Source organism: Drosophila busckii, chromosome 3R, assembly GCF_011750605.1.
Source record: "Drosophila busckii strain San Diego stock center, stock number 13000-0081.31 chromosome 3R, ASM1175060v1, whole genome shotgun sequence".
Classification (NCBI taxonomy): Eukaryota; Metazoa; Arthropoda; class Insecta; order Diptera; family Drosophilidae; genus Drosophila; species Drosophila busckii.
In genome coordinates, this window is record NC_046607.1 from 19,799,391 (window position 1) to 20,020,027 (window position 220,637).

Sequence of the window (220,637 nt, forward strand, 5' to 3'; positions counted from 1 at the left end):
CCTGGCAACTGTGCAACTTTGCAACTTTGCAACTCAGCAACTGGCAACATACATAAGTCGTGCCTAATTGATGAATATCGCGCTAAGAATTTCACAGACATTTTGTTTTGTGCAAATTAACACAATCAAACATGCATAATTAATAGTTATTAAACATTTTTTATAGGTAATTGTAGAAATATATATAATTTTGCTATTGACACATATATGCAGTAGTCAAGCAGCAACGCCCCAATGTGCCACATTATGCGCTGCGGCTTGCCCACAGGGCAGAGCTGATTACACGGTGGCAACAAAATCATTTTCAAGTGTTTTGTTCAGCTTAACCCAAAAATTAATGCTATTTAAATTGCAAGTTCCTTTTGCTTGTGCGCAAATCAAGTTAAAAAAAAAATCATTGTAGCCCAAAGCGCTAAGCTTTAAAAAATACAAAATTTCACTTTTCATTTCCTATTGACCCCATTAGATTTTGTTGTTGGAGCGCACTTCTTTCTAATTTGGCAAAGCACATGCTTCTACAGTTTCAGGCTTTTTCAAGTGTGCCCCCTATGGTTCTTCAATACACAGACAGCCAGCCAGACAGACAGACTGACAGACAGACCCATATTCAATAATTTCTGCTTCTTTTGCTAATCGAACTTTGAGGCTTTGGACGTACTTTTTGTACAACATTAACTGCTTTCTGCAGCAATTGAATACACATTAGATACTTTCACACACACTTGGACAGCAATCCGCCTCGCACAACGAATCTAGTTCCATGGCCTGATGATGATTTTTTGATTTTGAATTTTATGCGCTGCCAATTTGGCTTTCAAGTTTACGCTTTGTATTTTAGCCACACTGCTTATTATGTTGCCAAAGCGTCTCAGAGTCCTTGTCTTAAAGCACTTGAGATCGAATAGTGGGGCACAGCCGACAATTTGAGATGCTGTATGCCACGCTTGCTGCTGCTAGCCAACTAATAGACCCTTTTTCTATCTAGCTGCAGAGTCTTAAAGCCGCAGCGTAATGTGTTGACGCGTTAATAGCATTTGTTTTATAAATATGCCGATGACGCTATAAATGATTAACTATTAAACAATACAAATTGTTTGCTAATCATACAGACATACGTACGTAGAGTGTAGACTTGTGTCTGAGAGATTCGCATCGCGTAATAAAAAAAATTGAAATAAATAATAAATAAACGTGAGTCGTAGCAATTGTTAGTTGAAATAATAAGCAAATAAAATGTATAATTATTGAACCGTTCGACAGCTACAAATGCACAGTCAAGGACGTTGAAGGCCAGTCAACGGCACTTTGTGTTGTTGTTGTTGTTCGCTCGAGTGGGGAGGGGAGGGGAGGGGAGGCCACAGCTTAAGCGCATGTCAGTTGAATAATGCAGCAAACAACTAAATTTGTTTTTGGCTTCGAAAAGGGGGCGGCAACTGTGGCTGCCACAAGGCCGCAGCAGCCAAACTGTAAATAGCCCGAAGCTCATTAACATTAGCCGTTGCAGCACCCAACAGCATCATCAATTTATTGTCTAAAAATAAACGTGCAGAGAGTCTGGACTAAGCCTGGTCTGCATCTTCTGTAGTCTGTCTTTTTTTTATTATTATTAATTAGTGCGACTCATTGTAGGAGCCAAAGAAATCTGACAGGAATGCTGTGAGTACGTGCGGCAATGGCCATAGCCAAAGCTATATAATATGCACTGAGCGAAATTTTAGAGACTTGCAGCATAGCCAAGGCAAGCATTACTGCAACTATTATTACATAAATTATGTATTTTTTAAATTATTGTATATCCTTAATTTTTTAGCACATATTTCTTGCTGTGCATGTCTGTTGTCTATATATTTGTACATATGCTATTGGCGCTTTGGCGCCTCTCATCAAGGCTAGCAGACAGACTAAAGCCTTGCAGCTTCCACTTGGTGGTGCAACAGAGTCAGCGCTAGAGTTTGGACAAAGCCTGTTGCAAATTAATTGGCATTGCTGCTGGCCCTGCAGCCAAGCACTTCTTTTTAATGGCAACACTTAGGTGCTGCTATAAATAAAACCACATGCATACCTTTTACAAAGACCTACCTCTCTCACTCTCTCTATATATGTCCATAGTTTGTAGTTTGTGGCGCATTTTCATTGTCAATCTCTGATGATGTTGCTTTTGTGCTAAAATGAAGAATTTTCCAGCGCGTTCATTAAAAGCAAATGTGCGTTGTTTTTGCATTTTATTGATGCAATCAAATATCTGGCATGAAACGAAAACCTTTTATTAAGCCAAATGCAAGTCGAATCTAGGACTGCAGCAGGACTCATAAAACTGTAGGCACTTTAAAGCCTTTAATGAGCCTCTTGTTGCCAACCTGCAGTGTTGGCTTAAGTGCTATGCAGCAAGTTAGCAGCTCTTAAGCTGATGGCTGTTGATGGCCGCCGCATTGGGGAAAAACCACACCAAAAAAAAAATATATATATATAAAAGAATTTTATGTTATTAATTATAGCTAAATTGTATAAATTTTAAGCAGCTGCTTGTGCTTTCTAAAAATAGTGTTGTATCATCTGCAAGCCCAGCTAAAAATTTCGAACTCTGGGTAAGCAAAAGTTCTGAGCTATTAAGCCAACTTTAACTGCTGTGAACTCCAGCAGCGAGCTATATATTTAATCAAAGCTGCTTTGATTTAGTGTCACGCGGCAGAAACTTAAGACGAGTGCAGATCTGCCCGTAAAAGAACAAAAAAAATGAAAGAGTTTAGAACACTTTGCTAAATTTACTGCCTGCTCTGGCGGTTTGTTGCTACTGCTTTATGGTTCGGTTGAATAAAACTATAAACGAACTTGGCTTTGGCTCTTGAACTCCCAGTGTACCCCAGCTGCTTATTCATAACATTTATAGCTGACCGCTGGCCAGATTAGATAAACCCAAAGCGACGACGACGACGACGCACGTTGACCGCAACGAGCATGAACTCCCCCCAAAAGACAAGACGACGTAACTGGGTTCACTTCTCAGCACTAAAACTATTGTAATTAAAAGTAAAAGACACTCCCGTCTGGGAATCAGCATAAGAATTATGTTTCCTTAATGAGTGACCAGCAGCAGCAGCTGCTAACGCCAAAAGCATCGTTCGATACTAAACTGAGAGTTCACTGAACTAGCGCGCTGTCTCGCTCTAACTGCTCGCCTTTGGGCACTTTCCCAACGCAGTGCAAAAATCTCTACCAAAAAGTTAAATAAGCAAAGCGAGTAAAAAAAAAACAACAACGACAACAAAACCAAACACTCAATGCTGACGCCTCTAACTGTAAATATATTAAAAGTTATGTTTTGCTTGCAGTAGTTTGTGCTTTTTCCCTTTTGTATTTTGTTTTCTTATATATTTGTTTTGTTCTGTTTGGGGCTGGGCTGAGCTGAGCTGGGCTGCTGTTTAAAATTTGCATAAATTTTGGCATGTTGAATATGCTTTGGCTCGATGTGAATTTCTGTATAACTGTATGGCTCACGCAACAAGTGTTTATATAACACTACATCTTGAAATATTGAACCGTAGTAAAGCAAACAGCTGCAGGTATCAACCGATATAAATTTCTAAGCTTAGAGCACTTTACAATCTAAGTACCAAAAATTTGCATTACAAATTAATCGATTGCCTTGAGCGTTGTTTGCTTAGAAGAAAGAAAGAGAGAGAGAGAGCGAGTAAAAGAGTAAAACAGTAGCTGGCGCCGCAGCTTTACGCTCAATTACTTAAATGCCCTAAAAGAGAAAGAAAGAGAGTGACATCAATGCAAATACACGCGGCTTTGCCGCTAATCAAAAAACTTTAACCCATTTTTGGTTTTGTTTTTCGGATTCTAAATTTGTAAATAGTGTGTGTGTGCCAAATGCCTAAATAGCTACGTGAAATAGCTTTGCAGGCGCCATAAATCAGCCAAGTGGCTAGGAATCTGGCAATTGCCCCGCTCCGACGACTGTAATTGTCGCATTAGAAACGGCAACAGAATAGACGAATAAATCAACTAACGCCCACATATACAAATAGACGTCTAAGTAACGCTTACACTGCAACAAAAAGTATAAAATGTACAGCAGGTAAGTGATTACATTTTCTGTTGACTTAGCTTATTTCTTGCAGTGCATTTCAAACTGTTGCTTGCCCTACTGTTTTAACAATTTAACGCTGCTTAGCGCACATTTCCAAGGCAAATGAAACACACACACATACGCACACATTGAGACATAAATTGTTAGCATAAATGCTTAGAGTGCGGTCACGCCTCTTTTCATTCATTGACATAATTTGTCGCCCATTTGTTACAGTCTCGTAAATTTTGTGTTTTTATTTTTTGCCACTGCGCGTGCGCAAATGTCACAAACAAAAGTAAGCGACAATTGTTATTAGCATTGTTGCTGTTCATTGTTGTCACGTAGGCTCAAGGATTGTCTGCAATGTTGCAGCCACAGCAGCAGCAGCAGCAGCAACACTTCCGACTTCCGTTAGGTACAGTTGCCGGCAGTCAAGGCAGCAATTAGCCGCTTAAACCGCAAGTTGCTGCTGATGATCATAATCAGTTTTGTTGGCCTGGCTCAATGCAAAGCAAATATGCGTAAGTGTATATTGCTTCGATATGCATTTAAGTTTAATTGAATTTGATGTTATTTTTATTTTGTTTTCTTTTATTTTTTGAGCTTCAAGGCTGCTTAGAACTTAATACTTTTAGCATGATAATCATCAATGGGACAGCAGCGCGCTTGTGGCTTGACTCACGATTCTACAAACGTTATGGCAATTAGTCAAAATAATATTTTATGCTTAGATCTGGCTTATTTTGAGTGTATGTGAGATTATGGCCAAATCTATAAAATCTGCTTTGGCATCAACAGTCTTAGCAGCTACACTAACAATTGGCTGCGGGCAATAGACAAACAGACAGACAGACAGACAGACTGTGTGTGCATGCAAGCGGCCCCAGCTCTCTGACTCTCTTTAATTGGCCAACGAGACGTTGCTGAAGTTTTTTTAAGACGCTTTTCGATATTTCCGCTCGCCCAGACGCCATTAGAATCCGCTTTAGTGATTCCCATAATGATTACACACGATCTACGAGTGGCATTAACTTGTCAATGGGTTTATGTGTTTGTTGTTCCCATACCCTGTGTGCAAATTGTAGCGGGAATAAGGGTTATAACTAACAATTTGAGTATTATATATTTTTGCTATATATTTGCATGTTTGCTTTAATTTCTAGTAAAAGTTTTATGAAGATATGGCAACTAGTTTGGGCGCAGGAATTTTTAGAAAATATTAATACATAAATTAGAAGCCTTTGGTTGCATGGCTACAAAAATTATTGTGCAAAAACTAGAGCGCGGATTTTGTTAAATGTTAAACATAAAGTTATAAAAATAAAGTCAATATGTAGAAAAATTATTTAATGCACAATGCTTCTTGTCTTCAAAGCATAAAGTATACGCCTAGTTTACCTGAAGCTATAAGCAATGGCTTAGGGATATTTTTTAGGCTGCCTAACTCACTTGTACTAAGTTCTGCTTCCTGAACTTTAATCCTCAACTTACGCTACTTAATGCTTTTATTTTCTTGGAATTATCTCTGGCGTTCTCTTACTCATAGCACTGGCTTTGAATTAGCGCAATTTTAAGGTAGTTGCTTTGTTTCTATTTTTAATATGCTTTGTTATTAATATGAGTAAGAGTTGTTTGCTTGTTGATTTAGAGGGTTCTAAGGTTTGTGTTTTTTGCCTTTGCTAAAACGCAAACCAGTTTTTCATTTGTAACTTACTTATTTATTTTTTTCTTCTACATTTGTTTCTGCTGCTGGGATGGCGTGTGGTTCAGCGTTTTTCTCTTTCGTTAAGGTCTATTTCAAGGTTCAACGGCCGCATCAAATGCCAAAAACGCTTAATGCTTGCTGTGCTGCTCTCGTGTCTCCAATCGCAGTTGCTCCTTTGCCCAAGAACAGCATTAAGAACAAGCTGCGGCTGGGGCTGGGGCTGGGGCTGTCTGCTGTTGTCTCATTAAAAGCTTAAATGCAGTCGTTGCACTTAACTCATCAACGCCAAATTAATGCAAGCGCTTTACAAAACTTGACATACCAAATACAAATACAAATTCAAGTGCAGGCTTGATGGGCCGTCTTGGCTTGGCGCTCTTGGCTCAGTGTCAGGGCCAAAACGCCAGAAAGTCAACAACATTTGACAGCCGCTAATTGGCCAACAACGTTGAACACGTCGCGCTGCTTAGCCAGACACCCACACAATGCCACAAAGCGTTAGATACAGAGAAGGGAAGCGGCGCAGGCCGAGTTTGTGGTCACGCCTCTGGCCAGGGCGCGCTCTGCTCTGTTCATTCATCTGGCGGCGGCTTATTAATGATTTTTGCTTACTATTGACATAAATTTTACGCACGCAGACAAAGTTAATGTTAATGTTATATTTCTATTTGGATAAAGTTGTTTTGTGCTAGCCCCTGGCACATTTAGCGCCTGTCAAGGCCAATTGCATTAATTTCATAATAATTGTGCTACTTTACATTAAATTAGTTTGCTGTACAAACTATTTTGGCATTTGGCGCACGCCTTTACCCAAAAGGTTTTTATTATTTTTTTGCTTCTTATTTTTAGCTGCCATTCACTTTTCACCTAGTCGAGCGAAAAACTTTCGAAGGCAACTCATAAAAATCGGGAATACCATACAATTCGCACTATTTCGAAATGTTCTAACGGTAATTTGTTGCCATGCACAAAGCAATTTGCTAGTTTTATATATAAAAATTGTAGACGCGTGTATTGCTTTTGCTCTTGCTCTTGCTCTAATTTGTATGTTTGAAAGAACGAGCAGCTGACATTTTTGCCAGCGCTTCAAACTGTGCCTAGCATTGTTAATTAGAACGCTCAAACAGTTTGAGATACAATTGTATCTTTTGGCTTTGCGCTTGCTTTTTGACCCACAGCACAGTTTTTTGGCATTAAACTGTTGCGAATCTATGCGCAAATTTCTTTACAGCTTGACAACATTTGTACACAAAGTACATAATTGTTGTTATTGCTATTGTTGTTACTTTGACAGACATGGAAATTGTCGTTAATAATGCTGCAGCGTTGGCGTTGCCCCAGTTAACAGCAAACACAACTGGCGACTTAATTAACCCAAAGTTGCTGCGTGTCTTGCTGCGCATCCTGCAACTTGATGGAATTTCCAGTAGACAACAACGCAAGTTTCAAGGCTCTGTCTGACGTAGACGAATTGTGCATCTTCAGCTCTCAACATAGCACAGGGGGGCGTTGCAGTCATTTACAAGCAATTAAATTTAAAATAAACGCGCGCTTTTATTGGTAGGCATTGGGTTCTGCATTTAACTATATATAGAAAATTGAAAAATACACGTTTATATGTATGTGCTGCATGCCATTAAAAAAGTTTATGGCACAATTTTAAATGCTAAAAATGTATAAACTGCTTGCTTAAAATAATTAACTGCTGCTCTTTATTTTCTCACGCTTACAAATCTTAAACTCAAGCTGCAATTTTAGCATGAGCTTCACTAAAAATTAACATAAGCTTTAATAGCTGCTAAGTATTTCTTAAACAAGTCGATGAATAATTTGCAAGCAGCTCAAATTTCTAGCATGCATATTTCCTCAACTCATAAAGCTATCGCTATAATTTTATATATATTAAGCATAAATTTAATTTTTGGGTTTGGCACCTCTTTTTTTTGGTATCTAGCAATAGCTTTTAACCTAATAATCTTATTTTGTGTTCCATTTCTTTGCATTAAGCTAACAAGCCAAATTAAATTTTATTCCCAACATTTAATCATTCAAAGTATTTATTCTTAATATCTAATAAAAACAATTAAAATTCTTTGCGTCTGTGTGTGTGTTTTGGTGGAGAAAGGAACATTAGAAATTTGTGTTTAATCTATGCAAATTGCGCCATCTGCATAATACCGAAAGTCCGTTTTGCAGATTAAGAAATCAGCCACTTATACATAATTCTCATTGATAATACTTAATTTCGTGTTATTTTGACAGTTCTTGTGTGTTATGCGCAGTTTGCTTTCTACGCAGTTCTGCCGGATTAGACTAAAAATAGATTTTATAGAATGTTCGCTTAATATTTTAGCAATTGTTTAAGTCTTGGGCGTTATAAATTCAGTTGTTAACTTTCTAGCTAAGAACTTGCTGTACTCTGCAGCAAGTTAAGTTATTAAAGTGTAATTAATAGCATTTTAAATTAATTAATGCTGCATATTTATAAAACAATTAATGAAATACGTTGCTCGTCATTAGTTAGAAAATAGCCAGAGAGAGAGAGAGAGAGAGACAAAAGCGCAAACCAAACATAAATCGCTGCCATATCGAGTCAGCTTTGAGTTTGGCATGCGTTGAAAGTTATTTCTGATTGATGACAAAATGCTTCAAATTGCAAGAAATTAATGAATTGCTTGTAAACAATAAACGTTAGAAATAACCATGAAGCAATATGCAAAAACCCCAAAAAGATTAAAATACATAAGCTACAGCGTTTAGCATTGTATTTGTTTAATAAATTTAGTTGGCAGCATTATTATGTAAAGCTCTGCGAGTCTTTGAAGTTTTTGGCGCTTGGCAACCTTGAGGTCGAATTTAGAACTTGTCTAGAACCTTGCTGCGATGAGTCAGCAGCATTTGCGTTTTAAGCATTTTGTTTTCCCAAAAGATTACAAAATGAATTTGCATTACAAAACAGCAGCAGCAGCCAAGCCGAGCGGACCAACAAATCTATTAGCAGCATTTAAGCGACATTTTTGGTTCAGCGACAAGAAACGCAACGAAAGTCCATTGACTTGAGCGATGGGCGCAGAGCGAAAGTTATGCCAGAATCAGCTAAAGCTAACGACCCTATAGCAGCAGCAGCAGCAGCAGCGTACCCGCTTGAGTCACCAAGCAGCAAGTTTGTGTTCTAAGTCTTTTGTTTTATGCAAGGCTTACAGTTTACAGCCTCACAAATTGCACATAAAATTAAATTTAAACCAATGTAATCATGTTAACGTGTCAACGAACTGTTAGCGCGCACTTCTTGTTATTTTTTATTGTTATTAATTAATGCATAAGCTTGCAGCACTGATAAGCAAGTGCCTTTGAATTGATTCACATGCTAATCGCGTGAAATTTCTCAAAGAAAAAATAAACTACAATTTGCATATTGCTGAGTCTATTGGGGATTTTTCATTTAAATAAAATACGATTGAGATAAATTAGCCAAGCTGCGCGTTCTTTTGTCTTTTATTTGACTGTGGCTGTGGCTGCGTGAAAGCTTTTTTCTTCTTCTTTTTTTATGTGGCTTACATATTTTAGCAGAGAATTTCAAAAGCCTTTCTTTTTCTATAGCTCACGTTGTTTGTTGCTTAGAATTGGGCGCAAACGCGCGTTCGCACAATTGCAAAGCTAAAAGGCTTATGGGCTTATAAAATGCGCCATAATGTGCAAAGATAAAGATTCGCTAGTTTCGTTTGGAAAGCGCGTGAGCTTTCCCTTGAAGGTCGCATTAAGCAAACATTGCAAAAGATCAATTTGTGACGCTTGGCGTAAAAATTTGGCAAAAGTAGAATAAAATAAAATTCTATAGCAGACGCACACAGTTGGAGTTTGACTTTTTTATGAGCTGTAAATGAGCCTATAAATTTGTATTGGCCATGTGTCAAAACAGTCAGCGCTTAACGGTAATTTAACAGACATGTTCAACAGCTTAACAGATTGGCCGCTGTCGGCTTTGGCCTGTCGCTAGTTGTTAATTGTGAAATAATTTGAATGACGCTGAAGAGCAGCATGAGTTGAGTTGAGATGATGATGACAATGACGTCGCTGCAATGCGCTGTAATGAGCGTTAAGCAGGCATGAGTGTATGTGTGTGTGTGTGTGTTAACAATAAGTGCAAATTTGTGCTACAGCTTAGCTGCAATTTGCGTGTGCAAAATATTTAATGCCAGCAGCAGATTAAATTGATTGTGCAACTGTTTCAAACTGAGTGGCGTATTGGCCGAACGCACGCAACGTGCCCATGTTTGATTATAAAAGATTTTCATCATAAAATCTGGCAACGGCAGCAGCAGCAATTGAAACATTAGCGTTATTGTCTTGGCTAGCACAAGCGCGTTTGACCCATTTTTCAAAGTGCACGCGACTTTTGGTGGCAGCGACCCCGCGAACACTTCACGCCACAAGTGTTTGTGTTATTTTGCGCTTTTTGTTTTGGCCCAAACCACAAACACACACGCACACACACACACAGAGCAGTGATTGCTATTGAAACTGGCCGTTCAAGTGGCGCTTAGACGAGTTTTTTGCTGTTGTTGTTGCTTTTTGTATGTCAATTGTGCGCCAGCGGGCCAACAGGCGGCTCTGTGGCATGAAGTCGTCTTCCTGGCCAAATGAAACAATTTGAATGCGCATAAATTTTCGAGCGCCAGCAACAACAAATTCAATTAACGTTTGCAATTTGAACTCCAATTGAATCACGTTTCAGCTATGAGCACTTCAATCATTAATTACAACGCAGTCAACTCACTTTATAGAACCTTTGCGCCTTTGCTGGCAATTAACTGGCCGGATCGTTCATGAATGAAACAATATGTACACCTGATGCTTTGCTGATTCAGCTACGACGCGCTCTGCTATTTATAGCCGATGATCTTCCCATACTTTGCGGTTGTTTTGTTATCTAAAGTGCACATGTTTAATTTTTTTTTTACTCACTCAGCTGCATTTGAAATAATTGCGCATAGCTTTGGCTCGCATATTTGTGCCCTGTACTTTGGCTTAATACTTCCGTCACACAGCACGCGCACTTTCTATGTGTGTGTGTGTGTTGCCAGCAACATGTTGGCTAGTAACTTGCCCAGCAACATTTCAGTTTTTGCAGGCCATTGGCTATTTATAGCTTGCATGTGCATTTATTAAAATGAAAAATTATGCACACAAACTTGAAGTTTCTAGCAACAGCAGCAGCTAAAGCTAGAGCTAGCTATAGAGCTATACCCTAGCCTTAGCCTAGGCCCAGGCCAGCTGCAGCAGCATTGGAAACTGTTTAAAGCCTAATCAAGTTGTAAATTTTACATAAATTAGTAATGAAGTAGCAATTATTTTTAGTTATTGCCAGCAATTTTATGAAAAGACATCAATATAAATGTCTGCATTAATTATGGCAAATATTGCTTATTTTTGAGTCACAAAAAATATATTAAAAATGCAAATTTGCATATATAGTTAATTTTACTTAATAATGTATTTAATATTTATGTATAATATTTATTTATAATATGTTTAATATTTAAGTCAGCATTGTGTGCATAATTCAAATAAATAAAATAATCAACATAAAGACTAAGACAATAAAAATATATTACTTTAAATTTATTAACTAAGTAAATTAAACAAAACAACATTAAAAAATTCTCTATACTGTTTATTAAGTTCAATTAAAATAGTTTTTTATGTAAATAAATTCTTAGGGTAGCTGCACTTCTATCTTAAGCTTGTTACAATTATTTTAGCTTGCAATATTCTTTTATTTATTTATATGGTTTAATGTGCTTTTGTTGATTTGGCTGTTGCAAAGCTGCAGGTTGCTGTTGCATGTTGTTGTTGCTGTTGCCACATTACATCATATTGGCTGTTGCTGCGGCGTTACTCTGATGCAATCCGCATGCGAAACTCGATTTACCGGCTCGCGAGTGGAGCGTTTCAGTTACAATTCGATATGCGCCACAAATTTAAATACTCAGTGTCAATGTCGCGGCAACTGTTGTTGCTGTTGCTGTTGCCGTTGGCAAACTGCAGTTTTGGGCGCAGAGCGACGACCCTGCTGCTTAGCTTAGCATTTTGAAGTACTGCGTGTGCTTGTAATTTAAGCGGTCTGCCTAGCAATGTCATTTACTTGTTGATAAGATGCAACTGTTGTTGCAGCTCTTGGCCAGCGTGCCACATAAATTCATTAGATACTTAGACTGCTGTGGCATATCTGATAACCAAACGCTGCTGCTGCGGCTGCTGCTGCTGAGACTAAGACCAAGTCCAACTGACAGCAAACAAGCTGCAAATTTGCAAAAATTTTCTTGCCATGACCAATTGATATATAGTCTTTATTTCCTGTTTAAAGCTTGATCTCTTGCTTAGTGTGTGTGTGTGTGTGTGTGTGTGTGGGGTTAACAGCTGCCATGGGAAAGCGTCTGGCTAGGTTCTTTACTTTTTTTGAGCAATGCAATTTGCTTTTGAGATGCGGTTGCTCATATGCATATATGACTCAAATGACCCAAATTGCATGGCAAACAACAACAACAACAGCAACAACAACAGCAATAAGAAGTACCACAATGAGTAATGCGCGTATTGAAATTTGCCAAATACCAACAACAAGAACAATAACAATAAAGTACAACAACAATTGCGTAGGGAACCTGTTTGTTATTAAGTTTAGCACATAAACAAAAAGTGCCAGCAGCAATGGCTGGCGGTACAACATTTTGGTTGCCTTAGCCTCAATAAAAATGTAGTAAATTCCTAGAAGCCAATGATTAATAAAAAAAAGGCTAAGGTGTTAAGTTTACGCTGCCTTCAGGCTTAAGCAGTTGCATGCAAAATTTGTCGCTTGCTATTAGTTAATAGACTGTTATATGTGACGCTGTTGCAAGCAGCAACTTTAACTAAAGCTAACAATTTATAGAGTATTAGCTAGTCAGCTCAACTAATTAGTTCTTGTTGCTGCACCCACTTGCAAAGCTGTAAAAAAGGCGCAAATGTTTATGTTATTTTCATGTGGCAACGTCTTCAACTTGCCACCTGTTGTTGTTGCTGTTGCTGTTTGCTTGCAGTGAGAGTTGCTTGTTTGTTAGCTGCATGTTTGTTAGAGAAATCGATTAGAACCAACAACAACAATGCGCACGTTTTGTAGCTGAGAACTTGCTACGTGCAACGCCTGCAACTTGTAACCTGCAACCTGCAGTCAAATGCAAAAATTTCTGTCGAATCATCAGCTGCCGCTTTTGATGAGCTGCGTATACGCAATGCAGCATAAAGGTGTCAATTTTAGCACAAGAATGCCAAGACAAGCCGCAAGCGCTTTCTACACACACACAAAAAAAAAAAACATAGACATAGGCTAATTAACGTGCGCTCAAATCATTGCAATATTTGCACATCAATCAAGTGCAAGTTGCTAAAAGTATTTACTTTATTATAAACAAATTGTGATTGAAAGCTATTGTCAGAACAATTTAATTGCACGCGCTTCAAGCCCGAGGAGCCAAAGTTACTTGTTTCACACTAAAAGTTATGCAAATTGCAAGCAGGCAAACATTGTTAACGAGTCGTAATAAACAATGCGTATACGTATAGTTATTTTTAAGTATTCACTCTTTGCTGCTGCTTTTGAAATTAATTGTCGAGCCACAAACAAGTTTCGAACAACGCAACAAATAATTGCGCATGCTTAAGAATTTCCGCACACACACGCCCAAATACACACACATTTAATAATTTTAAACTTATGCTAGCTGCAGCCTTTTTTGTTTATAACAAACCTTTCACCAGCTTTAGAGTTTCATAGTTTTGTAGTAAGAATAACGTTTTGGCAATCAATGAAAGTGAAGTGAAAGTAATTTGCATATGCCACACACACGTGTTGAATCAAAGCGTTACTAACTGGCAAGTTCTTAACTATAATAGGCTGTGTTTTTTATCAAAGTAAATAAACCGTTGCAAAGCAATTTGTCTACAATATGTTTGTATATTTACATTTTAAAACACATTTTAATTAAGTCTTTCAAAGTGATGCTTATTTGGCTTAACTGGAGCAAATGTAGCACATTTTAGCACATTCAGCGGCTTTCAAAGTTTTTAAATAGTCAATATATAAAATAGCCATAAATTTAAAGCAGCAATTTTATTATAGCGCAAGAATTTGAGCATTTTATTCTATTTTATTTTTCAAAGCTCAAGCAATTAATTATGTGTACTACTGTTAGCCTAAATATTTTCATTTTTTATTATTTCAAATTATTAACTTCTATTGTTAGCAACAACAAAGCTGCAGCATAAGATAAGCAAATCTAAAAAACTATTGATTGATTCATTTGATTCTCACGCTGCTTAACTCTTAAAATCGCAAATCAAAAATTTCTCTGCAAATTTCTTTTAAATTGTTGTCATATGTTAATATATAGAGTGTTATTTTGATGATCCAGTTCAGCTGGCTAGGCAACCAACATCGTTAAACAAAAATACGTCAAATGTTTTTATTTGCAGCGAAAGTTTAATCTATAAAAAAAACTGCAAACAATGTTCTAATAAAACAAAATAGTTTGTAAATTTATTTTTGCGACAGCCTATAAAACATAAAAATGCTGTGAAACAGAAAGTAAATGCGTAGAGAAAGTTTTCACTAACGCTTTGTGTGGTGGGGGCGGGGGAGCTCATTTTTTGGTTACAAGCGCTGCGTATGCCGTAACTTTGAGAAGCGCACGCTAAAATATGTAAAGCTTTATTGTTAACTTAAAACTTCATTAATCATATGATAGAATGTGAGACGACGAGATTTTGTTGTTAGAGGGAGCGCTGACTAAAAAACATGCTTGTAATTTAATGCGCAAGTTCTACGCGTGCATTGAACTCAAAGCAAAGGAAGTCTGTGTATAAATTATAAGAAAATCATCTTTTTTTTTTTTGCAAGACAATCAAAAAAGAAGAAACCTTGAACTCGTGCACACACGTCTTTTGAGCCAAGTCAGGTAGTTATAGTTTTGTAGCCATAGCCTTCACTTTATTACAGTTATAAAGCGTTTCAGCTTCAGTCTAATTTTAGCTGGCGTTAAACTGAATGAAAGTGCTGCCAAAACGCGATCATTTGTTTTTACTTTCTAAATTGGCATTTGCTATATATAAGTTATAATCTGTAGCATGAACTCGCTTGAACTTTCAACTTAAGCATTTGCATGCTGCAACACATTTAAGGTGAATCACACTTTCTCCTTGGGCAGCAGCAGCATTAAAATTTTAGTGGCATGAATTATGTGACGCGTTCAGAACACGCGTCCAGAGCTGCATAATCAAGATAAATGCTGGACTCGGGCCAGGCCAGCATCAACTGGGTGCGTTGCAAAAAGCCCCAAGTGTTAAGCTTGATGATGACTAATGTTTAAATTCTTGTTCTTAGTCAGCAGCAGCAGCGGCGACCACTACTAGGCCTCTCTGCTGTGGTTGGTTTTTTTTACTCGTCACGCTGATCAGCAATTTGTAGCAGAGTGTTGCATATAAAGTGCTTAATTTTAACAGCTATGCATTTAAGATAAGCCTTAGCGCTATCAAATGCTTAAAACGTTTACAGCAACCTAATTAACTATGCTGATCAATCATCAAAGCCAAAGCCATTGATCACACACTACAAAACACAACAAGTGGCCATTGAGCTTAAACTCTTGTCTAGGCATTGATTAAGCGAACACACACACAAACAAAGCAAGAGCAATAAAAAAGAAAAGTTTAGAAATTGTTGGCGCTTAAGGCGCATTTTTTAATTAATTAAAATGCAATTTTTCAAGCATTAAAAGTAAATAAATTTTAATTTGGCTAACAATTATACGCATGTGCTTAAAAATAAAATAAATAAATATTTAAGCAAACTATTATCTATACAAATTTGCATATAGCAAATTGTTTAATTGCAGTCACGCTTAAAAAATATAAAATAAAATAAATGTGAAATTTGCTAAGTTTGCTTTGCAGTAATTTAAATAAAATAAATCTATGCAAAAAGTTTAAGCAAATTTTAGCTACAATATTGTTACGCACTTGAAGTGGCCAAATATTGTATAAAAATGTATTTGCTAAAAAAATTATAATAATATTTAAGCCGCCATCATGTGAAATTTGCTAAATTTTTTGCTAGCCAATAAAATTAGCGTTGCTGTCATTTAAATAAAATAAACTTATGCAAATGCCTAAGCAAATTTTAGCAACAATATTGTTCTGCATATATTTTTAGCTAAATATATTTAACAATTGTTTAATTGCAGTCACGCTTAAAAAGTTTAAGGTGCTATAAATGTGAAATTTGCTAGTTAACTAAATACGCTTTGCATTTATTTAAATAAAATAAATTTATGCTAAATGTTTAAGCAAATTGTAGCAATAATATTGTTCTGCATATATTTTTTGCCACATATATTTAGCAAATTGCTTGATTGCAGTCACGCTTTAAAAATATAAAATAATATTTAAGCCATAAAATGTGAAATTTGCTTAATTTCTAGCTAGCCAAAAAAATTCACTAAATTTATGCAAATGCTTAAGCAAATTTAAGCAATAAGATTGGCAAATATTGTATGCTGGGCACTACTTGGGTTAGCAGGTTAAGCACTACTTAAATTTTAAGTTTTTTCAAAGAACGTGAGCGCGCTGGCAACTTTTACTTATTTATAGAATTTGTGTTAAAGATGCTGCGCTGCACATCATTTAGTCGCCGTTTTGTGTCACTTAAGCAGGCGAACTCATAAAACAGTCACAGACGAAAACGAATCCATATGCATGCAACTGCAACAGCAACAACAACAACATGGGTTTGTATCTGGCGCGTGTATCTTTGTATCTAGGCAGCACAATGGTCTGACATTGGGCAGCCTAATGGCCAAGCTACACACACATACATATGTTTACTTTTTAGTTTTCGTTGCAGTTGCAGCTTGTGTCGTGCGCATGTTGCACAAACCGTTTTCGTTTTCAATGTCCCTAAAGGCGGTCAGTCTAAGGCGCGTCCCCAGCCCCAGCCCCTGGACTATGCTTGGCATGCATACAACACACGATACTTGGCATTCTTGGCAGGCCGCCATGCTCGTCGTCGTCGTCGTCGTCCAAGTTGCTGCTGTGGCTGCGTGAGTTTGTGTCCAAAGTCTTTTGTTTTGCAGACAGAACGAACTGAGCATACGTATGCACTTTACTATCGATCGCTCATGATCAGCGTCATCAACATTGTCAGTGCATGCTATTTTTATTACATTATGCTGCAAAATAGTAACAACCAACCTGCAACTTGCTGCTGCTGCTGCTGCTGCTGCTGCTGCTGAAACTTGCAACTTGCGTGTGTGTTGTCAACGCTGCTTGCTGTTGCATTGTTTTTCATGCGCAGTCCATTACATGATTTTATTATGTACCTTTTGGCATTCGGCAGCGTCATGCAGCAAATGCGGCTGCGCTTTTGTTTTTTTTTCCTGCTGTCACTTTGGCTTGTGGCAAGCGAGCCAACAACTTGCAACTTTTGCTGCAGCAGCACGCACGCTCTAATGAGCAAAAATCATTTAAGACGGCAGCTATTTTTAGGCTGCACATTTGCTATATATAGCCTAGCACTAAAAGCCACTGCCATGGCCAAGACCCAAGCGCTTTATTGGGGCTTCCAGACTGGTTCTGCGCCTTGCGGTTGGGTAATGCGATCTCTAATGCCCAAAACGCAACAGCGACAGCCTTCAGCTGCGCCAAGCTGCGGCCACATGGAGTTCATTAAACAGACTATCGGTCAAGTACCTAAGACGCGCTCGCTCGCTGGCGTCTGTTATGGCTAATTGCGCATGCGCAGCCAGCCAAACAGCGCAGCATACAGTAGTTGCAACATAGAATCTGAGCGGCAGCAGTAGCTGTGGCATGCTTGTGTTTAAGCAGCTGTGGCAGCCACTTCGCTCATGCTAATTAAACTGTATTTGGGCAGCAGCGAAGAGCAGCGTACCGTTTTTTTTTCTTAAATCCTAAATCGCTGCAAGCGGCAAACATGTTAATTTGAAAGCTTCCAGTTCGTGGAAGAGTTAAGAGGCACGTAAGTATGAATTACAACTGATGCGCAAAATTGAAGAGCCCGAAAAAAAATATAAAGAATATTCTTCGGCATAACAGAAATTTAAACGGGGCAACGGACGAATGAGCAAACAAAAGGCCGCGCTCGCGTTCCACAGAATAAAAAGAGTCGTTGCACTGACAATGCACAAAATTTTATACAAATTATATACAAATAAATTTGGATACAGTGCAAGAAAATTGCAAGGAAAAGTTTGCCTCAGGCGTTGGCAGCTTTATAAAATATAAATCTCTAAAAAGACGCAAGCCAAATTTAAATTTTAAATTTCTTATTAGTTCATTGAAGTGTTATCGTCAACTTCTTTAAACAAATATTGGATTATTAACATTATATGTTATGCTTATTTATATTTATTTATTTGTTTATTTATTATCTGAGTAATTTGGACTCTACTCAACTCTCAATCAAATATCGCATTTGCTGCTTTCTTTTCAGCCTCAGAATATTTCATTATTAAACAATTTTCCACATAACTTAAGACATATCTGCTTTCATTTAAATTACATTTACTTCTCCCTCTTTTTCTTGCAGTGTAGACAAATAAATTTAAAAGATGGTTCCACTGTGATAAGCTAATGACGCTGCGACGTTGCGTCAACCCAAGCGCAGAGCCGTGCCATGGACTTAACATTTGGCAAGTGCATGCGAAAACTTGAGCTTTATATTTTTTTGATATACAACAAATTACAGTTATGCATACACACAGCGATAGGAAGAAAGAGTGAGGGGGCAAGAGAGTCAGACACTTGCCATTTTTTGTATTTGCAAATGCAAATAGCAAGCGCTAAATTGAAATTTCAAAAGCTGCAGTAGTAGCAGCAGCAAAAGCAAACAGTGGCAATGATAACACAGCCCCAGTGGCAATGGCAGTGGCAGTGGCACGTTGATAAAGCCTTCAGCTGTGGCCAAAGCAAGCGCAGACAGTTGCCACACACGCCCACTGAAGGGGGCGTGCCAGCAGCACTTAATGCAGTGCAACGTTAAATGCTTTTACCCAGGATTTAGCTCGCAAATCCAGCATAGAGCACCCAAAGCCTCCCAGACTGCGACTCCAGACTCGAGGCAAACAGGCGAGACAGTTAGACAGACAGACACAATGTGAGGCAGCGGCAGCTTTTGGCTTGGGCTTGCGCTTGCTTTGGGGCGCCGCCGTCTCTAGTGCGACATTGAAATTGATGATGTGCTGCCAACTGCTGCTCTCGCTAGTTTTTACTGCTTTCACTTTTCTTTTTTGCTTCATTTTCTTTTCCCATTTCCTTTTTTTGGGTTGCGCTAGGATTTTGGCCCAGACAAGTAAAAAGCTTAGCAGCAATTGTTGTTGTTGCTGCCACATTTTTGAGGGTAGCAAAGGCGCCAGCGCGTGTTGCAAGTCTACGTCTGTGTGTCTGTCTGTGTGTGTGGCACGCTTCTGTTTGCAGAGCACACCCGATGCCAAAGTAGAGAAATTAGTAAAATTTTTCAATTAAAAAGCATTTAAGTAATCCCACAGTTAATGCCACACACAGAGAGACACACTCAAGGGGTGGCAGCTACACTTGCAACTAATGCTTGCCACTTGCCACTTGCTTTGCTTACTTAGCCTGCAAACATTGCGTGCTTATTTTCTTTATTATTTCCTTTACTGCTGCTGCTTCTCTTTTCTTTTTGTTTTTTTAGCGGGTCACTGCAATTTGCCAAGTATTTGCTAATGAAGCGCAGTTCTCTGCCGGCTTTGGCTTTGGCTCAATGTCCGAGTGTCTCTCTCTCTGTGTGTTGACAGCACGCTCTAAACTTAATTGAATTGTAAATTGCTAGAAATCTACGAAGGCTAATTGACATTTGTTAAGGCTACGCGCAAGTAAAAAAGGCAAAGTTAAAATATTTGTAAAAATATTTTAATGGCTTTAATATTGCAATTGCAATCATGAGAAAAAGAATTGCGGGGCAAATGACAGCTAATTTGATATTGTAAATTAATATGGGAATAGCAAAAATATTGAGCTAATCAATTTTATATATATAAAGTCATTTAAATTATAATCAGCTTTGGCACAGAGAATCTGCAAAGTGTTAAGTCTGCAATTAGAACTTAAAGAGTTTTTAGTGCTCAACTAAGACTTGCTATAAGATCACAAAATATATCTTAAGATATAGCTCTTGTCTATCGATATTGATAGAATTAAAAGAAGCTCGTAGCTAACTTTGACTTAGTTTAAGTTTGATTTAAAGTTCAGCATGCATTATTGAAAATAATTCAAATTAGAAGTTTACCCAGTTAAATGCTAAATAAACATATAATATATAAAATGCTTACTTTTGACTTCTAAAATTTAAAAACATTTATTACATTTTATTATTTCGAAATCTAATAAACATATTGTGCTGCTATTTTTAATAGCTTAGCTTAGCTTAAATTAAGCAACCAAAGCTTGCGCCTATCATGGCCGTATAATTTATTTCGCTGCAGCGCAGCTAACTGTAAATCGCTGCAGACATATATAAGCCCAAAGCGATTTAGCCGCTGCCTTAGCCAAGCTGTAGACAACTTTCAGCTAGGCCAGTGCACTGAGCACTGCTGACTCTGGTTGCCCTTTTAGCTGGCGGGTAATTGAAAACGCACGCATACGTTAGATTTTCAGCAACTCCCGCCTGCTGTTGCTCGCTCGCTCGCACTCTATCACTTTCGCAGTCGCACTAACGAAAATTGGCAAGCGTAAATTCCCTGCTGGCCAGCAGCATAGGCAAGTGCTGCTGCTGCAACATGAGGCAAGTGAAACAAGGCGCATTAGAAATGCAACAAATCACGGTGCGTTCGTTGGCTCGTTTTTTGTTCTTGCGGCAACCGAGCGTGCTACAGGAAAGCACGGCTAACAAAACGCCAGACAGACGAATGCGAGTACGCACTTTATGTGCAACCACAGCAACAACAGCAACAGCAACAACAGCAGCAGCAGCAGCAACAAATAAACAAGCAAGACGACAACAGCAACGTCTGCATTGAGTTGCCTTGCAGCGTTTTTTGCTTCCTGCAATAAGTCAACGCAGTGGCAACAACAACAACAACATCAATTGTGGCAGCAGCAGCAGGCAGCCAAACAAAGCCACGCACACAAGCTGCGCTACAAATTGTATCTAGTTACAATTTGCAAACTACAAACAGCGAGTTGCGTCGCGTCGCGTCGAGTTGAGTTGAGTTCAGTTCAGTTGAGTTGTGTGTGAGTCAAAGTCAAAGTCGGCAACAAAATCAGTTGCGCTTAGCTTGGGGTGGGGGGGGCATGTGTGGCGCGGCATGTGGCATGAAAGAGTAGCTGCTGTGCGTGTTGAAGCGCAGTTTTTATTTGCTTGCAAGTTGACTGCCGACTGCTGCTGCCTTTAAAATGAGAAACAGCAGTCGAGTGTTTTTTTTTTTTTTGCACCCCTTCCACTTTTTACACGGCGTATGCGCAATTTGCTTTCAACGCAAGGCAATTGCCAGTTAACGTTCTGGCCAATTTCAATTTCCCCAACACCAAATTGCCAACACTAGATAATTGAATTATCCTTGTCTAATAAGCGTTGCGAGCGATCAGTTGGCAAGCAAATATATATTTAAGCTGATTTAGATTAAAGTTTTGTATTAAGTGCAGAAATTCTTAGAAATTAATGTGCCGCTTTAGCTAAATTAGCGCAGCGCTAAGAAATTTAATTTTATTGTATTTATATCTCATAACTTTAAAGCGCTGCAAATTATAATAAACTGCTCATAACAAATTAACAACATTTACAAGCTGCGTAAGCTCAATTTTCAATTTATTTTATTTCTATTTCAGCCAAATTCTTATTGTAATAAATAATTAAAAAATACAGTAAAAATACATACGCGAGTAAAGCGCATTGCAACCAGTTTGGGTTGCTGCTATTTCTGGCATTGCAATTGCTGTTAGGTGGGCAACAAATCGGCTGCGCTTGTTAACGCCAATTGGCCTGCTCGCTGCCTGGCTGGCAATTTGGCCAACGGTAGCGCGTTTAATGTCCAATTCGTTATGCCGCTTGCTTGAGGCTGCAGCGCTGCTGACCAAGTGGAAAATCAGCTTGTCGCCATAGCGAGTTGGCAAATTTCAATTAAAGTCAAGTCAACTCCACTACGTTGAGTTAAAGCCGCAGCAGCAGCATTGTTAACCGAAAAAGCTGCCAGTGGCAGACGCACTCAAGCAGTAGACAGATCCTAGCCAGCCCCCAAAAAAGAGCTTAATGGGCGCTGTGCCAAGTGTGTAGTCAAGTGTGTGCTACGTTCGCTTTTGAGGCGCGTCAGACTGTGAACGTGAAAAAGCCAAAAATTTAAGCATTAAATGTAAGTTAACGCACACAGACAACGCTGCGCGGCGCAGACAGCGCGGCAGACAGTCAGAGTGAGTTAGCAGCAGTTGTGCGAAAGAGAGCGCCATTGAGTTTTGGGCCGCTGCCAGTTGTGAAAAATAGCCGCAAGGCATTTGGCGCGAAATTCAATTCCCTGATATGAAATTCTTTTTTACCCCAAATTGAACTGTTGGCCTTTACTTCATAATAAGGCTGTAGCTGTTGCTGTTGCTGTTGCTGATAATGATGTTGTTGCTATCAGCTCAAACTCTTTATTCCACGCATATCTGTGCTATGCTTTATGCGTAAATACTGTTGTGTGTGTGTGTGTGTGCATGCGGTAAACATGGCGTATGTGCAATCTGTGCTGCGCGCTATGGAAACGTGACCATGTCGCACCATGGCGTGCTCAGCTGCTTCACATGTTCGCTCCTGCTCGCTCCGCTTGGTCCCTTTGGCAAATATTTATGCTTTACATTTCATTCGGCACATTGTTTGAATTTATTTGTTTGGCATTGTCGCTGCGTTGTTGCAATGATTCCCTCTTTTGTTTGAGTTGGAGTTTCAGTTTGCTGTTGTTGCTCTTGTCCGGGCCAGAAGTGCTCATGTGTAAAGCTTCGCTGGCCAACAATTTGCCACGACGCATTACTATGGCAGCTATAGCGCAGAGTAACGGAACTGCACGTATTTTGTATAAATTATTAAAAACATATTGTTCATTTAAAGTTGCGCTACATGTAAAGCAAAAGAACAAAAAACAATTGCAGTTTGATTGGAATTATTTAAAGGCAGCTATAATAAATAGATGTTGTATTGAAATTAAATTAAATTGTGTGCATTTCAATATATATATATATATATAAAATGCAATTTATTTTTAAAACAGCAAGCGAATTATATATGCGCATTTAATTCCAATTAAAGCTTTAGCGCAGACATTTATATAAATAAATTTGGCTACATTTAAATCCTTTTGATTTGCTCATATATTTGCGCACTTTTTAAGCTCTTTAACCCACTGTAACTGGCAGCATAGTTGCAACTAAGCACTGTAGCTTATTTATAGCTGTTGCTTGTTAAGTAACTTTTAGCGCAAACTTTTTGTAAAACTTTTAGCGATAAGGCTTTAGCTTAACTCATGCTTAACTATAATATGAAAAAACATGACTTAATAATTTGCCATAAATTTGAATTTACAGCGCATACATCAGTTGGCATACATACTGCATAAAAATATATATATTATTATTATATTTCAGCGCAGCATATTTACACACATTTCATTTCATTTCATTTCATTTCAGGCGCTTGCATATTTTTTATTAACGCTGCTGTTTGTTTGTTGAGCTCCATTGACTTAAAGCCTGACAAGCGCGCTTGTTGTAAATTATATTTTCAATGGAATTTATTTGCACAACTTTAGCAGGACTTGCAAATTTAATGCAAATTTAATTAACTTGCAATATCCTGTGCTTGTGGCCTTCAGCAGTTTGCCAGTTTATGCAAATTGTCAATAACACGGGCAAAAATTTCACGCTTAAAGCGAATTTTAAATAGAATTTGACAAAATGTTTGCATTAAATTAAAATTCATGCACACTCGAAAATAAAAAGCTAAGCTGCCAATTGTTAGGCAAATAGATAGCGTGAATTAGCAATTGTATTGGGCGTTTGAAGTGGGCGTGGCGTGACAGGTGCTAAGCTACAATACAAATAGCAATTAAGCAATAAGCAAAAGCGTAGCAGCCAAAATATTTACAAGTTAATAATAATAAATTGGCGTGGACAGGCGACAAGCATCAATCAATCATTAGTTTAACCGTTAGCTGTGCACAATAAACTTGACCCTGAATATAGCAGCAATAAAATTTATATTCAAATTGAATTGAATATGTTGCAATTGGCAAGTTGACCGCCAATCTTTTCAGCTTTCATTACACTTGAGGCTTAAACGTGCTTTTGACGCCCTCTGGGCGCTTTTGCTTTATTAAATATTTTTCGCCAGCTGTGATTATTATGATTTTGGTAGCCTAACACCTGAAAGCTGCGCTGTCTATCTTGATGCCAACGCGCAGTCAACGAGCCGAGTAAACAGCGTGAGAATTTTCATTAAAGATTAACAAACAACAAAAAAAAATAACTCTCTGATTCTATCTACAGCTCGCTGTCTATGTGTGTGTCTTATCTAGATGTGTTTGTATTTATTCTAGCGATTTCCGCAGTTTTAGCTTTGATTGTTCTACTTCTAACACTAACAAGCGACTGCCCCTCAGGACAGCCGCCCGCCCTCAGTTCAAACAAGCTGACAAAAGTTATTACAACATATAGACATATAGACAGCATACATAGATAGATTGCTCTGCAGCTGGCAAATAAAACCGAACTGAACAAACTTCAAATAGTTGTTGCAATTATGTTGCTGTCCAGTGGGTTCTCTCTCTTTCTCTCTAGAGTTTTTGAAGCGTGTGTGCTCCACTTAGAAATGCTATTTGGGTGAAAGCAAATGCCGTAAAGGGTCCCGCTTATCAAACGGGCAATCGCATGGCCAGCAAGGCAAGTTGGAAATTTTTATGAGTTACTCGCACCAAAAACTAAAACTAATTGGGTCAAAGCTTTGGCCCAACACATATATTTCTAAATCAAAGATGCTAATTTTGAGTCCAAGACTCTGCAATAAAATGCAAAGCGGTCTATTAGCCAAACTATTTAAGCTTTGCCTTATAAACAGCGTTTCAAACTGTCGTTTAAGCCTGTATCTGCTCTTAGATTTATGTGACCATAAATACGCAGCTTTTAAGTTTAAACAGCGCGCTGCTATTTTATTTTATTTTTTGTTTAATTGTCAATAGTTTAAATTTAATGCTAGGCGTGTTGCCATTTTAATGAGCTGTTGCCCACACAGTAGTTCTCTATTTTATATTGTTAAGCAGACGCCAATTTGCGTTTTGCTTTTATTTATAAACAAAATGATATATGGCTCTAAATATGCATGAGCTTTAACTTCGCATAGTCTTTTACTTTTTCTTTACAAGGCGGCCAGTCATTCATTAAGCAACTGTCTTGGGCGCCTATTTTATATGCAATTTGCATTGCTTTGGCAATTGTTGTTGTAGTTTTTGCTAATTCGTCTCACATTCTAGGCGCCACATACAACAAATATTGCTGTGTTGAACGTGTGATAAATATGCAAGTTAACTGCCCCGCTGCCGACTTTGAGTCGTCGAAATGGAAAATTCAGACGAGTTGGAGTTCGCGTTCGAGTTCTCTCCGCCAAAGCGTTGGAAAATTTTGTTTTCAGCAGCCTGCGAGCCAAATGATTCATGAATGGCAATAACTACTGTTGTGTTGCCTCAGTTGTTAACTGTTATTGTCTGCAGCCATGCTTTGTTTATCAATGCGACATGGCTTTGTGGCTTTATGGCTTAGCGAGGGTTACACTAGGGGACTGTGTGCTTAAGCATTTAAAAATTAGTTAGAGCTAAGCTGAGGAAAGTTGAATTTAAAAGATTTACGACATTTCATAAATGTTAACTATAATATAATAAAGCAGCGGTTTGCTTAGTAGCAAGACTAGGCTAAACTATTCAATTAAACAGCTCTGACTTTAGTTTTGATCGACTTCTGATTAAAAGTTTATGCAAGTTATTTGATTTTTAGCTTGCAAGGATTTTTAACATGCGAAAAACTATTCATAAATTATTTTACAGCTTATAGAACATTTTACACGCTTGTTATTTTAGCTTATTATTTAATTTCTAATTACTTTTAACTGCTGATAAATCGCACAACATATATAAATGTATAAGATGCTATATTTTTAATATCAGCTTCAAGTCTTTGATACTTAGATTGGTTTTGACTTGAGTTCTAATGAAAACTGCATATAAAATAGACTAAAATTCTTTGCAGTTAATAAAATGCGCTAGCATTTAACAATTAGGCTGAAAGATACGCCCAAGCTTTGTCTGCTGTGTGTTGTGAGCTTGGCAATTGTGTTTTGCTTTAAGCCTGATCTATTACTTAATTGCATTTGTTGTGGCTAGCAGCAGAGTCCAGTTGGTTGTCAGCTCTAGGCTCATAAGCAATGCAGTTGGCGTAGGCTAGTTAGATATTGTTGCGTGGTTTGCAGAACACGACGCAACAAAAGTAGTAGAAGAAGAAGAAGAAGCGGTGGCATAAGCCTTTTGTTATGCATGAGCTGTGGCGCTTGTCTGGGGCACATTAAAGGCACATGAATGGCCTGGCAATAAATATTATGAAAAATTTTAGCTCGTTGTTGTTGTTTGCCTTTATGGCATGCTAAACGTGCTGTTAACAACAACAACAACAGCAACAATTGCGACACTAAGCCACCACTAAGCCTATTATTTAATTTGCAAGCAGCAGACGCTGTTAGCCGCCCGCTGGGGGTGGGAGCTGCTGCTGGTTGCTGCTGCAAATGAACTTTTAAAGCGTCCCAAAAATGGAAACAAAAAGGAAAATAAAGTTGTTTCGAGCAAGTTCGCGGACACAAAAGTTGCAGATAGTCAATGTTGTTGGCGGCGATGTGGGTAAAAACGCAGGCATCATCAGTCATCACCCTCACGACATGTGCTAGGGGTTGCAAAAAAGCAAAACGCAAAACTTTTGCCAAATATTCGAGGCAAATAACAAGCAGAACCAGAACCAGAACAAGCAGCAGAAACAAGCGACAACAGCAATTCGTTACGGTCAGCTAGAGAGTTAGAGATACAAGTGACTAGCGATATAGATATAGATACATATATTCTTAGCCCCCAGCCCATGTCAAAGTCGAGCACTTGGCAACAGCATAAAACTTTGATGACTTGGCTGACTGTTATTGCTGCTGCCAATAGCAACTGCTGTTGCTACAAAAAATTGATGTGAAGTGAAGATTTTTGCTTAAAAATCAATTTAGCGAGCGACTACACTTTTATGTTAAATCAATTGAACTCAGGCGTGCGTTGAATGTCAACTGTCAGTGCCACAAGTGTAGCTGAGAGGGAGGGACGGAGGGAGGTAGGGGCATTGTTGCTGCCAGCTACCGTTAGTAACAGCAGCAGCAGCAGCAGGCCCATTGTACCATAGTTTAACACACTAACAAGGCTAATTGGTCATGATGCTTGTGACTGCGACATTCATTGCCTGACATTGCCACACACCGCCGCCGCCGCGTTGAACTTGCAACACACACACAACACAACAGTTGCTAGCTTTTGTCTTTGCTCAACCAGCACGCCCACCCACCACCCCCCAGCAAGGCTCTCGGTGACACCTGTCACATCACACAATGAAAATCACTCGACGTGCTCACGGCCTGCAAAAATATTGTCGCTTCCCTCTAGCTCTCTCGCTCGCTCTCTCGCTCTCGCTCTTGCTGCCGCCTGCGTCGGCTATTTATTTAGCCTGCTCGGTCAGCCTCTTGTCTGCTTAGTTGGCCAGTCGGAGACCGAGCCGGTTGCCCGTTTGGTTGCTCGCTTGGGTGTGGTGGCTGCTGCTGCTGCTGCTGGTGATGGCCATGACCATACAGGGACCGTCGCTATGCGCAGACAAAATTTGAGTATTCAATCAGCTTGGCGATAACTGTTCAAGTGATTTTTCGTTTGCCACATTGACTTTTTAAATGCTTAACAGTACTTTTGGCAAATGCAGTACTCAATTGACTTTTAAAGCCTGTTTGTTTGTTAGTTTGTTTGTTTGTTTGTTTTTGTGTGTCTTGGGGGTAATCAAATGCAAAGACATTGCCAATCGTTTCAAATAAAACTTGATACCAAACTGCCAAGTCGTTTGCCAGCGAGAACTTCAGCATTAAGTATGTGCCATAAAACTCTAAATCAGCTTGGCTTAAGCACAAACTCGTAGTGGCTTAAGCTGCAGCTAAGATTAGCTTTTCATTTACTTTTTTTTTTTGTTAACGAATTTTCCAATTTACTGCGGGAGTTGTAGGCAGACTTAAGCGTTTGGTACTGCAATAATGATCAATACTATTTTTAAATTGTTTTCTAACCAACATAAGTAATATTTTTTAATTAATACTGTTTTGGTTTGCAAACATCTAAATTTTCTGCTTGCATTCTAGGCACTCTAAATTTATTTATGCTACAATTATACTAAATATTTATAAATTTAACATATTTAATTTGACTTGTAAACGCTTTAAGAAAAACTGACAAACTTTTGCATACTTAAGATTAATCTTTGTACTCAACTTGATGCTTTGCAATTTTTACGGATTTTACAACTCTCAAAGTTTTGACTGCAACTTCTGTTCGGAGCATTTGCTTTTTATGTAGTCTCTGCTCAATTGTTACCCTGTTTCCATGTCAAAGTGCTGCAAACAGTGTAAACTTTTTATATGCTGAGCTGACAAACACAACAAACTACGAGAAATGCACTAACCAAACAATATATAAGCCACCCGACCACACAGCGCCAGACTGACCGCCAAGGCACCTACACTGGCTCCTGCTCCAGCTGCTGCTGCTCGCTTTCGAGGCATGTCCAGGCATTTCGCACCAATTGTTGGCATTAAATTTGCACGTCTAAAGCGAAAATGCCAAAAATATTTCACGACAAGGAGAAGCAGCAGCAGCAAACAGAACAGAACAGAAACGGAGACAAAACAACAACTAGCAATGGCAATGGCAATAGCAAGCGACAAATGTCGGCAACACGTAGCTGGCAATCACTGGAATGGCCATTGGTATGAACTAAAGTGGATTGCACATTGACAGGAGGCAGGGTGAGAGCTTGGGATGCTGGGCTGAGTTGCTGACTGGCTGCTGGTGCGGGTGGTTTGGATAATTGTTGGCCTGCAACAATTTGTGTGCTGCTCAAATGTTTGATGCGCGTCGGCGCAGTGCGTGTTGCAGCATCCACCGCAAGGAGCAGCAAAGTTGCAAAGGATGCCGGCTAGGCTGAAGCGGAAATGTTCAGTTCATTAGCGCAGCGTGCGCGTTGTATAACGGACGTGGTCTCTCTGTCTTCGATTTAAACTCAAAGCAAAGTCGCTTTGCGCTTTGGTCTCGCGTATTCTGTTCTGGCTTTTGTTCCTGCCACGCCGTCGCCGTTTCGGTGTGAGGTAAGGAGAGCGCGCGCGCGCGCCGGCAACAGCCGCAGTCACAGTCGCAGCCACACAGTTTTTGTCTATGTCTAGCTGTGCGTGTGTGTGTGTGTGTGTGTTAGCCAGACAAAGTCAAAGTCATTGGCCAAGTGCAAAAAGAAAAGGCCGCAAAATTGCCAACTTCAAGTGTAATTAAATAATTAATTAAATCAAACAATGCTTGGCGCAAAAAGAATTTCGCAAACAATTAAGCCCAAAAAAAGACTGTGTGGTCATAAAGCCAGCAACACACACACGCACACACACACACACACTCGTACACTCGTAGTTTAGCTAGAAGAAAGGTCAATAATCAACTGTTGGTGGCAAAGCAAATATATATAATAGTTCATCCTCCCCAAAAACGAAATATAAAAGAAGCTGATGGCGCGACGTGGGTTTCTTTTGAAACCGGTTGCTCCTCTATGTTGCCATAATTTCCATCGTTCGGTTCAGTTGTTGTCCAAATCAGCAAAAGCCAAGCCAGCGCGAGTGTTGCTTAATTAGAAGCGGCGCTGGACCAACACCTGTATAACAAAGCACATACATATGTAGACAAGCGGCAGCAACAGCTAACAACAATTATTACAAGCAACCGCAATCCCGCTTGATGGCCAACTGACTGACTGACTTGTGTGTAGCTTAAGAATTCAGCGTGGCTTTTGACTGAGTGCAGCAAGAGCTTCATAATCATCTTCAAATCAATCAACAGCAGCCGCAGCTACAGCCACAGCCGCAGCCGCAGCAGCAGCATCATCATGAGCAGCTGCAACAGCAGCAGCAGCAACAGTCGCGCAAATTCTTCGTTATGGCCATGGCCAAGAACTTGCCGCTGTCGCTGCTGCTGCCGATACGAAACGAACATTGGCCAAAGAGCGTGCCGAGAGCAGCCAAGTTGTTGGCCAAAGTTACAACGAACGCAGCGTCGCTGTCGCAGTCGCAGTCGCTGCCAACAAAGCCGGCTTGCTCTCTCACCTGCTGCTGCTGCTGCTGTTAACGTTGGGGCTGCCAACTTGCTAAGGTGCGCATTGGCTTCTGCGAAATCTCTGTGCTTAAGCGTGGGGAATTCTTTGCGCTTATTCATTGACCGCAGCGTAGCGCTGCACAGTGTAACCAAAATAAAGAAAACACAAATTAAAATGCAACTCAAGCTAGCTAAACATTTAATTCATTTAAAACTAATCAACTTTTATATTTTTATAATTATGCGCATTTCAATTTATTTTACTTGGCCACTGTGCATTGGCGCTGGCGTTGGCGTCTGCGTTGCTGCGCTGCGCTGCAGATCCGATGATGAGCAACTTTGTTGTCGTCACTGAGCATTTGAGTGTGTTTGCTGTGTGAGTGTGTTTGCTTGCTGTCTGCCTGTGTATGTGTGTAAAGTTCTTCTGCGCTCTCTTGGAGCGCTTCATGTCTGACTCGCGCTCACGCTCACGCTCTTGTGCTCTCTTAGCGTTGCTCATTGTCTCTGAGTTTGTCTGAGCGTTTGCTTTGGCCTCAGCCCGGCTTTGGCATGCTCATTTGACGCTGACGCTGACGCCGCTGCTTTTGCTGCTGCTGCTGGCGTCGCAGTCGCCATACGTTTTGTTTGATTTTCACAAAAAGCCGCTCGACGTAGGCTATATAAATAAACGCTGAGAAGCTATTGGGCCCGAGTCTCTTTGAATTATATGAAGCGGTTGCATCTTGGCCAACAGCTAACCAAGAACATCATCTCAACAGCCCCAGCAACCCAACCAACCAACAAAACCACTCAACTTGGTCTCGTTGGTCGTCTGCAGAAAAATTGTCAAACACATTTATTTCGACAATTTTATCGAACATTTGACACAGTGGATTATTTTTGCGCATCAAAAATCCGACAACATTAAAAAGTGTATGCTAACTAAAAGAATTAACTAAAACTAACTGAAACTGTGTGATATGCTATAAGAAGCAAACTGTGCTAAAGTGAACAAAACGAATTTTTACAACGGAAAATATTTAATAAATATTTGAAAAAATAACTGCAGTATTGGTGGCAAAAAGTGGGAAAATAATTTCAAAAATTGTTGCGTGCTGTTTCTTGAGTGAAAAAGGTGAGTTTCAAAAAGTGTCCTGGTGAACTTAGAAAAAAAAGTTGAAAAACATACAATTTAAAAAAATAAGTGCCTGAAAAAATTTTGATTTCTAGGACAACAAAAATTCAAAACGTAGCTTAACACAATTTTAAAACATTTAGATTAAATTCAGATTAAATATTTTTTAGCAACAGTTTAGTTTGTAGATTAATTTTTTTTATATAGCCAAGCTATAATCTTTGTAGACTTAGTTGCAATGCAAATCAATAATCATCGCATTTATTTCTAGTTTTTTATGCAATGAACTTGTGCAAATTGTTGTTTGGTTTATATTTAAAACTAGTTGCGCTAATAAGTCATTTCCTCAACTTGTTTTCCCAAGCTTTTCCCACTTGTAAGCTGATTCAACGCTTTTTTAGGGCAATAACTAGAACAGATTAATATTAATGGAAATATGCAAAGAAAAAAATTCTACAAAATAAGTATGACTAGTAGCAGTTTTTAAATAAAAATTAATTGCTTAACACAGTCAGACAGTTAACCAGGCGTTAAAACGGCCCGCACCGCAGTCAATGGTCAAAGTTATTCATTCATAAAAAAATAAATAAATAAAGAGTGAAAAAAATACAACGAATTGCAGGCACAAGTTGGCAAACTGCAGCTGTTGGCAAATTGCAAACATTCATTCATTTGCTTGCGCACTCATTCATTCACAATTGGCGTGGCGCCGCAAGCCGTTGCAACAACAGAGTCAGAGTCAGAGTCAGTGGCAATGCCACGCGCCTCCCACTTGCAACTGCAACAAACTGCAGTTAAAACTACTATACAAAACAACGGCTGAAAACCTTTGTGAAAAATAGTTTTTCCGCTAGCTTAAATGGCTTTGAATTTATGAGAGGCCATTTAACAGGCAACGGCTGCTGGGCTGGCTGGCTGGCTGGCTGGGTTAGCTGGCTGGCTACTGCACTTGGCCAAAAGTCCTGTTTAATTAGAATTTATGTAGCTCTCGTAAAAACTTGCAAGCAAAAAGCTTTTAGTTACTCATAAATAATACAAACTATGGCCTAGCACACAAACAATGCGCAATGTCAGCAAAAAAAAAAAAAATAAAAAAAAAGTAACACCACAGCAAAAAGGATATGTAGCCAGGACGTATGCACAGTCTGCTGCTCAATAAAAAGCTAAATGCAAATAAAATGTTGCAATATGCGCAAGTTTTTTGCCCTTTTTTCGCTCACTCTTAGAGCTTGTCCAAAAAGCGAATTGACATTGAGTGTTATTTGGTTTTTGGCCACAGATTTCAGATTTCATTGGCAGCTGGCCAAGAGCAGCAACTGGCAGCAGCTGGCAGCAGCTGGCAGCAGGTGTTGGTTGTGGGGAGGCTGTGCTTGTGATTTATAGACAGCAAGCAATTTTTATTTGGCTTAATCGCCTGCAGTAAGTTCAGTTTTATCGATCTAACTCTGTGGTTAGTACGGTTGCTATTTTTTTTTTTTTTTTGTGTGGCAGGCAGGCACCTTTAATTAAAAGCATTCGGTTGTGTCTTTCACTCAAGGCTATTACATGCTGCCGCTTGCGGTTTGCCAAAGCTGTCATAATGCATGCAGTTTCCGTTAGTTATAACCATTTGGGTTGAACAGTGCGTATGTGCGATGTCTACCTTTCTAAAGGCAGCAATTTGATATTCTGTTGCCAAGGCTGTTTTATTGTCTGCTTGAGGCTTTTGTGGCTGCCTTTTATCATAACAATTGAAACTCAGTGCAGCGCCAAATCTGAAGTTCTTTGACTTTATGTTAATTTATGTTAATTTCGCAGCCGCGCCGCGCCAACATAATAAGCAACTCACTCTTACCTTGCCAAAAGGCAACAAGCGCGCAAAGAAGAAAAGTAAAAGAAGTCTTCTTTAAATACTTAATTGACTTTAGCGACTATTTTAAGTTATGATGCGCGCGCTGACATCAGCAGGAGCCTGTGACTGAGACTGAGACTGAGAACATTGCTATAAATTACATAATGATAGCTGAGACTGGAGCTGGGGCTGGGGCTGGTCATGGCTTTTGTTCTAGGCAGGCTAGCTAGGCATTCTTCAGCCTATCTACCGTTAGCTTTTGAGTCATAAACCAAATTATAGACTTTTAACTTGATGCAAATCATATGCTGTGCTAATTGAGCTACCAACTCAGGCAGGCGCTGCTGCTGCTGCTGCTGATATTCAGGGCTATTAAAGCCAACAGTTGCTGCTGCTCATGCTGATGTTGCTGCTGCTGTTGGCAGTCGTGTCATATACATATAACAAGTGTGTGTGTGTGTGGCTGCTATCTGGAAGTATTTAATGCATGTTCAAGCGCTTTTTTGTGTATACAAATCAATTGTCTCTGGCGATAAGCGTCTAACAAATTAAATGATGACGGTCGCGCAAGCTTTTTAAATATTTTACCTTCAAAAATTTTGCGCTTTATTTATTTTTATTGTCTGGCACCCACAGCACTTGAAGTCCAAACAAACAAATCAAAATGTATATAAAGCATTTTGTTATTTTTGCAGTTTAATTGAGTAAATCGGTTTATGTGCAGCATTAGCAATTGTTGTTGCTACTTCAAGTTGTTGCTGCTTTTGAGTTGTTGCTGTAAAGAAAGTAAGCGCAACTAAGCACATTACGCGTTTAAATGCGACACTTGCTGCTGCTGCGCATTACGCCCAAGGTTAAAGCGTGGCAAATAGAACCCAAGTGGCTGCCACAAGAACTTGGTGGCTTAAACTGTGTCGCGGGGCGCAAAACACAACAAAAATTTCTCTAACCCAAATTGTTGTCGTTTTGTTTCGGTTTCGGGGCGGCAATCTGGTTTGTTCGCTCTGGCGCTGGCGCTGGCGCTGGCGCTGGCTGCTGCAACTTTTTGAGTTCAATAGCCAAAGAAAGTATCGCCGGCAATAGAAAGAAAAAGTGTGCAAGCCATTGGGCTAATGGGCCGACACAGTTCTTGGCGCGTCTTGGCTTAGCTTGGCTTGGCTTACAGGCGTATACGTAATGTGCATAGTTAAGCTGCAACGCCTGCCGTTTTGGCAGCAACAAGTGTTAATGCAATAAAAACATGTTTTTAAGCCTAGCCAATTTGTTTACACTAATGCCATTTAATTGGCCATAATAATCAATGAGGCCAACCAATGCGGTCAAGGTGTCAACTGCCCTGCCAAAAAAAAAAAAAAAAAAACTACAAAAATAAAGATATTTGATTTCGCTTATTAGCGAAACGGGCCAAAGCTAAACAGTTATGCGTTCAAAGCCAATTAAGCCAACGGCGTTTGAACTTTGAAAAACTTTACACAAACACAAACACAGAGGCAAAATTGAAAGTTTATAAATTAATTCAATCGGCAGCTGCAATTGGCCTGCGGTCAAGAGAGTCAAACAAAAAAAATCAATGCTTACTTCAACAAGAAATTCTTTCTTTGTCTGTATGTATATGTGTGTCTGTGTGTGTGTGAAAATATGCGAAAACTCACAGTGGACACTTTAAAAAGCGCTGAATAGGCCAAAAGAAATCTGACAACCAAAAAGAACTAACAACAACAACAACATTTGGCAAACAAACAAACAAGTTGTAAACAGGTACACAGGTATGTGCCCAGTTAGCAAAGCGTGTGGCAGTGGCAGCCAGTTCAAGCTTGCCCCATTGCCGCTGCTGCTCTCCGTTGTTTATTTGTTTGTTTTGTTTTTTTTCTGCTGCTTGAAGATGTTGCGCGCTGCTTGAATGAAATTAATTTCTATTGTATAAATGTTGGCAAAATTAGCTATAAACAGCAGCAGCCGCAGCCGCAGTTTACAGTTATTTTTGTTTCGCAGTGCATAAGCATTCGATAGCAAGTATTTAAATAACTGTACATATGGCCAACTTAGCATATTTGGTAAATCCTAGAGCGCGCGTTACTTTCACTTTGACTAAATATGCTAAATTCCAGCTGAAAAATTTAAACGCTGCTTGACCTATTCTCAACAACAACATGTTGTTGCTGTTGTTGTTGGCCTGGCTGAAACCGAAATTTGTAATGCAAGTATTATTTAAGCCGTGGCCCATAGTTTTGGGCAGCTGCTGTTGACCCACATGCCTATGAACTTGACTGCGCTGCAGCGCTGCATTTGCATATTGAATTAGTATTGATAAATGGCTACGCTTATAGAATATTATTAATGTGCTTAACAGTAAGCTGATAAGTTGCGCTAATTTCTGTTAATTAACATAGCTGTTAACAGCAGCTACAAAATAGAGCAAACTATGCATAACTCAAACTAACTTTTTGTTTCTCTTGATTTTGTCTTGCAGGTACGTTAACTAACTCGCTGTGGCTTTTGGTAAGCTAAGAAAAAAGTAATTGAGATATTAAGCAACTTTTTGTTGCTGGTCGTCCCATAAAAGTATGCAATGATAAATTGCAAATTGCAGTTGCAGTTGAAGTTGCTCTGTGGCAGTTGCAGTCGCTGCCTTGATTTAACTGCTTCAATTTGCATAAATAAATAATTTAGCAGCGCTGGCAATAAAAGACTGCAAATTGAGTCGCAAAAAAGGTAACAGAGCGAGCCAGTCAGAGGCGTGGCCAGTCAGTCAGTCAGTCAGCCAGTTTGAGCATCTAATTTATGCAGGCAGCTGGAGCGGGGATAAATGCAAATGGTAGTAGTTGCAGTTGCAAGGTGCGTGCTCCACTCAAGTGGCAACAACAACAAGAACAACTCGTGTTGTATACACAAAAGCGTGTGCGCTGCTTTCATGCACAGACGCCCCCCTAAATGACAACAACAACATATTGTTGCTGCTCATTATTGAAGTCCGTGTCATCAGCCACGTTCCCGTATATCCTTGTGGAAATTCCAATGCTTTTGCCCGGTTGCGGCATTGTTTGCATACTTGACTCCAATGCGCTCAAGTGTTTCTGTGGCAAGCAACCCTTATATAGACATATACACTCTTTATTGTTGTTGTTGTTGCGGCAGCACACAATTCACACAGCTTTAAGCTTAATGAACTTTCAATTAAGCCTGCCATTTATACAGCAGAGCAGCGCTCGACGCTGTCATTTGTTAATAAACAATGCAAATTGCTCGGCTCTGTGTTTTTGTTTTATGCGCTGCCATTTACCCATGGACAGCTTGACAAAAACTTTTTTGTGTGTGACAAATGCAGCTGGACGCTCAGTTCATTTCAGTTTTTATTATTTAAACAAATGTCAGCTCTATTTTTTGTATTAATTAAAATGTCAGGCGTCAACGCAATTTGCAGCCAATTTAGCATAGGCTAATAAATTGCATTAAAAATGCCAAAATATAAAAATTAAATTTCTTTTTAATCTGCGCACAACCCTCAGAGCTAACAAACTTCATCAATCAGCGTTGCCCTGGCTGCAATATTAGATTAAGTAACAAGCCCCAGCAGCAGCGCTTGGTATAAATTTTTAGGCAGCAGCTCAAGTTAAAATATGTTTTTTTTATAGGCAGACTTAACTAACATTAAATTGCCTGCTCTGTGGGCGAGCTGCTGCTACTAAGTTGTTAACTATTTATGTTTCTAAGCGGAAAAACCAGCTAAGCATAATTTAAAGTTCTAAGAACACGGCGTGTGTTTTATAGACCACACGTACTACCAAAAAAATAAAGTAAACTGGTTGTGTGTGTGTTTTTTTTAATAGGCAGCTGGCGTAATCATAAACACAAACAAATTCCATTTCATTAGAGTTTTGTTTTTAATTTTTAATGCTCGCGCAGCCCAAGTGTAAAGTGCAACATTTTAGGCTCGAGGCGCCTGCATAACTTTCATTTTACCTTTTTAACTAAATGTTAAGCACGCAGAACACTTTCATTGACAAAATAAATACAGAAACTTGTTTGGCGAGCGCGTTAAAAGTGAAAACTGCCCGCTTAATGTTTGACTTTCTTAGCTAAAGAAAAATCTCACGTGCAATCTGTTAATTTTTAATTATTATTTGCTTAACGTGTGGCAATGTGCGTTATACAAATTAAAAGAGCAAAACACCTGCGCTAGAAGTGGGCGGCAGGGGTTTAACAAATCTGTCGAACGACAACGACCTTAGGCGCCGTCGATCTTTTTTGCATTATTTTTCAAGTGGAGGCTTTTCGGCATTTTTTGCTACAACTAACGGTATATGAATCATGACTTTGGCAGGCAGCATGATTTAAAACACTCACTCACACACACACACACATATATATATAAGCCGCGCATGCCACATGTAAGTGCCCATGGGCACTGATGCGCTGCTGCCCCCCCACCCTCGCTCCCTGCTTGTTCTCCATGGCAGCCGTTGCTTTAGCTGTTTGTGCATATTTTAGCACATTTTGTAACGTCCAGACCTAGACCAGCGATCGATGACGTTGGCGTTGGCGACTTTGTAAACGCGTAGGAAAGCAAAAAAAAAAAGCAGAAACGTGCGATTTCAAGTTGACAGGCACAGCTTTGAACCCTGCCCAGCGTACGCGCTGGTACTGCGGACTAGACTGGCCCCCACACTCTCTTCATTCCAGCCTAAGCTCTGGCTATGTGCAGACGTATTTTTCATTTTCTACATTTTAATGCAATTTTTAATTTATTTGTTTTTGGCGCTCTCACGCTTGTGCGCGCTCTCTCTCCTTTTCTCTTTTGTATATCAAACGCATGTAGCTCTATTGATTGGCATTTCCTGCTTAGTGTTAAGAAATTCCTTGCGGCTCAGCAGCATTTGCAGCTGCTTTGAAGTTGGCTTTTTGCTTAAGTTAGGCCCATGGGCCAATCAATGAGTCAGTTTAGTTCTCAGGCTCGGGCTAACTTGCAGAATATATTGCTGCTGCTGCTGCTGCTGCTCTTTAAACGAATGATATCATATATTTTAAAATATGTATGTTTTTTATAAATATATATCCGGGCAATTCCCCAATTTAATTCCAGCTACCAGCGCAATTGGCAAATTACATAGGCATGAGTAATCAAAGCTGAATAAAATAAGAACAGCGCATTGAAACACTTTTCAAAATTTCAAATAAAACTCACGTAGTGCCAAAAATACAAAAAAAAAAAACGTTCACTTTAACGACTAACTGTATTTTGTTATTGTTGTCTATTGTAATTGGGCATTGAGAGCTTTTGGTTACTTGGCATAATTAGAACTCGTTTGGCGCATCGTGGCCAAAACACAAAAATATATTCAAACACTTTTTATTGTCTATCCATTTATTCATGGCTTTAAGTTTGCCAAAATGTTATTGAATGGTTGTATAACAATATAAAGCAACAGCAGCTGATACGTGTGGGCGTGCTAAGTGCTTTGTTGTTGTTGCTGCTGCTGCTGTTGCTTTTGTTGCTGCTCTCAAATTGCAAGACACGTAGAGTGAAGCGCTGGCTCTCATCGCAATTAATTAAAAATAATGGAGGCAGGCAAAAGTTCATTAGTTATTTAGCTGACGACGAAAAAAAAATGAATTTAATGGCTGCAGCTGCAAGTGGCAAGCGAGTGAAATTAGAACGCTTCTGCTGAAGTTGACCCCAAGAAAAAGAGAAATTTGTGGCATGCCACAGTGAGACAAAAACGAAAAATAAAAAGTGCAGCTAACATAAAATCAGCGCACGAAATGCTAACTGACCCAACAGCACCAGCAACTAGAGTCACATATATGGCTTGGCTTGGCGTGGCGTGGCAGTTGTTGCATGCTGCATGGTTGCAAGCGTAGCCAAAGCCAAACGGTAGCTGCTGGCATCAAGATTTGTCACAAATCAAAGCAAAGCAGCCACAGCTACTAATCCAGTTCAAGTGTTGGCCAAGCCAAAATGGCAAATTGCCGCTGCCAGTTGCAACTTGCTGCGGCAAGTTGTTGCCACTGCTGCTCTCGTTGGCGTTGGCGGGCACGCCGCTGTTGCTGCTGTTGCTGTTGTCGTCGTGCCAGGCAGTCACAGCTTCCGCATTGTCGCCAAGCTGACAAGTGCACTCAGACTTAGTAAAGCTGCAACAAGAGCAGCAACAACTGCTTAAGACTTGTACTATAGTTAACATTTAGCGCAATTGTTTGCTTGTTGCCACTAGACACCGTTAGGTTTGTGAATCGTGCACGCGGCTTTATTAATTTTTGCCCAGAGCTCTGCACTTCAGTTCACCAAAATTTGACTGCAAGGTCGATAATTTGTAAGGCCAACATTAATGCTTAGCAAATATACAAATTGCTCTTGGGCAGCAGCAGCAGCAATTGCACAAAGAATTTGCAGGCTGGCAACAAGTTCAAGCCACAAAATTGGCCAAACGTATGTGTCTGTGTGTGTGTGAGGTGTGAGTTGGATTTATGACAACGTTGATGTGGGCAAGCAGCAATTTGTGTTGCTGCTGCTGTTGCTGATTGCAGTTTGCAATTGCAATTTGCAATTGCTAGCCAACACCGTTAAATGGCCGCTGCAAGAACACAAAACCAAATTAACGCCAAAGCAGCAACAGCTCCAGCAACAGCAGCAGCAGCAATCAGAGTGTAATGCGATAAGCTTGGCAATTGCAATTGGCAATTGGCCGATTGATCGTGCCTGGACAACGCATGAGGTTAGGTCAGGCAAAAGATCGCGATTGGTATCGTAAAACGTCAGACGTCTGCCCGATTGCCGGATTGAAATTCGTTCGTTGGCAACGTTCTTGCTTCTCTCTATCTTTCTCTAGCTCTTTCGCTGTGTCTCTAGTTCTGTGCTAAATGTCAATTTGATAGCAGAATCCAATTAAAGCGGCAACTGCTGCTGCTGCTGCTGCAAGTTGCAAATTGCCATGCGCAACGCGCTCGCTCGCTCTCTATCTCTTTCTCTATGGCTGCTGCTGGGTCAACGTAAGCTGCGTGCGTCAAAGTATATTTGTGGGTCATGGTACACATCTCAAAAGCCAGACAGACAGACAGGCACTGACAAGAGACACCTTTTGTTGCATATATGCTAACGAAGCCTGTCCCGTGCGACTTGCCCCTTGCTAGCTGTCAAAAAGTTGCGCATGTGAGATTTTCCCACCCTCCATTGCGCTCCAGCTCCAGCTTAAATGTAAATTTTTTGTCTTCGTCTGCCGCTGCCACTGCCGCTGCTGCTGCTGCTGCTGCTGCATGCTATACATTTATATTAGCGCACACTCTGTGGCAGTTGCAGGCAGGCAGCAATTTATCAAAACCTAAACAGTGGCCTGTCCAGTGCTTAGCCATTGTAGAAGTTGCAGTTGCAAGCTGGGCGGCTGAGCAAACATTTGCATTTTGCACGCATGAGACGCGACCTGTGGCAAGGCCTGGGCTGCCATGCATTTTTCATAACGCATAACAACGAGGTAGCATTGTTGCCAAGTTGCCAAGTTGCTGTTGCTGTTGCTGAAGTTGCAACTGATGTTGATGTTGATGCATGGCCATGCAGCCCTAGCCAAGACATTTCGGCAAACTTTTCACATGGCCTATATATTTGCGCGTGCCTCGTTTTGGGCAATTGGCCTGGCCTACAGACTTGATGTATGTAAGTGTGTTTGTAGTTTTGGCTATTCATTCACAAATTGTATTTGTGTCACACACGCAGCCTCAGCTGTGTGTCTGTGTGTGTGTGGACCACCCCTTTATTTGGTCTTAACCCAAATTGTTTAACATTTACCCAACAGCAGCAGCGACGGCAGCATAATTACAGCAACAAGTTGCCAGCTGGTCGGCCACATGTTGCTGGCGTGTGTACGCTTGTTGCTAATAGCTTTAGAACAAGTGCCATTTTGGCCAACAACTAATAGCCTGTTTGTGTTGCTTCCGTTGTTAGCCACAGCAACAGCAACAGCTTTAGCAGCAGCATCATCATCATCAGCAACAGCAACATCGTTGTATAGAGCAGTGTGAGATTATCATTATTGTTATTGTCGCTCGTCATGTCAACTCTTCATCAGGCAACAGCCGCACTACGTTGCAATCTCTCAGCTTCGTGTGTTGCATACAGCCAACTGCAATTTGTGGCAGCAGCAGCAGCAACTTGTGTGCTCTTTTTCCCTGCATTTTTAATGAGCACATTTCGCGCATTTATGATGAGAGCGACTGCCTAACATTAGCTCATTTTATTTGCTTATTTCGTTAGCGAACAAACGATACAAGCCAAGAGGCAGGGTAGGGGGGCTCAGCTCAGATTTCGCATGAAGCGTCTGCAATTGTGACCCCCCACAGTAAAATATAAAAAAGTGCGCGCTGTGTCAGATTTCCCATTAAAGCAGCAGACGTATTGTTAACGCATATGATTGTTCAGTTTTCCAAGCTAATCTAATCAGCGCCAAGCTCCACTTCAATATATCGTATATGCTGCTAGTTGTCAACAAATATGCGTGCGTATTATTTTTATTGCTTTGTATGGCATTAAGGGACACGCCCTCAAGTGGCACGTACAAGAGCCACCCTTGGTGGTATGTGTGGCACACTCACGTGTTGCATCTCCTGGGACTTGATTAAAGGCGCATAAAAGCAAATAAAATGAAAAGCGAAAAAAAAACTTGAGCTAATAAATGAAAATATGAAACGTATACGAGTTTTATGGCTTAATATGTACACAGTTTGTCAACTTGGGCTAATTAGCTGTTGCTGTTGCTGCTGCTGCTCAGTATGTTGCTGGTGTGTGGGGTTGGTGTGGGCTCTGCTAAGTTTTTGTGGCGTGTGGCTGACATTTTCAATCAAAAGAGCCCAAAAAAGAAAAACTTCCGCAACACGCAGAAGTTTTAACGTTTGCTGACCTTTTGCTGCGAGGGAAGTGTGGGTGACTGGCTGGCTGCTATATATGTGGGTGGGTGGGTTGCCCTGCAAGCATGTCAGAGAAAATTGCACATCTGTCAAATCAGCAAACAAGTGATTTCCGCAAACAATTCATGCCAGTCAGACAGCCAGTCAGGGGATGACCAAAAAAAAAATATATAAAGTAATGGTGGTGGTTGTGAACAGTTGGGCACAAAAATTGTTTGTGCACGTAAATTGCTTTTGTGCCAGAAAGCTATAGAAATATATGTGTTTATATTTGGCCGACTTGACAGGCTTTTGTTAAATGAAGTGCCTGTCGTTTAAGCAAAAACATATTGTGCCACAATTTAATTGTTGTTTAAGGGTTAAATGCAAGTTGCTTATAAATTTCTTTTGCTTCTTACTTGCAGCCAGAGACATGACAAGAAAACGTTCGAGTCCAGTGGGACTCGAGAAGCTGACGATGATGTCCATGCTGAGCATGTTGGGCATGCTATTGGTGCTGCTGCCAGCGCTAACACAAGCCGGTAAGTGGTTTATTATGTCAACATAAATTATAGTTAAGCTGGCCAATGCGCACATATGCGCTATCGATTGATTAAATTTTTGCCTGTCAATACAGAGTGAGAGCGTTTGGGTAAACTAATTGCCCACACAGCTGCTTGTGCAGGGTCAGTGCAGCCAGAGAATTGCATTTGTGGGCTATATAATTAAAGTGGGGTGGTCGTTAATGTGGCAGACAACTGTTCAATAGCCTGAGCCTAGGTGTTAACTTTCTACACTAATGGTGTCGATATTTTAACGACTTGCTTAAACATTCGGTTTATGGCAAATAAACCCCAAAAACGCAAAGCTAACTAAAGTACTGAGTGCCTAACTGACTGACTGACTGTCTGTATATCGGTCAGCAGACAAAAGCTTTAGCTACATGTAATCACATGCAAACATGCCACAAGTCGCAGTCGCAGTCGCAGTCCCCAGCTGCAACACACACAAGTCTCTATCGAGGCGACAATAGTCAAAGTCTGTCAGTTCGTCAGTCACTTTGGACAGTCTTGTTGACCCACATTTACCCACACACAGCACACAGCGCAGAGTGAGAGCCCAAAGGTTCTTGGAATGTTTCATTAACACATGCCCAAAATGCAGCTGCATATCTTTAAGTATCCATGAAAGCCACGCTGCTTTTTATAGCTCCAGCTCCAGCTCCAGCTCCAGCTCCAGCTCTTGTTGTTGTTGTTGTTGTTGCTGTTGTATTTTTAGAGTACGCTATTTGCTCAGCTACACCTCTAACACTTTGTGGGTTTGATGAACTTGCCAGGCAGCTTAAATAACTTTGCTTTGTCAAGAATTTCTCAGGCCGATAATTGAATTGTAGCATTATTAAACTCATAATATGTTTGGCAGCCAAAGAGAGAGCGAGAGAGAGGCAGAGCATGACTCAACAGAACCACAACAATCATTCCATAAATATCAGCTCGCCACATTTTGCGCTTTTGGCCAAGTGCTCAGCCTGCTGGCCAAGCTGCAACTCAAGCTCAAGTTGCAGCCAGCGGCGCCTTATGCAATTTTTCGCTTGCCTTTGTTGCTGCTGCCACAAGTTCAAGTTTTTTGTGTTGTGTTTTTTAATTCAAGCTCAAGGTCGCTAGACCAGCCAACTTAATGGACGTAGCGAAGCTGCGCGGTAGCTTCAACACATAATCATTATTTTATAAGCCACGGTATAATATTAAAAAAAAACAGAATCGCAGACAGCAATTTTAGTTTTGTTATGGGGCGTTTTCATCAATCAATTTAAAGCATGAGTGGGGAGCTGCTGCTGACCATTTGACATCAAATGAAATGAAAGTATATTTTTCAGTCAGTGAACTTGAGAAGTCTGTAGAACTTTTGAAGTTGTAGTTGGCAGCTCATCAATTGTTCCAAGTTTGTTCATGCTGATTGCTTAATTTATAACCAATTACAAAAGCATTAGTGTGCGCCAAGCCAAGTTTTTTGTTTATTGCGCATATAAAACGCACAGTTAAGTATTAAGAATCTCCAAAAAAGTTAGAATGGTAAACAGACGCTAACGAGAACGACTAACAAATGCGCTTACAGTTGAGCAAAGCTCAGTTAACTGAAGTTGGCTAGTAAAGATTTATAACTTTTTGAAAATGTGTTAATATTTTAAATGAAACTGCACTACAACTTATTATATTAAACCAAATTGCAAGCTTTGAATGTCAACTAATTGTTTTGGCTTAGATAAGCATAAAGTATTGAAGCTAAGCCAAATATTGCCTAAAAATCTTATATAAATTTTAAGTATACCCAAAAGTTTCCTGCATCTTTAGCATACCCTTTCACAATTTTCTAAATAGCCGTTGTGTATATAAAAAACGCTTTGCGGAAGTAAAATGGCAATTATTTAGTTTTATATATTTTTTTTGTTTTCGGTATTTTTTTTTATTGCTCACTTGCTGTGCTTAATTAGACAGTCGGTTGGCCAGCACAGAAGCTTCTAAGCATAGGTAAACATCATTATGCTACAGGTATTAATTGCATGACGTTGCCACGCTGATGATATCAGCGCGTCTAGAACCTTAAAAGCTGAGACGTTGCGCTAATCAAGATGCGGTTGTCCAGCGTCTTAGCCACGCGCATATAATTAAGATTTCTTCTAGCCAACGTTTTGTATTTGGCCAGTTGCCGTTTCTTTGCTGTAGTCAATGTCAAGTGCTTATCAGACAAGGCCTGTTGATAGCTGGTAGGCGTGGCTACACAGGCTACAAATATGCCGTATGCAAACAGCAAACTGTAGTTCTGCTTGCCACCTGTAGCACAGCCGCATACCACACATGACTGCGGCAAGTAGCCGTAGCTTGTTTAGAGTTGGGCAAACAAACAAAACGCTAACTGACCATTGAACCGATATGGCTGAGCTATAGCTATATATATGTGTGTGTGTCTGCGTAGTTGTGGAATTTCATAGGCACTTTGCGCAGCTTCAAGTTTAGAGATCACGAACTTGCGGGTTAAGTCAGCCCACACGTTGCGGATGCTGCTGCTGCTGCTGTTGCTGCTGTCGTTGACAGCGTGAGATGTGGCAAAGCTTTATGAAACCGTGTCAACATGCAGATACTTTTCTTTTTTGCCAGCTTTCCTTACACACACGCACACAGTGACACAATTAGCCAGACGCCCAATAGTTTTTGGCTTTAACTTGAGCGTGCTCAACTTTTGCTCATAAATTTGTTTTAGGGCCACCAACGTCGAACGCCCAGTCGTAGATCAATTTGTCAAAACAAACAATAATAAATAAAAAATATACAGCAACAAAACCTTAAAGTTTAAACTTGTAACTGTAGCTTAGATTCGTGTATGATAAATTGACCATGACTCAAGCCAAGCGACAGAAAAAATACCATAAATATATAAATTTTATACAGTGCACAAAATGAGCAGCAATTTAGCTTTGCTGTTAATTAAATTAAATTGTTATGCATTTTAAAATAATTTTATATTTTTAGCACCATAACAATTTGCACTACATTAAGCGCTAATTGAGTGTGTTTTATATAAAATGTGCGTCAATTAAACTTTTAAAGCGTTTATAAAATTGAGTAATATTATTTATGACATCGCACAGCTTTAGAGTCATTAAAAGTCTTATGACATGTGCATTTAAATAAAGCAATATTTAGCTTAAATTAAATACAGCTTAGCTTTAAAAATATATTTCCTCTTTGTCATGCTGTCTATAAATAAATAATTGAATATTCAACATGCTGAATTATTTATGTATGCAAAGTTTAAAAATAGTAAAATCAATACTAAAAGTTTATTAGCTCTTAATATCTATATTTATACTTTAAAATATTTGCAATAGCAAGCCAAGCTTGTATTAAATTCCTTGCTTTTATTTTGCTTAGCGCATAAATTCCAAGTGCCAATTTTATATATCGCTTAAATCAAACAAACAAAGCTTAACTTAAGCTTGCATATTATTATTTAAATGATTTGTTGCTGTGTATTTCATATTTCTTGCTCACACTGCAGACGCGCCACTTAATTTGTTGTGATTTAACCCACGCGAGCGCTGCGGCTTTGGCTTTGGCTCTGGCTTTTGACTTCAGCTTCAACTTTGAAGAGGCCATTGACCAGCGCTTAGTTGGGCGCTCGAAAGGGCCAGCTGCACTTGTTTTTCAATTAAATGCGGCGTGTGAACTTAAAGAGCCCCCATTCAGACTCTCTGAGCGTTAGAAGACGGAAACGTAGACTCGTTGTTGATATTTATCAGCGTTAAGTAAGAATTTGTTGGCAACTTCCTGGCGACAAGGTCGACGCTACATTTAAGTAAATAAGCAGATAAGCTAGTTAACAATTTCGGGAGTTTGTGTAACGGTAAAGTGCGCTGCCGCTGCCCCCAACAAATACAAATTATACAATTTGGCCATTAACGCCTGGCTGCCACTAACGCTAACGCTCTTGCCTTGACAGTGAAAATGCTTTGGCCATGATTGCTATAATACAGCAGCAGCAGCAGCAGCAGCAGCAACTGTTGCTGCCACAAGCTGCAGTGGCAGTGGCAATGCAAATGAAATGCTGTTTAGTAGAGCAAAACGCTTGTGTAACAATTTCTCAGTTTGGTTTTTTGTTGGTTTCCCATTGTTTCAGCTAAGAGACCTACAAAGGTACACAGACATATATATTATGGCATAACTATAGCTTATAGTATAAGAGCAACAGCAACAGCAGCAGCAGCAGCTCTAGTATTATTTTTGTTATTGTTTAATGTCATTGAACTTGAACCTGTTGGCCGGCTAGAGCTCAAGCTGTTACTGTTTAGACGTGTTTTATTTCAGTTTGTTGCTTTTGGCATATGCTAATTTTTCGATATGTACAACAAGTTGTTGTCGCCGTCTGCCAAAACGTGTGCAAAATGCTAATTAAAAACGTTTAGCTTTGATTCATAATTTCCATGACAACTAACGCGAGAGCGATTGACCCAATTTAGTTGGCATGCTAATTATAGACAAGTCAAGCTACAAGTCAATGGACTGGCTTGGGCCTGGCGCCCAAGTTTAAGCTTGGCTGCGTGTTAGAATTCACTTAAGCCGCTGCCAATGGGCAGCAGCGTAATTAGCCCTTAGACTAGTAGTGAGAGATGCTATCACACACATGGTGCAATGACTTCACACACAGCATTTCAATTGTGTAACTCTAGAATGGCTGTGGGTTCAATCAACTCGGCTACACTCTTCAAAGCAGAAGACAGTCTTCGTCTCAGTCTCAGTCTCAGTCTCATAGCCTGGCACCTTTACGCATGGCAAGCTACAAAGTTCTCCAACCCTTTGGGTCAGCCAGAGCGTTTGTATAATTATCGCTTTGCTTTGTGCGTTTGCTGCTACAACTAACACGCAACTAGCCCACAAGTATATAGTTGGTATATAGTATAGTGTCTTGCTATCTGCATTGGCAATCATTAGCTAAATGACGCTGCAACGTGGGAGCAGATACGAATCGCAGTGTGGGTGTTGTCGGGCCAAGCAATTAGCGCTAGCCTGCCACGTGAAATGCATTACCAAATGAGGCATAGACACATGCAGCATGAGGAGAACTTGAAACATGGAGCTGTGGCTAATTGAAACGACCACAAGCCGTGCCGCCCAAAACGTGAGAATTTCCTATGCGCATTATCATCAATCTTGAGTTGTTTTCGTTTTGGTTTTGATGTTGGCTGTGGCTTTCCGATTTTTGTTGTGCTGACAGCTTTGGGCACGCGCTCAGAGTGAAACCTGAACAGTTGAAACAGCTTAAATTCAAATTAATAAACAGTTACGCATGCAACAACAACAACAACAGCAGCAACAACAACTTGTTGCCGTCTTTGATTATAGACTGCATCAACTGTAGCTGTTTGATTATAGCGCTGGCCTGTTATTTTCGGCTAAAACACAGCGCAGCAGCTTCAACTTCAACTTGAAGTTGAAGTTTTTTGTTTGGCAATTGCAGTAATCAATTGCGACTGTTATCAATAGCAGCTAAGCTAGCGGTAGATGCACGACAATTGCAACCGTTAGAGCATTCTGCAGCAGAAGAAGAAGAAGTTGCTATTGGTAGAACAATATTATGAATATATGTATGCTAGCTGTGATTAGCTCTAGGCCAGCTATAGTCTCTTGCCAAGCCAAGATTGATGGCCCAATGGGGCGCTCATTAAAGCCACGCAGCGCAATCAAAGCAAATCAAGCGCAGGACTCGTAAAAAACACTGCAAGCATCTCCTCAGTATCTAGGCACTAAAGCTGTGGGAAAGTCTAGTCTCTGTTTTTAACTGCTTAATTACAGCGCCTCAAGGCCAGGGCGCAGACTCATTATTATTTATTAAGCAGTCAGTGCTAAAAGCAAAAGTTGCAGCCACAGCCAGCGCAACAACAACAACAACAACAAGAACAACAAGAACAACTGACAACTGACTGACTGTCTAATGACATCCTCCTGAGCCTTAGCCATAAATAGTATGCATATGAGCTTGTAGCCCCAGCTTCAACCACACACAGCAATTACAATGCCTAGACCTACGTAATTGTTTCATATGCCCTGGCAATAGTTAAGCAGCAGCAGCAGCCAGCAGCAGCAACCAGCAACTTGCAAACAGGCAGCAATTTCACGGCATTCTCATCATGGCCAACGGGCATAATTTACTTAGAACAAATCATGTCTAGGCAAGCGCTTTGGTAATAAAAGCTGCAGCCAAAGCCTTGCGCAACTGCATCCAATTTGGTCAGCAGGCAGCAGCAACAGGCAACGTGCAACGTCTGCATCTCTAGCTTGTCCTCGACATAATCATGTTAAATTACTCGCAAATTCATTTGCTGTGCGGCTGCCGTTGTTAGGGCGCCAACTTGCAGCTCACATGTTGCTGCTGCTGCTGCTGCAAGACATGATATGGCGGCAACAGACGGTTGTTGCTGCTAGCTTGTTGCTTGCAGTTCATATTGATCGTTGCTGCGCATTATGGAAATTATGTGATCAAGGCCATAGAAAATGGAAATTGTTTTTGCATGCGCAGGTAACTTGTTCTTGTTGCTGCTGCTGCTGTTCTTGCTGTTGCCTTAATTTCTGTTTTCCTGACCAAATGCAATTACACTTCGATTTATTGCATGTGCGCAGAGTTTGCCACAAACTTTAATTATATGTAGAGCTCCACACACACACATAGCAAACTATAAAGCCCAAAGCGACTTGTGGCTATTGTCAACCGAAGAAATTGCGTTTGCTTTTGGCCTTTTTGGCCTTATCACTTGGCCATATATCTTAAGACTGCTGTGGGTGCTGCTGCTGCTTTAGCTGTTGCACGCTGCGTAGCGGTAAAGTAGCAACCATAAAAATGCCGCTTGGGGCCTTTTGGCGACTCTCTCGCCAGAGCCAAAGATTTGTGTTTATTTTGTAATCTTTGAAATATTTGTGGCATGGCAAATATTTTACTAGCTTGCATTTCCGCGTAGCGTAGGCTCACAACAACAACAACAAAAAAGAAAAGAAAATAAGTAACGATTGCTATCAACAAAATATTTAGCAAAAACTTCCACTTTTCACATGCGGCAAGCGCAGTGTCTGTCTTCGACAAGCGCCTGCGAAAAGTTCAGCTTACAGGCACTAAATAATAAAGCGTAACCAGCAAAAGGCGTGCCCGTTGCCATTGCCATTGGTCAAAGCGCTGGCTGTGTCGAGTCTGTGTCTGTGTCTGTGTCTAGGCCTACTTATGTAAGTAAAGTCAAAGCCAAAGTCTAAACCAAAAGCTGCCAGTGGCTTGTATTTTTTATGGTTTGTGTACACATATTTTGCACACATGCGCAAACGGGTCATTCAACTTTGCCGCAGCAGCAGCAGCAACAGCAACGTAGCCACCATGGTCATGGTCGGGATGCGAGCGCGCGCGCGCCTTTGCGCTTTCCTAGAATAAACAAAATGCACGACTCTGGGCTCTTGCGACAGCAAACCAACGCCGCCAACAACTTTGGCTGCAAGTCGTCGTTGGCTGCCATGTGAATGTTGCGGCCAAATCAACACCAGCAACACAGCAACAGCAAGAGCAACACTGCAACTAACAACAACAGCAACAACTTTTGCCTGACTAACTGACTGACTGACTGACTTCTGTTTGTTGGACCGACACGACCATGTTTGATGTGTAGCAGCAGCAGCGGCAGCAGCAGCAGCAACTAACAACAACGTTGCTGCATGCCTCATGCGTCTTATGTTGCACTTATACACGTACACTTTGCGCTGCCGTCGCCGCCGCTGCTTGTTGTTGCACTTGCAGCATAAAATTGTTGCATAAGCTTGACTTGCTTGGGGGCGCTGTGCTCTGAGCCAGCCGTGCTGATTGACTTCCATTTTGTTCGTTTGTTTGCCATCCTTAACAGTTAATGTGCGAGTTTTTATGCGTTGCCAGGTTTCGAGCACTAGCTGGCTGGCTGCTGTAAAATGTTAATTTACATCCGTTAGTTGAAAGTTTGTCTCAAAAGCTTTTAATTTTATGATATATTTGCTCAAATTCTGCCAGCTGCACAGCATGCCACAATTAATCAACGTTGCCATAGCAGCAACAATGCCATTCATAAAAATGCAATTTGTCAAAGCTATTTTTTACTGCTGCTGCTGCCGCTGCCGCTGTTGCTGTTGCTACTTTGCACGTAACATGTTGCTGCTGCAACAAGTGCTTGGCTGCCAGCTTAAACAATTTGTTGGAGCCACAGTTTATTTTTTCTTTTTGCCTTTAGCTGGAACACACACTATGCCACAGCCAGAGCACTCCAGCATTTTTTGCTGGTTGCTGTTGCTGCTGTTGAATTTTGATTATGTGGTAATAACACGTTGCACGCACAGCGAGGCTGCTGCAGCAATTTGCTGTTGTTGTTCTTGATGCTGCTGCTGCTGCTGCTGCCAGCGGCATTTGTGGCCCTGTTATCAGGCCCAGGCAGCTGGACTATGCGACGTCTAATTTCAATTGCATGCTAGCACAATTAGAGTTTGGCATTTGCTGCAATAGTTAAATGAATTTATTATAGTCATGAACTAACGGATATGGCTATCATATCAACAACGAAAACAAATTCTAATTTATTTCCCCCCTCTCTTTACTTACAGCTCCATTGCAAGAGTATACGGAAATTCAACAGTATTCAGGTAAGCCTGGGAATTACAAACAGTCTCGAATTGGAGCTTAACAAACAATTATGAGCAGCTCAAAAATTAATGCTAATTGACTGACCATAAAAGATCAACAGATTATTGGGCAGTTAAGCGAGGTGTGAACCCAAACACACGACAAAACCAAAATTAAGCGCCAAACATATATATAAACATGGCTTAAACGCGTTATGCGGCAAACGTGAGCACAGACACACATAAAGATTTCAATCAAAACTTTTGTCTAGCCAAGCCCGCCAGCCAGCCAGCAACAACAACGGCAACCGCAACGCTGTGTGTTGTGTGGCAAGTTCCACTGCCGTTTAACGTGTTAATAATGCTATTGCTGGAATTTATTGCGGGCGGGACGTCACTAAATTCAAATGCGACAGGCTTAAATAGCGCCAACGACACGTTGATGAGCAATAAAACGAATCTATAGCTGCATAAATTATGACAGCTGCGGCTTTAATTTATGGCCATAAACCAAAGCTAAACAGGTAGCACTCGTGCGCTACTTAAAAGCTACTGCACTTGCATGCATAACTGATTTAAGTAGTTGTAGCTATTACTGCTCTAGAGAGTTGCATATTACTGCTACTTTTTGCATTGTCGCACTGTGGATAGAAATATTTAAAACTGAACAAAACAGCAGTAGGCAGTGTTTGTCATATCAATCAGATTTACTTAATTCAAATTGAACTTTTACATTCAACAGTTCTGTTTAAATTTGAATTTCAATTTAAATGCCCTTGCTCGATCATTTTTAATTAACAATTAGTGCAAATAAATAGTATCGAGTACTTTTGACGCAACGTATATCGTTGCACATGCAAATGTGATCGATATCGATTTAGCCTAATTACAAATGGCGGACATAAACGTTTACTGCAAAAGCTAAAGATTGGTTGATTTTGCAAACATAGATAAATATTATGGCAACAGTACCCACGGTGCAGCTGAGGAGGTACTCGAAATTGTCCAATTTAGTTATAACTTGCAGTTGCGGAGCTCTAACTGCAACTTCCTACTTTTGCTTTGGTTTTATTTGCAGAAGATGGCTGCTACTACAACTATGCGCATTATAATGAAGGTGATCGCATAATGACCAATGAGCCATGTCTTAACTGCACCTGCCATAATCGCATGCTCATGTGCTATCTGCGCGTCTGTCCATTCACCAAGCCCATTGGTCACGACTGCATTGTGGAGAAGCGCGAGGATCAGTGCTGCCCCATAATAACATGTCCTGAAGGTAAGACAACCAGAAATAACTGTAAGCTTGTGGCTTACTATATATATATATATATTTATATTTTATAGTGCCTGTGGATGTGCCCTATCATACACCTGAGCCAGGCACTGAGCTGAGCATACCAGAGAAATTTGGCTGCAGCATTGAGGAGAAATTCTATCCGGAAGGCGCGCAGGTGCCTTCAAACCCCAACAAGCCCTGTGAGCTTTGCTATTGCATTAACAATCAAACCAAGTGTGTTATGCAGGAGTGCACATTGCATGTCGATGGCTGCACGCCCATATACAACAAAGGCTCCTGCTGCCCCGTACGCTACAGCTGCGGTAAGTTAACGACGTAAAGCTGCCAGCTATAAATATTTATTTGTCATGTCAACTATTTGCAGATCATGAAAACGATGTGCTGGAACTGGAGGATCACTCAACTACAACTACGACAGTGCGTCCTACACCTGGCTTTATACTAACCACCACCATGATGCCTTCTGTCTCCACGGATTGTATCCACAGCGGTGAGACCTACGCTGATGGCGCCTCCATTCGCGGCAAGAATGCCTGCGAGCATTGCTACTGCATGCGTGGCGATATTGTCTGTGCCGTGCAAGAGTGTGAGATGCCCATGAAGGCTGCCAGTGGCAACATCTGCCGCGCCATGCCTCCAGCTGATGGCGAGTGCTGCCCCAGCAACTACATCTGCGAGGATGACAGCGCCACCACCGAGATTGTTGAAATTACCACAGCAGCTGCTCAAGATGAGACGACAGTCATGCCTGTTAAGCACTTGCCTGGTGAAATACCCAAGGAGGACTTGGATCTGCAAGAGCATATTGACGATGAGCAGCCAGCTACTACCGCACCCATGGCAGAGATTGGCAGCGGTGAACTCGATGAAGAAGATCAAAGCACTGAGTTGCCTGCACATGTGCAAAAGGATGAAAAGACTGATTCTACCACAATTACATCCGATTCACGCATTGATGTGCCCAGTGAGCCAACGATCACTTCTGAGGAGGAAGGCAGCGGCGAGCCAGAGATTGTCAAGGCCACAACGCCAGCTCCAACAGAAACTGTCAAGCCTGCTGAGCCCAGCAAGGAAGGCAGCGGCGAGCAAACTGACAAGCCCACAATCTCTAGTGAGGAGGGCAGTGGTGAGGAAGCCGAAGATGTTGCCACTAAGACTCCTGAGAGTGATGAAGATATGCTCAAGGAAACAACAGCTGCCCCTGCTGCGCATGAAGAAGATATGGTCAAGGTTACCACTGCAGCACCAAGTGATGAAGTTACTGCTAAGCCTGCCAAGGATGCAATTTCTGCAGAGGATGAAGTTAAGGCTACAACATCCGCTGAGGAAGATGTTAAGGCTACTACTGCCGCTCCTGCCAAGGACGAAATCTCTGCTGAAGATGAAGTTAAGGCTACAACTGCAGCTCCCGCTATGGGTGATGAAGATGAAGCTAAGGCTACAACTACAGCTCCTGCTATTGCTGGCGAAGATGAAGTTAAGGCTACAACTGCAGCCCCTGCTATGGCTGATGAAGATGAAACCAAGGCTACCACAGCTGCTCCTGCCAAGGACGAAACCTCTGCTGAAGATGAAGCTAAGATTACAACTGCTGCTCCTGCCAAGGATGAAATCTCTGCTGAAGATGAAGTTAAGGCTACAACTGCAGCCCCTGCTATGGCTGGCGAAGATGAAGTTAAGGCTACCACAGCTGCTCCCGCCATGGCTGATGAAGATGAAGTTAAGGCCACAACTGCAGCCCCCGATAAGGCTGATGAAGAAGATGAAGTCAAGGCTACTACAGCTGCTGCTGCTATGGCTGATGAAGATGAAGTTAAGGCTACCACAACAGCTAAGGATCTCAGCATGGACGAGGAGATGGTTAAGGCTACAACTGCTGCTTCTGTGGAGCATATGGACAAGGCTACTACAATTGCTGCTGATGAGCACGCTGATGAGGCCACTGACAAGCCTGTCAAGGATGAAATTGCACCAGAGGATCAAGTTAAGGCTACCACAGTCGCTCCTGCCAAGGATGAAATTCCTGCTGAGGATGACACTAAGGCTACAACTGCCGCTCCTGCTAAGACTGATGAAGATGAAATTAAGGCTACGACAGTCGCTCCCGTTAAGGATGAAATTTCACCTGAGGAGGAGGCTGCAACTGCCATTACCGAGAAGGATGAAGACAAGTCAGAAGATGAGGTTAAGGCTACAACTGCGGCTCCTGCCATGGGCGAGGATGATGTTAAGGCTACAACTTCCGCTGAGGAGCAAGTTAAGGTTACAACTCATGCACCTGCCAAGGATGAAATTGCGCCAGAAGATGAAGTTAAGGCTACGACTGCTGCGCCAGCCAAGGATGAGGAAGTCGATGACGCTACTACTGCTGCACCAGCCATGGATGAAGAAGAAGTTAAGGCAACTACTGCTGCTCCAGCTAAGGCTGAAGAAGAAGAAGTTAAGGCAACAACAGCTGCTGACACTAGCGCTGAAGAAGAAATTGTTAAGGCTACAACGCCAGCCAAGGAAGCCAGCGCTGATGAAGATATGGTTAAGGCTACAACTGCTGCTCCTGCCAAGGATGAAACTGCAACAGAAGAGCCAGCAAAGGCTACAACACCAGCTGCTGCATCTGACGAAGACATTGTGCCAGCAACAACACCCGGCAAAGAAATCAGCGCTGATGAGGAGCAGATTACCAGCAAGCCCAGCATGGATGAAGATATTCTCAAGGCCACAACGCCAGCTGAGAGCACAGATGAGGAGGCCGCAACCACTGCCAGACACGATCAAGGTATGGCACATGATGAAGATGCCGCTTTGGCCACCACAACACCCAAGGCTGCTGATGCTTCAACTGAAGCAGGCTCAACTACAGTCGCTGCTCATGCACCTTCGTCCAGCACAGAAGGCATGCAGGAAAGCACCGAGAGCACTGAAACCGAGACGCACAAGCCTGCGGTGGAGAGCAGCACCAGCGCATCGGCTGAAAGTGAAGAGGACAGCTCGGAGGACAAGACTGAGCAACCCAAAAAGGATGCCATGGATGCAACAACAGCAAAGACTGACGCCAAGCCAAGCGATGAAGATGCTACTACAGAGATTGACATGGAATCAGTTGGCGCCACCAGCAAGCCCATTGATAAGCAAGCTGAGGATGCTGCCACAACACAGAAGTCCGACATTGCACCAACTGTTGCCGCTGAGAGCACAGAGCAGCCCACAAGCGAAGAAGCTGACACCGCCAAGCCACCAGCAGTCTACTTGCCACCTGGCTCAGAGCAAGACGAAAGCACCGAGAAGGCCGACAGTGACGAGGATGTGGCTGCTACAACTGCCAAGATTATGCCCGCTCATCCAAGCGCTACACTGGACACGCGTCATGACTTTGCTCCAGAGACAACAACCGCCGCCGCCGCGCCTGGCAAGGAGGAGCAGCAAACCGATGCCACCATGCCAGACATGCACCTGCCCTCTGTCATACCCGGCGAAGGCGATTGCCTGGTCGAAGGCAGAACCTATGCCAACAACAGCGATGTGCCCGCCACAACTCCCTGCGATGTTTCCTGCAAATGCGTTAGCAGCATTGTCAGCTGCAAGGCCATGGAGTGCAGAATACCCGAGGATCGCGAGAAGTGTGTGCTGGCTACAGATCTGCTGGATGGCTGCTGTCCCACTTATATTTGCGAAGGCGATGTGGAGCAGCTGGCAACAACTGTTAAGCCAGCGGCTGAGGCTGCCGATAAGATTGATGATAAGGAAACAGTTGCCAGCAGCACAGAGCAAATGCCAGAGGATGTCAACTTGCCCACAGGCATTACCGAGCTGCCCATGTCGCATGTGAAGCACGACGAGGAGGAGCCACAAGCTACCACCGCCAAGACGTTGCCAGCAGCCAGCAGCACGCCCAAGGCTGATGATGAAGACACAGCCACAGCGGCGCCTGCAATTGAAAAGGAAGTGCAGCCAACAGACGAAAAGCAGCCCACATCAGCAGAGGAGGAGGAGGACAAGAAGACAGAGGCAACAACTGTTGCTGCTGCTGCAAGCTCAACAACAACAACAGCAGCTCCAGCTACTGCTGCTGAGGATGATAAATTGGCTGTCACCACCATGCCACCAAGCATTGCTAAGGATGAAGAGAAGCCCATGCAGCCAACTGATGAAAAGATTGATGAAGTGTCCACAGAAGCAGCCGCTGAAGATAAAACTGACAAGATACCAGCGATGCACAGCGACAAGCAAACAACGATGGCGCCAACTGATATGGATATGGATATGGCTGACAAAATTACCACATTGCCACCTAGCGATGAAGTTAAGCCCACTGTGGCTGCTGCTGATGATGAAGACAAGCAAGCAACAACTGTTAAGCCTGCTGCTCCAGCTGCTGACGAACAACAGCAACCCGATGAGTCTGAGCCACCACTGCCAACAACGCCCAAGAGCACCAAGCTGCCAACAGAGCCAGAGACAAGCACTGAGACTGAAGTGTCCGCCACAGCAGCTCCCATTGGCGATGAAGAAGAAGGCGAAGCAACTGATGTGCCAGCAGTTGAAGGCAGCACTGCAGCACCTGTGGCTGCTGATGAGCACAAGCCAAGCACCGAAAAGTCTGACATGGCCACTGATGACAAAACGGATCGAGATGATATTGCAACAACTGCTGCACCTGCTAAGCAGCCAGCTGCTGAGCAAACTACCACGCCCGCTTCCGCTGAAAATGAAGTGGAACCAGAGGCAGTTACAACTGCTGTGCCACACAAGAAGCCTGAGCAGGATACAGCTGAGGAGGACACCGCTACCGACAAGATGCCAGTCAGCGCTGATGAGCTGCCAGCAACTACAGCTGCGCCCGCTGCTGCTGCTGATGAAGACAGCATGGCTACCAAGAAGCCCACAGATCAGGACATGGCGCCAGTTACACACCAGACTCCTGCCGAGGAAGCTGCAGCAATTACAACAGCAGCTCCAGATCAAACCAAGAAGACGCCTGAAGTGGATGCCGCGCATGAGGATGCAACCACAATTGAGCCACTCACTGCTGATCAAGATGAAAGCACTGAAATGCCCAGCGCAGAAGATGAAGATACCAAGCCAGCAGTCATACCCACAGCTGCACCAGCTGCAGATGAGCACAAGGAAGCGGCTGAGGCCACCACCACGCCCAAGACAGCAGCTGAAGATGAGCAGCAGCCAATGGATAAGCAAACAACAATTGCACCAGCATCCGCTGAAGATGAAGCAGCATCCACCGAGTCTGTGGAGCAGCACACAACAACAACAACTGCTGCAAGCGTTGATAAGGCTACTGAATCCGCCACTAAAACGCCTGCTGAGGATGAAGCTGAGGATAAGGCTACAACCATTGCTGGCGACACTTCCGCTGAAGACATGGAGCCTGCTAAGGAAACTACTACTGCTAAGCCTGCAATTGCTGCTGAGGATGAAGCAACTACTGCGTCCGCTGATGAGCACAAGGATGAGACGCCTGAGACTGCCACAGATGCAGCTGCAACAATGGCGCCTGCCAAGGATGAAATTGAAGCTGATGCTACAACTATGCCGCCCACTAAGCTGGCAGATGAGACACCAGTTAAAGAAATTGTGCCTGCCACCACTGCCGCTTCCATTGAACAAGAAGCTGCCACAACAACTGCTGATAAGTTGCCGGCAGCTGCTGATGATGAGGACACTGCCGCCGCAACCACCATGCAGCCAGCAGCTGAAGGTGCTACCGACGAAGCTGTCAAGGCCACAACAGCCAAGCCAGAGGAGCAGGAAGCCAAGCTGCCAACAACAGCTGCGCCCATTGAGCTGCCCACAACAGCAGAGATTGAGACCAAGCCCATGGAAGATGGACAGTCGCAAACAATTGCACCAGCTGGCGTCGATAAGGATGTGGATACAGCTACCACTATTGCTGAACAAGATGAGAAGGCTGAAGCTACAACTGTTGCTGCTGCTGCTGCTCAAGATATGGAAACAAGCAGCAAGATGCCTGCGGCCATGGACGAAGAGCACGCCACAGAACCAGCGGCTGATGTGCATAAGCAGACCACAGATCAAGCTAAGCTGCATCCAATTGAACATGATGTAGAAACCACCAGCAAGCCAACAGATGAAGCTGTCACCGAGCCTAGTGCGGAGCAGGATAAGGATATGGCAACCACCAGCAAGCTGCCACATATTGATGCTGACGCTACAGAAAGCGCAGAAACTGATGAGCAGACAACTGAGCACGTTAAAGTGCAGCCAACAAGCCAAGCGCCAACTAAGATGGAACCTGTTGATGAGCATACAATGCAGCCAGAGAGCGATGTGGCTGCCACTGAAACGCCAGAGGATGCAGCACACACCAGCAAGCCCGCCCATGATGAGAAGTCAAGCGAAGCGCCCGAGTCTGAAGAGCAAACCGACAAGCCAGCTCATGATGAGAAGACAACTGCAGCTCCAGAGTCAGAAGAGCACACTGACAAACCCGCTCATGATGAGAAGCCAAGCGAAGCGCCTGAATCTGAAGAGCACACTGATAAGCCCGCTCACGACGAGAAGCCAAGCGAAGCGCCTGAGTCTGAAGAGCAAACTGACAAACCCGCTCATGATGAGAAGCCAAGCGAAGCTCCAGAGTCGGAGGAACACACTGATAAACCCGCTCATGATGAGCACACTAGCGAAGCACCAGCAGCTGAATCGCACACCGATAAGACCTCAGATGAAGAGCAAACCAGCGATGAAATGCCCACTGCCAAGCCCAGCGCTGAGGAGCAGGCAACAGCTGCGCCCGCTGTGGTTCCCAGCTTGGATTCCGGTGAAGAAGTTGACGAGTCTGTGGAGTCCGAAGAAGAGCACAGCGCTAAGCCTGATACTGCACACAAGGAAGACGAAAGCGCCGAGTCTACTGAATCTGCAGAAGCTGTCACCGAAGCTGCCGAGAAGAAGCCTGAACACGACGAAGAACCTGAAGTGCCCGCTGTGGTCTCAGAAGTACCACAAACTACAGCTGCGCCCGCTGGTCATGATGAAATCTCTGCTGAGGTTACCACCAGCGAGGAGGAAGAGGAGGAGCATGTTGACATTAGCACCACCGTGCATCCGCTGTTCTCCGCACACTTTACCAGCACCAAGGCGCCAACTGTGGATGATCGTGTGGGTGAAGAAGCTGCTGCTGAGACCACTAAACAGACCACAACAACAACTGAGTCACCGCTTACCACAACCGCTGCCAGCAGCGTTGCACATGAGCCCATTACGCCGCCCAGCTATGGACAGCAGCCACCGCAGTATCCATCCTATCCCGAGGATGAGTACGACGAGGAGGAAGTCTTTGGTCCCGGCACTTGCCGCTACGCTGGCAAAATCTATGTCTCCGCTCAGCAAATACCACGCGATGATCCTTGCGATTTCTGCTTCTGCTTTAGAAGCGACATTATCTGCCTGCAACAGTCTTGCCCGCCACCTATCTCTGGCTGCCACGAGGAGCCCATCTCTGGCTTCTGTTGTCCACGCTACGAGTGCCCTGTGTCCATGGCTGCTGTGCTTAATATCACAACAAGCACCACAACCACTAGCACCACACTGCCACCACATTTCCTCAACTATTCGCATGGCTCGAATGTTCAACATACTGGCTGTCTGATCAACAATCGTTCGTACAGAGTGGGTGAGCCCATTGATTCGACGAGTGGTCCCTGCATTAGCTGCACGTGAGTATAATTTAACAATTAACTTTAATATTTAATTTATTAAACATTTCTATTTGCTTTTTAGTTGCGGCGGCGATGGCAAAATGAAGTGCGATCCACAGCAATGTGTGCCGGAGCCAACAATGCAGCAAGTAATGGCTGCTGTTGCGTCTGGACGTAAAAGATGAACCACCAGCCATGCTTACTAAATATAATTTTAACTAATTTTTAAGCACTGCAAACAAAACAATCACAACAAAAACAAACAACAGCCAAAATTGCACACACCGAGCTGCATTCCTCACGACTAAATGAACAGAAAACAGAAAAAGAATAGACACAAAATAGTAACAAAAACAAATAGTAAAAACAATATGAACTAAGGTGCCAAAACTGCTGAAATAATTGCAACACACACACAAACACATTAATCAGTTTTTGATTAACTCCCCAAGTTATTTGCACTTTTGTCAAGTTTTTTCTTTATTCAATTGCAATTACAATTTGTTTCGGATTAGGTTACGTGACGAAGCAACCAGTGATATTGTACTGTATACATAGTATAGGTGCAATTAATTAATTAGAATGCGCTCACTAAAAAAGTTAAAAAAAAAAACAAAAACATAAAATGAAAAAAACGAATTACTTACGGTATATACTTATAATTACAATTGTATTTATGTACCCCACTTAACACCCCCGCAACACAGCACAACACACACACACAGACACACATACACATATTATATAATAATCCATAAGCAGCGCATTATGTGCCTTGTAAAGTCGTTTATTGTGCCGCCATATCGCTTTCAAGAGACTCTCAAACACATTGGTTCACAATCAATGACATTACGAAGCCGAAGGCGTTTGTCAGATGGAGGTAAAAATCGCGTTTCTTATTGTTTGTTTTTTATGGCAATACATACTTTTCTTCAATGCGCTTTTGATAGTATTTTTAGTCACTTTATATATTTTAAACATTATTATTTTTTTTAATTTTTTGTGTATAATTGTTGCTTCTAGTCTTCTTTTGTTGTAAGAGCAACGAAAATCCGCCTAAAAAACGAAGAAAAAAACACAACGCACAATTTTGATCGGGTCAACAACAAATCGGATCGAGATAATGATATTGATATATATCTTCTATGTACTTTTTCCAAGCTTTTTTGTACTTTTATATACGGTATGTGTAAAATGAGAAAGAAACGAACGAAACTAGTTTTTATAGCAATTTTACAAGCGAACCAGCGAATTGCATAGTTTTTAAACAAAATGGTTTGAATTTTAAAGTTTTACCAAGAGTAACCCCCACGCACAAATCAGCTGTGGTAGGACAAGTAAATAAACATAAACTTAACCTAGTGTTTTTTAGACGAAAAACTAAATTATGCTAACGAATTCTACTGTAGGCTATAACTATTGCTCGACTGATTGAAAAAAGTACTAACAAAACAAAAAAACATTTAAGATCAATTAATATTGATATAGTCGTTAGTTTGTGTAAACTAATTTTGTTCTTAGAATATCAGCTTGCCGCATTTGTATTAATATTAATTAAATAAACCATAAACAATTTTTAACAAAAACAAAAGATTTTCAGTCGCTTGAGCTTTAGAGATATGCTGAATATTCGTAGCGTTAATAAAGCATACAATAAATATGAACAACAATTAGATTTATATAATCTCTAAATATAGTTGCAGTTTTTAAGTATTTAACTATAAAAATAAATAAATAAATTTTAATGTAGAAACTATTTATTTTAAAACAACAAAATGTCTTTTAAGAACAGCTCTTGTGTTTCCATAATTATCGTAATTTATATGCAAACATCTTTCTTTGTAATCTAATAAATAAATACAACGCTTTTTATTGAAATGTATAAAACTTTATTGTTTTAAATGCTGCTGGTGATTATCGTATATTAACTGGGGTAGTTCGTAGCTACCTCTAATGAAGATGTAAATAACTATAGGAACTTACGTCATTATAAATTCGATCGCTTCAATGCGTAGTTAAGTATTTGATAAAACTATGTGGTTTTACGTTTTTAATAACGGTCACGACGGCCACCATAGCCTCCTCCACCGCCGCCACGTCCGCCTCCTCCCTCAGCGGCACGTCGCTCCTTCATAGCTGCAAAACGCTTTGACATGTTTCGCAGTTCCTCTGGCACTTCCTGTTCAGCCTCTTCCAATATAGTAATCAGCTCTTTGGCCATGCCCCAGTCGGTGCGTGTTACGTAGCTTATGGAAGTACCTTTCCGCCCGGCTCTTCCTGTGCGTCCCACACGATGTACATATTCCTCAATATTACGCGGGAAATCGTAATTGATGACATGTCTGACAAGAGAATGCTATAAATTAAGGCAATCATAGTTATGTTATGAACTCACGTTATATCTTCAATATCCAAGCCACGTGACGCTACATCGGTAGCTATAAGAATGCGCACAGCGCCCGACTTAATATCGGCTATAGCCTGTTCACGATCAATTTGGTCGCGATTGCCATGAATGCATTGTGTTTCGAAACCATCAATTGTCAAATCACTAGACAAGTCATCAGCACGCGCCTTACGGCCACAGAAAACAATAATCTTATCGGTCTTGGTCATTTGCTTCACAAAGGTCTTCAGCGTAGTGAACTTGTCCTTATCATCTTCAAGCAGCTCAATCACCTGCTTCACAGAGTGAGTGGCGGCCAGATCTAGTGAGCCCACGCACACTTGCATGGGATTTTTCATATAGCTTTGAGCCAAACGACGCACACCAGGTGGCCAAGTGGCTGAGGTCATAATAGTTTGACGATCCGGACGCACGTCAAGCAGCACCTAGTAAGTGTTAAAATAAAATTAAAATATATTGTTACATATTTCAAATATTACCTTGCGTATCTGCGGTTCGAAGCCCATGTCTAACATGCGATCAGCTTCATCCAAGACCAAATACGTTATGGTTGATACATCAATCACTTTAGCTTGCACAAGATCGTTTAGACGACCAGGCGTGCAAATGATTATCTCTGCGCCACGTTCCACATCAGAAATTTGCATTTTACGACTACCGCCGCCATAAACACAAACACTAAAGAAAAACAAAGATTAATAAGAGTATGCATTTTTAACAAATTGCAGCACTTACGCTTTCATATCACGAAAGGAATACTTCTTGACCTCCATTTCAATTTGGAGTGCAAGCTCACGTGTAGGAGCCAACACCAGCACATTGGCACCACCTCTAGTGCCGCGTGGTGTGCTTTGATACTCTGTGTGTATCATGCCAGGCAAGAGGAAAGCCAATGTTTTTCCTGTGCCTGTCTGGGCAATACCAATCATGTCATGCCCACTGAGCAAAATAGGCCAGGCTTGAGATTGTATAGGCGAAGGCTTTGAAAATCCTTGCTTTTGTATTTCACCCAATAAATCAGGATATTCTGCAAAGCATTGTTCGAACTGCCAAACTGGATTAGGTATAGCAGGCAATGTTTCGCCTTCTTTGGCTTCAAACACATGTGAAACTGTTATGTTGTTGTTTTCACTGCGTATGCGTTCCACTTCATCTTGTGGCAAGTTGGCCACTTCAGGGCACTCCTTGTAAAAAACTTTTGTTAACAGCGGCAACTTGGCCAAACGTGCCGCTTGTGTTTCTTCCTTTAAAAATAAAGTTACTAATAAATTTTATTAAATGCGGATAATTTCAATAACTTACATATTTTTTATTTACGGCGTCCCAATCAATCACGGCGTTCAAGTCGCCCCCTTGGGGTATTTCATATGTTCGTAGCGGGCCAAAGTCAAAATTATTGCGTCCACTCCCACCTCCTCCATCATAACGATTAGAGCTGGAGCGATTGTAGCTACCACCGCCAGCATCACCACTATATGATCTACGAGCACCGCCATCATCGTCGCTTGTTTGTTTTTTAATCTGATTCACAGCATCTGTGACGTTCATTTTCGAGCTGCCAGATACCTCCACAAGCAGATTAGCCTTATCTAGGTTTATGCGCACATTATAATCATTTTGTAGGCGTGTTATATTGGCGCCGCCGCGTCCAATGATGCGCCCAATCATATCGGAACCGATCTGAATAGACTCGTTGAAGGAGTCACCACGGGGTGCATCGTTATCATAATTAGTATCGCGACGTTTGCTGCTGTAGCTCTCCCGGTTGTCCCGATTGCGTTCACGATCATATCTGCTGCTGCTGCTAGTATACTCTCGCTCATATTCACCGCCACGGCGTCCACGCGAGCCGCTCTCGTAATCACGCCTCACGCTACGCTCATATTTGTCGTTAAAACTGTCATATGATGACTTTGAATACTGCGCAGTCGGCTCGACATAGTTTGGGTCGTCCCAGTCTAATTCTGACATTGAATTATCGCTTCTGCGCTTTATTTTGAAAATATTAGAAAGCACGCGCTTGTAATGTGAGAAACTTCAAACAATTGCAACTTTTTATGCAGTGTCAGCGAAACAACGGTAAATGTTTGTCAAAATGGCGCTGCTTCTGAAACAAAATCCTAAATTAGTTAATTGAACGCTTACAGTCCAGCTATACAATACTACACTTCGGTAATCAGTTAAATGTGCTATATCGTATTAAATTACAAACACTCAATTTTATACTTACAAGCAAAATTAACGAACAATCAAAAATGCGCCCACTGAATGCACGAGCTTACGTTACCAGAGTTGTCCAGCCACAAAAAAAAATAATATACCGGCAGAAACAGAGTGACCAGCTTTCAATTTGTATCTTTTCCATCTGATTCCCGAACCACTGTGAAGTACTTGTAGCTCATTTGGTTTTGCATACAAAAATAAACATTTTTGAAGTGCTGCTGTGGTTATCTATGAAAATGGCTGTGATTTGTGATTTTGCGCATCATTAAAAACACGCCATGGCCATCATATCAAATATCAACTGGATCTTTGTCTGCGGACTGTCATTCTGCTTGGGAGGCATAGTGGTGCTCAGTTTTATGCCGCTTACTTCAGGTGAGGCTACCTTTGCTAATAATTTGCTAAAAATAACAATTGGCACATGTTTATAATAGATTGCGTATGCCCGCTAAAGAACCCTTTAAGCAGACTGGAAACGCCAAAGAGCACCACACCCCGAATCTTGACACCACAGTCGCACCATAAGATGGCAGTTTTGGTGCCTTTTCGGGATCGCTTTGAGGAATTGCTACAATTTGTGCCACATTTAACCAAATTTTTAAATAATCAAGGCATACAGCATCATATATTTGTGCTGAACCAGGTGGATAGATACCGGTTTAATCGTGCTTCGCTAATTAATGTGGGATTTAGATTTACAAGCGAGGTCTACGATTATATAGCCATGCACGACGTGGATCTTTTGCCACTCAACGAAAACTTGCTGTATGAATACCCCAGCAGCTTGGGACCCTTGCATATTGCCGGCCCCAAGTTCCATCCCAAATATCACTATGATAATTTTGTTGGCGGCATTTTGTTAGTGCGCTGTGAGCATTTCAAACAAATGAACGGTATGTCAAATCAATATTGGGGCTGGGGACTGGAGGACGATGAGTTCTTTGTACGCATACGAGACGCTGGACTGCAAGTTTCACGGCCTCAAAACATAAGAACAGGCATAAATGATACCTTTAGGTAGAAATGTAAGCTACATGCTTTGTGCACCTTTAATAACATTTCTTTACTCCGCAGACATATCCACAATCGCCATCATCGCAAACGCGACACACAGAAATGCTTTAATCAGAAGGAGATGACACGGAAACGTGACCACAACACGGGTTTAGATAATGTTAACTATAAAATACTCAAAGTACACGAGATGGTCATCGATGGAACCAGCGTTACGGTGCTAAACATACTACTTGATTGTGATGTTAATAAAACGCCTTGGTGCGATTGCACTGGAAATGCAGCCGCAGCGTCTGCTGTGCAAACATAGGGATTAGCAACATAAAACATTGTTTTATTGCACTTACTCGAGTCTTAAGCTATTATTATTTTGCTAACTGCACAATGGTATATTATTAGTACACATGCACCATGCCATAGAGGAATGTCCAGAAGAGCACGTAGGTGCAAAGGCCGCCCATGAACTGGTTCGTCAACAGATTGCTGCGGTTAATAAAGAACTTGCGCCATTGCGTTCCAGACCTCATGAGCACCATTATCCACAGCACAAACACAGACAGAAAGTAAAACAGGAATCCCAGTGTGCCACTCAAACCCAAAATGCCTGCCAGGAAAAGAGTCATTAAACAAATGTGTGAATTCATGACGATAAATTTACCCGCAGCGCAGCCCGAGATTGCGGCCATTGATGTACGACAGTATTCCACGGCCGAGATGTTGTTTCTAATAGCCACCTCGCTGTAGGCAATAATCTCGCCGCTTTTTGACTGACTTGCTTTAACGCGATTCATTTTATTCTAATTTTTATTTTAGTAAATTGCTAATTAAAAAAAATATTCTTCCTATTTACGTGCGAGCGATAGCGATAGTTTTATTATAAAGCTATCGAACACTGTATCGAGTAAATTTTAGCTCGGTATGGCAACTCTAAAGTACAATTGCAGAAACAACAGAGGCCATTAATTAAAATATGTGGTGATAAGGAAACTTAGTAATTTATACGCGTTGAAGTTGTGGGAGACGGGCTTGAGTTGCAATATAAAATGTTGCAGCAGCAGCCATAAGGGCTCAAGTAAATAAAACATAATATTAAGGAACGCATATTTATACGCGCAGAAGTCCACAACAAAGCAAAGCAATTAAAAAATCAATCACAATTCTAATTGAAAGCTGTGGCAGCGACGGAGACGGCAGCAGTCAGCATGTCACCCCCTAAGAACTGTGCTGTGTGCGGCGATAAGGCCTTGGGCTATAATTTCAATGCTGTTACTTGCGAAAGCTGCAAAGCATTCTTTAGGCGCAATGCCTTGGCCAAGAAGCAATTCACCTGCCCATTCAATCAGAACTGTGAAATAACTGTGGTCACCAGACGCTTTTGCCAAAAATGTCGTCTGAAAAAGTGCCTGGACATTGGCATGAAGAGCGAGAATATAATGTCCGAGGAGGACAAATTAATCAAGCGACGTAAAATTGAAACAAATCGTGCCAAGCGTCGTCTGATGGAACATGCTGGCTCTGAGCCTGATACCGATGTATATGAGAGCAAGCGTGTGGCAGGCGCTGTGGCAGACAGCAGTTGTAACTTGGAAATGTACGGCAGTTCACATGATTCACAGAGCTGCGGCTCACCGGACAGCGATATTAATGGCGCTAAAGATGTTAAACCAAATGCTGAACGCTTGTCCAACATAAATCCCTTGCTGATGTCAGCAGAGAAGATTGTTGATGAAATAGTAGCTGATCCAGATCGCGCTTCCCAAGCGATTAATAGGCTGATGCGGACGCAGAAGGAGGCTATATCGGCTATGGAGAAGGTGATAGGTTCACAAAAAGATGCCTTAAAGCTAGTATCGCATTTAATAGATTATCCAGGTGAGTCAAACATATAAACAATATGAAATATGTAATAATTTATTTACGTTGCAGGTGATGCGCTCAAGATCATAAGTAAAATTATGAACTCGCCTTTCAACGCTTTAACAGTATTTACCAAATTCATGAGTTCGCCAACCGATGGCCTGGAGATAATTTCAAAGATTGTTGATTCACCAAAAGATGTGGTCGAGTTTATAAAGAATCTAATGCGTTCACCAGAGAATGCTATGGATATAATGAACAAGTTTATGAACACGCCAGCCGAGGCTCTCAAAATGCTCAATCGCATATTCAATGGCACAAATACAGATGAAGTAGCAAACCACCATGAGCCCAGTTTATCAGAGTCTCCAGAGGCTGGACGTGCTCAAAGCTCGCGAGTTGATACTGTTATACAAACCATGCTGCAAGGCAGTCCTTCCAGTTGTAGTGTGGGTACGGTGGAAACAGTGGTATCCTCACCGCTTAGCAGCATAGCCAGCCCCATAGATTTGCACTACCAGTCGCCCAGCCGCACGGATCACCTGCCTGATGAGCTGCCCAGCACTTCGAGCAGTCATCCCCTGACCTACATTGCTAATTCGCCAAACTTCGATGTGAAAACCTTTATGCAAACTAATTTTAATGATGAGCTAAGCTTAGACGGCGACGGCAGCATTAATTCTATAGAGTCTGTGCTATCTGAAGTCATACGTCTGGAGTATCAGGCTTTCAATGGAATGCATTCAAGTGCGTCGCGCATTAAGGATGAAATCTATCATGCTGCTGGCGGCATGGCATCTCCATACATGAGCCAGGGCTTTAGCTACGGCAGCTGCAAAGCCAATGACCAGCAACAACATCTGCAACATCAGCAGCCAACTTGTACGCCTTCAAGCTTATTCATGGAACGCGAACTGAACGAGGCAGAGCAACTGAAGCTGCGTGAACTGCGTGTGGCAAGTGAAGCGCTCTACGATCCAGTTGATGAAGATCTCAGTGCCTTAATCATGAACGATGAGCGCATAAAGGTGAGCATTATTTTTATTTTATTAGTTAAACAAAACTTCCAATTAACATACGGATGTATGTATATGCACGCAGCTGGGCCAGCGTTTATCTAATCGCACATTGTCGAAAACGATAGTCGTGCAGCACCTGGCGCATGAGTCAGTGTCTCTTCTAAATGTCCCATACACACAATTCCTATTCCTCCGTGTAAACAATAACATTAACGCAATGTCGTGCACACCTGTTGCTGAGCCCTCAGTACTGCAGACAGTCGGGGCAAAGGCAGCACTCTTGATCGCCTTATCAGTCGCCATAACGACACTATCATAACTTATCACCAGCATGACCAGGCGCACATAAGTAATAATAATAATATTTTGTTTGCCAGCCTGCCTTTATAGTCAACAAATTAACTGTTTACCGCTGGCTGGCTGGTTAACTGGCCGGCTGGCAGGCTTGGCTGCTGTTCCGTCTAAATTAGCACATTTTTGGTGCTGCTAATTGGGAAAACTGATACATTTCGAAAAATGTGTGAAGCTCATACAGGTGTACGAGCTTTGATAAGCATTAACCCATTAATTTACCCATATATTTGACTCATCATTTGTAGATAGCCCAATTAATGTCTAAAGCAGTGAAGGCTCGATAAGTAAACAGCTTAGATTGCGGTGAAAAGTGTTGAGAGCTATAAGTTATAGACTCAGATAAGCCTTACTCTTCATTGCATTGGTTTTGTTGCCATAACTATGTCAAATACCTTTTTTTTTTTATCGAACACTACAGCATATGTTTATTTAGTATCTCATGAGTAAATTAAGCCTGAAAACACGTTCTGTGCGATTTTTTTTGGCTGAGATATAGCATCTCAAAGTTAGAAAGTGATCAAGAAATGAAGACGGCATGATTTTTGGAAAAAATTTACAAGGGGTTACATCACGATTTTTGCCAAAATATTGAAAATCCTAAAGATCCCAAATTTGAATGCAGTTTTATTCTCATGTATCTCACGAGTCTTACAAGGTATGAAACTCTGGTATCAAACAAAATTTCGTCGAGTTAGAGATTATCAAAGATTGATATTTCACTGAAAGTTGTCTTGTTTGTTTACTCCTTTATTCAAAACTTTTACCCAATATAAGTTAAACTTTTGTTAATTAAATGTTTTATTTCTGTGTACTGTGTTTACAGCCCGACGATCCGCGTCAGAGTCCAAAGCTTTTGCAACTCATCAATCTAACTGCGGTGGCTGTTAAACGTCTTATCAAGATGGCCAAGAAAATAACTGCATTCCGTGACATGTGTCAGGAGGATCAGGTGGCATTATTGAAAGGTGGCTGCACAGAGATGATGATAATGCGCTCAGTGATGATCTACGATACAGATCGTGCAGCTTGGAAGGTAAGAGAATAACAAATGTAAAACTGTTGCAAGCATATGCTAAACTATTTAATTTGTAGGTGCCTCATGCCAAGGAGAATATGGCCAATATACGTACAGATCTGCTCAAGTTTGCCAAGGGCAATGTGTTTGAGGAACATCTGAAGTTCATAACCACCTTTGATGAGAAATGGCGCATGGATGAGAATATCATACTCATTATGTGCGCCATTGTGTTGTTCACGCCAGCGAGATCACGAGTTATACACAAAGACGCCATTAGATTGGATCAAGTAAGTGTTCAAGAGATAATAGAGTTCGAATAACTAATTGTGAACCAATATTTTTTTCGCTTATAGAATTCATATTATTATCTTCTGCGAAGATATTTGGAGAGCGTCTATCCGGGCTGTGAAGCGAAAAACGCCTTTATTAGATTGATTCAAAAGATTTCGGATGTGGAGCGTCTGAATAAAATCATTATCAATGTGTATCTGAATGTGAATCCTTCCCAGGTGGAGCCTTTGCTACGTGAAATATTTGATTTGAAAAATCACTAAACAAAAACTAAAATGCGTGCATCAAATGCTGTTAAGATTTAATTATTGTGCTGATGTTGTTGTTGTTTTTTCAGTGTATCAGCACTGCAACTTTGTTTTGTTTGTTCACTTTTTAAAGTATAGATTTTAAATCGAATGTGATTGTTAGATTTGCTTATAAACACATAGTTTTTATATTTCTACATCAGAGCAAGTATATTTTAGGTAAAATGCTAAGCAAAATAAACAAACTATACACAATTTAGTTTTGAATAAACTAAATATAAGTGCTTTTTTTCTATTGTAGCCAATCAAAACAACTGCATTGCATAAGCGCATAAACTTTGAAATTTTAATAAACAATCATCGAAATTTGATTAAATTTAATTTGATTTTCTTTGTCATAGGTCACAAAATACAATTGAGAAGAATATTTTCGGGAAGCAATTACTGATATGTCGAACGGCATACGGGTTGAACCCCCTACAATTTGGTTCGGCAAAATACTCATAAGTGCCACTTGTCACGCCTTCTAGCAGAGCGACCCCCAATCAATGTCTGTCTGTCTTAGTTTACATATGCTGCAGCACTCGACCACAACACACATGTCAAATGTATATGTCTTCTGATGTTAATTATAGGACTGCGCAGAGCTCGCTCGTCACAGCAAGCAGGGGCAGCGTTGCATGAACCTAGTACAATTGTTGTCCGCATCAGTTAGGAAATCTCACTCGTTGCTAGTCGACTCCTTGGCCCATTGCAAAAACTCATCCAAAGCGCTTACAGCCAGATTACGCGGCAAGGCTTTAACGCGCAAGTTACGATCGGTTGTTATCAGCACCAGCTCAGTGCGTATGAAGCATTTGCCATCTAAAATATAAATAAATTAACAAAGTCCAAAGTTGAATAGCGCGCTTCATTACCTCTGCACTGCTCAGAGCTAACAGTTTTGGAGACAGCAACTGCTGTAGCCAAAATCTTGTCATCATTGGATGCATATTCCTCCTCAACCAACGAAAACAACGAAGCATTGATAAACGAGCCTTTGGTTGTGGCACATCTACAAAACATAACATTAGTCTCAAGAGCATTAACTTTATAATATTTAACTTACCTAACATTCGCTTTAGCCGTTTTGATAAACTCAAGCGACTTTTTCGCACGACTTGACACCTCATCAAAGTGATGTATGCGTTGTGTTTGCTTTGAGCTGCGATACGAGTCCAGTTTGACGCCTTTGGATAAACCATCTAGCTCTTTTACCACTGTCAGTGGTATAATAAGCGTAAAGCGTGTAAATTCCATAGATAACTTTTCAATATCCTCCAGGCAATCAATAAAGCAGTTGGTGTCGGGCAGCAAATAACGTGGACGCACCTCTATATACAATTTGGTATCCACCAACTTTAAGATTTCTTCCAGTTTACTGTTGCACATTTGTTGTGCTTTTGCCTTGGCCTCCAGCTCTTTCTTCAATCTGCAGAGCTCTGTAACATCAGCATCTACATTATCAAAATCGTGCTCCACTTTAGACGTCACTGCATTGCTTTGCACTGGTGCGGCACAGTTTTCGGATTCAAATACATTTAAGGCCACTTGCATAGCAGCATTTATGTCCTCAACTGAGAAGCTTGAATCCAGTGGCAGCTGCAGGGAGTCCTCATTGTTTAAATAAAACTCCTGAAACTGCGAGATTTTGCGCATGCGTTCAATAAATTGCTCGCATTCACTGTACTGATGACTGGGACGTCTACCAATGGATTGGCGGCCTAAAGGTTCAAAGCCGCTCAAGACAATATCCTCGTCCAAAATAATCTTTGCTGGTTGTTCGATTTGTGCAGCAAATGTTTCCGTAATGCGTTCAGCATATTCGAATAATGTTAGTAGCTCGGCCCAGCAGTCAATGATGGTGTGTCTGAATAAAAAGCAATAAAGTATTATGCATAAATAAAATAATTGTTTACTTACTCTTCTGTGCGCACAGGCTCCCATAGATCTACATTTTTTGTCAGCCATTGTATGTAAATCTTAACAAACTGTAGGTAAGTGTTAATGCGTGTACAGCTGCAATATAATACAAATAAATTATTAAAGTTCTTTGCAACTTGAAGCTTAGAACGTACTTTGAATCTCTAAGCAGCTCGATTGAGTTATCAGCATAATAAGCAAGCAATTCATTAGCTTTGCTTAGCATAAGACCAAACAAAGTGTTGGCAAAGTTGAAGCTATGATAACGCGTTTCACGACGATTATCTGAAACAGAATGCAATATTAAGAAGTGACCACCACATACTTATGCTGCAACTTACCTTTTGCCTTGTTATGCTCCAAAACAAATATATTCAGCGCTACAATTTTTAAAATTTTGTTTCTTGTCCAAAGGTTTTCATGTTTCAAGGCAGCACCAAGTTGAATTTGCAATTTTCCCAGCAGCTGATACATGCATTCCATGCTATAATAAGAAATGTTATTAGTTGCAGTTTGTTTAAGAAATCTTAAGGCAAGCTTACTCTGTGCCCGTGAAGAGTTTGCCCACTAAGTACAAATACAAGGACATTATGCGCGGCATCAGCTCCTCAGCCGGCATTTGGTCATAGCGATTTACTTCAGCAGTAACAGTTTTGGACTTTAGCTTGTTGCCCTTGACATCTGTGCGATGCAAACGTCTTATGCCATCGGGATATATCCAAACTTCTCTGCGCATTTGCTTGGATTTGTTAGATTTGCCAGCAGCACAATGCAATGGAGATTGTTTCATTTCAGTTTCCTCATACTTGCGGCGTATTTCATCAAACAAATCCAGCAGACACTCCTTGGCCGATTGTATGGCATTGGAAGTCAGCAGACTGCGCATATAATAATAAACAGCATCGAAGCGCTTGTGCTGCAAAAGAAAAGCTTTGATAAGCATGTCGGGTTTGATATTTTTATGTAATTAGCTTACGTTGTAAATGGCTACAATAGCCAGCTGATTGTAGGGCGCACCATTGTTAGGCAGCAGCTCCTGAGCGCGCTGATAATACTTGCACGCCTCGGCAAAGTCTGTGACTTGCAGCTGGTTGGCTCGGTAGCGCGACAAGTCGCCCAAGCAAATAAGCAAGCGTTGAGCTACAATTTTCAAGGCGCCCTCACAACGCGACATATACTTGGTTATAAGCTTATCATAAAGCGTGCGATAAAACTTAAGCGAGTTCTCAATGAGCGGCAGCAGATGATTGTTGGCCAGCTCCGCACGCTGGCGCTTCAAATGCTCACGAGTATTGTAAAAAAGTAATTTCCAAAAGAATGCATCCACCTTGTGCTCGCTCACAAACTTTAACTGCTCCAGCACTAAGCAAGAAAATGCCTCCTGCAGTTGCTTATGCAAAGAGCAAAAGCTCTTCCAGTTCTGCAAGCAATTTCGTTGGTTTTAAGTATAGCACAAGTTTTACCAACTATGGATACTTACAGTAACAATTAAATTGCGTTGTTGCAGCACCATTAGCTGATCGTATAACTGCACTATGATCCTGGCATTGGGCATCGTCAATAGATGCTCAAACCACACTGGATGCTCAGTAGTCAAACGCACACGTGACAGCGGAGACAATGGCATTTGCTGCTGTAGACGCGTCGAGTGATTGCGATCGCGCTCACGTCTACGAGTGGCTTTGCTAGCTGTTGCTGCACTTGCTGCCACTGAGACACGCAATATGCCTGGTGTACGCTCCAAACTGCCGTTGCCACTGCCGCTGCACCCGCTGGTATCCAAAACGGGCGCAAGCGTACTTCCAGCATTATTGCACTTTGGCTTGCTCAAAATTGTGACTGCCAAAATAAGATAGAGAGCGCGAGATTGTTATTACGCATTAGCTTATGACTCATTGTTTTTATTGTTACCTGGCCTTGTCGTCGCTGGCGCTGGCGCTGTTGCTGGTTCCGCATTTTCAGCGTCCTCTGCTGCGTGGCTGTGTTGACTACAGCTGGCAGCGAATTTGTTCTGCAGCCGTTTCGGTAAAGTTCCAATGATTAACGATATATCATTTGGTTCTGTTGCTCCCTTTCGACTCATATTTCAAATGTTGCTTTTGCAGCTGCATTTATTCCGTTTTGATGCTTTTTAAAGGTGATATTCGCCTTTGTTTTACCCTAATCAAAAGTCGCACTATCACAAAATTACAACACAACTACACATATGAATTGTATTACACATACACACATGCTACTGCGCATATCGAATGGCTGCGTAGTGAAGTGGCGGCTGCTCGATAACTTAGGCTTAGCTATCGCTATCGAATTGCTGTTTACGCTGTTTGCAAAAAGAAAAACATAAATATTGCAATTTTAAGTGTTTTAAAGTTGAGCAATGGCGCAAGTGGCGTATTTAGATAACATGCTGCGTGAGTATTTGGTATTCCGCGGTTACTCCAGCACGCTGAAGGCGCTAGATATGGAGCAACGCAATGAAAAGGACCAACACTTTAGAGCCGAGCATATAATAGAGCATCTCAACACTGCAGTGCAGACACATGATCTCAAAGCTCTACGTGCACTCTGGCTGCATCTGGACAACAATCTGTTTAGCAAGTTAGATCATACCTACGCTGTGGGTAAGTCAAAGAAGCAAACCGTAATTCGACGCTAGAACTTAATATTGTTTATACCTTGGCAGCTGTCAAGAAACTGGAGAACAGTCTGCTTAAGTATTATCTGGTGACGGCATACAGCAGCAATAAATCAGATAAGATAGCTGAATTCTTTAACAAGCTGGGTGGTGAGCTGCAGCAGCAAAGCGAGTGGAAGGACTGGTTCTGTAAGTTAAGCCTTTAACTAATTGCGGCCCTTGCACTAAGTTTCTGTTTCTGTTGGCAGACTTTTCGTTTTGCAAAAATGCAGAGGAGTCGCCCACCTTTGCGCAGTACTTTACAAAGCAGTGGCAGGACACGTTGCTGTTATCACTACGCAATTTTCTGACCACTGTCTATCAGTGCTTGCCACAGCCTACGTTTGTGCGCGCGGAACAGGAGGCGGCGCACATGCAGCGTCTACAAGATGACAACAATCGTCTACGCACGCGACTGTTGCAGCTGCAGCAGGAGCAACAAAGCCAAGCCAGTGGTGAGGGCAGCAGCACGCGACGCAGCTCCAGTCGCAATCAGCAGACGCTGGCTGACATAATGCCCTTTGATATAAGTCCACCAGGACATATCATTGATGACTTTTGCATTATTGCCTCCGAGGCGAATAGCTTGGCGCAGGCAAGCGATGCACAAGCGCGTGGACTCAAATTACTTATAAGAAACATAGGTTCTGGTAGCTCGCCTGTTATGGCACGCAAGGATGCAGCTTCAGGCGATAAGTCATCGGCTAACAAGCGTCGCTCGGGCAGCGTAGGACGCAGCTGGATTTAATAAATAATCTCTACAATGTTAGTTTTTAAATATTTATATTTATTTGCGCTTCTTAAACGTAGGAGCAAATGCTTGATAAGGTATTCCATATATAGTATATAATTGCAATAATAAATAACGTAAAATTACAAATAAATATTAATTTTTGTGTATAAAATTGATCGGTCTATACAAAGCAGCACAATTTAAAAAATACACTTGAATTGTAAATTGAATATGTAATTGTATAAAGTACTAATTGTGTATACATGTGTAAATTTTTGCATAAAGTAGCATCATTCGCTGACTGGGAACCAAATAGAGGTTCCACATACTAGACTATATACTATATAAATGCATATTCAGCTTCAGTTAGTGGGAAGGTATGTGTCTGTGTGTACGTGATGAGGAGTATGCTATTGCTTAACGTGATTATCAGCATGTTTACTTATGGAATATGTATATGCATAATTGCTATATGTATGGGCAAACGGGTTTGACCCGCAGGCTGCCTTACAGCGCCGTCTCAAAAGCTGGCAGCGATGTGGGCCCAGAGTTGACAACATTGACGGCAGCGGGCGCGGCGGCGGCAGCGCTTCTGCCAAAGCTGTGCTTCAGTTCACCACGCATAAAATTGTTCTCTTCGGTTTGCAAAAAGAAGTTGCGCTTAAGATCGAAGCTGGACAATGCGCTGGGGCTGGGACTGCTGGCTGCAGCTGCTGCTGCCTTGGCTGGTTCAGCGCTGAGACGTGAGCCGCCGCTGTTGTTTGAATGATCCTCATCGCTGTTGGCTTCCGGTATGGTTGTAGACATGATATCAGTGCGTGGCACAACCGAAGCGACGACAGCATTGGTGCCGCGCATTTTGGGCGCAAATGTCTTCGAGGGCGAACCAAACTGTCCTTGACGCAGCATGCGACGATTGGCAAATGTTTTTGGCGAGCCGCTCAAGTCGAGCAGCTTCAGACTGGAGTTCAGCGTGGGCTTGGAAGCAGCAGGTGCGCCCTGCACAGGAGCAGCTGCCTGACCCGCTGCTGCTGCTGCTGTTGACTTTTTGAGCAGCTCCACGGCTGAGACCTTGCGCTGCACTGGACTACTCTTGGCCGACTTGGCTAGCAGCAGCTTCTTGAAATCCAGCAGCGTAGTCTTGCTTTGGCCAATGCGATCGGCGCAGGTGTTGAGGCGGTCGGGCGAATTGTCCTGCCAATTGCGCGAGGGCTGCTTCATGGGCGGCACATTCTCTGTGGCGCTTGAGTCGCCGCCACGCGTGGGCGTTGAAGTCAAAAAGTTGCCGCTGCCTTGACGTGGCACAATGGGCGATATGTGTGCTTTGTTATCAGCAGTGCTGGTTGCCGCTGCTGCTGCTGCCGCACGTGCAACGCGATCTGCGCGTCTGATGGGCGTGGCATAAAGATCATCACGGCATATAACGTTGCTAGTGGGCGCCGGCTTGGCTTGACTGCGCTTGCTCTGCAGCGTCCAATAGGCGGGCGTATTACGCTGAAAGGGCGTGGCATCTGTGGTCGTGGCACTCAGTGCTGGCTGCACTTGCTCATAGATATTAGAGAAACGTTGATACCCTGCGAAAAATAAAATAAGAGCAAATGTTAGTTGAAGTTGAATAAAATTTTAAAATTAATTTACTAGAATTTTTTAGTGGGCATAAAATCGAAACCAAATTGTAGCAAGCAAAAGAGCAAACAATACATACCTGTTGCAAGTTGTGCTTGGGTGCAACATGTGGCAACAACAAATGAAGTGCGTGCTAGGTGCTGGGATGAAAGTGCAGGGTGGGTGGTGGTGGTGGTCGATGGGTGGTGGGCCCAAGTGAATTTGTTTATGATACACAAATGCCAATGTTTGTATGCAATTCATATTTTATTTATAACTTAATATATTACTTACGATTTGTTGTTTAGTTGGAATGCTTGAACTTAACTAATTTACATGTAATTAATTGTTAACTAAACGTTAATTTGCAAGCTTGCGGTTATAGACACGTTAGTTGGAGTACAGGGTGCAAAAATCTACGCTTACTTGTAAACTAAACAAATATGTAAAATTGTTAAAAAGCAGCTAAACACATGTATTTAATAAATTAAGCAAGAGCAGCTTTTTGCACGCCGTATCAAAAAATAAAAGCTGCAAATTAAAACGTTTAGTAAAAAAAAAAAACAGGCTTATGCGTTAATTAAAAACTAAGATTTTAAAAGATAAGTGAACGGTGCAAAAAACTTTACATAATTTACAAAACACATGTGTGTGTGTGTTAAAATTAAACATATAAACAATAGTTACAACACATATAATTAAAAACTAAGGTTAGACACAAAGGACAAAAAGTTAGTTGAACAAAGTAAAAGAATATAAAGGATATTTATAATGAATGCATAGTCAGCAGTTCAAGTGTACAGCAGCGCTTGGGGGCAGGGTCGTTGAACTGTGGCAACACTAGCAACTGCCATTGAACACGCAGCAGACAAGCGCAGACAGTTTGCCAATTATGTTGCATGTTTGCTCAAGATGCTGCACAACTTAAGGGGCAACGACAAGTTGCAACTGAGCTGGCTACCAGATTTCAGTTACCTCAAACTTTTGCAACACACGCTGACGACGCGCGCCATTATCCTCATTGGGCAATATAATCTTTAGAGGACGCAGCAGTACGCTTTCCACAAAAGACTTTTGATATTTAGTGGGCGGCGTGGGTGACACAGCTGCTGCCTCCTCTTCAGACTCGCTGCTGCTGGAGTCATTGTCCTCAGCAGTGGCAGCTTGGCTGTCATTGAGCAGCGCTGGTGAATCGTCAAAGTTCTCTAGCGATTTATTGCGCAGATAGCTCGAGTCGTGGCAAGTGGTTGATAGTGAAAACTCATCGACCAGGCGCTCAAAGGATTTGGCAATGCGTCGCTGTGTGTTGCCGCCGCCGTTTGCAGTTGCTGCCAGCAATTGCAATTGGTTGTTGCGTGGGCGTAGCTTCAACGTACTTGTTGCATGCTGCAAGGCGGGCAAACAGTTCTCTTTATTCTGCTGCAGCTTCAGCTCGGCATTGGCCAGCCTATAGCTGTTGTTGCGTTTGAGCGCAGTGCGCGTCGTTGCGCCGCCGTTTGTTGCACTCCCCAAGCAAATTGGGTCAATCGATAAAGGCGTGGGGGCAGCAACATCTGCTGCTGTTGTTGCTGTTGCTGCTGCGATTTTTGCAATTACTTTCGCTCGAGGCGGCAGTGGGGGCGTACCAGGGGGCGTTTGGGGGCGACTGCTGCTATTGGGGGTTGCAACCCTCACTTTCAATGCTGACTGTACACTTGAAATGCTGCTCATTGATGCGAATTTCGACTTGCTCAGCAACAAATTTGAGCTTTGCTTGCTAATGTCATTCTCACACTCCTGATTCTGATTGTTGTTGTTAATAGTGTTTGTTGTTGTTGTTGTTATAGTATTATGTAGTAGCGTGTTATTTACAATAGCTTGCTGTTGTTGTTGTTGCTGCTGTGTTGGTTGCTGTTGTTGTTGCTGTCGCTGCTGCTTACCTTCTTCCACAGAATTTGCTGACGCTGTGGTCGACGCGGATGACGAACTGGTTGCTGTCGAGCCTGTGCTGGAATTTGATTTGCTTGAAGGCGATGGCATCATGTGGTCAATGGTTTCGTAGAAAGGATTCGTATTGTTTGCCAGCAGCTGCTTCTGCTCTTGGTAGTTGCTTGGGGTTTGCTGCTGCTGATAGGCGCCGGCCATTTTGCTAAGCGGCGACTTGGCTACAATGGGACGCACATTGGCCACTTTGCGTTGAGTGCCGCCAACTGCGCTGTTGGCCACGTTGAGTAACAATAATTTGGCGTTCTGCGGCGCTGCACTTTCGCTCGTGACGGCGTCTGCTGTTGCACTGAGCAACGCACTTTCGGTTTCCTTCACATACGGCCCAGGTGCAAAGGTGGTGTGTGCGCCCTTGCGTCGCTTCAAACTGTCCGAATCGTAGATGATGCGACCCTCGGCATTCGTACGCACTCGTCTCGGTTGCTGTGGCTGCAGCAGTGACTTTTCCTCACGCAGCTCGCTGATCTCAGCGTACATGGGCACGCCGTTCGTTTCCACCCCATTGCTGCCACACGACGACGACGACTCTGCTGAGGCAGCAGCTGTCGTCGCCGCTTGAGCTGCGCATGCCTGCTCTTTGCGCCGCAAATGCTGTGGCAGCTCATTGAGCGACACATACTCGGAGGGTGGTCGCCTAACTATGTCACTGGAATAGTAAATGGAGAGTCCGCTGCCGGCGGCCGGCTTAGCCAGCTTGCAATTGTTGTTGCTGTTGCGCTGGCTGTTGTTGTTGCTTATATCAGCTATGGTTACATATTCGCCTGCCAGGTCATACAGCTTGTCATCATTGACAGCACTCGCTGCAGCGGGCTTAGGTTTGAGTTTGGCCGGCGAGCTTCGTTTTATTGCTGGCAACACTACGCGCAGTTTATCCAAGACAACACCCAGCGCTTTGGTGGGTGTTTGCTTTAGCTCATTGAGGTTGTGGTCTTTGCTGTTTGTGGGCGTTAATTGTTCAGCTGTAGCGCAATCAGAATCCACATCCACTTCCAGTTGCAAGTTGGTTAGCGTGCGATCCGCTTCGCTCTGGGATTGCAGCTCATCATCGTCGCTTGTAGTGGGTGTTATAATGCACATCGAGGGTATGCGCTTGGCATTGATGGTGGTCTTTTGCTTAATGCGCTCAATGCGTTCCACGCCCTCCAAATCGGAGCACTCTGAGTGCTCCAAATCTGTGGGCAGCGGCAGCGCGTTACGTGGCTCTTCGCTTAATTGTGGCTGCTGCACTGCATCCAGCTTAACATTGCGCTTTATGGTGCCCGTGCGCTCCAAGGTGCTGCCTATGGTGCTGCTGCTGTAGCTGCGCTCCAAGGTGCTGCTGCTGGCGCTGTTGCTATTGCTTTGACTCTGGCTATGCTTGCCCAGCGAACTGCTGCGCTCTGGCACATCTGGACCAGCGCAGGCGGCAGCATTCAGCAGCGTAGTGCACACCGTGCCCGCAGAGCTTGTCGTAGTCGAAGTGGAGCCACGTCCATACAGCTCATACTCGTTCTCTGCATTGAGCACTGTCTGATTGGACTGGCTGCCAAAGCTGTAGCAGCTGGTGTGCAAACTCTGCTGCAGCGGCGTCATGGGCACCTCTTCCTCCTTGAGTGTGCGCAGTCCGCTGTCCATATGGAAGCTGGTGTAGTAGCCCTCCGTATCGCAGCTGTAGGCGCTGCTGGTTTCATCATCCAAATGATTGGGATAGGCGCACGCATCGCTTTGCAAATCGGGCGTGGCTGTGCCCTCGCTGGTGACGCTGCTGGAGGCGGAGGTGTTCAGGAAGCGTCGGCGACTCAACATGGACGAGGGTGGGCCGCTGCTGCTGCAGGGCTGAAAGCTGGACACATTCAGCGAAGTATTCGAAGCGCTTGACTTGGCTTGCGTAATTTCGCTGCCAATGGAAGCGCGTCCAGACTCGGAGCTGGCGCTCCAGTTGCCGCTGCTGGAGTGCGGCTGCTCCTCTTTGCCTGCAGCATCCAAACGATGCAGCCCATTGCGTCGCTGTCTATTGAGTGTGGCCGTTTCACGCAGCTTCACCTGCTGCAGCTGCAACTTGCCACGCAGCTGGCCGCTGCTGCTGACGCTCATGCTCTTCTCTGAGGAGGAATACGAGGGTTTTCGTTCGTGCGAAAATCTAGATTCACTCTTTTGTTTGATCAGCTCATGCACCACGCACTCGGCATCAATATCGCGCTGCTTGCCACCATCGGCTGCTGCTGCCGCCGCCAGCTCTTGCTTCTCCTGCGAACTGTTCTGGGAGCTGCAGCCACTGGTGTCCAGCTGGCTGGTCTCCAGGCTGGTGTCACCGTTGCGCTGCATAAACTTGAAGCGATTGCGACCCCATTGCTTCAACGAATTGAGGCGCGTCAGCGTGCTCTTGCCTTTGTCGTAGGGCAAGGCAACAGATTCCTTTTTTAATATGTCGCTGGACTTGGAGCGTCCGAACTTCTTTTGTTTTTTAGTCAAGGCGTCGCTGCCTGTGGCTGCCACAGGCGCTGGCGATGTGCAAGGCGCACCACTTGACGTTTGCTTGGCATCCGCATTGCTGTTTGGTGTGGATTGTATTAAGAGTTTGTTGTGGATTGTTGTTGTTGATTGTAGAATAAACATAAAAATAAGAAAAATATACATGTTTGGTTTACGGTTAGCAAAATTGTAAGGCTGACAATGAAATGAGGCGGTTAGAGTTGCCACACAAGAGTGAGAAAGAGAGTGATAGAGAAAGAGACAGCGTCAGTTGTCTAACTATAAAAATTATTGTGAGCTGCCTGCGTTGCTAAATTGCTTTGATTTTTGCTTGTTTTAGAAATTTAAATTTATAGTTCGCACACATACAAGCAAACACACACATACATACGCATATTTAAAACTACAGCTGTAGCTGAAATTAATGGCACACAGTTCAAAGTTTAATTTAGAGGCAAACACATTTTGATTTTTGAGATTATTAAAAGCGATTACAACATCATCTACAATTTGTGAGTTGAGTGCGTGCCTCACATTTTCTGGGGCAGCTGCAAAACACACACACAGACACAAATACAAACACATATATGGGCAGGCAGGCATCTGGCATCAGCTTAATTATGCAGATAAGCAAAGCTTTTTATGTCTTTATCTCACACGCTGTGGCAAACAAAGTAAATTTCATTTAATTGAGTGTTTTGCATAGCTGAATTTTCTTCTCTAAAATGTGCGCCACATGCAGCAAAATGAATTATTTGGGTTAAAGTAATTGCGGTAAACAAAACTAAAAGAAGTTATGAAATATTTTATTTTGCAATATGCTTTCCAACTGCTCTAGCCACCCTCGTTTTGCCCTCAGTTGGAGTAACAATTGTATTTTAGTTTTCTCTGTTGTTTTTTTGGGTTCTGCTTTGCATTTTTAGTGCTGATCGCACAGATATTGAACCGCATTGGCACATGCATGCCACATAGCTTTGTGTCTATGTATTTGTGTCTGTGTCTGCGTCTCATGTTGCATATAAAACGCAGTCAAATGGAATCATAGCAGTTGGCGCTGACTGTGGGCAGACGCCAACAAAACAAATAAGATTTATGAAACTTTTAGCAAAAGGCGTCACGAGAGCAGCAAAAAAAATAAAGCAAAACTCAAGCTAAACCTTGGATTTTTGGTTGCCTTGTTTATTGCTGTTGTTCTTGTTGTTGTTGGTGGCATAGGCAGGCACTTGGCAAATCCTACAGAGACAGAGACAGACAGACAGAGAGAGCGAGAGCATTGCCTGATTTATGCTGATGATGCAGCGACGGCTGCAGTCATGCATATGTGGGTGGCTAAGTGGGTTGGCTGACGCCCAGGCGCGCTGCATGTTGCTGAGCAACAAATGTTGCTAGACACATGCGCCTGTGTGGGTGGTTCGTGACTTTGCTAATAATAGCGACAGTTTTGAAGTTTGAAGTGTGCAGCGCTAGATGGCTTCAAAGCAAACTACAGTAGAAACACGCTAAGACGCTCACTAACATTTTTCAATTTATTTGGCAGCTGGCAATTTGTAATGGAATGTTTTTATATATGTGTATGAATGATTAATGTGTGTATGCATGTGTGTGTGTGTTATGTGTGTGTATTTAAATATTTGTGTAATTTGTTAGGCTGTTTCTCAGTTTGGCTGTAAAAAAGTTCAATTCGCTTTGGCAAATTTTTGCATCAATTCATTTTAAATTCATTGCAACTAAAATTATTAAATTATATTTGTTTACACATATTAATCACAATACAACAATTATTTTGAGCTAATTAATGCGTTTTATATATATACAACAGATTTTTGTACAACATTCAAAAAATTTTGCTTTTCATTTAACATGCGCAATAAATTAATTGCAAAATTAATAACAAAAGAGATTACATCATAAGCTAAACAAGGCACAAATTTTGTACAAAATTTCATTGTAAATTAAACTAAATAAATTTTACTCAAACAGCATAACAAATTTTGGTATAGAATTTATCACAATAATTTGATAGTTTAAAAAAGAAATGCAGATATACACAGTGGATCTGTGGGCTGAGTTTTTGTAGTAAGTAGTATGTACAGTTTGAGAGTCACTGGAGAGATATACATACCCATTGGCTGCATCCTGTATTTCCTTTTGATCAATGCCCGCTATGGTATTGCGACGCTTGCCGCGCACCTTGCGCGATCTGGAGCGACGACTCACGGTTTGCACATTGTCATCCAAATTGTTGGCCTCGGTCTGCTCGTTGTTGTCCGGACTGGCGCTGCTGCTGGATGTGGTGGCATGGCCATTGCTGCCGGCGGCATAGCAGCCGCTCGTCGATTTGCGTGCGGCGCACATGCGTTGGAAATGCTTGCCGGATGTATTTACCGATATCACCTCGGCGGGGTATCTGCAATGGATATAAACAATGTATGTAGTTCAATGTAGCGTAAAGTGAAGTGGTGGAGCCACCAATGAGGCATAGCCTGGGGCGTGGCGCTGACGACGTAACACTTGCATAAATTGTTTAACCGCATTGTTAATGCACGTAATTTAATTAATTTATTTATGTACACAGATTGCATTGGCCCGAATGTTACAAACAAAAGAATAAAAAAACAAAGACAAATAAAAAGCAGCAGAGCTGGCAAACAACTCGACTATGCAATACGCTTTGTTTACATTAAAATAAGAATTTGTATACTATAGGCTCAAAATTAGCTACAATTTCGTTAGTTTTGGCTCTTTTAAAGCTTAACGTATTATCAGTTGAACAATTTAGAAAATTCTAAAACTTTTAGCTACACTTTGCAGCTTTTATCAGCAATACTCTATTTTTTTTAATGTCGAATTTAGTTTTTATCTCTAACTGCAATTACATTAACTTTTACATTAAAGTTTTAGCTCTAGGGATAAACAATACTGCCCATTATTATTTAAAGCCAGCAGAACTTTTATGCGCTGTTTGTTTTTTTGTTGCTGTTGCTGTTTTTGTTTGTGTGGCAAACAAAAATGTAATTGTGTGGAATAATTTACATGAAATGCGCATAAAATTTTCGGCTTGCTTATTTACAAATTAGCATAATAATTGGTGACTGCCAAACTGCAGCTTTAAAAACAACAGTGACTGCCAAACTTACTTTAAGGCAATTAATTTGGTTTGTTCCTCGGGTGAGGGCAGTCGATGATTCAAAGGCACATCTTTATTGATATCGTTAACAAGCTGCTGTTGTTGCTGGCGCTGATTTGCGCTGTCCGGCGCTTGGCTAAGGTCAAGCGCATCGGCGGACAGCACGGACGGAGAGAGCGCGGGCGTCAAGACGCCATTGTCGCCAATGACCAACGATGTGCTAATCGAGCTATCCACATGATGCATGCAATCGGGCGTAACTGTGACATCACCCAGCGCCTCGCTTGAAGTCCATTTGCGTAAATCCTCAATAGCAGCGGGCTAAAGAAAGAGAGAGAGAGAGTTAGAAAGTGAGTTGCTAAAATTTTATACATTTAATTAGTAAACATGCTAAATTATGTTTTATGTCTGCGGCTTGCGCTAAAATAAATTAATTGGACTCAAGACACAACTGTCACGCATCTGCTTAGTTTTAAATAAATATGTTCTAGCCTGGTTTTGCCAAATTATCAGTTAACACGCAATGGTTCGTTCATATTTTTTTTTTCTATGCTGCTTTGGCTTTGAAATTCAATCAGTCTAATTAAAAGCAATCAAATCAAGCAGCAATTTTTCTATAAATCTAAAGCGCTGTTATTTTGTTTGCCCCAAAAGTAAAAAGCGCAATCGTTTTCATTGATTTCAGTTTGGGAGCGTCCATTAAAGTCAATTGTAACAATTGAAATTCAACTTGAGCGCCAGCGTGGCTCGTGGGTAAGATAAATAAAGAGAGAACGAGAGCGTGAGTGGGAGAATGAGAGAGAGAGTGAATGAGATTTTTGTGGCTAAGCTACACACCCACAATAAAGCAATTTAAATAAAAAGCAAGTGTGGAGTGCAAACGACGACGAAATACACTTTGATATAAAAGAAAGCTAAATATTTGATAAAGTCAAATAAGATGAAATTTAGTTGAAGGTAAGTGTATAAAAAAAAATCAGTACGCGAAGGAAATGTTAAAAATATATAAAAAAAAGGCAATTTTATTGATTTCATTTTAATGAAGTTAAGCGTATTAAAAAAATCAGTACGCAAATTAAATGTTGAAAATATGTAAAAAAAAAAATGGCAATTTTATTGATTTAATTTAATTGAAGTTGAAGCGAATTAAAAAATGCAGTACAAAAAGCTAATGTTGAAAATATGTAAAACAGCAATTCAATGGCAATTTAATAGATTTATGCTGTATTAAATTGAATTTAGTTAAAGTTAAGCGAATTAAAAAATGCAGTAAGTGTTGAAAATATTTAAAATAATAATTTAATGGATATTTAATTGATTTATAGTGATAATTGCTGCATTTAGCAATTTATCTTTAGCTTGTTGCACGCTTTAGTTGATTATAGCCGCTTTTAAATTTATTACTGCCAAGTGTATTAAAAACCACTTGAAATTTTCAACATAACTAGCATAACTTTTTCTGAACTGCACTGAAACTTTATTGAATGCAAACATTGCTCAAAACTTTTTACCAATTGAATATTTCTTGCTTTAAATTAAATAAGCGCCAACTGCATTAAATGTAAACGCGAAGGCTTCAAAATTGTTACAACTATTTGTAGTGTAACTTTATTTATGCGCGTCTGACTGTCTGTCTGTCGGACTGTCTGTCAACGACTTGCCAATATATTTTTGTTGTTTACGGTTCGTCGGCGCTTTGTTTGCTGCTCAATGGCGAGCCAGCCAGCCAAGTTTGAATGATAAAATATTTGCACATAAATGTCATGCCACATATAATAATGTAATTCAATGTGCTGGCTGCTGCCGCTGCTGCTGCCTTTGGGGCACAAACAGTAAACAACAATAGCAATGAATAGTGTTGTTTGGCTATAAACCGCAGTGCGCTAATCGCAGCCTCGGCTGAAGCTGCAGCTTGTGGCCAAATGCGGCCAACTGGAATCGAGAGATGCTGTCAAACGCAATGCGCGCAGGATTTAAAGACATTTTATTAGAAGAAGCAGCAGTCGAGTGGAGCTTGGCGACACTGACAAAACGAGTTTAGCCAGTTGGCTGCAGCAAATGGTGGCAACACGCTAGCGACTTAGCTAATGCTGCAGCAGCATAAACAACAACGAATGGCTGCTGCTAATGAAGTTAATGATGATGTTGCTGCTTTGTCTGTGGACGCGTTAGCTCAAATTAAGTAACTGCAATTTACTGATTAAGCGTATTGATGCGGTCATAATTTATGCTAAGGTTCGTTGCTGCTGCTTCTTGTTCGACTGTCTGCAGCGTGGGATGTTGTCAATTAAAAACCAGTCAGCGCTTCAGCTACAGCCAACTTCAACTGATTGGGGGCAGCAGCGTCGTCTTGTTAGCTTTTGCTTGTGGCATGTGTGTGGTCTCTCAACTTGTTTGACAAGCAGGCCCAACTATGCGCTGCTCCACATTGTTGGCAAATGACCGCAAGCCAGCAGACCAGACCACACACATGGCTGGCTGCTGTTTGTTCCCTGCTCTTTTTTTTTTTGGGGCTTGCCTCACTCACTTACCAAACGTATTTCTATTTCAGCATCAATGCGTGAGCAGAGTCGACGATTTGCATTGCCAAAGTCTGTGTCGGCCACCAGCAGCGACTCCTCGCCAGCAGCTGTAGCATCCATTAGGCCATCCAGCACATCCTCATGCGGCAGCAGCTCAGCATTGAAGCTAAGCGAACGCAGCGGCGTCAGCGGCAGCAAAGGCAGCTGCTCCTTCAACGCTTCCGTATACAAATGCCGCACGCTCTGCGGACGCGACTCGCTGGTGAAGAGCTCCTGCTGGAATGACTTGTCCGTCTCATAGTGTTGCTTGCGTTGTGCAAAGGTGAGCAGGTCGCTTTCAGCTGCAAGAGAGACAAAAGTTAGTTTAAGTTCATAATTTGAGAGGCAACATAAGTTAGATTGAGGCAAAAAATAAGCCAGACACTAAATGTGCGTCAAAACCTGATAAATTGGCAGCTATTTTCCCGCCAGTTCTAATGTTTTTGAAAAGAAAATGTGGCATACACACAGTGTTGCCATATTAGCTTATTATAAGCTAAATCTAGCTTATTTTAAGATCAAACAGCTTGCAAAACAATTAAAATGATTTAAGCTTGAAATCTAGCTTATTTAAATGTTGGTCTTTGGTCTTCACAATTCAATAAAATTTGCAGGCATTGATCTTTTTGTTTTTCTTACTCATGAATAGGTTTTACCATGATACAACAATACAAGGTAGCGGACTGCTCTCTTCTTTTTGAGTATTTGGGTACTTAGCTTCATTCGCTCTCGCTCACACCGTATACAAAACGAAAAGAGCAAGAGCGAGAAAGCAGCAAAAAGGAAGAAGAAGCTAAGTAGCCTAAGAGCGGAGTCCGCTACCTTGTATTATTCTACCATGGGTTTTACTACTCTGCGAACTTTCTTCACATAAGTGAATCCCATTATTTGAATCTAGCTTATTCTACCTTATTTTTTTCCTTAATCTGCCTCTTAAAATCTGGCAACAGTGGAAAGTTAGTGGCTAGCAGGAATTCTAGCTATTTTATAAAAGTTGGCTTTCGAACAGAGATATTTTTTTTTCTTTAGGCGCTAAAGCTCATTTTAGCTAACTCAGGGCCTCAAAAGTTGGCAACACTAGACAAAATTCATGTGAAGACTTAAAAAAGAAAACAAAATTGTTAGTGCCTGAATATTTAATTTAATTATGAAATCAATTTGCCATATTGTGATAAGCTAGATTTCAAGCTAGTTTTAGCTTCTAATAAGCCAATATGGCAACACTGCTGCAACCCGAGCTGCATCAATAAACTACTGACCCGCTGCCTACTTCAGGGAAGCGCACAGAAATCCTTAGTGTGAAATTGAAATCTACTGCTCCAATGCTCCCAGGTTACGGCATTGTGGGTCCAGGTGTGAAGAAGATCCACAATGCCGGAGCATTGGAACATCGCACCTCAATTTGCACTACTGATTCTGATTCCCTGATGCCACTGCAACAGTTTTGGTTGCAAGCTCAATGTAATGGCGCTTTAACCAGTTGCGAATCATAAGGACACACAGACAAGTGCGTTGCAATTGGAAAAGCATTTGAGCTTTTGCTGCTGCTGCTGCTGCTGTTGACGTCATCAATTTCACAATAAGCAGACAGTACCAGCTGCTCTATTTTAAATATTCATGTGCATGTTTTGTAATACGCAGAAAGCTGACGCATGCTACAATTTGTGGCAACAATAACAAATTTAGCTGCTGTTTGTATCACGACTGTGATTTTGTTTAAACAAAGCGCACACACAATTTTAATAGAGTGGCAAGCATTGGAGTTGCAAGGACAAGTTATTACGCATCAAAGCCAAAATGGCAAAAATATTGCAAGCCATAAAAAAATGTAATTAACTTTAATCACCCAAGCAACTGGGAGGAGGCTGCTGCATATTTAATTCAGCTGACAGCCAAAGCCTTGGACGTAACGTCTGCGCTGCGTCTTGCTGCACTTATATATATATGCCACATATATAAGTTTTAATAGGCGGCCATGTGCTGCTGCTGCTGCTGCTGCTTGGTAATGAAAACAACAAAGCCTGAAGCAGCAGCTAAAGATACAGCAGGCGGCACTGACTGTGGCAAGTTGCAGCCTAGCGCTAAATTTGTGCAATTTTATGGCATAGCATGCAGCAAGTTGACGTTGCATGCCACTGTTAGCAGCAGCAGTGACTGCCAAAATTTTATTTTTGTATATTTTTTTCAATTAAGGCGTTGCTCAGGTGCAGCAGGAAGCACGCAGGAAATGACAAATTAACGCTGCATAAGTTTTATTTATATTTTTAAATTTACATATTTAATTTTGGGCGACAGCAAGAGAAAAAGGCAAAGTATTAAATTGAACTTGCAGTCATTTGCTTTTGCTTAGTACTTTATATATATATATGTGCTGCTTGGCCAGACTTGCCAGCGCTGTTGCTGCATTACGCATCCGACGCGTAGTCTTTGGCCTTTTACTGCCGTTTATCAATGTCAGACAAACAATTCGCAAGAATTTTGCTGTAAACAGCGCAGCCTATCGATAAATAAATATAGAAAACAAAGCAGCTACAGTCATTAAAGCTTTATACACACATACGCTTTATTTATTTAGCTTAACTTTTGTATAGCTGCAAAATTTATTTAAATTGCTTAAGCGCTCGAATTACTTTTTTTTTTGCATTGCAATCAAGCTGATTGAGTTATATCAGCATATATATCATGTTCGCTATTGTATCATATTTTAGTCGCTTGACAATTGACAATTGTCAATTCAGCGCGACTGAAATTTATGGCTGCGTACAAATCAAAATCACAGACATGATGACAAAACCAATAAGCCCCAGAGCTCATTCAGATGCGAGTGTTAGGCCTTTGGTTTGGCACATTGACACCAAAGCTGCAAAATAAACGAGATTTCAGTTGCACACACTTGGTGGCACATGCAACTTGCAACTGGCGTTGACATTTTATTAGAATCAAGTCATAAATTGATAGCATTTGCTGCTGCTGCTGTGTTGGGGGGTGGTGAACTCAAGTGGCTTTGGGCTACGTGCGGCGACCGCAAATGCGTGTCTATGTCTCTGTGTGTGTGTTGTGGCAAGTAAATGCGGCATGTTGCCTAGTCGAGCTGATACAATCTGTCATAGACTGACGCGTTCTGTAGCATAATTTGCACAAAAACAAGTTCTCAGGCAACGAGGCACGTACATACGTGCAGCATGTGGCATGTGGCAAGAGCTGGCTGTTTACGCCCCAAAAAAGAATCTTGTGCCGATAATGTCTAAGCTGCAAATGATTTACAGACAGCACGAGAGTTCATTGCACTCTGACTGTGGCAAGCAACTTAATTGCAACGAGTGGCAGTTGCCAATCACTACAACTGGCCAGCTTAATTTAATTATTTAAAGCAAACTGAAGAAAAAAAAACAATTGCAGACGCAAGCGCCGTCGCCTGCCCTTGGCCTTTGGCTCATTGCCAGCCAGGCAGACAACGAGCCGCCGCCACTCCAAAGCGAGTGCCCCAAGTGCCACTTGGACTCGCGACTCTGGGTTCGGACTCTCGGCTGCCGACTGTCCCGCTGTCCCGCTGCGCTGGTGCGTAAGTGTCGTAATGGCATTTAAAGCAATTACGGGTCACATTTTGGTTGCAGACGCGCCAAACTGTAATGAAAGTCCTGCGCTGCAACATCCGCTGCCGATAAAAACAGACGCAGCGTCAAAAAAAAAAGAGAGAAAAAAGTTGCTAGCGTTAAATTAATAAAGCAACGAGCAACAAAAGTGGCTGCAAAAAAAACAGACAGGCAACAACGAATGCTAAATGCGCTGTCAGTTAAAGGAAATACATTAATAATAATAATGAAATAAAATAAAATATAGATTAAAATTATTTATGAAATTAGACAAAGAATGCAAGGAGAAATCAGTTGATATTATTTAATTTAATAATTTATTTATTTAATTGGTATAGAATTTCAATTGAGTTTTGCAAATAATTATAATTAAGTATTTATTTAATTCAGATAAATTATTTCAACAATAATTCAAATAATTAATTTTTTAGAGTGGATATAAATTTCAATATCATATTATGCCTTAATTTTTACATCAGTAAATCAAATTAAATAACAATTCCTGTCTAATAATAAATTAAGATTAAAAAAATTATTAAATATTTTTACTATTAATGCTTGGCTTTAAGCATTTATTGTAAATCAAATTTTATTTTAATGCAATGTGCTCAATATCAAAATTATGCTTTAAGCATAAAACTGCGCTTAATTCAAATACAGTTTGCAGCAAAATTAATGCATTCAATAATGTGAGCTAAATTAAATTTAAAAAATTATTTAAATATTTTTAATACAGCTTAAAATCAAATCATTTATAAGCTTAAAATCAAATTTTATTTTAATGCAATGTGCTCAATATCAAAATTATGCTTTAAGCATGAAACGCGCTTAAATCAAATTCAGTTTGAAGCAAGATTAATGCATTTAAATATATAATATGAGCTAAATTAAATTAAAAAATGTTTTGCATATTTTACATAACTTAATGATTTATGCAAGTTTAAGTTTTGCTTGCTGGTTATTTTTCTATATTTATTATTTATGCTGATTTATTATTTCTTAAATTTTAAGACTGACTAGCACTTCAGTTTACTATAAGATTTATTTACATCTACCTGCACTCAAGTTCATTTATCAAAGGCTGCATTTGACTGCCAAACAAGTCACAACAGCAACAACAATATCAAGTATACGACTTTTTATAAATGATGCTGAGTCTGTGAGCTGAGCTTTAAAGCCTTGACTATGAAAAAGCTTCGCTTATCGCGCCGGCAACGGCAACGGCAACGGGTCGTGTGATTTATGCGCAGCTTAAAGCAACGCGTCGCTCTGTCTAACGGTAAAATTTGTAACACACAAAGCCCCAAAAGCATTAAATACATAAATAGCAAAAGTCACATGTGCGAGCAACGAACGAAACGAAACGAACGAGCCGCCTAAAGCAGACAAAAGCTAAAAGGCACAATACATATGCATATTATATATATGTATGTGTGTATGTGTGTGTCATAAAGCACACACACACACATGCACACAAAGTTTTAATGTGGTAGCTGCTGCTATTTTAGCAAATTTTCGCTTGCCAACATTGAAACGAAGCCCTGGCAACATTTGTGGCCAAGAGCGTAGCAAGCTGCACATAAATTGCACAACCAACAACCAACAAAAAAGGGGCACAACAAATTTCTGTGGAGAGAGCGCAAGCCGCCAAAAATGTGTTGCAATGTGACAAACCCGCGTAAGCAAAAATATGACAACTAGAAATTTTATGCGTCCCAAATTGGATTTGCGCACAAATCTCATTAAAGCCTTCATGGCTTTAGGGCCTTAAGGCTAACTAAAAATTGGCGATTGACTTTTTGTTTGTGCTGCAGCTGCGTTATTAAAAACTGATTTATAACGGTTTGCCACACACACACACACACACCCACGCAAGTGGGCAAGTCAGCTGATTAGCTCGAACATAAGCTGACATAAAAGTTCAATACTGCGCCGATTTAAAGTTATTTATGGCTAACAAGTTTTGAACTGAGGGGCTTGGCTGTGAAGCAAAACAAAAGCATTGAACTCTTATTGATAATATCAATATTGTTATTCAAGACACGTTTTGGGATGTTTGCGTTTATTTGTAAATATTTTATATACATTATAGATAAAGTTAAATTTTACAGTTTTGTGAGAAGTACAAATAGTTAAGCACTTAGTTTAATTATTTTATAATCTTCGATAGTCTTAGACTTGCTTCTAATAAATAGAAATTCTTATAAATATTCAAGCTCAATCAAGAGTTTTAAGTTTAAGCATAAAGAGCTAAGAATATGGAATACATTTTAAACATTTATGAGTAGATGTAGTAGTATTAGATATAGTATTGGTAGGAGTCATAGTGTCTGAGATAGTAGTAGTAGTATTATTCATAAAAAAATGTAGTAGAAATAGTAGTATTAAATATGTTAGTACGATTATTATAGAAATTAGCATTATTATTATTGATAGTAGTAGTAGAAGTAGTAGTAGAAGTAGTAGTAGAAGTAGTAGTAGAGTAGTAGTAGAAGTAGTAGTAGAAGTAGTAGTAGTAGTAGATGTAGTAGTTGAAGTAGAAGTAGAAGTAGTAGTAGTAGTAGTAGTAGTAGTAGTAGTATAGTAGTATAGTATAGTATAGTAGAGTAGAGAGATAGAGGGAAACATAAATAAAAACCACCGAAAGGACAAAGTAGTCAGTAGTAGTAGTATAGAAGTAAAGTAGAAGAGTAAGTAAAGTAGAAAGTAGAGTATAGTAGAGTAGTAGTAGTAGTAGTAAGAATAGTAGTAGTAGTAGCAATAATATAAGTTAGTAGTAGAGAGTAGAAAGTAGCAGGTAGTGTAGTAGTAGTAGTAGTAGAAGAGAAGTAGAAGTAGAAGTAGTAGAGTAGTAGTGAAGTAGAAGTAGCAGAGTAAGTAGTAGTAAGTAGTAGTAGAAGTAGAAGTATAAGTAGTAGAGTAGTAGTAGTAGTAGTTAGAAGACGCTGCCTGCTGGGAAATTTTGTGTCAGTAGAAAGTAGAAAAGTAGAAGTAGAAGTAGTAGTAGTAGTAGTAGTAGTAGAAGTAGTATTATTATAGATATTATTATCTCATAAGCATTATTATTCGCATAATCTTTGACTTGTGCTTTATCTTGAACTGCGCGCTGCTGTCATCGCTCGCTCAACAATTGGCTCATGTTAATTCTTACAACAATTTGTAACAATTATGCTGCAATTAATAGCGCCGACCGACCGACCCACCGCCCACACACACACGCAGTTAATTAAGTGCCGCTGCTATAATTTTTTCGTAGCTTTTTTTATATTTAAATTAATTGACCTACGACTTTCGTATGTCATGACAGCAATTTGTGTTGCGTACTTTTGCTCTAATTAATCAACAACTTTGGCCATAAAAGTTTTGCAGCCACAACGCGACGCGACTCTTGTAGCTAATTAAAAGCGCCTTAGGCAACATTTTTGGGAGCGAGTGGCTGCAACATGTTTTCACAGCCGCCTACACACATTTGGGATAGGGATTGGGATTGGGATTGGTATGGCAGCCAGCCCGACATTTGGCTGTACAATTTCCAATCATGAGAGCGTCGCTCTGGCCCTTTGTTCATCAATCGATTTTACAGCTACGAAAATTAAATGAAAAATGCATTTCACAGACAGACAGACGGACTGGCAGTCGAATTGACTTTTAGTTGTGGGGTGCACTTTTGTTTGAGCAATAAATTCAAGTGACATGCAGTTTTCGAACTACGGGCATAAGTTTTAGCTCAAAACTATTTACAGCAGCGTCGATCAGCGCAACTGATATCATTAAGAGGCTCAAGCAGCATCCTCAGGATGTGCTGCTGCTGCGGAAGTAGCTACGAGGGTTAAAAATAGGCAGCAGCTAAAAATTTTATTGGGTTTTTCCATGCGTGCGAGAGTCTAAAATTAACAACAGCAGCAGCAGCGACGGCAAAGAATTTTCACATTGCTATTGGGTTTGAGTGCTGCCTGCCCCTGCTGCTGCTCCAAGATCGCCGCTTTATTAATGCTGTGTGACATTTTTGGGCATATTTTTGTTTTTCGGGGGAGTCGTCTGTTGCTTGTGTTAACAGCTCATTTGCTCTGGCACCTTTCATGTTGTATTTGCTTTTTTTATGCTGCGGCATTTGTTTATGCATTTACTTTATTTATAAAAAATGCTGCAGCTGACACTTGAAGATTAGCGCAAATGTTTGGCTTGAACTTGAAAATGCGCAGAGAGAGCGTCAGCGGAAGTGAAAGCAGCAGCAGCAGCAGCGTCTGTGAGTTATGGGCGCGATATCCGGCTTAGGCATAAATTCTCAAACTGTAACTGGAATTTTTAACGTGTGTGTGGGTGTGTGTGCATGTGTGTGCTTCAATTGACTTTAAGTGCGCTGTTATGGTAATGGGCAGCAGCAGCGGCAGCAATTTGGCCCTAGGCCGGCCGCAGCAATTGAGTTAGCATTGAGTAGTTCAATTGAAGTACACTCGACAAAATATCCGTGCCCAAGCTATAAGTGCAAGCGAGTGAGCGGCAAAACGAGTTTAGCAATTTCGTGGAAATAGCCCAAGTATCCACAACCCGCTGTGCCGCTGATGCCGCCGCCGCCGCCTTCGACTCAAAAGGCAATCTGTAAATTGTATCTGTAACTCTAACTTAGAGTTGGAACTCGAACTCGTCTTGGCTGCCACAACAATTTGGCGTAGTCACATTACACGTTTGAGCTGCTGAGAAGCTGCCGAGGCAACTGAAATTACATTACAACCTTGAACTATGTGCTCAAGCTGAGCTTGGGAACATGACTAGAGCTTATTGCTTTAGAAGCAAATTTGAGAGCGCGCACAGGCATAGACAAAAATATATATAAAGTAGGTAGACATATAAAAGCAATGAAGAAGAAGAGCAAACAAAGGCGGGCAAACTACAAAATACACTTTAGAAAATACTAAAGAAAATTATTGAGTAGCGCTCAGAGCTATTTCAAATTTAGACAACATTAGAAACAAAATAAGTTCGAATTTAATTCTAAGTTGCAGGCATAAGAAAGTTGTGCATATATTTAATATATTTTAATATAATTAATGCTGCCAAATTACTTAAAAAAACATATGTATAAGCAAAATATATAGCATAGCATAAAGTCTAACTAAAGTCTGTAGCGATTAATTGCTACCATATAGTCTAGCTATAGTTTTTGGAATAGAATAACACATAGATATAAAATAGAATATAACATATAGAATAACATATAGTCTAACTAAAGTCTTTAGTAATTGATTGCTAACATATAGAGTAACATAGTGTAACTAAAGTCTCTAGCAATTGATTGCTAACATATAGTCTAGCTATAGTGCTTACTATAGATTAACATATAGTCTAGCTATAGTATTTGTTATAACGAAGCTGCTTGCTGCTTTTTTATATAACAAAGTGTATCTAAAATTCAGCCAGCAACACTCACTAATGAGCTAAGCAATAACAAAAGCTGAAACAGCATAAAGAGGATGTAAAGTAGGTAAACATAATGGAGTTGGAGCTTGGGCTGCTGATCAACGCCAAATTATATTTACTCACGATTCCAATCAAAATAAAAAACAAAGCGCACACTAATTTCAAAGTGTGTGCTTCAAAATATTTTAACAATTTAAAGCGAAAGCATAAGCAACATATATTTTATTAACTTTATAACTAACAGTCTTGGCTTGCCGGCGCTTTTCTTTGTAGCTCAACATTTTTATTAAGTTTAAAACAAAATTATGTTGTTGGTTCACATGACAGCGCTTTGATTATTAAAAAAAAACTCCAGCTAGGCTAATTAGTCATAGACACCAAAAGCTAATCAAAGTGGCAGCTACCCAAGTGTGTGTGGCAGACAGCAAAGTCCCTATTCAATTACAAAGTCAGGCACAATTGAAAAATGCATTAGCATTTAGATTTATGCGCGTTGCAAGCAGCGCGTCTGTGTGTGCCTGTGTGTGTGTAAATCCTAATTAAATGTTTAGTCAGGAATTATTAAGGGCAGCCAGGGCTGCTGTTGTGCATATGGCAGCGAGTTCAGCGCTGTAGTCGAGGTTCAAGTAGAGCGTTGCGTAATGCATTTTACATTAACTTGCAACAACAACAACAATAACAGCTGCAGCAACAACGCCAAGTGGCACTTAGCTCAGGGCGCAGCAGCGTTGGCGACACTTTTCAGCATTGAGAGCCAAGCAGTCTGCGTATTAAATTCACAGCCAGCAGCAAAAGTTTTGCAGCAAAGTTTGAGGCACGTGTTGCAAGTTTAAACTGGCACTTGCTGATACCCTGCGCTAAAATAAATACAAAGTCAAAAGTGTCTGGCGTCGCAGGCGGCGAAGCCTTTTGTAGCGCCGTAAAGTAGACAACAGGAAATGATGCAAACATTTGGCAACACTTCAAGCGACAAAGACAGCGAGAGAGAGAGAGAGAGAGAATGAGAGAGCGAGTGGCAAACAAGGGCTGCTTAAGTTCAAGCAGCGCAGTGTCTATCCCTTAAAGACAATGTCAGCGCTAGAGTGAGGAAAAGACAAGCAAAAAATTCCCAGGCAGGTATAAAGTGCTTAGCAGCAGGAGCTGCTTGGCAGGCAGGCAAACGAGTCCTTGCGCTCTCGCTCTTACGCTGAATGAAATTCAAGGCATACACTTATCATTCATTTACTCATATGTTCGGCTCAAGGGATATTTTTATGGTTTCCTGTCTTGCAGCAGTCGAAGATGTCAGCCCTTGGCTGGAAGCCCTTGCAAAGCGGCGGCAATCAGATTGAATTACATGCAAGACAAGACAAATATTTGCATGCAACTGCATTAACAGCTGATTGTTGCAACATAGCTAGACAAATTGAGTTTAGCTTAGCATTAAATTTATGGCAGTCAGAGTATAAATTGCTCTCTAGGGTGACATTTGTTTGTTTTTTATTTATGTGGAGCATACAAATGAAAAAATTTAGAAAGCGCTTTGCACTTTTGAACTTTGCAGCAGCTGCTGCTCTTGTGGTTAATTAAATGAAATCAAAAGAGTAGCAACCGCAAACGATTTGCTTACAAGAGTAAGAGACTGACTGAGAGAAAGTTGCTGCATCCTGATTATAAAGGGGCAACAGAATTTTGTTGCCAAGTTGCCACCTTGTTGGCAAGTCAAGTGAAAGGCTCACGGTTTTGGCCTCTGTGGGTGCGCAAAAAAAAAATTGTGTCAACTTTCCCAAAACGAGCAAAACAGCAACAAAAATCTGTTAAGTATTAAATGTGGCATGGCATTTAAAATAGAAAAAGCATTAGACAAGACACTTCATGCCAGACATTGTTCTGCCTGTTATCTCTCCTAGCCAAGTCTGCTTGTCATTAAGTGCAGACGACGCTCTTGCTATCTCGCTCTGTGTTGCAAGTTGCTGTTGCTGTTGTGCGCAATTCAAGGTGTCTGCCTGCTGTAGTGGCCTATCAAAGTCTTGTGACTAGACAAGCATTTAGCGCTAATCACACACACAGTCGAGAGCTTAAACGCAGCAGCATGCCACATGCAACGCTATGTTGCAACATAATCATGTCTCATTATGCTTTTTAAAATCAACAACAGCAACTCGTTAATGTCAACCACAAACATTCAGTCAGCATAAATATGTAAACAAAAAAATGAAATTGTAAATACATAAATTTTGTGTAAACAAAGCCACAGAAACAAATAAAGCAACAACTTGTTGTTTTCAACACAGTTTTCAAATTTCGAAAAAACTGTCAACACATTTGACTTGTTTGATTTTAAATGAAATAAAAGTGCAGCTGATAAAAAAGAAATGTTTTTAAAGCAATTAAGTGCATGTAAAACAAAATAAATGTAAAAGAAAATTTAACAAAAATTATAATGCAATAATCATATATGCATATAAAAAAATTTAATTAAAATATATGCATGTCAAAAAAATTCTAAACAAAATAAAAATATAATAAATTATGCATAAAAAGTAACTGATTAAAATATTTTTATATTAAAAGCAGCTTTGTTAAAGTTTATAATCAAAATTTATTATCAAAATGCTAAACAAAATACAAATATATAATAAATTATATATAAAAAGAAGCTGATTAAAATATTTTAATATTAAACTGAACAGAATTTATAATCATATATATAAACAATGCATTTTTCTTTATATAAGCATAGCATTAAAATATTTTAAGATTTTAAAACAACTTTCACATACAAATTCTTTAAGTGTAGCTGCTTAATCTTGCATTTCTTTTCAAAATAAAAGCATAAATTAATGAAAAAAACTCGCTCAGCTCATTACGATTGATAAGAATTTTAATGACAGCATTAGCAGCGCCTATGCGAGAAAGTAAAGCTCGTTAAAGAATTTCGAATGGAATGCAGCTAAACTAAAAGAAAATGCAAACCAGTTAGTTAAGGCCTTAATAATTTAAGCTCTAATGTGTGGTAATAACATTTTATCACCTGATAAGACCACACACACACACACACATATAAGTTAACCATGATATTGTTGCTTATCGTAACTTATCAAAGGTCACATTGGGCTGTGTCAACAGTCGCATTCAGCAGTCGCCAGTGTGTGCATAAATCTGTTTAATAAATTATGGCATTAAGCAAACAATAACAACAACTAAACAACAATTGATTAAAGCCTAGGCCTTTTTTTTATGTGACTTTGTTTTGTCAATAAAACGTAACGAATTTTGATTTATTGCTGCGCTTTTTGCTTTTTGATAAATGAGCAGCAAGTGCGGCCTACCAGCATTAAAGTTTATTAAAGTTGCTGAAGACACACAAATTAATTTTACTTATGCAGCAATAAAAAACAAATTTTTGTATAAATTTCTTTAGCTTTTTATAACATTTGGCTGCTATCTAAAGCAGATACAATTAATTATTTGTCGTGCTGCATTTTCATTTGGTATTATGACATTTTTATGTGCATGCTGAGTGAGCGAGATAGCTAGAGAGGGTTGATTATTAATTTCAAATTGAAACATAAATTAAGCAACACATGTTCATAAAGCATTTGTAACACTTGCCCATATCAGAGCGAGAGAGAGAGAGCAACGAAATTTACGAGCACTTAACGCAGGACGTTGCCCCAAAAAGGGCGTGGTCAGTGTCCAGCTGCAAGCTGATAAGGACCAAAGGGTCTACAGTGTGACTGCAGCTAATGCTTAAATCAATTTTCAAGTATACGAAATCAATAAAAAGATAAGACGCTCAAATTACTTTAAGATAATTTTAAATGGCTGTAAAATGAGCAACAAGCATTAACAACATAACAATTTAAAATTTTGTAATATTTTAAAACTAAAATATATTTTAATTTAATTAAAAACAATGTTTAGACTTGTGCTTAGCTCCTTTAAGTTGAAAAGTCTTTGCCTCTAACATTTTCTTAGCTGTTTGACTTGCATTTAAATTATATTTATTAACAATAACTTAACTTAACACTTTCCAGATTTAAAATAAATTCCTTGGCATGTAAATTTAGCGCTTTAAAAATGAGTTTAATTTGCTTTGATTAACAAATCCCGGCAATTTATCTAGACAAGCAAAAGATTTTCTCAGATGCGACAAAAACATTTTCTAGCTTTGCTTGTTTTCGTTTATAAAAACACAATAGAGACTAGTGACATGCCCTGTACAAATTTATGTATGCATAGTATATTATTTTTTGATTTCTCACGCCACATAAAAAGCATTTTTTGCTGCCACAAGCGTTTGTGGCACAACCGTTAGAGATGCGCTTTGATGCTGTCAGTAAATCAATGACGCCGCCTGTCTAAGCAAATGGCCAAAGCAACAAGCGAGACAAATGTTAAGCGAAAGAAAGATGCAGCATCATAATAATTAAGAACAAATTCATTTACACTTTCAAATGTTGCGCAGACATGAGAGAGAGGGGAGCCTCAGAGAGATGCGCGTCTGTTCTTTGGGGAGACTTTCATTGGACTTGACATGTTTTGAAGGCGCTCGGAATTTATTTGCTGCGTATTTTGTAGCTCACATAAGCAGGCGTAACGCCAAGGGGCATGCCGCTGCCTCTGTCGCTGCTGAAGCGTGGCAGCAGCTGTGCTAAAAGTTTATTGAACTTTGCGCCCTCTGCTGATGATTGCAAAACTGCGAAATCGAAAACATATGTGCAATAAACATAAAGGCAGCAAAAATTAGGTCAGGCCTAGTAAAAAATTGTAAGCAGTGCCCAACTTATTGCTACAAATTGCCCTAAACAGCTGCCCCACCCCCCCTTGGTTTGCCCTTTTATGTTACGCACGTGATGCGCCACGCCTCGCACTAAAGCGTTGCCAAATGTGGGCTAAACAGCTCGTTAACTTGGCATTGTGCGTACGCCAGGTTGCAACTTCCGCTTGGTATAGTTTTGAACAAGCGCCACAGCCCGCAAATACCGGAAGCGCATAACGCTTAAATGTTTATAAAAAATGAAAAGCGACAGCAGCAGCAGCAGCAACTCTCGCTAGACAGCCAAGTGCCTACTTGAAAAATGATTATAACAAAAACATCCCTTTTTGGTTAAACTGTGAGAATTGTTGATATGTGTAATATCAATGGGAGGTACCTAGAGTAGGGAGCCGGGAACAGGCAGCAGCAGCGAGTGCGTCTTTTATTGTTAACAAACTTAACGTACGGGGCAGGGCAGGCAGCTGCAATTGAACAAATATATAACCCTGCAGTTTTGAGCTAGAGCAATCGATTCTTTATTTCTTTAAAAGATTAAAATCTGTTAAAATACAACTATTAATTCCAACTTATCAAAGAATTTTTCTAATATTTGTATTTTTTCTATTTTATTTGTATTCCTTTTTTCTAACTTTATGTTGACAGATATTTTTAAACAATTTTAAACAAATTATTAAATAATTAAAAACAGCTAAAATATGTTGTTTAATAATTTTGTATTATTTTCATTATATATTTTATATTTTTCTATTTTATTTGTATTATTTTTTCTATTTTATTCTTTCTTATTTTCTCTGATCTACTTTTAAAATTTTTAATTTGTATCTACTATTGTTTTATATTGAATTCTTTTAAGTGTAATATTTTTAAACTTTCTTTTTTTATCGTTCATGGTTTAACATTAACAAATTATAATTTTTATTATTTTACGCATGAGCAATATTAATTGTTGTGTTAACCAAATGAGCAAATCATTATGCTAACTTTTTATTATTATACTAATGTCTTATTTTATTATTATTAAAGTCTTTAACATACTTTCTTTATTATTGTGCTATTACATTTGTGTCTATATAAATATATTGAAGTGTTTGCTATTTATTTATCGCATTGAATGTTTGAGCTACTTTAGCTAACATTGTTTTCATATATAAACTGCATTAAAATAAAGTGCATTTGCTTGATCACCCCTCGCTATCTTCCTCTCTCTCGCTCACTTCACATCGCCCATAATAATTAAGCGCTAAGGCAATTTTAATGCAACTGCTTGTTGCAATCAGCAAACCATTCTGATGACATTTTGAGTGCCAACCCTCTATCGAAAACTCAAACTGAAACAACAAATGAAATATTAACACAAAGGGCTCTAAATAAGCAGAGCAGAGCCATCGGCAGCGCAGTCGGCAGCGTTCTGGAACAGAGCAAACAGCTGTTGCTCGCTCCAGCGGCTTGCCCAGTGACACAGTCTCTGCCAAAAATCAATGGACAGCGCACACAGTGCGGCCATTGGAATTGAATTGTATGCGAATAACTTCCGCATCCGTAGTGCATGTCACTTTACGGCTCATTTGGCGTAACGCTGAACAAAGAGAGCAGACAGTTGACCCAAATTGATGGATCAGCTACAATAACAAACAACAACAAAAGCAATGAGTAAACATTAGTTTACTTTTAAGCTGCGTATGTCGCTGCCAATATAAAAATCATTTAGCGTCTCTTACGCTTGGCAGCAATCAATGTAATCAAGTTCGTCTTAAGGCACTTGGAAATCTTTCGTTCGTTCGTCTGAGCTGCTTGTCGCTTCAATTTGGTCGCCAGTCTGCGCAGCTTGCATTGTAATTGCATTTTCAGAGCTGCCAGATAACAAGAAATGAAGAGACAGGCATAAGCGACTTTAGCAGGCGCTGTAATTTATAAAGTATGGCATTGCTAGCTTCAATAGTTGCTGAGATCTTAGCGCTCATACAGTCAAACGAATGAATTTGGCATACAGGCATAAGCGACTTTAGCAGACGCTGTAATTTACAAAGTTTGGCAGCTCTAGCTTTAATAGTTTCTGAGATCTTAGCGCTCATACAGTCAAACGAATGAATTTGGCAGACAGGCATAAGTGACTTTAACAGACGCAGTAATTTATAAAGTTTGGCAGCTCTAGCTTTAATAGTTGCTGAGATCTTAGCGCTCATACAGTCAAAAGAGTGAATTATTTACTTTATAACGCTTGCCACGCCTTTTGCTGCTACTGCTCATGCCACTAAACTTAGAGTCCATTATAAATTTTTGCTGCAGCGTCTTAACTGCAAAAGAATTTCAAGCAGCCACGACTTTTACAGCAACAGCAATTTTCTTTCAAGCTTGGCCATGTTTTTGAGTTTGGCCAAACTATCAAAGCGCTGGCATCTTTGTTTGAACTCAGGCTTTGGCTATCAGTTCAATTGCAACCACAATCTAAATCAAACTAAAGCTACAGAGAAATGCCAACTAGCGATTCCCAAATGGCTTTGCCTTTGTTGCGTTTTTAAGCGCATTAAAGGCTGACTACCCCTAATGACACATAAGTATATATTTGTGTGCATGTGTGTGTGTGTGTGTAAACGCCCCTAAGCGCAGCTGCTGCCCACTGTGTGTAGAATCTTAATTATATGGCCAGCGCCAAAAAAAAAATTTACTAAATGGTTTACTGTGTGCATTTAGCGTAAATGATATACGCACACACATGCAACATGCCACATGCCACATGTGTGTCTGCCACCCACACACACTCTCACCTGCAAGCGGGTTAAAGCTTCATGACTTTGGTGGAAAGTCTAGGCCTCCAAAAAAAATCCCACGCACTTGGCTGCGCTTAGTTTTTCATCTGTTTCCTGCTTAAGCAACTCAAACTGTTGACTGTGACTGTTTCCATGCCTCACATGCTTGACTTGCAGCAGCAGCAGCAGCAGCATGACGCAGCGTTAAAGCTTAATTGGCCATTACAAAGGCGTCGGCAAAGTCTGGACTGTAGCCTAAGAGGCTTTTCCAACAGCTTTCCTCACTTGAGTTGCTCACATTTCATTTCAGTCAGAAAAGTTAAGTTTTTTTTTCTGCTTTTTGTCTTTTAATTTTTTTTCTGTCTTTATTTCAAGTGTATGCAAATCGAAGTGAAAGCTGTAGGCAACAAGTTGTCAGCGCAGAGGGGGGTGCGGGCAGTGACAGTAGTGCGGGGGTGTAAACCACACTTAACCCTTTCAAGCGAGCATGAGCGCTTTGAAGAAAAGCAAAAGACTTCAAGCGCATTGAGCATTGAACTTAACCCAGATGACAAGGCAAGAGAGCAAGAGTAGATTGGAGTATAAGCTAGACGAGCTAATGCTCTATAAGTTAATGCATTATATACAAGAATGCATAAAAATCAATTTTATGTTCCATTTGTTACTTAAAGAACTTTGTTGTGATATCAGTTTAGTTCAATTTGATTTGTTAGCAAGTTTATAATTTTAATAATATTTTTTTCGTTGCTTTTTAGCATATTCGTAATAATATAAATGGCAGTATTTAAAAAAAAAAATTGTAGTTTAACTTGTAATAATTTTTTTGTAACTTGACAGCATATTAAATTAAATTAATATACTACTTGTATTATTATTATTATATTATAATTGATTTTGTATTGAAAAAGTAATTTTAAAATTTTTGTGTTTTTTAGCTCAGCAGCATATTAAATTATATTAATACAAATGTTTAACATTTGATTTGATTATTTTATGATTTTTATATTTTTTATTAAAGCCGCTGCTATTTTACACATTTTTATTAAGTGTAACTAAAGTTTTCCTTTGCTGCCAATTTAAGTCTACAGCTTGCTACTAACAAAAAAAGTGTCACATTGTCATTGTCATTGTCATAGTTGTTGCTGTTGTTGTTGCTATATTTCTTTTTGAAGGATTTTCTCTAATATATCTTGAGCTCTTGCTGCTGTTCATGTCTCTTGCTCTTGTCTGCTGCCTCTGCCTGTTGTTAACAAGAAAAGATAAACATCGGAAATGATGTCAGTCAAGCAGCAGCAGCAGCAGCAGCCTCTTTACAGTAACACTTCAGTCTGTCTCTCTCTTTGCCTCTCGCCCTCTCTTTCGCACTTTTAGTTGGCCTTTTGCAGCTGGCAATTGTCAGTAGTTGAAAAACAAGCAGCAGCAATCAGAGCAACAAACATCTTTTGTTTTTTAATGAATTGTGCGACTGATTGCTGTTGTTGCTGTTTGTGTTGCTGCTGCTGCTGCTGCTGCAAGTTTTGCATTGTAACAACACAAGTTAAACGTAGCAACGCTACTTTTTTTTTGTAATTAATTACAGACAAACAAAAGCTGTCAAAATTAGTAGTGGAAATATTTGAAATTGTTGCACGCAATATTGCGATGTTGCAAGCTAAAGACAAAACAAAAATTGTTTGTTGCTAGCCAACGCCTTTCAGTGAAGAAGAAGACGCCTTGAGTTTGTTAATAACAGTTTTATATATTAAAGTTATAAGGTAATTGTGTTGACTTGTTTATAAGCTTGCCTTTTTAATTAATATTTAATGCAATTTTGTTATTGTTATAACTTCTTGTGTAATATTTTTATAAATTTAACTGCTTAGTTCCTTTTCTTAGTAATTCTTTCTTATATTTAAAGCTGTTTTATCTAAATTTCATTTTATATATTGAGTTGTAAATCTATTTTGAGTATAAAATTAAATAAAAATGTTTGTTTAGTTTGTAGACAATTAAAACAACAACTGCTGCTGCAATCTTTTTATTAAAGCTGCAACTAAAGTTGCTAATTGCTATTGAAATCGCTGAAACTTTATCGTAGCGCATATCGCAGCCTTACGATAAGATTATAGACCCAAGGCAGCTGCTAGCCATAACTATAACAATTGCCAAACGCGGCTAACGAAGCTCATTGAGCATTAGCTGTGGCAGCTGCAGCGTCTGTCACTGAAATCAAAGCCGCATTTAAAGCAAATTGCAATTGCAAACCCCTGAAAAGAAAACAAGCTCAAAGTATTGTTTGCTTAATTTGCATATTGCGTGCGTATGTGTGTATCTGTGTGTGTGTGTGTGTGATAAGATCAATGCAACATCAGCTGGCATTAAACTCACCCCAGCGCTCTTCATAATTTCTTACTGTGTTATGAGCATTAAAAACTTGTTATTGTGGCAGCAAACAAAACAGAAAAGAATTTTCGCACTGTCGCGTCCTTTGAGAGCCTAAAAAGGGTTGTTGCAACATGCCACATTAGCGTGCCACCTTTTACCTGAACCAGCGACAGACATTGCGTGATGTTTGTCTGATGAATGAGGCGAGCGAGTGAAAAATGAAAACATAAATTCGAGTTGCTGCCGCTGCTGCTGCAATCAGTCGCCCGGAAATCTGCACAGACTGACTGTGAAAAAAAGAAGCAGCAGAGTGCGCAGGCAGGAAGGAAGACAACGAGACAACGTCATAAACAGACACAGGACACAACAGCAATGTTGCAAGAGAGCGCACAGCAATGTAATTGAATTCAAGGTCTGTGGCACTGCTGCATGCCCCTCACAGCTTTTTTGTTTTTATACCCAAAAAGCACTTGAAATTGCTTGCAGCTTGCCGCTGTTGCTGTTGCTGTTGCAAGAATTCCAAGAAAACAAGTTCAAGCTGCTGAGAAATGCTAAAAAACTGAGCAAAGTAATGTGCTGGGTAATGCCACAAGTTGCATGCCACACACTGCTGCTGCTGCTGCTGCGCTGGTCTTTCCAGCTACACTGCTATGCGTGCTGCGCTTGATTAGTGCCGCACTCTGTGTTTACCTGTGGGATGCTGCGTACAGGTTTTTGTGGCACGTAGCAGCAGCAGCAACAGCAAAGGAAAAACGAAGTACAGACAGACAAAAGACTTGGGAAAATACCAAAAACGCAGCGCAACATTTTTGCGCTCTGACTCTTTTGTTCGAGTTAACAACGCCTACGTTAGTGCCACATGCCACATGCTACACCTCAGCGCGCTAAGCTAAGAAACACGTTTGTTTTAAATTTAATTTATAATCTATAGACTAAAAGTCCCCGTTGGGAGAGCGACGCAAACGATTAGAAAGTTGTCTGCATTAACATGGCGACAGTTAATGGCCTTAGAACTTTTCGAGTATCCCCAAATTTGTTGAAGGTGTTTATGCGGCTTTGGGGCACTTAACTAGCCAAGCAGCAACCAGCAACAGCAGCAGCTAAAGTTTTATTTATGAGTTTACGCTCTCGTTGCATGCCCCAAAGCCCCTATAAAGATGGCCTAACGATTTACAAAGCATAGAACACAGCAGCTACACTGCGAGAAAAGAAAGGAAGTATACAGCTTATTAGTGAGAGCATAAAGCAAGAACGTGTGGTCATTTATTAAGAATTTTATATTGTAATTTTTAGTACTAAGATAAAAATCTTCTACAATTAATATCAAGCGGTCTTAAAGCAAGAACGTTGGGTCAGTTTAGAAGAACATTGGTAATATTTTAAGAACGTTTTTTGATTGTTGTATAAATATTTATAGAACTGAGTTAGCAATTAATTTTTTATAAAGAAAGTGGTCACAAAGCAAGAACATTGGGTCAAAATTTAATAACGTTAGTTATATTTGAAGAAGGTTTCTATTTTTATTAAACTGATTTATCAAGCAATTTTTATTAAAAAAGAATTGTTCTGAAATTAATACCACGCGGTCATTAAGCAAGAACGTTGGGTAACTTTTTATTAACATTACATTTGGTATTGTAAATTTATAGAACTAATTGTAAGATAAAAAAATTCTGCAACAAATACCATGAGGTCATAAAACAAGAACGTTGGATCACTTTAGCAGAACGTTGGTTATTTCCTAAGAACGTTCTTATTATATTGTATGTAAACATTTATAGAACTGAGTTATCAATTAATTCTTACAAAAGGAAGTGTTCTATAATAAATACCATGCGGTCATTAGCCAGGAACATTGCAAATATTTAAAGAACGTTTTTATTATTTGTAGAACTGAATTATCAAGTAATTTTTATAAAAAATTGATAATAAGTTGTTCAAAATTGTTGCACCTTTGTTTATTTTTCAGTGTACATATGAAAGTTGCTTTTAAAGCTGCCGCAACGACGACGACGACGACACTTGAAAAAATCTAAACAAAACGTTAGACGTTTCATTTTCAATTCTTATTCTTATGCTTTTTTTTTTTGATTTTTTTGTTGTTGTTGCTTGAGGGCAACAACAAATCTCGCTGCCTGTGAATGAAAGTTGTTGGCGCTGAGAATTGATGACGTTCTCAAAAGTTTTTGTGTGGCTAAGGCATAGCTTAAAGTTCATTGACTGCAGCCAAGGTGTGTGTGTGTGTGTGTGTGTGTGTTGCTGCGGTTGCATAGAAATGCATCAAAGCAGCGAAGAGACTCGTTTATGGCTTATTGCAGCAGCGACTTGTGGCAAGGCGCAGAACGTGCAAAAATGCGAAGAGAACGAACGTTCGATGGAATGGCAAATCAATCTACAGATTCCACTGTTTGTTGCACGCAACAAGTTGCGCTTAGCCATTGAACTTGTGGCCTTAAAGCGAGTGCGCCTGTGTGTGTGTGAGCTACACTTGCTGCCCATGTTAAGCAAACAACAAAATGCGGCAATGTTATCTATGTACGTAGCAATCAAGAGTCGACGCTTCAAAGCAGCTTATGCAACTTTGCCTTATATGTTGCTGTTGCCTCTTGTTGTTGCTGTTGCTGCTCTTGCCTTGTTTATCGCTGTATCTGTATATGTAGCTGTTGCTGTTGTTGTTTACATTTCGTGGTTTGCAAGTGAGAAAGATATGTTGGGAAAACTAAACAAAACGCCAAAAAAAAACACAAAACTCAAAAGAATTTCCAAGTGTCTGTCTATGCCCCAGTGTGGCAAACTTTAGCTGCAACAATCAAATGCTCATCAGCGCACTTGAAGCACATTAATGCGTTTCAAAGCAAAACCATAACGCACTCGCCGCTCGCTCAGCTCGCTGTGTATCCAACGTATCTTTTTTTTATTTTCTGGGTGTGTATCTCACATGCGAGTTGAAATTATTTTGGTTAAAGGTTTATTTTCGTTTCGGTTCTTTTGCTTGTTTGTTTAGTTTGTGGCAGACACAGACACACACACACACACACACAGACACACACACAGTTTATGCTGCAGGTGGGAACAGGTTTTTGGCTGTGTGTCTGTTAGTCGGATGCGGGCCATATCTTTAGACCAAGCTACGCGTAATTTATGCCCACTGTGGCTGCAATTACGTTGGCCTGGCCAATGGGCAAAGCGCATATCAATGTATGTTTATAATTGAAGATATAGACTACAAAGCTATAGCATGTATTGGAACTAAAGTTTAAGCAAAGCTGTATTTAAGTTTAAAGAGCAAACTGCTATTAACAATTGCAGAGCGAATGTTGCAGAATCAATGTCAATAGCTTAAAGTTTTAGTTGCAGCAAATTCATTTAAAGTTGAAGAGAATTATGTATTAAATTTTAACAAAGGCTGCCAAATATTGAATTCATATTGATAGTTTATCATTTTTGCTGCAAATTCATTGAATCTTCAAGAAAATCATTAAGTTTAAACACAGTTACCCAAATAATGAATTCATTCTACAAATGTTAATAAAGTTTATTATTCTGTGTTTGTTAAATGATATTAAATTGCTTTAAAACATTAAACTGCAGCAACTGTTGTTACATAATGTCACAAGTCTAATATTTATAGTTATTTAGACTCAGTTTCGATCAATAAATAGTATTAAAAATTTAGCTGCAGTAAGTTTTGTAGTTTGCTAAAATGTTTGAAGTTTGTAAGAATTAAAAGTCTAAGACTTAACTTACTTTAACAGTCTTCAACTATTACAAGGCTTAACTCTTAAGCAACGCAATTAAAAACTATTAACATAATATGCTATTTACTATTATTATTATCTTAAGCCAAGCTTAACAACTTCACGCTCAATAAACATAATTTTTTTTACTTTTTAGCATAAAGTAAAGTTAACTTCCTCGCCTTTATTTACGCTTTTTGTCGCGCTATTATTAACAATATTATGTTGTTGCTGTCGTTAAAGCCAAAGTGCATATTTGTTTTTTACACTAATTGAGTTGCTATTGTTCACTTGTATTTACAGCTGCTTTTGTCATAAAAAATATCACATGTTGGCCTGGCCCGCCCATTTTTACAATTTTACAGCTTCACTCTCTTGCTGTGAGTTTGGGACAGCAGCTAATAAAATTGAATTTGTCTGACCATGGCACTGAGTGGCAAAAACTGTATTTAGCAGCTACATGCCACATGTAGCATGTGGCATTGCGGATGTCTGCCCACGCAAACACACACACGTGTTTCCCAGTGTGTGTGTAACATTTCAATTTTCCATTTTCAATTGCGCCAAGTGGTCAAGTGAAGAGGCAAATGTATCAGTTGGTCCAGCACTTGGTGTGGCAGCCACACCACAGTAGCAACTTAGTTGTGGCAAGCTAGTCACGTATGCGCATAAAGCGGCCTGCATTTGTTCAACATGTTCCAGGGGCAGGCGAGCCAGCTCAATATGGCCGATTAATAGAGAATAAGGCAAGAGCCAGCCAACGGTAACAACAACTCATGCTGCATGTCGCCCCTTTGTCTTGCCACGCTTGGTTGCACACACACACACACACACACACATGTGTGTGTAGCCCTCTTTTTTTGGTGTTGAATAAAACTGCGGCTTAGTTAACATTTTGCCCACAAATGGCAATTGCGTTGTCGTTTCTCTTGCCTGTGTAATGGCATTTCTAATATGGCCACATTAATGAGGCACACAGTCGGCCCGTCTGACGCTCTAAGCCAAAGAGTGACGAGGGGAGCGAGGGTGCGCACAGGTGAGCAGAGCAGACAGCGAAGCTTACACTGCCAGAAATTTAGTAGAGGCAACTAGCAGCAGCAATAACTTTAACTAGCTATAAAAGATTTAATTAAAGCGTAGAAGTTGCTTGAGCTACAGTTTGGCAAGCTGAGCTCAGACTCAAAAGGAACAACAGTTTTGCACTCGCTGCTTAGCTAAGCTCGTTAAACTGTTGCGACTGTCAACAAGCAAGAAGAAGAAGCAGCTGCTGTGAGCTTTGCTTACATTTGATGACTTGGAGTAGCAAATTCTAGGTTTGAATAATTAGTGTAGCAAATATTAATTATTATATTAAATGAATTATTTATATTAATTTGGTATCATATTTTTATATATAAGTATAGCAACTTTTTTTATCTAGTCACTTGATTTTTGTTATCAGTGTTTGCACATAGTTTTGTTTGTTTATAAAGCTTAGCAACTTAAAAACTACACTTGCTGCTAAAATTGAAAACTTAAACAATTATAATTTTAGCATTTACTACAAGTTTTCGCTCAGTGTGCGCACACAATTTGCAGCCTATTGCAAAATAACCAACTTAACCAAGTGAGCTATGTAAAGGCATGTCTTTGTATGTGTGCATGTGTCGCTGTATGTGTGTGTAATCATGTATGTGTATAATTATGTATTTTACTTGTTCTATGCGCTTCATACCTGAGCAATTAGCGCATGCTGCTGCTGCTGCTGCTGCCTTTGTGTGTAGCATGGAAGCATTGGAAGGCAGCAGCTGCCACTAGTTGGACTTGGACAGCAGCTGTCAGCTGTCAAACTGGGCGAGAGCGCTCTAAAGGCAAAGGCAATGTGCAATTGGGGTATTGGTAATGGCAAATGCAGCAAACTGTAGCAAATCGATTGCATATACGGAATTGTCAAAGCATAAGGCAAAAGCTAAGTAAACATTTTTGCATATAGCAGCAGCAGCAGCAAGTTGCCGTCAGACTGGCGTCAGCCCAAAAGCAAAGTATCAAATTCTAAGAAAAATAGCACAACAGTAAATTGAAATTATGCTGCGACGCCAAAAGCTAAAACAAATGTGTTGAACAGTTTGACAGCCATTGTGTAATAACCTGTTGCTTTGCAGTATAAACTTACAGTAGTATATAGAGCAGGAGAGGTTGGGGGTGGGTTGGGGCACGCCTTACGTGTTAAGCACAATTTAACACAAGGTCGTGAAGAAAACAATGGAACTTGACGCTTATCTTGTTACTAATTGTGTAAACAGGCAAGCAATAGTCAAAGCATAGCATAGCATAAGAGCGAGAGCGCGCGTAAGAGAGGAAGTGAAAGAGTGCGCGGGAGTAACGAGAGTAAACAAGGTGTTAATGCAGCGCTGCTTTGTCTAGGGAAAAAAATTTGAAACTGATAAAGCGCACACACACACACAGCAGAGAGCGCACACACACAGCTAAGCAAGTGTGTTTGCATGTGTGCGTGCTTTTCATTCACATTTATCTTTTGCCAATTTAATTTACAATTGTTTAATAAATATTTGCATGCTTTTGTTATTAATTTAGCAATTTGTTTGTACTTACGAACTGTGACCGTTTTCGGATCGTAGGCACTAACGCGTCGCTCCACAGCAATTATCTTGCGCTGCACCCGCCCCGCCCGCTCGCCCACTGACTGCAAATCCCGCTGCAGTTCATCGAATATATCGCTGGCTATGAGCACCAGGCTGGCCAGCTGCCTGAGCGCATTGCTCAGCGTTATGTTGCTGATCGAGTCGAATTCGTGACCCGAGATGACGCGACTGTGTGCAGTGGGGGATTGGGGAGCGCTGGCATTGCGTGCGGGCAGCAGTGCACGTTGCTGACTTGGATGACGTGAGTTGGGCAAGGACTGCGAGGCACGCGAGCGTGTTGGCGATGTGGGCGTGGTGCCGGTTGTAGGCAAAAATTCCACATGCTGTTTCAGTTTTTTCATGGGCAGCGCAGCGGGTGGACGCGGCTCAGAGGCGTCGCCATTGGGCAGAGCATGCACCAGTGCTCTTGTAAGATTTGGTGATGTCGCATCTGTTTCATCCGGCGACTGCTTGTTAATGCAATTGTTGTTTTTGCATTTGCCGGGCTGACATTGAAAGCGATTGCCAGCATGTCCTGCACTGGCGGCTGTGGCTTGAGCCACATTAATGGGCTGCACTATGCGCTGTACAAAGGGCATGGTCGTCGCTAGCTCCTACTGGTGGTGCGGCTGGTGGCTCGCCTCATTGACTCCACAAATAACTATCAGCAATCGCTAGATTTATGCTGAGGCATTGCCAACAAAGCCGAAAATCTCTCACGAGCGCAAAAAACTGGTCAAGCAACTTCTGGAGTTGAATCCTCCTTCCTGCTGTGCCGCTTTTATTGTTGTCTCGTATGCTGCGCCAACATAAATTCCTTTGCTTTTAGCCGTTTACACAGATACACACCATCACACATACACCCAAATACAATAAACGCACAGAAACTAGTTGGAGAGACTTGGCTGGGGTTTTAATTGAATGTAAGCCGGCTTTTTTTTCGGGCGGCAGTTATTTATGTTTGCACTCTGAACTGGTTTATGCTCTTAACCATTATATCTCGGCGGGCAAGTCAAAGTAACCGACAGCGACAGTGGCAATTTACACACCGTACACGATTTGGTAATAATTACGATTTTTATTGCTATTCACTGTCTCGTTGCCACTATTTTTATTGCCTTTACGCGTGTTTGTCACTCATTCAAAAGGTGCGCACACCGCTTACAACAACTACACACACAAACAGCCAGAGCTCAAACCGTCCGCGACGCACTTGCGTTCGCCTCGAGAAATAATAAAAAACTGCCAGTGTGACCGCAGACTAAAAACGAGCAAAATACCACAGCCAGCGTTGCCAGTTGTTCGAGTATGAGTTGGAGTCAGAGGCTCGCCACATCGATATAAGTTCATTGTGCATATCGATATAAGCTGTGTGTTTGCCAACACTTTTTGAAAACGTTAAATCAGGGCTGTTGATATTTATTAATAATAATTAAATGGTTTTCTCGTTTATATTTAAAAATTCGTTAGATTCAAATTAAAAGCAAAGTAGTATTTAAATTTAATATGAATAAGTTTTGTATATTTGGCGTTTGTTTAACTACTTTTTTGAAAAGTCTGACTTTTGGTATTTTGGATTTTCCTATTTAGCCCGTTCTAAGAATCTGGTCACACTAATAATTATTTTACCTGACGGCTTGTGTTTTTTGACAACAAACTAATTTTTTAAACGATTATAAATTATAACTAAAGCAAGAGTTTAATAAAGTCGTGCGCAAGCATGCCGAAATACTACTGCGACTATTGCGACACCTATTTGACGCACGATTCGCCGTCTGTACGCAAAACACATTGCACGGGCAGGAAACATCGTGACAATGTGAAGTTCTACTACCAGAAATGGATGGAAGAGCAGGCACAGCACTTGATTGATGCTACTACGGCTGCGTTTAAGGCAGGCAAGATCACAAACAATCCATTTGCCGGTCCGCCGCCTGGTGCCAAGCCCGCTGGAGTTTCGATACCACCACCCAACATGGCACCACCTCGTCCTGGCATGCCAATGATGCCGCCTTACATGCCACCAATGCTGAATCCACTAATGGGTCCCGGCGGTAATATGCCGCCGCCAATACTAAATCCTATGGCTATGATGGGTCCGCCACCACCGCTTGGAACAAGGCCACCACCAATGATGAACGGTCCTAAATAACAAAGAAGGAATAGTAGTATTAAGTCAGTAAACAAAGATATGTAAATGCATATTAGTTAATATAAAAATCATAAATATACACTGCAAAATTGTAATACAAAATAAATAGTTATATTAAAAGACTAGTTTTGCACTGAAGCAATAATGTGCTAAAAAATGACAGCGGCCGGAATGGAATGTACTAATTTTAGCTTTCGTGCTGAGCTTTAGTTGAAAAAGAACCGTTGACTGTGAAACTTTGGAGACGCGCACGCGAAAACGAAAAGAAAAGTGAGAGTGCATGTAGTGTGTTGACAACTAACAACAATCAACCGTGTAGGAGAGTGTATGTATGAATGTAAGGAAGTGTGCGTGTGAGTCAGAATAATAACGCTAGAAAGCCTTATACTTCTTAACGTGTTAACGTGGCCAAGGTGTTGTTTCTTTTATTTATATGTATGTATGTGTGTGCACTAAGCAGGCTCCAACACACACGAACACACACAGAGATTATAACTACAACTACATGCACATAGAGAGGTGTCAGGCAAGCACTCCAGTAGAAAAATTTGGCAACAACAACACGTAGAGTAAAAAACAAACAGAACAATAAAAAAATAAATTCTATGTGCAAAAAAGTGAACACTTAAGCAAAATCAATAATTGGCCGTGCGTATGAGTGTGCCATTTGTAAGTGTGTGTGAGTGAGTGTGTGCTTGTGCTTGAGTGTATGTGTGAGTGCGCTCATTGGACATTTGTGGAGCAAGTGCCACTAAGTCAAACATAAGAAGACGCAGAAAAGGAAGAAGAAGCAGCAACAGCAGCGAGAATAAGAGCAAATATGCAGCAACAACAACAGCAGCAACAACAAGTTAGTGGCGTCATCGCAAGTGGCAGTCATACATCCACACCCATGCCCACAGCGCAAAGCAACACAGCTGTTGGAACACCCCCAACATCAGCAGTAGCTGCAGCGGGAGGCGCAAGCACACCCATACGCATAAGCAGCGCCAGCAAGCACTCAGGTGGCGGCGACTCCTTGCTGCCACCCGCAACACCTGGCGGCAATCTGGCCAGCTCCGCCACCTCCTCCTCCCATTCGGTGCCCGGCACACCGCAGCAGCAGCCACAATCGAGCAGCGTGCCCACAGCCAGTGGCAGCCACCTGCAGCTGCAAACACCGAGCGCACTCTCAATGAACGCCTCGAATCAATCGCTGGGCATGAGCAGCGTTGGCGCTGGCAGCAGCAGCTTTAGTGGCATCAACATAACGCCGCCAAATAGCGCCGGCATTAGGCAGTCGACAGGTGAGTGCTGTAACAAAAGATTGCAATCTACAATATATAATCAATGTCGTGCGTCGTTTTGCATTTGCTGTCTCTGTCGCACACACACACACACATACGAACATGCATACATACATACATGTGTATTTACTCGTTTACGTTTACATTTTGCTGTTCGTTTTGCTAGCTAGACTTCTGTTTTGATTTTGTTTCGCTGCTTTCATATCGCTCATTTACTGTACGTGATTATCATTTCCATGCGCATCACACACACACACACGCATACATATACATATGCTGTGCTTTTGTATTTGGCGGTTTCAAATACTTCCGCCTCACACTGTCTGTCGCTCGTTACATTTTGAATTCAAACTTGTCGCCTACAGCGTATTATGTTGTTGTTGTTGTTGATTTTAGTTGCCAACAAAGTCAGGGGGGGGGGGGAGAACGTAAAGGCCAAATCTAGTCTTTATTAAGATATGATGAGCACATCTGTTTATATGTAGTAGTGTATACAATTAAGCGTGTGTGTGAGCTTGATTTCGTCATAGTTGCTTATTGATTAGCACAAGTCTTTGCTTGATTTTATTTTGGCAACGTCAACATTTGACTTTTTTTTCTAGCTTAAGAGCAGCGGCGTAGCCAGCAGCAGAATTATTTTTATTTAAGCCATAGCCACCCTTCTGGCTAAGCCGCTGCTAAGCAACTAAATTTGCACCTCAGTACAGTAAACAATTGTATGTTTATTACTCAATTCAATTACTTTATGAGTTTATTAATGCATTTATTTAGATAAGCTACATTTGTTTATCATTTTATGAGCAGTTAGCAAACTCTAGACTAGAGTTTGAACCGCAACGAGAGTAAAATATAAGCAAAATCTAATAGAATAACGTTTACATTAATTATAGCTAGTTATAATTTAATATGCGTTTTATTACATGCAATTGTAATAAATTGTTAAACAACAACAGCAACAGTTACGACGTTTTATTGCTTGATATAGTTATAAACAATTAGCTGCCGCACGCTCAATGGAGAGAGGGCGTCAGCAAAGGTCTGACGTGGAGGTCAGCGCCTGTAAAGTGCAGCAGTTGTCCCACTAACATTTACATGGAGACAGACATTAAAAAGAAATACATACTTATAACTAATAACAAATGCATAAAGCACAGAAAAGCAACAAAAAATCGATGCACTATGGGATGAAAGGCTAAAATTTGTGGCTAAAAAGTTTATAAGATTAAAGCTGCTACTTTATAGTAGCGATACTTGCCTATAAAAACTGCTGCAATCATTCCATAGTGCGTTGGGCTGATGTGTCCATTTCTTTGCCGAGTTGGCACATGGGCAGGGGATGGGGGCTATGATGGGAGCTCTCTGGGTAGTTGGATGATGAAAAGGGCATACGCTGTTTGTTTTTCTTGTTTCGCAAGCTCCGACTGCATGCTGTATGCTATTTTTGTTTTATATAAACCAAAAAATTCATTTTTCGTGGCAGTGGCAAAGGTCAGCAGTGAGTGCTGCACCATGAACTTTAGCCTGACAGCTTGGGCTGCTGCTGTTGGGTTTTCTTTTCTTTCTTTATCTGTTTTGCTTTTTGGTGCTAATGAAATTTGCATGCACAATTTGCTTAACGAACTAAATTTTGATTGTCAGCTGCTGCTGCTGCAATATTTCAATATATTGATGCAGAATATATTTGCATAGCTTTAACTAAAGGTTGTGTGTGCGTGTGTGTGTGTGTGGCTTTTTGCATATTTTATAGCCTGCTTTTGGGAAAATTGGCGTGCAATAAATTAAGCAAAGCGTAGCAGAGCGAGAGAAAGAGAGTCAGAGTAGAAGTTGTGCTACATTTACACGTATGCATATTGATTGCTAGTGTTTGCATATCTAATGAGCTGCCACGCCCCCCGCCCGTACACACACACATACACCTGCAACCCCTAGCTAACTAGTTCTCCACTTACAAGCCAGCCACATAATACTCGCATACGTAATTGGATTATATATGTTGCTATATATACTATATATGGCGGCTTTTACTAGCAACTTGCTAGCCACAGTTGACGTCATATTATCCCACGTCCCATCTCCAAAAAAGTAAAAGTGCATTTCCATGTCGTTGCCACAATACAAATTGGCCCATTGGCTATTGGCCATATTTCGATTTGGGCCCCCAATGAGACACATGACACATCACATGGCGAACTTTGAACTATAGGCAGGCAGTTAGCCAGGCTCGTTGGGCTTGGCTCGAAGTAATTGCGTAATTGATGGCGGACTTTGTCTTTCAGAATCAATCAATGCAAGTTATCAGCGCATCCCATCGCCCACACAGGCTATAAACGCTGCTGCACCCATTTACACATTGTGTCAAGTGTGTGCTGGGAGTACTGAGCTAGGCGTGGCTGCATTGTTGATGGCCGCACTTAATTAGTTGTAGCAGAATTTATAGACACGAGGCGATGATAAAGACAATGCGCAGGCTTGATTAGATTTCTAGCTTGATACAATTAAAACAATGCTTATGCTTTAAACTGATAAACACTACAAGATTCAAATTTATTTAAATGATTACTGATTAATTTACTGAGCCGCCTGGCGATAACTCAAACTCTATTTCAGCTGTCTACTAATTTTAAGCTATATACAACTATAATATTAAAGACATAAATGTAAACTTTAATGCGTGTTTAAGATTAACTATAAACTCTAATATTTGGAGCAAACTCTTTATAATTTCAAAAACACAAACAAAACTTGTGTCTGTCTGTCATTTGTTTTTTGCTTTTCATTAGTTTCTGTTATTGTTTGTGTCTCAATGTTGTAACTGCTCGTGTGTGTTGTTAATAAGTTTATAACAAATGTTTAAATGACATTTGCCTCTCGCTTTAACTCTATTCTTCTCTCTAACACATGTTTAATGCCTCTCATGCTTGTGGGATATAGTATTCGATTTCAAATTCAAGCGTCGACCCTCGCAAAAAGTTCTCCTATCCAAACTGCCATCCACAGATAGTTTGAGCAACAGTCCAGCGCCATCATCGCCAGGTGAAGAACTACAAAATTTTGCTGCCAAATGTATTTTTTGTTTCAATCAAAATTTATGCATTTTAACAAATCAAATCAAATCAGCTCACCTATTCATAGAAGCCGCTGCACAAATTCATCCCACGCTTTTGCTTTCTTCCCTTTTAGCCATTTATAGCTGCTGCAAGTGCAAGTGTTTTAGCCCGCTCTGTATGCAGTTGGCTGAAAAGACGCATTTGTATGCATTATTCGTAGGCCATGACCGTAGTAAGCAAACGCAGCCAAGCGTTTTGTCATTTTCGCTGACGTATTTGGCAGTCATTATTTTATTTTTGTTGTATAAAATTCCTTATGCGTTTTTATTCTCGACTTCGACTTCGTGTTTTGTTGTGAATTATATAAAAGACTTTGATTTCTTTTGTACTATAATTACACTGGGCTACAGTGAATTTAAACTTTAGACTTCAGTCATTACGTATGCGCAATTTATTAAGTATACGCAAGGTAAGTAAGCAACGTAGTAAACATTTAGTAGCTGCATGTCCAGCGGAAATTCTAAGAAAATACCAGAATATTGAATAGCAAGCGCAGCAATTTGTTTTTTACATTTCGGCTTGCAAGTTCACACAAATTTTCAACTCTTGTAGCACAGTGTAATTGTCTTGACCTTAATTTGAAGGATGCAACTTACTTTTCGAAGCCAACAAAGTCGTTTGCCAACTTGGCAGCAAATATATATAATATATCTTATCGACATATGCTCCGAAAAATTTTATTTACTTGTTAAGCCTTAAAAAATATTCTTTTGCTCTAAAGATAACAACGTTATGTCTGCATAACGATATTGTTTTATTTTAGTTTTTGATAAGCAATGGACTTTTTGTTATTATTTTGCATCGACAGTTTGCTGATTCAGTTTATGACTAACGGTCTGGCCATATTTTTATCTGAAGCATTGAAGTTAAAGCGATAATGTTTGTACGCTGATTTAATGCACACAACTGTTCAAATAATAATCTATAATATAATATAGTGCTAAGCAGCGATTTTAAAGATATTGAAGCTGCTTCAGTATAAAGCTGTTAAGAATGAAAAGTGCAGGGATTACCCTTCATGAGCTCATCACAAATACACAGACAAATACACACACATACATGTGTTTAGTAGCGCTAATAAACGCGTCGATAACAGAGAAAGAGAGAGAGAGAGAGAGCGCGAATAGACTGCATAGCTGATAGCGTAAAAGACAATGAAGTAAAAAAAAATCACAACGTTGACGTTGACCGCGGCGCTGATATCATATCTAGTACTAAACACTTATTACGATACAACAATTAGCTCTCTCGCTCTAGCTCTCTTACTAGCTGTGTGTGCATGTGTGTGTGTGTGTTTAAAGCTGCGCGCCTCTCTTTTGTTCGGCAGCTGCTTTTAAAAATATTCAGACATTATTCAAAAATATATAAGTTTTGATTTGATTTTATTTTTTTGGCGAGCGTGTGCGGGCAGCAGCAGCATAAACACACACACACACACACACATAGACAGATACATGTATTGTACATAGTCTAATGGCTCATTATTGTGAGGCGTACTAAGTGACGGTGACGCCAGCGGCGACGGCGACGGCAGCAGCAGCAGCAGCTAACGCTGCTCTTTGGCTGTGGGGCCGCCAGTGGGCTTGTGGGTTGGGGGCTCATTCAGTTGTTGTCGCGGCTTCGTTTGCAGCGTATCGCATGCGCCTCACACACACACATACACACACAAACACAACAGATCGGCTATACTATATAGTCGACAGATATATCTCGAGTCAGACGCGTGTATTATAATTATTTTTTATTGTGTTTTACGTTTGTTTAATTTTTGCGTATGTGAATGCGTTACGCATACGCCATGTGGTGTACGTGCTTGGTTAATGATTAATAAAATATGCAAAGGCGACAACAATTAATACAACATTTTTCAGCTGTGAGCTCAGAATGAATCTACTACAAAGCAAGTGTCCAAGCAGACAAAGTCAAACTAAGCTAAGCTAAGCTGCTTCCAATTTATAAATAGTTCTTAATAATAAACAATAACAATAATGTATAAATGCTCAGTCTTTGGGGCATACTTTGCTATAATGATTAAAGTGCAAATGCAAAGACACTTGACAGTCCCCAAGACAACAGCAGCGAGCAACTAAAGCAACTAAAAGTGAGAGTGAGAGAGACCGGCCTCTCTCTCTACGGAGATGGCAGCGCTCTCATGTGTGTGTGCGTATGTGTGATTTTTCTCAGTATTTCGTGTGTTTGTATTGCGAAATAAATTAAAACATATTTGTAAAATAAATAAAAACAACGCGCAAGCCAAACTACCTTGAGACAATATACAATTTGTTGTTTGTTAGCACAAATAGAAAAGACATGGGTTTAAACAATAAAAACAAAATACACGGCGCGGCTGATGGAAATCTTTGGCGATTGCTTAAACACAAAGTTTAAATCATTTTTTAATCGTTTGCTCTGTTCAAATCTATTGCAGGAATTGCCAATTGGGCCTCAGACAATCGCGATGGCCATCTGGCAGATAAGGCAAGTTATATATTAACAATTATTTAAATATAAGTAAAATAAATGGGTCAAGCGCTAATAGAGTTGGACGCAACCGACAGTGTAAGACGCTGTGCATTTATAAATTAATAAAGCAACTAAAATTCAAGTCACAAACTGTTGACTTAGCTTGTCAAATTGATCAAGCATTTGTCTATTTTAAGACCCTTTATGCTTTGCTGTGCAGAGTCTACAAATTTTAACTATGATAAGCGCTATGGCCGATAAGCTTTGACACTGTCTAGAATGCCATAATCGATGTGTGACATTAGTTACGATAAAAACATGTTCGGCATACATATTATGAGTAAGTTTTAATAGTCAAGCCACGTGTTCAATTAAAGGTTACTCAAAATAAAATTCACTGGAAATAACACTTGATTTAACTCTAAAGATATATATCCATTATAAACTTGCGCCACTTCAAAACACACAAATTTTTATCAATTTATTGGCTGCCAGCCAGCGTTAGCCAAAAAAAAAACTGAAAAGTTTTTATGTTTGTTTTTGTGGCTAATCAAAGTCGGTTTAAGTTATTTCGCTTTAGTTTTTCCAACCAAAATTGTGTAAAAGTGAACTGCGATGCTACGTATTGTAATTATTTATGCAGGGTATTTTCATAGTTAAACTCACTAGTTGCTCCAAAGTCAATTTAGGCACAAACGCTAATTAGATTAACAATGGCCAACGTTTGATGTTGCTCCAAAAAAAATGAAAAGAAAATAAACCAAAAATCAAATACGCACAGTCTGAAAAAGTCTTGAGCAGCGCGTAGATGTTTATAAAATATTTGAATATATTTCAAAGCTGCAGCAAGGTGCACAAAGGTTATACAATCTAATATATTTTAATGTTTTTTTCAACTTATAGAGCTCCGCCGATGCAGCCAAACTCAATCGCAAGGAGTCGTACAAGGCTCAGCGCAAGAACTACAGACGCGAGAAGAAGCGCGTGGCGAGCGAGTTGATGAACTCGCTGCAGGATCCGGCGGTTATAGTGCTGGCGGATTGGCTGAAGGTGCGCGGCACACTCAAGTCCTGGACGAAGCTGTGGTGCGTGCTCAAGCCGGGCCTGCTGCTGATCTACAAGAGTCAGAAGACCAAGAGCAGCCATTGGGTGGGCACAGTTATGTTGACCTCGTGTCAGGTTATAGAACGTCCCAGCAAGAAGGATGGCTTTTGCTTTAAGCTATTCCATCCGCTGGAGCAGTCTATCTGGGCGCCACGCGGACCCGACAAGGAGACCATAGGTAGACCCACTCCACTCCAATATTTTCCATATGTTAACACTAATGCTTTTGTTTTCTAGGCGCCGTGGTGCAGCCGCTGCCCACCGCTTATCTCATCTTTCGTGCGCCCAGTCAGGCTGCTGGCAAATGCTGGATGGATGCCTTGGAGCTATCGCTACGCTGCTCCGCCTTGCTGCTGCGTTCGAATAGCAGCGCCACAGCTGCCAATAACTATGCTGGCGAACCGCTGCCCGTTTCGCATGAAACCCAATGGTCCGAGGCCGACTACGAGAAGCACTTCAATGAGCATGGTAAGTGCCCGCGCCTGGGCCTCGAGCTGGACAATCACAGTCTGCCCTCGCGTGCGCAGACGCCGCTGCTGCAGCAGCTCTATAGCAGCGCCGTTAACAACTGGGAGCGCACCAAGCGCTTGCCGCGCCTTGGCCTGGAGCTGCGTCGCGGCAGCTCGACTTCGACTTCAGCTTTTGCAGGCGCGCGTCCCAAGTCCGCCTCGCTGGGCGGCGTGCTGGGCGGCGCAGCATCCTCGAGCTCCAGCGAAGAGGAGCCCATTTACAGCAGCTTGGTCACACTGAAGTCCAACTCGCGTCCCGTCAGCGCTCCGCCCGATTGCCTGCTGCGTCCGCTTTGCCAAATCAATGTCAAGGGTGAAGGCAGACAAACCTTAAACAAAATGTATCTGTGTGTGTGTAGAGAGCTAAAGCTGCTGTCAGTTGTGTTTAGTTTAGTTGTTTAGTTTCAAAAATTAGCAGACCGGGCGCTAGCCATCAAAATTCCATGTATTGCTGCTAGGCGGCGTTGGAGCAAGGAAGCTCCAATTGCCCATTTTTAAGCGTAATCTATGTTGCTTGCCAATCCGCTGCTACGGCTAGATAAACGTTAGTGTCTCTCTTCTTCCAAGCCACACGCTTAAGTAGCTTTGCTTGCTCTATTACAGATCTAGACGCCGACAGCCAAAATGAGGCGGCAAACGCTGCGATGTCCGGCCTGGAAACCGATACGGAATCCGATCCGCCCGCAGAGGAAGAAGCAGCAGAGCCCGAGCCAGTGGAGCAGCCCATCTGCGAGACAAACTATGTGCCGCTTACCGAGGAGGAGTTCGGTGCGGTAAGTTGCAGCCACAACATGCAAATGGCAACTTGCATTAATTTGTTTTTTTCTGAGAACAGCAAGGTGAACAGGTGGAGGAGCTGGCTGAGGAAAACAAAAGCCTTATGTGGTGCATTGTCAAACAAGTGCGTCCTGGCATGGATCTAAGCAAGGTAGTATTGCCTACATTCATACTGGAACCGCGCTCGTTTCTGGACAAGCTCTCTGACTCGTACTATCATGCGGACATGCTCTCCAGGTAAGCCCGAATGGAGTGCCAACTCTTTCTTTACACTAAATGCTGTTCGGTTTCATTCCAGAGCTGTGCTGGAGGAGGATGCCTTCGTGCGCATGAAGTACATTGTGCAATGGTACCTGTCCGGCTTCTATAAGAAGCCCAAGGGCTTGAAGAAGCCCTATAATCCGATTCTGGGTGAAATGTTTCGCTGCTATTGGCAGCATCCGAACGGCAGTCGCACTTATTACATAGCCGAGCAGGTCTCGCATCATCCGCCAGTGTCGGCTTTCTATGTGACTAATCGCGAGGATGGCTTCAGCATTACCTGCTCCATCTTGGCTAAATCGAAGTTCTACGGCAATAGCACATCGGCTGTGCTGGAGGGCATAGCTACGATGACACTACTGCCGCGGGGCGAAAGTTATACGCTGACCACGCCCTATGCCCACTGCAAGGGCATACTGATGGGCACGCTATCCATGGAGCTGGGTGGCAAGATCAACATTGAGTGCGAGAACACCGGTTACAAGACGGAGCTCGAATTTAAGCTGAAGCCATTCCTCGGTGGTGCCGATGCCACCAATGTGGTCACAGGCAAAATCAAGCTGGGCAAGGATACGCTGGCCACTATACAAGGCCACTGGGATAAGGAGTGTCGCATCAAGGATATGCGCACAGGCGATGAGACGCTGCTTTTTAAAGCGGATGCGGATATGCGCGCCAAGCGTCTGAAGCGCTACATGGTGCCCATGGAGCAGCAAGAGCCAACAGAGTCGCAACGCATGTGGCACTTGGTATCCGAGGCAATTGCACGCGAGGATCAGGTGGCTGCCACCGAAGAGAAAACAGTGCTGGAGGAGGCACAGCGAGCAGCGGCCAAGCAGCGCGCTGAAACCGAAACGAAACACATGCCCGAACTCTTTGAGCTAAACAGCCAAGAGCAATGGGTCTACAAGTATGCAGATCTGCGTCCCTGGAATCCACGTCAAGACATACGCCAATACGAATGCAACTTCAAGGTGTTGACCGAATCACGCAGCAAAGCAAGCGGCGCACCGCTCAGCAATGCGCTGCCCAAGGCAAGCAAAGCTAAGAACAAGAGCCTGGTGCTGGCGCCGCGCGACACCAACTCGGATTCCAGCCAATCGCCACAAGGCGCAGTCAAACGCGGCATCAGCAGCAATTCACTGAAACAGTAAGTCACATGGTTATGCAACTGAGTATATTTGATTGATCGATTGCCATTTTGAACTTACAGCCTCGCCATGGCCGTGGAGCAGGTGAACCTGGCACTGGAGCATCAGGCGCGACAGCTGACAGACATACGCAGTCGTCTGGAGCGCATGCAATATGCGCCGCCTATCAGATCTACAAGCATGCTCATGGTCGATGGAGCATTATCACAGACAACGGTCATCAAGTCGGTGCTGTTTGCGATCATTGGGCTTGCTTGCAGTTTAATCTTGCGCTGGCTTTTCAAATAGTTTTTCATTTATTTGTATAACATAAAATAGACTTAAGCAGACTTTTGAGCTATATAAACATATAGTTTATATACATCATACGATATATACCTCTAGTTTAAATAATGTATATTCTGATACACTCAAAATGCCTTTGCACGCTGTTCTTAAAACTGCGCGCGCTACAAGTCGAAAAGTCAATCACGAATTACTATATAAGTCAGTCCAAATCGTTAACTACTATACTATATATATGTGTTAGTTGCCAGCGCTCCCCAAATGTGTAGCTGATGCACCTACGATATAAAGTTCTAGGTCTAGGCATTTTTAACAGCTTATATTTATACTATATAACTTGCACCAATATAAAAAAGATTTCGTAAAAATTCCAAGCTAATCCTAAGTAAATTCCTGTTATAAAACGTGTACCCACTACTTGTGTCGGCTACCCCCATATAATAATTATTATATATCTATATGCTAGCAGCGTAAGTGTAATTTTGATTGAGGCTTTGTGCAAGGACACACTCATACACATAAATTTAGTTTTTTATGCTAAAGTGATTATCATAAAAAAAGAGAAACAAATATAACATTTTTGTCTGTCAACTTTAAATAATTTTGAATTGCAATAAAACAATTATAATTCATTTCAAATCAAAAACCAAAAAAACGTTGTTTTGTATGCCAATTTCAATTTATATAATTTTGTTGTTTTTATTTTTACTTTTTTTGCATTTATTTGCTTTTATTATTGTTGCTGCTGCTCTTCGCTTACATTTACAAATAGTTTATCAATATATATATATTCAATGTATATATACTATATATTTACTACAACATTTACGTTTATACTCATTATTTATTAATTATTTCATTTGTCAATCTTTTACAAATTTTATTACTTAACAGTTTTTCCCACTGCGTTAGCTATTCTGTTAAATGTTTACTTTTGTTCTATAAGCAATCCGTTCCGGGGATTATAACACGACCTAACGGCACTTTTGGCACTGACTGTGCCAATAATTAATTCAAGCTCATTAACGCTTTCGAATCGTGTGTGGATGTGAAAGATGCTGCTAAATATGCGCTAAGAGTACACTTAATTAAATAGTTTTTCATTTTTCTGATTACGTCTTACATTAAAATTGTTGTTTTTGTTTATAGGGAGGAGTGGGGGGAAGGTAGGTAGTTATAGTATAGGTATAGATGTTGTTGTTGATTTAGGATACGCAGCTTAACATTTAACACGACGAGTAGCTTGAGAATCATAGTAACTCAAAAACTAAAACTGGTTTCTAGGTTTTCTTGGGGGGATTTCGACAACAGTTAAGAAGCTAATGTATGTAGGATTAAGCATAGAGTTAAGAGTTTTAGTTTAGTATAGGTTTAAACACCCTGTATTATGTGTGTATACACAGTTTTTGTTGCTGTCATTACTATATGCATATGTATGTATGTATATTCATGCGATTACAGTTCTGACTTATATTACAATTGGACATGCATGTGGATCATCAGCTCTCTACTATAGTTTACATACAATTGCGCTCTGCACAGCAGGTAAATAACACGTTTTGTTGAGTATATATTCAAATGTGTATATATATTATGCATGTTTCGAAACTGTGTATAAAGTTAGGCTCTAACTGCATATACTACAGTATATATATGTATAACTTGTTATGTATGTGTGTGTGTGTGTGTGTGTGTGTATGTGTGTGCTTATGCATATTGCACTAATCCTCAATGGCTGCTGCTTGGACTAAGTGTGTGGCTGGTGGTGGTGCTGGTGGTTGACTTCGAGCCTAGCAGGTGTGCACCCGCAGATGATTCTGTAATGTGCTCTTTTGCCGAAACTGCTTGGGGCAGTAGGAACAGTTGTAGGGCTTCTCTCCGGTATGGATCTTCATATGATTGTTGAGCGTCGCCACTTGCCGGAAACAAACGTCACAGATCTTGCACTTGTAAGGCTTCTCTCCCGTATGCGTCTTGATGTGATTAACCAACGTGCTCTGCTGCGAAAAGAAGCGTCTACATACACTGCAGCCAAACGGTCGATCCGGATTGTCCCCCTTCAGCATATTGATGTTGCCCACGTTCAAGCGTGGCGCCTGCGGCGATGTCTGATAGTTCTCCAGTTTAGTGTTGGCTGCAACGGTCACATTGCCGGCAACCACAGAGCTGACCGTTGTGCTCCCATCGAGAAAGTGCAGCAACGGATGATGGTCCAGCTGCAGCAGGTTGTGTGTTGTGTTGTGCAGGTTGTTGGGCAGCAGCCCGCTCGTCAGCTGCTGTGTACCGGGTGCTAAGGGCGCTGGCATGGTTGAGTGATCCCCTGATGTTTGTTTGTTTGTTATTGTTGATTGTTGTTGTCGGTAGTCGGTAGTGGATTGTTGAGATGGTTTGTTGATTGTTGATAGGTTTGCATGCGTACAAAATTTAAATAAAAGCTTCGTTAGGGAAGTGCGTTAATGATCAATGCACACAGTGATAACAGAAAGCGGCTCAGTTGTAGGGCGAACACACAAGCGGCTCACCTGTGGCTTGGACAGTGCCTGGCTGCTGGCTGCTTGCTAGATGCGTATGCGTCTTCATGTGGTTGGTCAGCGTGCTCTGCTGGCGGAACTGCATGTGACAGTAGGAACACGTATACGGCTTATCCCCAGTGTGAATCTTTTTGTGATTAGCCAGCGTGGCCAGCTGGCTAAAGGACTTGTCACAAGTTTCACACTTGTACGGCTTGGGATCGATGTGTGTCCGCTCGTGATTGTGCAGCGTGCTCAGCTGTGGGAAGCGTCGCTTGCAGACACTGCACTGATACGGTTTCACCAGCTCCTCGGCCTGCGGCGAACTGTAGCTGCCCGAGTATAGAGTCTTTGAGATTTGTACACGCTGCTGTTGATGCTGCTGATAGGCATTGTGCATCTGATTCTGACCCTTGATTTTGAGCTTGCCAGATCCGGACGGTGGCGGCTGATAGTTCAGCAGAGACGTAGGCGTGCTCGACTCGGCAGCTGTGTTGGCAATTGTGTGTGTTTGTTGGTATGAGGAACAAAAGCAAGATGTAGTTAGCAACAGATTTTATTTAACTAATGTTTAAACTTTAATGTACAATTGTGAATGCATGACAAATGAGAACTGTGCGTTTCCGTTAACCTGTTTCTTCGCACTTACCCTTATGCGTCTTGACATGATTGATGAGCGTGCTCTGTTGGCGAAAGTCCTTGGCGCAAATATTGCAGGTGAAAGGCTTCTCGCCGGTGTGAATCTTGACGTGGTTCGTTAACGTCGATATCTGGCGGAATGCCTTGTCGCAGTGCTTGCACTTGTAGGGACGCTCGTCTGTATGGATTTTCATGTGATTGCGTAACGTGGTCAATTGGCGGAATTTGTTTTTGCAGACGTGGCATTGTTTCTTCTTACGCGGATCATCGACCACTGTTTCATCCTCGCTAATGACACTCTGCACCTCCTGCTTCATGGGCGATATGGGCGTATGATTGCCGCCGCTATTCGTTGTGGTGGAGATGTCCAGCAAGTGCACCAGCGGATGTTGTGGATGCAGCATGGCTTGATGGGTGGGATGTTGTATGGCCTGTACGGCAGTTAGTTGATGCAGCGCAAAGGGACTTTGCTGCAGCTGCGCTATTGTTGTGGGCTGCTGCAGCTGTTGGCCATTGCCACCGCCAGCATTGCCTCCGCCACCGCCCCCGCCGCCTAGACCGTGCGTGGCAAGCTGTGCGGGCGCATAGTGTTGATAGTTGGCCATAGCAGCTGTGGCAGCCGTTGCATGATTCAAATGCATCTTACGGCCTTTTCTTTTTGTCGTTTTCTTTCTGCTTGCGTTCTGAGGTATTCGAGATAAATGTTAATGCATGCGCGCTTCCAGCGATGTTCAATTTATTGTCTTCCCATTCAGCAAGTAAATGCAAGCGTTATACAAGTCGCAGCCATTTGCACCCCGTCGCTCGGTTTGTTATTTTAGCTGTCTGGTAATTTTTGGCTGCGCTGCCTTTGCCAGTGGGCAACACGTTGCGGTCCACGTAAGCGCTTGATGCGCTTAAAATGTTGTACACTTTACGCGGCACAGCATTCCACACACTTTGCAGCGTTTTTTTAGTGTATTGTGGCGCTTTTTTAGTTAATTGTGCAAATTTTCTCAGGCCACGCTCTTTTTTATCCTTATCAAAACAAAAATGACTGGCGTGGTTTTCCAGGGCTGTCGCACATGCAGGGCTGCTTTGGCGTAGGTATTTAGTATTCGATGGTAACTTATCGAATAAGTTATCATTCTGCCAGGGCTGACGCGCAGTACAGTGTTGCAGTGGCGAGAAATCAACAATAAGCGATTCATTTCGATAATTATTAGCTTAGCGCGGTATATTCAAAAAAGCAAAACAGTTATTAAGCAGTATCATGATTGCAGCTTGCCAACTTGTCATAAAACTAGCATGCAATTTTAAATGGATACATGTTATTAGATTTGTTCAACAATGAAGCCATATTGCTTGTCAATTATTCAACAATAAGCGGCTAAGCAGTTATCACCATGCTAAATCTGGCGCCTAAACAACGTTCCAGCTGACGAACGTTTGTCTAGTATTTGAGCCAAGAGCAGTTAACTTCAAGCATTCAGTGCGATGCCAGCAATCACGCGAATCGGTTCAACTCAAACGAAATTCTAATAAATTAAATGCCAAACAGTTTTAAATGACAAAACGATTGACAATTTGAAAATTTGCACAAAAACCTTGTAGAGCGCGCAAATTAAAGGTGCAAAAATAAGGAAAAATAATGCAATTTATGCGCACGAAGCGAATTAAACTTTTTTGTTAAATAAATTTCATGCTTCAGTTACACAGTTAAAAAACTAAAACAGTTAACGCGTTCATCAATGTGCATTTATTTAAATTTGTGCTTAGACAAGGTCAGGCGCATTGTTAAAGCAACTAAACGAATGCCAAACACACTGAATTGGACTTGGGTTTGGATTTGGGCAGGGCTGTGCCTTGTGCCCAGCCACGCCCATTTCATACACATAGATCAAGAGGAGTTTCATACAAGCGGCTTTCCACGCCCACATCTGCCACCGCCTTTGGAGCTGGAGCATATGCCACATATGATGGCCAGTAAACCACTGACGCCCGCCGAAGTTATGGTTGATCTGACCAATGATCTAACGCATCGCTTGCTACACTATCATTCCATACTTAATCGCAATAACTTTGCCTTCTCGCCCACGGCTTTGGTCAGCGTGCTGGTGGCGCTCTATGAAGGATCTGCCGGACGCAGCGCCCAGGAGCTGCGCAATGTTTTGCAATTGCCCAACAATCGGGATATCATACGCGTTGGCTATCGTGATATACACCGACGGCTGCGGGTGAGAACAGCGTTACAATAATACGTAGAGTTATCCAACTAAAATTTACATGCATCGTTAAATATTCTGTCAAACATTTAGATTATTGATTGCTGATAAAAATAACACCTAACATACGCACAGTACGAACTCGATTGTTGGCACAGTGTATTTGTTACAAAGCCTAAAGAACTTAATTGTATGCATTAGCTAGACTTCACTGTAACCAAAGCCCTCAGGGCTAGTTTTGTCTAAGCCCGCTCTTTATCAATTGTTCTATTGTTGTTTTTAAAAAAGTTGATTGACCTTATTTTTTTTTGATTGTTCAATGAGTTGTTCAAAATAATTGTATCTTATTTGTAATTGATTGATTTCTAAAAATTTGTAGCTCAATGAATAATTTTAATTGTACTTTTTGGCAATTGACCTACAGTAAATATTGGTACCAAATACCTAAATTTAAGCTACAATATATCTCTATTACAGACATATTTCTTTGGTTCAGATAATCCATTGAAAGGACTGAGTTTAAGCAGAAATAATGTCACAGTGCTCAAGGATTTTGAAACTGTGCTAATGTTTTATGGCTATGATCTAAGCGTGGATATGGTATCAGCTAAGATGGCAAATCTAACTGAATCTATGGACAACACTAATGCAACAGCAAGCAATACAACAAGCGCTGAAATGATGGAGACTACAACATTGAAGGATGTGGAAGCTACAACGCTGCCGCCAAGCACTGAAGCGCCTACAACATTGCCACCAACAACAACAACAGATGCAGAGGAGAGCACCACAGAGGCAGAAGAAGCGACAACTACAGAGGCGCCAGTAGAGGCAGCAGCAGAGGAGCCCGCAGCTGAGGATGAAGCTGCTGAGCTGGTTTCCGCTTTTGTAGCTGAAGAGGATGCCGAGCCCTTTTTGCGCATACAAAAGGCAAGGGTATCGCGTTTGCCCACCAGCAAGCTGCAGGCGCCGCTTAAGCATTCCAATCCCATAACACCCAAACCCAGTTATTTGCCCAGCGCACGCAGCGTTCAAATGCTGCCCATGATGGCGCGCCAAGTGAGTGCGCCACATACTAGAAAGATGAGCACAAGCTTTAGCATACGCCAAGTGACGACGTCGACGACAACAACTACAGCAGCGCCAGCAGCAGCAACAACACGCAAACAAACTGCTGCACGCCATAAGCGACATGTGCTGGGCTACAAGGAGCTGGATGCTAATCTCTTTGTAAGTTTATTTCCACACACTGCCCACGCAGGATTACATTCTCTGCCCATACCGCCCACCGCTGGCTTTGCGCACATTACCAACGACTTTGAGCCGCATTATATAAGCGACGCCACTGAGAGCAAAACCAACTATAATACGGATGTCATTAGTCACGTCTTCTATCTGGGCAATCAGCAGGTGGTGCACACCACTTTTAAGGTCTACAATGCAGTGCTGTACTACAAATACTTTGAGCACTTGAAGCTAAGCGTGCTTGAGCTAGAACTAGATACACCCGAGTATAATTTGATGATACTGCTGCCAGATTATCATATGGACATAGTGGCTGCGGCGGCTTCGTTGAAACTGGGACCCACCTTGCGATTGATGCGCAAGCAGCTAAAGCCACGCTGGGTGCAGGCCATCATACCAGACTTTAAGCTACATGGCACCATGTTTCTGACCAATGATCTGCAAAATGTAAGTAAGATTGTCTGTATATCTGTCTGTTGAGCTTATGCAATGCTAAATTGTTGCCACTTCTTGTTGTTTCTTTGTTGTTGCAGATGGGCATGTAAGCAGCGCTTTTGTTGCACTTTTACTTTTTGTTGTACACTTTATGTTATTGCAGCTGTGATATATTTGAGCCAAATCGCGCCGACTTTCGTCCCATGACTGATGAGAAAGGCGTCTATGTGCGACACATTGAGCAATCCATAGACGTAAACATTCGTACGCATCCCATCAATCAACTTAAGCGTAAGTAGTTGCAGCACACACACACCCGCCAAATGCATTCAGGCGCAACGCAATGCAATGCGATTGCTATCAAGGTGTTGGCCCCACCTGTAGCTGAAGATTGCAGCAACTGCTGCAGCAACAACAACGAGACCATAACAATAACTATTTCCTTTTTGTGCAGGCAACTACGGCGCTCAAACTCAGCCCATACAAATCTCTGTTAATCATCCATTTTTGTTTTTCATCATCGATCGCGACTTGGATGTGGCGGTTATGTCGGGCCGCATACTCAATCCGCTCAATGTGCGCATACAGTAAGACAGACGGCTGGCTGGGGGCATGCAACATGCGTTGTGTGGCAATCAATGGTGCAAAACGAAGGTCAAATTGCCAACTGAAAGTGAAGTTGGCGCTGTTTCCTGCAAAGTTTGCTTAGTTAACTAAAATGTAAATAATGCAAATTGCTTTTGTTTATATAAAATGATGCTCACTTTTTTCTAAACGTATAGTTTGCTTTAAATATAATGAGATTTCTTAAAACTAATGTGCACATAATGGTGTTTTCCGTAAGTTTAGTAGAGCGACTTGCGTTGTCTGTGTTGCCTTGCAGCTTTGGTAAATTTACTAAACTTTAACCTATCTCCTAACATACATACTTACTATAGTTTAATAATTGTCAGTTTCAATACTGAAACGTTGCGTACACGGTGCACACACAAAACAAACTTGTATTGCTAAATACCTCGGAGATGGATGTATCGCAATCGCAGTCCCAGCAGCAGCGTGATAGGTAGGTAGCTCCAGCTCCTAGCTCTTGTCCCAGCATCACTTGCACCACATGCTTGTAACGTTTCACCTTTGAATTTGTTGCAATCTGTTGATTTACTTCGTCGGCAATTTCGCGCGTCCACGTCTTGGCTATGTTTTTGTCGTATGTCTTGTCTGCAAATTCGGTTGCTTAGCAACGTTTGTTTTATATGCATTTTTCATTGCTTACCTTTAAGTTTTTCCGTCATTATGTTGTTCATAATGCTTTTAACAATTGGCAATGGAAAACTTTCACCAAATGCCGGTCGCATCATGCTAAACGCCGGCTGATTAGAAGCATCCATTTCAATGTCCATTTCATCACCGCCGCCCTGCACCGGCGGCTTAATAGTTTGTGTTTTGACCATATCAGACTGCTTTGCTATATCATTAGTTTTAACTGAGCTTGGATTTGCTTTTGTCTCTGCCATATCTTATTAATTAAAATTATTTAAAGTTAAATTCTGCTGCGCTTGTTTGTTTGCTTTCTAATAGTGATGGACAATGTGTTGCTAGCACCAGGGCTGGCAAATCGTGTTTACCAGCACTCACGCTGTCACGACATTCAAAATGAAAACACAACTGTGTATTATGGCGGTTGCAATTCAAATAAATAAATCTTTGTCATTCAATTCATAAAAGTTTTTTTTATTCAATTTGAAAAGAAATCAAAAAAATTACATAATAAATTCGATAAATATGTGATTATAGGACATAAATAAAGTTACACAATAATTTAAATCTTTTTTATTAGTATGCAATGCATTTGCTTTGCTTGGTTTTCTTTTTTTTTAGTATATCGTTATATATTCGCTTGTGTTTAATATATAGTAAATATATTTTTATAGAAAATATTTGTGTGTATATATCTTTGTGTTCTTTTTGATTTTAGTAGGGCAGCAAATTACATGCATGGGCTTACTATTCAAAAGTACAACACACCAAAGCTCTCTTCGCCAAAAAATAAAACAAAACTAATTAAAAAAATATTAAATACACACATTAAAACATTCTCAACTTAGACATTCACATTACACATTTAACTTAATACAAATAAACATAATACAACGTACAAAGATCAGACATTTCATCAAATTGTTTAAGGCTGCAATAAACTAAGTGACTACAAAAATTTATTGTTTTTTATATGCATTGCTCATAACTATAACTGAACATTAAGTTTAATAAGCAAACCATTTGTTTTTCATTTATACAATAATGTTGCGCATTTTAAATTATTCTCTACTGATGTTTTGTTTGCTTCTCCTCTTACAACTCATGCATATGTAAATATATATTTTTAGTAGTATGGTTATTGTTGTGAGTTCAGCTATTTAAAGTTGTTGCTTCTTCTGTTTTTGGTACATTCTGCTTAAGTATAAAGGCGTAAAATTCCTTGTAAGACTTCGTAGGCCATCAAACCCCAAGGCAAACTTGTTATTCAAATCTGCAATTGGTATAACAACAATTAGCTAACAACAATATAAGCTTAAGCTATAATTATAAACTTGCATTCGACTCGTCGTGTGCATGCGGTTGGCCGGCCAGTGTAATGCCTGCCTCGGTTGTTGTTGTTGCCACGTCCGCTCCAGTTAAATCCAGGTTTGAGGCAGTTGGTCGTAATGCCGCTCGTTTGGCCACAATTTCCAGCATCTCATTCAGTATTGCACCCTCAGCTGCTACATCGGCGGAGCTCTTGTCTAATTCTAAAAAAGAAACAGCAATAAGTTTATTTTGTTAGCTGTTTTATATGTAGCTAGACTTACTGCTGCATGATAAACGCAAATTGAGCTCCTCCTTAAGTTGGGCATGCCGATATTCCAGCTGTAGTTCATGTTGTCTAATGGTCAGTTCCTCATCACGTTTTCTGCAAAGCCAAATTGTTTATTAAGCAATAGTAGTAAGTATATTTTTATAGACTTACTTGAGTGCTGTGATATTGCGCCAAATTTCCAATAGTTCTTTAAGTTGCTTCTCGTCATTGTCCTTGGTCGTGTCCATGCTATTGGTAGAATCGCATTATATTATTATATCTTAGAATTTTTAAGTACAAACATACTTTTCACAATTGTGAGCTTCGCCTCGCAGCGCCTTCTCGATAAGCACGCCGCGTGCTTCCAGTTCCTTTAGCTGCACCTCGATCTCCTCCTGTTCACGCTGTATTTCTTGAGCGATACGCAATCGCTTGAGCTCAGCCTGTCGTGAAGCCTTCGATATGGCACGTTGCTTCTTATGCTCGCGTGTCTCGTTAATGTTGCTCTCATCTGGCAAATATATATATTAAGTTTATATATTATTTCATTTATAACAGATAACTAGACATATAAGTGTTATTTAATAACATAACAAATATAACAAACCATCGGATCTTTGATAATTCAGTGGCAAAGGCGGAATTGGTGGCGGAGTCTGATCATCCAGGGCGGTTGCTGTGGCCAGTTGATGGGGCTTGTGTATATAAAGTTGCGGACTAGATGATGAAAACGTTTCGTTACGATGATTCGCAGTGTTCGTTTGCTTTCGGCAGCGACTGTTGTTCGTGTGATTGTTGAGGTAATCTTGCGAGTGTTTTGTTTGTGTTGTTGCTGTTGTTGGTATTGTGCTTGTCAGCATATCCTTGTCCTAATAAGGATTTGCATTCAAATATGTCAGGTTTAGAATTTATTGTAGTTGTCAGTATAAATAAAGAAACATAGTTCAAGTCAATATTATTTACAAACAATTAACGTGCTTAAACTTAGAAAAAAAAAAGAAATTAAAAGTTCGTCCTTGTAGCTGAAGAGACCATAAACCATAGCAATAAAGTCCAAGAACCAATGCATGCATAAATATACTTAAAATAAATTTAAATTTAACAAACTTGTGCTTAAAAATAGTTAAAATATAACTTAATATTGGCATTGTAGCAGATCCCGAATGCTCAAACTCAAAACCAATATAATATAAGCTTAAGCAATGTTTCATAATAAAAGTGCACATAAAATGTTAAAAACAAAATTATAAAAACTAAAAAATAAAACTATAACTTAAATATTTTCAGCTGCAATTCAAAAAGGAAAAATTGGAATTAAAAATAAAATGATGTACAGCAAATAGAATTAAATCGAAAACAAGCGTTTAATGAGAAACATAAAAATGGAAACAAAAAATTTTAACAAAAAACCAAAATGTATAACAGCAAGCAAAATAAATAATGTTAGAGCCTTGATTAGATAATAATTTATGCTTACACCGAAACCGAAGTTCCCCAGATCAAAGCAAGACTGTAAAATTTAAAGTTGATGGTTAGCAATGAGAGACAAACACACACACACAGACAGATAGATATAGCTTATGATTGATATATAGCTATGAATAATATAAAACTCACTGTACCAATGTAAGGCGGACAACAACTGAATGTTAGTTATACATATTTAAATTATAAGAACTTATGACTTACCTTGGACTTTTCTTTGGATTTGGGTGAGATGCGGAAGCGACTGAAGACGCCGCCGCCGCCGCCAGCGCTGCTGCTGGTATCGCTTATGGTGGGCGTGCCGCTGCTGCTTGTGCCGGGACGCTCTGCCTGCTCAGCAGAGTGGCTGCCAGCAGCAGTGGCTACAAGCTGCTCCTTGGGATTACTGTTGCCTGTGTTGGCGCCCGTTTTGTGAAAGAAACTTGACAATGATTGTATAAGACTCTTGCGACGTTCCGGATCCTTTTGTCTGCGACTGGACTTGGACTTGAGCTGCACATCCTGCTGCTCCAGCTGCGTATCAGAGGTAAAGTCTGGCTTGACACGGCTGACGCTCTCCAGCTGCAGCTGTGCGGTCATGTAGGCCAGATCATTGACACTCTTGGAGGCGCTCATCTTGCGTGCACGCGCAGCCAAATCTGTGGCCAGTGGTTGCTCCAGCGGCTTGACTTTGTGCTGCTCATAGTGACGCTTGCGCAGCAGCTGCATTTTCTCCTCCGGACTCAGGCCCAGCTCCGAGTTGGACTTGAGACGCGCACGTGCGCGCGCTTCGCTGCGCAGATTCTCTGTGGAGGCGGAAATGCTGGCCTCGGGTGTTTCATTGGCTCGTTGACTGCGCTGCGGACGCACTGGCGCCAAGGGCGCACTAAACTCTGGCTGCTTGGCATAGCATAAACTATTGTCCAGCGCTTTGAGTTTCTCGCCATCCAGCAGCTCGCTGAACGGACGCGACTTGTAGAGATCAGTGCTGCGTGCTACGGCGGGCTGTGCAGCGCGATAGGGCGACACATAGCTGGAGGTGGCGGATTTTTGCAGCACATGCGTGACAGGCACAGACTCAGCTGGCGCTGGCTTAGCTGGCGGCGTTACTGGCGCCGCTGTGGACACATGATAGTGCGCATGATTGCTGCAGCTGTCGGCGCTGCTGCTGGCGGCGGCTAACTTGGGCGTGGGACTTAAGCTGGCGCCACTGGCATAGCCGCTGGTAAGCAAACTGCGCTGTCGACTGCGATGCAAACGCTTCTCGGCATTCAGCTGCTTCTTGGACTGCAGTTTGTCCATAACCAGATCGTGTATAAGATCCTTTTGCTTGGTGCGTTCCTTGCTTATTTCCTCCAGCTTGCTATTGAGCGTGGGAATTTCAGGTACTTTAGTGGCGCTGCTGCTGCTGCGTGGACGCATTGAGCCAGCTGAGGCAGCTTGTTCTAGATCTAAAGGCGCCTCACCTTTGCTGCTCTTGCGCCGCTGCGTGCTAATGTCCGAGATGCGCTGCTGCAGCGCACGCACATACTCCATTTGTATGTCCTCTGCTTCTTTGGCAGCTGCTGCCTGCGTGGAGCTGCTGCCACTTACAGTGCTAACATTCGATTGTGTTGTCTGCGGCTGTTGATCGGAGCTGCTGGGCGTCGAGGGCTCTGTGGGCTTGTTGGCTGCCAGCAGCGAGGCAAACTGATCCAGCACAGCAGGCGATGAAGTGTCCAAGGGACTTGTAACCACAGTCAGCGGTTCGCTTTCTTCTGTTGTTGTATTCAGCGCTGCTGCCTGCGCTAGGCTATCCTCATCCAGTTCCTGCAGCGTGCTTGAATCTGTTAGCGACTGTTGCATTATGGAGCGTGGCGGCGCCTCATTCACCGGCGTTTTGGCATCATCATGCATTATATAAGCGCCTTGCTCTATATAATCCACACCCAGCTTTTCATCGCGTTTGGTTAGCAGTGGTGGCAACGACGACGGCGCAACAGCGCTGCTTGCAGATTTAGCCGCTGTGGCCTGAGGCGCTGCTGTTTCTATATATTCCATATAGCCACGATTATGCAGCAGCGCTGTATTCGTAGCCGAGTAAGCTTCAGCGCAGGAGCCTTCCGAGCCTGTGTCCATAAACTCTATGTCATCTATGTCTATAGCTTGCAGTATGCCCTCCATTTTGGCCACTGGCGCCTGCTGCGCCAGCTGCTGCAGCACTTCACTGCTGCTGGGCAACTTTACAGTCGCCGCTGACTGACTGCGTCGCTCTTTGCGCTGCTTGCGTCGCTTCATTGTGCCCTTGTTGGAGTTTAGCACAAACTCCATGTCTACAAAGTTCTCGGATATGCAATCATCTGCAGTCCAATCAGACAGCTCTGTTTCGGTCAACACCTGACCCGTGCCTGTGTGCTCCGTTTCCGAATCCGAGCAGCGTGACTGCAGCTCCGCTGTGGGCGTCTTATCGCTATCATGCTGCGTGGGCGTTGTAGGCGTGTCTGGCGTCTTGGCAGCGCTTTTGCTTAGATTCAATGTTACTGGTTTAACTGCTGGCGATTGGGACACACTGCGCTCCACTATCAGCGGCAAATGCTTTAAGCTTTCAATTTTGTTTTCATTTTTGCTATCAAACTTCAGCTTGGGTGGTCCACGCTCTGGCTGTGGCTGCGGCGTTTCGATTACAGTGCAATCGGCGGGCTCTGGCGTCGCTGTGACTGGCTCCACATCAGCTTCTGGCTCAGTGTCATCCTCCAGCTCGCTGGTCTTTAGCGCTGGCACTATCACACCCGCTGGCATATCCAAATACTTAACATCCTCAGGATCACCTATATATTTGCCATTCACAATCATCAGACTGTCTACTTGCATCAAAGCGCCGCTGCTGTCATGCACCTCCAGGCGCGGCACATTGTGTGTCGTTTGCGTATCCGGACTGGTGGTGGACTCCAGTATATAGTGCTGTATATCCTCAATGCTGGAGCTTTCGCTGCTGCTGCAGCTGTTGGCGCTGCTGGCAGTCGTCGATATTAGCTCCGACTTGGGCTTGCTCCACGGTATGTTGGGCACTTGTATTTGCAGCGTTTCAGTTTCCTGCTCCGCCTCCGCATCCACACACTTTTCTGGCTCATCGCGCTTCTCCTCATCGCCGCCCAGCAGCGCTTGCTGCTCCTCTGCGCTGCCTGGCTGCGCTTTGCCCGCCTTAATGTCACCCAGTATGTCTGGTATGCATTGCTTTACATCCTTGGACACATCTGGCTTGCCCACTTTGGCCTCCAGCAGCTTGTTGCTGTCCGATGTGGTGCTGTCCTCGGTTAGCTTCTTGGGCGTCTCCACCACTGTCAAATCTATATAGGCCACTGGCTTTTCAGGTGTTATCAGATCTATAACATCTACTATCACTGTATTATTATTGTTTGTCGGCGTTGTGGGTGAACTCTTCTTGCTGTTCAGCTGCTCCAGCAGCGTTGCATTCACTGCATCCGTGTACTCCATGCCCTTGTTCAACTCGTTCTTGCTGTTGACAAACACATTCTCCTTCTCATTGTCCGTCGAGTTGCTGGAGTTTGTCTTTTGTATTTTGAGCTCCACACGCAAATCGTTGATCACATTGCTGGTGGCTGAGCGCATCAGCTCATTGTTCTGTCCCGCATCGCTGAGCTTGGTGCGATCCAGAAAGCTGCGCATGCTGGCGCTTATATCGCTGCTGGGATTCAGCAGCTTCTGGCATTCCGAGATGTTTGACTGAAAGCTGCGTATTTTGGAGTCCAGCACCGAGGTGGAGCCGCTCTTTTGTATCTTATTGCCATTGGCTGTTTCGCCCAGCAGATAACGCTTCTTCAGCTCCAAGCTCTTCTTGGAGGCAATGCCCTCAGTGCTTGCGGTTTTGTTAAGCAAATAGTCACCAGGTCGTGGATTTTGCAAAGGCGCCCGTTGACTGCTTATCAACAGCGTGGGATCGACTTGCACCAGTGGCTTGAATTGCGGCAACGCCGGCTGCGGTTGATACTTTTGCAAATAGCTGCCACCCTTCTCACGCTTCGCCAATAGTTTTTGATGCAGGCCAGCGGCACTGGGCGGTATGATGCTGGACTTGATCTGCAAAAAGAAATACAAAACAATTAATTAAGTGCTACTATAAAACAGTTAATTAAATTTTATGTGCACATGTTGTTATTTATAAATTAAATGCTCAATTAAATTAAAATGTCTTTCATTAACACGCAACACATAAAAAAAAATAATTCTTCTGATACCAGCTGACATCTTCACTGCCTGACCTCCTAGCAAGAACTGATGTGGCACCTGCTAAACTGTCTCAGTCTTTAAATAAAAGCAGTTGCTCACCACAGTGGTGAGAGCTTGGCTTGAATGTGTGCAATGTGTGCCAAAGAGCAAAGCAGTGTTCAGCGCTCACGCATACAGTCGCTCCCACGAAGCAAGCGATGCTCCCCACAGTGGTGAGAGCCTTGTTTGAATGTGCGTGTTGAGTTTAAAGTGCTGCCCGCTAAGCAATGCAGCGACAGAGCGAGAGAGCAGTCACCGCTCACGCGTATGCGTGTATAGACGCTCCCACGATCCAAGCAATGCACATCACAGTGGGGAGAGTATTTTTTGAATACGCGTGTTGAGTTTAAAGTGCTGCTAACTAATCAATGCAGCGATAGAGCTAGATAGCAAGGGAGCGCTCAGCGCTCACGCATACAGACGCTCCCACGATCCAATCGATGCTCACCACAGTGCGGAGAGCCTTTCTGAAATGTGTGTGTGTGCTGAGTGCTGTCCACTAGCAAAGCAACAAAGTATCGAGAGAACAAATGAGCACACCAATCACTGAACAATAAGCGATTGAGCGACCAAGAGAGTCAACATGACTGCAGAGCTTAGGAGCTTACGAAATTTAGTAAGTTTGACAATTATAATTTTTGAACAATTATAATTTGCAAGCATAAACTGCATACATTTTTAATCATTAAATTATAACTGAACTATATTCTTATATTTAATTGAATGTATTAGAGCTTACCTGCACTTTAGTGGGTTTTCTTAGATGCGTGTCGTCGACAAAGATTTTCGGCGCTTGCCGTATAATCTCGTCATTATCGAATTCTGAGTCTGTGGATATTTCTGTGGCAGAGTTAAGCTCAACTTCGTCGGGTGATGTGCTTTCGGATTCGGTTTGTACCTAAAAAGCAATAAGTAATAATTAATATTGTGGTAGATTACAATTTTAAATATAAAACAAAGCAAGTTGCTGTAGTAAACGCTGCCAGAAAAAGAAAACATAATTTTTTTATATATAGAAAACAGTTAGCATGCTTATTAGTCAGCGCTTAAGCTTTGGATTAAAACGCGTTTAATGTTAATGCCTTTTAGGTACGATCCAGCAAGGTATGTAACGTAGACAAAACAATAACGTAACGTAACGTAACGTAGTGATAGTAGAACGTAGTTTGGAATTATGGTTAATTGTTTTGTGTTTAGGTTAGAATTTGAGAACATATTTTTATAGGCGATATATATACATATTTATAGATGTACAATTGAACAACAGTTTTGACTATAACTTTTAGCACTACAAACGTTTCTTTTTTTTGTTTTTAAGCGGGCTCTGCTTGGCTTTTGGGGTTAGCGCAACAATTCGTAGACAAATTTTTTGGTTTTTTGGCAAGTATATTGTTTACCTTTATAGATCGTACCCAGAGTTGCATTTACTAAGTTTTTATTATAGCTAACAAGTTGTCACTCTCTCTCTCTCTCTCACTCTCAACATAACCAAAACAGCTAGATAAAGGTTAAGCTCGTTGAGCGCAGCAGGCAGAGGCGGGCGGACAGGCGTTTTGGTGAGGATTGGAGTTTTGTTGCTTTGAGCCCACATTTAAGCCTAGTTTGTAGTGTGGGTTTTGGGTTTGGTTGGGCTTAGTCAATGGTGTGGTTGTGCTTATGTTTCGAGTTGTTTATCATCAGTAGAGATAATAGTTGAGTTGTCTGCTGGGCGTTGTTAAAAGTTTAAATGTAAGAAAATAAAAAACAATTTTAAACGTTTTAAGAGATAACGCACGACTCTTTGCTGGCAGGACGTAGATAATCGCTGCTGCGTCCATAAGAAGATAAGTTAGAGCTGGCGGCGGGACTACGACGTCTAAATAAATCGCTGAGATGTGTGCTGCTGCTGCTGCTTGGAGTAGTGAGACTGCTATAATAACTAGACGAGGCGGCGGCGGGTCTGCGATAGTCGCTGCTGCTGAGGTAATCATAGTTGCGTCTGCCGTAGCTGGCGGCGCTGGGAAAGCGACTGGTGGCGGGTGTAGCGCTGCCTGAGCTGCTGGCATAGTGACGTGGTCTATAGCTGCTGAGCTCCTCCTCAGTGGCATAATCATTATACGCATTGCTTCGAAGCACTTCACGCATGTAAGGATTACGCTCGACGACGCGCTCGTTAACAAAGTCGCGCTTGCGATTATGCAAGCGTTTGCTGCGCTCAAGCAGCGCCTGCGTGCTGGCATCCATGGGATCAGCATAGCTGCTGCTGCTGGCATAGCTCAGCGGACGCGCTGTAGCCACCGTTGTGTTGGTCGTTGTAGTGGAACGCGTATCTGTATCCTGACTTGAAAGCGATAGCACTGAAGCGCCCTTTTTGAGATCGCTTACGCTCTTGCTGCTTTGACGCGAGCTAACGCTCAATGGCTTGAACGGCTGTGGTGACTGCGAACGCGGCTTGTTGGGCAAACGCGCACGCTGACGACGCGGCACATCCAGCAAGCTTAGCATATCATCTGTCTCCAAAGCTGCTTGTGCTGGCTGCTCAAACTTGGTTCTGCCATCGGGCCATTGGCGATTCTTAAAGGCTGGCCCAGGCGGCGAGTCAGAGCGCGCATATTCCGGCAGCTCTGGCGGCTGTGGCTCCTGCTCCTCATCGTCGCCATTAGCTAGCGTCAGCTCATGCGGCTTGGGCCAAGCGCGATCTTTAAACACTTCAGGCACCGGCTCATCGGCTGGCAACACTTCAGGCTTAAATTTGGGCGGCTCCAGCTTGGGCAGCTGCAGCTTGCGCGGCATGGGCACAATCACCAGCTTGTTATCCTGTAATTCTATAAATGCAAACGAGCTGCGCCGCGTCGAGGCAGCCGTAGAGTCTAGATTGGTGGCGCTGCTGCTGTCATCGCCCAAATCTAATTTCTTAAACATGGGCGGCGTGCCCTCATGTTGCTGCTGCTTGCGACTGCTGCTGCCGCCGCTGCTGCTATCCAGCGTAGCGCCACGTCTAGCCACAGGCGTTACAGTTGCTGCAGGCGCTGTGGGTGGCAAGCTGCTCTTGCCGCTGGAGCTGTTGCTATTGCTGTTGCTTTGCAGCGAGTCGCGGCGTCGCTGCTCAGCGGCAACAGCTTCAAAGCTTTCATCGCGTTTGATTAACGCTTGACGTCGCTCACGCTCAAATTCTTGTATAAGACGCTCTGGCTTGGGCTGCTCAATGGGTAAATTGTTAAGCAGCTCGATTTGATTCTTGGCTTGACGACGCGGCAGCATTGGACTGTTGGGCAGCTTTTCCATATCCCATTCCAGCGAAGACTCCTTGCTGGCCAGCTTGGCGCCTGGTAACTGCTTGCGTCGCGGCATAGGCGACGCAGGCAAGTTTTCCATATTCCAGTCAAGTGAATTTTCCTTGCTGCGCGTTTTGGGCGGCAGCTTGAGTGAGTCGCTTAGACTTTGACTAGAGCTGCTTTGACTTTGCGTAACTAGCAGCTCTGGCTTGCTTGGAGCTGCTGCTGGCGGCGCATCCACTTCAGTCAACAACTTGGGAAACTTTAGCTCTGCTGGCGCTGACACCACTGGCTCTTGTTTAACCACCAAATGTTGCAGCAAATCCTGCACAGAGGGCGCCATATCGTCTGGCTGCAGCTTTACCAGTTTCTTCTTTAAGCGCTGCGGCGCTACAGGCAGCGTAGGCTCACTTGAGCTAGAGCTGCTCTTTTGTCTACGCTGTGGTCTAGCGGGAAAGTGTGTGCCATCCAGCTCATCAATTTCAGCTGCTGCTGGCGTAGCTGGCATCATCAATCTCAACTCTGGTGTTACTACATCGCGTTCTAGAGATTCCAGCTTGTCTACAAAATCACGCTCCGCTGAGCTATTTGCTTTTGAGCTCAAACTGCCAGCCATGGCTACCAAATCATCATTTGCATTGAATTCCACATTGGCCAGCAGCTCATCGCTTACATCATCGAACAGCTTTTCAATGCTTTGCTCCTCGGAACTGCCGCGCTTCACTACAGTTATGGGTTGCACGCTAGGACTTTTGCTTATGGTAGTGCAAAGCGAGTCTATGTCATCCTCTTGGTACAGCACAGTTGCTTGTGTTTGCTCCATGTCCTGCACCATGCTATCAAATAGCTCATCCACTTTAGACTCTTCTACATTTTGTTGCATTTCCAAGCTGCTCAATGCTGCCAGCGCTTCCTGATTAAGTTTGTCAGTCAATGAAATATCCGATTGTCTACGCGATAAATTCAAACTGTTTTGGGAACCACGACGCGAGCTGTTTAGCGATTTATCGCAGCCAGTCTTGGGTAGATTCTTTATATCTTCAGTACGCATCGGTTCTGGCTCAGGCTCGGGCTCAATAGTTGTTGCCACCTCAGCCACTAATGGACTTTTGGTCTTTGAGCGTTCCAATTCTTTGGCTGCTGTTGCTTTTTCCAACAAATCTAGCACCTCAAAATCATCGGGCACTGGTGTTGCTGGCTTTGCTGGCACTACGACCTTGGGTTTCTCCAACTTTTTGGTTACCTTCTTAGGCAGTTTTGCTTTAGCCTGCTTATCGCTGCTTATTTTGGCCAATTCCTCCAGCGAATTATGCGTTTTGCTAGCTTTCAAGCTCTTAGCAGGTGATTTCTTTTTTTTAAGTGGTGATTTGCGTTTCTCTGGTGATTTGCGCTTTTCGGGTGATTTGCGTGTAGGCAAACCAAAGAATTTAGCTATTTTGGAGTCACGATATTGCACTGGCAGCTCAAGTATGCGTTGTGTTGCTGCCTGCTCCTGCGCTAGCTGCTTTTGTTCCTCATCCTTTTGCGCATAGAACTTATCACGCTTGCGTTGCAAAAAGTTGGTTGCCTCATTGCGCCACTCATTGCGTAAATAGTCCATGGTCTTTTCCAAATCACTCATCGAATCGCATGCACTCACTATAGACTCACGTGAGCGATTTAGTGAGCTCATATTGCTGGTGCTCGACTCCATGCGTCGCAGCTTGAAGGCAGCGGACTGCTCATCGCTTTGCTGCGAGTGCACCGAGCTCATGGACTCGAAGCGCTTTAGAATATTCTGCACGCCAGTGAGACGCTGCTTGGGTTGCAAGTCGAAATCACCTTCACCCAGCGATTTAGTTTTTTGCAATTTCTTGCTGTTGCTGCGACGTGGCAAGCCCAGCTCTATATCCAAGCCAGACTCTTCCAGTATGCGCTCGATTTTATCCGACAAATCACTGGGCGATTTTTCTTCATTGAAAAGCTGCTGATATTCAGAGCTGGGCGAACGTGTTGCACCATCTGCTAAAATTTCATCGAGTATGCGCTCAGCTTCATCGCGTGGCGGCTTTGGCTCCTCCAACTGCAGCTCGGCTTCAGGTTGCTTAGCTGCTGCAGCAGCAGCTGCTGCCTTTTTGGCTTTAGTGCCCTTAGGCACAATTTTCTTTATAATTTTTACTTTGGGTTTGCCAGCAGCCTTGGCTACGCTTGTACCACTTGCTGACTTGCTAACTGTTTTTGGCGTAGCTGCAGCTAGCTTAACAGGCATTTTCTTTTTGCTCAAGTCCAAAGCGCCATCCAGCTGATGCTCACGCAAACTAAAAGTATCCAAAGAAGCTTGACGCTTGGTGGGCGCAGGCTTGGATTGCGGCTCTGCTGGAGTAGCAGCTACAGCTATAGCTGCTTCCGTTTGAGATTTCTTTAGACGCTCAGCTACAGTTTCGACTGCACGTCGCTGCGGCGCTGGACTGCTGGGAAAATATTTAGCTAAATCCACATCCTTAAGCGTCTTTTGTGTTTTATTTATGTTGCCTGCTTGGCTTTTCTCCTGCTTTTGATTAGGAAAATATTTGGTTAGATCCACGCTAGCTGTATGCACAGTGGGCGTAACCATTTGCGCCTTTATGTGATCCATAGTGCCTGCAAAACTGTTGGCTTCAATTGCCTTTAGCTTGCTGCTCAGCTGTTTATTTGTTGTTGTGGCAATGTCATCATCATCATCTATGTCCATAGCTTCCTCGGAGTCTTGACTATATTGTTGTGTAAGCTTTTTAACAGTGCTTAGAATATTTTGTACAGTATTTTCATTGGCGCGCTTGGCTCTAGGACTAGCGTTGTTACTTTTGAGACTATTGGAGCGACTTACATTACGCTCAGGCTTGGGACTTAGTGGCGTTTGGCTTAGGCTTTCAGGCCGCTTAAGCAGCAGCGGCGTACGCTCTTCAAAGTTGGGCTTGCGTGGCTTTAGCTCATCCAAATTAAAGTCTATAACAGGCTTGGGTTTGACTTCAACTGCAGCTACAACTGGCGCAAGCTTTTCAAACTTTTCATCAAACTTCGATTTGGGTGCAGCAACTGCTGCTGTTGGCTTTGCCTGTGCGGCTGCAATGGCTGCATTCTCTGCAAGCCATTTCTCCTTAAGCGTTAACTTGCGTAAAATATCGCTCTTAACCAAATTCTCCTTGGCTAGCGTTTCCAAATCTTTGTTCATTTTAACCATATTGTTTAGATGATATAACTTTTCGCTTATGGCTTCAATTTCGCTGCTAAACTTACGCGGCGCATTGCGCTCCAGCTGCTCCAGCTGTGCACGCGTGGGCGTGGCTAGCGGCGTTGCAGGCTGACTCTGCGCTGATTCAAAGGAGTTAGCCGACTTGAGCGAGCCACGCTCTACATTTTCTTTATTTTCAGTTTGCAACTTAAGCTGCAAAATTTTAAAAGCAACCAACACCATGACCAAAGCACAATAATAAAAAGTGTATTTGTTGTTTGCGCAACAAAATTAAAATAAAAATCATATACATATAAATTAATAAGTGCCCAACACCGTCTAAAGCGCAACAAACTTACCTCAGTTTCTGTATCTGTAGGCAAACTTGTTGGCAGCGGCTGCAGTCGCACTTCCTCACGTCGCAGCTCACGCGCTTTCTTAAACTCCTCGCCCTCGGTGTCGTCCTTGCCATCATCTTTAATATAAAATAAAATTAAGCTGCAGCTCTATATGCAATTAAAGCTTTAACGCACCTGCTATGCCCTCGCTGGAATCATAAAAATCATCAGAATCATCGCTATGCTCGCAGTACTGTTTGCCAATCCAATCCGAAGCCAATTGCAGCGTTTGCGCACCAAATGGTGAATCATCTGCTTCCTCAAACATTTCTGTATCCGATTCTGTATCGGACTCATCAGAGCTGGACAGCTCCGACTGCGAATCGTTATTGGATTCAGGCAAAAAGTTGCGTCCAGACCACTCCAGCTCATCAATAACATTAGCTTCATCATCTGACATGGCATCAGCAGATGCAGCAGCAGCAGCTCTAGATGTATCCAACAAGTCCACTGTATCTCTGTGTGGCGCTGTTTGTGCTGCGCTTGTGGCAGCTGCTGCAGCAGCAGCATTTTGTGCTGCAGCTTGCGTTGAGCCGGAACGCTGCAAATAGTTTAATTAATTTATATGATTTAATTGCTGTATTGATAAACTTACTCTAGCCTTGTTGACACGCTGTGGCAGCGGCTTGGCCGGCAGCCTAAAGTGTTGCGTGCAATAGAAGCGACCCTGTGGATCATCGCGATCGAAGGCGTAGCCACCAAGCCGCAAACTTGTATGACAATGATGACACTTGAGGCAATTGCGATGCAGCACCAAACCCTCCACTGTGGTCTTCTCCATCAAATAAACAGTTTGTTTGCAGAAACTGCATTTCTCATGTGCTGCTTGCTTTTTGAAAGCCAAAGCAACCTTTGAGCTCTGTGAAAACAAAAGTTAACATTAGTACTAGATCCAATTTATTTAGAGCTAAGCGTATGAACAACATTAAAAGTTTTTGCATGAGTGCAGTTATGTAGATGAGTGTATGTGTGTGTGTGTGCCTAAGCCTAAAAGCACGCTAACAACAACAACAATAGGAATACCCCTTGACGCCATTAAATAATTTAAAGGGTTTACTACATAATAAAAACATAAAAAGCAAAAACGCAACGCAAAACTACTCACAGATTTTGGTATAACAGTGTTGTTGGTGTTGGTATTGCTCGTCGCATTGCTGCTGGCGTTCTTCTCATCGGAGCCGCCATCGTCCTTTTTAACAAATTGTCCTGCTATGGAAGCCACTTTATTGCGTCCACGCTCGCCCACGTCAAGATTATGTCCCTCCTTTAGCTGCTTGTCCAAATTTTTGATTGTCTGATCGATTTCTTTGAATTTTTCCGCTTCACGCGAGTCCTGACGCTGTGGCTTGGACATTTTATGCTGTCGCGCTTGAAACTGCTCCTTGCTCCACTTGGGCACCTTCTCACGCCCCTTGGGTCCGTGTATTTCCGTTTTCTTGGACAGCTCTATTTTCTTTTCAATCTCGCGCACATTCCAATCATTGGAATCAATTTTGCCTATAGCACGCATCAAATCTTTGGGTTTCTTATCACTGCCATAGCCAGCGCGTCCTTGCATGCGCTGCTCCATGTTCTTAATGCGATCACTAAACTGCTCATCAGCTGCACGCGGCCCAGCCGAGGGAATATCACCACGCTCGCGATCCTAAGTTGGGGTTGGTTTTGTTTCAGTGTAAGTGGGTGTCAGTTGTGGGTTTGGGAGTTTGTTGAAGAGAATTCAAATCATAAACATATATTTAATATATAATAAATACGCTAAGTAGGCATTAACATAAACAATAGAAAAACATATAAAACCAGCAAACAATAAACTATAATTAAAGCACAGTTTGGAGTTAGTTGAGCGCACTGCAATACAATTCAGAGTTAAGAGTTAAGAACAGGGAGCGTTGCCTGATTAGAGCCACAAAAACAAACGCACAATTTGTTTAGAACTAGAACAGCAAATTTTATAAGTAGTTGAGCCACAGTTTTGTATCATTTCATGCTAAGCATTAGCCGAACTTGGGTTTAGTTGAGCAGCGTAAGCTGCAAGGGAACACAGAACGTGCAACGTGTGGCAGAACAGGCAATGTGGACATTGCTTACGGGAAAGAGCAGCTTGCGCTCGAGCTCCTTGACACGATCATTGAATATGGGCGCCTGTTGCCTATACAGAAATATGGAGTAGTCCTCAAAGGGTGTGCCATCCTCGGCGACGCCCTCGCTGACACCATCGCCGCTTTCTCTCAGCAATTTGCCCGCCTGCAGCAGCTGCAAACTTTTGTAAAAGTTTTGCGTCTGATGGAAACGCTGCTGACGGCGCCGACTCATGCGCTCTTGACGATTATCCTCGATCTCTTGCAAACGCTGCTGGCGCTCCTCCTGCGCAGCAAGCAATCAATATCAAAACAATCAACAAGTGCTTGTATGTAATGTAAAGTATGTGTGATGTGTGTTTTGGAACTTAGACTAGAGTTAGTTTTGATAGAAATGAGCGACAAATACAATTGGAAGACACACGCAGTTGACTGAAACTGACCTCGTTGATGGATTCATATGCGCTTATGACGTTACCAATTTCATGAAATAGAGCGGTTTTCAGTATGAGCTTAACCTTTGCAGGTACAGTACGATTTTTATGATAATTCAATGTAACAAACAATATTTTTTTCAATGAGCGCGCAATTTAAGTTTAAACAAGAGCGAGAAAGAGATAAAGAAAATGTAAGTATGTTATAAATGGGCGAGCAGCTCGATAAAGTGATCTGATCACTTATCACACTGCGTCCAATGCAATCCAACGAACCAAGTGAACCAATCCTTAACAAAGTCGATAACTCTACTCACAATGTTTGACGTTTTGTCTGCCTGACGACGTTTCTTGGAGCGACGCGGCGTATCGCCTTGAGCTGTAAGCATAAGAGAGGATTTAGTTTGGGTTTAGGAATGGAAAAAGCGAGCGCGCAGTGCAGTGTCGTGCCGTGCTATATAAAGAACAAGTTAAGCTGTCCATATGCTATAATTTATTTTGTTTCAACGCTTATACAATTTAGTGGGGCACGCACCGCTCTGCGCACACGCTTAGGCGCGTTTTTTTATTATAGTTATTTTCAACACACCCTGTTGCAAGTTGTTGCTGCCAGTGCCCACAGCGCCGCTGCTGCTGCCTGGTGTGGCTGCGCCGCCGCTGCCGCCAGCATTTAACAAATGCTCATGACGCCGCTGGCGCTTGGCACGCTCCTCCTCCAGCACTGAGCGTCGCTGCACAGTTGTGGGCACATCCACAGCATCCTGCATGGGCGACTTGGCCTTTGGCTTGGCCTGCAGCAGCTTGGAGAAGTCTGGCGGCGCATGCATGCGATTGCTGCGATACTTCTGACGCAAATCACTAAAGTCCATCTTGGCATGCTTAATGTAGGGCACCTCGCCGCGAAATAGTTCGCATATTTGATCCAAATAGTTGAGCCATACACGTGATTCAATCTCATGCATGTCCAGCGATTGGCGCGCGCTCATAATGCGCTCAATATGCAGCTCACGCTCCAGCACAGCAAAGGCAAGTTCATTGCATTCCAGCGGCGACATGTCCGCAGTGGCAGCAAAGTCAATCAAATCAGGACGATAGCTAAGGCAACAGCAGTTAATAAAATATACAACAGTTATATAAGCTATACGCACCGACTAATCAAAGCGCAGAGCACACGTCCTTGACGAAATATATCTGTGGGCTCCTTCAACTCCAGCGTGAATGGAAACGCTGCCAGCTGTGCGCTTATCCAGCGCAGCAATGAAGCCGCTTGTGGTTGATTGCCTAGCAAATTAATAAAATATTAATTCAAAATTTAAACAATTAATTTATATGCTACCTGCACTTGCGCGCTTGCGTCTGCCAGGCGTGTCCAAATGCGGCGCCTGCAGCGCATGCGTATCCATAAATGTTTGCTCCAGTATGGCCGGATCATCGGTATCAATCAAATGCTTCACCTGCCAGCTGTTGACCGAATCGCGATTCAGATTTGGATAACGCGTAGCTGGATCTACAGTATAAGCGCTTATATCACGTTGCAGCGTATCGGGTGTAGTTTGATTCAGCAGTCGATAGATGCTCTCGCGTTGCGCCAGCACCCCCAGCGTGCTGTTCTGCGGATTGGACCAAAGCTTAATGGCATAAGCAGCATCCATGCTGCTGAGAAAGCCACGCGCACAGCCCGAGCCAGTGGGCCAAAAGGGTTCCAGCAAACTATCGCCCACAAGGCACTGCAGCAGGCGATATCCTTTGCGCACGCGCACACGACAGGACATCTCAGCAGCAAACATGGAGGTAAAGTCAAACATCGCCACATCCGGTTTGCCATAATGATTGACAGCAAACTCCAGATTGGGCATTTGATATTGTGTAGAGAACTCGGCAGCTTCGCGTGCATAGTCATGCAGCTTTTGTGTGTCCACATTGGCGCCCGCAAGCAGCTCAGCAGGATCAGCCATGTCCTCAATAATAACACCCTTGTCTATAAGACTGTGTTTCTTGGCAGTCATAACAAAGTAATGCGTTTCATCTTTATAGTACACAATGTTCTCCAGATCAATGCCCGTGCGACTGTAAAGCTCCTTGAAGAACGCCTGATTGAATATAAAAGCAACGCCGCTGATTTCCTCCACTTTGGCCTCCGCTTCGGTTTTTTTGTTTATAAAATTTGCTGTTATAGCAATGGCCAACTTGCCACGAAACTCTTTGCGTCGAAAGTCCAGCATATTGCGCTTGCCATCGGCGCCCACCAGGCAATCAAATTCATAATGGCTGACCGCATGTTCCGCTGGCGTGACCGCTGCTCTCCAGCCGCCACCATCGCCATTGGGCTCCACCGCATGATCGAAGCTTACGCCCTCGTGTATTTCCACGCCCAGCAGCAGCGCCACCTTCAGCAGCATGCACTGCAGCTGCCTTATGGATATATGATCTATGGCTCCCGCACAGAATTTGCCGTAGAACTTCTTGGCGCCCAAATTACGCAAATCTGTGATAACAAATGGCCACAAGTGCAGCACATTGTTGCGTGTGATGCGATCGCGCTTCTCCAGCACCACCACCTTGGCGCCCAGCAGCTGCGCTTCAATCGCCGTGCGCAGTCCACAGGGTCCGGCGCCTATAACCAGCACGCGCGTGCCGCTGCAGGCATTGCCCTTGCCATAGACGCGATGCGCAGCGCGTGCATCGAATTTCTTCCACAGCGCTTGCGCCTTCCACGAACGCACCTTGGCCTTCAGCTTGGGATAGAATTCATTGAACGGCGCTGGACGCAAGCCCACCGCCTCGCACATGTCACGATGCAGGCCCAAGATTTGACGCATTGTGGTTGCCACACACAGCAGATCAAAGTATTCCGCTGCCTTGGCAGCCGCTGCATGTTCGGCCATTAACAGCGCCTGCTGTTGTTGCTGCTGTGCGGTTAACAGCTGCTGTTGTTGCTGCTGCTGCTGCTGCAGCTGCTGCTGTTGTTGCCGCTGTTGCTGTCGGCTCATGCTGCAAGTAAAAGAGCAGAGTGTGTATATTAGTGTTTAATTTATGTAGCTTAAGCTTTACCAGAATTGCATTGCTGCTGCTTATGCAAAGTAACGCATTTAATTTGAGATTTATGTTTGTTTTTGCTGTGTGTATCAACACAGACATAACATGCAATACATATATACATATATATTCTCTGTTTTTCGCCTCACATTGCTGTCACATTTTCATTAATTAATGACAAAAAATTGTTTACAATACAAGCGAGGCGTTAAATGTGAATGAACTGCCAGAAAGTCAATTACAGAATTTTTTTTTTGATACAGAGCAACAATGAAAAAGAAGCTGAGTGCGCTTATTAAAGCGTATAATAAAGTTGGATAAGTGTATAAGCGACTAAAATAGCAGTTTTATCTTTAATACATAAGATAAATTTGATAACTTTGTTAAATTTTGCACACTTTAGTTATTTTTTGTATACAACTCCAACTTGCTCTCTGACTTGGGAGATAAAGCGCATATTAAAGTTGGACAATAGACTATTATATATTAAAAAAGCATTAATATACACTTTTTGTTTGATTTTGAACATCTTCATTATATTTTGTATACAACTACAACTTGCTTGATTGACTTGCTTGCATTTTATATATTAATAAAGCGTATATTAAAGTTGAACAAAAGAGTGTTACTACTAAAATAGTAGTGTTATCTTTATTACACACATTTTGTTTAATTTTGCGCGTTTTAATAATATTTAGTTTACAACTCTGTTACTGCTTCACTTGCTTGCATTTTATAGCCTAATAAAGCGCATATTAAAGTTGGACAAAAAACTAAAATAGTAGTGTAAACTTTAATACACACTTTTATATGATTTTCAACATTTTAATAATATTTTGTATACAACTACAAGTTGCTGTCTGGCTTGCTTGCATTTTAGAGCTTGACAAAGTGTATAATAAAGTTGGTAAGGGACTAGCAGTAGTAGTGCAATCTTTTGAATGCTCTTTTTGTTTGATTTTAGTAATTTTATTATTTTTGTTTACAGCTGCAACTTGCGCTGTGACTGCTTGCTAAAGTGTATAATAAAGTTGAACAAAAATACACTGTAATACACTTCTTTGAATTTGGTCATTTTAATTAAGTTTTCAACTTGCTCTCTTGGCTTATCAAAGCTTTTATCTAACTTTTATGTAAAGTAATTGCTTTAAATGCACTTCCTTATGGCTATAAGGCCTGGCCTGGCCTGGTCTCTGTGTATTTTAATTAATTCAAACAAGTGCCAAAAATAAATTCAATTAAAAGTATATGCTGCCTGCAACATTCGATGCTTACTCATCACATCATGCAAAATGTCAGTCGGCTGCTGTGCTGAGTGGGTTCGAGTTCAGTTTGTTGTTTTTCTTTTGTATTGAAATGCTAACAATGCAGTGAAAGGAAAATTGCGCGTTGCCATTTAAAGGGAAATGAGTCAATGATAAAAAGTACATGTGCAGCTAAAGTTTTGTGGCATGAACTTTATGCGTGGGTCGCTAGACAGGCAACAACCTGACAATGGGTCGAGAGAGTGTAAAGAACCGTCGCATTAACATCAAAGCATTGAAAGTTTTTGCAAAAAATAAACCACGCTCTGGCTTTGTTTGCTGCTAAATTGTGAAGTATGAAGTATGAAGTTTAAGTAGTCATAACACAAAGGATAACAATGAGCCGCAGGCCAGGCCAACGCCCAGCTGCAAAATAAAGGATATGCTTGCCTTGATGCGTAGTTGTTTATTAGCGCTACACACTTGAGCTTTTCTACTAGGTGAGCACTTTGTATATCTTATATGTGCAGTCAAATTTACATTTAAAATCATTGCGAAATATAGAGAGGAGAAGAGAGCGAAGAGAAGTGATAGATAGAGAGAGAGAGAGAGTTTTGTTTAGTATGTTGCGACAGCTGCTTGAGCGTCTCCGGGTGGGGTACGCTCACGCAGCTCCCCAGATGAAGGCGATGCCGAGACAACATATTGCGACGACGGCGGCGGCGTTGCATCCAACTGCTCCAGCTTAATCATAAGCGGCGACGGCTTTGGCAACATCTGACCACCACCACCAGCAGCAGCAGCAGCTGCAGCATTAGCATTTGAATTGGCATTGTCCAGCATCAACATTTCCACCACATACTCATCGATCTCTCGTCGCAGCTGCTCAATGGTGGGCTTAACAATTGCATAGCGTCGATTGCGACAGCGAAAGAATCCCTGACGCACACCAGCGCCAAGCACATCGCCCACAACGGGCTGTATGCGATTCCGTGCTACTTTATAGATATCGGCCACGCGCTGGGACACCTCTTTGATGGTCGCAGGGCGTCCCAGTACTTGGAGGATTTCCAAAACCAATGCACCGTTTTGCTTGCCCAGATTCGATGGATTCATAGCGCTGGCGATCGTTGGTGTGCGTGTAGGTGTGTGTATGTGTGTGTGTGTTTATTATTTATGCAAATTTGTTTTTTTATTTTTTTAGTTTTTAAAGTATGGACTAGTAAAGTTACAAGAAATTTACGTTTTTTTTTTTATCAAGTGTTGATCTTTAGCGATCAAAATTCGAAATAATAATAGTTTTTTATAAAATTATATTTGTTTGCTGTGTCACTTGGTCGAATGTATGAAACGTAAATAAAGTAAACGTCACAAAGTTGACAAGCAAAACTAAGTAAAGTTAAGTTGGGCCAAGCATTAGTTATAAAAGACTTTTATATGCTACGGCTATTTTGCTATTCTATTAATTTATGATGTGGTTAAAGCTTAGACAATATTTTTGGTTGGCCAACGAAATTGAATTGGCGCCAGCTAAACTATAAAAAGCGCACGCACTGTGCCTGAGACGCCGCCAAGTGTTGCCCAACGCAAAGCTTATTAGGTCATGAAGTCATGCACGACTAGCAAATACACTTTGCTGCAGCAGACATTAAAACTGCTTAACAAGCTGCTAAGTTATGTTTTAAATATGAAGCTGCAGCTATAAATTAATGTAAAGCAAAGTAGAAGTAGATTAAGATTTATATTAATATTTGAGTTAATTTCTATATCGAACATTACAGCAGTTTGAATATTTTATAATTTTGGCATATTTACTATTTATTTAGCCAACTTTTGTAGCCAAAGTGTATGCCAGCCACTAGCCAAGCTTGCTACTGACTATTCTGGCGACATTTTGACGCCCGCTGCTTGTCGCTTTTTCACTCTCACTACCTGCTGCGCCTTTCGCCACCCCCTGAGCAACGTGTGACACAGTCGAGCGCTCTCATATTATGTCATTGGGGAACAGGAAAAATTCAACATGAGCATTAAAGTCGTAGCTAAAGTTTTAGGTTGGGTTAAGGCGTCTATCGATTTTTTATCAACTGTTTGGCAACCGGCGCGGCGTAACAATTTGTTTGTTGAGGCAGTTGGGAGCGAGTTCAGGGAGTATAACAACAGTCGCTAGGGAGCAAGCGAGGGCTGCTTGAAAAGTGACTCATCAGCAAATCATAAATTAGAAATATATATATTGGAAGCCTTGCCATATGGCTAACGTACAAGATCAAGGTTTTATAAATCACACGAGCCATCAATTTTTGGCTAAGAGCATAAACAGCGCACAGCTCACACAAATTGGCCAATAGCCAGCAAATTTTATACATAATTATTAAACAAACACAAGTTTTTATATAATATGCACACTATAATTTGTTTACCAGTAACAATAACAATTGTAGTACATGTTGTCAACTGTCGTTTATTTACTTTTCACAATATTTTCTCGCACTTTCAATTCGTTGCGTAGCTTGTTGCTAAATGAAACAATTTGCAGGCGCGCAAGTAATTTTTAAAGCAATTTTTGAGCAGCATTGCACAAAGGGTTGCAATTAATGCAAACAGGTGAACAAAAGCCGGCAAAACAACAGAGCGACGAACAACGAACTCAAATTATAGATCTATATAGATATTTTATCTGACAAGCAGACAAAGTACAACTCGTAATACGTATGTCTACATAATCAAAAGCTACAGATAAATTGATTTATTAACACGAAACCAGTAACAATGTTTACAGATAAGCTAACAACTAATATCGATACCTTTATGTGAGTCACGTTAATTTCCAAAATTATGAGTGGGAAATATTTTTGAGCTACACGCGTGTTGTAAATTTCTAATTAGAAAAGAAAGTTTTTTTAAAGAACACAACGCACAGTTGATGTTTGTCAATCAGCGTGAGCTTATTATGCTTTGTTATGTTTACACGTGTAATAATTTATTTAAGACGCTGTAGCAATATGTGCAAAGGGTCTTATAGTGCGTTAGAGTTAAGCAATTAAATAGTTAGCTGAGCTTAACGCACAATTTAGCAACTAAATAAAGCATTAAACACATTTTTAAATTATATATGTTATACAGCGTCTTGCACAGTCGTTTGCTGTTGTTTATGCTTTTTATATTTTTTAATAAAACGCGCATAGCTTTGATTGATTTGTTCAAATGTTTGCCAACGCAAATTTCTATTATTTCTAATTTTTTTTTTTTGGCACACTATTGCGCCAATTGCTTGGCAACTGCAACAAATTGATTTATGACAAGACAAGCGTATATATATATATATATATATAAATCTATAACAAAGAACAATAGCACAATGCGGAAATGCCGCAAATACTGAGGACTGCACATTGCTATAATTTAAAACTTTTGTTGCATATAAAAAAGTATAGACTGACAGCTGTATATATAATATATATCAAAATGCATAGATTGCAAACTATATAAGCACATATAGGCTAAAGCTATGTCGCGTGTGTTGGTAGCTGGCCAACAAAATTTGAAGCTGCCATTGTTATAAATTTGTTGATTTAACTAATTTGATGCCAACAGACATATAAATCTGTTTCAATTAATTAAAAATATAAACTAGCTGCAGCTTATATTAACAGCATGCATTAATTTAATTGTATATATTATTTATACAAAGTTTGTAACTTGAGGCATTTGCCACTTGCATACACATTTGCTATGTTTAAAAAAAATGTTTAATTTTCAAATATTTTCGCTATACTTAGCGTGCGAAATTGGGTCAAAACAAGTGTTGTTGGAAACATTTGGCAGCTAGCGCCACAAAAAGAAAGAAAGAGCATGTTGTATGAGAGAAAGAGAGCGCGAGAGTGTGAGCAAAGCTAGCGGAGTAGCTGCTGCTGCTGCTGCTTCGACTGTTGATGGCGCCGCTCTGCTGCTGCGCTGTGCAGAAAAAATTCAACTATTCTAAAAATATAAATGGCATTTTAATTGATTTACAGTATAGCCCCCGGTTTGGCTAGCAGAAAAACTGAGCATAAATTTTATATGAAAATTCAATTTATCGAGTTAAAGCGAGTGACATCATGGACGAACGCCTGCTGTGCTACTCCAATTTCCTTTAGCAGCTTCCAGCGAAAGCAAAAGTGTAGAGAGTGCAGTTGATAGACTGCAATATACACTTTGTTATGCACAGCGTTGGTTAAAAGTATTTAAATTAAACTAAGCTTAGGTTGAACTTACTTTAAGCATAAACTAAACATAAGTTGAACTTACTTTGTTTATTTTGCTTGTAAAATAAATTCTATTTATTCAAATCGACATCATATGCATTATTTCTATGCCAAACTTTTTTAATTTACTCTTTCAACATTTTTGTTTGATTTTTAAAGCATATGCTTTGTTGCAAAAAGTTTCTACAAACAAAATTTATACTGCCTGCATTACTTTTATTTCCAAAAACTATTTGCTTATATTTTTTATGATTTTTTAAATATTTTTTTAACATATATACATTTTTTTTTAAATTTATTTTTTTTTGCAACACTTGTTACAAACTCTTGCATAATTTTAAGCTACCCTACAGCATTTTTTGAGTTTAACAAAGTGTGCGCAAATGTAATCCTTGCTGACATCATTTAGACAAGAAAAAGCAAGCGCAGGATGCAATTCGCATAACGCTACGCTGTGCTGATTTCCGGCACTAAACATCTATTATATAGCGTATATATACATACAAGCGTGAGTACTGCCTACAAGCTCCCGCACGCCCGCACAGCTGCAAATTGTTCAAGTCTAAGCCTAACTGGGCGCAGTTGCGTCTGTTCCCAATTCTGCCACAACGCGGCGCAGAATCGGGTCATATATACATACTATATGTATGTGCATTTTCAGCTGCAATGCAAATTTAACAACAATTTGCATAAATTTGCTGGCTAATGTAGCAAAAATTGTTTTTAGTGCTTTGGCGTTGGCGTGGGCTTTATTATTAAAGCTTTACTTACATTTCAGTCTCACTCAAACTCGCTGTGTGCCGTTAACGTGTGTGGGTCTGTCATAGGTATTAACTGTAACAACAAAATATCAAACATAAATTAGTCAATATATAATTATAATAAATCAAATCAAAGTGTAATTTATGGCTGCCATATAAAGTGTAAAACTAAATCAAAAATTTGTCAAGCAGAGTCTATAAAACTTTATGCTTAGGATAAGTACTAAGCCAGGCTAATGACAAACTCATCAGCATAACATTAGCAGTTTTTAGTTGAGCATAGTATATAATATACATTTTCACCTGCTAGCCAGCGCCATAATGTCATTACCAAGTTTTTTACAAAATGGCAAAAAATTGTTGCAGCAGCCATTGAGGCATTAACCATAAAGCGCACTTGGCTTAGAGTGTCAACAGCACAAAAAAAAAACTTATTCAAGTTGCTGTGGGCACGAAAATGGCATTAAAGTCAGTCGAGAGACGTTAAGGCAAACAAAATAGACTGCAACAATAGCAACAACAACAATAACAATTGTTGCATATAGCGTTAGAGACTTGTAGCTGCGTCTAGGCGCAAAATCACGTGGCCAACAAAACAACAAACGACCAACGACAACAATTGCAACTACCGTAAAGCCATAAAACTTGGCAAAGAGTCAGATACCTTTGAGAAAAAAGCTGCAAAGGGGTATATAGTGTTGAAAATATTTTATTTTAATTGTAGCCTAGAATTAAATTCTATGGTATTCAAAGGCCTTCAGACTGTCTTAAAAAATTAATAATATAAAACAAATATAAAGCGTTGGCTACAACTATTTGATATTGTTTATTATTGCAGCTATTTTAACTGTACAACATTGCTGCTGCTTTGGCAACAAGCAACATAATAACAATGCCTTATAACATGCCACAGCTTTAGCAGTTGCAACCACAGCCAGCGCTTGTTGTCAGTTTTTTTTTTTTTTTGGCTGTTGCGGCAATGAATGAAATTAAATGTATGCCCAATGGGGAGAGACAAACAACAACAACAACAACAAAGTTGCGATTACAACGTGAGTTGAGTTGAGTTGAGTTAACAGCGACAACTTGTTTGTTGCCGCCGTCTAGTTTTGGCCAAAAAAAAAAAAGCAAGCAAGCTGGCCAAGTGTGCAATGGCAAGTGTTCAGTTATTTTTATAGCCAACAACAGCAACAACAACAAGTGCTGCAGTCAGTGAAATATGATTGCAGTTGTTGTTGTTGTGCTGCTGCCTAAGGAGGACACCTTAAAGGAAAACTGGCTACAGCACTAACTGCCTGACCATTGCTGCTGCTGCTGTTGTTAGCCCAGTGGCAGCAGCGTCAGCAACAGCAGCATCCAATGCTTTCACTTGCGCCAGCGACTTTTCCCATATAACAACAGAAACTTGTTTTTGTTGTTGTTTTTGCTTTGCAGCTGTTAAATTTATCAGCAATTGTTGTTGTTGCTATTGCTGCCTATTATTTTGGCCTAATAAACAGCGCAAGTCAGCGCGACAAATTGAATTCTTTGCTTCAAGACCTGACCACACCCAAAAATAACAAAAAGAAATAAAGCAAAGCCACAAAAGCATGTGAAAGGCAGTAACGAAAACTTTTTCATTTGTTATGCAAATATTTATTTAAACAATTATGACTTCTGACTGCCTGACTGACTGATGATATAATATGCTTAATAATTGATCAAACTTGTTGACGAGGTTCGTTGGCTTCGCTCTACGTATCTAACTTTTAGATAAGTTTGCTATTTAAATTGCTTATCGCATAAAACAATGACTCAAGCGCTTATTTGTTTTGTTTTGCGACTTATTTACATTTATAAAGTTGTAGAGACCACACAGTGGAAGTTTGAGCTTAGAATTAACAATTAGAATAAACATTTATTATTATTATATTATGTAAATTAATGCAGCTCAACGTTATAATTTTAGCAAGTGGTTTGCTTTACATAAATTTGTTTAGAGCTAGCAAAGTTTTTATTAATATTATTTTTAAAGATTTTAAAGATTAAAAGCGCGCATAGCTTTTAGCGCTAGCTTTGGCTTAAAGAAATATAAATTGTTAACAGATTTTTGTGCCACTTCTGAGCTTGGCTAAAGCTTAGCTACACCATTAGCATAAATCAAGTTCACATCTTCCATTTTCTTAAGCTATAGCATTTGCTTTTAATAATAGTTTTAAACTTTGACTTTGCTGGCAAAAGTAATGCATTTAATTATCAGTTATATCATTGCGGAACAATAGCATTGACCTCGCTCTGCAAGCAGCTCCTCGGCCTTAATCAGCAAACTCATCAGCCCAAGCTGCATTAGTATTAGTGCCTATACATGTGTGCAACATTTATTATACAATGTGCACTCGACGCTGTCATAATTAACATCTAAGCAGCGATAAATGCAATTAGCGCTGACTGCTTTAGCCGCCGCAGTCAGTCATTGACGTTATATCCAACCCCCAGATCAGAGACTATGAGAGACTGACTATAGCCTAGGCCAAAGCCAAAGGCAACTCAACTTGATTGCACTTTCATTGTTATGGTTGGGGGTTCATTGTCATACGGGCGCGCGCGTTTTTGTTATCTGACTTTCTTCTACTGACAGACAGACAGACACACAGACAACGCCCTGTGTGCACCTCTGTGTCAAATGTTAACAATTATTTTTTATTGCATTTTCAACACAACGCAGCAGCAACAAAAACTTTACAGCGTGTTGCGTATCTTTGTATCTCAAGCAAACAACAACAAATGCTACAAAATTAAACAAGAATATATCAAACACTAACACACACACATTGAATGCATACACACTTTGTTTTAAAAATACCAAAGTATACAAAAGTTTATGCAGGAAATATATCAGAAAAAAAATGCATGTTGCTGTTGCTTTAGCTGCAGCTGCATCTGTTGCAAGCAACGCAGAATATCTGTGCATGAGGCCAAGTTGTATAAACAAAACAAACAAAAATATCTCAGAAAAGAGTGTGTGTGAAGTTTTAATAGCTAGCAAGGCAATAACTCTGCGGAAATAAATTTAATATGGAAATAAAATTTGCTTGAAGTTTGCCAAAAAGTGCAGCTCAATTTGGCTTTATTTCAGTTTTATATATATATATATATAGATTTGAAAACAAATTAAATATATAGCGCGACACTGTTAGTACGCTGTCTATGTGTTTTATGTTTTATGTGTAATTTATTTCATTTATTAGCATTTTTTTGTGCTCAAAAATGAATTTTATTGAGTTGCGTTTTTAGGGGGAAGCAAATTTTTTGCCAAAATGCTGCATCGTATATAGCATAGAGCTTATGGCTCTAGCTCTTATAGTCTACGAGTTCTTGTCGCTCATACAGACGTACATAGCCCTATCAACTCAGTTTCTTTTGCTAATCAAGCATATATGTAATTTATGGGCGCAGCCACGCCTTCTTAATATTACACTTTGCCATTTTTTATAAAATATATTAACTATTTGCTATAATTCATACAGTTAATTTAATTAGCTGCCAACAGCATCGAATTTATTTGACCTACGAAAAAGTTGAACAGCATTTGGCATTTACACGCATTTTAACAGTCTCAGGCCAACACTTTGATGTCTTTACCCATGTGTCTGTCCATCTGTCGTGTCTGTGGCGGCAACAAGGCGTTGGTTTGTTTGCAACATCAGCTCACAGCTCAATGACCGCCGTGCGTAAAAGCAGCTTTTAGAGTTGCTGCTGCGTATTTGTATTTATGTCTCTCTAGCTAAAGGCAATGCGCCTATTTTTAGTGCATTGGCTTTGTCAGTTGCTTGTTGTTGTTGCTTTTGTTTTTTTTTTGGGCAGACTGGCCATGAAAATTCACTGCGCGTATCTGCATAAGTGTATCCTCAAGTGTCGCACACACACACAGGTGAAAGTATTTAATTATGCAGCTTGGCTGGCATGACAAATCTCTAAGCAACAATGAAACAAAAAATGGTATTAAAGCCTTGCAAAATGTCACGTTGCATTTGTCGCTCTAATGAGACAGCTGCATATACGGAGCAGGACTTAAATGTATAGACCGGAAAAACAAAATTGGTATTGTAGCCATTTTCAATGCAAACATTTTTAGTTGTTTTTATTGCAAGGCGAACCGCTTGCCATTAACACATAACTAAAACTACACAAAATATAAAACAAAAGCAAACTGCAGTGAATGCTAAATTCTGTGCTTAAACAATAGACACCAATCGAACTGAAATTTATGCAAAGTGACTGTATTTGATTTGAATTTAAGCTGCAATATAAATCAATTAGTGATTTTAATGTGATGTGCATTCATTTTTAATGCTTTTGTTATAAATTTATTGTTAATAGATCAGAATCAGTAACAGTTTTGCATCAATTCAAGTGTTGCCAACTTTTCACTTTTCATACTTCAAGCGACATGGATGCGTTAACAGGTTTGAAATACTTTGCACAAATTGCGTTAAGAGTGAAACGCAGCAGCAGCCATAAATAGTAGCTATGAAAATCTTTTAGTCAAAGCGTGCTATAATTGTGGCTTTAATTGTACAAAAGATATGCTTTAAATGAGATATTTGGCATGCTTTGTACACGGAGCGTATGAGTAACATTTATAATTGTTACATTAATAGCCAATAATTAGCGCATACACATACACAACAACAAAGTTGTGTGCGCACGCTGTCGTATGAGTAATTTTATTGCAGCTAGCCCAATTATATTGTGAGTAAGTTTATAATTTATTTGAGCGCTTGTTCTTAGTCAGTTTACTTAAATTTACTTAAACGAAAGTTTAAGTTGAAATGCAACGCGGCGCATGAAAATCAAAAGTATTTTTAAACAATTTCTATTTTTAATACACACACACATGTATTTATTTTTTAGCTGGCATTTTCATTGCATTGTCGATGGCCCAAGGCATTTGTATTTAAAATAAAATTTCCCCCGCAACAATTGTTGCTGTTGCTTGTTGTTAGACAATTTCATTTGCAGTTAAGTTAGCAGCAAATATTTGCACAATCCTCGGCCCAATGGCAGCAGCCTCAATGCAATTGCAACTGCAACTGCAACAGCAGCGGCAGCTACTGCTTGAGGTTTTGGTTTCGCTGCTCTGGGCGCTAATTGAGTGAGCACACGCCAGTCAGTACGTCAGTTCGTCAGTCAGTCAAACAGTCAGCCAGAGGAGAAATGAAAAACGCGACGAGGCCAGAGCAAAGTGTTTAACAATAGATGTAATGCAAACATATGTGGGGCAGCTGACTGACTGACAGTCAATTCTGTTGCTGCTGCTGCTGCTTGGTTATGCTTTTGTGCAACTGCGGCATGCAACAGCCACAGCCAAAGCACATGCAACAAGCGCAGCACATGCCACATACAACTTTAAGGAAGTGCCAGCCAGCGCCAGCAACAATAACACGCAGCAACATTTGATTTCTTTTATGCGCTCTACAACTAAAATTGGCTGCACTCAGCTTTGCAATACACTTACCCTTACGCTCCCTACTGTATTAAATTCCTGCAAAAGTCACGCAACTCTAATAAACAAACCACTTTGACCATTTGACGCATAAATTTCATCAACTGCTCGCACTTGGAGGCATGAAAATTGTTATAAATTTAATCGGATAAATTTTATTGCATTTAACACATTTGGGGGCTGTTGCTGCTGTCATGTGCAACAAGCGGCATGATTATTATTATTTTTATGACTTTTATTATTATTTTTATAGCTGTGCGGCAAGCGCGACATCTTTTCAGTTTTTCCACATTTTAATTTTTTAGGTCAAATTTGACGTTCAACGAACTTTGCTGACATAGTTTGTACAAAATAAATGCAACATGTATTTATTTTAGCTATACTATAATATTTATTGCACTGCAAATTGTGTGCAATTCAATTCAATTTCAATTTCAAATTAAATTAGTTGCAAATTGAATTGCAACAAGTCGCATTCAATAAATTGCTAGAGCTAAAGGTAGCAGCAATTGCTTGTGGCTTGGCATTTGCTTAGAAATGTTGTCAGTTAAGATTTGAGTTCTACGCATGTTACGCATGCAATAAACATTAAACATTAATGACAGACAGACAAATAAATTATACTAAATTGCTTAAATATGCTGCTTAAACTAAAGCAAGCTTAGCTATGCAACTAAGTTATGCACTTTGTTGAGAGTTTTATTTTGCATACTTAGCGTATACTTAATGTGCCCTTCTAACTCTTAACTAAACTACACATATTGAAATTTTAAATAAGTAACTTGCATACAAGCTTAGATTTTAGATACTTTAACTACACAACAAACTATTTCAAACTTTTTAAATCATACGTATACTTAATATACGCTGCTAATCTTAATTAAACATCCAACATTTTCGCATTCTTACATCATTTGAAGTTAATAGTTCTTAGCTTTTGCACCTTGCTCACTTTTTATTTATAATTGTAAACATTTTGGCGCCGCACTGACACCGCACTTCAGTCGTTTTATTTTAGCCATAAAATTGCCAGCTCTTTTGACCATAATGACTCTTAAAAAGCCACGTGGGTGTGGCATTACAAGCGCCTACTCGGCTCATACGGCTTACACATTTATTTATTTTGTTTTTTTCTTATTTTTTGGGCATCGCGTGTGCAGATTTTGCTTTTTGCGTTGGCGTGTGTCAGTTCAGTTTGGTACGCTTACTGATTCATTTAACCAGATTTGGTTTTATTTGTTGTTGTTGTTATTATTACTTGCACTCATTTTTTGGCGCACAAGTTGGCCATGAACCAGTGACAGCTTTAAGCTAATAAAAATTGATAACAGCGCAGCAAAAATAAAGAAGTAAAGCTTATTTATTTTAATTGAAATAAAGTGAATGCTGGCCAAATTACAAGTGTTGGGTGCTCAGAGTTGAGTAAAAATTCGAATTTTGAAATTGAAACTACGCTAATTTTGAATTTTCTGATCAATGGAAAATTTAAATCTATAAATTTAGCAGCAATTTTATTTTGAAATTCAAACTACGCTAATTTAGAATTTGCTGATCAATGAATAAAATTAAAATATTTTTAACTCCATAATATAGTAACAAATTTATTTTGAAATTTAACCTACGCCAAGAATTTTATCTTCATAATCAATGAAAAATATTAATATATTTTGAAATCTATAAATATAACAGCGATATTATTTTGAAATTGAAACTAATTTAGAATCTTCCAGTCAATGAAAAATATTAACAATAATTGAAATCTTCTAATTTACAATCTTCTGATCAATAAATTCAGCAACAAATTCATTTTTAAATTGAAAATACAGTAAATTAAATTAAAGTAAATTAAATATTATTTTGAAATTAAAACTACACTTAATTAGAATCTTCTGATCAATGAAAATAAATCATATATTTTGAAATATATAAATTTAGTAGCAAATTTATTTATAGACTTAGCCCAAACCCATGCGAATTGCAGCACTTGAAGCTCATCTCAGCTCAAAAGTGGATTTGGCAATGTGCATTATTGCATTGTGTTTGTTTTATTAGCCAATTGCTTGGATGTGATTTGTAACAGTTGCTCAATATGTCTGCTTAACTGACAGACAGACTTTGGGGTGCTGCTGTGCTTAGCCAGCAAGACGCCACCGTTAGCAAATCAAAACTAACTATAGCTCAGCCACATGGCCTAATGGGTTGAGTTCTTGCATTTGACTGCAGTCAATATCCGCTGGCGATGCATTCAAGCGTCAAAAGACAAACAAAACAAAAGTACAGCAAAGGTAAAAGCAACAACAACAACAAGAGCAACAGCAAGTACTGTTTGTTGTTGTGCTTTGTGCATGGTTCTCGCTTCGCTGGCGAGCGCGCTGCTCTCCAACTGCAGCTGCCTCACTCTAACGCCCACCTGTATTACAAACTTCCGCTATGCGAAAGCGCGCGCGCTCTGTCACTCTCTGCCGCTCTCTCGCTTTGTAATAACTGTGCCATGTTTGGGGTTAAGTGCAAACGTCATAAACGGAGCAGAGTCAACGCTCCATGCTCCATTTCCATTTTCGATGCTCTCTCGCGCTCGCTCTCTCGTTCTCCCTAACTGACGACGACGACGCTGGCCTTTAACTGTAAATTGCTGTACATAGTTTAGTTACATTTTTTTTCCACTCAAAAAGCACAAAACGCACAAAGAACAAAAACAAAAAGTGATTCATGCGCAACCCGCAATAACAAAAAGAAACTTGTTTGCAGCAGAAGAGAGAGATGAAGAGAGAGAGAAAGAGAGCGCAGCTAAGACAGATGATCACATTGAATTGAAGCTGAAGCCTTTAGTATCAACTAAAACTAAAGCTGCTCATTTTTTTTTTGCCAATTATACGAGACTCGCTCGCAAAAGCAAAGAGTAATGATAATGCGCAGCTGTCACGCCCCTTTTATTAAAGCCTTGGCTGTAACTTTCCCAATCGCAGTGATAAACAACGTAGCAAACAAACGGTAACCACAATCAATTGAACTGCAATTGCTGCCAGACTTTTCAATAAGTCCATATATGGCAAACAAATAATTTGGTCAAGGTTTTCTTGACAAAAACCCTTTGTTGATAATTATTGTTATTATTTTGATGCTGATAAGCGCTATCAGCTCAGCAGTCTTTTGTGCAAAGGTGTGCAAATTGAGAGAGATAAGCCCTACATATTGATACTGGCGCCTAAGTCGGCGGCAGCGGTTGACACATTAGTTTTAACGACATTAGACTCTAAGCGATGCGATAAGCGTTGTGAATTTATTAAGCAATATTGTTATTACTGGGAAATTAGCATTTTATGTGTGTGTGTGTTGATTAAAACGCAATTGCAACAAATTATTGTAGCCCCAAATTGCTGCAAACTAGTTGAAGTCAGTACCTAATGTTTGAAAAACAAAAATATTTAATTTAAGCTTAACAAATATTATATATGCAATAATTGTTGCAGCTATTTAAACTTTTTGCCATAGCAACTGCAATAACAATTAATCATATTTATAATTATTAGTATTACTCAGAATATAGCTAAATACTGCAATTATAGTAACATAAATATTCTGCTATTTGTAAAGCTTCCAAATTGATTAGAAATTCATTTGCTGCTGCTGCTTTCAATGAATTCAAAGTGGTCCTAAGCGCTTTTTAATCGATTCAAATGGGAGATTGTAAGTGTGAGCAACAAGCTGCTTTGATAGCTTTTACACTATGAAAATACAGGGGCGTTTAGCACAAACACATACACAAGCCCACACACACACACACACACCTGAGCAGAGACAGACATACAGAGGCAAAGCTTGCAGGTGGGCAGTGCAATCCATGGTCAGCTTATAGCTGATACATATATTTTATTCATACAGCCCACCGTCAATTTGCCCCTCTAGTTTCTAACTTGTAATTTTATTTTATTTTTTTTTTGTGGTGGCAATGACCTCTGCCTCACATAGAAATCAACATAAGCTACATATAATAATATTTTCCATTGCTGGCTGCTGGCCATCAAAACTTTTGGCAGTTAACCGCAAAACTATAACAAAAATGACAACAGCAAAATTATAAAGATAATGAAAAAAAATTAAAAATTGTGGGCCACAAAATTGTTTTTAGTTCAATAAACCTGCACATGTTTTCCATTATGAAACACAACAACTAAAGTAGTTTAATTTTATGTGTGTATTATAAATAAAGCAGCATGGGAAATTTAAACAATTAATTTCAATTGCGAAAACAAGTAAAATTATATACATTTATTTTTAAATATATGTATAGAGAATAAACTTGTTGACGTGTACATGAACTAGAGTACACACTAGTAGCCAAAAGTATAGGTCTATATGCCTCGCATATATATTTAACTGCTATATAGCTAACGCTAGTATAATTAAGCGTTATGCTCATATATAGCGTTGTAACATTTACAATTGTGTACGGCCTATTGAAAAGTTTTTATACTTTTGCCATTAACAAGCAAATTGACTTTTACGAATTGAATTTCAGCGCACTGAAAATAAACTATTAAAACAGACGTAATTAAAAATAGTTTTTAGTTTCGATTTCGTTGCGATTGGCACCGTAAACTTTGCACTTTTTGGCGCTCAACCAAAACCGAAAGCTATTAGTTACAACTTGGACACAGATTGATAAACAAAAGTGCAACAAAGTGCAGCTGCATTCATCTGTGTCAAAAGAAAACGGATCACAAGCTTTGTAATGCACACCAAAGCGACCTTGACTTGTTTATAATAAATATAAAATTATTATAGCTTACCTTAAAATGTAAAACAGTTGATTGCATGCATTTGTGTTGGCTTTTAATTAATTGATTTATTGCTTGTAATGCTGCAATGAAAAGAAAAGAAATAATTAATTTATATTGCTTTTATTAACTTGCTTAAGCTCAAACTACGTCACATTTGAATTTTTATATTTTTCTTTAACATTTCCCCAACAACTATATTTAGTGCTGCTGATTCATTTTATATAAACAAATGCTGTATTTGCTTAAAAGATTTTTCCGCTGCTGCTGTTTTTCGTTGGGTGGGTGGCTACGTATGTCGAATTTCCTATTAAAAATGACATGCACTCAACATTTCAAATTTGCTATTTATATAGCTGTTGTATATATAGCATATATAGTTCAAGAGCTGTATACCTGACAGACTGTCAACACCTTCAAATCAAAAGTGTTTGGATTTTTCTGTTTGTGCTGCTCAATTGGCCTTCACTTGCAGTTAGAATTGGCATTGCTTATTGACATTTAACAGTCAGACATGTAATTTTCAATGCATTTTGATTGCTGCCATAGCAATCAAAGCATCGCCGAAAGACAAGACTCTATAACACAGAAAAGAGACCTTCAACAGCAACAACAAAGCGCAGATAAAGTTTTGTCAATAATTTTGAAGTAGCTATAAATGCAACTGTCTAAGACGAGCTTAGACGACTGTGGCAAACCCTAGAATAAACACATATGTTTGTTAAAAATAGATAAAATAGCATGGTATATTTAATCTATTTTTATTTTTAACACACACATGTGTAGAACGCCTTTCTAGGCCAGTTTTGATTATTTTTTGGGTAATAAGCCTACAGCTTAACGGCAAAATTTTGTAGCTATTTACAGCTATGTGCATATCGTTAGTTTATGCGCTTGATAATTTTTTTAAAAGATAAAACCGCACAAATATTTTTTGTAACCTTGCGTTGACACTTAAAATTAACGTTTGACATGTCAGTCAATTTTATGACCACAACACTACCCTCTACCCTATTTGTTTATCAACTGCACACACACACACAAACACACACCCTCTATAACGCTCTCGCTCTTTGCAGGGAAGCACTTGAAATTATATTGAGTGGCTTCATCAAATTGCCTGAAATTCGACGCTCACTGCTGCATATAACAAAATTCAAAGAGAATAAAAGTGAGTGTAAGCGTGAGCGCGCTTTAGTTATTAATATTTGTATACGAAAAACTAAAGTTGCTTAGCCACAAGAGCTACACTTTCCACACATATGGACATGGGAATGGGAATGGGAATGGACATATGGTATGGGTATTGGTATGGGGTATGGCAATGGGCTACAAAATTGAAAAATGTATAAAATTGCTTATCGCAACGTTTTTTCACCGCTGCCTATTACCAAAACAAAAAAAACTAAATTCAATTCAATTTTCGTTTTCTATTATTGCTTATTGCCTTTCACGTGATCGTTTCGTTTGTTTGTCTGTGTGCCGCGCTTTTCGTTCATTTATTAATCGCATTTTTATCGCCCAAGCAAGTGAAGGCGACAATTGCTTGAAAGTTCAACAATTGGCCAAAAACACTTTCTCAAAAGCGTTAATCAGCATATTAAACATTTTCCATGCCATATTTAATGTCTAGGCGCTGTCAGTTTGTTGCACACACCTTAGAGACTATGATTAATTAAAAAGACATAACGATGACCTCTTGCTAAGCTGACAAGACAGTAAATGTTTATTGTTGTTGTTGTTGTTCTTTGTCATAAATATTTGCAAGTTTTCCCAAACAACAACAACACTACACAATGGCTAATCATGTTTTTTTTTTGCTTTTCTCGTTATTCGTTTTGGCCTTTAATTTTGTGAGCTGAGCTTTCCCAGTTTGTTATGGAAAAATGCATTTGGCAAAGGCAGCCAAGCGGTTCGTTATTCACACATTCATTCACTCAGCCAGTCACTTAGTCATTCAATCATTAAGTTGCACACTTGGATTAGCCGTTACTATGATTAACTTTAGTTTTCAACAGCTGCTGGTCTTGGGCTACAAGTTTTTAACTAACTAGTTGCAATTAACTAATATTTTTAAATATTATATTACGCATTTATTGATTGCATTAACATTGCTTGCTTAATGCTGCTTTGATAACAAATTAAATATGCTGTCAATTATTTTTAAACCAGCGCAAACATGTGTTCAAATTGTTAGCCTTCAATTATCTTATCAACAATGCACTTAAACCTTTTTGGCCATGAAATGTGCATAGACAACAAATGTATACAAGTTACTAATAATACAGGTTGTTGTAACAAGTGGCAACAACAACAACAACAACAACAACAAAGCAGCAAAGTTCAAGCAATGCGAGTCGAGTCTGTGAGCATTTTAAATGCTAATAAAACGAAGCGTGAGATATACTATGGAAGTAGTTTTTGCGTATTTATTGTTATCAGACGTGCTGACGAGCTGAGTTGTTGCTCTCCTGGCTGCATGCATAATGCAGTTGCTTGTCTGCTGCTGCTTCTTCTTGTTGCAAGAGTTCATTAACCGCAATTAAGTAGCTGCCAATGAAGGCTAGACATAGCTCTATATGTATGAATCAGCTATTGACAGCAGCTTTAGCAGCTTCACTTTCTGCATTCTGCAGCTTTTCTAATCTCAGTTATTATCTCATTTATTTTGCAACTGTCAACAGCGAGCTTTGTCATCTTTAAGATTCTTTTTATGCTTTTATTATCCTCTCGACATGATGTCATTAAGCCTTGAGCCTATTTGGCTTGCAATTTGTGCTGCTCTCTTTACTTCATATTGTGGCTCAAAGCGTGCCAATTGTTTAAGGTTGCGTATTTTACTGCAATACACATATATATATATATTATATATATGCAGTATGTGGGCTCAAAGCTTTGACACTCTTTTGGCCCGGATTTAGAACTGTTTTGTGCTTTGGCGCTAATGGCAGCCGTGAATGACATTTATGTTTATGTTCTACTTTTATTTTCTTAACGTTTTGTTGCATTTGCAGCGATAAAAAAAATACTTGTCAACTTTTATTTAACCTCAATCAGCTAAATTTGTATAGTTGCTCATATCCTTTCTACTGCTATATACCCTTTTTTTTATTATAATTATTGTAACTAATAATTGCTATTTAATTTTGATTTTTCTGAGTGTACCCCAGCTTTGTTTTGCATTGTTTAACAGCAGCACCTGCACTCTTGCACTTTGATCAACAAATACAATTCAATTCTAGCTATGTTATGTTATTATATCATATCTTAGCATGGCAAACATGTGTTTATTTGTTGTTTAGATAACTCACCTTTTAAATAAAACTTGAATTTAAAATACTGTTTTTTGATTTATTGAAACTCGCTGGCGAATGCATAATAAACGCGTCAAGACAACATAGAATATGTAAAAATTATATAAAGAGATACAGAGAGAGAAAAAAAATAAAGACAATAAGAAAAACTAAAGAAATATTTGCGCAGACAAATTGAAAACCGGTTGCAGTTTTTACTGTTTTTTTTCTTATATTTTGTTTTGTTTACACCGGACAGAAGTGACAGGCAATAGACATAGGCACAACGAAGAACGATGGGGAGGGGGAAACGGCGACAGCGTTTTTCGGTTAATTTAACAAATAGGCAAATGTGTGAGAGCAAGTGTATTTGTGTGTGTGTGTCTGCATGTGTGTGTTTGCATGCCAGCAGGATGCACCCAGCACAGCCTAAAGAAAATGAATCAGCTGCACGCACACACATAGAACAAAACACACACACGCACGCACACCTACTCTCATCACACATACACACGCATTCATTAAGCAACAAATTTAAATGTATATTTATAAACGCGTTATTTGAGATTCCAGACACGCGGCCTAATAGTTGAAAAAAGTATTATATCTTTTTTATTCTTTGTGCTGCAGCGCCAAGTATTTCGTTTCACACACATTAACACACACACACACACTATCGCGGCGTCGGCGGCGGTACCAACGCAGACTGCGACGCACGATATAGTCTGCACTTTTATTCATTCAAATTACAAATTATATAACTGTGCTTGTGCATTTCTATTTTATCAGAACTTTCTGTACCGCACACACTTTTCGTTGTTAATTATTTTTCACGTTGAGAGCACGCGCATATCTTCTCACATTTGTGTTTTGCTTTTGCTTAACAAATAAAAATTCACCCGCACACAAACTCGGCGCAACCTCTCACTTCGACAGCTTTCTTTATTTTGCTCTTTTCGACGAGACGGCGATTTAGTTAACAACAACGTCTTATTTTGTATTACTCAGCAGTGCTACCAACTTAGCCTTTTACCGGCCAGATCTGGCAGTTTTCAACCGCAGCACTCTTACACAGTGTGGCTTTTTTTTAGTTGTAGTTGTTCGATTCGTGTTTGAAGTTCGTCTCAATGGTATGAGTTCGACTCAAATGTTCCCATCAATTGTATAAGTTGTAACCGCTATCGGGGAAAAAGAGCTAAAATATGGCAGAATAAAAATACTAGTCTAGCGTAAAATATGCTCGATTACTTAGGTTGCAACACAGCAGTGGGACAGTTTAGCTTTTTTATGTCCCGCTTTAGTATTTCGAAACCTTTATTTTGCAACAAAAGGGCATAATATAATATTGCAATATAATGCACAACAAAATGTTGTTTATTTTTTTAAATAAATAAAAAATGCCCATAATTCAAAAACAAACTGTGCGATCGCAACAACAACAAATAATTGGCCGGTATCATCCACAATAAAGGAATTGTATATAGGTGCGAGTGAGAGGCGTATATTGCTCATACAAAAATTAAACAACAAGAGTAATATTTGTTACAATTACAATGGTGAGCAGAAATTAATTAAATAAAGTTTATTAAAACACTATACACATGTGAATTTTAGTTCTCATTGCTGCACAAGGAAGAAAATGCACATGACAATGCGCTATGGGCATGCGCCTGGGGTCGAGACCAAGAGCCGGCAAGTGCCGATAAAAGTGCCGCGCCAGAAGAAGAGAATCCTTTTGATTTCGACAAAAAAGAGCCAAAGCCAAATGATTTTATAGTAACTGGTGGGCTAGATGACTTGGTTAAGGTGTGGGATGTGCGCGAAGATAATACGTTGAGTTTAAGACATAAACTGAAAGGACATGCGCTGGGAGTTGTATCTGTAGCCGTGAGCTCCGATGGAAAAAGTATGTGGACTGCTAAACTAAACAACACAGCATTAATATTTTAATATCTGTAATCTGTAATCTCGTAGCTATTGCCAGCAGCTCTTTGGACTCGAGCATGTGTCTCTGGGATGCCAAGACAGGCGACAAGAAGCACATGCTTACATTCGGTCCTGTGGATCTATGGACAGTGGGCTTTTCGCCTTGCAATAAGTATGTTATATCTGGTCTCAATGACGGTAAAATCTCCATGTATAGCGTAGAAACGGGCAAGGCGGAGCAAGTGCTGGATGCACAGAATGGCAAATATACGCTTAGCATAGCATATGTAAGTAGATTTCTTAACAAACAGCATTACAACATTAAAACAAATTGTATATCACAGAGCCCTGATGGCAAGTACATAGCTAACGGCGCCATTGACGGCATCATTACCATCTTTGATGTGGCTGCAGGCAAAGTGGCGCAAACGCTGGAGGGTCATGCCATGCCCGTGCGTAGTCTTTGCTTCTCGCCCAACTCTCAAATGTTACTCACTGGCTCGGATGATGGTCACATGAAACTCTACGATGTGTAAGTACATAGCTTAACTACAATATTACTTGCTCTATAAATATATATTTATATATCAGTGCTCACTCCGATGTGGTGGGCACACTCTCCGGTCATGCTTCCTGGGTGCTTTGCGTCTCCTTCTCCGAGGATGGCAAGCACTTTGCCAGCTCTTCCAGCGATCGTAGCGTCAAAGTCTGGGATACAGCGGAACGCAAGTGTCTGCATACTTTCAATGAACATACGGATCAGGTCTGGGGTGTGCGCTACAGTCCAGGCAATGATAAAGTTATTTCCGCCTCTGAAGACAAATCCTTAAACATTTACTACTGTCCACCCAACGCCATTGTGTGATACAACAATTGCCTGCCCGCAGTTTTGTACAATAAAATATATAGTTTTATAATTAACAAAACAAACAATTGTTAACGCATTCTCTACATTTGTTAGCCGCTATCTAATTATTTAACTAAAGTTACTCTGCCGCCTCGCTTGGTTTCTCCTTTAAAAACTTTTGTCTGGCCTGTGTCAGCAAGGTATCCTTGTGTTTCTGATCGGGTATATGCACACTAAACGTCTTAAAGTAGTGTAGAATATTATCTGTAAGCAAAAAGGGATAGAAGATAAGCGCATGCTTTAGTTAGTAACGCAATTTTAAAACTTACCAACATGCGACTGCTTTAATTTAAAATCATCGGCAATTTTCTTTGCTGTCCAAGTTTCAGGATCCAGCTGATGATCATTGATGAACTGCAATGCCTGACGTAGTGTGCAATGACCATGCGATATGCGCTTCGGCTCCATATAGCCATACTCAAAGTCATCCGGTGTCTTGCGCTGCAAGGGTAAAGGCCGCTGCTCCTCCACCACGCCGGTTGCAGCCGTTTGCTGTTGACGCTCCATTACGCGTTTTATCTACAATATAAAGCATTAGCAAGTCATCACCTAAACCAGACTGTAGTTCAACTCACAAATCGATCCTCCGAGGTTACATAAACATCTTTAAGACGCGTATCTAAGCTGCTGTCCTTTAGATTCAGTTTGTCCACAAACTTGGGATCCACTGTGTATGGAAATTGTTGAGTATATGGCATTATTGTTGTTGCACTACTTACATTCTAGGGTGCGCTCCATGTCCCGCAGGTTAGATTCGTATTTTGGTGCCGGTGCGCGTTTCTCACGGTCCAGAAAACGATGTGCGCGATTCTCCGCATTGAAGCGATTGGCCTTCCGGGATAGCATCGACATAGCCTTGCCCATGGTGCAAGCGTTGTGATTTTAATTAACAATTTATTTAACGGATTGTTTATATAAATCTGCTCACACTTTGACTAGATTGGCGACAAGTAAGTAGTGTTATAAAACGTATGTAGGCAGTGTTGCAAAGAAACTAAAAGCGCATTGTAAACAAAAACAAACCGCTCAACGTTGGAGCATTGTATAATTTAAGTTTTTTATTAAACAAAATGATGTCGCTACGTTTTAGCTGGCGGCTTTGTAGCCCCAGCAGTGTACAAAGAATAAGCGTCTGCCATCAAAGTGCCAAAGCAAAGCGTGAGAAGCTCGTATCACGCTATAGCGCTGAGTTTCCAGAGAAACTGATCATCAAGAAGCAAAAGAGTGCCCCTCACATGTACATGGCTAATGAGGAGATAGCGAAGCAAGTGAATGACTACCTCGATCCTCACCTGCGTGAGTCCAACTGTGATACGGTGCTGGAGTTGAATCCTGGCCCATGCCATTTTACACGACATCTGCTGGATCGTGAGTCCCAGTTCCGCAAGATTATACTAATGGAAACAATGGATCACTTCATGCCGCGTCTGCAGGAGATGCATGCGCTATATCCGGAGCGTGTAAAGGTGCAACACGGCGATTTTGTTGCACTATGGAAGCTGGCCTATATGGACAAACTGGATAATGGCACACGCGTGTCGGATTTGCTGCAGGATGTGCCGCAGCGTGCTTTCACTGAAGGTGAATGTTGCGCTTTTACTTATATTGGGCTTTCTAATTCTTGTTTGACTTACAGATGTCAACATGCTGGTTATAGGCGCCGTCGGTTCTTATCCTTTCTTCAAGCATCTGATCAACTCCCTTGTGTTTCAATCGAGCGTCTTTAATTGGGGACGCTGCGAAATGTTGCTAGCCTTACCACCGCCCATTTTCATACACTTAACTTGCTCCAATGAGATTGGTTATCTCATCTATCGCTCAGCTTCCATGCTCTTTCAAATACTCTTTGAGCATCGTTTCATTGCGAAAGTGCCGCGTGAGCATTTTCTGCCGCAACAGGCAGAGTTTAATCTTGGCAAGAGCAGCAAATTGGGCAAAGTCAAGTCTATAAATCCAGAGTATTTATATTTAACTAAATTTACGCCGCGCCGCAATTTGCATGAGCTCTGTGCGGCGCAAGACTTGCCCGCCTTGTGGTTTTTTATAAAACAAAATCTTGTAAGCAGACGGAATCGCATTATACCTAATCTCGAGTAAGTGCAGCATTATATTACAATAATAACAGTGGTAATTGACATATACTTGCTTGCAGAAAGTTTGTGCCTGGCTGCGGACCTCGGCTAATAATCAATCAGCATGCCAAAGAAGCAGTTACGCCACTTTTTAAAGAAGCTGTGAAGCAATTGCCTCCGTACTCTATGCGCAGCACTAACATGAGCACGCGAGATCATTTCCCTGCCATCAATATATATACACAATTTGGCGATTTGACGCCTAGTCAAATGTTGACGCTGTTTACACAATTTCGCAGTTGGCCGGAGTACAATGAGAGCTCGTTTCTGGCATCCCTTGAGAATACGCTGCTCAAGCTGGAAACAGTTAATGATCAGAGCTTGGATGATAGCGTGATTGCTGAGGAGGATGACATCAGCGGTGAAAGCGTAGACGAGCTGCTGGAAGCCACGGAGGCCACAACCGTTACCAAGACTGTTAGTAAAGTCAAGTAGTGAGCTTTTTATAATTCAATTGTTATTGTTTGTAAATAAGTAAATAAGTTGAAATTCATTTTTGCCTGCACACTTGACCCACTTTTATTTGGCAGGCACGCATTTTCCCTGAGCAGATAATTTACTGCCGCGAGCACATTTTTCAGCCAATTCAATGTGATACTCTGGCGGTGCAACTGGCGCTACGTTTGGCGTTTGTCCGAATCGTGTTTCCAAAGCCATAGATAGCTGCACACAGTCCACCATTAGGGTCTTGGGATTAACGCCTAGCACGAATGTATAGTCCTTGTTGGGGCAGGGATTGTAATTGCTGCTGCTATTGCCAAACTGATAGCACCTGTCCTTGATCATGAAATATCCATCCTGACGACAAGGATTGCTTACGCATTCGGGTATAATTTGCTCCTGATACAGCACCAGCATTTGTCCTTGCTCACAGGGGCCTTGTCTATAAGCCGGATAGCAAGCGTCCGTATCCGGATAAAATAAAGTAGCTGTAACACAAGCATGCATGTAGTTAATTTTATTAAATACCATTATTGTTATGTCATTGCTTACCTGGCGCGCAATCACATATCCAGTCATTAGGCTGATCACCTGGGTAAAGCAATTGGTAGTGCGGGCAGCGTGCGGGCGTATAAAGCGGTTTACGGCCCTGCAGGCAAAGATCATAAATATGTATATGTATGTATGTTCGTTTCTTTTCTCAATTCGTTATCAACAAGGGGGTCATGTACACTTGGGCCTTACCGCCAAATTTGATTTCTTCTTATCAATATCCGCGTCCTCCACAAAAGCAATCTGGGCTATCCCCATTCCAATAATGGCCACAAATAGGGTTAATAACAACATTGATTGTAATCGCAACATATTCGTTTTGTTTTGATTTGTTTTTTTTATTCCGTATGCAAATGAGCACTAATTATAACGCGCGCCGTTCACACAAATCGAGTTTTCTCTCCCAAGCACTCGTAGCAGCTTAAACGTCCAGCCTCAACAGCGTCTGAGTTAAAACTGATCAGAGTTAATATTTAGCACATCTTCGTGCTTGCTCGGCGTCAACTGAGCTTGCTTTTTGCTGTGGGAGAATTTTATAAGCAGCGTCGCCGCTCTTCTCTGCATGCTGTGTTTCCTTTATAGTGGGCCTCTGCTCTCTAGCGTAACTTGCGGGACTTTTTCCCGCTCCACCTGTGGCTGCCAAACCAATGTACAAGAGCGCCTTAATTTTACGTATTTGAAAAGTCGCTACTCTTCGCTATTGCACTCGCTCTCTGTGGTGTATTAAAACACCAACAGTAACTGTTAGAGTAGCAGTTTAGTACATTGTGAATTATTTTTAAGAGCTAACAGCCCATACTCTACATGCACTTGGCAACTCTATTTGAAAACAATCAGCTGTCAGTATACAATATACAGAAAAAAGGCACAAAAACAATAAATCAACAATTTTTCTTTTAGTTTCACATCAAATTTAGCTTAAAAAATGGATGACGATGATTCTGGAGGTAATAAAACTAGACTTAAACTACTATATGTAATTAACTTATTTGTATTTTTGCAGGAATCTCTGAAACTACATCAGAAAATGCAAGTGCAGCTGCAACAGACATGCAGGTGGAGGAAGAAGTGCAAGCAGGCAGGTCACATGCTGGAAATGATGAAGACTTGAGCAGTGCAATAGAAGCTGTGTCCGCGGCTCATGCGGACAGTCGAGCACGGTTGGAAAGCATTGTCGAAGAGGTAAATAGCATGTTCGAGGTTGTTAATGACCTAATGGCCGATGCAAGAGACCTCTTACGACAGGCGGGCGGAACATCTATGCGCTCGGAAAATGCAGATGCATTGTCACAGGCGGCCCCAAGTGATGAAGATGAGATGCCACAAGCATTGGAGCGGGCAGATCAAGTTAATGAAGATCAGCTTGATGACAATCAAATTGATGAAGATCAACCTGATGACGATCTAATTGATGAAAATCAACCTGATCCAGAACAAGATCAAGTTTATGTTGATCTTCAACAAATTGATGACGAAATTGCAGCGAGTCTGAGTCCAGTGCATAGCGACAGTGATATGTCCCTAGATAGTCCAGGCAGCGAGGGTGAGCATACTAAAAGCAAAGCACAGCAGTTTCATAATTAATTCAATTCACATAGATGACTCGGACATTGAGGCTGTGCCGCGCTGGATGATACCCTCCAATCGTGTGCGCTCCGCCGTGGAGGTGTTGGTATCACATGCACGCAGTCGGGATGGCGGCATTGCCGCGCTGCTAAATCGCGATAACTTTTTACAGCGCGTGCGTAGCATGGTTTTTACACAGGATCGTCATCGCAGCAGACATAGCGATGAGTCTAGTTTGGATACAAATCCGGATGGTGGCGTAATAGGCCCGCCACCGCCTTTGGATATTGACATGGAAGAGGGTGTACGCTTTGATACAAATTTGCCTGCAGAGCATTCATATTTTGGACCCAACGTCAATCGTGTGCCGGGCGTAGATTATCTGGAAGTGGGCAGCACCCATCGCATGCTTATATTTATGCATCAGCATATATTGTTTCCCGGTGAAGTGCTGCCATTTTTGATTGACGGTAGCATTATAGATGATGAAGTGCAGGAGAGTGGCCGCGATGGCGTCATATTTGGCGTGGGCTTTCCTCTAATGCAACCACCTGAAGATAATCAACACAAGCTTTACGGTGTCACCTGCCAGATATACGAAAAGGGCCAAAGCGGCACACACTTTGTATTCTACAAATCTCGGGCGTTGCAACGCATAGTCATCAATTGCGATGATATAAACGGGTAAGTGTCCTAATAACAAATGAACTGCGTGCCTTTACTTAACTTATCCTTTGCTTGCAGACCGCCGCAGTATATTGCACGTAATCCAACCATGAAGTGTTATAGTAAAGTTAAGATACTGCCAGAGTACTTTCTACCAGAGCCGCTCAAATGCATTGACATGGGGTCCCTGAATCGTTTTCGAGATATACCTTCAATGCAGGATAAGTTCCGCCGTTACCAAATAACCACGACACCTTGGCCAATTGAGGCATGCCAAGAATACTCCTTCGAAGATATAATAGAAAAGGCGCGCAAAAAGTTGGAAATACATAAGATAGACACAATGCCCAAGTGCCCCATACAGCTGTCATATTGGCTAGTGCGCAATTTACATTTAACAGAGAAGGTTATGCGTCTAACGTTTCTAACGGATTCGGTTAATACACGCCTGCAGCTGATTGGCACTACATTGAAGGAGGAGTCGATCTTCTATTGCCGCTACTGCAATAGCAGCCTGGCCTTTTGCTCAGATCTGTTTGCCATGTCCAAGCACGGCGTACAAACACAATATTGTAATTCAGGTGAGTATTACACTTTATGAGTCAAGCTTAAACTAATGTTTTCTATTTACAGCTGGCTATATACACGAGACGAATACAGTATATCGCGTTATAGCACAAGCTATTGAATACAATGGTGAACCCTCGACCGAATTTAGTTGGTTTCCTGGCTATCAGTGGCATATTATACTCTGTAAGTTTTGTGCGCAACATGTGGGCTGGGAATTTAAGGCAATTGAGTCGAATTTAGTGCCGAAGATCTTCTTTGGTCTGGCTGGTTCCAGCGTGCGCATTGGCAAAATCAGTGAGCGTACTCCTGTTAATGGCAGCACCTTTGTTGTGCGCAATCTGTTGCGCCTAGTCTCTGGGGGTGAAGCGGAATGAGCTTGGCGTTGAGTGAAACGCGCTTGCTGTTGCTGCTGTCGGCGGGAAGACAGGCAAGCGGCTTAAACTTTATGCTAAAGCATTTAATATTCGTTTCACTTTTACGTCTATATATAAATATATAACAATTAAATATATAAATGTTTTGCTAACTGGAACTGAAATTGTCGTAGGTCTATCTATTGTAAGCAATGCGAAGAAAGGTTTTGATTTAAAAAAGTTAAATTTTAAATAAATAACATTTAAGCTTTAATCTTACTGTACATTTATGTAACTCACGTCTTATTCGTTTACAATGTGCGTAGTTAATAAATATACAAATAAACTGCATGCCAAGAGATTCGTGTTTAACATAAGCGCAAAAGATTCGGATTAGTTTTTTAGCAACGCAGCAAAGGAAGTGGATAGTTTCTGTAATGGATTGAAAAAGTTAAACAATTGCAAGCTGTTTGATAACGCATGTCTACTTACCCCTTTGCAGTAAGGACACTGGCCAAAGGATACCTCCAGAAAGGTTTTGCCATCTGCCAGCGTATCGAACCACTCCTTCAGACAGGCTGCATGACATTTGAGCACACAACGCTGATTATCGCATGAAACAATTGGCACCTCACCGCTGTCCAGGCGATAAACATAGCAAATGTTACATAGCTGCTGATCATCTGCTGCCCGCTGCGTCTCTCCCAGTTCGACTGTGGCGGGCATGGGAAAATAACACAAGTCGAAGATGCGCAGAAGATTCTTATGCATATCTAGTTCCATGTCCCAGCTGCTCAGGCCATCGCTAAGCACATGACGCAATTGTGCCACGTCCTCTGTTGGTCCTATGATCTCTATAGCCATTGAGCCATAGCTAGCAAACGGATCCGCAATGCTAAGCTTGAGATATACACGCTCTTTCAATGGAAACACACGCGTATTATGTTTTGTCGTTATAGGATATGGCTGCAGCACATCACACAGCTCGTCTATATCCACAAAGCTGTCATAAAATGGACGCAGTTCCTCCAATAGCCTTAGATAGAGATTCAAGACGTCTGTTAGCGTGGGTGCCTTATTTGCCAGAATGTTTGCCAAGGCTACACACTCGGGTAAACTATGTTGCAGCAAACGTAGCGTTGGTAGCTCCAATTCCAGATAATGTGCCTCAAATTCAACAAATCTGCTGAAGCGCAAACGCGTGTAAGCCTCATTCAACTCCATGCGATACTTTTGAGGCTTGTGCAGTTTTACAATCTCTGCATAAATATTGCTGCTCTTTGTTGCCAAGCCTCTGTCCATATCTTTGACTTTTTGCTTGGGTAGCAGCTCGTCCAAATGCGCCAACAAGTCCTCCAGTTGCCAGCCTGGTTTTATTTCTAGGCACGCACTGTTGTATAGCTTATATTCTAATTGTTCCATCACATATAGCTTAAAATCTCGCAGTTCTGGATAATGAGGTAGATAAAGTTTCAGGCGAATCCATTTATTAATTTTGTTCACAACACCACTAATGATAAAGCCTCCATTTTTGGTGGGATCCACTTGCAGCCCAGGATAGTTGCGCTGTAATTTGCTAAATGAAATTATAGAATTACTCAATAAGTATTTGTATTCCTATCTTTTAATTTGTTATAGACATACTTCATTCCTATATATATCTTAATTATAAATTAATAACAAAAGGCAATATTAAAACGTGCCGGCGCCTTTTTAAAAAATAGAGCTATCGTTAAGTTCTCAGCTGATTGTTGCATTCGTCAAGATGTGGCGGTAAATCGATAAGTGTCGAAGTCGAGCAAGTGAAGCTAGAGTTGCCGCAAAAATTCAAAATACTTTAGTTATACTAATGTTATAATTTAATTTTTCGTTATTTGTTTATATTTTAGCACTTAAGAAAATGTGATTTTTGCAATTGAACATGCCGGCTGTGTTTATTTACCACTTAAAGTAATCTCAGCAATTGTCTTTTACTGATCATACTTGTTCTTCCCAACTTAATCAGTCAACAATTTTACGTTATTCTTTTGTGATTTCGCAGTTAACACGACGAACACCTGCAGGGCAACATTGTATACTTTTTTTTGTGTAACACCTGCACATTGTTGTCATTGATAGCATTATGTGTGTGTATGCTTGATATATCACACATACAACACTTTGGTCATCATGGCAAAGCGTTTTGCTATTTAATGCTCAACCGATGCGACAATAGTTTCATTCACAGTTTTAAATTCCAAACGTTTAGCTGCTTTTTGGGCAATTTAAGTGAACAAATTAGAACGAAAATGCTGCGTTTTGTTTTGCTAACCTTGGCGTGTCTATGTGTGGCTGAAGGCGTCACTAATTTTAAACAATGTAAGTCAAAATATAAGAAATAGTATCCTTTTGATAAATGTCATTTAAAGTTTATTAACATATAGTGCATATGCACTAGAATGGGGAATTCATTTAATTAAATATATTTTTATAGTATTTGAGTCATGTCTTAGAACTTTGCACAGGTGCTATCATTAATCTATATACTATTGCTGAAGACAATGTTTTATTATCACAAAGTTGCGCTAATCTGCCATGCTATATATAAAAGTTACTTTATATACAAAACACTTATAGATAGAGTGCTAATCAGCACGCCGCAGTCTTATCAAGGAGTTAAAAGCTTTGCACTAAAAATCATAGCATACTTTTATGAGCACTAAGCAAAAGCTTTTTACTTGCAGGTAAAGGTAAGCCCGCACCTTTGAAAGTGAATGTGCATGACTGTGAAGAGCCGCCCTGTGTTGTCTACAAAGGTCAATTTGCGCTTATGGATGTGCAATTCGTAGGCAGTAAGTAATATTAAATATATCTAAAGAAAGTTGTACTAATCACACGATTTTACAGATGAAAATAATTCTCGGGACTTGGAGACAAAAGTAACTGCCAAAGTCTTTGGCATAACTGTGCCCTATGATTTACCCAAGGAAGTCTCCGATATATGCGAAAATCTTTTATACGGCGCCATGTGTCCCATTGATAAGGGCGAGGATGTTACATATCGTTTTAGATTCTATGTTGAGCAAGAGTTTCCCGAAATAACTACCGAAGTGACGGTTACACTAAACGATGCCAATATGGAGCCCGTTGCCTGTTTCATTGTCAGTTGTAAAATACGCAAGGGTCCAGCCTCGCGTAATGCCACAGATACTCTGCTATTGGCCTAGTTTATAGGACAGACGAACCACACGACGCAACGTTTGTTATTAGACTAACGCCTCTTCAATTGTTGTTAAATAAATTTCGAATTTCTAGATAATGTAGTAGTTTAGCTAAACGTCATTGTTTCGAGTGGCTTCCAGTGTACCCAATGCTATCAGTTGTTGCTTTGGACGGCCTTTAATGTGGGAGATAAAAAGCGTGTTGTGGTGACGCGACGATTTGCACCGAAAATTAAATTTAAAAGTTATTACCTGAGTAGCTGCGAATACCAATAAAATCCGTGCTGATAATCATTTATTGACCGGTAGCTGGCCCCAATGAATTGGCCATATGGTCAACAGGTTGCCTATGCTCGCTAATCAGATACGGCTAAAAAGCAAAGTGTCCAAGTGCAAAGCGACACTGCAAGAAATTAAAGCGAGTCTGTTGAAATAAATAAATTATAACTGAAGTAGAGCTATAACTTGCTTAAAGTGTATTTAAATAAACAAAGCATATATAAAATAAAGCTAAGCACAGTTTTTCAATCGTATCTTACAGATTTTAAAATTAAATTAAACTGCTTAAAATACTTTCTTTTAACATTGCTAAAGCTATTTTGTTCTTGCAGTGTTTACTAATTTTTAAATACTCTATATGATAAGGTCGTTTATTTTGGTTTTTTGATAGCTCGGTGCATTTTGTCTGCGTCCTGCATTCCCAAGCCTCCCCTTAGGCCTATGAACAGTCTAACAAACAGTTGGTGACTTGAGCGAACAGGTGTGTTATACCCGTGGGCATACTTGAGAGCTTATCAGCTAAATTAAACTTATTACGTTTAGATTTAGTGTCACACTTCAGCTTGCGCTTGTCCAAAGTACCGACAGTTAATTGCAATTTACAGAACCTTTTTATGAGCCATTGTACTTAAAAGCGTTTCAAATTATATCTTAAGTGCCTAGGCGTTAATGGCGCTTTGATAGTTGTAAATCAAGCAAATTTGCATAAGCAACAAAAATAAACAAAATCGTAAAAATGCATTTGTATTGAAAGTTTTATTAGATTAAAAAAAAATGTATTTGTAACCAATTTTATCACAGTTTTGAAGCCAATTGAGCTGAGTAGACTTAGCTGCTTATTAAGTTAATTAAGTTCAGCGACTTTGTTGCCAGACACGCCCTTCTTAACCTTAATATCGCAGGTAAAACAGGTAACGATATCATGATCCTGATCGACTAGATATATTTCAATCTTGACACCAATTTCAGGATATTCACCAATGGGAAACTCAAAGTAATATGTAACATCTTCCGTAGGATACAAAGGACAATAAGCGCCATACATAAGATTAGGACAAACGGCTGCAACCTCATCAGGCAGCTCATAAGGCACAGTTATGACACCCAAGGTAGTTGCCTTAACCAGCGCTGTGACATTTGTGACAAACTTGTGTGAAACAAAGTCAATTTCGAATACTTGCACCGTGCCCTTGTAAATGATGCAAGGCGGCTTGATGCAACCTGCAACACGCACTTCCAGTGGAAAGGGTTTATTGCCAGCGCCTAAGATGCAGTTTAATTAATAAATAGTGTAACAAGTCTAAGCTACGCTACTTACAGCGCTTTACATCCGTGGCGGGAAGTTTTTCAGCATTGGCAGCGCCTAGAAGCGTAAACAACAGCAAAATGCTTAGAGTAATGCACTTAGTGTAAGCCATATTTAAAGTTGAAGACTTTTGCCAAGTAGCGTATGACTTGTATTAAAGAATTAGTAAGTCAACTTGCTTTATATAGTCGGCAAATTGAGTGAGTGAGAGCAGTGTTGAGTAGTTTATCTTATCGTTTTATAGCTCGTTTTTGATTTGCTGAATTTTTAAATTTGAGCTAAAGTCAAGTTGAGTTAGTTGCAAAGCTAAATTAGAGAAATAAAGTGCAACTATAAGTTTTAAATATTGGAAACAATTATTTATATATATTAAATATTATTGTTAATTTGCTTATAGTTAGACAGCCTAAACTTTAAAAGTTAAAAGTCAATAAAGTTAGCCGAACTTTAATTTAACTTCAAACTAAGTAACTGAAGCAAAACATTTGAGTCCTAAGACTTAGCACAGCGGCATAGACATGTGTGTGCATTGCCATTGTCAATAAAACTTCAAAAAAAGTAAAATAAGATGCTGTGTAGCACAAGAAGCTGGCAAAAAGTAAGCTGCAAAATATAATTTGCTCAACAACGAGGTGTGCCACAAAAGTTCTGCCACTCAGCTCGCAGCTTAACATATAAATATATAAAGCAGCACTCGCTAAGGTTTGCTTGAGGTAACTTGCAAGGTTGCTGCTCTGTGGGGTGGTTGGGTGGTGGGTGAAACGCAGCATGAGATTTGAGCCCAAGCATGTGTCACCCTACTGGCCACAGAGCTGCTGCTGTCACTGTCGTTGTGCTGTGTGTGTGTTTTGTAATTGTTGTGGCATTATTTAATATGTCAAAGCAATGCCAAAATCCTATACAAAAAATCAAGAAAGGAAATGTCGTCATGTCTGTCTATCTGTCTGTGAGGTGAGGCTTTTAGCCCTGGCACGCTTAAAGCTTGCCAATATTTGATTAGCATCAGTAGCATTGATTTTTTGCTATATATATATGCTATTTTCAGCATCAGATCTAACACAATTATCTAAGCCGGAAAAGCGCTGCTGCTGCTGCTGCTGCGGCATATTTTCACATGTATTACTTACCCCATTTCCGTTGTGCACTTTTGTGCTCGGCTTTTTGCATATTCCCTAAAGTATTAAGCTGCGCTTTTTATGTAAGCTTATGCGCCTTTTTATTTAAATCAATAATGTGTTGTCTGTGTGCGTCGCTTCATGTTTTATGCACAAAAGTATGCTACAATTTTTGTTGTACGTAATAACTTTATTAACTGCAGTCAATTAAATTGTCATGCCGCGCCCAGCGCATGTTGTAACTAAAGCCTTTTGACCCTTAATCAATGCTGCTGACATTTTGTTTGTCATGTAATTGAATAACTTGAGCCAGCTTTGTCTAGCTCTGGCTTCGTCTGTCTGTCTGTCTGTTTGCTCAATTAGCTCGAAACAATTTTGATTGTCGTGTTGTTAATTTTTCATTAAAACTTTATACACTCGCCCGATGACTCTGGTCGTGTGTTGTCAATTAATATTGGAATTTCACTGTTGCCTAATTGACGCTACTGTCTACTGCCTGGTCAACCAACCCCCCAGGGCGTTGCAACAGGTGTGTGCCCCATATGAAAATATAATTAAGCAACCCTTATGTTAGTTTCTGCTGCGCATTCAACTGTTTGTGTTTTAACAATCTCAATTGAACATTTGCACAATCTTTTTCTTTTACTTGCGGTCAGCTGACCAACTGCCCTTGGACTCGGCAATTTTCACTTGCTTTACGCTTTAGCGCACACACTTTGATATTTTTCCAACACACACACATACACACACCTTTCAATTTGCATATGCCGTCATGCAAAAATTATTACATTCTCTACCTTTTTTTTTTGCTCTTAGCCTGCCTGCCTGGCCTACCTTTAATTAATTTGCTACCCTCGGCTATTGACAGGCGTCTGTTATTAAGTGAATGCAAAATTCATGTTTCCCGAAATCAGCTACATGCGTTTCACAGCAACTTTTGCTGTCGAGCAATTTTTAAGTCTTACGTGCTGGCATTTGCACTGCTTTGATTACCACGCCTATGTCTTCTATAGAATTTCTTTGTTAACGTGCACACATCAAGGTTTTACTAAAATATTTTCAGTTGCACTTGCTCATACATAATGCAAAGTATTTTGCAACATTTTAAATATGTCAGGCAGCATAAAACTATAGTTTTAGTTTTACTTTGCTTAAATTTAAGTTAAAGCCTAAGTTCGACAACAGCTGCAAAAGTTTACACACTCTATAAAAAAATTGTTGAATATTTGAATACAGAAAAATTGCAAATCATGTTGCAGCTGAGCATTAAAATAATTGATAAGTGTGTCAACTTTTGTTTTTTATAAAAGTCGCAACTGAATATGCAATACACTTGCTAAAGAGACAACAATAGTATACAAAATATTTAAGGCAAAGTTGGTCTAACTATAGATAATATTATGATTGATTAGTAATAGCTACTATTCGGATTGAGGTAGATCACAACATATGGAAAAGCTTCTATTAATTTTTGTTTTTAATAAATCAAACTTAATTCTTGGCTAAAACTAATTTAATAATTCATATATTTACATTAGGCTCAAAAGACTTTTAAAAAGTTTGCTTAAGCTTTACTTAACTTTAAAATGTTCTAACTTTAAATATTTGCTATGCCTGCCTAAAGTTAGTGCATTGGTAACCCCAAAACATTCGTCCTTGTGTTCCTTTAACAAATAGTATAAAAAAGACAGTTAGCCATTCGAAACTGTACAGTTATTAATTAGAATCAAGTACAGCTGCAAGTGTCTCTGCAAAATGTTTATAGCGAAATACTTTGAAAAGGCCAAACCAGGCGCTGCTCTGTTAACATCTCGAGACTCCTATGAATTGGCGATCTTCAGCATGACACTGCTGGGCTGGCATAGTCCGGCGGGCAGCGGATATGCTACACGGGCATTTGCCTTTATACGAATTTCATTGAACATAATGTTCTCTGTTATTTATCTGCCCATAGGTTTTCTGCTGACCTATGTGCGCAGCATTAGCAACATGGGCGCTGAAGAGTTGTTTACTTCAATGGAATTGTTTTTGAACATACCGCCCTGTTCGCTGAAGATTCTCACAATGATTTGGAATCGCTGGCGTGTGTATAAAGCTCAGGAGCTACTGGATGTCCTGGATGAGCGTTGCGTGCGCAGTTCGGAGCGCCAGTTAGTGCATCGACTGGTTAATCGCAGCAGCAAAATATTCAATGCCTATCATACGCTCTATGTGCTGGTGCCTGTTGTTATGATCGTCGCTGGCATTTCCAGCAATCGCTTGCCCTGGATGATCTATAATCCGTTTATTGATTACCAGTCGAGCACTGAGAAGTTTCTGATTTGTTGTGTCATTGAATTTCTTATAGCGGGCACGGCTATTTATGGAAATCTAATACCGGATATAATTCCAGTGCTGTTTGGATTCACAGTGCGTGAGCATTTGCAGTTGCTCAAGGGGCGCGTTTCAAGATTATGCACTGATGAGGAAATGACTGAGCAGCAGAACTATGAGGAGCTGGTGCTGTGCATTAAGGATCATAAAATGATATTGGCGTAAGCCCACAACAAGTATTAACATAATTATTATTAATATATTTTTATGCTTCCTTAGCTACTGCGATCACATGCGTCCCTTGATTTCCCTCACCATGTTTATACAGTTTTGTGCCATAGCCGCTGCCTTATCGGTTACCATGATGCATTTGGTTTTCTTTGCACATTTTTGGAGTGGTTTGGGCTCAGCTTTGTATATGACAGGTCTATTAATGCAAACTTTTCCATTTTCCTTTACCTGTGATATGATAACTGGCGATCAAGAAACTTTAGCCACAGCCATATTTCATTCAAACTGGATAGACGCTAATCGTCCGTATAAAATGACTCTTATATATTTTATGCATAATGTTCAAAAGCCAATAGAGTTTTTGGGTGGTGGTGTGTTTCCCATAAATCTAAGCACAAATACACGCGTAAGTCTTAAAATACATCTAAATATTTATTTAATAATATTTATTTTTTAGGTGGCCAAGTTTGCTTTTTCTTTAATTACCTGCATACGACAGATGAATATTTTTGAAAATCTTAATAAATAAATTTTAAGCACTAACTTTTTAGTAATAGCAACTGAATTGTTCTCACATTTTAAACACATTATTGAATAAAAAATAGCTCACACAATTTTCTAATTTCACTTAAAATTAATTACAAATTACATATATTTCAAAATGCAATTTAAATTTTTTAGCGTGCGCAATCATTTACGCATTTTATAATAATTTAAATGTAAACATTTAAAAATCAATTTGCTTGACAAGCTGTGTGTAAAAATCGCAGCGCAGCTAATTTGCATATAAAACAGTTGAATTTTGTAACGAAAATATTGAGAATATTGATGTAATTTTAGGCATAAGTGGGTTGCATGATGGATAAGCGTGCCCCTTGACATTTTATTGCTGTTGCTGCTGCTGCTGTTGCTGTTGTTGTTGCCGCTTGTAAAGTCAAGTGGGTGTAAGAAATTGTATAAAACTTGTTACAAATTGGCTATGCATATAAATTGATGTTAATGTTTATGCAGGGTAAAAGACAGCAGCTTCTATGTGTGTGTGTGTGTGTGTGTGTGTTTGCATAGCTGAGCTCAGAGGGTTGTTGTTGTAGCCAGCCTAAAAGCTTGCTGCATATTCTATAATATTTTATCAACTGCTGTGCTAATCGTTTTGTTAATTTTATTAATGATTAGCAGCGTTCGTTTGCACTTGGCTGAAACACAAGTGCTAGCCTATTTAAGCGGCTGTAATCTTGACTAAGAACAGGTGTTTGGGTTCAATAGCTTATCTGTGGCGCATGGCTGAGTTCAGTTGCACCTAAAATATCTCTAAGTACGTAATTTTGCCAACTGCGAAATTTTGAAGGTAAACAATATTGAAGTATTGAGCTATAATAAAATGAGTACAGGAAGAAAGACATTAAAAATAAATATAGCTGTATAATAATAGAAATGTAATAGAAATCGGTTATATGTAATGACACAGCTATAAATAGTTAAAGCACTTGAAGCTCAAAGTCTAAATTTATCTGTTACCAATCAAGCTAAAAAGCCCGCGTAACAAATGAATCATAAACAATTGACATTTATACAGAAAAGACAAGAGCGTTGACTCATAATTTATAGCCCAAACAAGTTTAGTTTCAATTATGATTTGAACTCTTGAGTTTCACTTTCATATTGAACTTAGCCAGCAGACAAGTTATACAGCAAATAAAAAGATTAATAACTAAAGATAAGATTAGCTAGTAAGTACAGCAGTACTAAGGCAGCATTTTGCGGTATAAAAGACTGCGGCTAAGCAAGCGGTAGCAACAGTAAAGCCAACAAGCTTAAGAAGTCAACAGTTGAAAGACAAAACTAACAAAATAAAAATAAAAATGGCAAGCCAACAAAATTTGATTAAAGTAGCAGTGCTGATGACAGTGCTGACAATTGCTAATGCTTCAACGCCTTTTAGGCATTGTAAGTATAACAATTAATTAATAATTATGCATTATTAAATTGGTTATTATTAAAGGCGCCGACAGCAGCAATCCACTGCCGCTAATGGTGCAAATAGACAACTGCGAGCAGCTGCCTTGTGATGTATGGAAGAGCATGGAGTCCAAAATAATTGTGCAATTTGTAGCCAGTAAGTAATCAAAGCAAAGCTTAAAATAAAACAAAACTAATTAATTTATTATGCTAGCACGCAATGCCATGGCCAAGCTCAATGCGCGAGTGCAGCTAACCTCGCTGGGCATGAATATACCCTACGAGCTGGAAGCACAACGCAGCAATGTGTGCGCTAATCTTATGTATGGCGCCTATTGTCCACTCGATGCTGGCGAGGATGCCACCTATCAGTTAATGCTGCCTGTGGCCAACAATCAGCCGGAGGTGCCCACACGACTGGAGCTGACGCTTTATGATGCGGAGCGTGCTGATCAAGTGGTCGCTTGCTTTCTGGCCGATATGCGTGTGCGTAAGCCAAGTCACTAGGCGCTCATAATTTAATTTATTTGTTATTAGGTTAAGTGCTCTATATGCATTGTATCAATGTGAACACAATTAATAGCAAACGTAAGCTGTAATCCCAAACGCAAAACTCTATTAGTCATTATGAATAAATAATTAAGACAAACACTGATGAATTATACACACGCACCTGTGACTTAATTAGCAACGCAGACTAAGCCACACACACACACGCATTGAATCGGCTTAATTAAATGATGCAGAAAATTACGCAACACCTGTAAGTTCTTGCCACAATTCCGCCCCCCAGGCTGGGGCTTACACTGGGCTGTTGACGCTGCTGCATGCGCTTTTAACATTAAAATTTTCAACTTTTCATAGACTCATTTACACGCATATTGCACCCACACACATACATCTGTTTTTAGCTGACGCTAGTTATGGCTTCCTTCCTGTCATTTGCCACACTGAACGCTAATTGGCTTTTCAACACTTTGCCAAGCTGGCAAACTACCTCGGTTTTTATTATACATACAGGCATATAATATTATACAGCTATATTGTATAGTTAGTATGCCTTAATGTCGTCTAATGAATGAGCGTCCTGATTGAGCACATATCCGCCGGTTAACTAATTGAGTCGTCGACTAGGTGGTGACATATTACAATAGTTTACAAATTGGCTTAAAACTAGTTTAACGAGCCGTGCATCGAGCGTAGACTAAGGTAGCTATAGGTTTCAATGCTTGCTTACTTAAAAAGAGGCTAAATTTATAGTTATATATAAATATATATTCTGATTTAAACTTTAAATCATAGACAGTACAGCATTTGCTAGAGCTTCACAGCATCTGAAATTAAAACAAAATAAGTCAGTTCCAAAGTTTCTTATTGTCATAGCTTAGTTAAAAATCAACGGATTGTTAAATGTTTTACTGTTTTTTGCTTGTATTGTTGCTAAAAACAATGTTGCATCATTAGATTTTGCAACATTTAAAATTTTTTAATATTTTGGCAATTTACAGGGGTAACATCAGAAATTTTGCCAAAATATGCAAATTTCTAATCTTTTCAAATTTGAATGCAGTTTTATTCAGAGGCGTCTTACGAGTCTAACAAGGTATGAAACTTAAAAATCTGACACAATTTCGCTGAGTTACAGCTTTTGAAAGTTTGATATTCATCAAGTTTGGTACTTAAGGTTTGATCTATAGTCGTGGCAAATCTTTATTATAGTCAACAACAAGAATAATTAAATTACTCGTGTTAAATGAAAGCTTGAAAAGCTAAGTAAAATGGTATAAAATAATCAAAATAAACCGAGTTAGGCTATGCCAACTATACATTAAATCAAAATTAAGTCGACAGCATACGCTCGATTCTCAATGTGAGTGTCAGGCATATAAAACAGCAGCGCTATTGCCAAATCAAATTTGTTTACAGCATGTACAGCTTACTGAAATCAAGCTGATAATAAACGCTCATTAAAAAAGTAAATGATAACTATTATAATTAATAGCATTTGTTACAGTCACTGAATTTGCGCATTCAATTTCATGTTAAAAGCAAAGCCACAAATTGAACACAGACCACATGGAAATGCGACAGCTGCTGCTTGGTTTGCTATGGATAATGCTGCAGGTAGCTAAAGCTGAAAATGAAACGACAACTGAACAGACTAGAAAGGTAAAGAAATATTTAATTGAATATGTTAAAGTAAATGTATTTATTTATTAACAGTTGGATTTTCGCATTGATCGCGTGCGCATACATGGCGAGAATCATTTTATGCGCGTTGCTGTCAAGATCAATGAGAATCGCAAGACCTTCGATATATATGTAATGCTGAATAGGGAGCTGGGCAGCAATTATCTATTGATGAATACGCGTGTGCATTTTAAGCTAAAGGGAGCGCAGAAGTTTGAAACTATAGTGGAGTTGAAGCATATGGACTTTTGCGCATTTATAGCGCAATACAATTCCAACTCATTGATGCGGCATTATTTTCAAAAAACTTTTATATTTGGTGATATTATAGCGTGTCCAGTGCGTGCGCGTAATTATACGCTAAGTAATGTAGGCATGGGTGATAATATGCTGCCGGACTATTTGCTATCCGGCACGTATAAGTTTTTTACGGAGATCATTGAAGGCACGGGCGAGATACCCAAAGTATTCTCCTTGCAGGTGATCTCGACTGTAACTGCTTGACAAATAAAATTGCGGCCAATGCACATGTGTGTGTGTGTGTGTGGAGGATTAGTAATTACAACAAGGACACTCAGCATGCTGAGTAGACACACCCCTCGGAGCAAGCCAGACGGTAGCGCTGTAAGCGGATTGCGGCAGCAGCGTTACCTTTATTATTATTTCCGCTGCCCCCTTGCTGTTTTTTTTTTTCTCTTCCGCATTTCCATTGTGCGTCATTCCCCTGACACAGCAGCTACATATTGAAAATCGTTTAAAGCGCCATATAGTGCCACCGTCCGATTATTGTGATTATCTCTTTGTGGACTATCGCGTGTGTGTGTTTTTTCCATTTCCCGCGAGACCTTCTGCGGTTACAAATTAGAAGCCATATGTGCGCTTTATGCTTTCGCCAATTTTCTTATGTAATTAATAGAAAAACAATATGCTTAATCAATAGTAAGCGCCTTAATAAAAGTTGTCTACAAAACATTAACTATAACTTTTTATTATATATTTTTTATTAGCTGCCAAAGCCTTTACAAGCCATTTGGCTTGCGCTTTGTGGTAACTTGATATTTTAATGGACTGCAGCGCAGTTAATTAAAATCCCTAATGTGGTTTACCTTTGGCTTACAGAAAGGGCTGTGTGTAGTCCCCAAGGAATATTCACGCACAATAAAATCATTTTACGCAAAAAATTCAATTTGCCAATATACAAAAATTCAAATTGAAATCTCTGCCTGCATTCCAATAAGTTTTACTTGTGGGTCTACAGACTGCTGAAGTGCCAATGCCTGCTATCAAGTGTTACACTTATGTGTGACCTTTCCAAATTCAATTTACTGCGCCTTTTTATCTAGAAACATTTTTTCTATTAAGCGCCAGGCGACGAAGGGCGCACAATTTGTAGCTAAGAAGGGTGGTAATAATATATTTATATATCAAAACATTTAAAGTTTATGTTGTATTAAGTTAGCAGAGTTGGGCACAGCAGACAGTCTGAGACTATGTAAAAAGCTTTTACTGCAGTATGAGACCATTTCATTCTCTTTCGCTTCACTCCACCTTCAATTGTTATTAGCTATTTCACTTTTGTTCCCTATTGCTTTGCAAATTGAATCAATCAAAATCGATTTCTGCTTTGTGCTATAAAAGTCACAAGAGTGAATTAAATTTGCGCTGCAAAATTTTCGCATAGACTGGCGTCAGTTTTTGTTTTCCCCCACCCAAACGCTGCTTGAAGCCTTGGCAATTACACAAGGCGTTGAGTTGTGCAATTAAACACACGTAAAGGATCAGCAGCAAGGCTCGTACTCAACTCTCTGCGTACTTAATACACTAAAATAACGCAATGTTGCGTAATTCAGTTTCACAGTTTTGTAATTAAACGCATTTGCATAAGAATTGCATAGTACAATATGCAAACGCGCCGCCAGGCATACTCTCATGCCATGGCTAATTAAAAACCCTCAACGCTATAGTAAAAAAATAGCAAAAATTTAATAAACACATTCATTCATGCGCCAACAACAATTAAACGTGGCCTTTGGCGCTGCGAAAAAATTGCGCGTGCTACGATTTGTGTTTGGTTGGCTTTCATTAAAGGTCATCAGCTCGCTTGCCCACAGGACAAATGCCAACGACATGACGTTGTTTTGAATTTCCTTGCTTGTCAATATCGTTTTGTTTTTACCAGGAAGTTTCTAATGCGTGCAGCTATGACATGCATAGTAGGGAAAGACATAATATATGCAACTTTAGAACTAGTATTTAAAAGGGTTTTATAATTTTTTAATAATTATGCTTTTAATTGCAAGTTTATCTAGAATAGTTGAGCAATTTATTTAAATCAAAAATGGAACAAGCTACAATTCTTTATTTAAATTTTTGCCATATGAGCAGAGCGGAGCTTAACAAAGTCTAAGCCCCATTGACAATGCTTTAGTTTGTTAACATATCACCCTAATTGAATTTAGAGCTTAAAACCTCTCAATCAATACTTACATTCTCAATATCTATTGTATAACATATGAGATGATATCTGCAGCCAATGAGCCGAACTATAAAGATTGCACGCACTTGATAGCCGCAGCACTTGACTCAAAGCTCAGACTTACCCCCACTGCAAACATTTCTAATCGCTGCTGCAGCTCACATATCAAAATATTATAAATACATTTCATACATGAGCCTAATTAAGAGCCCATTACTCTAACCCCAAAAGTAAACAGATATGCGCTGTAAAAACCGCAGACTAAGCAAACCACCACCAAAAATATCAGTAGCAGCGGCAGCCTGTAGCATACAACGTGTTGCACGGGGCACAATTTGTTGCGGCTTTGATTGTTAGCAGCCGTGTAATTTGACACTTGAGCATGTGCGCAATTAGCAACGCGCCCCAACAAAAATCAAAAGCTACAGGCATGCAAATAATAAAAAAATATAAACTGTGACCTTAGCACTAATTATGCTGCCAGGCCAAAGGTGTCAGCAACAGAGACTATCAATGGGCTGCAAAGCAGTTGCGGCAATGCTAATGAGCGCGCCTGTCAAAGCGTCAATTAGCTGCTGCTAAAGGTAAACCGCAAAGAAGCGTCTAACTTGTTGAGTTAGTAAAAGTTAAAGAGCAACGTTTTTTATAAGCAACGTTTTTATAAGAAACTGTTGGTCAACTTGGCGCTTTTGGCCAACTCTTAATCAAGTTAGTTGCGCTGTGAAAAAATATATTTCATAATTACATTCCAGTTAATTAAGCCTGCTTGTGTATAGCAGCCTTTAGTGCAGGCTTAATTACATTTACACGCGCTCTCTCTCTCTCTCTCTCTTTTTAATTGCGCTACGCTCGGATTTTAAAGCATACTTTAAAGCGGCGCCATTTTGAAATTTCGCTGTCCACATGCGCAGCATTAAAATTTCAGTTGAAACAACAACAACGAGCCGAGTGAAAATAAAAACGTTGAAAAACCACAAAAAGGAATCCAACGGTTCTTAAAATGTCTACACAAAACGCTGGAACGGAAATGGCAGCAGGCATAACGCCCACAGCCCCCAGCTCAGCTCAGCCCCCCTTTATTCCATGCCACTGCGTTGGAAACTCCAATGCAGTGCATTGAAATTCTTCATTTGCAATTCAATGACATTCCGTTCATGCTGCGACAAATCCTTTGATGTAGTGGGCGTGGCATCCATAGACTCCACTGTCCAATGAGCGTTGCGACGCAACAGTTGACAAGCAGCTGCAGCGCTCCCCGCACCCACTGGCCACAATCTTTGCATAGCTGTAGGCGTGTCTAGCGCATGCGCTCTCAACGCTTGTGGGAGTAAATGACACTCGAGTGAGCGCGCGCGGGTCTGCGGCGTGGCGCGGAGTCCAACTGTCTTGCTATGCGCTGCCAACGAATCCAAATACTGCTCTACGGCGGATTCCACAGCGAGCGAGAGCGCCTCTACTTTGTGTGTGCTCTCAAGTGGCTGCCGCTGGGTTTGAGTTCCCATATGCCACACTGCTGCGTAAAGGGTGGTTGGGTGGCTGGGTGGTTGCTGGGTCTGACCCTTCTTTTGTGCCGCTTGTGCTGGCTTTCATTGGCTTCGTATTCAAACCTAATTTTTCCACTGGCATTGCGACAGGTGACCCAAACGCCCTAGCGCTAACTTCAATTCAGTTCAGTTCGACGCTTACGTCGAGTAAGTTGCATGCCACAATACGTTGCGCAGCGCGTGTGCGGAAATTTCAGTAAATGTTGCCAGCAATAAAGTGCAAGTGTTAACAAAAAGTTTTAAAGAAAATGATAAGATATTAAATAAAGTGATATGTAAGTTAGACAAGCAAAAACTTTAAAAATAAATATTTTAAAACACAGCCTGCAAGTTAAAAGACAGCCAGAAAACTATCAACAATTATTTGCAATAAGTTAACAAAATATTTTGTAAAGATTCTTAAATGATTTTTCTCAATCTACAATTAAATTAAACAATTTAGAATCTGAAAGCAGCAGATTAAATCAAAAAATTTAAACATTTCTTAAAATGGACACTCAAAGAAATATATTCATTTAATTGATAAGTTAATAGGAATTATTTGAAGTTACAAAAAAAAATTTATTAAAATTTAAAAATAAAACTAAGAATCGCTTGTTTAAGTTTTTAAGTTGCACTTTAGTTGTCGAGAAGGTTTCAAAAAGCGAATTCAGTTTTCCCAAGAATAAAACAATTATATACGAAATATAAAAATAAAAACGTGCAAACTCTAAAAGTGAATTCTCCAGATCTTATAAATTGCAGCAAAATCAAATTCAAATCGCTCAAGTGAAACAAATGAACCATTAAATCAACTGAATTGCAATATAAATCAAAAAACATATATTAAAGCCGGTGCAGCGATCCGAGAAAGAAACTAATCTAAGCAAAAATGCTGAACATGAGTCAACAACTGTCTCATCCCAATCCAGTGCATGCCCAGCAGCCCCATCCACATATACCAGCGCATCCTTTGCAGCATCCACAGCAGCAGCAGCAGCTACAACAACACTACGGAGAGTGTCGAGCATTACCGGCAATCAACGAGTCATTTGCGCAATTTAGTCAGCATCGTTCGTCAATTGCGCTGCTCTCGTTGTCACCGCTGGATCTGTCGCTGCGTGCGGCGGCAAATATAGTGCCAATTACGCCGCCATCGACGCCCTCGCCGCCGCGAAAGCGTCAAAGATTGATGTCCGAGGAAAATTATCTGTGGCGGCCGCACTTGCCGACCCCAGCAACAGCTTCAGCAGCAGCAGCACCAGCTACCTTGGCTATGCCAGCAGCTGCTGCAAGTTACTTTCAGACTGAGCAGCAATTGGGGGCGAGCTGTTATGGTCTACGCAGTTTGGAAGCTGCTGGCTATGAGAAAAGTAATTTTCACATTAAAAGTAACTTTGCGCACATTCCGGCGAATAAATTGAGCGTGGCAAGTGCAACAAGCGTGGGCAGCGGCAGTGGCAGCCAGGTGGATGAGACAATTGTGTTGACCGAGGACGAGGATGAAACAGTTGTTAGTTCCCATGACTACAATGACTATGCTACGGATACGGACAGCGATACGGAGCATAATACGGAAATAGAAGTCAACGATGATGATGCGCAGTCAACGCAGCAACAACAAACGGAGCAGCAGCAGCAAGAGGAGGATGAGGAGGAAGTGTTTGTGGACATTTTAAGCAATGACGATGATGCGCAGAGTCCATCGTTGAGATTGCAGGCACAGCTGCTGGAGGCGAAAGCACTGAAGCGCAATGAGCTGACCTATGAGGATAAGGAGCTGCATCATCAGGCTATCGATGGACTCGCTAGACTGTTCGAGCGCGACTTTGGGCCGCCTGCTAAGCAGCGCGAGGCAATAGAAACTGTAGATGTGGAAGAGCAGTCGCTGCCAGAGAAAGTTTATACGGATCTTAGCGGCGCAGCTCCCACGCAATTGCCGCCAGCAACGTCGGACTTGCCACCGCTGCTCCCAACACAAAAGCCACACAAGTCGGAGCGTCGCCGCACCAAGCTGCGCAAACATGCAGCCATTGATGAGGAAACCATCAGTCCCGTTTCGGGCACCATTATACGCAAGCTACGCGATGATGAGGAGTTGGTAGTGCGCAAAGGTGACATTGATCCGACTTTCAATGTGGTCGAAATTACGGAGGAGGCCAAGGCCATTTTAGCCAGCATTGACAATAAGATTGGCGACTACTTATGTCAGCTTTGTCGCACCGTCTACGATGACGCCTTCATGCTCGCCCAGCATCGCTGTCCGCGCATCGTGCACATCGAATACAAATGCTCCGAATGCGAAAAGGTAACTCAAGCCACATTCCAGCTTAAAGCTTCAACTAATTTGTGGCATCTGCAGGTTTTCAATTGTCCAGCTAATTTGGCTTCGCATCGCCGCTGGCATAAGCCCAAGTCCGAAATGCAGGCCAACAAGAAGCGTAGTAGCCTCAATGATGCCTCCAGCTCTAGTCAGGATGCAAGCAAGTCTACCACAGAGGATGCCGCCGACGGCATTTATCCTTGTCATCAATGTGGCAAGACTTTTAGACGGTAAGCTGCCAGAACTTAGCAATTAATTGTAGAGAAAAGAATAAAATTCTATAATTTAATTCATAAAACGAAAATTAATTTAACAACAAACCTGATTTGGATTTTTCCTATGCAACTAGTATTGAGTTTAAGTAATTCATTTTAATTGCTAGAATTAGAATTGCATAAATCTTTTGATTGAATTTAGCATTGAGCTTAATTAGTTTCTCAAATAATTTGTTGAAGTAAAATAACTTTAAGTAACATTTTATTCAATTTTCAGCTCTTCAGCGCACTTTATGTTGATTTTTTTTAAATATTTTTAATCTCAACGATTTGCCAATCTTTGTTTTTTACTATTACAGCCACGCCTATCTGAAGAAACATCAGGCCTCGCATCAAATGATGGAGAATCTCAAGAGCATGGACTTCTTTCATCATCAACAACAACAGCAGCAACATCAGCAGCAGCAGCAAGCGCCGCCGGCAACAGCCACACATGCAACTGCAGCAACAGCAGCAGCAGCTACAGCCACACCCTATCTCTTACCACGCCCACCACATTGTGCACTCTATGGCAATGCAGCAAGCAAAACTTATGCCAACGCGCAACGTTTTGCAGGCTTTCCTTTTCAGCCTTTCGAGCAGCGTCGCTTCTACTCCTTAAGTGAATTATATCTCTCACAGCAGCTGGAGCGCAGCTCGGCCTTTCAATATGTGCATGCCAATCATTTGCGGCAGCTCTCGAATGCGGCACACAACATGTTGCCACCGCAGTCGGTCAAATGACAAAGCTCGCATGTGCTGCGTCCTGTTGCACGCATTGCATCCACAGCCACATCCACAACGGCAGCGCCCACAGCCACTGTGAGCAGACCGCCAAGGCAAACAGAGTTGCCGACCAGCAATGCCCAAAGGCTGTCCGCGGCTAATTTCAACTGGATGATGCCCATGGCAACAGCTACGCCAACAAATGCGGAGCTGGAAACGGAAGCAGCGGGCGGCAGTGTTGTTATTTAAATTAAAGCAAATGTACATATAATAGCATTCAATAAATTTTAATAGCTCAAAGTTTAACAAAATATAATTAAAGGTATGTGAAATTTCAGTTTATAGACAATGAGTTTGTTGGTTAATTTAAATATATAATTAACAAGAGTGAACTGCCAAAACATCAGTTGAGATATTTGGTTAAAATCAAATAAATATATGTTGCTACTTTAAAATCTTGGCAACGGTCTCCAATTCTAAGGTGTTAACACTCAAAGCAAATGAGTGAGAGAGTTGGACAGTGAGTATAAAAAAATTGATAAAGTCGCAAGCTAAAGTTGAACCTCTCGGATTACTCAATTATTGTCGTAGCGTTTGCTTTAAATTAATAGAAATTTGTGACAAGCAAGCTGACGGTCTATAAAAAAATACGTATACGCATATAACGTATACTTAATGCATAGTCATTTATGCACTTTTAAATAACAATTAAGTTACTTAAGTCAGTTAATGCTTATTTTTTATTTAATTATTATAATTATGATCATATCGATTTATGCGCATAGCATAAGCCAAAGCTTGAGCCAAATAAGTTTCCTCATGCACGCCATAGAACAACAAGGATTTAGGACCTGCAAATTGCCAAGTTAAGTAAACAATAGCTCAAATAAGTATGCGTACGCTTACCCTTGGCAAACAGCAAACTCTCCGAAGGCATTTGCTGCATACGCAGCTGCAACTGCAACTCGGATTCATCAAAAGCTTGCTCCAATGTGCTAACCAGCTCCGTTTCCTCGCTTACTTCGCGATTGCTGCGCTTATAGTCGCCATGTGTGAACAGCACTAGAGTAAGCGTATCTCGTTGCAACAACAGCTCAGCTACAGTTTGATTCAACTGCCTGAGCTGCTGCAGTGCAGCCGCTTCCTGCTTTATATAATGCTCCGCTATAAGCAAATGTGGCACAGCTGGACGCTGCAGCAGCTGCAGCGTTTTGTTGAGCATTAAATTGAGTGACGGCGCCGCGCGATTGCGGCTCAAGTCGCCATTGGCAAATACGCCAAGCAGATAGTTTAAGCTGCTGGTATTCAGCGCAGCCAGCTCGCTGGCTTGCTGCACTAGCTCAAAGCGACTGCCTGGCTGCAGCTTAAGCTTTTGATTGCGCCAGTCACGCAGCAAATTACGTCCGGGCCTGGCGCGGCATAGCAGCTCGTTTAGCGGATCTGCAGGCAGCTTGGGCACATTGGCGCTGAGCAGTTGACGTCCACCGCCCATGATAACATTTAAAGCTTGAGCAGTCGCTGATGTGAGGAGCTGCTGTGCTACATCAGCGCAGCCAGCTTCGATAGCTGCAATAGGCATAAGTCCATCGCATTCCCAATTCGATTGCGCATAAAGCGCTGCAGCTGTGGCGCCTGTTATACGTTGATTGGTTATAAATCCTGTGCGCATGCCTGCTAATTGCGCCTGCCGCAGGATGCTCTGCAGTTGCCACACGTCAGTCTGATTGCCACAGCGCTGCTGCTGCTCCTGTTGCTGCACTGCCTCCAACGGCAGCCCAGTCCACAGCGCTTTGAACACCTGCGTTGCATCACAGGGTTTGCTATAGCTGCAGCTATTCTTCAGTCGCGCTGTATGCGGAAATTGATCCCACACAAAATTTGCATGCTCAGCTGCCTCAAAGCGCGCCTTGGCCAGCATAGGCGCATCCACTCCATGCACCAACAATATGTGCACATGCTGCGGCTCCCGCTGTGCCGTATAAACTCTCATCGCACGCTGCAGCTCCTCAATGCCTTTGTCATACCAAATCTTTTGCGCTGCGGACACCGCATCCTTCCAGTAATCCACATCGCCCATGCTGGCCACCTCGTTCTCCACCTCGTAGCGCATGGTAAAGCCAATGCATAGCACCGTTATTAGCAGCGTTAATATCGCCGCACCAGCTATAATAAACAATTGCGTCGACTTGAGACGAAATACAATGCAAAACTGTTTTAAACGATTCGACATCTTGGCCCTGAATGCAAACCAGCGAAGCCGCCGCCGACTCCAACCAATAAGTTTTTATCTTCAGATAAGCTAAAGATAAAGCTAACTATACGATGTCATATTTAATAATATTTGCTTGTGTTAACTGCTACAATTATCACAATTGCATTTTGTATAGCGTTTTGTAATTAAACATACAACTTTTTGATGAATAATTTAGTCGCTAATTGACATGCAAACAAATTGTGTGCTTGACAAAAAACAACACTGAGAAAAATTGGGGGCAACAGCTAATATAAATTATAGACAATTTGCATAAGAGCTCTTTGTATTTAATTTCCATTGCTAAACAATTCTAGCGCTACGCATAACTTTATTTAATAAATTTAATTTAAATTTTTTACAAATCATGAAATTTACTTTGTTTTATTTCAGTAAGTGCAAGTGTTAATGAAAAATTATTTAATATTGCTTTAATATAACGCGCTCATATCACTCAACTTTTGTCAAGCTTAAACGCAGTACGCGCTGAGCTTTTGTCTGTCAAATGTGCACTACAAGCAAAGCCTGATTAGTTTAATTTTCACACTAATTGTAAGTAAGCTGTTATTTATTTTAGCCATGTTCTAAAAGTAGAAAAGTTCGCAGCAAACTTTAGCTTTGAATGACCTAATTGTAAAATAGTTTGTATGGCATTGAATTAAATTAACTCTATAAAATATTTCTGAGAAAGAATAAATATTTTCGTTTTCACATTTATTAGCTACAAAACACAATTGAATTAAACTTTCCCCAATTGCCACAGTGTACGTTGCACCTGCAATTGCAATAGCAATTACATTTGGAATGCCAATTTAAGCTGCCAAAGGGTCAAGCTGCTCTTTATTTGGCTATTAACTACTATGCGGCATATGCTGTGACATAATTTGTGGTGCACCACCCACACACACATCGACACAGTTACACACACACACAGACATGCAAACATTTCTAATTGCTGCAAACGGGCACTAAACTATTCGCTTATGAATTTTCAATTAAACGCACTCGACTGTGTTTTATATTCATTTGTCGTTATGTGAATGGAAAATTGTTGTACCAATTACCAAGTCGTTTACCTGCTGTCATAACCACCCACCCACCCACACACACCCACCCACTATGCGATACGCACAGGCTGTCATTTCGACGCTTTGAAGTTACTTTGCATTGACATGTGGTCAGTTTTCCATAGTATCGCTTTGATTATCTTTATGTCAACTTAGCTGGGGACCACATGTAGTATGCGTTATTTTTTGTGAGTGACAGCTAAATGCACACGGAAGTGACCTTAAGCAATTTTTTATCAATCAAGCTGTGATTGTTTTTAGCTACGCACAATGCGTAGTAGGGTTTGAGCATAGTTATGGTTATTTAAATTTTTAATTTGCGCTTAGTTTGCGGCGCCATCTAGCGTTGCGCATTTGTATTAAACTCAAAAGCTTTAAATGGTTTGCTTATTGCATAAGCTTTGCTGCAATAAAAGCTGCGCGCATAAGTGTTAAGATTTTAACTAAATGGGTTTTTTAATTAAAATTATTTTGGAACAAGCTCATTAAAAACACATTTAATAGATTTAGTTAAGCAATACAAACTGCCCAAAAATATTACAAGTAGTATGTGTACAGTTAACCAAAATATGTTGAAGCTGCTATTGTTTTATATAGTTGTGGCGCTAGTAAGTTGCACTAATAATAAATTATAAATTTTAATTCAATAAAAACGCAGGTGCAAGCCAAGTTTAGAAGCCTAAACTGTGACAGCTGCGATAAGAATTTTGGCCAATTTAAATTATGTGAAATCAAAGCAGTCAATCGCAGTTTGAATTTAATCAATATTATTTATAAATTTAATGGACTTCTAGATAATACAAGCGTAAGTTGTTTGAACGTTTGCTTAGCATGCTAATATATAAATAATTATATAGGTACAATTACAAATTTTTAAGCGTGCTAGTGGCTGGCGTCCTTTTCTCTACGACATTAAGTTTGAGCTTTGCGAACTTATTGAAAAAGGCAAACCCTACGTGGCAAACTTGCTCTTCGGCTATATAAAACCCTATACAAACTTAAATCAAACGTGTCCCAAGCAGGTAAGTGAGCTGTGAGCTAACATAAATAAACTATATATATTATATATTACAGCCAGGCTTTGAGTTTAAAATGCAGAACTACAAACTTAACATGGAGCTATTTCGTCAACGTTTTCCCATCGATGCAGGCGAATATGCAGTTAATTTAAAATTCTTCAACAAGCAGCTATTAAGGTTTATTGTCAATGGCTCCATTAGCTATACGAATTATAAGGACTAAAATCAAATAAAGTTTTGTGCAGGCTGCAATTATTATTGACTGCAACAAACATAAACTCTGTGTGTGTCTGACGCAAGGACTAAACGCCAGCAGCAGCAGCACCAGCTCCTGTTCCTGCAGCTCAACAGCTGGCGACGCCCACACACCATCTGGCTATGGGTATTGCAAAATGCCAAAGCGTGGGCGCCCCAGCTAAGCACAAAGAGAGCGAGAGCGAGCACGTTCGTGTTTGTTTGCCATGGGGCGGGTCCTCAAACAGCTTGTGACCTTGTCCCCTATACATATATATCCATAGATATATATATATCCCAAAATGCAACAAGGAATTCTAACAAAGCAGCGACTGCCTGCATTTTGGCGCCAGCTCAACATTTTGTTTGCTCATATATGGCCAATAGTGAGTGATACAGTAAACGATTCAGTTATTAAAGTAAGTAAGTAAAGAATTTATTACAAACAGCTCAAGATTGATAACTGCTTTGATTTTCAATCAATCGATACAACAAATCCTGCTGAAATAAATACAGCTTAGCTTAAATTATTAAATACTATGAAGTTTTTTTTAGTTTTGTTTGATGATTGTGTCAGTTAAACAGAAAATTTTAAAAATAGCTTAAGCATATAAATTATTGCTAAATTTATTTGACGTTAACACTGAATCTGAATCTTTATTTCTAAGAATTTTTTTCTAATGCTGCAATACTTTTATTAAAATTTAATTAGCTAAAATAAACATTTTATGCTTACAGCGTATTTAAAGCTATAAAAAACAAATAAACAGCAATAAAATTAAACGTTAGTTTATATTCTTGACATAATATAATAATTGCTAATAAATGTATACTAATTTTCATTTGCTTGTTGCAAAAAATAACTAAAAATGGGCATAAGTATATAAAGAAAATTGTGTTTTTTTTCACAGTAAGTTTAATTTATATGGCAGTCTAAGTGTGTGTAGGCGTTAGCAGATGATAGTCAATATAATTTTCACGCCTGATTGCACAGCTATAGAGAATTGCTTTAAATATATAATATGTCATTAGCATGTAAATAGTTGTATTTAAAATATGCACGGCATATATTTATTGCAATAAAAAGCAAAGAACTTGTTGCGTTTGTGCTATGCAGCTCTTGAAGATAAGCGACGATTTGGCCGATAAGATATGTAGCTATATACACATACAGCCGATTGCATTTGAATACTTGTACTTACTTTTACTCAAAACAACTGCCTATCAGTTAAATAAAGCGTGCACTGGCTAAAAACAACGCATAAATAACTAATATAGCTGCGCTTATTACTGTTGTTCTAAAAATAAATGTAGCTTGTTTTTTAGCAATCAATTTTCATTAATTAAGCAGCCCTATGTGCTATTTAATTTTTGATTAGCTAAGCTCCACTGTAGTGTACTTTCTAGTATGTGCGCACATTTTGCATGCGCATGTGTCTGTGTGAGCTTTAATAGAAAAGCAAATACATAGGTACTGTTGACAAGCGACGACAGCAGAGCGCACACACATACACAGCTCTATGTACTTGTGGCTCAATACAAATGCAATTTGATAGTGACCTTGAACGTGAATGTAAAATGCATTTGCGCAACATTCGCTCGCAAACTTTTGAGTGTATGTGTTAAGTACATAAGCAGTCACGCTCTCTCTCTATCACAAGCTCGCGCGCTCTCGTTCTAACACATTGACTCATTGCGGCTGCTCTCTTCTGCACTCTACCAAAAATTGTTTTGTTGCATTTTGATTGTTGTTGCCTTTTAGTTTTATATAATTGCAAAAGCTCTAAAACTTTCCAATTGCAACGCTCACATGGCTATATATTAACTAAATTCTTAACTAGGCAGCTGCTAAAGGGTTTAAGCGCATCTCAGCTGTCAGTTTGTATAATTTTGGGCAAGTTCAGCTGCAAGCCAAGTTACTTGCAGCAGTTTTCGGTGCTGCGCTGACGTTGCTGCCATTGACGTAAGAGAGAGAGAGAGAGAGTTAAGCTATTGCAGTTGCACATGTGGCATGAGGCATGTGGCAGTAGTTACTTCTAGATAGCGGGTGGCTGTTTTAAAAGCTTAAACGTTTGTGGCTAAATAAACACAAAATGTCAAAGTTGAAGCGACACGTAATGAAAGTCAATAAACCAAATTACATAAATAAAAGGAATGCAAACAAAAGCGAAAAGTGTCAAATGAAATCGAAATTATTATCATTTAGTTGTCCAAGGCACACATACGCATAAATGCATATGTAGCATGTATTAACATATATAGCTATGTATGTGTGTGTGTGTATTTATTTTATGTATATGCAATGCGCTTGCAATAAGCAAAGTACGAAAGCGAAATTTGTGGCACATATCTCAAATGTCAACTACAGACACAGCGCCGCGGCTATGGCGGATGATTCATGCACAAAGAGAGCGAGAGAGTAACTCAGAGAGAGAGAGCGCGCGCGTTGTTCATATAAGGCACCAATACACCCACCGCTGCAGTTTTTAGAGCTTTGGCAATGCAAGCAGAAGGGGCTCGCTCTTAGCATAGCGCGCTCTCAGCTCTCTCGCTCTCACTCTCTCGCGCTCTTTGCTACGTTTTAGTTTTGCGTTCATCCTTGCAGCATTTTTATATCAAGTTCACTGTCAAGGTCACCTACTCTTGTCATGCGCTGCAAATGCAGGGAAACGAAACGTAGGGCGAACACTAAAGGGATACATAAGGGCGGATACAGTGTACACTAAAAAAATTGTGGTTGCCTGCCCTGGCCTGGCCGGGCTGGCTGGCTGGCTTGCATGTGTGCTTCGCATTAACTACACACACACAGTGCTGCCCGAAAGTTTATGTACGCTTAGTTGTCACTATACTATACGCTTATATATAGCGTATAGTCCCTTATGTGACTGCCTTGCCATTCATTATAGTCAACGTCGCACTTGATCTATATGCTATTTGCTATATATTTTCTCTTATATGTATATCTAGCTGTTGGTTTACAACTTGATTTGTCATTACCCTCCTCAACAATATTATTTATGCCAGTTTTGTATAGTAAACAAAATATTTGTTTGGCAGCAGCTGCGTGTTTACCTGTCCAAAGCACAGGGCGTATACGTAATTAAAATTACAGTTCAAGCTGGCTAAGCGAGCTAACCCAATGAAGCTTAAATCAAGTAAAAATTCAGCTATAAATAAAAAGCAATTGTTGCACGTAATAAAATATAAAATATTTAATATTGATATTTAGTTAAACTCAATTTGTGGACTGCACTGTAGAAACCTTGAATTAGTTAAAATATTACATTTATAGACGAAATGCTATAGCGCGCTCGCTATTTGTAGCTATAAATTGTCATATGACTGTACATACACAATTAGCAGTGAGTGTAGTTTTGTGGTTTAGTAAAAAATAAAAAACTAGCCAGACACATCAAGCTTAATTGTATGCCTCTATGCTATTATGCCAGTTTTAGCGAATGAATAGTAGCTTAATTAAAACTCAAGCTAAAATAAAAAGCACAGTCTTGCACTTGGCTATATATACATATATGTGTAGTTATATAAATGCCGATATATATATAGTGCTTGCATCTTTCTGCGCATGACATAAGAAAACGGCGCAGCGCTGAAGAAAGAGCAGCAAGCAAACAAGCTGTTTGTCAAGTCATGCAATATCAACGGGAACGTACCACAAATGTACCAATTGATACTATATAGAACATATATATATATAGTTGCAATAAATGTTTGTGAAATGCTTGCAGTTGCTGCATTTAATTGAACAAACATGTTAAGCATCTTTCTACAGAAACAGAAGAGCTTGTAAAACTTTCACAATTATCGATAAAATTAAGCTGCCGATCGACTAACAGTGTTGCGAAATGTATTTGTTGTGATTTTGTAATACCAATTGACATTCAGTTATTCAATTAGTTGTAGCATTATTAATAGTTGTTGGCTTAGATCAAGCTTCTATATAATATGCTATGGTAGCTAAAACAAAATTATTATTAACATTAAATGATTGAAAGCATGAAAGAATTAAGCAAGAGCAACAAGCAAGCTGTTTGTCAAGTCATGCAATATCATCTGTTGCACACATCGGGAGAGTACCTATCAATACTATATAGCGTATACATATATACGTATGTATAGTTTGCAATAAATATTTGTGAAATGCTTGCAGTTGCTGCATTTAATTAAATTAAACAATTAAACAAACATGTCAAGCGAGCGTAGCCAGCAAGTATATAACTATATATATGTAACTAAGTCTATATAAATTCAATTAAGACGAAACAAGGGTTCAGAGGGCAGCATTGCAAGCAATTTATTGCAATACATGTAAAGCTCTGTGTGACAGCAAAATTATTATTGTAAGTAAAATGCGCTAATTACGCAGACATATGCATATACATATATGAGTTAGCCCTGTCAGCTGTACTAGGCAACAAATGTTGTATATATAGGTAGATACTAACTATATACATTGGCATATAACATATATATAACAGCGGCAGTAACTAAGGCGCGGTCAGGGTAGACTGCACAAGCTAAATGCGAGCAAATGCGACAAAAGGGAATGGGAAGAGAGCGAGTGCTGCACATATATTCATCTCAGCGCTTAAGTGTGTGTGTGAGCGCAGCAGCAGCGTTGCACTTATACATGTGCAAACATGTATGTGTTATATATATGTATGTGTACTCTTTGGCTCTCATGCAATTTCGTTTTATTGCATAACATCCTTGAACTTGAACCGCCATACAGAGCTCAGAGCTAAGCTTTGCTGCGGAGGTGCTCTCTAGTGTCTGACTCAGTCACACACACACACACATGCACATGTACACACACACACAAAGCTGCTCCCACACGTTGCTTTTCCCTTTGCTCAGCAGCAGCAGCGAGTAGTGCAACCAACGACAACGACGCTGCTGACGTTTGACGCTAACGACGACGGCGACGCTGACGCCAACGCCAACGACGACGACGGCCTATTCCTCTGGCATTTGCTGCTGTGCTTGTCATTGAAAGCGCGACAAGCAAGCAGACAACAACGTGTTTTACCCAAAACAATTCCCAGCGAATAATCAAGAAAATACTATAATTAAACTTTAATATATACATGTGTGTTTGTATATATGTATGTGCATACATTCAAATCAGTGTTAGTTGTGCAGGACACCAAAATGACATCAACATTCAAAAAATTGCAATTAACTCGCAACTAAATCAGCAAGCAAATGTCACAAGCAGCAAACAATAACAATGACAAAATTAATGACAAATTAATTGTGCAACAACAACAATTATAATAACGAATCTCGTTTTTTAAACAATTGCAAGTAGCTCGAGTTACGGCAGCGCACTTTAAAATTTATAAATAAAAAAAAAACACCAAAAACGTTTCATATTTGTGCAAAATTTGATTGTGTGCATACCTTTGTACATATGTATGTGTGTACCTTTGTATGTATGCGTGTCAAACATGTGATTTCGTTCTGGCTATATACAAAATTGATATAATGCATGCAAAGAAAAAGGAAAAGTCAGTGAAAATGAAATGATTATTTAAAAATAAAGCAAACCACAAAATTGCATCATCTGAGCAACAAAAATTAAACTAAGCATACGGCTATGTTTGCATCTTAAGGTAAATATAAATTTATAACGATCGAACTTAAATCTTAGTTTGCTTGCAGCTGTTTAAATTACAAGTCAACTTAATTACGTAATGCATAAATAGTTTTTATATAGTATATGTAAAAAAATATTGATAATGCTTTACACGATTACAGTAATTTGCTTGCAATTGTATTTAAACATATGATTGGCATGCGAAAGCTGCAAATAGTGTAAACAAGCAAGCAAAGCTACAGATAAATATAAAATTATATACTATGCATAAACTAAGATCCTGCCAGTTAAAAAGCAAAAGCAAACTCTCGCGCTCCTGCTTGCACTCGCGCTCGCTCTCTCTCTCTCTCTTTCGTTTTAAGTACATAGCATATGTGTGAGCTATTTCAGCAGAAAAGCACAGCCACCAATACAAAAGCAGCGCGCGCAAACATACATATATAGAAAGATACAAAAGCAAACACACACACAGACACGCATACAGCTGCAAATACAAATGCTGAGCGTAAAACTATTGTGGCTAGGAAAGGGACCAGGGCAGTAGGGCAATCGCAATCGTTGGTGGCAAGATACACACACACACATATAGGCAGTATGCGTGTGTGTGTGTGTGTGTGTGTTTGCCACAACAGGAACAGGAAAACACACTGCAAAATAAATATAAAAAAAAAAACTTTACGAAACTTAGTTTGTGAGCGCAAAGAGTCGCCGCAAGCGTCAAAGAGCGCGAGAGAGAGAGCGTAAAGATAGCAGCGCTGCCGCAGCTGGCGTCACAGCCGCAGCAGCAGAGGCAGCGAGTGAACTTTCCATGCGTTGGTCTACGGGATTTGCTTTTGGCATTGGGCTACGACACCTTCAACCGATCGCGCAGCAGCAGTTCCTTGCTACACGTGTATGTGTGTGTGTATCCGTGTGTGTGTCTAACGCCAAAGCATTGCGCAGTTTGTTTGTTTGGAAACGGTATGCGGAAGCAACAGTCATAGACTTAAATCGGGATGTTATATATACAAATACGTATTGCGTTGCTTATTTTGGTCCTTGCAACCCTTGTTTAAAAAAAAGAGGCAAGCAAATGCCAAAAATATTGTGCTTTGGATGTATCTAGATACATCTATGCATGCATTAGTGTGTGTGTGTGTGTGTGTGAACTGAAATTGCGTCGTAGTTAGCGAATTAAATTGCAAAGTCTCAAATGTGCCAAAGTGTTGAATGAAAACGTTTACCAGCATTCCACACACACAGACGCAAAGCTCTTGCCCATAACCTTTTCAACGCTGTCTTTAACGTCAATAATATATTTCACACATAAATAAAAGTAAAAAAAAAAAGCAAAGAAAACACAAATAATTGTGCAAAGCATTACGCCGCTCGCGCTCTCGCTCTCTCTCTCTTTCACTCTCAACGAAAAGCAGCGCAAAAGCAGCAAAGCACAAAAATAATAATAAAAGGCATACGCTTTGCCAAAATGTTGGCTTCACATTAAAAACAATTAACAAATTTTACAAAAGTGCAAAGTAACGTATGAGTAATGTAATTTAATTTTTATTTAGTTAGTATTTAAATTGCTTTAACCACAACACGTGATTAAAATTCAAGCTAAAATGTCAACAAATTGAACAATTCTGTGAATTTCTCGTTGCTATTGCACAAATGCAGTTATTGTTATAACACACACACACACAGCTGCACATATTAAATTTTTCTTATATAAGTACAGCGCCTATATTAGATATTAAAAGGTTTTGCGGTCTTGTCTATTCCAGCCGCCCACCTGCTGTCTACAACAAATACGAAGTGCAAAAAAAATAAACAATAACAACAACTAAACGTTTTAAGTGCTTTGGGTGTATGTGTGTGTAAAGTTTGCGTGTGAGTACAGAGCGCTTGTTTGAGATTTGAGCGGCGTTTGCGTAAGGCATGCAACAAAAAAAAAAATATTGCAAAGGGTTGTTAGTCAGGGGGGGTGTGTGTGTGTAAGGGCTACAGTCATCTATACAATATTGCGATATATACAAAATGGCGTCATCACACAAGATGTCAGCCAGCAAGTGCTTTGAGTACTAAATAAATAATAGCTTAAAAAAACAAACTTGCCTAGATAATAAAACTTAGCGTCAGTGTGTGACGCATATTAACAATTTAATTTAATCATAATATAGACGCAAACACGTGGCATGCAGAAAAGAAATTTTTAGCAAGTGCTGCTAACAAACAGTGAGTAAAACAATTGCCGTCAACGTAACGCGTCAACGCGTAAAGTAACGTAGCCATTCGCGTTACGTTGTCTCCATTCAGTGTGTCGAGGTGGCGGCGGCGCTGTTTGCATGTATTTCAAGTTCAAGGTTAAGATACTAGTTGTACATACAGTCAGAGCACAAAAGCAAGCGACGCAGCAGCAAGTGCGAGCGAATAGGCAATAGTTTGCCCCATTGCCTGTGTGTGTGTGTGTGTGTGCATGATAAACCAGTTTGGCACGTTTCGCTGAGCAAGCGAGAAATAGACAGCAGGTCAAAGCGAGAGAGCAACATACACTCACTACAAAAATATAATAGACGCTGCGGCTGGCAAAAATAAAATAAAACAAAAACACAAATAGCGTCAAACAAAGAGGAAGAGGAAGCCAACGTAAAGCAGCACGCAAAAGCAAACACAAATAAGTTTATCAAAATATATGAACAACGAACACAGAGACAATAATAACAGCTTTAAATTTGCCGTCGGTGTTTCTGTTTTTGCCTGCTGCACTCAATTTACAAATTCATTTCTTGTTATCTAGCAAGAGCCACCCGCAATTTTACTCTCACACTTGCACTCGCTGTCGCTCTCTCACGCTCTTACTTAAAAAAAATAAAAAGCACACGCAAGCAAAGCTTTAAGTGAATTGATGTTGTTGATTACGTTATACGTTATGCCTTGCCCTCTGCTGCCTGCAATCGCAATCAAGGGCCTGACCACATCTCATGCCCACCAACAAGTAAATACAGTTAGCTCTTCATTTAATTAAACGAAACGCCAGGCAACGTGTTTTCGATTTAATGGTTTTTTAGCCTACGGCAACAATGACACGCACACACACCAACACACAAGCAATATAATAAAGAAGAAGCAAGTAAAATATTGCACTGCGCGAAAATTCTTAAGTGCATAGGCTTTCAAATTTAAGTGCCGTGTTTTATGCGAAAATTAATTATGAATATTTTTGCATATTTATGAGTTCGTTGCACTGTGCGCAATTAACTGCAAGCAGCTGACCTTGAGTGCTGAATTGTTCTAGAGCATCGCAAAAAAAAATATTTAGCTAGCGCCAACACTTTTTATTGCCAGCTGCAATAAAAAGCAGATAAGCCAAAACATATTCGCATAATATTTGCATTGAATCAGAGCTATTTGTGTGCTATATATATACATTATATACTAAATAAAGCAGCTGTTTGTTGAGCAAAATGCAGTTGCCAAGTGTGAATTTTACACACGTGTGTACTTACTGAAAAAAAAAATTCATTGCATTGCATTTGTAAACATAATTAATAAGCTTTATTGCATTCCTCTTAAATTGTGGAATTTTAAACAGAAATCAATGCTCTTTTATTTTGTATGTTTATTTTTAGTTTTTCGTACGGCAGCGTCAGCTTGAAAATTTAATTAACGACAATCGAGTGAACCAGCAAGCAACAACAACAAAGCAGCAGTGGAAAAGGGTTTGCTATAAAAGTAAACAACAACAATAGCAAAAATCATGCCATGCTTTGAATAGCAACAATAAAAATAGAGATTTATGCGCTGCTGCTGCGCTGTTTGCGTTCGCATGACGACAGCAAAAAGCAGCAACAACAATGAAAGTGCATTATATTCGGCAGTCCCACCCCCACCCCAACTGCAACGAAGGGAACAAACAAATATGGCGCAAAGTCATGCGCACTGTGGCAGCAACTTGAACTTGAAAAATATTTTTATTGTTGCGCACCTCGGCTGACGTCGACTGCACTGCCAGCCGGCAAAAGAAAAAAAGCAGCGTAACGCATTAAGAGCGGCGAGAGCTTAAGAGAGGGCGCGCGTGAGAGCGACTAAGCTTTGCAGGTATGTATGCAAAAACAATTTATACTATGAAAGAGCGCGAGTGTATGCAAAAGCTTTCTCAGCTAAGGTTGAGGTTGAGTAGCAGCTGCTGTTGCGTTAGCGTCGCTGCCGACGTCAGCCAACTGTTTGCTTTTTTGTTGTACTACCAACGAAACTTTCTCTTTCATGGCCACAGTGGCTCGCGCCTTCCTGCCCGCCTGCCTGTCTGGCTGCTCTCCACGTGCTCGAGCTATATATTTTGTGAATTGTATATGCTGTTGCATATTTACTGGGATACGATGACGCGCACCTGTGCGCAGCAGCCAGCCGCAGCTGCAGTCGACAGGATGCTGCCCTTAATGTTAGCTTCCTAGCTGCCAGACTGGCGCAAAGTTAATCAGTATTGAGCGCACTCCCGTCGGGTCCAGAGGCCTATCTATGGCATATGGCTTAGCATAAATATACAAACGCACTAATCTATAAATGTGTGTGTGTGTGCGTGTTTGTGTGTGAGTGTTAATTGAGGCGTTCGCACATTTGGTGACAAAAAATAGATTAATAATCTGGCGTGGCAAATTGATTGCAGGCTAAAAAAAAAACAACCAAAATTGTATTGTGCGCGTTGACGCGTGTTTTTAACGATTTTTTCGGTACAACATATGGCATAAATAATAAAAGTACAAAGCGCATGCAACAGTCAAAATACACATACAGCTACAAATGATGTTCAATGTTGCGCCTTTTGCATATGCAACATTATTTTTTGTCGCATTTTGTAGCTAAAATTTATTTGACCTTCACACACACACACACACAAACAACAAGTTGAAGTGTATGCAACACATGCTTGAGCTTCTCTTCATATAGCGCAGCTTGCAGTTGTGTGTACATAATTTTGTGTATAACTGTGTATGTATATGCAGCTAAGCAAGAGCAGCAGGCAGCTGCAGCTCTCAAGATCTACAGTAACAATTAACAATTCTAAAATGCTTTATATATTTAGTTTTAATATGTGTGCCAGCAAAGTTTCGTTTGCATAAAAAAGTATTACAAACTATTGTGAAATTCAATTTACATAAACAAAATTGTTTATTTTCGGTTTGCTTTAATTTACGCATTTTTGTTTTTTAAAAAGTGTTAATTTGTGCCAATGAATATAAACTTCTAACTAAATTGCAATTGTAGCAAAAAATAAATAATAATAAGAAAAATAATCAAATGACTATTGAAGCATTGCGTGGTTGGTGTCTTGGCCATTCGGAGTTAACATGTTAGCCAAGACACAATGAACTTGCGCATTCGGAAATGTTAGCTTAGGCGGCAAATTTGAATTTGCATAAAGAAAAATCGTTTATTAATTTAACTTATGCGAGAAAATTTTTAAAAATGTAGCAATAACATAATATTTGTTTGTGTATATTTTATACTCGCACTACCACTTAAATTAAAGAAAGAAACGATTGAAGAACACAATATATAACGTAAAAATTTCAAATTCAGAACACACACACACCCTAACATGTTCTCGGTCGATTCAAAAGAGTTTCCGTACAAACTATTTGAGTACGAAGTTCTAAATTTAAATTTTGTCATTACAACACGAATTCTGCGCGCGAAGCAATTTTTGAGTATGCAGAAAAATCTAATCAAAATATCTTAATACAAATAATAATTATAAATACAACGTTTTTGCTTAATTCGCTTAATAAATACAAATTAAATATAATTTTATATCAAAAAGTAATAATGGCTATGTTAATGTTAAGTGCGCGCTGTTAATGTTAAAGCAGCGACCAAAGTGCGCACTGACAAAAGCTGCTGTCTCTGCTAAAGTTCAGTGTGAAAAGCTCGACGTCTCGTCTATGTGCAATGGCTGCTGGGATACACCCTGTGCTCGCTTTGAATCTCAAACAAGCAAGTGAACACAGCTGGTGGTATCCAGTGGCCATTTTGCATGTTGCAACGTAAGAACAACAACAACAACAACAAAAACTGGCAACTGGGTGAGTGTTTTATATTATTTCATTATATTTTGACAATTTTCGTTTAATTTTTTTGCAAGTCCAAATGTTATCAATATATTTCTTTTACAAATCCTGCTCTTTAATGTTTATCTTACAATTTTGTTAATATATCATTTGTCCATAGTTAGCCATAAGCTTGAGTTAAAACCATTTTTATTTTAGTATAACCCAAATTATAAGAAATCTATATTTTAAAAATTGGTAATAAGTTTAAGTTTTCAAAATTGAAAGCAAAATATAAGTTTAAGTAAGCGTAAGAGAAAATCAGTGAAAACCAAAAATGAAAAATTGCATATAAAATTATAATTCAGCATTTAATTGTTATACACACACATTGAGCAAATGTTTATTTATATTAATATTATAATTTCTTGCATATTGTATAAAGTTGTTAGTTGTGTTGCATGCATCGCTTAATTGCTAATTACAATTACACAAAATAGTTAATACATTTGTTAGTTAGTTGTGAGTGTGCAACGAGCGATCAATGGGCGCACAGTGGGTGTGGCACGCTTCAACAAACGAATGCAACGCTCTGAAAAATTTTAATGCAGCCGCCGTCGCCGTCGTCGTGTGTGTGAGTGAAAATCTCAAGCGAACTGCTGCTGCAATTTGCAATCATTTTTTGGATGAAAGCAATTAAAAATCATTTTCATGCTGCAAATTGAATTTGCAATTGGCTTTTTGCAACAGACACAAAAATCGCGTGCTGAGAGCACTTTTGGCATTTTCTATTTTCGTTGCGCTGCTGAATTTTCTATTTCGCTAGCGGGCTGTGTGGCTGCATTTCGAATTTTCTTGCTTTTTGGCACGCTGAGGTGCAAAAACTGCAAACTGCAAACTGCAAAACTTATATCTGGGCTTTTGGGTTGACATTATTTCGACATTCTATTTGCATTTTGGCTGACAGCAATATGTCTTTTGTTTAAATGACCCTCAATTATCCTTTGTTGACTGCATACTGTTGTTGCTAGCCGCTGGCTGAGGTCAAGGAAAATTGAAAATTGATTTTCTTTGCACTAGAGTGTGCAATTTGATTTTTTTTACTTGGCGCTTATGCAATCAATAGTTGCATTAGCTCAGGCCGAAGCTTTGCAATTAAATTTTTATAGTTTACGTGTCAGGCAGAGTTTTCAATATATATAGAAAGATAAAGCTATCTTTAAATTAAAAGCAGCGCGATAACTAATACTAATCAGCGCAGATTAAAGCACAGCAAACTAAAAATTACGTATACGTATGTACAATAAATATTCAATGGGTAGCAAATTCTATGGAGTCATGCATGACGAGATTTTGAGTTTTATAATTGCTGTTACCCTACACTACACCAGCTAGCCTTGGCTATAGAATAATTTAAAATTTCAATTCGAAACTGCTGACCTTAGTACAAAAATTTGATCGATAATTTCGCATAATTGAGGCAAACACACATACATATGCACATATCACCTTGAACATTAACGCCCAATGCAAAATGCAACCGACATGAGA

At 40.6% G+C, this 220,637-nt stretch overlaps 29 protein-coding genes across 36 annotated transcripts; 16 read left to right on the plus strand and 13 right to left on the minus strand.

Annotated features, from left to right (window-relative positions):
- The first annotated feature begins 31,328 nt into the window (after nt 1-31,328).
- Nucleotides 31,329-60,831, plus strand: LOC108603610 (pneumococcal serine-rich repeat protein). The gene is made up of 7 exons (XM_017992558.1): nt 31,329-31,379; nt 42,504-42,620; nt 51,231-51,269; nt 52,327-52,527; nt 52,596-52,850; nt 52,913-60,236; nt 60,301-60,831. Exons 2-7 carry the CDS (start codon nt 42,512-42,514, stop codon nt 60,401-60,403), a joined length of 8,031 nt encoding a protein of 2,676 aa, XP_017848047.1. The 5' UTR covers nt 31,329-31,379; nt 42,504-42,511; the 3' UTR covers nt 60,404-60,831.
- Nucleotides 60,832-62,103: 1,272 nt separating this feature from the next.
- Nucleotides 62,104-64,924, minus strand: LOC108604521 (probable ATP-dependent RNA helicase DDX43). The gene is made up of 6 exons (XM_017994030.1): nt 64,856-64,924; nt 63,928-64,732; nt 63,361-63,869; nt 63,105-63,303; nt 62,614-63,050; nt 62,104-62,560 (listed from the first exon to the last, which is right to left on the minus strand). Exons 2-6 carry the CDS (start codon nt 64,594-64,596, stop codon nt 62,269-62,271), a joined length of 2,106 nt encoding a protein of 701 aa, XP_017849519.1. The 5' UTR covers nt 64,597-64,732; nt 64,856-64,924; the 3' UTR covers nt 62,104-62,268.
- A 79-nt stretch (nt 64,925-65,003) lies between these two features.
- On the plus strand, nt 65,004-66,204 carry LOC108604522 (beta-1,4-galactosyltransferase 7). The gene is made up of 3 exons (XM_017994031.1): nt 65,004-65,223; nt 65,283-65,865; nt 65,923-66,204. The coding sequence occupies exons 1-3, from the start codon at nt 65,127-65,129 to the stop codon at nt 66,170-66,172; spliced, it is 930 nt and encodes a 309-aa protein (XP_017849520.1). The 5' UTR covers nt 65,004-65,126; the 3' UTR covers nt 66,173-66,204.
- Nucleotides 66,175-66,720, minus strand: LOC108604523 (ER membrane protein complex subunit 6). The gene is made up of 2 exons (XM_017994032.1): nt 66,521-66,720; nt 66,175-66,466 (listed from the first exon to the last, which is right to left on the minus strand). Exons 1-2 carry the CDS (start codon nt 66,651-66,653, stop codon nt 66,258-66,260), a joined length of 342 nt encoding a protein of 113 aa, XP_017849521.1. The 5' UTR covers nt 66,654-66,720; the 3' UTR covers nt 66,175-66,257.
- Nucleotides 66,721-66,811: 91 nt separating this feature from the next.
- Nucleotides 66,812-70,869, plus strand: LOC108603017 (nuclear hormone receptor HR96). The gene is made up of 5 exons (XM_017991413.1): nt 66,812-67,734; nt 67,789-68,747; nt 69,916-70,125; nt 70,185-70,397; nt 70,464-70,869. Exons 1-5 carry the CDS (start codon nt 67,065-67,067, stop codon nt 70,662-70,664), a joined length of 2,253 nt encoding a protein of 750 aa, XP_017846902.1. The 5' UTR covers nt 66,812-67,064; the 3' UTR covers nt 70,665-70,869.
- A 148-nt stretch (nt 70,870-71,017) lies between these two features.
- Nucleotides 71,018-74,832, minus strand: LOC108603016 (telomerase-binding protein EST1A). The gene is made up of 10 exons (XM_017991412.2): nt 74,523-74,832; nt 74,092-74,450; nt 73,588-74,031; nt 73,154-73,527; nt 72,953-73,095; nt 72,767-72,896; nt 72,612-72,707; nt 71,758-72,558; nt 71,567-71,703; nt 71,018-71,513 (listed from the first exon to the last, which is right to left on the minus strand). Exons 1-10 carry the CDS (start codon nt 74,692-74,694, stop codon nt 71,371-71,373), a joined length of 2,799 nt encoding a protein of 932 aa, XP_017846901.1. The 5' UTR covers nt 74,695-74,832; the 3' UTR covers nt 71,018-71,370.
- A 62-nt stretch (nt 74,833-74,894) lies between these two features.
- On the plus strand, nt 74,895-76,132 carry LOC108603018 (WD repeat-containing protein 91). Its single transcript, XM_017991415.1, has 3 exons — nt 74,895-75,232; nt 75,295-75,435; nt 75,495-76,132. Exons 1-3 carry the CDS (start codon nt 74,989-74,991, stop codon nt 76,031-76,033), a joined length of 924 nt encoding a protein of 307 aa, XP_017846904.1. The 5' UTR covers nt 74,895-74,988; the 3' UTR covers nt 76,034-76,132.
- Nucleotides 76,133-76,204: 72 nt separating this feature from the next.
- On the minus strand, nt 76,205-114,205 carry LOC108603015. Of its 2 annotated transcripts, XM_017991410.1 has the most exons (6): nt 112,959-114,205; nt 87,716-88,047; nt 85,195-85,505; nt 84,180-84,464; nt 79,543-82,136; nt 76,205-77,592 (listed from the first exon to the last, which is right to left on the minus strand). In XM_017991410.1, exons 1-6 carry the CDS (start codon nt 113,584-113,586, stop codon nt 76,526-76,528), a joined length of 5,217 nt encoding a protein of 1,738 aa, XP_017846899.1. In that variant the 5' UTR covers nt 113,587-114,205; the 3' UTR covers nt 76,205-76,525. The 2 variants fall into 2 exon arrangements, with proteins under 2 accessions (XP_017846899.1, XP_017846900.1); XM_017991411.1 differs by lacking the exon at nt 79,543-82,136 and having other exon boundaries at nt 77,477-77,592.
- Nucleotides 114,206-114,603: 398 nt separating this feature from the next.
- LOC108602549 (U1 small nuclear ribonucleoprotein C) lies at nt 114,604-115,225 on the plus strand. Its single transcript, XM_017990684.1, has one exon. The coding sequence runs from the start codon at nt 114,708-114,710 to the stop codon at nt 115,137-115,139; it is 432 nt and encodes a 143-aa protein (XP_017846173.1). The 5' UTR covers nt 114,604-114,707; the 3' UTR covers nt 115,140-115,225.
- A 141-nt stretch (nt 115,226-115,366) lies between these two features.
- On the plus strand, nt 115,367-126,170 carry LOC108603901 (oxysterol-binding protein-related protein 8). Of its 4 annotated transcripts, none has more exons than XM_017993083.1 (9): nt 115,367-116,425; nt 119,357-119,458; nt 121,961-122,010; nt 122,899-123,277; nt 123,337-123,921; nt 124,212-124,381; nt 124,444-124,622; nt 124,684-125,796; nt 125,860-126,170. In XM_017993083.1, exons 1-9 carry the CDS (start codon nt 115,960-115,962, stop codon nt 126,083-126,085), a joined length of 3,270 nt encoding a protein of 1,089 aa, XP_017848572.1. In that variant the 5' UTR covers nt 115,367-115,959; the 3' UTR covers nt 126,086-126,170. The 4 variants fall into 4 exon arrangements, with proteins under 4 accessions (XP_017848572.1, XP_017848569.1, XP_017848570.1 ...); XM_017993080.1 differs by having other exon boundaries at nt 123,337-123,567; XM_017993081.1 differs by lacking the exon at nt 119,357-119,458 and having other exon boundaries at nt 123,337-123,567.
- Nucleotides 126,171-126,916: 746 nt separating this feature from the next.
- On the minus strand, nt 126,917-130,259 carry LOC108604618 (zinc finger protein 501). 3 transcript variants are annotated; one of them, XM_017994159.1, is made up of 3 exons: nt 129,242-130,259; nt 128,605-129,081; nt 126,917-128,402 (listed from the first exon to the last, which is right to left on the minus strand). In XM_017994159.1, the coding sequence occupies exons 1-3, from the start codon at nt 129,870-129,872 to the stop codon at nt 127,873-127,875; spliced, it is 1,638 nt and encodes a 545-aa protein (XP_017849648.1). In that variant the 5' UTR covers nt 129,873-130,259; the 3' UTR covers nt 126,917-127,872. The 3 variants fall into 3 exon arrangements, with proteins under 3 accessions (XP_017849648.1, XP_017849649.1, XP_017849650.1); XM_017994161.1 differs by having other exon boundaries at nt 128,384-128,517; XM_017994160.1 differs by lacking the exon at nt 128,605-129,081.
- Nucleotides 130,260-131,024: 765 nt separating this feature from the next.
- LOC108601421 lies at nt 131,025-133,886 on the plus strand. Its single transcript, XM_017989319.1, has 5 exons — nt 131,025-131,447; nt 131,913-133,127; nt 133,214-133,221; nt 133,279-133,406; nt 133,570-133,886. The coding sequence occupies exons 1-5, from the start codon at nt 131,025-131,027 to the stop codon at nt 133,704-133,706; spliced, it is 1,911 nt and encodes a 636-aa protein (XP_017844808.1). The 3' UTR covers nt 133,707-133,886.
- LOC108602366 (tctex1 domain-containing protein 2) lies at nt 133,885-134,645 on the minus strand. Its single transcript, XM_017990469.1, has 2 exons — nt 134,386-134,645; nt 133,885-134,330 (listed from the first exon to the last, which is right to left on the minus strand). Exons 1-2 carry the CDS (start codon nt 134,624-134,626, stop codon nt 134,071-134,073), a joined length of 501 nt encoding a protein of 166 aa, XP_017845958.1. The 5' UTR covers nt 134,627-134,645; the 3' UTR covers nt 133,885-134,070.
- Nucleotides 134,646-134,898: 253 nt separating this feature from the next.
- LOC108603012 (F-actin-monooxygenase Mical) lies at nt 134,899-170,660 on the minus strand. Its single transcript, XM_017991408.2, is given in 20 exon segments — nt 134,899-135,642; nt 135,708-135,901; nt 135,962-136,062; nt 136,120-136,197; nt 136,255-136,459; nt 136,556-136,817; nt 137,426-137,458; nt 137,638-141,489; nt 142,418-142,576; nt 143,449-148,335; nt 148,482-148,597; nt 148,656-149,379; nt 149,626-150,165; nt 150,609-150,884; nt 151,350-151,411; nt 151,622-152,127; nt 152,181-152,313; nt 152,369-154,023; nt 160,325-160,387; nt 170,590-170,660. Coding segments are annotated over 18 exon segments (13,788 nt in total). The 5' UTR covers nt 154,023; nt 160,325-160,387; nt 170,590-170,660; the 3' UTR covers nt 134,899-135,636.
- On the minus strand, nt 155,745-156,591 carry LOC108603011. The gene has a single exon (XM_017991407.1). The coding sequence runs from the start codon at nt 156,426-156,428 to the stop codon at nt 155,931-155,933; it is 498 nt and encodes a 165-aa protein (XP_017846896.1). The 5' UTR covers nt 156,429-156,591; the 3' UTR covers nt 155,745-155,930.
- A 4,685-nt stretch (nt 170,661-175,345) lies between the features above and the next one.
- On the plus strand, nt 175,346-176,714 carry LOC108604560 (WD repeat-containing protein 61). Its single transcript, XM_017994088.2, has 5 exons — nt 175,346-175,426; nt 175,485-175,776; nt 175,845-176,083; nt 176,141-176,328; nt 176,388-176,714. The coding sequence occupies exons 1-5, from the start codon at nt 175,424-175,426 to the stop codon at nt 176,659-176,661; spliced, it is 996 nt and encodes a 331-aa protein (XP_017849577.1). The 5' UTR covers nt 175,346-175,423; the 3' UTR covers nt 176,662-176,714.
- On the minus strand, nt 176,714-177,643 carry LOC108604562 (protein NDUFAF4 homolog). Its single transcript, XM_017994091.1, has 4 exons — nt 177,423-177,643; nt 177,279-177,370; nt 176,973-177,222; nt 176,714-176,907 (listed from the first exon to the last, which is right to left on the minus strand). The coding sequence occupies exons 1-4, from the start codon at nt 177,565-177,567 to the stop codon at nt 176,783-176,785; spliced, it is 612 nt and encodes a 203-aa protein (XP_017849580.1). The 5' UTR covers nt 177,568-177,643; the 3' UTR covers nt 176,714-176,782.
- Nucleotides 177,644-177,773: 130 nt separating this feature from the next.
- LOC108601422 (dimethyladenosine transferase 2, mitochondrial) lies at nt 177,774-179,335 on the plus strand. Its single transcript, XM_017989320.1, has 3 exons — nt 177,774-178,284; nt 178,340-178,796; nt 178,856-179,335. Exons 1-3 carry the CDS (start codon nt 177,774-177,776, stop codon nt 179,268-179,270), a joined length of 1,383 nt encoding a protein of 460 aa, XP_017844809.1. The 3' UTR covers nt 179,271-179,335.
- LOC108604561 lies at nt 179,277-180,304 on the minus strand. Its single transcript, XM_017994090.1, has 3 exons — nt 180,021-180,304; nt 179,829-179,925; nt 179,277-179,764 (listed from the first exon to the last, which is right to left on the minus strand). The coding sequence occupies exons 1-3, from the start codon at nt 180,138-180,140 to the stop codon at nt 179,355-179,357; spliced, it is 627 nt and encodes a 208-aa protein (XP_017849579.1). The 5' UTR covers nt 180,141-180,304; the 3' UTR covers nt 179,277-179,354.
- Nucleotides 180,305-180,682: 378 nt separating this feature from the next.
- Nucleotides 180,683-183,170, plus strand: LOC108604289 (protein cereblon homolog). 2 transcript variants are annotated; one of them, XM_017993701.1, is made up of 6 exons: nt 180,683-180,775; nt 180,832-181,010; nt 181,074-181,371; nt 181,427-182,078; nt 182,139-182,641; nt 182,694-183,170. In XM_017993701.1, exons 1-6 carry the CDS (start codon nt 180,754-180,756, stop codon nt 183,002-183,004), a joined length of 1,965 nt encoding a protein of 654 aa, XP_017849190.1. In that variant the 5' UTR covers nt 180,683-180,753; the 3' UTR covers nt 183,005-183,170. The 2 variants fall into 2 exon arrangements, with proteins under 2 accessions (XP_017849190.1, XP_017849189.1); XM_017993700.1 differs by having other exon boundaries at nt 180,832-181,371.
- Nucleotides 183,171-183,252: 82 nt separating this feature from the next.
- On the minus strand, nt 183,253-186,032 carry LOC108604290 (E3 ubiquitin-protein ligase FANCL). The gene is made up of 3 exons (XM_017993702.1): nt 185,945-186,032; nt 183,476-184,559; nt 183,253-183,415 (listed from the first exon to the last, which is right to left on the minus strand). Exons 2-3 carry the CDS (start codon nt 184,403-184,405, stop codon nt 183,377-183,379), a joined length of 969 nt encoding a protein of 322 aa, XP_017849191.1. The 5' UTR covers nt 184,406-184,559; nt 185,945-186,032; the 3' UTR covers nt 183,253-183,376.
- On the plus strand, nt 185,187-186,618 carry LOC108604291 (NPC intracellular cholesterol transporter 2). Its single transcript, XM_017993703.2, has 3 exons — nt 185,187-185,341; nt 185,707-185,814; nt 185,870-186,618. The coding sequence occupies exons 1-3, from the start codon at nt 185,272-185,274 to the stop codon at nt 186,187-186,189; spliced, it is 498 nt and encodes a 165-aa protein (XP_017849192.1). The 5' UTR covers nt 185,187-185,271; the 3' UTR covers nt 186,190-186,618.
- Nucleotides 186,619-187,202: 584 nt separating this feature from the next.
- LOC108602566 lies at nt 187,203-187,905 on the minus strand. The gene is made up of 2 exons (XM_017990700.1): nt 187,781-187,905; nt 187,203-187,725 (listed from the first exon to the last, which is right to left on the minus strand). Exons 1-2 carry the CDS (start codon nt 187,878-187,880, stop codon nt 187,307-187,309), a joined length of 519 nt encoding a protein of 172 aa, XP_017846189.1. The 5' UTR covers nt 187,881-187,905; the 3' UTR covers nt 187,203-187,306.
- Nucleotides 187,906-190,638: 2,733 nt separating this feature from the next.
- Nucleotides 190,639-192,293, plus strand: LOC108601423 (odorant receptor 98a-like). Its single transcript, XM_017989322.1, has 3 exons — nt 190,639-191,417; nt 191,476-191,621; nt 192,268-192,293. Exons 1-3 carry the CDS (start codon nt 190,639-190,641, stop codon nt 192,291-192,293), a joined length of 951 nt encoding a protein of 316 aa, XP_017844811.1.
- A 942-nt stretch (nt 192,294-193,235) lies between these two features.
- LOC108602574 lies at nt 193,236-194,024 on the plus strand. The gene is made up of 3 exons (XM_017990712.1): nt 193,236-193,371; nt 193,427-193,540; nt 193,598-194,024. The coding sequence occupies exons 1-3, from the start codon at nt 193,287-193,289 to the stop codon at nt 193,888-193,890; spliced, it is 492 nt and encodes a 163-aa protein (XP_017846201.1). The 5' UTR covers nt 193,236-193,286; the 3' UTR covers nt 193,891-194,024.
- Nucleotides 194,025-194,952: 928 nt separating this feature from the next.
- Nucleotides 194,953-196,457, plus strand: LOC108602610 (CG33631). Its single transcript, XM_017990747.1, has 3 exons — nt 194,953-194,986; nt 195,398-195,552; nt 195,607-196,457. The coding sequence occupies exons 2-3, from the start codon at nt 195,460-195,462 to the stop codon at nt 196,075-196,077; spliced, it is 564 nt and encodes a 187-aa protein (XP_017846236.1). The 5' UTR covers nt 194,953-194,986; nt 195,398-195,459; the 3' UTR covers nt 196,078-196,457.
- A 4,007-nt stretch (nt 196,458-200,464) lies between these two features.
- LOC108601424 lies at nt 200,465-203,105 on the plus strand. Its single transcript, XM_033294026.1, has 3 exons — nt 200,465-201,880; nt 201,935-202,125; nt 202,470-203,105. Exons 1-3 carry the CDS (start codon nt 200,465-200,467, stop codon nt 202,891-202,893), a joined length of 2,031 nt encoding a protein of 676 aa, XP_033149917.1. The 3' UTR covers nt 202,894-203,105.
- A 510-nt stretch (nt 203,106-203,615) lies between these two features.
- On the minus strand, nt 203,616-205,101 carry LOC108602355 (alkaline phosphatase, tissue-nonspecific isozyme). The gene is made up of 2 exons (XM_017990454.1): nt 203,782-205,101; nt 203,616-203,726 (listed from the first exon to the last, which is right to left on the minus strand). Exons 1-2 carry the CDS (start codon nt 204,983-204,985, stop codon nt 203,620-203,622), a joined length of 1,311 nt encoding a protein of 436 aa, XP_017845943.1. The 5' UTR covers nt 204,986-205,101; the 3' UTR covers nt 203,616-203,619.
- A 1,362-nt stretch (nt 205,102-206,463) lies between these two features.
- On the plus strand, nt 206,464-207,435 carry LOC117134848. Its single transcript, XM_033294027.1, has 5 exons — nt 206,464-206,475; nt 206,704-206,739; nt 206,852-206,998; nt 207,051-207,215; nt 207,268-207,435. The coding sequence occupies exons 1-5, from the start codon at nt 206,464-206,466 to the stop codon at nt 207,433-207,435; spliced, it is 528 nt and encodes a 175-aa protein (XP_033149918.1).
- Nucleotides 207,436-220,637: the final 13,202 nt, after the last annotated feature.

Bases quoted from the DNA above. Each gene is read 5' to 3' on its own strand.
- LOC108603610 (XM_017992558.1), top strand. From the start codon at position 42,512: ATGACAAGAAAACGTTCGAGTCCAGTGGGACTCGAGAAGCTGACGATG. The intron at 52,851-52,912 runs GTAAGTTAACGA...AACTATTTGCAG, and splicing joins CCCCGTACGCTACAGCTGCG to ATCATGAAAACGATGTGCTG. The intron at 60,237-60,300 runs GTGAGTATAATT...TTTGCTTTTTAG, and splicing joins GGTCCCTGCATTAGCTGCAC to TTGCGGCGGCGATGGCAAAA.
- LOC108604521 (XM_017994030.1), bottom strand. From the start codon at position 64,596: ATGTCAGAATTAGACTGGGACGACCCAAACTATGTCGAGCCGACTGCG. The intron at 63,870-63,927 runs GTAAGTTATTGA...TTATTTTTAAAG, and splicing joins ACGCCGTAAATAAAAAATAT to GAAGAAACACAAGCGGCACG. The intron at 63,304-63,360 runs GTAAGTGCTGCA...GTTTTTCTTTAG, and splicing joins TCCTTTCGTGATATGAAAGC to TGTTTGTGTTTATGGCGGCG.
- LOC108604522 (XM_017994031.1), top strand. From the start codon at position 65,127: ATGGCCATCATATCAAATATCAACTGGATCTTTGTCTGCGGACTGTCA. The intron at 65,224-65,282 runs GTGAGGCTACCT...TGTTTATAATAG, and splicing joins TTTTATGCCGCTTACTTCAG to ATTGCGTATGCCCGCTAAAG. The intron at 65,866-65,922 runs GTAGAAATGTAA...TTTACTCCGCAG, and splicing joins GGCATAAATGATACCTTTAG to ACATATCCACAATCGCCATC.
- LOC108604523 (XM_017994032.1), bottom strand. From the start codon at position 66,653: ATGAATCGCGTTAAAGCAAGTCAGTCAAAAAGCGGCGAGATTATTGCC. The intron at 66,467-66,520 runs GTAAATTTATCG...TTTTCCTGGCAG, and splicing joins AATCTCGGGCTGCGCTGCGG to GCATTTTGGGTTTGAGTGGC.
- LOC108603017 (XM_017991413.1), top strand. From the start codon at position 67,065: ATGTCACCCCCTAAGAACTGTGCTGTGTGCGGCGATAAGGCCTTGGGC. The intron at 67,735-67,788 runs GTGAGTCAAACA...TTTACGTTGCAG, and splicing joins GCATTTAATAGATTATCCAG to GTGATGCGCTCAAGATCATA. The intron at 70,126-70,184 runs GTAAGAGAATAA...TTTAATTTGTAG, and splicing joins CAGATCGTGCAGCTTGGAAG to GTGCCTCATGCCAAGGAGAA.
- LOC108603016 (XM_017991412.2), bottom strand. From the start codon at position 74,694: ATGAGTCGAAAGGGAGCAACAGAACCAAATGATATATCGTTAATCATT. The intron at 71,704-71,757 runs GTAAGTTAAATA...TATGTTTTGTAG, and splicing joins ACGGCTAAAGCGAATGTTAG to ATGTGCCACAACCAAAGGCT. The intron at 71,514-71,566 runs GTAATGAAGCGC...TTTATATTTTAG, and splicing joins TAGCTCTGAGCAGTGCAGAG to ATGGCAAATGCTTCATACGC.
- LOC108603018 (XM_017991415.1), top strand. From the start codon at position 74,989: ATGGCGCAAGTGGCGTATTTAGATAACATGCTGCGTGAGTATTTGGTA. The intron at 75,233-75,294 runs GTAAGTCAAAGA...ATACCTTGGCAG, and splicing joins AGATCATACCTACGCTGTGG to CTGTCAAGAAACTGGAGAAC. The intron at 75,436-75,494 runs GTAAGTTAAGCC...TTCTGTTGGCAG, and splicing joins CGAGTGGAAGGACTGGTTCT to ACTTTTCGTTTTGCAAAAAT.
- LOC108603015 (XM_017991410.1), bottom strand. From the start codon at position 113,586: ATGCCCTTTGTACAGCGCATAGTGCAGCCCATTAATGTGGCTCAAGCC. The intron at 85,506-87,715 runs GTAAGTGAGTGA...CTCTTTCTTTAG, and splicing joins CTGAAATAGAAATACGTTTG to CCCGCTGCTATTGAGGATTT. The intron at 82,137-84,179 runs GTATGTATATCT...CACACCAAACAG, and splicing joins ATACAGGATGCAGCCAATGG to CAATGCGGATGCCAAGCAAA.
- LOC108602549 (XM_017990684.1), top strand. From the start codon at position 114,708: ATGCCGAAATACTACTGCGACTATTGCGACACCTATTTGACGCACGAT.
- LOC108603901 (XM_017993083.1), top strand. From the start codon at position 115,960: ATGCAGCAACAACAACAGCAGCAACAACAAGTTAGTGGCGTCATCGCA. The intron at 116,426-119,356 runs GTGAGTGCTGTA...TGTGGGATATAG, and splicing joins CGGCATTAGGCAGTCGACAG to TATTCGATTTCAAATTCAAG. The intron at 122,011-122,898 runs GCAAGTTATATA...TTCAACTTATAG, and splicing joins ATGGCCATCTGGCAGATAAG to AGCTCCGCCGATGCAGCCAA.
- LOC108604618 (XM_017994159.1), bottom strand. From the start codon at position 129,872: ATGCATTTGAATCATGCAACGGCTGCCACAGCTGCTATGGCCAACTAT. The intron at 129,082-129,241 runs GTAAGTGCGAAG...TTGCCAACACAG, and splicing joins TCATGTCAAGACGCATAAGG to CTGCCGAGTCGAGCACGCCT. The intron at 128,403-128,604 runs GTGAGCCGCTTG...AACAAACATCAG, and splicing joins AGGCACTGTCCAAGCCACAG to GGGATCACTCAACCATGCCA.
- LOC108601421 (XM_017989319.1), top strand. From the start codon at position 131,025: ATGCCAAACACACTGAATTGGACTTGGGTTTGGATTTGGGCAGGGCTG. The intron at 131,448-131,912 runs GTGAGAACAGCG...TCTCTATTACAG, and splicing joins ATATACACCGACGGCTGCGG to ACATATTTCTTTGGTTCAGA. The intron at 133,407-133,569 runs GTAAGTAGTTGC...CTTTTTGTGCAG, and splicing joins TCCCATCAATCAACTTAAGC to GCAACTACGGCGCTCAAACT.
- LOC108602366 (XM_017990469.1), bottom strand. From the start codon at position 134,626: ATGGCAGAGACAAAAGCAAATCCAAGCTCAGTTAAAACTAATGATATA. The intron at 134,331-134,385 runs GTAAGCAATGAA...CCGAATTTGCAG, and splicing joins AATGACGGAAAAACTTAAAG to ACAAGACATACGACAAAAAC.
- LOC108603011 (XM_017991407.1), bottom strand. From the start codon at position 156,428: ATGAATCCATCGAATCTGGGCAAGCAAAACGGTGCATTGGTTTTGGAA.
- LOC108604560 (XM_017994088.2), top strand. The intron at 176,084-176,140 runs GTAAGTAGATTT...TGTATATCACAG, and splicing joins ATACGCTTAGCATAGCATAT to AGCCCTGATGGCAAGTACAT. The intron at 176,329-176,387 runs GTAAGTACATAG...TTTATATATCAG, and splicing joins CACATGAAACTCTACGATGT to TGCTCACTCCGATGTGGTGG.
- LOC108604562 (XM_017994091.1), bottom strand. From the start codon at position 177,567: ATGGGCAAGGCTATGTCGATGCTATCCCGGAAGGCCAATCGCTTCAAT. The intron at 177,371-177,422 runs GTAAGTAGTGCA...TTCCATACACAG, and splicing joins CATGGAGCGCACCCTAGAAT to TGGATCCCAAGTTTGTGGAC. The intron at 177,223-177,278 runs GTGAGTTGAACT...TTTATATTGTAG, and splicing joins TAACCTCGGAGGATCGATTT to ATAAAACGCGTAATGGAGCG.
- LOC108601422 (XM_017989320.1), top strand. From the start codon at position 177,774: ATGATGTCGCTACGTTTTAGCTGGCGGCTTTGTAGCCCCAGCAGTGTA. The intron at 178,285-178,339 runs GTGAATGTTGCG...TTTGACTTACAG, and splicing joins GCAGCGTGCTTTCACTGAAG to ATGTCAACATGCTGGTTATA. The intron at 178,797-178,855 runs GTAAGTGCAGCA...ACTTGCTTGCAG, and splicing joins CGCATTATACCTAATCTCGA to AAAGTTTGTGCCTGGCTGCG.
- LOC108604561 (XM_017994090.1), bottom strand. From the start codon at position 180,140: ATGTTGCGATTACAATCAATGTTGTTATTAACCCTATTTGTGGCCATT. The intron at 179,926-180,020 runs GTAAGGCCCAAG...CTTTGCCTGCAG, and splicing joins AGAAGAAATCAAATTTGGCG to GGCCGTAAACCGCTTTATAC. The intron at 179,765-179,828 runs GTAAGCAATGAC...CTTGTGTTACAG, and splicing joins GATATGTGATTGCGCGCCAG to CTACTTTATTTTATCCGGAT.
- LOC108604289 (XM_017993700.1), top strand. From the start codon at position 180,754: ATGGATGACGATGATTCTGGAG. The intron at 180,776-180,831 runs GTAATAAAACTA...GTATTTTTGCAG, and splicing joins GGATGACGATGATTCTGGAG to GAATCTCTGAAACTACATCA. The intron at 182,642-182,693 runs GTGAGTATTACA...TTCTATTTACAG, and splicing joins AACACAATATTGTAATTCAG to CTGGCTATATACACGAGACG.
- LOC108604290 (XM_017993702.1), bottom strand. From the start codon at position 184,405: ATGGAACAATTAGAATATAAGCTATACAACAGTGCGTGCCTAGAAATA. The intron at 183,416-183,475 runs GTAAGTAGACAT...AATCCATTACAG, and splicing joins AGTGTCCTTACTGCAAAGGG to AAACTATCCACTTCCTTTGC.
- LOC108604291 (XM_017993703.2), top strand. From the start codon at position 185,272: ATGCTGCGTTTTGTTTTGCTAACCTTGGCGTGTCTATGTGTGGCTGAA. The intron at 185,342-185,706 runs GTAAGTCAAAAT...TTTTACTTGCAG, and splicing joins CGTCACTAATTTTAAACAAT to GTAAAGGTAAGCCCGCACCT. The intron at 185,815-185,869 runs GTAAGTAATATT...ACGATTTTACAG, and splicing joins GGATGTGCAATTCGTAGGCA to ATGAAAATAATTCTCGGGAC.
- LOC108602566 (XM_017990700.1), bottom strand. From the start codon at position 187,880: ATGGCTTACACTAAGTGCATTACTCTAAGCATTTTGCTGTTGTTTACG. The intron at 187,726-187,780 runs GTAAGTAGCGTA...ACTGCATCTTAG, and splicing joins CGCCACGGATGTAAAGCGCT to GCGCTGGCAATAAACCCTTT.
- LOC108601423 (XM_017989322.1), top strand. From the start codon at position 190,639: ATGTTTATAGCGAAATACTTTGAAAAGGCCAAACCAGGCGCTGCTCTG. The intron at 191,418-191,475 runs GTAAGCCCACAA...ATGCTTCCTTAG, and splicing joins GATCATAAAATGATATTGGC to CTACTGCGATCACATGCGTC. The intron at 191,622-192,267 runs GTCTATTAATGC...ATGTAATTTTAG, and splicing joins CTCAGCTTTGTATATGACAG to GCATAAGTGGGTTGCATGAT.
- LOC108602574 (XM_017990712.1), top strand. From the start codon at position 193,287: ATGGCAAGCCAACAAAATTTGATTAAAGTAGCAGTGCTGATGACAGTG. The intron at 193,372-193,426 runs GTAAGTATAACA...TTATTATTAAAG, and splicing joins TTCAACGCCTTTTAGGCATT to GCGCCGACAGCAGCAATCCA. The intron at 193,541-193,597 runs GTAAGTAATCAA...TTATTATGCTAG, and splicing joins AATTGTGCAATTTGTAGCCA to CACGCAATGCCATGGCCAAG.
- LOC108602610 (XM_017990747.1), top strand. From the start codon at position 195,460: ATGGAAATGCGACAGCTGCTGCTTGGTTTGCTATGGATAATGCTGCAG. The intron at 195,553-195,606 runs GTAAAGAAATAT...ATTTATTAACAG, and splicing joins CAACTGAACAGACTAGAAAG to TTGGATTTTCGCATTGATCG.
- LOC108601424 (XM_033294026.1), top strand. From the start codon at position 200,465: ATGCTGAACATGAGTCAACAACTGTCTCATCCCAATCCAGTGCATGCC. The intron at 201,881-201,934 runs GTAACTCAAGCC...TGGCATCTGCAG, and splicing joins AATGCTCCGAATGCGAAAAG to GTTTTCAATTGTCCAGCTAA. The intron at 202,126-202,469 runs GTAAGCTGCCAG...TTACTATTACAG, and splicing joins TGTGGCAAGACTTTTAGACG to CCACGCCTATCTGAAGAAAC.
- LOC108602355 (XM_017990454.1), bottom strand. From the start codon at position 204,985: ATGCGCTACGAGGTGGAGAACGAGGTGGCCAGCATGGGCGATGTGGAT. The intron at 203,727-203,781 runs GTAAGCGTACGC...GGCAATTTGCAG, and splicing joins GAGTTTGCTGTTTGCCAAGG to GTCCTAAATCCTTGTTGTTC.
- LOC117134848 (XM_033294027.1), top strand. The intron at 206,999-207,050 runs GTAAGTTGTTTG...ATAATTATATAG, and splicing joins GACTTCTAGATAATACAAGC to GTACAATTACAAATTTTTAA. The intron at 207,216-207,267 runs GTAAGTGAGCTG...TATATATTACAG, and splicing joins ATCAAACGTGTCCCAAGCAG to CCAGGCTTTGAGTTTAAAAT.